Here is a 288,358-nt window from a genome sequence, read left to right on the forward strand (position 1 = left end):
CCTACACAATTATTGCTAACATACCAGCCATGATAGAATACGAAATTGTCTTGTCTGCGTGAAGGGCCTGCTCATCATGGTCTGTGTCCTCTGGTTACATTGTGCAATTTCTGAGCAAGAATTATCGGTCACCCTTCAGTTCAGGGCCTTCTGCATCTCAGATAGGTATTACAGGACATGCTTGGTAGAAAAGGAGTTACTTAAATGTAAATCATCATTAGACTGGAAATATACTGCAATCAGTTCTGCAGCTTGACATCTCTCATGGACAGAATAGAGTGAGGAGAGTGGGAGAAGTCCATCAAAATGATATTCAGTTTGGAAACAATCCAAGGAAGTACTTCTGAGGGAATATCATCTGAAAACATATATCCAGTGAGAGGGAAAAGCCTGGGAAGCAGTAACACTGAAAAAAAGACCAAGGAGCAACAACAGGCATGGGATAAACTAAACATAAAATTGTAACAAAATACAGCTGCAAAAAGTCCAGTGAATTTTCGGCTGTATACGCAAGGAGATGAGGATACAGAGGCATAGGGGAAGAGGTGATAAAATTATTTAAAATGTTTGAATGGTGTTGACACTGGAGATGCAGAAGAATTCTTTAGGGTGGTATATATGGGAGGTGTGGGAGGGAGAATATAGAGGAATAATGGGATTACATTAGCCAATGAAAAGTGTAGACTGGATAACCTGGAAAACATTCCTAGCAAGGAGAGCTATTAGGTTGTGGGGTAGTCTCTGAAGCGGTGGAGTTTCCCTCATTTGAGACATTAAATCTAGCCTGGATGAAACACTAGAAAAAATATAGGACGGAATAGGCCTGCTTGCTATGGAGATGAGCTGGATGATATAATGGGCCTTTCCACATCCAACTTCTAGGATTCCGAGATGTGCACTCTCATGGTAGAGCAGTATAATGGCAAAACACTTTGCCATTTCATATTCCTTCTTCCTGTGCCACTTAACACAAATGAAAGAACAGCACTGTGAAAACGAAGCGACAAGAATAAAATGATATCATGTAGAAGAATGTGAAAGATGTGCCTTTGGTTGGAAAGGAGATGTAGCGGATAAAATACATTGTTGATAGCTTTGGTAAGAATCCCTGGGCAGGGTGTGCCTCACAAAGATACTCAAAAACATCAGAAATCATGAAGCTACAAAGGAAACAAAACAGGAAACATGTCATGAATCATCAAAAAGCAGGCCCTGGACAGTTTACACTGCAGAATTAAAAGAAAAATAAATAATCTACTTGGGGAAAAATTACATTTAAATAACATCATAATATTGTGACACAAACGTATACGTGATAGGAGACTGGAAATTCACGTTGACACTCTATTCATGCCACTAAGGGAAGGGAGGGGTACAGCAGCACAGAATATGCACAAGTGCAGGATGTCTCATTAAATATACAGGCACAGATTCTAACTAACAAATACATTAAAAAAAGAAAAGAAAAAGAAATAGGAAAATGTTGGGCAAGTTGAACGAGAAGCAGCTCTAGTCAGGACAGCTGTGACGTTATCTGTGCAGAGCTCTGGTACATCAGCTTCCTGACTGCAAGCTCCCCAGCAAGTTATTCATTGCTCTGTGACTTTGACTGCAAACGTGATAATAAATTAAAAACACAGCTGCAGATTTTTTTTACTGTGCTCTGCAGTCTGAGGTCCCAGAGCACTGTTGTTTTAAGCTTGGTTTTCCTTCCCAGGTTGTCTATCGTTTCTTCATTATGGGCTGGAAAATCTGAAGCACAGATTGTTTGAAGAGGACACCGCTGTACCACCTCTGGTGACATACCGGTAATTGAGCTTTGGTTAATAAGGAACTTTGATTAATTGGTGCTCATTAAATAAGGATTATATTAGATTGGGTGACAACATTACATAGTGAGCATCCCCAGTTTTGGATACATTTGCTGCAATGTATTTGGGGGGGAGAAGAGGGATGGAAAATTACAATAGGATTGAAGGAACAACAGGAGTGAAAGGAGTGGGGACATCTGCTCAGCATCTTAGATGTATATATACAAATGCCATGAGCTCGGAGAATAAACAGAAAGAACTGAAAGACTTAGTACACAAGCTCGGTTATGACTTAACTGGTATCACAGAGACTTGGTGGGACACATCTCATGACTGGAATATTGGTATGGAGGAGAATAACTGGTTCAGGAAGGACAGGCAGGGAACAAAGGGAGGAGGGGCTCTGTTGTACATCAAGAATGTATACACTTGTTCTGCAGTCCAGAAACAGGTGAGAAGGAAGACAGCTGAAAGTCTCTTGATGAAGATAAAAGAAGGAAAGACTGGGTTGACATCATGATGGGGTATATTAGAGACCACCAAATCAGGAGAAGGAAGTGGATGAAGCATTTCTAGGACAAATAACCAATATCCAAAACAAGACCTGGAGGACTTTAGCTATTCAGATATCTGTTGGGAAAAAACATACAACAAAACACAATGTTCAGTAAGTTATATGAATGTGTTGGGGACAACTTCTTGTTTCAGAAGGTGGAGTAACCAGCAAGGCAGCCATTTTAGACTTGATTCTGACTAACACAGAGGAATTGGTTGTGAGTTTGAAGGCTGAAGGCAATTTGGGTGAAAGATCATGAAATGATAGATTTAAGGAAGGTGTGAGAGCAGCAGAATATGGACAATGGACTTCTAAAAAGAAGACATAAACAAACAGAGAACTGGTAGGCAATAAGAAGAAAATCTAAGGGAAAAAGGAGTTCAGGAGAGCTGGCAGTTTCTCAAAGAGAAAATATTAAAGTTACAACTGCAAACTATCCAGATACAGAGGAAAGATAGGATGAATAGTAAGAGGCCAATGTGGCTTCATCAAGAGCTCTTTAATGACCTACAAATGAAAAAGAAATCCTACAAATAGTGGAACAGGGACAAATTGCTAAAGATGAATAAAAAAAATTACAAACATGTAGGGGCAGGATCAGAAAGGCTAAGGTGCAAAATGAATTACACCTAGCAAGGGACATAAAAGGCAATAAGAAGAGGTTCTTTAAATATATTAGGAGCAAGAGAAGGATGAAAACAAGAATAGGCCCATTACTTAGTGAGGAAGGAGAGCTAATAACTGATGACATCAAGACGACTGAGGTGTTTAATGTCTATTTTGCTTTAGTCTTCACTAACAAGGTTAATAGTGACCAGATACTTAACATAATTAATGTTAACAAGGGGGATGGAACACAAGGTATAGGAGAGAAAGAACAGGTTCAAGAAAATTTCTGGTGGTTTATAAGAGCAGGTTAGATAAACACCTGCCAGCCTACGTATATTTGGTCCTCCCTCTGCATGGGGGCTGGACTAGATGCCCTCAAGGTACCTTCCAGTCCTACCTTTCTATGATTCTGTACCTGATTGTCTCTTATTCAAATGTATGTTATATGCAATTGGCACATAACAGATCCTGGCTTGCTGGTTAGTTAGCATGTTTTTTATACTTGTAATATCTTGTGTACAAGTCTTTGGTGTATGCTTGGCAAAGCGGGGACATTTTTTTCCCTTGTGGAAAGGCTGAGGCTGTGTAAAGTGGCCTTTTTGTTTATTTTGGATTTTATTAAAAGAAAAGAAGAGATAGTTTCCTGGAATCTTGACAATCAATAATACAATGGTAACACCAGGGAATGTCAGAGCCAAGTCCTGGGCCTGGAATAGCTCAAGCTGCATATTGTGAACAATTTGTACTTTTTACTTTGATTTGATTGCTAATATTGCAGCCAATCAGCATTATTATTTTATTTTTGACACTGGATCTGGATTACATGTAAATTAATAAATGTGTGTTAGAAAACCAAACCTCAGTTGGCATTTCAGAGGATGGTGAAATGATCTTGTGTCTAGTATGTAAAGTGTATTGGGATTCTTTGGAATGAAATGTGCTAATTAAATGTGTTACCATGACCAGGGGAATGCATTTCCACCACTCATAGACTCAAAGGTCAGAAGGGACCAATATGATCATCTAGTCTGACCTTCTGTACAGCGCAGGCCACAGAACCTCACCCATCCACTCCTGTAATAAACCTCTAACCTATGACTGAGTTATTAAAGTCCTCAGATCATGGTTTAAAGACTTTAAAGTACAGAGAATCCACCAGCAAGTGAGCTGTGCCCCATGCTACAGAGGAAGGCGAAAACCCCCCAGAGCCTTTGCCAATCTGCCCTGGGGGAAAATTTCCCCCCGACGCCAAATATGGCGATCAGTTAAACCCTGAGCATATTTTCTGTAATAACTCAGAATCCACTCCATCTAACATCCCTTCACAGGCCATTGGCATATCTACCACCAGTAGTCAGTCAATTGCCAAACTAGGCTGTCCCATTATACCATCCCTCCATAAATGTATCAAGCTCATCTTTGAAGCCACCTAGGTTTCTTATCCCCACTGCTCCCTTGGAAAGCTATTCCAGAACTTCACTCCCCTGAAGGTTAGGAACCTGCATCTAATTTCAAGTCTAAACTTCCTGATGGCCAGTTTATATCCATTAGTTCTTGTGTCCACATTGGCGCTGAACTTAAATAATTTCTCTCCCTCCCTGGTATTTATCCTTCTGATGTATTTATAGAGAGCAATCATATCTCCCCTCAACTTTCTTCTGGTTAGGCTAAACAAGCCAAGCTCTTTGAGTCTCCTCTCATAAGGCAGGTTTTCCATTCCGCAGATCATCCTAATAGCCTCTCTCTGCACCTGTTCCAGTTTGAATTCATCTTTTTTAAAGTGGGGGACCAGAACTGCACACAGTATTCCAGATGAGGTCTCACCAGCATCTTGTATAACGGTACTAACACCTCCCTATCTCTACTGGAAATACCTTGTCTGATACAACCAAGGACCGCATTAGCCTTTTTCACGACCACATCACATTGGCGGCTCATAGTCATCCTGTGATTAACCAATACGCCCAGGTCCTTCTCCTTCTCTGTCACTTCCAACTGATGCAACCCCAGCTTGTAGCAGAATTTCTTGTTATTAGTCCCTAAATGCATGACCTTGCACTTTCCACTATTAAATTTCATCCTATTTCTATTACTCCAGTTCACAAGGTCATCCAGATTTTCCTATATGATATCCCAATACTTCTCTTGGCAATACCTCCCCATTTTGTGTTATCCACAAACTTTATTAGCACATTCCCACTTTTTGTGCCAAGGTCAGTAATAAAAATGTTAAACAAGATTGGTCCCAAGACCAATACTTGAGGAACTCCACTAGTAACCTCCCTCCAGCCTGACAGTTCACCTTTCAGTATGACTCGTTGTAGTCTCCCCTTTAACCAGTTCTTTATCCACCTTTCGATTTTCATATTAATCCCCATCTTTTCCAATTTAACTAATAATTCCTCATATGGAATCGTATCAAATGCCTTACTGAAATCTAGGTAAATTAGATCCACTGAATTCCCTTTGTCTAAAAAAATCTGTTATCTTCTCAAAAAAAGGAGACCAGTTTGGTCTGGCATGATCTACCTTTTGTAAAGTATTTTATCCCGATTACCGCTAACCTCGATGTCCTTAACTACTTTCTCTTTCAAAAATTTTTTCAAGACCTTGCATACTACTGAGGTCAAACTAACAGGCCTGTAGTTACCTGGGTCACTTTTTTTCCTGTTCTTAAAAATAGGAACTATGTTAGCAATTCTCCAGTCATATGGTACAGCCCCTGAGTTTACAGATTTATTAAAAATCCTTGCTAATGGGCTTACAATTTAATGTGCTAGTTCCTTTAATATTCTTGGATGGAGATTATCTGGCTCACCCGATTTAGTCCCATTAAGCAGTTTGAGTTTGGCTTCTACCTTGGATGTAGGAATTTCTACCTCCATATTCTCATTCCCATTAGCCATCCTACCACTATCCTCAATATCATCATTAGCCTCATTAAAAACAGAGGCAAAGTATTTGTTTGGCCATGCCTAGATTATCCTAAACCTCCACCCTATCCTCAGTGCTTAGCAGTCCCATTTCTTCTTTCTATGTTTTCTTCCTATTTATCTGGCTATAGAACCTATTACTATTGGTTTTAATTCCCTTTGCAAGGTCCAACTCTATTTGGCTTTCTTCATTTCTCACTTTATCTCTACATGTTCTGACCTCCAAGAGGTAGCTTTCCTTGCTGATCCCTCCCTGTGGGAATAAACTAATGACCCATCTCTAGTTCAGTACTCGGTCTCTGACAATGGTCATTGTTGGATGTTTTACAAGAAGCTGTATTCCTTCATGATATTGCACTACTTTGTCTGGAGTAGTGGAGGGAGAGAATAGGATTTTTTTTTTGACTCCAGCTAGTGGTTACTTTGTGACTTTCCTGGGCATATCATTCATAAGATTAAAGAAGTCCACCCCCATCTTTCCTCCAATTAGAGGTACTTATAACCAGGGAAAGGAGAAAAACTGAGGGATCCATGAAGTCCACTAGGGATCTCACCATGGCAATCTCTTTACTTAGGAGGAACTCAGATACTATGGCATGGACACTGGTACAAAACCCTAAGAGTGAGAGTCATCCATTAAATGAAGAGAAGAATAAAGCTGTAAATTGCACTTGACCTGCAGGGTATTTCCTTCCCACCCGAGCGAATTACACTGAATCACATTGAGCTCCTGCAACAAAACAAACCACTGCAACAAAATCTCTCTTCCTGCAGAGCAGAATGAATTTTCAGATTCTAGGACTGTAGGTGGCCAAAAAGATATGAAGTTAGCTGTAAATAAATATGTAGCAGGTCTAGAAAACTACACAATTCCTCAAAGATTTTTTTAAAAAAAAATATTGACATAACCTGCCTTGATTGTATTTTTGTCAATAGGTATTTCAGTTCAGTAGCTGCTGTTGTTTAAACATAATCAATGGAAGCCAATAAAAAGGAATAATAATATATGCAATCAGGAGTTGAAGTGGTGGCTGACAAGTTTATACATGATTGTAAATATGAAAACCTCACCTATAAATTGGTTTGAAGAGTGAATTTATGAGAATTCGTGGAGAAGACAAGGTGTGGCTGTGTGTGTGAAGAAGACACAGTTCAATGTAATCTGCTTCTTGCTGGAAAATGTCTAGTGTTAATGCTGCTGAAGTGTTCCAAAAATAGATGAGCTTCAGCATTAGCCTTCTGAGAATTCAAATGGGAAAGGCATCATTACCCAGAGTATATCCCTTAAAAAGAGATTTTCACACTGTGTAAACTTAAAAAAAAACATTTAAGCAGAAAGCAATTTTCGCTGCCTGTGATTTTCTGTATTCCCTTCACTCTTCTTGAAATAAAAGCCTTCCTCTCTTGCTAGCCCAATTGTCTCTTTTTGTAATCCAAATATGAAATCAGTAAGACTCAGTGCTTATGACAATAGTTTGTTACCATGGAGACAGTTATGTCGTCATAAATTTAGCCTTATGACATTACCTCCCTGGCTGCAGAAACAAACAGGGAAACAACACGTGATAGGAATGAGACCTCATTGAACCAGAAATGTCTGTTTTAAATCCTTTTGGTTAGCACATTTGCAGCCCTTTAACAATAGGACCTTTGATACAGACTATATCTAATTACATGCTACTTTGTTCTGCCATTTCAATTGCTTTGAATGTAAGATCTCTTTTTACTGTGGAACATTTTGGACTCCCAGCACCCTAGCACAGTACTGTGACAGGTGCTACAATTTCAGGCCGTTGTCCTTTTGTGCAGTGTTATTGGGTCCTCTAGTTTGTTGTATAGCTGAAAAGTTACCAAAAAAAAAATAAAAATTAAATAACTGAAAAAAGTGAGAGTGAATCTTTTGGGGATTCGAGGACATCTCCTGCAGTTATGTGAAACATGTTGTGTATATAATCCTCGAATTATCTTGGTATAGCTGAAGACTCTTTTGTGCAGTGATAGAGCTACACATTTTGAAATATGTATGTATACCGGCGGATCTGTTGCCCCTGACTGCAGTATCCTCCGTCTCCCAAGGTTACACACACATACTCATACGCACGGATTTGTAATTCAGAAGATGCAGGTAGTTATAGAGACAAACCAGCAAAAGGCCTGAAGAAAAAAACAAAACAAACTCTACATCCAACAAATCTCCTAACTGTTGCTAGTCACCAGAAGACATAAAACCCTGGGCAATTAAGTGTGGCCTGGGCTGGCCTATCCATATGTTCACCCTAGGTTCTGTGCCTCTGATCATTGAGCCTGTGATGGTCCCAGCGCCACCACCTTGCTTTCCAAGGGCTCAATCCTTCGTGCCCACTGTTCACACAAATTGCATTGACTTATATGTGGTGAAGCATTTGCTGGATGGGGAGCATGAGAGGGAGTAGGAGGCAGATTTAGGGATTTCAGGGAATGGGGTACAGCAGGATGTCAGTGGCAGAAGGAGGCTGAGAACAATGACGGGGTGGGAGATGGAAGGATAGAATGGCAGCGCCCCCAGCCTTGGGTAGAGGTGGTTAGGGAAGTCCCCTCCAACCAGCCAGGGGAAGGCGGCATTGCCCACTCTCATTAACTCATCATGAGTTGTGGGAATCTGCTGCCTACAGGAGGAGCTGTTGTGATGATATGAGCAACTCCTCCTTTCCTGCTGTTTTCAGGGCTGGGCATATGGGCCCATATGCGAGAGCCTTGGGGTTGAGGGCACAGACCTGCTCTGCCACTTAGCCCTACCCTGCATGTGTGGCCCTAGAGTTGAGATAGTGTCCTGGCCCAGTGGGAGGCAGAGAACTGTTGCTGCTGGGTCAAGGCCATAATAGAAAAGGGAAACAGTTCCCGCATCTTAGGGGTGAGGAAAGGGTAACTAAAGTCTTCATCTGAGCAGCAAGGGAGGTGTGTGCATTTTTGTGAGCATTAAAGGGGGACTATCTGACACCTGATTTTTGATCTCTTGAGGTTGGCAGTTCTTGGACTGATTGTCACACATATCATCCCTGCTAAATGGATGTTTTAGGCTAGCATCAAATAACTCCAGTGATGGCAATTCCACAACTTCACGGGGCAGTTTTTGCTGCTCTTGAAAATTTGCCTTATAATTTTACCCATATTTTCTCCTTTACAGTATTAGACTACTACTTCTCATTCTATCCTTGATGACTAATTAGAATAATAATCCATGTAATCTTTGTAATATCCCTTTACATATTTGATAAATATGTCTTCCATGGGACTTCTTTCTCAGTTTTATTGATCTTGCCTCAGAGGTCTTATTTTTCAAACATTTTATCGTTTTTCATGCTCTCCTCTGAGCTTCCTCCATTTTCCTGTCTGTCTTTTGAATTATTCATGGTGCCCCAAAATGAATGAAGTATTCAGACTAAAGCCTAACCACGGCAGTCTAACATAGAAAAATACCCTGCTTGTTTTACATTTTAGTAATATTCCTATTCATAAAACCCTTAGAGCACTTGTGTTTGTGTGAGACTATGATTGACTCTGATTCAGGTTATCATCCAGTATAATTCCATGCCAGGGTATAGTATTGAAGTAATATCCCTACAGTCTATATTCATGCATTTGATTTTTCCTTTAAACAGGACTCATTTTACGGCTTTTTTTAAAAAAAAGTCTCATTTTATTGCCTGTACCCCATTTCTGCAATAAATTGCATTGTAATTGCAAGATCACATTGTATTTTAAATCTGTCCTTTAAAGCATCTTTTGATCACTCAGTATTATATCATCCCCATACTTTCTTAGGATATCCTGCACTCCAGGAATGAAAGTACTCTTAGAATAGACCTGTAGCTCCTTCTAAGATCCCTCTGGGTCTTACTCATCACCTCCACTCAACTCGACACTATACCATTAAGAGTTGCTTTGTTTATCTGATAATTCAGTCAAATGTCTTTTTCAAGCTACAGCATAACCACTGCACTTCCTTCAGTTGTAATATCTCACTGTCTCTCTCCAAGTTTTATCTAAACACAATATAACAATTTAAAGACAGCACAAAGGGGGCCTTACATGGCAATATTCTCATAGCCTCCCTTCTCCCTGGCATGTATGTATGGGTGATTTGTTCAGTGTGTTAAGGGTTTTTATTGGTTGCTTTTTCCGTGCCCTGCCAAAGAAAGAATGAAGATCTCAATCCTGTTGGCTGCTGAGCACAGTGGAAAAGTGCAAATATACAGTAAATGACAGCCCTTCCTCCAAAGAAAGTGAGAATAGAGGCAGAAGTGGGCAGCATTTGGGTTTAAGGAGTAGGAAGAAAACTGTGTGTTTGTGGGAGGGTGACATGGGGGGAAAATGGAATTGGGGAGTAGGAACCTGCTTTTAAATTTCATCCTTGGCCCTGTAAATCCTAACTGTGGGCCTGGACCAAAAACCCCAACTGCTTTCTGGGGAAACATCTAAGGGCAGACTAACAAGTTCGTTCTTTGTTTCTATTTTAATGTATTCAGAGAATCCCTTATTATTTCTTCAACTGCAAACATAAGATACTTGCCACCCTGCAGGAAGCACAGATGTCTGGCTAATCCTCATGCCATGTGTGGTGTTCTGTGCCTGGTGAAGCCAGATAGCAAAGGGAGAACCCAAATGTGGATGGCCATAGCTCTCTGCTGCATAACCCCTCTCCCCCATGTTCACGTATATAGACAATATTATTTGGTGGGCCAGACACCGAGATGCTACGAACATTCTTGGAAACTTTCTGTCACCGAATGTGTTTTTAGACAGGATGAGAACTTTTAACTGAAAAATGAAATTAAAAAGAAAGTCTGCTTATCAGTAAGAAGCATAAGCCTGTAAAGATGATTTGGCAGCAGTTATTAGTATTACACTTCTAGCTGGCACTATAGTGATCGGTGAGGTATAAATGCAGAAATAGAGTTGGTGCAAATATATACATAATAATGCTTTGCTTCATGACTTATGAGTTCGCCAGTTATCCGAAAACAACTTGCTTGTTCCACTTCAAGAGTGGTGTTACATATGCAAGTTAGTAAATAGAAAGGAACCCAGTCTGCCAAATTATTTTCCTAATAGCAAATCTTAGTCGTGTATAGTATTGTGTTTCTATTTTTTTGTGTTTCTATTACAAGCCTCTGAATAAGTAATCTAATCAAATGGGGTTTTTTTTCCAGCTCATGAAATTTAAGTTGCATTAAGTATCTCTGCCACAGACTCCCTGCTTTTCCTTTCTACAGTCTTCCTTGAGCAAGGAGGATTATGGAAGCCTATAAAGTTGATTCAGATGAAAGAACATCAGAGAAAAAGGGAGGGGGTAAAGAGGGAAAAAGTCTTCATATTAGTGTCTAATCAGCCATCTGCCAGTAAGAAAGAGTTTAAGTACGTGGCTGTCTCAACAAAATAAAAAGGGAGTTTGTTTGTAGCATCAAAGAAATTTTTAATTTGGTGGAAAGGTTGATAGACATCTTTACTTGCCAGAAACCACTGCAAAACTATTAAACAAGATTTGTTAGTCTCTAATGCTGCATGTTTTTTCTGTCTCAAATCGTGACGCTAACAAAAGGGCCTGGAGTTGGAGACCTCACATTTCTGGAGAATGATTTTAGTGTTGTAGGAAAATATTTAAATCTCGGTACACTGGAGGTATTAACAGATTTCACGCAAACTGTTGATCTTATCAAATAGCATATTAAGGTAACTCGTGTCCTGAGGCTGAGTAACGTGTCCCCTTTGACAGTCGTCATTAGACTGAAATACAGTGAAAGGATGAACTTTTCATAAAAGGTGGCAATGTCAATGCTATTTAGTATGGAGGCTAATTGAGGTAGTACATTTGCCTATCTTACTAAAATTATCAGACCCTCTCTGAACACTTTAATTGGAAAGAATCAGCTTCAGAATATTCCCATCAACTGCAAATAAGACATATGACAGAGCATCAGTTTTTCTGTTTTAAAAACCTCTTAGGTCACTGGAATCCCAAAACAGCATTCTGAACTAGTACTCCTTGGTCCTTATGTCTTTATTAGGATCTCACACAACAAAAGTCCAATTACTTTAAAATGAATGCATCTGCAGGGCAGGGGCGTGGCCACACAGATGAGTGTTACTGGTTATGGGTAACTGGCTGCTGCACCCTGTCCTATGAAGGGCAGAAGAGCAGAGCTTTGGGCCTGTTTTGATTTCCCCAAGAGGGATCTAATAGAAGAAAGGAGTTGGTGAGCACTGTAGGAAGCTCCAGAAGTTACTTTGGTTGTTCAAAAGAGAATGCTCCATTAGCAGAGGGCTCCAGGGAGTAGCCACTTCACTGCAGGTGTTCACAGCAATTTAGTGCAAGATGGAGCCTCAAATTTAGAAGAAACATGTAAGAAAAACAAAAATGTTCCTCATTTTTTTACATTATTTAATTTTTTTTTAATAATAGTGCTAATAAAAGCTGTTCATACTGGTCCTTTATTAACAGGCACTAGCACAAATAGTTAAGTTGCTGATGCTATGGATGTTGAGAGCGTGTTGGCAAAGGCTGTAGCTGCTGTTTGGAAAACAGCACTTACTAGTCTCAGCAGGCAGACTGCAGCTGAAATTGACAAGCAAATGTTATTGTGCTCAGCTTTGGGCTGCCATTTCCATGGAAACAGAGGACCTTGTTCTCCTCTCCTTTATGCTGGTGGAAGTCATGAGTAACTCAGTTGACGTCAATGGAGATACACCAAAATAAAACTGGGGTAAGAGGAGAGTCAGGCTTACAGATCATTTTATTTAGGTTCTTATACCTCACCCACCACTGAAATATTTGAACCCCTCCATGGTAGCTGAGGGTCACCGGAGATTGTCCTCTTCCTTTCTTGTTTCCATTTTAAAAGACCTTCTAAAAACATTATCACACTAGCTATAATGAGAGTAGGTGGTTAAAGCTTTGGGACTAGATCCTTTGTTATGTTATTATAACAGTGAAAAGGGTATTCCTTAGCAATCAGCTTTTCAGAACTCTGGTGTCGAGGAATTCCTTGGGTAACATAAAGCTGACATAACAGCTCTACACTCTCATGTCTCTCCTTTCCAGCCTCACTGTAGGTGACCCTCATATGTCCCACTGGTGCCAGTGTTCTCAAACTATTCTCAGCTATTGCAATGCCCAGTTGGGCCTATAAAGTGTAAATTAGAGCAGCCATAAGGCTACCCAAACTTAGGCAGGGGGCCATTCTGGTTTCTGGTAAGTTTTAGATTCAGGAAAATGCAAATATGACTTCAAACTGAGTTGCTAAAAGCTGCTGACTATCAAATGAGCAGTGAAAATGCAGTTTTGCAAACAGCATTATCTGACTTCAGAAACAGTTTAATACCAATCATTGTCATTCTGAAGTTGCAGCAGCACACATGCATGTAATACAGTATGTATTTATATATTGCTAAGGTTGGGATAAAAAATTACAAAGTTCTTATAGGGTTTACCGAGAGATTATGTATTTTTCAAAAAAGATTATCCAGTAACGAATGGAAGCACCATTTTATAAGGGACTTTTTGGGAAGAGGGGTGTGTGTATGGAGGAGAGAGGGAGAGATGATGAAATCTTCCATAGTCACTATCCTTGTGTGACAAGATTATGGTTAGTCCTCATGATAAACTCATTTTCCAGATAAACATTGAATAATGTTTCCGAATAAACATTAGCACATGACAGGGTGTACCATGCGCACCAAGAAATGCAGGCATTGCCTGCTACTTTAAACCATGCCACTTTAAGGATGATGTTGCTTTCATTTAAATTGTTGACATTATTAAAAGATAGGTAAAGGGCAGTTTATTGTCACAAAATATATTGAAAAATATTTTAACATAAATGTTTTTAAATATAGATCTTGAAGTCTAATATATAAACAAAACCTTCTTAATTTTAAAAATCCCTTATAATGTCAGCTTATATTGCTGCCATTTGCTGCTGGATGATCTCGTTTTGTATAATCTCTCAGAGACCTCCATAAAGACCTATGATTATGTATCTGAACTCCAGACGTATATAAACATTCAGTGTGTATCCTTTCTGGAGTTGCTACAGTTACAACAAAGATTGCATTCCGGCTGGATTTACATATATCACTACAGAGTGGTTATAAAAGTATGGAAGAAAAATCTACTATATAAATCCAAAATAGCCACCATTGCTGCTTTAACTGGATACATATCTTTGTGTTCATATGATATTTATACATCTGGGCAGCACATTCTTACTGGATCATTGCAATTTGGCTGCTGCTAAGGGAAGCTGTTGCTTCTTTCTACAGTGGAAAGATCTTCAATTCATAATCAAAAGCCACATTCCTTTGCTTTTGAAATAACATCTAACACATGTGAGTCTTACACAGCTCTGAGGGTTGGCTGAATACATTATCAACAATATGTTTTTTCTAAACTGATGGTGAAAGAAATGCTTTTCTTATAATGCATGATTTGTTAAGAGTAGGCGGCTGCTTGAATTATGGACATTAGACATGGACATTAGAATGACTACAACTGTAATTATAGTTGCTATAAGGCCTCATATTGAGTATTCTTCTCTCAGTGTATGTGTATACGCAATAAGAGGTGTGACTACAGAACATTTGGACATACCCGAGCTAGCTGTGGTCTAGCTATCTTGAACAACAACAACAGTGAAGCTGCATTAGCACAGGCTGGACAGCTAGCCTATGCTGCTATGGTGTGATGTTCCCCTCAGCAATCTGGACTGGTGTATTGCTATGTCACCCCAAACCCTCACTTTTGGAGTCCATCTTACACTTGCTATGCTGTGTGAGCCCCCACTCCTGGGTCAGCCCATGCACAGCTTACAGCAAGCAAGCTGCTCCTAACTCAGTGAGTGAGTGCCTCTAGCCAGCTACTCATGCGATCATACAATGGTATGACACCAGATGTAAACCTAGAAACTGCCATCTTACAATGTTCAGTGCTGCCTACTGCACTCTGTAAGTTCATTGGTTCATCAATTTATCAAAGAAATTGATATGCACCTGCCTTGTTACTTCAAATGGAGTCTTAACACTGCTTTAGGTAAAAACAAACACACACACACACAAATGTATTAAGTACAGAAAGATTTTAAGTGATTATAAGTCACAGGAAAGCAGGTCAGATTTGATCAAAAGTAAATAAAAGGCAAATCGCATTCTAAACTAAGCTTAACACTTTCAGCAATCTTACAGTCTTAGATGATTCTCACCAAGGGCTGGCTGGTCCTTCCCAGCCAGGCTCTCCCCTGGGTCAGCATTTCAGTTGCTTGGTGGTGTCTATAGATGGAGGTGCGGGAGAGAGATTGAGAAAGAACAGCAAAATGTCTCTCCTTTTTAACATGTTCCTTCACCCCCCTCTGGGGCCTCACCCCCACATTTCAAGGTCAGGTGAAAAACAACACCCTTGTACGGCTCCCTCCATACTTGAGTTAGTGAGTATCCCCTTATCGATGCTTAGGCTAGTCCATTGTTCCTGGAAGAACTGGTTTGTGAGGCATGAACTACCTCACTGCTCTTGGAGGGTTTTGCCTGGATCTGCTTCAAGCTATGAAATACACCTTTGGGAACATTACATAACAAAGCTTCATAACCATACATATGACATTGCAACAAACATATCACTATAACAATAATGTTCAGTATGCCGTGAGCACACCAAACACATCTCACATGACATACTTTGCATTAAACAATCCACAACTACACTATAAAGGTGAACATGAATGACACACAACCACACCATAAGGGCATACATGGGGGTGCAGTGTGTCACACATGGCTTCAGTGCTATTGTTATTGAATGACAAAGCTAGCTAAGGTATGTCTACATGTGCTGTCACACCTCCGACTGCAGTGTAGACATACCCCAGTGTGTGCCACTACAATAACTTAAATTGTAGGCTTTCCTTTTTCTTTGCTTCAACAACACATTCCTTCTAGTCACTGTACGCATGAAAAATGGCTGCCCATTGATCAAAACCAGTATGCGGAATGTCACTAACAAAGAAAGTGTAGAGTTTCCAAGCTAAAGGAGCTGTATTAATATTACATTGAAAGCTACAATATTGCCTGGCTGAAGTCAAGGGAATTTTAGGCATGGGCCTTTGGAGCCCCAGCAGATCCCCTCAGCTTCCAATAGATCTGATCTATATGTGAAGGGGAGATGTTCTACACAATGTATTTATATTTAATATTGAAATTTGTGCTCCTCCCTTTATAAGTGATTTCATGTTACTGTCAATCCCATCCACCAGATCCAGGAAATATGAGAGAGAGAGATAGGGCTATATTCTACCTTTGAACCTTATGGATTTCACATTTCAGTGGGGTTTCATGATTATAAAGAAAGGCAGAATTCAGCCCAATGTATTAAAATGTGTGAAAGAGAGAGACAGAATTTCATTCGAGATGTAAACCCACGAGACAGAGAGAGCAGTTTAACCTTAGGGAAACGCAGTGTGCTACTGTGAAGAAAAATACCTTGACACTTTTTACTTATTTCAACAGGGCTACAAGCAGAACAATTATAATTTCTGATGGATCAATGAGTGGATTTATTAATGGACTTCACCTGTATACCCACTGTGGAAGTGGAATCTAGCATTCCAGAGTCAATTCCTGAAGTGTATATTTGACCATAGCCAATAAATCCTACCATCTCTTCCACCTGAGTGGGTCCCTATACTAGTGCCATTAACCACCATTTGCTTTAATGGGGTTACACACCAATATAAATGTTGATAAACAGAGCAGCCTGCAGGATTAAGGCCTTAGATAATACATTGGCATTATGATTCATGTGCTTTTTCTTGGTAATAGGAGCTGCACCAGCATAAGAGGCCGAAAAATGACAAAAGCAATACTACCACAACTTTTAAATATAAGAATGCCTCTGTTAGGTTGCTCAGAATGTCTCCTACCACATGTTCATAACTCCGATAATATTTTGGAGTAAGGTACCTGACTGACCTCTAATTTCCAAGGATTACTAAAGATTCCTCTTTTTTAGCCTGCATCATTACCATTCACATTGTCAGCATTAACTCTTTGTTGCATAGTATTTCTTACTGAGGCAAATCCCAACCAACCTGATTCCAGCAGGCTATGTATTTTTATTATTACTTAAACCAGATTAACAAAACAGACCATGCTATTTCAATTAGAAGTATTTCATAAAATTTTCTATATTGCATTTTTTTTAGTTGAATTCCCCTCTCTTCTCGTTTTCCCTATTATAGGCGCTCCATTTTTTTTAATGCTACATTTTGTTTCCTTTTCAGTTTATCCTGTTGTACAATTTATTAGTGAGTTAGATTACTTTGCAAATGCTGGCAGCAATTTAGTATTTGCTCCATTATCATGCTCTTCCAAAGTATTACCTTGGATGTTTCCTTTCCAGGTTAATAAATGGTATAGAAAATACTCAAACTTTTCTAATTGGGTACCACATAATGTCACATTACCATATATCAAGCGGCGCATTTCTTAATGCTGTCTCAGTGGCCAAAACCTAAAATGCTAAGTTTGCATGCGATCAGCTAATGCAAAGAGATTAAGAGTACATTTTTGTTAGAAGTTTTCTTAAAGAGCAAATAGAGCTACTTTGGTGCTTACAAAACTGACCTCCCCCCAGCACAGTCACAGACTTTATATGACAATTCTCTGCAGTGTTGCCAAGTCTCAAAATATTATCATGAGTCTTGTAATATTTGGTATTTTTCTTAAAGCCTCAACTTCTGGAATCAAGTGATTACATGAATATTTTTTTCACTTTAGAAACAAAGTAAATTTCTAGCCCTCATGGCTGCAGAGAAAAGTCTGAAAATATGAGCCCAGTGCAACCTAAAGGCTCAGAAACCAGAAGACAGAAAAAGAACCTAAATTTGTGATTTTTAAAATCCCAAGATTTCAGACAGACAATCTCATGATTTTTTTAAGTCTGACTCATGATTTTTTGACAGTTTGGGTTGGCAATATTGATTCAAGTTAATTGAAATTACGTCAGTTCTTCACCCTGTGAGTTAGCATGGGACAGATTCTTTACTATGAAATTCCTTAGCTACGAGGGAGGTTGATTCACGACCACCTGCAGCATTGTCATAGCTCCTCCACCCAAATCCCTAGCAGAATGCAATGGCTATTGTTGTCTTTTTGCAGAGAACAGGTGGCTTGCTACCCTTCTCTGATGTTTTTAAGTGGATGCACCATTCTCTCATCTGGCATATTTGTGGGGCCACCAGGCAAAGCCATTGCCACCCTCAAACTCTGAGTGGTCTTTCAGGAAGGAGGAAACAGGTGGCTTTCTCACTCCACACTGCAGTGGAAGAAGTGTATGGAGCTGCTTCTTGGAGTGCCACTCTCTTTGAGAAATAAGTCAAAATGGCATCTGGTAATCCCATTTGACCACATAGCTAGACTCAGTCAATTAAGAAACCAGAGCCGATGCCTCGTGACCTATATGAACCAAGCAACCCAGCCTGAAGCAAAAAGCAAATATGAAAATTAATGTGGACATTTTTAACAGTCTTCAAAAGGGGAGGGGGGAATTTTTCATTTAAAAAAAATCTCTGATCTGGCTTAGGTTTTCATTTGTGAAAATTTTCAGTTTTGAGAAACAGGAGTTTTCACTGTAGGAGAGAGGGAAGGACATTTGGCTACATTGCCCTGCTCTACAAACTAGTCACAAGATATAATTACGGGATACCAGGGATATTCACATCATTCTAATGAGAACCAATGTGTACAGAAACATTCAACAGCTTGGGTAATGTTACTGAACCCTTATGTATGGCTATCAAGGATCATTGTTTATGGTACGACTTAGTTCTATACACTGAGAAAAATTAGTATTGGCAGAGCTGCGGCCTTCACAGCCTTAGCTGGAAGCTCTGGGACATTTTCAATTCAGCTCTAAATTGCACCTTCATTCCCACTCCCGCTCCCCCCAAATCCCCCTGACGAGCTTTGAAAGCACCCAAGTTCAACAATAGAACAACATACTTCAAATTTTTATGCTGCCTTTAATGTGAATTTCTCAAAGAGCTCTGCAAACACAGGAACTGACAGACTGGATGAGACCTGTTGTCTATTTAAGTCCAAACTTCAGTAGAAGGCACAAGAAATTTTACTGCAGAGTAACCCACCATAGGAGATGTTTTTTTCCTTACCCTTTTTCAGTTAGCTTGGCTTCCATTTTTCCAAGGCATTCATATGGTTCTACGATTACCACAGCATCGGATCATCTCACCATCTTTAATGTATTTATCCCCTCACAACCCACCTGGGAGGAAAGGAATTGCTATTATCCCCATTTTACAGATAGGAACTAAGACACAGAAAGACTAAGTGACATGACCAAGGTCACATAAGAAGTCGTGGTGGAATAGGGATTTTAAACCAGGTTTCCCAAATCAGAGGCTAGTGCCCTGCCCATCCTTCATCCTTTAGGATTATGTCCTGAATCATAAGGATTTGTATTCCTTGTAATTTATTCATCTTATCTGATATAATTGTGGATGATTCTATAAGTGTTCACACTTCTTCTAAATCCTGCTGAGCTCTTGGCCTCAATGATATTTTGGGCAATAAATTCCTTAAGTTAATTATGCACTGTGTTAAAAAAAAAAAGTATTTCTGCCTATCAGCTTTAAACCTATATCCTTTCAGTTTCTTTAGATATCCTGTTATTCTTGTATTATGATAAGAGTGACTAGGAACACCCAATTTACTTTCCCCCATACCAATAGTTATTTTTAAATATCTTTATTATCATTTCTTCCTTATGTATCTCCATACTCTACACTGAACAAGCTCATTTCAATCCCTTCTCCCACAGTACTCTTTTTATGCCTCTAATAATTTTCCATCCTCCATCTTTGAACCCCTTCTATTTCTGTTGTAGCATATTCCAACGTGGGGACCAAAAAGGACGGGCTTTGCAGATCATGGTGTTGTTCCTGTGATTTTCTAGGTGCCTAAAAGTTAGGCACTGCATTGCTTAATGTTTGATCCTTATGGAGCCAGGCCTATCAGTTTTCAAAGGAGTCCTTTTTAGAGGCTATGCCAAAGCTTATCTTCTCATCTGGCTACCTGTGACAGAGCAGTTTACCTACAAAATCAGTAGTAGTGTGTATTTCTCTTCTATGCACCCCAAAGCTGGTAAATGGGAGAGCTACCAGGAAATTTGCATGGCAAAGAACACAGCTGTTTGTCATGCCTAGCTATTTGTTTGTGCTTAGATATCCCTGAGAGTAGAGATCACAAAAGGAAAGAAGTTCCATTCTTCCCACCCCACCCCAAAAACCTGGGTGGGCTCCCCTTCAATGTAATAGTCTACACCACACACAAAAAGAATACCGTTTTCTCTTCTTCCTTATTTGAGGGCTATGTTACTTGAAAAATAAATGGTAGTAGCTTTCTCTCCCTGGTGCGATACTGAAAAGTCATAATCTGCGAAGTAGTCAACCGCTGCTTGACAAGTGCTGCTATTACACCAAACCCAGCCCAGCTGGAGCCAATTTAGAGCCACTTTAGTGTGGCAATCAGCAGCTCCCTGGAACTAAGGCAATAAGGCAACATTTCTGCTCTATAAACCCCAAGCAAGATGAGTGCTTGGGGAAAGCCTGCCATCGATGACTCAGCCAAACTTCATTTAAGGTGTCAAAGCATTTATCAGGAAAATACAGTAAAATAGCAAAGTGCTTCTACAGGGTCTCCACTTGACAGGCACACCCCTAGATTATAACCTCTTCATTTCCAAATATGCAGCAGCCTGTAGTGCATTTGATGATTCATTTCTGCATAGAGCTCCTGGGTGATGGCTAGGCAGAACCAAGTTACCAGTATAATTGGAAATACAGAGGCTATAATCTGGGGTTGTGCCTATCAAGTGGAGACCCTGGAGACACTAGATTATAATCTCTACATCTCCAAATATGCAGCAGCCTGTAGTGCACTTTATGGTTTATTTCTGCATAGAACTCCTGGGAAGTGGCTAGGCAGAGCCAAGGTGCCAGCATATTTGGAAACGATGGGGTTATAATCTGGGTTTGTGTCTGTCAAGTGGAGACCCTGTAGAAGCGCTTTGCTATTTTACTGTCTTTTCCTGATAAATGCGTTGTTGCTTTGACACCTTAAATTAAGTTTGGCTGAGCCATCTGTGGCAAGCTTTCCCCAAGCACTCAGCTTGCTGACACTGCCATTTCACTGTCTTACTCAAAATCACTGAGATGTCTCAGAAAAAAGCCACATGGCACTTTCAGGCCCTCCTGAGGAAAGAAAGTCTTTCTTTGGAGACAAAACACAGCAGTTCTAAAAGGTTATGGTATGTGTTGCATTATATTTTATGATACAGCTGACAGTGTGCTTTCCAAAACAAGGAGTCCCTCAATAAAATGGACTACTTCACATGAGATAGTCCTGTGGACTTCACTGCTGCAGGAGGTCACCACCTCAAATAGAGTAGACTTTTTTTTTTTCTAAAATGGGCTAGATAAGTTAGTATAAACAATAAGAGAGACAAGGCAGGTGAGGTAATATCTTTTATTGGACCACCTTCTGTTGGTGAGAGAGATAAGCTTTCCAGTTTACCCAGAGCTCTTTTCCATGTGGCTCTTGTCTCTCTCTCCAACAGAAGTTGGTCCACTAAAAGATATTACCTCACCTGTCTTGTCTCTCTAATATCCTTGGGACTGACATGGCTACAACGACACTGCATATAAAGAGTAAGAAAATTTGTAGGTTAGCATCATGAAACAAGAGCAGTCAAGTCTCAATTGTTATCAAAGAGAAGGCTAAGAGATGACTTGCTCATGGTCTATAAAACAAGGTTATTTACCAGTAACTGATGTTCTTTGAGATGTGTTGCTCATGTCCATTCCAATATAGGTGTGTGCATGCCTCCGTGCATGGTTACCTGGAACTTTTTTCCCCTTAGCAGATCCTGTAGGGCCGGCTCCAGCTCCCCCCTGGAGCCCTGCGCACATGCTGTGATATATAAGGTGCTGCTGGCCCTACACCCCCTCAGTCCCTTCTTTCTGCCAACTCCGGCAGTGGGAACGGGGGGTAGGTTGTGGAATGGACATGAGCAACACATCTCGAAGAACATCAGTTACTGGTAAGTAACCTTGTTTTCTTCTTTGAATGCTTGCTCATGTCCATTCCACTATAGGTGACAAACAAGCAATATCTTGGAGGTGGGTTGGAGTTACCGGTGAGATGCCCTCAGCACCACTCTGCCGAATCCCGCGTCCTCTCTCGCCTGCTGGACGATGGCGTAGTGGGATGTGAAGGTATGCACCGTTGACCAGGTGGCAGCTTTGCAGATGTCCTGCATGGGCACTCTCTCCAGGAAAGCTGTAGACAAGGCTTGAGCTCTGGTTGAGTGCGCTGTGATGGTTCCCGGAAGCGGCACCCTCGCCTGCTCGTAGCAGAACTTGATGCATGATGTAATCCACGAGGAGATGCACTGGATGGAGACAAGTGAGCCTTTCATCTGGTCGGCCACTGCGACGAAGAGCTGCATCAATTTCCGGAATGGCTTTGTACGCTCGATGTAGAAGGCCAGGGCTCATCTCACGTCCAACGAATGCCACCTCCTCTCCTCCTCTGAACCGTGAGGTTTGGGGAAAAACACGGGGAGAAAAATGTCTTGATTACAATAAAATTGGGAAACCACCTTGGGAAGGAAGGCTGGATGCTGCCTCAGCAGAACCTTGTCTTTATAGAATACTGTATAAGGGGGCTCCGAGGTCAAGGCCCTAATCTCGGAAACCCTCCTGGCTGAGGTAATGGTCACCAGAAGGCTACCTTCCATGAAAGCATGAGCAGAGGCCATGAAGCCATGGGTTTAAAGGGGGGTCCTGTGAGTCTCGATAGGACCAGATTGAGATCCCAGGGAGGCACCGGGTCACGGACCTGCGGATAAAGCCTCCCCACCTCATGGAGGAACCTGACCGACATGGGATGGGAGAATAGCGATCTCCTCTCTAGCGGCTGATGGAAGGCTGAAATGGCCGCCAGGTGAACCTTCAACGAGGCCAGCACCAGACCCTGGAGCTTTAGCTGGAGCAGGTACTCCAGGATCACCTGTATAGGTGAGAGGCTGGATGGAATACCCCGGGACTCTGCCCAACAGGTAAACCGCCTCCACTTAGGCCAATACACGACCTGTGTAGAAGGTTTCCTGCTGCCAAGCAGGACTTGCTGGACCTGCACCAAGAAGGCTCTTTCTCCCTCCATCAGCCACAGAGCCTCCAGCCTGTGAGGTGCAGGGAGTCCAGGTCCGGGTGCAACAAGCGACCGTGGTTCTGGGGTGGAAGGTCGTGCCACCTCGGGAGCTACAGAAATGGGGTGATCGAAAGGTCCAGTGTTGTCTTGGCCAGGCTGGAGTGATGAGTATAACGTTTGCCCTCTCCCTCTTTATTTTCAGCAGGACCTTGGGCAGGAGCGGAATGGGCAGGAACGTGTACATGAAGGTCCCCTTCCAGTCCATGAGGAACATGTTGGAAATCGACCCAATCTCCCGACTCCGGAATGAGCAGAACCTCGGACACTTCGTATTCCAGGCTGATGCGAATAGGTCCAGTTGGGGAACGCCCCACTTCTGGAAGATCATAGCCACCACCTCTGGGTGCAACGACCAGTCGTGGCAGGGTAGAAACGACCTGCTGAGGAGATCCGCCTCGTGTTTCCTCACTCCCAGGAAGTGAGAGGCAGTCAAGTGGAAATAGTGCCTCACGGCAAAGTCCCACAGATGGATAGCTTCCTCGCAGAGGGCTGAGGAGCATGCTCCCCCCCTGCCTCTTTATGTAAAACATGGCTGCTGTGTTGTTCGTCAGCACCTGCACCACTCTGCCTGTCAGGAATTGGAGGAACACCTTGCAAACTAGGCAAATGGCCCTCAGCTCCTTCACGTTGATGTGCAGCACCTCTCCTCCCCCAACCAGAGCCCCTGAGTGCCTACGCTGGTGCTGATGTGGGCTCCCCATCCTATGTCTGAAGTGTCGGAAATTAGGGTGACCGACGGGACCAGTTCCCTGAACAGAACGCCCTTCATCACTGCCCTGGGAGTCCGCCACCAGTTTAGGGAGGCTAAGACGGGCGGGGGAACTGTGATTACCCGGTCCAATGGGTGTCTGCTTGGAACATATACCGAGGCCAACCATGCCTGAAGTGGTCTCAGCCTCAGGTGAGCTAGTCTCACTATGTATGTGCAGGCCACCACGTGGCCTAATAGCTGTAGGCAGTGCCTGACTGTTGTTGTGGGGCATCGGTGCAGCTGGGAGATGATAGAGACCATTGCCTCGAAACGTGGCTGAGGCAGGAAGGCTTTGGCCTGGGAAGTGTCCAGGGTAGCCCCAGTGAATTCTATTCGTTGCACTGTGGATAGTGTGGACTTCTGTTTGTTTATGAGTAGTCCCAGCCTGCTGAACATGGAGAAAGTGAGGGTCATGCTTTCCTGCACTTGGGACCTGGACCTGCCCCTGATCAGTCTTTGCTGAAATTTGCACACCCTTTCATCTCAGGTGGGCAGTCACTACCGCCATGCACTTCGTAAACACCCTGGGAGCCAAAGATAGGCCAAAGGGCAGGGCTGTAAACTGGTAGTGGGAACCAGCCACCGTGAAACGGAGAAAATGCCTGTGGCTGGGGAGGATAGACACATGAAATTATGCGTTCTTGAGATCGAGGGCGGCATACCAGTCTCCTAGATCCAGGGAAGGGATTATGGAGGCTAGGAAGATCATGTGAAATCTGAACTGTTTGACATATTTGACATAATATGGGTCTCAGACCCCCCTTTGCCTTGGGAATGAGGAAGTACCTCGAATAGAACCCTTTCCCCATTCTGCCTTGAGGGACCGTTTCCATCGCTTCCAGACTGAGGAGGGTGTCCACCTCCTGTAAAAAGAATTGCTCGTGAGAGAGGTCCCTGAAGAGGGACGCAGGGGGAGGGTAGTTGCGGGGGGTAGATTTAAACTGCAGGGCATAGCCCCATGAGACTATCCCACGGACCCAACGGTCCAGAGTGATTTTTGCCCATTTGGTGTAGAAGGGCCTTAACCTGTTTAGGAAGGGGCGGGATGGATCCAGGAGAGCAGTCGGGGCACCACCCTCGGGTGCACCATCAAAATTGTCTCCTTTGATTGCCCGACCTCCTGGGGGGCCCTTGCTGGGGAGCTGAGGACAAATTAGGGGGCTGATTTGTTCTTCTAAACCCCCTATTTCTATCCCTATGTCTATAGGGTTGGAAAGGCCTGGGCTGAAGCCTTGGTTGCTGCTGCACCTGGGGCCGTGACTGACGCCTGGAAGACTGGGGCGTGTAAAGGTTCAGGGAGCGAAGCGTGGCCCTAGAGTCCTTCAGACCGTGCAACTTTGCATTGGTCTGGTCCGAGAATAGGGACGATCCATCAAAGGGGAGGTTTTGAATAGCCTGTTGCACCTCCTGGGACAGGCCCGAGGATTGCAGCCACGAGCACCTTCTCATACAGATGGCAGAGGCTATGGCCCTGCCCTCCGAGTCAGCAGCGTCACAAGACATCTGGAGCACTGCCTTAGCTACCGCGGTTCCTTCCCCCACCATAGTGCTAAAGTCTGCAGCCTGGTCCTGGGGCAGGGCCTCAGCAAACCGCCTGATGGAGTCCCACAGGTTGAAATTATATTTGCCCAGGAGGACCTGATGGTTGGCAGTCCTGAACTGCAGGCTTGCCGTGGAATAAATCTTTCTCCCAAACAAGTCCAGCTTCTTATTGTCCTTGTTCTTGGGAGTGAACCCTGGCTGTCTTGCTGGTTAGCCGCGTCTACTACCAGGGTTCCTGGGGTGGGGTGTGTGAACAAATACTCAACCCCCTCGGCCGGGATGTAATATTTCTTCTCGGCCACCTTTGACGTAGGGGCGACCGAGGAAGGGGTTTGCCACAGGGCCTTTACAATCTTAAGGACCCCCTTCGTGGACTGGGAGGGCCACTCGCACTGGGGCAGTCGCTGCCAGTACATTAAAGAGGCTATCTGCAGCCTCTTTTAACTCCTTCACCTGCAGCCCCAAGTTGAGCAGCTCCTGGTACTCCCTGAAATCCTCCAGTGGCACAGAGTGGTCCCAGGAGACTGCCTCGTCAGGTGAGGAGGAAGAGGACCGCAGAGGTGCAGCCTGCAGGTGCACCCCCTCCTGGCGAAGGGTTGTGCCCGCTGAGGTTCCCTCCAGGGGGTCTGATTCCTCATCTGAGGAGTGGTGCCTATGGGCCTTCTCCTGTGCCGGATGCACGGACTGCATCCCCGATGACTTAATGGATTGAGGCCCTGGCCCCACCTGGATACCCCATGGGGCCCAGTAAGGCCATTGCTGTGACCATTGTCCCTGGGGCCAACCCGAAGCTGACTGCGCCACAGGCTGTGATGCTTTGTGGGGACATCGGCTCGTCTGACGACTGTCCCCCCGGGAGACCCTAAGTCATCGTCGTAGTCAGAGGCCCTGGACTGGTGGTGCCATGTTTGTCCTTGGTTTTGGGCACCCTTTCGTGCCGGGGACTGCTCTCCCAATGCCTCCGACCTGGAGGATGATGAGGATTGTCTCCGTTGCCGTGAGCGGTGCCGACAAGCAGGGGTGCGCTCCGAAGAACTAGAGGTACTGGAGCGTCGTCTCGGTGCTGATGATTTCCGCTGCCGCTTGTCTTGCGGCTCTACAAACACCTTTGGTGACCGAGGTCGGCACCGTCCCAAACTCCCCGGTACCGAGCTGGACTCCGGCGACTGGGTTCCGCACCGCGAACTCTGCGGTGCCGGGTTCTCCAATGGTGACCAGGTTCTGTGCCGTGTAGGTACGGGCAAACTCCTTGGTGCCAGGGATCTGGAACGGGAACTGTCCAAGCACCACTTGGCAGACCTCAACCGGTGCCGCCTCCTGGCATGCACTGCCTCTGGTGCTGGGGATGGATGTCGGGGCCGAGAGGGAGACTCCATGTCCCGTGCCGGAGCAGGTCAGCTCGATGATGCCGACCTGGAGCGACTGCTAGGGGAGCAGCTCTGCTCTACCCTCAGAGACCGTCCGGCGGGAGATCTTCCTCCCCGTATCAGAGATCTCCTCCGCCATTCCAGGGGAAACACACATGTTTCCCCCGTGACACCGGCCCCTTCTCCCTTGGCGGAGGGGGGAGGTGGAGGTGACATAGGCAAGGCCAACAAGGCTTTTGCCACCTGAAAAGCCTCCTGTGTCGACGGCGTCGGCAGGGGCACTCTCCCACTCCCAGGAGTCGGAGGAGGCTCCCTGACTGGAGATGCAGGCACCGAAGAAGTCTCGACGGGCTGAGTCTGGTGCATCTCCATACTCGACCCTGCCCGTACTGACGGTGCAGGGGACTGTCTACACTCCCCGTGATGCTTCTTTCTCCTCAGTGCCGGTGATGTTGTGCGGTGCTGAGTCGAGGGCGGTGCTGACGGTGCACTCTGTACTGAAGTCACGCTCGGTACCGAGGTGGAGTGGGTCGGCTTGGACGCTGGGCGGAGCGCTGCCTCCATCAATAGGGCTTTCAACCGGATTTCTCGGTCCTTCTGAGTCCTCGGTTTGAAAGCCCTGCAGATCTTGCACTTCTTTTTTCTGTGGGCTTCCCCCAAGCATTTAAGGCAGCAGTTGTGGGGGTCGCTGAGCGGGAAAGCCTTCCTGCAGGAGGCACATGGCTTGAAGCCTGGCAACTGGGGCATGGCCTGTCCACTCGAAGTCCCTGCAGGGACTTGCCTTATCTCTAACTACTCTTAACAACACTTAACAACTACTTAGCTAACTAAAACTAACTTAGAATATCAAACAAGTCCAAACAAAGGGACTAGTACTTGCTGAAAGCAAGGCTAGTTCCAGCAACTGTCACGGGTGGAAAGAAGGAACTGAGGGGTGTAGGGCCGGCAGTGCCTTATATACCACAGAGCTCCAGGGGGCACCAGAGACAGCCCTCTGGGATCTGCTGAGGGGAAAAAAGTTCCGGGTAACCATGCATGGAGGCATGCGCACACCTATTGTGGAATGGACATGAGCGAGCACTCAGAGAAGAAGTAATTACATGGGGAGAAGCTTTCTGATAGGAGTGGCTCTTCAATGTAGCAGAAAAAGGCATAATAAAATCCAGTGGCTGGAAGTTAAAGCTAGACAAATTCAGACTGGAAATAAAGTACACACTGAAGTTGATAAATCACTGGAATAACTTACCTAGGGAGATGGTGGATTCTCTATTTAAATATACATTTGATCCTTTTTAGAAAAAATGTTCTAGCTGATTCAGAAGGTATGGGCTTGATGCAGGAATAACCGTGTGATGCAGGAAGTCAGACTAGATGACCAGAGGTTTAAAACCTATAAATTATTCTTTACCGCATAAAATGAAAACCTTTCCCATGTGTAGTGCTGTACAGTTGGCTAAGTATGATATGGGCAACATAAGGGTGTGATAGTGGCCCAAATCCCTATTCAGTCAGGGGTGCAAGAGACAATGGCTGGTGTGTTCTGGTCACAAGGGATCCAATCAGCAGAGAGTGGGATCCACAAAGCCAACTAATCAATATACTATATGGTGTTCTTTGTTAATCGTTGCGTTCAGTGCACACTAGTGGTGGCAAAGTGCTGCAGCTGTCACTATATAGTACGTGCTCAGTGCCTTTATTGCACAAGCTGCTCCTTAGGCAGAGGCCTATCTTTCAGCACAGTCTTGCCTTGGATTACACACACAGCAGTTCAAATTAGAATTTGCATGTTTGAGAACATGTAAGAATGAGATTTTCCTGGCTCTTGGTTATCTTATTGAGAATCCAGCAAGAGTCAAGTTCATGAACAAGGCTCTCTGAGACATTTTGAAGCAAGACTATTCAAGATTATTGTTGTAAAGGAAACTCTTTTGGGGTGGAAAAGTCTTTCAAGTGTAAACTAGATATGTGGGTCTTCCTGGCATTTCTGAGACAGCACAGAATACATGTGGCTTTATCAGTAGCAGCCTCCTTTAGCTCCCTGCTGATTGTCACAGAGGATATTTTTCTAACTTTTCTCACAGAAACGAGAGCTGTAATATGAAACTGAACTAGCTCCCCACTGTGAATTTATTATCTTCATTTCTAACATTCCAGTTTCATTAGCGTATCTAAGGGGCTATTTTTCATATTTTTAGTTCTCCTTAACTGTAAAATGGCTTGAAATCTTGAAAGAGCCATTTTAAAACTCACGTCATAGCTTCATGAAAGTGAACGACCCAGGAATGGCTTTGACTCATCTTTAACCTGTCCCACAGATGGGTTTTTATCTAAGTGTAGTTTAAGAATATGGAAACACAAACAATAAAGATGGTCGGCTAAGTGAGCTCGCCAAGGTGGGCAAGCAGGAAAAGGCATTAAAAATACATAAGGGGCTTGAAAGGAAGAGGGGGGACGGGCTTCTACTGTGACCCCCTGAGCAGTGGAGTTCAAAATTGTGACCAAAGCGGCCTCTGTTGCGGGGAGAGGAGAATGTGGGACAGGTGTTGGAGCACTGTTAGGGGCGACACAGGTAATGCAATGGCAGCACTTGCACTGCCTCACCCTAAGTGGGTTGACTATGTCATTCAGGGAGGTGGTGTTATTATGTCTCTGTCATGGAGGGTATGTCTACACTGCTGCGGCTGCATGCATCGATACAGCAGGATCGACTGAGCGGCCAGTGGAGACCTGCACAATCGATCCCGGAAGTGCTCTCCGGTCAACGCAGTAACTCCACCCCCCTGAAAAGAGTAACGCTGCATTGACCGGTGGGTGTTTCCTGTCGACATAGTGCAGTGGAGATGCCATGGTAAGGGAACGTTAGTAAGTCGATGGGAGATACGCAAGCTACATTATGTAGCTTCTGTATCTCCTGTCGACAGCCGACGGCAGTGGAGACCAGGCCAGAGTGCTTACAAATCAACTTACATCAACCTGACTTTTGTGGTGTAGACCAGGGGCCCCTCTGTGCTGGTTCCCTGCCCAGCCACTGCTGCTCTTCCTTAAGTCCCACAAAGACCTGCACCCAACTGCAATGTCCAGCCATCATATCCTGTTCCACACCTTTGTCCACAGTTCCTGGGTTTTTTTCTTGGCAACCAGCTTTTCTGCAGCTCTTGCCTAACTATATCCTTCTGCTTCCCAAAAGAGCCCAGTCATTTCCTGTATCGGGATTTATCCTCCTGCCTAGCCAAGAGGAAGGAGCTGTGGGGACGGTGTTGATGAGGGGTAGTCTTGGCTGAGCAAGTTCATTACAATATATAGTCACAATCCTGCCTCAGATCTGTGAGCATGGACTCTTCTTGCCACCAGGGGGATTTGCACTTGTGTGTCTGAGGGAAGAATTTTGCCCAGATCACGATTGAAACTCAAGTTTCCAAGGATGAAGGAGTAGTGCATTGATCTGTTGTGTTATCTAGCCTCCAGTGTGCTGCTCCTTCTGGACCAGGGAAGAGGGAAGTGTCCCTCAGCAAAAACTTTTCAGAGTTACACCACTAAGCTAAGGGGTATTGTGAAAATGGAAATTATGCAGTACCACAGTAAGCTGCAATACTGGGCTGTTCATGCCAAGAGGAGAAGGTTTATTGCAATAAAATGCATGTCAGAGGATCTTTTCCTACTGATATTAAATGCTCAACATTCATTGGAGCTCTCACAGGCTAAATGCTTTCAGATTACCCTATGTTAATTTAACAAAATTTTTGAGGCAAATGTCAAGTTAGCTGGTGCTTACTGAAACTCCATAGTTATTTTAAAATAAACACCTGATTAAAGTACAAACAGCTCATCAGATTCCCTCTGCCTTTTCCTTATGCTAACCAGTAGTTTCTTGGAGTAAGCTTGGAATTTTTAAAACTCCAATAATGCCAGGACTGTACGTAATACAGGATAAAGACTTTCTAAAGCATGCATTCAAAGTGATCTGCAAAGGATATTTTAAAAATTGGGCTTCTACTCTTTTTTGTATAAAGAAAGCCTCAGAGACTTTTCTTTCTTTTAAAAAAAGTTTCTCTTTCCTGCTTGCTTCTGTAACCCTTTTGCCAGTTGGAGTTTGGCAGCAACAAAGCTGGGTTCAACATCTAGGGGTTCCTCTTAACAATATAAAACAGAACTGGCTTGAGTCCCCACCCAGTAACCTGGGAAAATGTAACACCACCTCTGGTTGCCTTTAAGAGGTATTTCTTTCCCACTTGCAAGCACCGAGTCTGTGTATAGCAAAAAAACTTATAATAAAAGGGATGCGGAACCCAGCATTAATTTAGGAAAACACCATAGCCATGATTCAAAAGCATATGACCATGGGCAAAACACCCACCCGAGCATGTTAGGCAGTGTCCTTTGCCTCAGCTTCTCAGCTAGCGGTGTGAAAGTCTGATAAACAAATGTTCCTTTAGTATGCCACTCCCCTCTCCCTCCACTGCAACTGGCTCACAGGTGCCTCCGTTCACTCTGCGTCACTGCCTGCCGCCACCATTGTGGGCCGCTATGCCATGGAGAGCTCTGCTGCCCTATTGCTTCTCTCCTGACATCTGCCTCTGTACTGCACCTTCTGCGATGCCACGTCTTGAGACCCCACCACTTTATCCAGCTCTCCGTGACCTCAGCAGATAGTGGGGAACCTCAGTGCTAGTGCAGACTGTGCAGTCTCATTCACTGAAATGCTGTCCCATACCTGGTCTATGGTTTAGCACCTAGACCTGGTTATCAGTGAGTTCATCTATACTAATCAGTTGAGTCTAATTAGCTCTGTCGTTACACAGTGGAGAGAAGGAGGGTCAAATGGTGTCTAGGACTCCTTCGGCAGAGCCCACACCACGAGGTAGCAACACCAGCCCCTTCCTGCCTTTCACTGGGATTTGGCATCCCTACTGCCCCTGCTTAGTGAGTGAGGTTTAGTTGAGGGATATGTCACGCTGTCTGGAGTGGCTCACGACCTATCTCAGGGCAGACTGTCAGAAAACAGGGCAAATACCTCAAACTGGTGGTGTGCTCTATTTCACCAAGCCAGTAACAAATATGAACTCCGATCATACCATGCCAGTGACATCCCACTAGCTTTCATGAAGTTTAAACACCAAGTACATATTTATACATTGAACAATCACCTTGATCTATACTAACACACAAGAGAATTGGCCTGGGGCTGTGGCAAGAGCTGGCACCTGGTCTGCTATCCCAGTCAGGGCAGGCTAAGGACAGTTCTGCTGCCCTTTTCTCATACAGTCAGGATAACACCATTTAATTGCCCCTGCATTCAGTGATTTGTAACCCAAAACCAGCCAAAATTGATCACTTTAGCAAAGCAATTCCCCCTGCTAAATTCCTAGGCTGAGTATGTGTGTTTATACAAACAGATCTGTTCCTGAAGTGTTTCCCCTCAGCTCAACACTAGATGCTGGGGGAGGGAGCTCATTCAGACCCTGCTTACATCCTCCCCTCCCCATCTGAGAATTTGTCGTCCTAGCAAATTACACTCCATATTATACCACATCCACTATGTCTCCCTAAAGGATCTGAGGAAACCTATTATGGCTGCCACCAGCCTGTGAGCTAAATGTATCTGGTCTTCACTAACTGCCCCACCTGCACCATAAATTAACCTGTTTGTTGGCCTGGTAACCCTGTCACACCTAATGAAAGTGTGCATCCCTTCTTGGGTCAGGGATGGTGACGTTTCTCTTGAGGATCCCTTAGATTCAGACATAGGTCCCTACATCTCTTGTTCTAGTATTGGAGGGTCCAGGAAACCAGGAACAGCTTCCACCTGGATGTCCTCACTGTCCAACACCCTAGATGTGTTATCACAGGCCTGTGTTTCTTCAAGGAAGTCTGGAAATGCTGGTGGGACAGACTCATCATCCCACGGTTATCGCATGGGTGGCATGGGTGTGCCAGCAAACAGGCCTAATGTTGCCCAACCCTGCTTACACTTGTTACCTTATAAACATCAAGAATGTCAACCCAGGACTTCCCTAGTTTTCCTGCAGAGCCTCCTGGATATCTCAGGGCAGGAGTATTGTGAGCACTCACGTCTTAATAAAAGAAACAGGAGCCTTGAGACTTTAAACGAAGGTGTTGTTTATAAAGAATTCCAGTGTAGAGGAAGGGGTAGGATCAAAAAATGTAACTACGTAGCTGAACTGGCAACATGGTCAAGACAATACTACAGCTCTGCAAATTTAAAAACAAACACAACACTGAAACCAGGCAAACTCGCAAGCCTTTTGGAGAGTGTAGACTAATGCATGGTTTTGGTTGGAAATCTTGTAGATTTCTGTGGCCTTTATAGGGTATAAACAAGAAAATGGAAAAAATTTGGTCATTTTGGCTAAGTTTCACTTGGATTTGTTCAGACAGATACACACATGCACAGAGATTCTTATGAAATGGAATGATGGCATTTCCACACAACTTTCCTTTGGCTACAAGAAGAAGTTTTTCACCCATGCACAATGATTAGTGGTAGCTATGTCGGCAGGAGAAGCTCTTATATCACTTAGGAGGGTGTTTTTTTTTCACATTAGCTCTTTATATTTTAGAATCATAAGGGCTCATCCTTTGAATCCTAAGATATGGGAGGGATCTTGGCTTTGCTCTTTTTCTCCTGCTTTCCCTTCCTGGAACTTCACTGAGAAAAAGGAGCACCCCTATCACCCTCGTCCTCCTTTTACATCCTCTTCCTCCCCACTTAAAAGGGATTGAAAGAAAGCAGTTATCCGTTTTTTGAATGATGGACACATGCAGTGTAGGGTGGGGGCTCATGCACCGCACCTGTTTGCATTCATCCTGCAGTTGCCATGTTAGCATCGTCCTGTTTTGGACTCTCTGCCACTAACTCTCCAGTAGCTGCTGACTTTCTCTGAAGGAGGGAGAGGGCAGGACCTGACAGAAGAGAGCAGTTTTCTCTGATAGGGCAGGAGTAGAGAGGATGTTCCCAAGCTGTAAGAAAATGAGTTGGGAATGGTTCGACACAGCGGTCCTTCCCCAGCGCCTACTTCCCGCATAGCACACTTGCCCTTCTCCCTATGGTGGCATTCCTTTTCCACAAGGCCAAGGAAACTGGCCACACTGGCTAGTGTAAAACAGCCTAGCCTGTGTAACAAGGGTTAATGAGACTCCTCATTTAAAAACAACAACGACAAAACTTTTAGAAATTTTTCCTATGGGGGCTGAAGAATTGAGGTTTTCTATCAAAGTTACCCTGTGCCAAAATAATCTGAAAATAGAAGTGAGAAAGCATCAGTATTTAGGGTGGGTAATTTTTTAAAAGGTTAATAAAATACATGCTTGAAATGAAGAGATACCAGAATTCATGGTTTATTTCTGAGTTGGAAAAAAATATAACCCTTTCTCTATTTCCGCCCAGCCTAAGGAAGGTTTGGTTCAAAAATTGGCTGTAATCTTGTTTTAATTTCCAGCAGGAATGTTTTTAGCTGGCACATAAACTAAATGTGTAAATAGCATGGGAGATTTGAAAGCTGGATTACTATTTCCTTTTATAATTAAGAATGGAAACCTTTTGAGATTTGTATGAGCCTTTATAGAAGCTTCACGTCTCCTAAAATATATGATTAGCTGCCATGCTAAAATATTCCTCTCAAATGAGAGCAGCTGACTGTACACTCCTCAAACCACAAACAGTCCAAGCCTCACAAACTCATGGCTGTCTGAGGCCATGTCTACATCAGAGAGTTTACAGCAACACAGCTGTACCAATGCAGCTGTGCCACTGTAAGATCTCTTGTGTACCTGCTGTATGCCAACAGGTGAGAGCTCTCCCGTCAACATAATTAAACGACCCACCATTAGTTGTGATAGCTATGTCAGAAGGAGAAGCTCTTATCTTGCTTAGGGGGGTGGTTTTTTTCACATGCCCGAGTGACATACAGCAGGGGAATGGCCTGAGAAAGCTGGTTAAGTCAGTGACTGGCTGGTTCGCTATCCCTACATAGTGTGATGAGGAAAGCTGCTCCACAGTTTTGGTTAATTCACTCTGCCACAGTGCTATTAAAAAAAATAAGCAGAAACATTGTGATGTGTGCAGAAAGAACCAGAACAAGTACATTCTAGGTCATCTTACTGATGTAGCTCTACTTTCCCTGGCCTATTGGTCCCCAAGTTGCTTTTTTATTCTTACCTTTGTTTCCCCTCCTTCTGGGTTGCAACTCTCAGGAGGTAGAGCAGAAAATCTGTCCCAGACAACTGGAGTGAAGCATAGTGTGAGCACAGCAAGCATGTGCAGAATTATTAGTGATCAGCCAATGCTAAAATAAAAAGCTCAGCTTGTTTCATAGAACAGGGCACAAAATGAACCTACATGGCAAAGCTAAAATGCATCATAGCTGCATTTTTTAGGAATCTTTTGCATTCTGTTCTGTAGACATGTTAGCCATGTGTTTGATCACCTGTATTTGCAGACCTCTATTCAACCCAAGAACAGATGAAGCTTCCTGTTCCATTATCTCAGACATTGTATAAAGACAGAGACCATGTGAAGATAAACAGGCTACAGCACAGTGATGGGCCCCCAGAATACTGTCATGAGCAGAATGTGGGCAGTCCGTCCTCGTGGTTAGAGCAGGAGTTGGAAATCAGGCCGGGTCAGATACCAGGAGGTCATAGTCCAAGACTGGCCAGGGGGCAAACTGAGCAAGCAAGGTCATCTTATAAGGAGATCAGCAGCAGGAGCAGTTATTGCAGCAAAACAGTCCTGAGCAGGGAGAACCCAGTTGCATGGACAACTTCCTGTGCTTGGGTTAAATAGAAGCCGGGAACCAATCAGGACGCTCAGGGTTCCACAGTCAGAGCCCAGGACTGGAGGCCTCTGTTCAAGTTTAGCGGCTATTCTAAGAGCTGTTAGCAAGTCACTAGCCTAGCTCTTAAATACCCTGTGGACCAGGCTTCATGGTCCCTGACAAAATACCTGCATTGTGTAATGTGACATTAGCATGGAAGTAAAGCAAAAGTTGTGCTTGACCACATGGTGAAGTCTGATGCTATTGATCAAATATAGGCACTAAGGGCCAGATTTTTAAAGGCGTCTAAACATTTCTCTGCTCAGTGTTGCACAGCCTAAATGACTTAGACGGCTAAATCCCATTTTTCAAGTCAGTCTCACTGAAAGACAATGGGATTAAAGCTCCTTAAGTGCCTAAGTCACTTTTGAAATTGGGACTCAGCCAATTAGGTCATTTAGGTCTTACCACACTAGCAGCGTGACACCTAGCTACATCTACAGATCTGGGGCTAAATGACTGGGTTAATAGTATTGCCAGAAACGCGCTTAGGTACAAAAGTTCTGAATAAGACCATCAGACATGAGATCAGTCAGGCAGGGTATATTTAGATTTCCGAATACAATCTATTTTCAGTTTTGGATGTGTAAGCAGGGTCTGAACGTCCTGCCAAGCTGGCTGAGGGGAGGGGAACAGGTGCTCAGGACAATGGGACTGCTTTGCCCAAATGATCCCTTTGACTGGTGTTGGGTTACAGTGTTAAATGCAGGGGTAATGAAATGTTGTTCCCCGTAGTGTATGAGCAAAGGGCAGCACAACGGTGCTTAGCCTGTTCTGATTGAAGGGCCACTCTCATCTGAACCGCACTGGCTAAGCAAGGGGCTCAGATGCCAGAGTCCTGTGAAGGGTTGCAGGGGTAGGGACAGGTATTCCTGTCTGGAAGTGTGGGCTCTGCCTATCAGCCCCAGCCAGGGTTTAATTTTCCTCCTCCCACTGTTCAAAGATAGAGCTCATTAAGACTCCATTAGGAGTCTTTTGTTTTGTTAAGTACTCACAAGAGCTGAAAAAATCTATTGTGGGACAGCGCTCCTGCCCAGCTTCAATACTGAGGTTCACCCACTAAGAGCTGAGAATCAGAGCTGGGGTGGAACCTCAAGAGACTGACCCACAGAGGTCATAGTGTCATGGTGGAGAAGCAGGTGGTAGCAGGTGATGGTGTGCAGCAGAGCAGCTGGCAGAGCAATCAGTGGAGTGGCTAGACCATAGCAACCGGATAGCAGAGTGAGCAAGGTGCCTTCTCACCCAACCAGGAGAACTCTACGGCTGCCTCTCTAGACTCTGGGTCTGCCCTGACTAAGGACAACATCTATGAGTGGGGTGCTGTGAAGGGAGGGGCACAATAAAGGAACTTCTTGTTGTTGGCCTTAAGAACCTGAGGTAAAAAGAAACTGCCCAACCTGTGTGTGGTTTTTTTGTTCATGGTTTTGTGTGTATGAATCCTGCTTGCGGCGTTTTCCTAAGTTAATGTCGGGTCACTTTTCCCCTTTTATTAAAAGTTTCTTTGCTACACTCAGTCTCCGTGCTCAGAAGAGAGGAAGTATTGCCCCTAGAAGCACCCAAGGGCTGGTGTGTAATTGTCCCAGAGAACTGGGGGTGGAGCTCAAGCCAGTTTTGTGTTGTATTGTTGAAAGGAACCCAGCCCTTGTTGCCACCAACGGGCAGAAAGGTTACAGATACAAGGCAATGGTTTGACTAGGCAGAGAAAGTGGAAAGGTATGCATCATTCAACTCCCCTTTTAGTAGATATATGCTTAAGCAGCTCCCCTTCAGGACTGCCTCAGCACCTGAGGTGTACCAAAACATTATGTCCTGGATCTTTAAAGATCTGGAGAGGTGGACATAATAGTTGATGATTTAGGATGAAAATCAACAACCACACTGTAAGAGACCGCATAATGTTCTGCAGTGAGGCAAAGAAAAGACTCTTAAATTGAATCAGAGCAAATATCAGATTGGGCTGAATTAGATTAATCAGGAAGGATACAGACCAAGGAATTTGACCAAATTCAAGAATGGTGGAAGCACTTATGCAAATGTTGTCCTGCAATTGTATGAAGATCACTAGGGACAGGGGAGTCTCCTATTGAGATTGCAGGGGCCAAGCGAGAGGGCTGACCCAGGCAGGGAGTGACTCTTTTGACTCATCTTGGAGTCTTTTGTCTCTGTATAGAAGGTTTACCTATGAGCTGAAATTGTTCAGCACTTGGTCCATGACTAGGACTCCTGGGTCGGTGCCAGCCCAGCCAGCAGTCGGTGGGAGATCGGCGTGGTCGTTGCCAGCGGTGGAGGACTCAGTGAGGCCCACAGGCGATAGGAGACAGCGGCAGTGGGGGCCTGGACAGGCCTGTGTTATGCTACGGGGCGGAGTCACACCTGAGAGGTGGATATTGCAATACAATAATACTAATAAGAGGTATTACAGAGATTTAAAGGCCTGTTTATACATTTATGCAAATCCATCCCTAATGGGTTATTTCCCAGGTGAGTTAAGTTGGTGTTGCATCATTTCATCCAGCTTGCTGCATGATGACAAATAATACTAATAAGAGGTATTACAAATGGCCTGTTTATACTGAGATGTCCTTCATGGTAAGAACAAAAGCTGAGATGCTTGGTAAGAACAAAGCTTTTGGAAACGTAAACCAATTTATAACAGAAGCACCAGTGCTGAACTATTTTGAGGTTAACACAGAGCCTAAGGTTTCAGTCAATATGTGCTCACATAGGGTGGAATCCATCTTTTTGCATGATCAACCAGACACATTTTTCTAATGCTCTGGTTACAACACAAAAGAATACTACTTAGATTGAAAGAGAAATGCTGGCAACTAGTTTTGGTTGTGAGTAGTTTAATAAATTATGGGCAGAGATCAGTTGAGGTAGAAACAGATCATAAACAACTGGAAACCCTATTATGGAAGAAATTGTGCAAAGTACCACCTAAGAAAATGATCTTGTCATTGCAAAAATGCTGATTTAAGATAAAATAAAGGCCTGGGTGAAATTCTGACCCTACTGAAATCAATGGCAATATTCCTATTGACTTCAATGGAGCCATGATTTAACTCCTGGAAAGGAGCTTCTTATAGAGACATGCTTTCAAAAGTGCCTATTAAAAATGAAAGCAGAGCTCAAAAAAGAAACAAAAAGACCCAATCTTACAAGAACTTGAGAGAAAATATTTCTTGATGGATGGCCATTAGGAAAAAGCTGAGGCATCTCCAAACATAAGAGCTTCCAGATGAAATTGCTGCATATGATGGGATTCTTCAAAAAGGATAGCATGTCATGATTCCACACACCTCAAGGTTGGAAATGTTAAGCAGAATCTGCAGTGCCCATCTGAGTGGTGACAACAATCAGAACAGAGTCCAAGATGTCCTATTCTGGCCGGGAATTAGTTCTGCTCTTGGTCCTAAATTATCCCAGGGTGAAATTTGCAAATATAGTAAAATTGTCATTAATGCTCACTGTGTTCCTTGAGGAAATATCTAAATGTTTTTGGAGCGTGGCTGTCATGAGCAGGGTGATTTCTTTGCAAAGCTAGAGTTAGAAAATAGTGTTCAGGAAAATTTCAGAGGAGAGCCAAGTGCAATACATTAGAATTAATTAACGTGCTTTTATTTAGTTACCTATTTATTTTTGTGAGTGAGAAGACATACACAGTAGATTTAACTCAGAGAAAAAAAGATAGCTTTTTGTACTCACCAGCATACAAAGAAAGAAGAAACTGGTCAAAACTTTCATACATGGGTGCCAAAAATTGGAGCCCTACATCCAAATTTAGGCAGTTAAATAAGTGGTCTGATTTTCAGAGAAGATGAGCTCTCACGGAAGTGTCAGCACCTCTTAATATTGGATCATGTATTTAGGTGATCTGATATTAAATAGGCACCTAAATCTATAACTTTCAGGTGTCCAAGGCTGAAACCATTGGCCTATATTTCTGAAATATACCAGCTATAAACAATTGTAATTAACAAATTTCAGAAAAAAATACCTTGGCATTTGGCTAAGATCAGGTGTAATTCTCAATTACTGAGGGAACCATCTACACTCATTGCTATATTTGCTTTCCAGAAGCTACTCTTAGTACAACTTTTTAGGAGTGATGTATCCGAATATTTGGATGCTAATATTTAAACTGTATCATTAAATGTATTAACCTTAACTTGGAGTATTGCAGATTATATGCTATGTGTGTTTTATGACTTTATAAACCAAACTTTGTACTTTTGGATAATTTAAGCATTATACCCAGATGTGTAGAAACTTTTTTCCAACCTGTGTATTAGATAATTTAACATTAGGTTTAATCAAGATTTTAAATTTGTTTACTATCACTAGATAGCTGCATTTATGGGACGGTGTCCTATGAGCTAAGAGAACTTTTCCACCTCTTTTTTTTTTTTAATGGCTCAACATATTTACATAGCACGTTTCACAGAGAAGAATGTGCTTTGCAGAATAATAAGTTATGAGTATTGTATGTAAGGCTCATTTCATACACCACCTAAATACAACCCTGCTGAAATAGAATTATAATGGCACCAGCCAAGACAACATAACAAATTTAGTTCAGGAAATGAAGAATGCTTTATTTAATTGAATATCCACAGGAGTTTTAGGCAGTGAGAATGCAAGCAGCAAAGTACAGTGCAATCAGGACACAGGCATTAATAAGCTTAACACTTTTGCAAAGTGCCACAGGTTCTATAATGATCATGAAAGAACATGGCCAAGAGCAAGTACCTAGATGCATTGATGCCAAGGCCAGAAGGGATCATTGTGATCATCTAGTCTGGCCACCTGTATAATACAGGCCCTAGAACCTCCCCAAATAATTCCTGTTGCATCTCTTTTAGAAAAAACATCCAGTTTTGATGTGAAAATTGCCAGTGATGTAGAAGCATAGTCTCTAATATCATGCCAGAGCATTGGTTCAGTCCAGTCCGCCTCAGCCAGAAGAATGTTAGTTGTGATGCAGGGCCTCCCAGATAGGCAAATTAAAGTAGGGAGAACAAATCCAGCATTCTCACAGATTCAGTGAGAATGTGGAAATGTCCAGAGGGAAAAAAACAATGTTTAGCTTTAGATGCAACATTTTGGTCATGGTGTCCTTAATGGTTTCTGGAAAATGCAAAGGATGCACATCTCCCACCTTTTGCCTGGTCCAAGGAAGGCCCTGAAAAAAATCACATTCTAAAAACTGTTGACACTGTTGAAAATGACACTTTTAGAGGGCAAATCCCTCACTTGCTGATGTTTAACTGCCTGTCTTTACCCATACAAGCCAGTTCTAGTCCTCTGGTTTATGCTTGTATCTTAATATTAACTTCTCTGCTCCTTAATGCAAATAAAGACAAGATACAATTGTCTTCATATTCTGCCTTTGAAGTGAAAGCCTAAAGTTTTAATTTTTCTAAACAAAATTCCTATCTAGAAAACTCTCCCATCTCGGATCCCACCTAGGCTATTACAATCTAGTTTTGTTTAGCCTACCAAAAAACTAAGACTGGCCCTGAGCACAGCTGAACTAGTTGCCAGTAAGACACTTACCTATGCACCATATATCTATGGTGATAAAGCATATTATTTGTAGTAAAGGTGGTCAGAAGGAACCGGGAAAGGAAGGCTGAGTCAACCAAGAATCAGTCATCCATTGAGGATTTCAGGGAGACAAGAGATCCAGAGAAATGTGGAATCAATTAGAGTACAAAACAGAATTTCTTTTGACTACCTAGGCCTTGTCTACATGCAAAAGGATTTCCGGTATAGCTATACCAGCAGGCCCACTAGTGGAAACACAGCATATTGCAGCAAAACAATTCTTTTATTGATATAGCTTGTACCAGTTCTCCAAACTAAGTAAAGTGCACAGGGAAAAGGATTTCTTGCCACTATAACTGCATCTACACTAGAGCTTTTTGCCAGTAGAAACAATTCATAACTCAGACCCCTACCTACCATTTTTATCCAGCAAAACTTTTGAGTATAGACTTGGCCTTACAGAGTTTAAGGCAGTTAGAGTGAGCTCCACAAAGGTACTTAGTGTCACAACCAGGATATGGGCAGTCTGACCTAATGGTCAGAGCAGGAGTCAGGCCTGGTCTGCTACCAGGCGGTCAGAGTCCAAGATAGGACAGAGGGCAAACCGGGACTCAGGTAACAGGAAGCAGGCAGGCATCTAGCAGTAGGCACAGGTATTCAGGGGAAGCAATCCTAAGTAGGGGCAACCCAGTTGCATGCACAACTTTCTGTTCCTGTGCTTGGTTTAAATAGAAGATGGGAAGTAATCAGGATCCCCAGAGTTCAGCCAATCAGTTCCTAGGATTGTAGCTATCTGTCAGTGTTCAGCTTTCTATTATGACAACTATTAAACAGGTCCCTGAGTGGCAGGTTAGAACGTACTAGCTCCTGGTAGCCTGTACACCAGCATTCAAGATCCACTGTCCCTGACACATGGGTGCCTAAGTCCTATTTTTAGGCACCACTGCAATTCACAAAACTCAGACTCAAAGCTCAGAAAGGACCAATATGATCATCTAGTCTGACCTCCTGTGCAACGCAGGCTACAGAACTTCACCGACCCATTTCTGGAATAGACCCTTGACCAATGACTGAGTTATTGAAGTCCTCAAATCATGGTTTAAAGACTTTAAGGTACAGAGAATCCACCAACAAGTGAACCGTGCCCCATGCTGCAGAGGACGGCAAAAAAACCCCAAAGCCTTTGCCAATCTGCCCTGGGGGAAAATTTCTTCCTGATCCCAAACATGGCGATCAGTTAAACCCTGAGCATGTGGGCATGACTCACCAGCCAAGAAAGAATGCTCATTTAACATCCCTTCAGAGGCCATTGGCATATCTACCACCAGTAGTCAAAGATCAGTCAATTGCCAAACCACGCCGTCCCATTATACCATCGTCTCCATAAATTTATCAAGCTCAGTTTTGAAGCCACGTAGGTTTTTTACCCCCCACTGCTCCCCTTGGAAGGCTATTCCAGAACTTCACTCACCTGATAGTTAGAAACCTGCATCTAATTTCAAGTCTGAACTTCCTGAGAGCCAGTATATATCCATTAGTTCTTGTGCCCACATTGGTGATGAACTTAAATAATTCCTCTCCCTCCGTGGTATTTATCCCTCTGTTGTATTTATAGAGAGCAGTCATATCTCCCCATAACCTTCTTTTGGTTAGGCTAAACGAGCCAAGCTCTTTGAGTCTCCTTTCATAAGACAGGTTTTCCATTCTGCTGGTCATCCTAGTAGCCCTTCTCTGCACCTGTTCCAGTTTGAATTCATCTTTCAAAAACACCTGCTTGGCTTCGGTCTAACCCTGTAGGTGCCTCATGTCACCAGTGCGTAAGCTTTTGCAGTGAAAGTTCCCTACGTGCCTAGGTTTCTGCTTCTGAGCATGTGCACTGCGGTCTCCCTCGAGGCATCTAGACACACATCTCCTCCCTAAGCCCCAGGTCAATTCACAAACCAGGGAAAGATAGACCCTCAGATGTATATTTTGTGTGTGGGGCCAGAGCCAGTAGGCGTGCTTAACTCCACACAAAAGAGTCAGGAGATGTGGGAAGACCTGCCTTATAGCACAGTGGTTAGGGTATATACCCAGCATGTGGGACACCCCTCATTCAAGTGCCCCTTTGCCTGCATGCCCTAACCACTACGTTATGGGATAGTCTGCTGTAGGCCTCCTGTTCTAATTCAATTGAATCGCTGGATAATTAAATATTAATTGGACCAGAGGAAAAAAATCAGAATGACTCTACAGACTGGTGATTAGGGCACTCATCTGAGAGATGGCAGGTGTTGGTTCAAATTCTCATCAGGCAAAGGAGACCTTGAACTGGGAGTCTCCCACATTCTGGGTGAATACCTAACCACTTGGCTAAACGTTATAAGTGAGTGCTGCCCTCCTGGCTGTTTTGTACTGAGTTAGGCAGCCCCTGAGCATACCTGCTGGATTGGGCCCCCCCACGCAACTTAGGGGGCCAAAGGCCTACCTTCCCCTGGTTTGACTTAGGTGCCTCACTCTGTCCAAGAGGTAGTACTTAGGTCGCACATACCCCTCTCCTGGACATCTCTCATTGGGTAGCTTAGGCAGCTCTCCCCAGTGTGCTGGCTTTTGTGGCATTCTAAGGTATTCTCTCCCCATTCATTGTTTAGGGAGCCTAGGTGCCTAACTCAGGCTTTGTGGATCACAATGTTGTTCCTATGACTTGCAGTGACACTCGGCCTCACAATGCCTAAATCCCTTTGTGGAGCTCAGCTGGAGAGCATGCAATGGAAGTGGGCATATCCCTCAGACCCATTCACCTAATTAGATTACAGAGAAAACATTATAGAGGCAAATCTTACAAACCAAATACAAGAACAGCACTCTGCCTCTCCACATCCTGTTCTGATTGCATTTTGATCTTTAGAATAATGACTCTTGACATTTTAATACAAATGACAATACTGAGAAAGGTAACTGAAAAATTATAACACTTGTAAATTATACATTAGTAAAATAATTAAATAATCTACAACTGTACCCACATTATATTGAACAAATAACAAAATCCCATTGTTGTTCAGAGCAAGGCTAGAGGGCACAGTAATTAAAACATTGGCAGCTGGTCTACACAGGGAAATGCACAGATTAGAATGTCACAATATACCCACCAGTATCATACATGGTACACTGTATAGCGTGTACTGTAGATTTTGATATTTCCATCTCTTATGGTCTGACCGTACTAGGCACTGTGCACCACAAAGGATCAGGCCCCTAAACCTTTTGAGGAACGCTGCTTGTACTGCTTCAAGAAAATACATTCCTGGAGCTCTGTCCTTCAGATTTTAAAAGGATCATAGCATCCATGCAATAAGGATTTGAACAGAATCTAAAAAACCCCCTCCAAGCTCCCAACAGTTAACTTCACTAACCAACCTGACCTCAGTTAAAACAGTGGAATCTGCAGGAACAGCTGCCTGGCACTGAACAGGGTGTTAAAACATATCCTGGGAAGTGGCTCAAGAAAATGAAAGAGATCAGTTGAAAGTCTGAGCATGGAACCGGTTATGTGCGAAGTGAAGGATTTCAAGTATGAATGTGTGTGTGTTCTTGCATGTGCTGAGGAAAGTAGGATTTGTAGAGGAGACAAGGGAGAGCTTTGTGTATAGTGCTCACTCTCACACAGCTCGGCCTGTTCGCTATCTCTCTGTTTCACTTCTGACTCTACAGGAACATGCAGTGGCTCCTCAGTCCCACTTTCCTCACCATCTTTTATACACAACAGGTAAGTTTTCTTGAAAGATTTTTTTCTCCTTTGAGCAGTTAAAACTTTTATTTGCTTCGTGACAAAATAAAATTCACTCAAGCAAATGCCCTGTGTAGAATAGGAAGCCATTTTCTACCACTGCGCACACTTTTATTTGCAGTTGATTGATTGCATCAATCACAAATTTGACATTTTCCTCAGTTCATTTCCATCGTTAAAATTAGGTTTTTGGAGGATTTTAAATTCTCAGTGACCTCAACCTTTTTTTTTTTTTTGGAGTGCAAATTCTTGTCTGACACAATGTAAGTAAACAAACATCTTTTCCTTGTTCATATTCCAGGTACATGCACTGATCTGGCTCCAGGGCTCCACGAGTTAGTTTTGCAAATTAGCAAGGAGTTCTGGTGTTATGAAATTGTTTTAACAACTGGAAATTTTGCTCTGTTTCAAAGGCCAATTCCATTTTTAAAAAAAGATACCTTGCAAATGTGCTTTATAAAACCCAGTGTGTTCTTTTCCTCTTCTAGTGATGAAGTTAAATCTCCAAATGGAGAGTTTTCAAAACAATTAGACTTTGCTATTAATTTATTTATCTTGTACAAAATTTTCTAAATCTTAAAAATAAAGTAACAAACCACCCATCAAGCAATTGCTACACAATGGTCTCATTCGAATCTGCCCATAGGATTGGCAAAACATGTACAGTGGGTTTGTGCGATGTGGACACAACTGTTATAGTAGGCTAGGGAAGGAAGAATAATAAAATATTTGGTTTGTCAACTTTACGGCCAGGGTTTAAATTTTTATCCTAACTTGATAGAACTTTGAAGATTTTTCAAGTAAACAGTGTTATTGAGTGGCAGCAGAGTTAACCGTACCAGATGATGTTTTTTCGTAATTTGTTTTTCTTGCTGTGAAGCGCATCGCATTTCTGAGTTGTCCTCACTTTTTTTTGGGTTTAGGTACAGCTCTGCAGATTCAAAGCATATTTTGATGTGTAATACAAAAGCTTAAATAACTGCATTAATGTCAGCAATATTTGCTGAACCACAGATCCATTCTGAAATAATAGATACCTGATTTTAGTCACACACACAATACTACAATGTATAGTTCAGAACCTAGTCATATTTTTACAAGGGGAAAAAGATTTCAGTAAATATTGATCGGTGCTTATGGGAGTTTCCTAATGTAACCATCAAGTCACTTATATTGATAAATGTTTAAGAGCACCTGTCTTTCTTCCAGCAAGAAATGTTAAGAAGGATTAATAACTGGCACCAGAAGTACAGACTAAGTTAATTTTATGGCTGGTTGAAAAGTTAACATTAAGCTGTTCCTTTAAAAAAAATAATTATAAAAGCTAGCGATTTATCACATTACTGCTATGTCATGTGGAGAATGAATGAAAATAAATAATGGAATGATTAAAAACACCACATTTATTAAACTGTGCTGGTACATGGCCAAGCATGCTGAGGAATGGCATAATATTTCAACTCTCATAGTGGTTGATTTTGTGAACAGGTGTGTATCTTAAAAAATAGTTTTAGTCAAGTGACCATGGAAGACATGTGTTAGAACCCAGTAAAACTTCATAGGTTATAGACATCAAAGTCTGGTGGAATGTTTGAAAAAGTAATGACCATAGCCAGAAAAATTACTGAAAATATGAAAAACAGAGGGGGAAACCCCATTAGGAAGATCCCCTATTCCCTATGGTGAACTGGAATTCAGTTATGCTGCTGATTGCTGTGGCATGCAAATAATAATTCTGAAGCAACTTCCAGTTTAAAAATGGAAATTTATATTGAATTAAATAGGAAAATGAATAATATAACCAGTACAATTACATTTGCTATTTTGCTATTATATTCAGTGTCTTCCATAGTCAGACTGCCAAATGTTGGTTTTACTGACTGGACAGTACTGCACTGGAGAATTTGTTTGGAGAAAGAGAGAAACGGATAGCATTCGGTACCCAGAAAAATGTGGAAGATGGATTAAGTTTTTGGCACCTATATGGTAACTGAGGCTTTTGTCAGTGGGGATACAGTGCCTATATTTTCTTTCCATGCTTCTTAATGGCCTGGGTTGGCCTGAAGCTACAGTGATGGAGCTGCTAGTACTCCTTGTTCCCAAACTCATTAGACCAGTGCATCTCAACCTTTCCAGACAACTGTATCCCTTTCAGGAGTCTGATTTGTCTTGCGTACCCCAAGTTTCATCTCACTTAAAGAACTACTTGCTTACAAAATCAGACATTAAAATACAAGTGTTACAGACACTATTACTGAAAAATTGCTTCCTCCCCCTCATTTTTACCATACATTTATAAAATAAATTGATTGGATTATAAATATTGTACTTACATTTTAGTGTATAGTATAATGAGCGGTATAAACAAGTCATTGTCCGGATGAAATTTTAGTTTGTACTGACTTTGCCCGTGCTTTATATGTAGCCTGTTGTAAAACTAGGCAAATATCTAGATGAGTTGATGTACCCCCTGGAAGACCTCTGCATGTCCCCAATGATACATGTACCCCTGGTTGAGAACCACTGCATTAGACCATGGTAGCTACTAGCTGCTCTCTAGGTTCCTTTCCAGTATCAATCTATTCACCACAGCTAAATAAGCACACTAAGGTCTAGGTTTTTACTTAAAGACCAGCAGTGAAATAGTTTCTGTTTACATTTAAATCTACATTATGTTTTACAGTTAATACTCCTTTGAATAAACAAAAGCCATGCACTACCCTCAGAAATATTGTTTCAGGCTCACTGTAGACTTCAGAAAACAACACTACTGGCTCATTTCTGGAAGGTTCTTTCCTCAATCAAGGGCTAGAACCAATTTTGCTAGAGTGTATGGTGAAGTCTGTAGATGCAGAATCATGAGAAATACACAACCTTTGTTTTAAGTCACTCACGCTACCACCTTGCCATCATAGTGGTGCTGCCCGCCTCTGTTAAGATCTATTTTCCGATTAAGCCCTGAATCCTGCAAACACTCATGTGAGTAAATTTGTGCATTTGAACAAACCCATGAAACTCAGTGGAACTGCTCATATGCCTACCTGGTTGCAGCATCAGCATCTTACAACAGTTTTCCTGCCACTAGCACAGCAAAGCCAACATAGCAGTGGAAAAGTGATCTGCCTTCTGTTCCTTCTCACACCAACAACCAAATTGTCAAGTAAGCTGTAAGTGATGAATTTTTAAATACTTGCACCAATGTGAGTGGCAGAAAGAACATCACTTGGCTTCCTGGTATCAGAGTGAATTTGTAGGGCTGAGAGATAGTCTGTAGATTAGGTTGAATACATTTGGTATGAAGTCATTAGTATTATGAAACCCTACACCACCAATTTTAAAACATTCTCCTGACTCTAATGACACTAAAAGTTTTGTTCTATTGAAAGAAAAGACAGATTAATTTTCTTTGAAATAAACAGTAGGTCAGATTTGTTGCTGACGTAATACTGCCAGTGTGCTAAAGTCAGTGGTTAATTTGGTCCTTTGTTTCTCATGCACAGCCCTACTGTCTCTCACCTTTTCATTTTGTGAACTTTTACAAAAACTTTAGCAACTTTATGAAACTCACACTTTTCATTCTTACTAAAGTGAATGGTATACGAATCATGCTTAAAGTAACCCAGCCCTAAAAAATCCAACTATATGTAAGTTCTTCTGCAGGGCAGAAGGCAACGGACAACTAGAAGTGAAACCTGGGGAAAAATCTGCAGAAGCCTGTGAGGTACATCAGCGTAAAGAATTTTGTCACTGGCCATGCAAATGCCCACGTATGCCAACCTGCACCCCTGGGGTGAGCCTGGTAAAGGATGGTTGCGGATGTTGTAAAATCTGTGCCAAGCAAGCCAGAGAGATCTGCAATGAAGCAGACATCTGTGACCCTCACAAAGGACTTTACTGTGACTACTCTGCAGACAGGCCTAGGTATGAAACAGGAATATGTGCATGTAAGTTACTCTTTCACATCCTATTCTTAAAACTCCAGGGGGGTGATAGGCATGGATCTCTATATCTGACTCAAGGGGAAAAGAAATCTGTTAGTTTGGGCTGCACAGTTCCTTGTCTGTAAATTACGCCAATTTAGACTTCCTCACAGTCACCCATTTACTGATGTGTAAATAAGTATATTTAAGGGTGTCACTGTTACACTATTTTACACATCATCAGTCAAAGTGGTCCATTAGGTGTATCCACTCTTATTTATGGACATATTTGTGGCTGATTTGAAACAAAGCAACCAATAAGTATAATTTCTCAAAAGCTAAAAGTTGTGTTTGGGTGGGAAAGGTCAGAATTCTTGTCTTGCATCTGCAGAACTTCATCAGTGGAAATACCGGGAGCAGAATACACTGCAGGTAACTGGAATAGGAAAGGATGATCTCCCCTTACCATTTGGTACCCATGAACTTCATGTTAAGCTTGTAGCTGGGTTAGTAATTTTGCTCTTTACCATTTTCAGATATGGTAGCAGTAGGATGTGAGCTCAATGGAGTGTATTATCTCAATGGCCAGGCCTTCCAGCCTACCCCACTTTATAAATGTCTCTGTGTTAGTGGTGCAATTGGATGTACTCCTGTATTCACCTCAAAGTCAACAGCAAATCAGTGTACCATGGTCAAAGGCAGAAAAGAGTCTGAACATTCCAACTGTGGCCCTGGACAACAGAAGCAGCCACAATCAACAGGCTACAGATTAACGCCAGGTGTGTGCATGACTAGACTGGTAAACTATTTTCTTACATCATACATTTTTAAACTACACATTTTTTTTTAAAAAAAGAACAAGTGGTTAGATATTCTATTTATCAACATGTTGTGGGTCCTTCTTATCAACAGAAAATGGAGCATTCTAGATTTTGGCTCAGACAGTCCGGTTGGGTATTGACAAAGTCTCAATCACTGCAGGAAAAAAACCAACCTCCTTCTCTATCTTGCATTCAGTCTATTAGAATGTGGAGCAATTTATAATTTCCTGGCTTCTAAACTACTCACTTGTAACAGTATCAGGTTCAAATTTCAATCTCCATTTCCTGGTTATATCATTCATCTTCTGCTTCTAGGATTAGGAGGAGAATAAATAAAACCAAGGGTAGCTGAATCTCAAGAGCAAACCAGATCCAAATATTGCGGATATATAGAAAGGAGCATGCAAGCGAGCCAGCCCCTGCTGTTCTGGTGGTGAACCTCACAAAATCTGGAATTCGGTTTGGACAAGCATCCAAGAAGTTAAAGTGCTTATGCAAGCTACCCTAAAAATGGAACTTCATCTTCCATCAAAACTATACATTTGGTACTTAGACCAAAAGTGAAGAATAGCAATTCCTTTTTATAGAATTTATCCAAAGCTGCATATAAAACCACACGCAGGAGGAAAGGCACTCAGAAGAGCAAGTGAGTTCAAATGAATGAATTGCACTTTTAGAGAATATTGTTAATTTAACCAAGGAGACATATAATATCTGGAATATCTGCAACCAAATCATTTAACCCAATTGAAATGTATTAATAAACTGGAACTATACTTTATGTACCTGCACAACAGCAAGGTGTTGCTTCTTCCCAGCACCTTAATGGAAGAGAAATCTTAAGATGCGGTTTCAATCATTTTTATTGAGAGTGAAGAGCAACACTCCAGCTCTGGTTATGAATTCAGGAATTTGGATACAATATGGAACACAACGAGAAAGCAACTACTTTCCAGTTGGCTCGGAGTTCACAGGGGTGAACGCTCCAGGGGATGGAAAGGATTACTGGCTGCTACATGTGCTGAGGATCCAGGCAGTTCTTCAGCTCCTACAGTACATCTGACTGGCTATCTTTTCCCAAGACAAAGGTGAAGAGGAAAGGCAGCCAATTAGAGCAGCATTTTCCCCCATAGACGACGTGTGTTTTTCACCCAGTCCTGTAGAAGGGTTTGAAAACCAATAGAGAATTGGCAGGTCTGCACCTAGTAAACAAATCCAGAAATTGTTTTCAACCCTTTGCTGGCACATCCATGGAAGGATTTTTCCCATTTGTCAAAGCCTTCCTAGATTTCAGTACAATGGAGACCACTCTGTTCAACAGGACTCAGTGCACTAAGAATGCCATTTCAGAAACCAGGCCTTTAACTGGAACTTTTCTGCCATTGATTCCAGTTGAATGCAAATAGACTAGTCAAGTTCATTTATGTTTCTAGTTTCACTTTCTGGCTTTCATGGAGTACCACAAAGCTACAATAGTTGGGTTACAAATTCCAAGCAGATACTTAAATCTGAATAAAACTTTCATTTGATTTTTAAAAAATGAACTTTGTGGTCACATACCTATTCATCTTAGTTTTCCAACCTAGATTTTATAGACCTAAGACAACAATCAATCACTGCAGAGTAACAGACTCAAAAATTAACTTCTGGGATTAAATATATTGTTAACCCTGAGCACTATCATCTGAGGATGTGGGCTATAATCCCACATCTTGTTTTTTCTACTTTTTGGGATGACAAGGATGGAAAGTGATACAAAATAGTGCCACACCACTAGAGGGAATATTCTCAGTTACTTTAAACAAACTCCTTCAGGCACCTGGAAGTAAGAGCTCTTGAAGAACCACTTAGCCCTCCCTGAACAAACAATGTCTGTACTAGGTGGAGGCCTTATTTATTACTTTTGTAGCACCAGAGATATACAAGAACCTTTACAATACAGATTAAGATTGAGGCATGCCCCAAACAAGAACAGGGAAACCACATGGAAAGTGAGGAAGGGGGAAGGAACAAAAACAAAACAGAGTAGGAATCCTTTGTAGGAGAAATGCTTTTCCCCTTTCCCAGAGAAAACTTGAAGATTTGTTTTAAAAAAATGATGTTCTCTCCTTAACATACTGTCATGATCTATGGTTTAAATTCAATTTGTGAACAGTTTGCATGAAGTGGCTTGCTAGAGCTAAGACTGTTTCAATTCTCTTCCCCTTTTCTGTTAATGCTGGTAGCAAAAGGCTAAGCTTAATTTTATTGCTTTTACTGTTCTTTCAATTTTCCTGCTTTCCTTAAGCATTCTGTTTAGCTAATTCCTAAACAAATATCTAGATCATACAAAGAAAATGTAATACATATAAGCAACTATGTAACCTCCCTTTATTTATTGCAGATCTGTGCCAAGCTTTTAATCTGCTTCCTGCACTGAGATCTTTAATCTGCTGTCTACCTTCCAGGTACCTTCATAATTCTGCCTTACCCTCTTAACTAAATGTGCAGATTTCAAACCCTGTCAGTCATTCTTCAGTATTTCACCAAGATTGCCAGATAGTGATTTTAAGTCTCATTTTATATCCTTACCATTTTGCACACCTACTAGGCGGGGGATTAGTTTTATTAGCAGCAGAGATTTAGAAGTGATTGGAAAAAAAATTACTCCTGACATAAAACGAAAGAAAAGTTGCATATCAAGAGATTTATTTAAATATGTTCATGTAACTTTTCACAGCTGTAACTGGTCTGCAGTCTAAGAAGTTTTTAAGATGCGTTCCTCACTATTCTGGATGTTTTATAACAGTTCTTCACAAAGGATTTTGGGTTCCCATATCATTAATCTGGAGGGCCATAGAACATACAGTGATGCTGAGATTTTCAAAGCTACCTCAGATATTTGGATGCCAAATTCCGATTTTAACGGAAAGTGGTGTCCAAATTTCTTAGGCAGCTTTGCACATCTCAGCCTCACCTTTTAGACTTACCTGTGAGAGAAACCACATCAACAGAAATCAACTGCTAATCACTTTTCTTTTCAATTAATGCTACTTTGGGTTATTTTTAAAAGTTCTGTGTCTATCTTGCTGTTTTGCAACATGTATAACATATTGCTCTGTATCTCAGCTTCACTTGTTTTGAAGAAGAAGTGCTTAGTACAGGCAACTTCTTGGACACCATGTTCCAGAACCTGTGGCATAGGTATATCCAACAGAGTGTCTAATGAGAACAGTAAATGTGAAATGAGAAAAGAAGAGAGATTGTGTTTCATTCAACCTTGTCAGACCAATATACTGAAGACTATAAAGGTAAATTCCAGTACAAAATGGTTTTCCATTATCTCGGCTATGTGAGCCTTCCTGAAATACAAGATTGATCTTGTCTTTATCCTGTAGCAATGAACTACAAAAGTATAATTTTAAAGAAAGCCTCAAATCTGAGGATCATTATTGGTAGCCTGTTGCTCTATTACTTTATTAAATACTTTATAAAAAAACATCTCAATCTCTGACTGGTACAAAGAAAAGTAAGACAGCTTTAAAAAAATATGGGTAGTGTTTCAAATGCTACCGCTATTTAAATACGTAACAACCTTTGATGTTTGTTCTACTTAATTGTTGTATTTTTGCATATGATGTTTCAAACTTTGCTTTGTTCTACATTTAAGATTCCAAAAGGAAAAACATGTCAGCCAACATTCCAGCCTCCCAAAGCAGAGAAACTAGCCTTTTCTGGATGCTCAAGCACACAAAGCTACAAACCTACTTTCTGTGGTGTGTGTCTGGACAAGAGATGTTGCATACCTAACAAATCCGAAATGATCACTGTACAATTTGACTGCCCCAAAGAAGGCTCCTTTAAGTGGAAAATGATGTGGATCACATCTTGTGTTTGTCAGAGGATTTGTAATGATCCAGGGGATATATTTTCTGAACTTAAGTTATTATAAGTCACACCACGGACAGCAGTGTATCACCAGGATGGCAGCATAATCATAGTTTGGAGAGTTAGCTGAAGAGAAGACCCTTCCACTGAAACTGAACTTCTTGGTATTCTTCTGTTAAATACCTTGAGGACATGGTTTAAAAACAATCTATGTTCAAAAACAGATACTCAAAAGATTTAAGAATTACGTTATCCGATTACCTCAAATGTATATTTGGACCATGTACAGCAAACCCAGGGACAGTCATGGAGTAAAAACTTTTGTAATTTAAAAAATCCACAGCAATGCAGGGGTGAGTTTTGTGTAAAATATGGAGCAAAAACTCCTAGAAATAGGTGTCTTCCCTCATCCTCAAACATATAGATTTAAATTAATGGAGCGAGCATCCAAGTAGCTTAGTAGAAAAAGGAATTTTAACTGTTTTGCTGTAACATCTGATCCATCTATCCTTTTTGATTCACAAGATAGATATTCTTACAGCTACCCAGACAGCACTAAAAAAAAATATTTACCTTTTGTGAGTTAAAGAAAAACCATAACATATGCATACAGCTACAAATGATTTTAAGCTCAGATTGGTTTGTGCAGCAATTCTTATATTTTACATTTTTCCAAATGCTATGAACATAAGAAACATATGTGCACAGGAATAAAAAAAAATGTATTTGTCAAGACTTAGGTTAGTTCACTTTATCCCCAATGAACCAGTTTTCTAGGCTTTCATTTTAAATGTATACAATTAGCCTTTTCATTGCTCTTCCCCACTCATGACATGTTAACAAAAACAAATGTACAAAAAGAACAAACACTATGTATACAATGAAAAGTAACCTCATGATTTTATACTGATCCCACCTTCTTGTCTGTTCCCTCCTCATGCTATTTTGTATCTTATTTAACCTACACTGTAAGCTCCTTGGAGTAGGGACCATGGTGAAGTCCTGACCCCACTGGGGCAGGGATTATGGATGAATTCCTCGCCTCACTGAAATGTATGGCAAAACTCCCAGTGACTTCAATGTGGATAGGATTTTACTCTATGTCTTTTGTCATAAAGTGCCAAGCACATTTAACTGAACTCGTAAATTGTTTCACTGGAGTGACTTTTCAGAATGCTTTCTTCCTACAAAAATTGTCTCAAGAAATATTTTTCTTGTATATTTCTGGCCTTATACATTGAAAATTAGAACTAATACTGTTGTATCTGGTCATACCACCACTGGAGCGCTCTCAAAAGAAACTTATTATAGAAATGTCACTTCATGTGTCCATTTTTAAGTTTTAAGACAAAAAGAGTCACTTTGCAGAAAAATTCTGAATACCTGTATATTTTATTCTGCAAAAAAATATAGGAATTATTAAGCAACTGTTTATAAATATAATCTGATCATAATACAAAAATCTCTTTACTCTAATTATATATTTAAAATATACTTCTATTTTAATTCGGTTCTTTTAAGAATTTAATCTTCATTCTCCAAACAATCCATATCATAAGTACATATGATCACAGTTACTGGAGGAAAAGTTGGCTTACTATGCTAGACTCTTATCCTTGTCAGTATATAAACCAACATTAGTGCAACCTAAAGTTAATGAAAGGTGAATCATTATTATACTATATATTAGTGTTGTACTTAATGCATTAATTTTGTCAAATTATTCCTGATATTGCCACTTTCAATATCAACCTGGAATAATTTAGTTCAATTACATCTAAATACGAGGAAGCAACACTGCAAATTGTGAACAGTGACACATCTTAGATCATCAATTTGGAGATAAACTTTCTAGGATATTAGGAACTTCAGAAACAAGACTCACTAGATGCTTCCTTTCATCTCTGAAAAGGAAATGTAGGTTTTTTGTTCCCTCATGCATCTTGGAAATGGTTTATACTAAGCAGGACTCTTTCTGCAAAGCAGAGATGAATTTAATTTATCTGAAGTTGGTCCAAGGAGTTCACCAACTGCATTTTGTGCTGTTTAATTCCTCCCCGCTCTCCTCCTTGCAGATGTGATCACTACTTACTCTGCTGGAGTGCGATATATGTTGGTCCCTTTTTTCACAGGCTGAGCACTTGATGCAACACTCCCAGACAGCCTGGAGAGAGAGAGTGTACCAGGTTCCCTGTGGAATGACTGATCCTAGCTGCTTCGCAAGTCATCCAGTTAGCCTAGGTGGTTTGTTGTTCTGAAAATAACAGCAATTCTTCCTCTTTACATAGCTATCTTCAGTCTTGAGGGATCTGTTCTAGACACACCTTTAGTGGCATCTAGCTGGCTATACTCCTCTATTAGGTCTGACAAGGATGATATGGCTTCAGAGAAACAGCTTTGCTCCATCCCATCAACGTGCAGGTAATGGTGAAGGTGAGCCTATAAGAATATACACACATTAACTATACTCTTTTCTGTGCACAAGAAGGAGTTAAGATTAATCTAGTTCAATATACATTATTGTTCAACCTGCCTTGAAGCGGAACTACAAGCACTGTAATAAATGGATTGAAAAACTCTCTAGATTCACTACATCCTTTTCTGAAATGCTACCATAGTAACTTCATGTAGCAATACTCTGGAGCATGCCTACACTACAGCAGCTACAGTGACACAACCACAGCGCCATAAGTGTGTCACTGTAGACTATTCCTACATCAATGAAAATAGTTTTTCCATTGATATAGTTAATCCACCTGTCCAAGAGGCACTAGCTAGGTCGATGGAAGAATTCTGTCAATCTAGCCATATCTGCCGTGGGGGTTAGGTCAACCTAACTACAGCGCTCAGGGCATGACATTTTTTGAATTTCTAATTTTTAAGTGTAAGACAGGTATAGCCAGTGAAGAATGATTTCCCTTATTTCACACAATAGATGTGTGAGAAGGAACTGAGGTGGGAATGCCCATGCATGTGGCTGGCCTCATGGCAGGCAGGGAACAGCGCATATGTGGGCAGGACAGATTGCTACCAAAGTTCTCCAGTCAGCAGCATGGAGGCACAGACATACCTACAGTGGAGCACCCATAGGGACACTATTCGAAGAAGATACATGGTTCTGTCTGGGAAAGGCTGCGCCCAGAGACTCCCCTTTGTTGTAGAGAGTATGTTGGGGGTTGATGGAACAGTGCTGCATGTTGTAGAAATTCTGGGCAGTGCTGCAGCCTGTAGGGGTAAACTGGGGAACCTGCTGTAATTTAGACAAGCCCTCAGCATTGCCTACATTATGCTGAGGGCCTCTCCAACCTTGTGGCAGCCCAGATTGGGAGGGTACAACAATGACTTAAAAGTTGTGTTTGTCAGCCCCTCCTCCGGGACTACAAGTTCAGTGCTTATGTTTAAATACCATCCGCCTTTTAGAGGCCCCATCAAAGCAGACTGGCAGACAATTGTAGCTTTGTGGTGGTGGGCTATGATGCCTGAAATTTGCTGAAATTGGTGTTTGGCCTGGTCTACACTTAAAATTTAGCCACATCCTAGCTAGCTAAATATAACCTAACTGCCTTGCTCAGGTATGTGAAAAATTCAAATCCTAAGTGCAAGCATTAAGATGACTTATACTCCCAGTGTAAATACAGCTACATCCATACAGATGTTTGGGGAGGTGGGTTATTTACATTAACAGAAAACCTCCTTCAGTCGACACAGGAAGCATCAAAAGCTGTAGCACCTATACTGTAGACATGCCCTAAGGCTAATCTTCCCACATGTCGGTTCCCTTTAAAAACTTTGTACTTCCAAAGGTGTATCAGAATATCCTATTAACCCAAGAAAAGGCTGAAAGGAAAAGTAATCAATATTGGGTTATCTGCCCAACTCAGTTTTAATCATTAACTTAACCACCACCCTCACTTTAGCTAAGGCTGTATATATGTTTGCCACAGCTATGACTTTCATGACAAAACTAAAGTCTCAGTCTGTGTTACAAGACAGCTTCATCAGATTTTACAACTCTGATACAGTGAGGTAGAGTACTAGTGTTAAAAATGTAAATTTTTTAAACAATTTTTGTTGATCAATCACACAGAACTTCTAATGAGAAAACATTAGAAAAACTGTGAGGCATAACTCAGTTAACTTTTCTATTTTGCTTTGACAAAGCCACAGCTTTTCCAGGACAAACTACCAGGCTTCAAGTGTTTTTAGATATATTTAGAAATGTCACATTTTTAGAGCATGCTCCCAACTACACTGGTATGGGGCAATTCTGATATAGATATATTATCAAGACATTCATTCTGGTGGAAGAGGAATATTAATAAAAAGAAAATGCATTGTTATCAGAAAAGGTGGGTACACAATACAATAGACTTTGCACTTCAAATGCAAAGCACTATCTATTTTAAAGCAGTATCTTCTTTCTGCAATGTAACAGGATTAGTACCAAATCAGATTTTTGGGACAGCTTTGTTACAGCTTGCGCTGAAATTTGCTTTTCTCCTACACTCCTCAAAAAATAAAATTTTAGGAGAGACTACTGCTATTTTAAAGTACCCTGAGATGTTATGCTGATTTTCACTATACCTTTTTCTTGTAGAGCTTCATGAATCTGTCTTTGAGCTCTATAAAGGTTGGTTTCACACAAGTGTTGTTTGCTAATGCCAACAGTGAGTGAGAATGGCCCACAGGAGGTACTGAACACAGGCCAGTTTTCCAGCCCTCTTGATTCCATGAGACAAAATGAAGGGAAGGCTTCAACCTGCAATACATAAATTCATAGCTAAAATATAAGCAAACAGCCGAGATATACAGTACATATCACAGTGTTAACTGTACTGTTTACTTTGCTGACAAGCAATCTCAAGGGCACTGGCATACAAAATTTCAGTAAGAAAAAAAGCCATTATAATTAGCATTGGCATGCATGTTTTTAGAGTGGATTTAGCTGCTTACTTAATTTAACCTTAAAAACACAGGAGAACTTTAATTTTAATAATAATTCGTTAATTTTATATTTCAGTATTAAAAATAAAGCTACCTTCAAGGGACCTGTATCATAAGACACTTCACTCAGTTTGTTTCCTATAAAAAAAGGGGAAGCTTACCTGTAGCCGAAACTAGTCAGACATAATGTAATGTAACAGATGCCTTTGATAGGTCAAAAAAACTTTAGAATATGCTATCATATTGGCTATTCACGGATGCTGGGGAAAAAATAACTGTACTATCTTCCAGTAACTATGGTTCTTCAAGATGTATTGTCCACATGGATTCCACTCTTGGTGCATATGCACAAGACTGGATTCTTCTGGGCATTCTTTGTTGGGGCTGAACCTCTGCCTTAGATGGCCTTGCATCTCCATGCCTCAAGTCATATAGGGTGGGGCAGGTCAAACCATCCTTCAGTTCTTTTGTAATGAATCCCAGAGGAGGACTTTGTAGTAGGAGGGAAGGAGGACAGGGCCTGGAGTCCATGCGGATTACACATCTTGAAGAACCACAGTTGCTGTAAGGTAAGTGACCATTCTTCCTTCAGTGATTGTCCACATGGATTTTGCTCTTGGTGACTAAATTGTCTCCTTTGAGGTGGGTACTAGGAGTCCTACTTAAAAAGTGACTGCAGGACATCTGATGGGCATCTGATCTGGAAGCCTCTAATAATGAATAGTGACTTGTGAATGTGTGGACTGAGCTCCAGGAGGCTGCCATACATATTTCAGTAATAGGGACATTCTTCAAACAGGCAGCAGAGGCTGACTGAGCTCTAGCAGAATGAGCTCTAATGTGGTTAGCTTGTAACCTGTTTTTATATAGCTGAAGACCCATTCTGATAACCTGTGAGGATACTGCCTGGCCTTTAACCTTCTCACTAGGGTTGGCAGAATTCAATGTTTTTAAAAATAATTTTGACAGATATCGATATTTATTTTCATACACTTATTTTTATTGATTTAAATTATCACAGTTGTGCAAAATTATGGTTTTAAAGCATTTTCATCACACAGTTGTGGGAAACTATGGGGGAAGTCAGAAAATAATTATTTAATGACAGTAGCCGACAAGGTTAAAAAAGTTAAAGCTTTATAACTGCTAAAATCCAAGGTGTCAATATCACTTGTCAAAAATATACAAAGTAAATATCCTTAAATCAAACTCTAATAAGTTTTCAAGAAGCATTTCTCTTACTTTACAGAGTAGGCAAATTTTAAATATTTTTGTCTGGTTGTGTGTGTATGGTGAGATCAACGTTTACCTATATTTATCAATAGAAATTGAATCCTTCCAAGCCTATCAACAAAAACCACTGGGTGTGCTCCTGAATGATTTTGTCCTGTTGTAGTAAGGGCATTGTTACATTACTTTATCAAGTTATGAAGTTTAGCTTCCCATGAGGTTGAATGAGGCTTGGGGAAGAAAACTGGGAGATGAGATGAACTGAACTGTTCTCTCACCAAACATCTTTATAAAAGATATATGAAAAGAATTTTCTTTTTTGACAGTAAACATATAAGTGTAGTATCTGGTAATCACTTTATTATAATCACAAACAAATTTGGCTTGGAAAGGGTCCCATGATTCTCAGAAAGCTTACTAACAAATTATGTCATTGGGAAGTACAGAAAACACATTTAAGCTCTTTTATTCAGTTTCTGTTTGTCAGTAACATTTTCTCTCTCAAGTGCCTACTGAACTTTTTTTTGCTGAATACATACAAACTCTTTGTATGAATAGGGATATCACTGTGAGATCTGACAACAGTTTCTGTAATAAGTATTGTGTAAACAAGCCATAAAAATAGATCAAACCTTTCAATGTTTCTGCGAAGGTCTGAAACCTGTACATTTCCTCGAACCAGAAGTGCACAGGCAAGGTACAAGCTATGCTTTGGGTCTGCTTGAATCAACTGGTGATCTTTGCTGAAAGCATCTGAAAACATCTGATCCAATCTAAATCAAGAGAAAAGACAGTTATCTACTTTTATTAAACAAGTTAAAGTTCTTCACTGATCCTGTATCTTGCAATTTAAGAGTTACTGAAAATCATCCACTTCTTCGTTATTTTAAAGTATAAATTAGACCGTCAAAAAAGAATATTCAAACAATAGTACAAGTTAGGTGGCCTATTTCAAACTACACCTTCTTATGCCCACCTATTATTTGCTTTTCTTGGCATTCTTTTCTTTGAGCACCTTAGCATATAAGTTGCACTAAGTTCAGAAATAGTGGATAAGGCGGAATAAGTTACACGTCAGTAACTTGTGTTGAGAATACCAGTTGTGTCCCAGAGTCATGATGAGTGTACTAGAGTTGATGTAACCTGAAGCTCAAAAGATGTTTCAAGTTACAATGGACTAGACTTCCATAGACTTCGAGAATAGGGATTTTTTTCTCTGATCTTTGCTCTTTCCAGTTTGTTTTGTACATTTGACAGCATTCCATGTACCGTGAGATTCCACTTTGTGTGACTCTTTCACCCAGCAAAAGGGAAGAGGAAAAAGAAATTAAGAAAAAAGGAAAATGTGAATGCAAACGGATAGGTATTGGCAGATGAACATGAAAGTATTTCAAACTCCTTTTTTTAGAATTAACTACATTTCAAATTAAGTGTTCCTTAACATGGACCACCATCCTTGTTCCCAGACTTGTGTGTCAGTTTCATTATTTTCTTTTACAAAAATTCTATGCCTTTAAAAAAAACGTGTATGTGTATGGGTGGAACCCCACTGAACCATACTTTCAACTTTATTTCTTAAAGAATTGTCTGGCACTTAAAAAAAAAAAAAAAAAAAAGAAAGAAAAAAAAAAGGAAATTTCCCAAAAAGTTGAAATTGGATTGGTTTATGTAATCTGCGGAAGGGGAGCCATGCTTGAACAAATCTTAAGGGACCCAACATGGCAAAATTCCTGTAGAATTTGGAAAGTTCATAAAGATGTAGAGTCTTGGGAAGAAAGGTACAATTCTACCAGGGCATAATACTGAGTAATAGATGGTGGAAAGAAAGTGTAAAGCTTTATGTCTGGAAAGTTAAGCATGTGAAGTTTTTAATTTAGATAAAAGACTTCTCCTTCACAAGTCCCCTTCATGCTTTCTTCCAGTCCCTGTATACTCCTTTAAGTTGCCCTTCCATGTGCCCCAGGTCCCTTTTATACAATTTGTCCCCACTGTGTCCTCTTCCCCTTACGTCCCAGAATCACTCTATTAAAAGACCCTCCATGTGTCCCCATTCCCTACCAACAATAGATACATCTCCCAGTCCCCTGCATCCTGCTCCATACCCCACACTGGAATACAATCACTCCATTTCCCCTTAGTCTTTCACCGTCCCATTTATCTGTACGGGGACCCTCCACCAGCACTGCGCCACCTTCTATCACTGCTCTAATAGTGGGGTTTAATTCCTTGATGGGAGATAGGAACACCCCATCACAAGCTCTTAATATAATCTTTGTAGTTCCCTCACTGATTACCAAAGAACCCACTAAATAGGCACTTCTCAGAAAGGCTAACAAAAAACACATTTTGAGTTTGTAAGCCACGCCATTGTGGAGACTGAGCGTATGAAAAAGACCATTAAGAACATTTTCAATTGAACATCATGGCAACTTTGGAAATACCACAGTGCTTTTAAATTTCTTTTATTTTTTCACATGCTTCCAAAGCAACTTTTATCCTGAGGTTAGGGAGAATATGAAGTTTTATTTTTGTGAAAGGAGGAGTTAAAAATAGGGCTTATAACAGATCAGCTATGGTGTAGCCTCCATTACTCCATAATAGTTTATTTCACCTACCTTCTAGAAGGTACATTAACATCAGCCAACGTATACAGAGGTGTTAAACTGGAAACCAGATAATGAAGACGAGGAAAGGGAACCAAATTCATGCTGATTTCATTAAGATCCATATTCAGGGAACCTTCAAACCTGGCAGAGCTGAAAGTTGAATAGTACTATTATAAAAACAAAATCATTTACTTACAGAAAGTTACATAGAAGCCTGCTAAGTTACTGTTTTATCCAAAAAATTTTCCATTTGTTCCCTACCACAGAGGCATCGTGAAGATGAAGTATGCTTGCAGTATCATTGAAACCATGTTGGTCCCATGATAGGAGAAATACAAAGTGGGTGAGGTGATTTTTTTTTAAATTGGACCAGCATCTGTTGGTGAGAGACAAGCTTTCAAGTTCCACAGAGACATTCTATTCTACTTTGTACTTAGCTGTGACACTCTGATTACCTTTTCTAGACTTAAAGAGCTCTGTGTAAGCTCGAAAGCTTGTCTCTCTCACCAACAGAAGCTGGTCCAATAAAAGATATTACACCTCCCCGACCTTGCCTCTCTCATGAAGTATAATGTCATTTTACCAACTGTAAAATGATGATTTAATCACTATCATGGGAGTTACTGGTTTTTCATACATTTGTACCAATCTTTCATTTCACATAATAAAAGCACTGAACATTAAGACTGTGCACCACTGGTTACGGTTCTGCTCTACAGTAAGGTGGCGTTTGGTTGAAGATAAACCTGAGCTGTGATAACTCCCTTAGTAACTAGTCATTTCAGGGTTACTATTTCAGATAATTTTCCATAACTGGAAATAGAGATTAGCCAGTAAGGGTTGCTATACTACTAAACACAATAAGGGATTAACAGGTTAGACAAGGTCATTAACTGGAAAACAGAATTGTCTAGCAGGAACATGCACAAATAGGCTTTTAATCTGTCTGTTTAATAATGTGTGATTGGCCACAAAGTCAGTGCATGAATGTATGAAGTTATAGGTAGTCTGTATCTATACATGTGCAGGAATCTTTCCGCCAATTCATTTCAATCAGAAGAACTCCATTATGCAAACAAACGGATGATGACCAGAATGGAGAGAAGAGGGGTTATGCCTCCATACCACTAAGTGTGCTGCACAACAACAGCAACAAAGAGAGAAAAAGGCAGAAAAAATGGGAGAGAGGATGCTAACTCTGATGTCACAATCCTAAACAAAATGTTCTCAGGGTAGCAGCAGGTGATGGGAGGAGGAGGGGCAGAAACATGGAATGCTCACAGGATGAAAGGGTCAAGAAACCTGGAAACAAACTGACAAAAAGTTTTCATGGGTAAAAACATAGTGAGACATCATCATTAGATGTTAGTTTTTGTAATCAAACCTATTTTTATAATGATTTTGCTAAATTCACACATCTTTTGAACTAATCTGTTAAAGAAAAAAGTGGAAGAGTACAATTAAAGCATTAATCCAAATTAATTTAAATGGGATCTCTTATACTGGTTAGTTTCCGATAATAAACAACTAGTTTTTGGGGCGTAGCAGATATATTCAAGAGATGGCATATCACTACTTGAGTAATATGCATTTAGACCCTGTCTTGTATCATTAGGCTTCTGTTTTCAATAAAGGTAAAATGATGTTTCTGCTGCATACATATTTTCTTATATTTGAATGTACTTCAATTTGTCTTGTGAAAATTACTCATGAATAACGTCTCACTTTTAAATTTATTTTCAGTATGCATTTAATACCTACTTGACACACAGTTTAAGTGTACAAGACCTGAACACCTTAAAAAAATTTTACTTGCCTATTGTGAGTAATCCTTTCACCCAATGAGTGAGTAGATCATTTTAAAAAATAAAACAAAAACTAGAACATTAGGGCAAAGCCTGGATAAACAAATGGTTTTTTTTGCCAAGAGCAAATTTTTATAAGTTAGAAGAATTCAGAAATAAGAATTCAGATGACCTCTCTACATTTGTATAACAGATTCAGTAGGAGAAATCCTGAAGTCAGTGGGGCATCATTGAAGTCAATGAGAGTTTTGCCATTGACTTCAATGGGACAGGATTTCTTCATTCAGAATCCCTATTAGGGTTTCTACAGTAGTTTCCTTATGCTAAAATGTAAGTCACTTTGCTAAATTGCCCCTGAAGTGGATTCTTTATACCACTGTTACAAAACTTGAACAGTTGTTTAACAACTCTTTATTACAACAGCTGACTAATACCAAACTAATAATGGATCAGTATTTTTGGAAGTACAATGAAGTGCAGAGCATCTGTCGTGCATTCTAGCTTTCGTAGCATTACCTGCACAGTGGAATGCTCAGTAAGTTTACCTGGTCAGGTTAAGCAGCAAGTTGGCCACAATATTGTTCATAGCATCAAATGGTTTCTCCTGTTCAGTTTTGATTCTGCCTGCACTGGAGATTAACAAGCTGTTTTGTTTCACAGTTGATCCTAGCTTTCCAGAACTGGTCATCTGATGAATTTTACTAACTATAGAAAATAAAGACTTGAAGAGAAGACAAATGAAATAATTATAATAAAAAACTTCCAAGTAGTCCTGTGCACAGAACTTTCACATTCAATGTCCCTGTTTGTTTCAGTTAAATTTAGAGTTTAAGAACAAAGGTTTAAGCACAGTAGCTCGAGTTTAAAGTTTGTGCCTTTGAAGTCTGCTTCACTGTTTGGTCATTTGCAATTGATTAATGTATTTGTGAACTGCTTTTCTTCAAATACGTCAAGGAAATATGAAGCTTAACTCAAAACAAGTTTAATTTTTACTCAAATACAGAAAAACTTGTATTTTCTAAACAGGATATTTCTTCTCATGTTCATATAATTCAAAAGACAGCACAAAAGATATTTCTGAAATGAAAAAAATCACTTTTGAGTGGGGACAATTTTGTTTCTAAACTAATAGCTATATATTCAGGATAAGGATCTTAAAAACAAGGGTTTTAGCAATCATTTACCGTTTATCGTAAAGCAGACACAGGAACAAAATTCACTGCTACTGACCCTTTCTGTAAGGAAGGGGAAACTACTGGCAATTTTTAAATGATTCACAAAATAAGGATAAAATTTTCAAAAAAAAAAACCCAAAACCCAAAGCAATTTAGGAGCCTAAATCTCATTTTCAAAAGTGACTTAAGGAACTTAAGAGTCTAAGCCACTTTGGTTCTCTTTGAAAATAAGTTTTAGGGTAACATTTTCCTGTTCATCAATACAGACAAGGAAGAAATACTTCTGATGTAATATTCAGCACAAAAGAAATTGACAGGATATTAATACTCTCTTACTTCATTTTCAATTGGCAGCACACAGTCCGCATGCTCGTTAAGTTCCTTCATAGCCAGAACACTATTATATGGAGAAGTAATGACATCATCCTCCCCAGAAGGGTAAACTGAAGTAACAAATCTATATACTTCTGGGAATTCATCCTCAAGCACATTTAGTACAAAAGTACCAAGACCAGATCCTGTCCCTGAGAATAATTAAGAAAATAATCAGAGTGAAAAGAAATAATGCTAAAAACAACATCCTGAATTATTTAAATCCCCTCTTTCGGAAACACAGGAGTGTTTATACATTACAGGCCAGATTTTCAGAAGTGCTCAGAACTCAGTGATCACAGTGGGTGTTAGTAGAGCTGGACAGGAAAAGGTTTTTCCATCCTGAATTGGGATAGAAAGTCGAAATCTTGAACATTTTCAGAAACCAAAAATTTGAAAACAATTTTGGTTTGGATCACCTGAAGAAATGTTGAAACAATTTCAAAAAACTTTTTTTTCCAAAAATATTTTGAAACAGGAAATTTGTCAATTTAGTAGGAGTCCTGCTCGATTCTCCATTAATGAGCATTTTTAAATCAAGACAGGATGTTTTTCTAAAAGATATGCTGTAGGAATTATTTTGGAGAAGTTCTATGGCCAGTGTTATACAGGAGATGAGACTAGATGTTCACAATGGTCCTTTCTGGCCTTGGAATCTATGAAAATTGACCCTTTCCTGCAAAAAGTTTGTTTTGATGAATTGGTGTTTTTGAACTGAAAAACTTTTAGTTGAAAAATTTCAGACCAGCTCTTGTACTAAGCTTCTGGAACATTTCTTGTGATGGGACCACAGCTCATCTTAGCAAGTTATTTTATTGTCTAGCTAACTTTATTGTTAAAAACATAGCATGGATAGTTATAAAAGATGTGGTTTTGTAATCTTCTTAGAGCACTTAAAGATTGCATCTGGGCAGCGTGTATTTCTACTGAAGCCTAAAATACAGATTCAAATAGCACAATAATGCAGTTAAAAGAACATCTTCAGCTTTTAAGTGTAGATATATCATCCTGGGAAAAGACAGTATCTCCATAATAATATTTGTATAGTACAGTTTGTATGTTAGAGTGTAATTATAGCCAGTGAGATGACTGCAAGTGTTAGTTTTTGGTGTTTAGATCTATTTTCCCTTCAGTAACTTCCTTATTAAGTTTCCTCAGCCCTGGTCTACACTTACCCGGAGATTTGGCGGCAGTCGACAGGAATTATGCAAGCTACACAGGGTAGCTTGCGTAACTCCTGTTGACTGCTGTACTTCTGTTCTGCGCCATGTCTTCACTGCACTGCGCCACTTGAGGAGGTGGTTTTAGTACGTCGGCTTCCTGACCGATTGAGCAAGTCTACACTGACCGCTCAAATCGATCCAGAAAGATTGATCTGATGGTGGTGACTTTGCCGCCATCAGTATAGACATACTCTCAGTTTTCAAGTCAGAACATGATTTCCCTTCCTCCCTTCTTTACTGTCACACTAAGTTCAAATCAAAGACCAGAAAATTAAGCTGTGGATTTTCTGCCTTGGACAGATAATATTCTGGAATCTTAACAGCTGGCAATTTCAGTTATAAGGCTGGAGGATGAGGGGAATATAGCTGCTTTTTTGCAATGCACGGAGTAATAATAAGCAGATTCTCTCAAATAAAGCACATGACACTGAAGACAGTGCGCAAAGATGCATGGAATACGAGGGGCCACTTTCATATTCTGTTTTCAAATCCTAACCATTTAAAACATCTTCTCTTAATGTAATAGCACTGAAGTTGTTCAAGTTTGGTGCCATTATGCTAAAACCAAAGTTGTCATTGCACAAGGTTCCCCTTAGATACATTTACAAAAAAGGTACTAAGAGAACACTTCATTTATGTTGATTATAAAAGGTAAAAAAGAAAACATTGTGGGAGGAGGATCGTCTAACATTCAGGGTCCAAATACCCCAACGGGAGAACAGAAGGTTAAACTCAAAATGTCACAGATGAACACACACAAAAATTAAGCTCTCTCGTTATACTCCTTCAAAACTTTCCTTAAAACTGCTTTCCTGTGATGCCTACAAAAAAAGCTCAACAACCGTAGGAAGCTTGTGTACTGAGACCTATTGCCTATCATATGCTGATCAATATAATCTCCTTGTGCTCCCTCTTTTGTTTGTTTGCATCCATTGTCTCTTGTCATATACTTGGATCGTAAACTCTTTGGTGCAGGGACTGTCTTCTTGTTCTGTGCTGCAGATGGGATACTTGACTAGGAGCCCTAGTCATTGACCAGGAGCCCAAGGTACTATGGTAATAGAAATAATAATAAATACAAATAAACAACTTGACTTAAAGGGTATTTGTTAATTTAAAAAAATTCCTTATGTTACCAGTATCTTTGATTATTAAAGTGAAAAGTTTTCAAAATCTAGTTTCTTTTTCACTTGCAGCATTTGCAAATGTTCTATGAAAAAATGCTTACCACCTCCCATTGAATGAATTACAAAAAAACACTGCAGACAGTCGCAGTGTTCTGCAGTCCTCCTCAGCTTTTCCACAATGTGTTCCCGGTACTGAGAGCCATACAGTTTATGACCTACAGCCCTGGAAATGATTAAGAAAATTTAAACTTCCAACTTTGTACTCTAATTCTTCCTATTCTAGTCTGTACACATGGCTGCTGAATAGTTCAGAATCTGCACTCAATACTTTGTTCTCAAAAAAATAAATTGCAATGTCAGAAGCCTGAATGCTGTACAAAATTATGATACAGCATAACAGAAGTAATATTTAATAATTTTCAGTCATAAATGGGGAGGAAGGGTATTATTTTTCCTTCAACCTGTTACTATGAATGTAAGTTAGACATCCACATTAAGAGGAAAAGGCCACCTCTGCACCATTTAGTATGTCTGTCAGTCTTCAATTGTTTTTATTATAGGAGCCCTGAATACTGGAGCTTGTAGTTACAACCATTACTAGTGGTAAAAGCGAGGTCTTTTCCGGTACCGCTCTACTTATAATGACCAATAATATAGTAATGGGTTAAGAGACTCAATATTATGGGATTCTCAACTGCTGTATTGCTCCCTACTTTGGGATATTTGCTTGGATACTCCACTCTTTAGTACACCGAGTATTATTAGAGATTTGCTAACATGTCAGAGAAAATGTGGAAATTTGTTCTGTTATATACTTTATTCTGAGTTTCTCCTCCTTTTTTGTGACTTGGCACATATGCAAAAAAGCCAGGATCTGTGTTGTTTAGAAGTCAGAAGTTCATCTGCTCCAGTTATTCACTCCTCACTTGGTCACCATGCAAATTGCATAATGTCCCAAACTAGATTATGAACTCCAGCAAGGAATGAGCAGTAGGAGCAGGAGAATGCCTAAAAATAAAACATCCTTTCTTCATGCAAGTAGGCCTAGTAACAAAAAACACTGAGGGAAGAGAAACACAGAATAAATGATGTATCAACAGAATGATCCATAAATAAAATGCTTTTCAAAGTTCTCCTCAAGGTGACAGCAACGCTAAGATTTATTGTTAATATGGTGCAGTTCCCACCGGTGCAATAGAATCTACTAGAAAGACATTGCTATCATTTCCCTTTTCAACTGCCATCTAATTAGTAGATAAAATTGCTTTAGGAAGAATTTATTCTCACCAGTTGTTCCCTGAACCAGAAACATCTGTGATGAGCTGCTTGCTATCAAACACATCTCTCAATGGGCCCTGCAGAATTTCATTCACTACACCCTCCTCCATGTCAATCAAGAGAGCCTTAGAAAAAGAAAAATTTTAATTCAGTTAGAATGCCACTCTTTGAAATCATTACACAAAAGGGATGTGAGTACTTGCAAGATAAAAAGGTATCCTGTTCCTTTAAAGTTTCAGACATAAAGATCTTATTTTAAAAGATGCGCTATGACTGAGAAGCCAACTCTAGAAATACTCACCTTGATCTCCTTGTCGGAAGACAAAACTGAATGAAGCATTATTTCAGCTATTGCAACATTTGTTTATACTGTTGCAAATTTCAAGGGTTAAATACATAACATGCAAAATATTTAGTAACAAAAAAATTGGCATGGCTTTTCAAAGCTGTTTCCTCTTAAAAACTTAGTTAACAGAAGTGGTTCAAATAAAATCCTTCACTGCCCCCTCCAAAAACATCCCGCTGCCTCCAAACAAACACAAATTATACTTGCGATCTACAAAATTATTTTCCTAATTATTACTGAACTCTGCCTGCAAAGTGGACTCTAATTTAATTATACTAAACTGGAGAAATAAGAAATTTCCATTTTAGTTTGAGAGGCATGTCTGAAATTGTGCATTTAAGACAAAAGGTAAAACACAGGAAATTTAAATCATTAGCTCTTCGTAGTCAGTCATAAGTATGCAATGTATGTGAAATTATCTTAATAGATTGTCTTACTCGTGCTTTTAAAGAGAAGATTTTTCCTTTGAGAGTATCAGCACTGTCACCATCAGTTCTGGAAAAGGGAGAAACGTTTTATAACATCAAATCCATTATGGAAGTGATACAGTAGCATTAAAATTCTCTTTCCTCTTCATTGATCTCTGCTGTCCATTATGGTTTGGCCCAATGCAAAACAATAATGTTCCCCCTCACAGACACATACAACACACACTACTAGCAAAGTTTTAATGGAAATGTCCTAAAATAAAGTTTTTACAGATCCCATTCCACTGATAATATCTTAAGGAGAACTTCACTTAAGGTGGTCAGCATTAAATATTTACCATCAGGAATATTCCCCATCTCTATTCTACATAGGCAAATTTCAACTTAGTTATTGTCCTTGCTTTTAAGTTTCGTCTCATACCTGATTTATGGAATCAGCTCAATGCAGGAGCAGAGGGTATGGGTAGGGAAAGATGGCTCTAAACCATCTTTCAACTTGCCAGGTCTTGGTGCAGATCAGAGGCCCTTGGTACACTCTCCAAGATACAACAGCATGAATGATCCCTAACGGACTGTTATGTCAACTGGGGTTCACTGGAGCGCACAATGCTTCAGCCATGTCCTCTACGCCTCAGAAAGGGAATGGGTGGCCCTAGGCTAGCCAGGGTTCCCTCAATGCCAGAGAAAATCCTATCTACTCCTACAAGTCAGCTGTCTAGTCTCACTGCCTGTGCCGTGCAAAGCAGCCAAGAGTGTCCTTGCTCCCTCTCCATACACAAAAAGCCTTGCCCAAGATATATTTGATAAGGAAACAGAACCTTTCTTAGTGGTTTTATCCAGGGCCTAGTGACAAAGCCTAATAAAAGGAAAAACAATGAGAGTCCTGTAGCACTTTAAAGTGGGTTGCAGCCCATGAAAGCTTATGCCTGCAGAAATTAAATTTGTTGGTCTTTAAAGTGCAACAGGACTCTCACTGTTTTTGCTGTATACAGACTAACACGGCTACCCCTCTGGAACCTAATAAAAGGAAACTTCTTTGTATTATTCTCCTACTTCTGTCTTCATGATCTTTCATGTTGCCCCTAACAAATGACAACTATCCCGATGCACCAAGCACCCTCTCTCTCTCTCCTTACAAATATCTTCCAAGTTCTTCCGAGAAGCTTGTTGACTATAATGTGACAAACAGAAAAGGCATATTATGTTTCTGTCTAGAAAACCCTACATTGTACTATATTCACTTCATCCTGTGGATACCTACAGCTAGGTCCACAAGAGGACTTTGGTTCCTAAAGTGGCAATTCGGCATCTAAGTCCAACATTTAGGCACCACTTAGATCCTTAGACCCCTTGCTCAGCTGCCATATCTGTAGGTGCTTAAAGCCTATACCCACCTAAGTTTCCCCCAATAAAAACCCCATGGCACCTAAGTTTCTGCCAGTGAGCATGCACACATCCACCTCAGTCTAGGTACCCATCTCACACCTAAGCCACAGTGGGATCCTTACCCTAGGTGTTGCCCTGCTGATCTTGCCTATAGGGCCCAATCTGACATGCAGCCTCATACCAGGCCTAAGCCTACATAAAATGATCAGCAGAGGCACAACCTTTGACTCAGTGGTTAGCAAACTCACCTAGAAAACAGGAGACCTAGGTTCAATTCCCCCTCTGTCTGATGTAGGGTATGAATTTGAACTTGGATCTTCTATCTCAGTTGAGTCCACCCATCATTAGATTACACAGTCTTGCTCTCTGGGCTAATGCATTATTATTTATGCATAATGGAACAGCGCCACCCAGACATATCTACCCCAGAATAGCCCATGGGAGTCCCCAAGCTCAAATTCCTTCTGCGCAGAAGGCAAAGGGGGGAACCAAAGCCAGGTTTCCCACATCCCAGGTGAGTGCTCTAACTACTGAGATAGATGTTATAAGGAGTGTATGTGGGGATGTGTGTGGCACTAGCATTACCACCATCATCCCTGGCGACAAAAGAGGTGTCATGGCTGAGAATCCAAGTGAGATAGATGCCTACCTCCCTTCGATGAGGGAGGAGCATTTGAGGCCACACCCCTCACGTCAGCATTTCATACTGACTTAGGTAGCCCCCCTTTCACCAGGCTGGTTCCTCTGGCTCCCACTCTTAAGTATTTAACTCTCCCAATGAATTGTATAGGGAGCCTACATGGCTAACTTAGAGCTGTGGATTCCCCTGGGTGTCAGAGTGCCTAAAACTGAGGCTCTGCAACATGTAAATCCCTTTGTGGATCTAGCTGCTGCTTTGTGTGTCTGCACTGTACTAGGGCTATCTGGGGCAGGACAAAATCCTCATCTTTTGTACAGCACCATGCACACTATCAGCATCTGACCAATACCGTAGCAAGCAAGCTGAGATCTGAAAAAAGTTTTGTTTTAGATAAGGCATATGAAGTCACTGGTAGCATTGATATTAATGTGTCAACAGATCAGTACAACTGATTGTCAGACATGTCATGCATTTGGGTAGTTAATCTGTCTTAACACTGCTGACGTTGTTCAGCTTCTGCTACTTCTGGATGTCTCCTGGAGCTAGACATAAAGTCCACATGGAGACTTGGAGTGAGATATCAACAGTACTGTAGGCCATCTGAAGGCAGAAAGGAACACACAAATTTCTAACTGCCATGCTTTTAAGGTTGTGGGTAGACTAGGTATTTTCTGCTGCAACCTTCATTTTCACTAAAAGTCTCTCTCCCCCACCCCGTTTAGGAATTCCCTTGCCTTTTTTTAATATAGCTTTGACATATCCCAGTAAGCTGTTATCCAGGGTCAGGAGCTGCATCTGCCTGGGAATTAGATGAAGAAACTGAGCTCTTGGTTATTCCTAACTATACTGGGTATGTGTGCCTTCTGCCTAAAGAAGGAGAAAGGCTATAATATGCCTCAGTAAATTCTTTGGATCAATCACTGTATCACCATTTAAAAGTAAGTACATCAAGAGCAACTCTTCACGTTTAGCAGTGGAAATGTAATCTGTCAGTGAAAGGGAACTTCTGTGAAGGAGTCTGTATCACCACTCAATTCCCAAAACACCACAGCCTCTTATCAACTTCTGGAAATTGGATACAATCAGGAGCAGCTGCAGCAGCAGCGATCAAAATACCTGCATTAGACCAGCAGCTTTGCTTAACCTCTTTCTTCCCCTTCCCTGTCAGTATGCAGCATACCCCTCAACCTTCAAACATGCCAATGGGGAACACTGGCAAGTGTGATGGCTGCCATCTTCATCTATATCAGATATTGAATTTATGACCTCCAGAGCTAAAAGCATGAGTCTTTAGAGCTTGTGCTAAAGAGCCAGGGTCTTGAATGGAGAAGTTATTAAAGACTCACATCAAATGTGGATGGGGGAGGGGGATACAATACACAAACACTGAACACAAGCAAATTGTGTGAAAACTGATTATGGTGTGAATTGTCAAAATATACTTTAAAAACTATTAATTTGTAAATTAAGTACAAGAACTGTTTTAAAAATAAGTCTTTTCAGTGTGTAAATCACATGCAACCATCCTCCCTGCTTATCAGCAGGCTTTGAATCTCTTGACCTTCAGATCTCTAGCACAGTCTTACTATATGAACTACAGGAATAATTGTTAGCCCTTTTCTAGGTCAGCCATTGGAGGACTGCACAAATGGTTTCCTAATGTGTTACAAAACTATTTACTAGTCAGCAGTAGAATATTGGTGATCAGGTTATCCTAGATTTTAGTCCTGGCTCTGGGAAAGGAGTATGGTTTATAGTGGTTAGATATAAGATAACTCAGACTGGTTTAATCGTTCTGAAATGCAGTACGGTATAGTGTGTAAGACTGGGGGCTATCAAGTGTAAAAACCTGGGTCCTGTGCTTGCTCTCAGCTAACTTATTTTTAAAAATGGGGCAGGGGAGCAGTCAGTAGATCTTTACTATCTTCTAGGTTACGGTTCATAATCTTGTGAATAATAAGGGTAATGAATTGTATGCAAATTTCAACAGTACTCAGAGGTTAGATATGAGCTCCTAGGATCCTTTTTCTCCAGTTCAGGAACTCCCCTCAGGCTACAGGATTATTTGATGAGGTACATACTTTCTCCCTTCTCCTATCCCTCTGTCTGAATGAGTGATGGCATTTGTACTGCAGCACAATTATCATCAAAATCTTGTGGGTTCACCTTGACACATTCTCTCTTATGGCTAAAGTTATAGAACAGTCTATGGACTAACATTATTGATGTGTAAGTGGTATTCAAGGAATCAGCACATGAGGAACACCAATGTGGATAAAAGATGGGTGGCAGCATATTTTAGATTTCTTGCAAAAGGGACACAAAGAAAAATAAGTCAACCAAAATTCAAACAGTACTCAAATTTTCTGTATTTTGGTTATTGCCATTTCAATGAAGTCTTTTCAAGATAAAGTTTTAAAGCTACTGTTAACTAAACTTTGTAACACAACCTTAACTATCGTGCAGCTACTGATGTACCATAATATTTAACAAAAAGGTAACTGATAGTGTTACAGTTAAATATAAAGCACAGTAAGCAGCACAACTGTTTTATATCTTTAATTAAGTTACTGAGGATGTGGCTTAGATGCACATGTGTGAGCAGGGAAGAGTAGCAGGGGTGCCAGCATGGGGGATAGGTTTTGTTTTTTTTAAAAAACTCTAGTTACCAGTCCTAGTGCTCATGCTAAAGAAGGTCAAGTAAATTTTCAAGCCTTGCATAAATAGGTTGTGTTTCTTAAATGAATTACTCTTGCAAGATCCCTAATCAACACACAAAAAAAATACCTATAATCATAAAGAATGCCATTTGAATATGACTGAGTGGCTGAAGCAGAATAAATTTTATTGTAAAGGAAGATTAATGTGCAGTTATTAATTGACTGCTTTTGAGGGGGATGAAGGAAGAGATGAATACTTTCATAGACTTAGCAAAAGAACTGTAATCAAAGAGGAGGATAGACAAAATGTATAAAAGTACAAGATGTTAGGATCTCTTTCTAGCACGACTAGTAGTTTGACATGAAACATAATACTGTAGTTCATTCAGAGCAGTAGCAGATAGGGATTGTTGACTTCCTGAAATCAATTACTGTGATAAATTTAAAATAGGTCTCTTGATATAGCAAAGCTTACCTGGTATCCACATTTCTAAAGAAGCTGCTTAATGCTTCATCATAAATTCCTTTCTAAAAAACAGAAATGTTGCACAAGTTAAGTTTTAAATGTGCAATTACAGAGATTCTCAGTGCTATTTCTGGCCATTGCTACACAACAGTATTTAGTCAAAATATACACAGAACTTGAAATTATGAATGTAAACAATTCATTCAATAAGAAACGTTTTATTCAGCAGAAGATTGAACAAATATCACAAGCAATATTATGTTTTCTTTAATTTTGTGTTTCTGAAGATTTTTGCACTTTATGAAAAAACCAATACATTTATTAATCATCAATAGAACGAGCTTAGCTAACTGTTCTACATGTTGTATTTCTTATGATATTATAGCTGAAGCATATCTATTGTACAGCAGTCTACTAAAGAACAGGTTGAAAATGAAAGTGTGTTGCTGTATACAATACCAGAAACATAGGATCTACCATACTGAATCAGATGAGCGCTCCATCTAGTCCAATATCTTGTCACAACTAGAGCCAGTACTTGCTGCTTCGAAGCAAGGTAGCCAAAAGGACTGTCCACTGTTATCGTTAGCAACACATTGAAATTTCCTTTAAACAGTGTGTCCAATTTGCAAGGGATATTTAGACATTTCCATTCAGGGTCCTCAGAACACTAATTACAGGGCCCATTTATTTGTTACTCTGGCTCTGTGCTGAATATAGGAATGAAGAAGGGATCAACAGCAACATTAGGACACCTTTATGTTTCTTGTATTTTGGAACTAGCTGGGTGCCCACGTGGATAATTAGAGAAACCCCAGGGTTGCTCTGATATACACCATATTTACTATGGACAATGAGAAGTAGAGAATAGCTGGATCACAGCAGTGCTCCAGATGCACACATTACACAGCGATTTGGAAGGGGAGTGGTATAGAGATGGACAATTCGGCAAGCTCCCTAAACAGAGGGGAGTTGGAAATTCCCAAGATCTCTCTGCCCCTGTAAGCTGCTGAAACCACATAATTTGACTGTGGGGCAACAGAGAATCAGGCCCCAAGTGTTCTTTATTGATGTATACTCTCTTGGCTTTTTTCTAGAAAATCACTATTGTTGCCTTCAGATCACATCTTACAACCAAGGAACTAAACACTTATTTTTTGTTCAGGGTCTGTGTTTTGATAACTAAATCACTCTCCAGAGCAATGCGAACATACTTTCATAGACTGTACAATTTAAATGCCAAAAAACCAACAGGCCACCAATACTGCAAATTAGTATTAATGCAATACTGAGAAAATAGCCACACCTTTTGGCAGTGACTAGTTCTGTCAGGGCACCATGGGCTGGAGAAGAAGGTATCATGGGTTTGCACAAGCAGAACTACCATAATAAAAATAGTTTTCAGGGCTCAAAAAGCCTTGCACAGGGAGCACATATGCTTTAGCAGGACTAAAATTGGCAAATGCATTCCTGCAGGTGCAGAGGATTGGTCAATCTGCAGATGTTTAAATCACCTCCCAATGTGAGTTGGCATGTCAAAAGTCAATAAATAGGTGGCAGAGGGGTTATTTCGACGACCCAGATACATGTGACTGTGATGAAATACAAACCACGCCTGTTGGCTCCCGGAGGAACCATGCACCATGGAAGATCTTGCTGGGCTACAGAACCTATGATTGCGTAGAAAGACACCAGAAGAAGAAGCAGGACTCAGGACATAATATAGTCACTGCCATATTGGATCAGACCCAAGGTCTATCTAGTCCAGTATCCCATCTGCAACAGCAGCCAACATCAGATACATCAAAGGAAAATGGAAGAAAGGCATAGCAGGCCAATGTAGGATAATTAGCTGCATCGTGAAAGCTCCTTATGGGGAATGATGGTAGCACATGAAAAGGAAAAGCACTAGTAACTGCGCAGTCCTGGTTAGAGCTGGCTGAAGGTTTGTCAGAAAATCATGCAGATGAACAACGCCTTTTTCACAAAACTGAAATGTTTCAGGTTTACCAAAACATTTCCAGCTCCCCTCTGGCAATCTAAAGGGTGGCTCCTGGGCAGGCCTGGAAGGCTCGTGTCGCTTTCACGTTGCAGAAAGTGAACCCGACAGAGGCTGGGAGGGCGGCAGGGGCAGAGCCCGCTCCCAGCACAGGCCTGCCGAGCATGGAGGCTGTGCGCGGAGCTGCTCACCGGGCAGTCCAGAGACCCGCGGATTTTAAGCCAAGCTCCCCCGGCGCTGCGCTACACAAGCCACGGAGTGTCCCCGCCCCTGCGTCCAGCCCAGTGACCCCCCAGCACCTCCCTCTTGGGGGCTCCCACTCCCCTGGCCGCTCCCGGGGCCAGACACTGCGGAGACACGGCGCGAAGCCGCCACCAGGGCGGGGACAAACGGGCCTCGGACGGGCTTGGCAGCGGCCGGGAAGCGGCGCGCGGGCCGCGCATACCTCGCTCCGCCCAGACCGAGCGCTGGACACTGGGCGAGCGGCGCGCGCTCCGCCCCGGGGCCGGGGCGTTGAAGGAGGAGGAGGAGGAGTTGCGGGGGTGGCGGACGGTCAGGAGCCGCTCCCCGGGGGCTGTTACCTTGTTGACGGCGGCGTGTTCCCTCAGCGCCAGGTCCCAGAAGCGGCAGCCGATCTGGTTCCCGCACTGGCCCACTACAAAGCGGCGAGAGACACGGGTCAGCGGGGGGGGGGCAGGCTGAGCGGGGGGGAGAGCAGCGGGTGTCACACCGGCTTACCTTGCACCACCACCGACTGGGTCATGTTGGTCGCCGCTCTCGTGAGGGGCCGTTACTAGGGGGCGGGGCGCGCGCCAATTCCGGGGCGCGTGCGGGGGCGGCGGCGGTTCCACCCCTTCCAACCGGCGAGGCGATAGCACCGCCTACTTCGAACCTACGTTCCGAAAGCCCCGCCCCCCGCGTGCGCGGGGCGGGGTCAGCGGGAGCCCGACGCCGCGAGCGGCGCTGGAGGGGCTCTCACGCAAGCTCCTCCCACCGCCAGGCTCGGGGTTGGCGTGCTGGAAGGTACCATCCACTCTCATGGTGATCCCGGCGAGGGCGGGCGCATGCGCCACACCTCTCCCGGCCCACTGGCTGATTCCCCCTTCTGCTGCAGATGGAACGTTCCGTGCTGGAACGTAGAACGGTCAGGGCGGAGCAGCAGGCTGAGCGAAGCAGTGGGGCGGGTCTCCCGTGGTTTGCACTGCAGCTGTCCCCTTCTGGTCCTGTCTCATTGGGGTTGGTGATATGTGGATGCTCTCTGACGGGTGGTGATCCAGCCCTTCACTGGCAAGGGCCACTGACTCCAGATAGCAGGACGCTGTCACCAGATGTCAGGGTGACCAGATGTCCTGATTTTATTGGGACAATCCTGATATTTGGGGCTTTTTCTTATATAGGTGCCTATGACCCCCCAGTCTCCTGTCCTGATTTTTTACACTTGCTATCTGGTCACCCTACAAGGAGTCAGAGTGCGGTAGTACAGTGCATGAGGAGGAGGCACCACCGCAACCTTTGTGGAATTGACACTTTCAGTAAAAATAAATCAAATGAAATCCAACCGCCCACCAATGCTGTACACTGATTATTGCTGAAGTAGGAGTAGGGTTTATAGCCATTTTTCAGCCTTCAGCGATTAAGTAGCACTTAGTAGATGTTACCACTAAAATGAAAAATTACAGGCTCAGCCATTGTCCTACTAACATTTTGAAATGTAAATACTCGTTCCAAACTTATTTAATGGAGAGTAACACACCACCAGGTGTCATAATGTGATGATCATACTTCTCAGCCCATCAGAGCCTGAATACAGTATTGCCAACCCCAAAGGTTGGAAAATCATGAGTCAGCCTCCCCGCCCCCAATAACGAGATTGCCTCAAAAATCATGAGTTGGTTTGTTTTTTTTAAAATATTATATTGTGGTTTTTTATGTCTTTTGATTTAAAAAAAAAATCTCTCTATTTTGGACAAGCCATGGACTATATAAAGTCAGTGTTTAACCATATAAATAGCAGTCTAATTCTATTTTCCATCCTCTGTATTTTTTCAATGCCTGTTAAACTGCTGATGGTGTAATAGTATATTATACCCAGCCTTCTGAACAAATTTTTTTGGATTCTAGGAGTGAGATATAATGCTGAGATATAAATGAGTTGACAGATCACTTTATACTAGCTTCATTTTTTTTATAGTGAGCACACTTTTAAAGCATAGAGATACATTAGAATACAAAAGTAGAATTCAGTTTGTAATTCAAAGACATGCACAACACTTTCACAACACAGGCACAAGCAACTTTCTTATGGCTGTCATTTTAAACTACTTAGACCACATACTGCTGTAGGGAGATATCTTGGAATTCAGAGTAAGGCTGCAATTAGCTTTGCCTCACATCTTTTACTTCTTTATCTTTCCTTATCTTTTTCAGGATGTTGTCCATTCCCTTGACCTCTCAGGAGGAAGGAAGACTGCTCAGTGTCTTCAGTGTTCCTTGGACAGAGAGATGTCAATCACAGATGAGGACATATGGTGCCTCAAGTATGCTGTGCAGGGGTGTTACAGTCCCAGAAAAACACTTCCAAGAACTTCTTCAAAGTTCGCAGAATTTATAGAGTCCTGTAGCACTTTAAAGACTAACAAATTTAATTTCTGCAGGCATAAGCTTTTGTGGGCTGCAACCCACTTGGTCAGGTGCAAGAAATATAAATCAGATAGGGGGTATATATATATAGATCCAAGGATAAGGAACAACAATGGGGAGGGTAGGTGTTAGCAAAGTCCATTCAGTTAGAGTAGATGAGGCCTATTCACAACCATTGATTAGAAGGTGAGAATGTGTGAACAGTGCCAATTACTTCTTGTAATGAGATAACCATTCCAACTCCATATTCAGACCCAGTTTGATTGTGTCAAGTTTGAGTATGAGTTCCAGCTCTGCAGTTTCTCACTGAAGTCTGTTTTTTAAGTTTTTTTGTAGAAGTATGGCAACTTTCAAGTCAGCTACAGAGTGTCCTGGGAGACTGAAGTGCTCTCCGACTGGGTTATGTTATCTCATTACAAGAAGTAATTGTCCCTGTTCACACATTTTCACCTTCTAATCAGTGGTTGTGAATAGGTCTCATCTACTCTAACTGAATGGACTTTGCTAACATCTACCCTCCCCATTGTTGTTGCTTACCCTTGGATGTATATATACATATATATATATATATATACCCCCTATCTGATTTCTATTTCTTGCATCTGACCAAATGGGTTGCAGCCCACGAAAGCCTATGCCTGCAGAAATTATATTTGTTAGTTTTTAAAGTGCTACAGGACTCTCGTTGTTTTTGCTGTATACAGACTAACACAGCTATCCCACTGAAACTTTTCACAATTTATAGAGAAGCTGGCCAAGACTGCTGAGTTTGCATTACTACTTGTCTAGGATTGTTCAGAGGCCCGAAGTGAGAAATATTAAGGCCAGGACTACTTGTTTAGTAGGGTTGCTATGTCCTTGAACCCAGCACATCATTTGCTATGGGGCAAGGGGGGCAGTTGCCCCAACCTCTCGATTTCTCATAGGTCTATGTGCTCCATTATTTCTTCCACTTTTGTCCCCTCTGTAATGGCATGTTAAACTGCATTATACATTCAGCCACTAGGTGGCACTGAATGTAAAAATACTTCATTTAAACTAACTTGAGGCATACCTGGCAGAGCATTAAAGGATCTTATGATGAACACATCTAAGCAAGCTCTGTGACCAGTCCATATCCGATATAGAAGTACATGACATGGTTTTAGAAGTGGGATATGAACCCATCTTTCCATATGGAAACCAAAAGCCACTTGTAACCCTCATCAACGGAAAACACCTGGATCAGGTACTGCTGAGATGTCAACGTTTTTTGCTAAGGTTAATGCAATGTAACCCAATTGTTAAATATGTTCCTGGGAAAAATCTGGTAGTAACATATATTCTGTCACCTGAGCCCAGCATCGCTCTTAGCTACCCATAAGCTTGAAGATTATGTAAAGATGTATGTGGATGCTGTGGACAGATACAGACCAGTGTCGGAAAAAGAGATTACATTAGCTACAAAAAGAGACCTCAACAGACACACAACCTCAGGAAGTTCTACATTACATTAGGAGCAGCTGGCCCAAGTATCTAAAGGAAGTGGCATGAGACTATTTTGTGGTATATGGACAATTAACTGGGTCAAATGGACTCATGATTAAAGGCAATTGCATTGTAATTCCAAACAATATGAGAGGAGAAATCCTAAACCTTATTCATGAAGGATATCAAGGATTAACTAAATGCCATGAATGAGCTCACCAGTCAGTATGACGGCCGGGCATCAGCCAGGACATAAAGAATAAAGTATCTGCATACGAACATTGCAGAACGAACATCAAAGCACAAAGAACCTTTAATAACAACACCTCTATCAGACAAACTTTGGAAGAGACTAGCTGAAGATTTATGCAAATTCAGAAGATATTGTTGCCTGGTCATTGTGGACTATTTTTCCAGGTATACAGAAATAATGTCCTTGGAAGATATAACATGTCACAGTATTTTCAAGAAACTGAATAGCAGTTTTGCTGAATTTGGTATTCCAGAACAACTAATGATGGACAATGCACAACAATTCACTAAGCAGAATTTAAGTCATTCCAAACAAAATATGGTTTTGATCATATTACTGACTGTCCACATTACTCACAAGTAATTGGAAAGGCTGAGAAAGCTGTACAGACAGCAAGAAATCCTACTGCAGGAAGATCCATTCCTCACTCTTCTGAGTTATAGAGCAACACCCATACCAGCTACTGGATATAGTCCAGCACAACTCTTGATGAGATGACAGTTCAGAACTACAGTTCCAACTTTGGAAAAGAATCTGTCTTCAAAGTGGGCAGACATGAAGAGAGTAGCCAAAATGGCAACAAGAGCCTATGAACACTTTTACAAGAGATGACACCTAGAGAACTGCTAGGTCTAGAAACTGGTGACCGTATTTGTGTCAAACTGGATGGAGAAAAAGGATGGACATCTTCAGCTGTCATAAAGAAAAAGAATTCAGTGCCCAGATCATATGTGATTGAGCCCAACAGTGGAGAGTCCAACAGAAACCATTGACATCTACAGTTTTTTTCCTTAGAAGGAACAGTCAGCAGAACAAACTCTACAGATGGTGTATGAAGAACACGAAGAAGACAACTCAAAGATGCCAAACCAACTAAAGCCAGTCATTGCAACTAATGAACAGCCAGATGACCAAGTTGTTATGCGTTTGGGTCGGGTAATTAGAAAACCAGTATGATTCAGAGACACTTCACAGACTGAACTTCAGTGACAGCGTGATAATATAAATATTGTAAATGGTGGGAATATAGAGCTTAAAGGGGGAGATGTAATGGAATGCTGAACTATATTATACTGTTCAGCCACTAAATTGCACTTTGTGTAAAATACCATGTTTAAGCTAACCTGACCCATACCTGGCAGAGCATTACAGGATCTTGTGATGAACGCATCTGGTGTGTATAAGCAAGCTCTGTGACCGGACCATATCTGGTACAGAAGTACATGACACCCTCCCTCTCATATTTTGCAGGATATACTGTAATCACATATAATGTTCTATATGCTGATACAACTCCCACCTTGAATTTTTCTGAAATGATGCCCTGGCTTATACCTTATTCTGGAGCAGCCTGTGCAGTATGTAAGTCTTGATGGTGGCAGAGAAAAGTATAGTCTCCCCAAAGACATTGTTGTTTCTCTCCCATCTCTCATGTAGCTGAACTAGAATAAAGACCACATAATAACACTGGAATTGTTTTGGATGAAGGATTTTCCAATCTGTAACTGCAACCTTTCACACTGTGAATGACCAAGAAGGAAACTCCTTTTCTGAGACAAACATCAGTATCTTGGAATGTTAATGCAGAAGGGTGTGGACCTGGCTTGACATCGGGTACAGGCATCCTTTGACCCAGATTAAATGGTTCGTGGAAAGGTCTAGGGTCCATAATGGGGATGGGCGCAGAAAGTGGGAAGGCCAGGGGGAACATGTTTCTCCTCCACCCCAGCCATGCAAAGATTCCCTGGAATAGACAATACAGTCTGGCGCTACAGTATTTTTTCTTTGCAGGCCCCTTCCTTTGGGCAGACATGGCCAGGAAGCCAGAGGAGCTGCTGTGCATCAATGTTAGTGTGGAGGCACAAGGCCTTTCATGCAGGTGGCCCTAGACTCTCCCAGATCTCTGGGGAGGGTAAACTCTGTACCCCTGCTGGGGTGGGAAGTCTGAGACTGGAGCCTTGTGGAAAGAGATTGGGGGGTGGGGGAGGGGAGTTCCTGGCACTATCTACTTCAATAGAAGTAGACTCAGCTCCCCTCAGTGCGATTAGCTTCCGATAAATTAAGGTGGAGTAAATTGAGTATTACCATTTTTGTGAATTCTAATTTATGTGTTTTTTTTTAATTCATGAATGAATTGCAGGTAGCATTAATGTCACTGTATTTTTTTTAACTTGTAAGATGTATGTTATACAGTATGCAAAGATCTGACTAAGCTGGGAAAGCATTTATCATTCTTATCTACAAAGTGCACTGAAAGAGGAGCAACCCTGCACACCCAGGACAATATTTGTTTATTCCCAGAGCTCAGACACACCTTTGGAACAGAAATCAGCTGGAAGAACATTTTGGATATCTGCATACATATAAAATACACAGTAGTGAACATGTAACACCTGACTTTTACCAATATTTAATAAATGCCTTGGAGATGTGAGCGTATTTTATTCTTGGCTGTACCTGCCTGGGGACAGCAGACAACCTGAAAAGGCATTTCAGTAACACCTACGAGGAATCTATTAAACAGTGAATCTACTGTTCTTTTCCGTCCTATATTGGAGGGCTAGAGATTGGCAGCATGGGGAAGGTTTATGATAATTGGAAGAATGGTTGATAGGATTGGGAGCATCAGGGAGGCAGGCTTTCTAGGGGACCTGAGTGGAATGTGTCACTTGAAGGCAATTGGCCTAGTATTTATTGAGATGCATGAGGTGCTAGATTAAATTAGGCCTAGCAATTGCAGTGCTTTTCCTTCTTGCCTCTGAGTAGTTGCCCACTGGGTGTGCTACCATGTACTGTAGCAGAGAAAAGGCTGGCATACCACACACTGCAGTGATCTCACAAAGGGGTGATCATTACACTTGTGTGATGGTGTTTCTCCAGATACTGAGGGACTGATTCTCCTATGGTTTACACAATGTAAATCAGGAGTTATCTGCTGAAGTCAGTGAAATAACTTGTTATACTGCTGTAATCAGATCCAGGATCTTTGTGTATTTATATGTGTATACTGGATATATTAAAATTTAGATGAAAAATTTAATCAAAAACTTTAAATTTTGAAAATTTCAGTCAGCCCTTTCACACGTGTGCATGCACATTCTTCTTTCTGTGTGAGGAAGTTTGTCCTAATATTGTCTAGTTTATGTAACAACCATATATATATTTAAAATAGAAAGTCCTGCTTCACCTTATGCTAGGATTCAAACTATTACATGCTGTCAAATAAGAAAATCACTACAAAATGTTTCCACAAATTCACCTGGAAGTGAAAAGAAATGGGTTCTAATAGTTTTATTATTTCCAAAAATTCTATAATCAGTATACTCCCATTTTAGCTGAGCAAAGTATACATGAGCTTGATGTAAAAGAATCTTTGCACACTATTGTTTGCACATTGAGTCTATTATCTAGCTTTATTCTTTTATGAATATTAGCAATTCGTTTCAAGTTAAACCAAAGATGGTGATGTAGGGCATTTGTATGGTATGGAATGAAAAAGGTCTCTCTGGAAAGCAACATATTTTAAATCATTTTTCTTTATTCTGTAATCCATCAGCATTTTCATGTGACAGCGTGGTACAGCTTGCTACAAAGATACTGTAAGAATTGTAAAACTTGTTCTTGTGGTTTAGTAAGAGCAATGCGGAAATAACACCTCTTTGTTTATTCTTCATGCTTTTTGTTTGCACACACACAAATTCCAAGTGAGTGATCCTAAGCATAATTGCTTTATCATATAAAGACCCCGGATGATATATTTTCATTTTTTTCCAGCATTGGTAATGGAATAGAAATAGTTTCCTTTGCTTGGTTTTTTCCTTCAGTGCTGTAAAGAACTTTGCAGTGTTGCTGCTGTGCAGGATCAGACTGATGGACATGTGTTGATGCTCACAGCACCTCTGACCAGAGCTGCTTTACTAAAACTCACTGGCTTTTCATCAATAACAAAGTTACGAATACAGCCAGTGAAGGAGTTGCGAGTGGTCAGACTGGACGTTAGAAGAGACTCTGGAAGAACCAAAGAGAAAAGGAAAATTAGAGCCAATGACGACAGAAATACCATTTACAACAATTTTAAAGCTGGCTGAAAGCTGCGGAAATGGGTTTCAAAATATTTTGAAGTTATTTCTGTGTCACAGATTTGAAATTGACCCATTTTCTGTTTCCTGAAACATAGACCAGGATATTTTATTTAAAAAAAAAAATCTAAATATTTTCTGAATTTTTTTTTTTTTAACCAAAAACCAAGTTTTCAATAGGACCAGTTCCAGTTTTAGCAAAAATTTCAAAGGACCAAATCCAGCTCTCAGGACACCCAGGCAATGTCAAATATTCTTATTGTGCTGATAGGTTTTTAAAAAAGACATAAAAATCAGTAAAACAGTATTAATACCTACCTTTTGTATAGCTCTTTCAATCAGTATCTCTCAAAGTGGATTATCAAGAAGGATAGAGCATCATTAGCCCCATTTTATAGTTGGGGAAACTAAGGCCTAGAGAGGTGAGGAAACTTGCTCAAATGGCCACTGGCAGAGCTGTGACTAGACACCAGGCCTCCTGAGTTCCAGTGCAGCGTTCTATTCATTAGGCCACCCTATGTGGTGTCTTGGGTGTAGTCAATACAACAAGAAAACTGGAATAAACCTAATTCCACAGCATGATTTTTCATGGGGCTATCAATAAATCATGGTTTGTGAAACTCTGATTTAGTAGTATGATTATTATAGCTGGAGAGAAAGTGAAAAATATTCCCCTCATTTTTAATCAAAATCTGTTTTGATGGAAATTTTCTGACCATCTCTAGCAACTGCAAGAAAAATGATTCTTGAGAGCTAATCATGTTGCTAAAAAACTGAAATGTATTTAATGTACTGACACCACTGGGGCCATCTATTTATGAAAATGTATCTATTTCTCACATTGCTTTGACTTTTCCCCTGCCTTCCCTTTTTGTTTACTTTTTTATCCACCTATTGCATGTTGTGTAAATCTTGGATTGTGACCACTCTGGGGCAGGGTTGTATGGATAGTACCTATCAAAATAGGGTCCTAGTTCATGACCGAGGTCCTTACGCACTACCACAATAGAAATAATAACTACTGCTACTCAAAATACAATACAATGGAGCACTGCCCTTTTTGAATTGGCAAAATATGAGAAAGTTGCTTTTGTGCCACTGAACAGCTGGCATGTATGAAAGTCAATCTGGCATCAGTTCTCTGTTCTGTATGTGACAAGAAACTGCATTTCTTTTTACAATTTGCTACAAAGTACAGCTCTGACCTATATTCTGAAGTCTTTTAAAATGGATTGACCATTGCCAAGTTCCAAAAGGCTATAGAGTAGGTCTGAGGGTTTCTGTCATATCATCTTTATTTATGATCCAATTCCTGATCCCAGATAGCCAAAGTAAAGGCCCAATTTTGTATTTTTGCACACCCAAAACTCCCTTTAGTTAAATGGGAGTTTTGGATGTATAAGGAATATCAGGCTCTAAGACCTGGATCCACAAAGGGACTTAGGTGTTGCAATGCTCAGTGTTGCAACACCTAACTTTCAGGCACCTTGAAAATCACTGGAATCCACAACGCTTAGTTATGTGCTTAGGCTCCCTACGTAATAAATGGGGAGAGACAGGTACCTAAGAATGCGATCTACAATAGCCAGCATGCTAGGCAGGAGCCACCTAAGCTAGCCAATGGGAGATGCTGACAAGAGGGGTGCATGCTAAGGTTCATCCATCTTGCAGAGATAGGTGCCTAAGTCTGGGCTGGAGGGAGGCACCTATCTCTGCATAGTGATCCATGAAAGGGGAACCCATTTCAGGAGTCAGGCTGACTAATTCCACACAAAATGATTGTGGGGAAAGAAACAGCAGTAGTTTCTCTTATAACCTTTAGCCCAGTGGTTCAGGTACTCACCTGGGGTATGGAAGGACTGAATTCAATTCTCCCCTCACCCCTGAAGAGAATGTATTTGAATAGGGATATGTCACCTCTCCGATGAGTCCCCTAGCCACTGGACTTTAGAGCGATTCTCACTCTGGCTCTGGCTCAATTAATATTTAATTACTTAACTAAACTGGAATGGCTTCAACAAGACAGATGGAGACAGACCCAGCTCGGAATATCTCATAGTCCCATGGCCAGGGCACTCAGCTGAGAAGTGGGAAATCTCTATTCCCATCCCTTCTCCTTAGGCAGAAAGGGGAACTGAAGTGGGGTCTCCCAAATCCCAGGTAAGTATCTTAACCACTAGGCTAAAGGTTATAATGGAGGCCTCCTCCTCGTTGCCATTTTATGGTGCATGCGATGGCCTCTAAGGATGCCTACTGGATTGGGCCCTGCAGGTGAGCTAGTCGGCGGAACACCTATCTTCCCTTAGTTTGAGGATTGCACTGTGCATCAGACAGGCACCCAGGCACGTGCCTGAAGCAGCAATGCACATGCCCAAAGGGAGAAACAGACACCTGGGGGGACTTTTAAAGCAACAATGTAGGGTTAGATGGCAGCTGAGCAGGGTTTTTATGGATTGCAGTGGTGTCTAGAACTGGGGTTTAGGCACTTAATTTTGGGCATTGGGTGTCTAAGTCCCTTAGTGGATCAGAGCCTAAATTTGTGATTTCTTGTGATATAACTAATATAACCAAACAAAACAGACACATAAGGATTCATGTGTTATATGTTTACTATATTAACATGGTATTAGTGTTATGCCTTGTTTGTTATAGTGAAGTTCAATACTGGATACTTCTGTTCCAAGGTGATAATAATATCACTGAGTTGATATATAACATCTCTTTAGCATTCTATAACTAATGTACCGTTATAAAGTTCTGTTATCACAGGCCAGAACAGTATGCACGATTACCACATTATATGACACATCAGGGTAGTTTTTGTGGTGATTGCTAAGAAGTTCTAAGAAAATTCCAATTTAGAATTAAAGAGTGAGCAGGCTTGTGCACAAAGCTGTGGTTCCCTTCAGACTCATTCCCACCCTCCTCCCTCCTAGTGTGGGATGAATGAGAGCATCACACTCTTAAACTACTACTCCAAGATAAGGAATATAATAATATATTGTATTGTTAATGCTATTCTTGATTGACATTCATGGCATATAGAAATGTTTCCAATGAGAAATGCAGATTCTACGGAAAGTGATTTAAAAGTCAAATGACATCTTGTTGATTATAGTTTGCATATGAATACTCAACAGAATAACTCAGAATACTGAATAATGGAAATAAATATAATAATCTTGGCCCACACCACACAGATGGTCTGAGTCATAAAGTCACATTAACAGACATCTGTGCATTAGAAATCGACAGTCAGAATAAGAATTTTCGTGTTGTATATTCTACATTTAAGAGAGTAGTTGCTTGGAGGAATTGGAAGCAGCCTAGCAACAGCAAAACCTGGAGATTAAAGTTATGTGGGAACTGGAAATTCTGTCCCATGGAAAATTCCACATTTTCCAAAAACATTTTTAATTCTGAATTGGAATAAAAACATCGGAAATGCAAACAAATTTTTATGGGCCCAGCCAGCCAGCTGCCCAGCTGGCTCCCCAACTATCTCCTCAGTTGCCTAGAATGTTTAGATTCCATGAAATCAGCATTTTCTGATGGAAAACTCTTTCTCCTGAACATTTTCAACCACCGCTCCTTGAGACATCAAATTTTACCTGGACATTAGGTCAGTTCTTCAAAACTTTGGGATTACATGAGGAAAACAGGGAACACAGAGGAATTATGATTTTCACTATCTAGAAGAAAATTACACTTCGATGTTTCTGTTTTAAACTGTGTTGGCATTTGGGAACAAAGTGATAACAACACCGACAAGTCTTACCTGGCACACCTCCAACAAACACAGGCTCCCTGTGGTCAACTGCTTTTGGATTTAGTGGTCCAACTACGTGGTTTACCTCAGAGTCCACATCCAGCTGCACCACATTAGCGTCTCTAATAACTGGAATGCAAAGCAAAATCTTGTCAAAAAGAGCCCTCGTTATAAAATATATCATTTTTGTTTTGTATGGCATACGAAGATGTCTATTTGATCTGCTCTACAGTATTGGCTAGATTGTCTATGGCCCTTGTGTAAGCCTCCCTTGGCTTATGCAGTGCAGACCCCGGGCTCTTCACAGTCCCTGTGCTTGGACTGCTTCTTCCATACAAACTTGCTTTGGGGACTCTTCATCCCAAATGATGTTGAGGAGTTGAAGACATTATCCCTACTCCATCTGTTCTGACCCATGAGAATGGACAGTCATGGAGAGAGGATTAGGCTCCACCACCTTTTACAATGGTAAGATCAGAGATTTACTCACCTGCAATTCTGTGCCACATGCCATCACAGAGACTCTGTTTTGGTGTAACTGAGGTTGAAAAGTCTCTGATTCCATTATTCAGTTTCACTATAACCTGGGGGGAAACCAATGTAATTCACATTGTAAAATCTTTTCTTTAGCCCCCACCATTAACCCTGTTCACCTTGTTGTTGCACTAATGCCAGGTTCCCATTTCAAACATTTATAACTTTAAAAGTGTTCGAACTAATTTCCTTTACACTAAGTCTCAAAGAAATCTTTAAAATGAACCATGTTTCAAGCTTCTAATTTCAGCAGTTTTTGCAACATTTCTATCTGAACATAGGGAAAGTTTATTTGTTTTTGTTTTTTACCCTTGGTTAAAGAAATTAGCTCAACCAATTTCACTCTGATTTTCAGAACTGCTGCCTTCCTGATTATTTTGTATTACATTAGTGCTTAGTACTGTACAAACACTTAGTAAGCAATAGTTCCTGCCCTGAAGAGCCTTCAATCTAAATAGACAAGACAGACAAAGGGTAGGAGAAAAGAAGTATTGTTCTCTCCATTGTATAGATGGGGAATCAGGGCACAGCGAGCTTAAGTGAATTGTCTGAGATCACAAGGGACATTTGTGACAGTGCTAGGAACTGAACCCAATTCTCCTGAGTCCAGTGCCTTAATCACAAGACCATCTTTCCCCATGAAAATAGCTGTTGTGGAGCAGCTGTCCTGTGGCAGAGTGCAAGCATCCTTTTGAGGTCTCAGAACTCCTGTGCATGCAGTGCATTTAGTTGGGCTGTGCAAAGGTCTGGAAACTGGCCCTTAGGGTATGCCTGTGCTGCAAGTGGAGGTATATTTCCAGCTTGGTATATGTGTGTGCTAGCATTGATCAAGCTAGAACACTAAAAATAACAGTATAGCCACGGTGGCATAGGCAGCGGCTCAGGCTAGCTTCCCGAGTACATATCTAGGATCCTGGATGGGACTGTACTTGGGCAGCTAGTGTGAGCAGCCTTGGTTACACGGCTATTGGTAGTGCACTAGCTCAATCAAAGCTAGCACATGGATGGCTGTCTGAGCTGGAAATTACACCTCCACTTGCAGTTTTGCAATTAATATTCACAGATTGGCTACTGAAAATGATTCAACAAAATCACTCAACTTTCACTTTAGAGGAAATGCCAGTGATACTTAGTGAACGTTTTTATTTTTCTCTGTAGGGTACCAATGTATGAAACTGCAATAAACCTCATCTTTTTTTTGCCTATCCATGGCCTTGAACAATGTTTATGGGAATCATGAGCAAAATCAAATACAAATGTTTGGGGAAAGGGGCTATTAGCCTAATAAAGTGGTCAGGTGAGCTGATGCTGGTGCACTAAGATGTTGACTGTTTAAATGTAAATTAAAAGGGCTGGTCATTCTTGTTAATTTCCTCTAGAAGTATCTATCAATAAAGGAAGCAGAAAACAATTTTCACAAAAAATGATCATTGGTTATGTGCTTAAAGAAACTAGAAAAAAAAATCACATTGGACGTATACAGCCATTTGCTAAGGGGGTAATAGGCATGTTTATTTTGGTGAGAATCAGGGGGCTATACTCATCTCTACCTTTCCCTAGCCTACCTCACCTGTGATTCTCATATATATTATATACATAGTAAATATCACACTGGACCAGTCATATATAGATCCATATGTTAACAGTGCCATGACAGTGACACCATATGCAGCTGCAAAAGTCTCAGAGGTAATGTCCCCTGTTATTTTAGAAAGGTCAAAACTTGTTACTGCTCTAACTATCCTTCATACCTCAGTTTCCTATCTGAAAATTAGGAGAAATGATTCTTTCTCCAAACCTTTGTCTGTCAGAGTCTGTCTTATTATGTGTACATATAGCATTTAGTACCATGGAATGCCAGTTTTGGTTGGGGTCTCCAGGTTTTACTGTAATACAAACAACAAACAAAAATCAACTGTTTAGAGACTTAATCTCAAGCCCATTGTTTTCAATTTATAATTTTCCAAAACTCAGGTGGGAGCTCCCTCTCACATATCTACTAAAGCAAGCTGATTACATCTCTTTTAACATGCAGTAAATAAAAATTTATTAATCCACCAAGAAAATGAAATCAAATCACCTTCCTTGTAACTATTATATATTTTTAATGTGTAGATGAAAGAGCAGCACCAAAGTGTCGGTGTTTTTCTTCCCTTTCATCTATCTGTACATTAAATATGAATTGTTGTTGCCAATAAAGCGATTTGATATTGGCTGATAAATAATTATGTCCATTAATAGAAGTATCTGGGTTGTGCTTAACCTCTGCTTGTTTAATGGGGTAATATATTTAGGAGACAAAGAAGATTCAAGTAATAGTGAATTTGTTAGACAAAAACTGCATGTAGCACTGAATCCAAGTATACTGTAGAGGGAACTAATCATAACAGTTAAGAAAATGTGAATTCCTTATACCTGTCCTTGTTTCATGTGCATATTCAGGTACTCTCCATTCACACTGTGACCATGCATTAGGATTCCCGAACTGCTTCTGGGGCGTATTTCAAAAACAACTTCAAATTTCAGGCCTAAACTGAAGGATTCATCTGAGGGGAGAAAAGTGAGCAGCAGTCACACAATATTATTTTTGTACCCCTATTAATTATGAAACTGGACATCTATGAGATTACAGCATACAATTCTAATGCTAACTTCTAGTTTTAAAATTGCTACAAATGTTTTAGTCTTGAAGATACTTTTAGACAGCAAAAGGGAAAGTAGAAAATTTATAGGCATTCCCCGCCCCCCAGGCATTATTCTCTACTCATACAGCCTCCAAGTGTTAAATTTGCTTGGAGTGATATTCTGCAGTTCTAACTCAGGCAGTGGGAGTTTTGCCTGAATAGCGACTGTAGGATTCAACAGCACTAACCCCCTCCTCCAACTCTGCAGCTGCCCATGGAGCAGATCAGAAACAGTGAGTAATCCCTCCTGCTATTCTCTTGAGGTGGTGTGACCCAGCTTCATCCTCTGCTTGGGCCAGTGCCTATTAGCCAAAATTTGTCCATAATACACTTCCCAGAATACTGTTCCATAGGCTTAAATAACTTAAAATATTTTAAGTTTAAGTTTAAATACTGCTAACCCACGTCATGACATACGGAAATCTTTTCATATGCCCTTTAAGTATTATTTTGTTACTTAAAAATTCAGTAGCAGATCCTCAGCTGGTGTGAATTGTCTTAGCTCCATTGACTCCAATGAGTCTTTAAGAATTTACACTTCCCCATAGTGAAAAGAAATTTGACTCTAGTTAACTTGTAAAATGTACTGACATTCTGCACACCAATATCAAGTAAAGGTTATATTGTGTTGTTGAACTGATGTCTCATGATTCCCTGCACAGCAATGATGTAATTAAAAAATTTTTGCAAGTAGACAGTGAGAGAAATATCCAACCCTCTCATCCACATGTGTCACTGTGAAGTACAGTAAACACTCCAGACTTATTATTGGATACATTTGTTCAGTTGCATATTACCAAGGATCACATATCCTCCTTCGGATGAAAAGTATGTTCCTGCTTCTGATGGGCCTTCAAAGCAGGGAGTCACACTGAATGTCTGAGAAGCAGAAGTGATTGGTCTTCCGTTGAGCTGTAAATTGCTGAGGCAACCATTGAAACTGTAGACTGAGCTAATCTGAGGAAACAAAGTGAGTGATTATTAGTTAAAATGCCCCTTTCATCTTTCCCTCTTTGATTCAGAGCTCCAGCAGGGGTTGTCTATGACTTCTAGGCCCCTAATTCTCTGTCGTAACATTTCGGCACTTGAAAGGGGAAAAGGAAGGGTGGAGATAGAGGAAGGGACTTTAAACTACCTTTGTGCTCCTCTTATTCTAGGTCCTGCCCATCCCCTGGCGTCAGTCAGACCAACCTCAGCTAAGTGCTAACTTATGCTCTGCTTCTCATGGCCTTCTCTGAGCCTTGGAAAACAAAGAATAGCTGGAGAATAGCAGCAGGGATCCAGCCACACCTTCTCCCCTTCGGGTGAGGACAGGGCTACACTCTCCATGGATGGCAGAGCTATTATCTTGGCACGTGCACCCAAGGATTCCCCAAGAGGAATCCTGGTTTCTTCAGGTTTTGCTTTGTCAAGTTTTTGCTCTTCAACGCTCTTCAGTGTGTCTCCAATGTGCAGGGCAGAATCTTGGCCTACATGTACCTATGCAAAGCTCTGAGGTATCTGAGACAACTCAAGTAAAAATCACTGCCTGCTTAAAATGTTCACAATTGACATTTATATTGCAGACCTTTTTATTCTTTATTGCTGTGACTAACAGTCAACAAAATGCATGTCTTTGTTTTAGCTTTCCCTTACTAAGGTCTACACCCACCTATTCACCCACCACCTACCATCCATCTTCCTACCCAAATTACTAAAAGAAACAAATACAAAAATCCGCAAAGCCAAGCTATTTTATTATCATCTGAGAAGGAAGAAAGTCATGGAGGGTGTGTTATTGTTATCTCTATTTTTAGAATATAAAGGGAGGCTTTCAGATACAATGATGATGGGGACTATAGAGATTATATTACATTAGATAGAACAGATAGATAATCTGGTTATAATCAGTGACATAATGAAAGGAGTTCTCAGGGTATCACAGCACACTTTGTTCTTTTGCCACTGGAAAGGCTGGGGGGGATGTCCCCATGTCTGTGAATGTCAAGCAGTTTCTGGAATCCAGGAAATCATTCTAGCTAGAGATTACTTGTCACCAAGATTCTTGTTTTCCAAAATTTCCCAAGGGAAGATATGGCTGGCCCACCTAAAATATATATTTGCCCTCCATCACCACTTTAACTCACTCGAATTGAATATTGAACTGTATTATCAATCTGATATTCAGTATGTTTTTCAGGAGCCAAATCTGAAATGCATTTTGGGTAAGCTTTTTTTGCTAGATTGTTCTGTCTGTTCCCTTTATTTGTTTTTGAGGAAGCAGATTTTAATAAATGGTTAAACACAGTTTCCCTAGTCCCTTACTCCTTTTTGCTGAAAGTCTTCGTATTGTACATAGAGTTTTCCACAGGTGAATGGGAATAATTTTTGTGGAAGCCCCTTGTTAAAATTTTAGCAGCACATCCCTGGTGTAATTCTACTATCAAATACGTAGTGCTGCTTTGCAATGTGACTTGTTTAGAAGGAAAACAAATAAATCCTAATCCTTGTCTGTAGAGAAGCATCTTTGAGCCAATCTACAGGTTCAAAGCAGCACTAAAGCCAGTTTAAATAGCCATGTAAGAATCATCCCACGGTAGAGGGATCTTCCAGTGATGCAGAGCTGGCAGAATGATTCCTATGCCTTCCCCTCCTTTCAGCCTGCATAGTGGGCATGGCCAGAGGAAATGGGTGTGACTGCTACTTCTGTGGTCCTCAGTGATCCTTGACTGCCATAATGATCACCTGACTGTTTTAGGTTTTGCTATGGGTCCAACCTGGTACATCACCAACCCAGGATCCAGGAATACAGTGGTGGCTTAAACCTGGCTTTCACCCCGCCCCTGATATGTGCTGCGTGCTCTTCAGCCACACCTGAGGATCGGGGCCAAAATGTACATTAGCAATTTCATATCTAATATATGTCCTTTTTACCTGGATATTTTTTACAGCTTTTCCAGGAGCCACACCCCCTATGTAAAGTGGTCCACTGACTTGCCAGGTATCATCAACAGAAGGAGAACTTTCTTCCAATACTCGGAGACCATCAATTATCAAACGACCAGTATTTTTTTCCCGAACAAATATCACCTTGAAAGGGAGAAAATATATTCAGTGACAATTTTAACTGTTGATGATAACAGATGATAATACCCTGTTAATAATAAACTGTTGAGGAAACATCATTGTATAACAGAAGAAGACGAGCACATTAGATAACAGCAGGGTATTAGAGAAGATTGCCTGACTCAAAATTTACCTACCTGCTGCATACAGTTTTTAAACTGTTAACCTTCTGTGTTGGACAACCCTCTCCTCCCACATATAAAAGGCTGGTAATGAAACTTTTATCTTACCATTTTGTTAAACAAAGCAGAATACTGTATACGGCCAAGATATTTATAGATACAAGGTGGGTAAGGTAATATCTTTCTTTGGACTTCACCCACCCCTTGTCTCTCTAATATTCCAGGATCAGTATTGCTACAACAATGCAAAGAAGAAATGTACACATACATATATATCTTATATTACATACATAGTTCACATTTAAGGTGCCTTCACCACCCTCCCTGCTCCTTTGTCTCAATTACTACTTCAGATCACACAGCCTTCTCTTCCAGCTCTAAGCCTTTCCAAACCTTGCTTGGCTTTTTCTTGGTCTCATTGTTCATCTCACCTCTGCCTCTTCCACTTGGCTGTATGTGTGGGAAACAGCTGTATGCTGTAGCTGATTCACTGACTAAACTCCTTAACCCCTAGTTAATGACTTGGCAAAATGCTCAGATCTACATGGTGGATTTTAAAATGTTAGCAGAAATTTCTCAGCATATAGGCAAGTGTATGTAGTTATGGACAAAGACTGACATCCCCATGGAAATGAATTGTCAAATCAGCAGGTTCTTTACTATGGTTTCCTGAAGCATGCATCAGCATCATATCAATCACGTTCTTCAACTTACATTGTGCCAAAGCCCATCATTGTACTTCTCTTGGCTTTTAATCCTTAGTTTCTGATGACCAACATTAAACATAAAAATCAGCCGGCCATGGGCAACAAAAAGGGTGATGAAGTTGTTTTCCTCTTGATCAGAGACATAGAAGATCATTCCATGGGATGAGTGAGTTTTTAGACTAATGGAGAACTGTGATCTGTCAAATAGAAATGTCATTTTAATAACAGAGCAGATATAAACTGACCAAAGTCACCATGCATAGTGTGTTTTATCAGAAGAAAGTCTGCAAATTGTGTGTTTGGAAAGAGGCTGGTGTGGACGATGCCCTGCCACACATGCCCGTAAGATTAAAGCAGTGTTAAAACTATTTGCCACAGTGCTTAAAATGTCATCTACACTAGGGCTCCCAATACGGCTAACGTCAGTGGAGATTGAATTCATATTAGCAATGTTGGAAGAGTTAGTACAGTGGAGGCCTGAGTGTTCACTGGTCTAGTCCTTTGTGTTATAGCAATGGTGTTGCTGAGTTCCTGCTCTCTTGTACTTCTCATTTAGTCCAGGGTTTAGTTTGGCAGCTCTCAGGATTTTCTGTCATATTTGTTTACACCTGCCCACAAGGAAATATTTTAAACTGTCAAAGTCATGGGTATTTTTTAATCAGCATTAAAAATCATGAAACCTATGACTTCCATGTTAATTTTAATAAATAAAGTAATAAATAAATAAATAAATGCAGCTTTAGTGATGAATAAAATTTGGATTTTCTTTTGTTGCTGTCTGTCTCACATGTACTACATTTTGAACTTCAACATCAAAGTTGCAATAGTTGTTTGTAAATCATTGTATTGAAGTGAAACAAATTCAAGGTTTCATTGTGATTCAGTAAATGGCGTTCTTCCCTCTGAGACACTGCCCCAGTATGTTGGTGGGGGCCACTGTGCAGTTGAATCTGATGGTTTTTGTATAAAACATTAAACTAAGATCCTGATAATTTGTGATCATAGACTATCACATGGCATTTTCTGTGAGAGTATGAGCATATTAAATATCATTGCTATGCAAACTGAACTATATGTAGAAAATTACCTACAATTCCACTACTGTTTGAATAGGACATGGTATCCTTTGCTTCATGTCCTAATCCACTGTGCAGTGTTCCTAGACAACTGCCATGTTTCACCTCAGAGGTGACTGTACTTTAGTGGCTGGGGAAAGGATTGTTATATAAATATGTTCATTTCAGGCCATGCAGTTCTCCCTGATGACATTATTGCTTATGTGTGCAGAGAGAGAGTGTGATATAGCTTGTGCTTGGTAATATGATTTTGGATGAAGTGAATTATTAATATTGAGTCAAATCCTGCATTTCTTACTCAGGCTTGGCTCCTATAGAAGTAAATTGGCATTTTTCTGAGTAATGATTAAGTCAGGACTGTAGGCTTTGGCCCAAATCTTTTTGCATTGTGACATGGGAGGAATGCAGCTTGCTCACTCAGAGGTTTAATACATTATTATTATTATTATTAGCAGCATTATTGCACTAGCATCCACATTGCATTAGGAGCCATGCCAACAGATAGGAAGGCATAATTTCTCAAGACACAAAACAGATGACTCATAGAATCGTAGGACTGAAAGGGATTTCGAGAGGTCATCTAGTCCAATCCCCTGCATTTATGGCAGGACTAAGTATTATATAGACCATCCCTGACAGGTGTTTGTCTAACCTTCTCTTAAAAATCTCCAGTGATGGAGATTCCACAGCCTCCTTAGGCAATTTGTTTCAGTGCTTAACTACCCTGACAGTTAGGAAGTTTTTCCAACCTAAACCGCCCTTGCTGCAATTTAAGCCCTGGCTTCTTGTCCTATCCTCAGAGGTTAAGGAGAACAATTTTTCTCTCTCCTTCTTGTAACAACCTTTTATGTACTTATTATCATGTCCTCTCTTAGTCTTCTCTTCTCCAGACTAAACAAACCCAATTTTTTCAATCTTCCCTCATAGGTCACATTTTCTAGACCTTTAATAATTTTTGTTGCTCTTCTCTGGACTCTCTCCAATTTGTTCACAACTTTCCTGAAATGTTGCATCCAGAACTGGATACAAAACTCTAGCTGAGGCCTAATCAGTGCGGAGTAGAGCTGAAGAATTAATTCTCATGTCTTGCTTACAACACCCTTGCTAATAGATCCCAGAATGATATTTGCTTTTTTCTGCAACATTGTTACAGTGTTGACTAATAATTAGCTTGTGGTCCACTATGACCCATAAATCCCTTTCTGCAGGACTTCTTCCTAGGCAGTCATTTCCCATTTTGTATGTGTGCAGCTGATTGTCCCGTCCTAAGTGGAGTACTCTGCCTTTGTCCTTATTGAATTTCATCCTGTTTACTTCAGACCATTACTTCTCCAGTTTGTCCAGATCATTTTGAATTTTAATCCCATCCACCAAAGCACTTGCAACCCCTCCCAGCTTGGTATAACCACAAACTTTATGTGTACTCTCTTTGCCATTATCTAAATCATTGATGAAGATATTGAACAGAACTGGACCCAGAACTGATCCCTGCAGCACCCCACTCGATATGCCCTTCCTGCTTGAATGGGATAAAGCATAATAATCAAGGTAATGGCTACAAGTACATCTTGTTAGTTCCAAGTCAGGTTTTTTTTTTTTTGTTTCCACTGCACTTTTCTCTGAGAAATAAATTGTTTTTATTTCTTGGGTTACTATGCAACGCTTTACCTGTCACTGAAATCCTTTGGTATGTGGTCAAACTCTTGCCGACTGTTTGCTGTTCCTCCAAACTGATTTGCATGTTCAGTTGCTTTGGGATTCTTGGACAAGTGGCAATGAGGGTCTCTTTGCACACTCATTTCTTGATCTAAGTTTTTGAGGCCAGTTGCCTTTGAGTTTATTTCTTTATCTCTGCCCACCTTCATACAAAGAAAGCCATTAAACAAGTGTTGAGAGTGGGTGTGCATATGATAAGTAGTGACAATACTGTTTACAACTGGCAGGTAATATTTTGTATTGTTTATAAAAATGCCTAGAGTTGTTCCAAATGTAATCAATATATCTGTCCCCAAATAATTCTATTGTATTTAATTTTCAGCTCCATGACCACCACTAATGCAGAAAGATACACAGAATTTCTAACTGCTTAGCCAACATATGGCAATTCAATTCATATGAATTTACCTGTCTGAGCCCATTGTGGGGGTCCTTCACCCCTTTTAAGGACATGAGTTCTGCTGCAGTACAACATGAACATAGTGGGACCTCAATTTCAGAATACTGGACTAAGGTTCACATTCATTTATACTGATGCAAGTTGACTGTACTCAGTGGATGTAGCTGAGAGCAAAAATTAGCTCACTGCCTTCAGACTAAAGAGGAAACACAAGGAGAACCTTTCTGTCATATTTTTAGGAGACCTCAGAGATTTTGTTTTCAATTCTGCTAAGTAGGAAAGAATGGTATGACTGTTTCCTGAAGCTGAGACAAATGCAGCCCTGTAATTGTTCAGATTTAAAAGATTTACGGTGGATAATCCTCTTCTCTTTGTTATAAAATCAAACAAACAAAAAAAGCCCTAGCAAATTCTACAACTAACACCATTCTTGATCTTTGGCTAAAAGATCAAGTGTAGTATCAATTTAGTATCTGGTAAGTTCCTGTTGGAGGAACTTGCAGAGGGTTGCATTTGATATGTTCTTTTCCATCGATAACTGCTATAATACTATGATGCTCCCTGACTTTTACTACATCTTTTTATGTCTCCTTTCCGCAGAAAAGCCTTTGGGCGAGCCATAAAGAAGTAATTTCCATTATCAGGTAAACATATCAGTAGTTGGTAGAGCATTATAAGTCTCCTTTAAAGAATGGGTGAAACTGTAATGAAAAAGTCTTTAACTGATTAATCTTGTAATCTGCAAAATGAGATCATCTGTTTGGAATTATGGAATATTCAAAGGGGCCAAGTCCCATCCTCAGTTATTTTTCGGATCTGTCTTGGAACCACAACAGTCTGGCTAGCCTAGGATCATGAGGCAGTATGTGTGGACTTCGGCAAACTGTAAATTGATTTCAGAATAGTCACAAGTCATTTGATGCTAACCTTTTTGTTACGGCTTCCTTTGGCTTTTGAAGAGTTCTTTCCTTTCTTATGGAGAAGGGCAACTGGAGGGGAGTCAACAGGGCATCCATAAAGAGAAGTTTGGACCTTTTCTGGGTACCGCTGAAAATCTTCCACTTCAACCTCTCGATCCAACCTGTGTTTCAAAGAAGGGATAATATTAATAATAGCTGATTGAGGTGTAGCACAAATAGTTTTTAAAAAATAGTAGAATTGAAACGTAATTAAAATATCCAAATTAAATTAGTGTAAAATATATAGTTAATTTTTTCCATTTCTTATCACCATGACAACCTCAGATATCCTCCTATTACAAGTGTAATTTTAGAGCACTCTGTGACTTCAAATCATGGGAAGAAAGGTGGGCTCACTGTATATATAACATTTTGCCCTGAGTAAGGGGCAGTGCATAGCTGTGCTGACCAGAAGCAGACCCATCTTGCTCAATTGGAGAAGCAATCTGCAAAGGCCTGTATTCTGTTCTGCATGTTCCCTGGGTGTGCTGGATGCATGGGAATGGAGCTAAAGTTCTACCTTTTTCTACCAGTGCAGAAGGAGGAGTAGCTGTACTGTTCTGCTCTCCTCCTTGCACTATGACCTGTGCTGGGTGGCTTGTGTGGGGCATGAGACAATCTTGTTGTAACTGATACACACACCAATCCAATTTCCCAGGATATATCACTGTCTTGATAATCTGATTTTTTGGGGAAAAAATCTGAATATATTTAGGTTCCTAGTTATTAGTGGGTGGGCGCTCACACCACAAAACATTCTCCCAGGTGTTGGTAGTCTTCTTGGCAGTCTCAGAAGAGAGGATGAACAATCCTCTCACCCACACAGATGGTCTTTCTAGGCTAGCACAATGGAGGGACAATGTATGAAGCTTGCACAGCTTCTGCCTGTGTTGTATCTGTGCTATTCATCAACAGAGGATTTTAGTCTTTCAACTAACCTACAGTAATTTAACTTTTCAGAAAAAAAATCTAAACCATTTAGATCAGCACAGCCTAACCGTTTTAACAAGACCAGCTCTGAGGCTTTGTGAGACACTGCCATATCCTTTTATTGCAAAGGCAGAGCTACAAATTACATAAATTTAAATTATGCTGCAAATTATATATTGCGCCAAAGAAATTAGCAGGTATGGTACTAAAGTTGATTTACATCAATAGATATTTCTACTTCAAGTTTCTTACCCTAGAAGGGCAGTTCTGAGGCATTTCATACTAAATAAAAGAAAAAGACGTTTGTACACATTAGCTAAACCCAAAAAATAAGGTAAAATATTTCATTGTGAAAATAATCAGTTCTCTTCAGTACTTATTTTCTATGCTGTCAGACACAGATTGTTTGATGTGTACTATTGTGGATGTTACCTACCTGATGAAGTAGGCATTGCTTATACACCCAGTGAAATTGGCATATTGAGTACTGATGGGAGAGCCGCCAAAGTAGAACTTCTTGGTACTTCCATGTTTTTGCTCTGTTTTGTCTTTAGCTGGATTCTTTTTGCTATGTGTTTTGTCATCTACTATCAGCTCATATCTGCAAAGAAAAATCTTCCTTTTCACAAATTGATTTTGAAAGAGTTTAGAGTAATTATACAGCGTATTATACATGCCAATGTTCCCATAATGCTGAACTCAGTGCATGATTCCTTAAATGGCAATATCAGAAGACAGCCTATTTCTTTCCAGCTATGCAATAAGCAGCAGTGGAATTAACCAGTGAGGTAGCTGAGAGTCCAATTGCCTAAAGCTCCAGTGAGATCCTTGAGATACTCCTGATATTCAGAAAGCCACAGTACACTATGGCTAAGACTAAATAAACTAATCACTAGTGAAAGGATGGAACCACTGCGCGGGAAAGTGAGATATCATACACTCATCATATCATGTTGGTGTTTGAGATGATATTATATTGCTTATATTTGCTTAATCAAATCTCATTCTGCAGCAGGTAAACTAATTGCAGCAGAAGTCAGGAAGGATTTCACCCCTCTAATGCCAGACTGCCTATATCTGAAGCATCAGATTCAGGCTTGGAAGGATTAGATATTTATTGGTAAATGTCAATAATCATCTATTTCACCGTACACAGATAAACCGACTAAAAAGGTTTCCATCTATAATAACTGAAATTTACAGATAGGCAAAGTAAGAAAAATGCTGTTTGAGAACTTCTTAGAGTTTGGCTTAAGGCTTTTTACTTTGTATATTTTGACAGGTGATGTTGACAATTTGTGTTTTAGCGATTATAAAACCGCTTTAGCCGTTTTATAAAACCGGCTAGTGGTTTGAATCTCAATGTCTCAATGTTTGAATCTCAATGTCTGCTATAATGAAATAATTGTTGTCGGAGCCTGCCATGTATGACTCTCCATAATTTGCCACAACTGTGAACATTTAAATTGATAAAAATTAAAAAGTGCTTAAAAATAAACATTGATATTATGTTAAAATTATAAAACAAATTAAAAAAAATAAAATTCTGCCAATCGTAGATATTGGTCAATATCAAAAGAAGAATACTGGATCAAATAGACCCAGTTTCTGATATGGTGTGACAAATCCTAAGGTTAAAATGCTCATTGTAGTATGTCAGCACTCATGATGACTAAGTCAGGGCTAAAGTTTCAAAATGTGACCTGTGGGCACATGCAATTTTGAGAACAATTTTTCTTAAATGCCATTATAAAATAGAGAGGTCACACATGCAAACCTCCATTTATGCATGACAACTGTGCAGGTAAGAGCACACAAAGTACATGTGAAATGATTCCCACTCACATATGCATAAATGAAGACCAGGAAGGAGACTTTTGGATAATCTGGCTTTCAAATTACAAAAGATATTTTTGACTGAAAGTACAATGATGAAATAAAAGCTTCAGACAATATTTATAAAAAAGTGGATTGTAGACTTACTCATTGCTGCCATCATGAACCTAACATATTTTGTCAATGCAGAGAATATGCATGTTTTTCCCCATATATCTATAGAATGACTTTTTGAAGTAAAAATACCTTGGTTAATTTAAGTTTTTGTTTTGTTTTAACTAAGCAAATCAATTAATTACTGAAGAATTAATCACGAGTTTTCAGCTTTTCATTTTTTAAAGTACTTTTACAGGTGAGTACAAAAAAGTCAATAAAAAATCTACAATATTTTTTTCAAAATTGTATTTAAAAAGCCCTTCAATCTCTAGGCCATGATTCAGCCATATGGATTTTGGGCTTGTGTTTTTTAACTAAAAATTTGATCCCTTGTAATAGGGCATTCTGTGAGAAACGCTCCTAAAGTGGGGACTTTGCCCTCTCTACTTTGCAAAAGCAACATCAAAAGACATTATGTACACAGAAGAGCTACATATCATATATTAGATGTGGTGGAATACAAGATGTTGAACAGCTTTACCTTTCTTGTGAGACAGAGGTAATGATAAAATGGGTTTTGCCATCATTGTAGCGTCTCTCTGTTGACCGAACTTCAGTTCCTGTAGCATTTAAAACCACAGCACCATCATTCACAGAGATGGAGAACATATCTGGCTGAAACGCCAAGAAAAACTTGCTTCAGGAGCAGGTATAATACAATACATTTTTAAAATCTCGTGAGTTTGCCTGTAATATTTATTTTCCTTTTTGCTTGTAAGATATATGTATTATTACCATTTCCCCTGGGTTTTAAGTATGAGAAGCGCAGAAAGTGAGATCATTTCTTTTTATATTAATGCCACCCTTTAAACCACAAGGCTCTGAGCTCTGGTATCTGATTATTTCCCCCTTATCTATGGCATAGGCTCCATCATTCAGCAATTTTGTTTACATTCAATTTGTGATTCTGGGTTTATCTTTTATGAAACTATAGAATATCTGATACTTCAGGCTCTTCACTCTGGTCAGTTCAGCATATTTATGTTCCTTTTCCCCCAATCAGACTGCAGATATAAACTTAATTCTTAATTCATAACTGTCTCGAGATATAACTTACTATGGGAGTCAGGCATTTGGGACGGCAGCCCCAAATAGCAGGAATAATGTATTTATTCCACTGAAACAGGCACCTGCACTATTTGGTTTTAAGGATCATGCAGTGTGATCTTGGGAGAAATGAAGTATCTGAACTCCTATTGGAGATGAGGGCACTTGGCAACTCACAAGATTAGGGGCTTAATCCTTTGGGTCAAAATCACAGGTGAGGTGTAAGAAGGTGTTAGTTAGTCTGGTTGATTGTAAGAGAGTCTCTCTTAGACCTACATCTGCTCACTTACCAACCTGTGAGTAAGTTTAAGCCCCTGCTTTCTTCCATTGTACACTGAGAGGGGAGCAGTTAGAGCAGCCTGGCTGCTCATGGCTGCAAGGGGCCATTCCAGCACACCTTCCCCCCTCCCTCCCCCCCGAAGTTCATCCTATGATGAGGGCTGGGATAGGAGACTCTAAACCGGCTGGCTGATTTATGTCACCTGAGGGTGGGTCAATCTGTAGCTCCACCAATTTAAACTCAAGGAGTTCTCTGCTCCATCTTCCCTTCCATGCGTTTTTCCCCAGGAAGGGAATATTACCATTATTATTATTTATATTGTGGGACCACCTAGATGCTGAAATCAGGATTGCAGCCCTATTGTGCTAAATGCAGCCCAAACTCAGACGGAGACACAACTTGCATTTGTATTGTACATAATTGTGTTGAGGATAAATGTATGTATTTCAGTTATCTGCGTAGGGTCAAATCCTGTAGTCTTTAGTTAGGCAAAAATCCCACTGTTAGGATTTTTGCTCAAATAAGCACTAAACATTGTAGGATTTGGTCCACAGGCTGTAGAATATAAAAATTAGTCCACCAACAGGTATTTCTAAATTGTGAATTGCTTTTTGTTTTTAAGAAATGAAGCAGGACATAATCATGAAATTCTCTTTATTGCCAGTACCAAAAAAAAAAAAGTACACTCACTCCTTCAGCATAATAGAATAGCAGCCCGTTGGGCTGCAAAGTCCGGAAGTTGAAGCCACCTTCAAAATCATCAAAGAGTGACATTTTTTGGCTGGATGAAATGTAGCTCTCCCCATTGAAATATGCTCTGCGGGACATCTGCATGCCAAGTCAACAAAGTCACAAGTGTGTTATAGAAAGCATTTTTAACAATAATAAAAATAGTAACAGAAGGATAGATCCTACCTTTTTCTTCAGAGTCATCTGGGCCTATTTTCCTATGAAAATTTCATACTATTCTGCTAAGTTTAAACTAATCTAAACAGAGTGGCATGTTGTGAAAACATTAAGAAAGTAAGAACATAGGAACGGCCATACTGAGTCAGATCAATGATCCATCTAGCTCAGTATCCTGTCTTTCGACAGTGGCCAACACCGTGCTATAGGGAATGAACAGAACAGGCAATCATCTAATGATCCATTCCCTTTCGTCCACTCTCAGCTTCTGGCAGTCAGAGGCTAGAGACACCACAGAGCATGGGGTTGCATCCCTGACCATCTTGGCTAATAGCCATTGATGGACCCATTTTCCATGAAATTATCTAATTATTTTTTGAACCCCATTATAGTTTTGGCCTTCAGAAAATCTGCTAGCAATGAGTTCCACAGGTTGATGTGCGCTGTGTGAAGAAGTACTTCCTTTTGTTTGTTTTAACCCTGCTGCCTATTAATTTCATTGGGTGACCCTGATTCTTGTGTTATGTGAAGGAGTAGATAACACTTCTTTATTCACTTTCTCCACACCTTTCATGATTTTATAGACCTCTATCATATTCCCCCTTAGTTGTCTCTTTTCCAAACTGAAAAGTCCCCATTTTTTTAATCTTTCCTCATATGTAAGCTATTCCATACCCTTAATAATTTTTGTTGGCCTTCTCGGTACCTTTTCCAGTTCTAATATATGTTTTTTGAGATGGGGGACAAGAACTGCATGCAGTATTCATTACATACTCATTAAATACATAATGGGTGAAAAATTGATTTTATATAGTGGCATTATGTTGTTTTCTGTCTTATTATCTATCCCTTTTCTAATGGTTCCTAACATTCTGTTAGCTTTTTAAAAACTGTGTAACTTAAATTGTTCTTTATTTCTTCAGATACTAAGGGCCTCATTCAAAGCCAATTGAACTCAATGAAGCGCAAGACCTAAATTGAATGAATCCCTGAATAAACACAGGGATTCCCTCCCTTGCCTACATTCCCCATCCCATGAGGACTCTATCGATGTTTTTCAGTGAAAATATGAAAATAAATACCCACAAGAGTAACAGAATTATAGATTCCTCTGGCATAGAGTAATATCCACCCTAATTCTGTAATGAGTTGCACAAACACAGATTTCTGCAACTGCACAAAGTCCCATTCATTTCACTGGGGCTCTGCATGGGTGCAGAGGTCCACTTGAAGGATCAATGCCATGTAAATGATCTAGATTTATCAGGTTTCTATTATATTGACCAGAATGATGTAAGATGGAGGGTCATTTGTACAAGTGCAATCCCATTAAGCTTGATGGGGTTGGAGTTGTATTAGTGAAAGCCAGGGGAGAACTGGCCCAGAGACTCCAAGAACAATTTTTTCTCCTTTGGAGTTTTTATGTGGCCTCCTGAGTGATTTTCTGGCCAGAAAATGCCTTGACATTTTTGTCTGTTCTGATTGGTTCTAATGTACAAGTTGAAATGGCTGCCATGTGACATCACACGTTTCAAACTTGGTTGTCAATCTACTTACTGAAACAATCCAAGAAGAAGAAAAGCCACAGAGAGGGAAAACCTCCTTGCCCACAATGGGTTAAAATATGCCCTTTAATTTTTCTGCATGAACAGGATCAGCCTTGAAATATTTGCCCATCTATCAATCTTCCATTGATATGGTACCATTGACGGGTAAGCATTCTATTGTTCTTTTTGATATTTGCTTTCTTTGCTCCTTTGCTAAGCACTCCCTTTACTTCACGAAGCAAAAATGGAGTAAAGAGGGACTATCTGCCCTCAGAATACAGCACATATTGTATTGCACACTGAATCCTGACATCTCAATCTTTGAAATATCTGATAAAATATGACTGTTTTGTACTGCAATTCAGCATACAATTTGGGAAATATTTCAGCATGCAATTAAAAAAATCAAAATCCATTAATTAACTATAGCTCATGGGTTGAAGAGCTCTCCTTCCCATTAATTGTAATTAATGTCAAGTTGATGGTCACATCTACAGCCAAGAGTTTGCCATGGCCCCATGCCTGATGCTATACTTACAAGTGACTCTTCTGGACAGCCATAGCTGATTCCCAGGGTTCCTGGCTCCTCTAACAAGTTGAAATCCTTCTTTTGGAACTGGAATCCCTTCATGCAGCCCTTAAAGCCAGTATTTACTGTGAGGTGTGGGCTAACATTGCTGGAAAACAATATCAAACAGACTGCAATTAGCTAACCCTAATCTTCACAAATGTACTTTTCCCCTTTAGTACAAGGCATTCGGAAAACTTGAAAAACATTAACTTCTTGCCCCAGTAAATCCCAATCCCAACTCTTTAGGTAAAGGAAATACTGCCCTATGTTTTATATCCTGAAAGGTCAAAATACATAAACACTAATAAATGTTAAGGGGGGAAACTGGTGAGTATGCTGAAGAAATCATGCAGAGAAATCTTGAGAAGGTTAAAATACCAATTGAAATTAAAGGATGTGGTATGATTTCTATTATTAAGAATGAAAAAAATACAGGTTTTGATTTTTATCTTCTGAACAAATCTATGAAAGTTATGTTTCAGTTTTTCCTCTATGAACTGCCCCTATAGGCAATTCCATCCTCCTCCCAGGAAACAGACAGGACTCGACCGGCATAACAAATAATACTAACAGAGATAACGAATTTGGGACCAAATTCTGATCTCACTTACACCCATGAGTCTCTAATTAAATGGTTTCAGGATGGTAAATGAGAGCAGAATATGGCTTTCAGTAATAATTTTAGTGTCAGATTTGAGATAGCTGGCATAAGAATATGTACGGACTATTCTCTGGCACACTTATATGTTTTTTGGTTGTGCTCATCATAATAGTACCTAAGCACTTAAAATACATCAATGAATATATATCCTCATAACACCTCTTTGAGATAGAAAAGTATTATTATCCTTATTTGACAGATGGGTAGCTGAGGCACAAAAAAAGTGAGGTGATTTGCTGAAGGTCCCATAGAAAGTCTGTGGAGGAGCCAAAAAATGAAACAGGATCTCGTTAGTCCCAGGCCAGTGCCTTAACCACCTCACTATTGTTTCTCTCTTTATTTGTGGATAAAAGCAGAACTTCAGTTGGTATTTGCATAAAGATGTTAGAAAACGCTCAGTTAGTGGCACATAATAGTGGTATTTCAGAATTACCTCCATCAACTTTCACCAGTTAAACTAAAGACTGACTTGTTCAAATAAATCTCATATGATCTGGAAGTTCAGCCTAACTCAAGTCTGGATGGTTATCAGAAATTACGTGTACTTTCTAAATGATAAACACTAAGTGCCTGATCTAATCTCCACTGACCTAAAGGGAAAGCTCCCATTGTCTTCAGTGGGACTTGGATCAAGTCCTAATAAATAGGTTAATAAGAAGCCTGACTTTTATTCATGTGAGCAGTCCCAGTGATTTGTTACTTCAGATAACTAGTTGTTTAGTTAAATATCCCTAACCAAAAAAAAAAAAAAAAAGTGTGAGAAAAAAATTTATGAATGTGATTCCCAATGCATTCCTTTGAAGACAAGATAACTGTCAGAGGAAACGGCTACTGGAGTGAGTGAAAATACACTGCCTTGGAGGAAAATCAAATTACTTCCTTAAGTCTGTTGGCTAGTTGCAAACTAATGAATTCAGTCAAATGTAAATCTGCCTAGGAAAATCAAGTATATGTCAATGGAAGATAAAGATTTAATTCAGATATTGGCTAGAATAGTTGGTGAATATTTTGTTGGAACATAAGAATTTCTATGCCAATCAGAGCAGTGCTCTATCTAGTCTGCTAGTCTGATGTAAATCAGTGTAGTTCAACTGACTCCACTGGAGCGACATCACTTTACAGCACCTGAGAATCTGGTCCGTTATATTTTTATCTTACATAATATAATTGTGGATGTTCTCATTCTCTGCATAAATATCTAATTATGTTTTAGCACAGCTAGGCTCTTGGCTTCAATAATATCAATATGGCAATGAGTTCCACAGGTTAATTACTCACTGTGTAGATCTGTATTTCATCTGTTTTAAAGTTGTTACTTTTCAGTTTTGTTTGATGTCCCTTTGTTCTTATGTTATGAGAAAAGGTAAATAGAAATGTCCAATATACCTTCTTCCTACCATTCATTGTTTTATTTTACACACACAAAACCTACATTAAAAGAACATTAATAAATTTGCAAAGTCAAGCTCTTAAAAGATAGAAAATGCCACAGTTAATGTTGTCTGTGCAACCTTAATTCAGCCCCTTTGTGTGTATGCATTGCGAGAGAATCTTTAATTACTATTTTTTCCACAGGATTCTGCCTCATTTGATGCACAGAATAGACTGTGCTCACTCAATGAGCAGTTGTTTACTATTTTATTTTTTCCTCACTGTTTAGTGCAGTGTTTCTCAAATAGTGTTCCGCGGAACCCTGAGTTGAAGGGTTCCGCGAAAAAGGGGAAACGCGCCGCCAAAATTAACAGAAATAGCGCGCCACCGAACAGCTGTCAGTGCGCCACCGAAAAGCCACGAGCGCTCCGCCGAACAGCTGATGGCGCTGCGGAACAGCTGTGATCATGCCGCCGAATAGCTGATGGTGCCACGGAACAGCTGTGATCGTTCCGCGGAAAACAGCTTAGAGAGCGCACCGCCGAAACCAGCCTACACTGCGCCACCGAAAAGGGGAAGATTTCCTGGACTTGTCGGCGGAGGGTATGGCATGGCCGCGCAAGGGTGCTGTGGCAAAATATAATTGAGAAACACTGGTTTAGTGGGTGGCCCCAGTCATTTACTACACATTGTTCACACCATGATCTGAAGGTAAAATTATTAATTTTCACCATTCTATGGTGATCATCACTATCGTATGAGTGTTTCATAAACATTAATTAATTTACTTTACAACACTCCTGTGAGATGATGGATAATATTATCCCTATTTTACAGATGCAGAACTGAGGCACAGAAGATTAAGGATGAAAACATCCACTAAATTTGGGCACCCAATTTGAGACAACTAGGTTTTTCAGAGCATTTAGCCTTATATAGCATTTCATTTATTCAGAGCACAGTTCCCACTGACTTCAATTACAGTGGTCCACACTTCTGCAAGTCAGAATTCAGCGTCCCTGATCACGCACCCAGAGAATGAATATAAATTAATGACTGTCTGCGATAAGTTTGCTTTAAATGACTTGCCCAGCAATTGCCATGGCAATTCTGTGGAAGCAGGGATAGAATCCAATTCTCCAGGGCAGCATTCAACTGCCTTAGCCATGAGACCATCCTTTTCTTTCAGTCTTCTGCCTCATTCACTACACACCTTCCAACTTCTGCAACAAATGAGGCAGGGGTCCTACAGATAACATTTCCCTTTACAACACAGCCCTGATTAATCCCCAGAGCAGGTCCATCCTGTTCACTGAACAAGGCAGGGGTCCTGTCCTTAGCCTCATTCTAGGAAATGGCTGAATCCTTTTTGGCTATAACTAAAAAAAAAAAAAAAAAATCAGTCTGAGGTGGACACCCAATATGGAAAATGTCCACACCGCATGATGAAAGTCTGGTGAAGTTATAAGTAACTGAAAATAGAATCTTATAATGGGAAGTGTAATAATGCAGTTGCAGCGCTGCCACCATTCCAGTGGGCTGTGTACTACTTTATTCATCTAACCAGATCTTCTGGCTGATGCTGAATTAGGAGCAGGAAGTGTTCACGCTCCTATTCCTCCCCATTTTAGAAAGTAGGACCTGTACTCCCTAATGGGATTATGCTTGACTTTTGTCCATGGCTTGAGGGGAAAGAGAAGGCTCCCTGGGCTCTCCTGTCCCATCTCTGCACATTGATACAAGGCCAGCTACATTTGAGCCCACAAATAGAGACTGATATGAACTAAGGTTTATAGTGGAAAAAAATCCCTTTATCTGAAAAAGTGATTGACAGAGAGATATAATGCCTGTATTCATAAGCTAAAGGCATTTTGCTCAAAGAAGAACACTTGTTGAAAGGAAGGGGGATTAACTTTTCCTGTGTACAAAAATGTACATATTTATGTTTTCATACACTCTTTAAACATTTATTTTTAAACATTTTAAAACATTTTAAACATTTTAAACATTTTAAAAATGTACATATTTATGTTTTCATACACTCTTTAAACATTTATTTTTAAACATTCTTTAAACATTTATTCCAACAATCAGATGAGTACTGATAGAACCTGGACTATCAACAAACCTGGACTTCAAGATCTCAGAAGGAGCTCCTCCTATGTAGATATCAGTGAATGGCATTGCTTTCTTTTCATTTTCTACACTTTTTATATGTCGTCTGTCCACCACCAAGATCATTTTCTTAGAATTGTGATATATAACAGAAATCTGAAAGAAAAAATGAACAGTTCAATTCCAACTGTTCAAAAACATTGTCTTTTAGAAGTTATCATGGTGGGTTTGCCAAATTGGCATTTTTAATGAAAGGGAATCTGTAATGATTGTCTATTGTATCTTTAAAATTTAACAATTATTCTAATTCATCTAAAAAGAAACTTGTGAATCAGTGGGGAGCTGACAACAATGACTTGTAGTGAGGTCATTTCTACATAATGATTTCTCTAATGGCCAAAAACAAACAGAAACCTTTCATTTGCTTGTCAAAATAATCAGAGGCCAAATTCGATCACTTCCACTGATTTAGTAGAAAATTTGGATATATGTCTTTAAATCCATTTTTATTGTTGAAATTTAGGCCTTAATTCTGCTGTCACTTACATAAGTTAAATACCACTATACCTCAACTGATATCAGTAATCAGACTCCCAATTTACACCATATAAGTGACAGAAGAATCATGCCTGACAGTTCAGATTTATTACTACCATTTTCACAGCTATGATGACTTGAAGCAAATTCTCTGGTACTCCCAGTGCAGGTGCATACTGTCAGTTTCTGAATTGCTGAAATCCCTAAACAAGTGTCTACAGTTCAAAGACCAATACTGACTTTCATCTGAATAATTAACTTTGTACCAAAATGGGAGATTCAACACTTTGTGATAAAATAGCTGCTAAAACTGGTTGAGTTAAAAGACACATATTTGTGGTTGTAGAGAACCACATTAATGAAGTGCTTTCCTCTGGATATACAATTTTACTTTGACTTTTAATACTTTTTAGCATTAGTATCTTTTTTCTGCTCAACATTCTTTGTTACTTTATGGCAAAACTGACACATTTGGTATTATATAAAACCTGGCCCATCGTCTTTTGGTTCTTCAGTTAGAAGAGGAGCAACCTCAAACTATGCCTTATTGTTCTTGGTGTGGCTAGCTAAATGAAAATACTTCCCACATCAGTTTTACCTCATGGAATTTTGCATCATTTATCTGAGCCTTCTTCATCGAGTCTTCAAGAAGCATGGAGTGAGTGCTGAAGCCAAAGTCATAGCGCAGATACAGAAATCCATTCTGCATTACTAGACTGAAGAACATACTCTGTACAAAACAAACAGCATTAAAGGCAAGTATGTAGACATCACTCTAATGATAGCAATATAGAGATGGATATATAATATGATAAGAGATGGTTAAACTATTCATTATGAACTATTTATTAATTGAAAATGGCCTTTTTAAACTATTTGCAAAATTATCATAATTTTCCTGAATTTATTTTTTATTCATAAATTGATAAATAGCACTGAATTGGAATTTTGGTGAGCTACTGTTTGAAGCAGATATTTATTCAGTATTCTGAATTAGGTTTTCAGGCTGTGTCATTGGTCACTTATGCCACATGGTATGATTTCTATTCTGCGGCTGGATAACCAAAACTTTATAGAGACAAAATGATTGAGGTAATATCTTTTACTGAACCAACTTCTGTTGGTGAGAGAGACAAACTTTTGAGATTACATACAGTGAGCATGAAGGCTTGTTTCTCTCACCAACAGAAGTTGATTCAATAAAAGATATTACCTCACACATCTTGTCTCTCTAATATCCTGGGACCAACACAGCGATACCAACGCTGCATACAAAACTTTGTAAGCAGGAGCAGAACTCAGAGAAATCATTAGGATAGTGAATTTTTCAGGGAAAAAAGCTGGGGAGCACTTAAGGGAGAGAGAAACACCAGGATACAGGAGGACTAGGAAATCAAATTATCCTTGAATTCAAGTTCTGTGGCATAGACTTAGTTTGATAAACTTGTATATAAGTTTAAGGGAGTACAGTGGACCAATTTACAGCAGCTGGGATCTGGCTGGAAGTTTATTTGTATATTTTTCTAACATTAATACTATAGTCTCTAATGGAGACATGAGAGTGCTAAACCTCAGAAAACACTACAAAAGGAACAGGCCAAACTTGTAAATAAAGTAAAAAGAATTACATTTTTTTGCACATTTATGAGCTGTGTTCACATAGAACAGTGATTCCCGACCTGTGGCCCAGGAACCAAAAGTGGCCTGTGGGTGCTTTCAAAGTGGCCCATCACTTCACTCTTGCTGGCTGCAGAAGGAAGCCGCTGACTAAGGACCCAGGCAAAGCACGTTTCCACGAGGCTAAAAGATGGGTGTAGGTTCCTTGCTGCAGCCAAAGGAATGGGAGATCAGTGATCCCTTCCCCCTGGCTGTAGCAGGGAGCATGGCAAAGTGCTCTGCCTGGGTCCATAGGTGCTGGGGTCCCTGCTGGAGCCAGGGGGAGGGGAGCTCAGCACTCCTTTCCCCCTGGCTGCAGAAGGGAGCCACTGCCTAGAGACCCAGGTAGAGCACATGGAGCTACAGGACACATGCAGTTTCCCTGCTGCAGCCAGGGGGAGGGGAGATCAGCATGGAGGCAGCCTTCTCACTGATCTCCTTCCATCTGGCTGCGGGAAGGTGGGGGGCTTGCTGGTGGAGACTGGTGGCCCTTCAGGGTTGTAAAAATGATATCTGTCACCCTTGAGCCAAAAAGATTGGGAATCGTATAAAACGTAACAGTGGTAGCTGGTTTTGAACAATCCAACCAAAAATGTCCATCAACAGAACTGGTCTTATGTTTATGTCTTATAAGACTATCATTTCCATGATATAGTACATACGTACAAAGTATATAGAATTCAGACGCAATTCTGGGAATTTCTGCACAGAAGAAGCCAATTACTGATCCACTACAAAAGAGTTTGTGTGTAGCAACTGCTGCTTAAAGCTGAGGTTAGTGGTGGTGTTCAGATGTGTAGAGCAATTTTAATGAGAGTGGAATGAATTAATTGCAGTGAAATCTGTGCACATACTGTATCAACATACAATTTTACATCCTTCCTGAGCCAATATTGGCATACAGGATGGAATCCAGTCTTTTCCATTACTTTCTGTAATTTGCTGCTGCTTGCATCTGGTTCTCTGATGTTGAGATAGACTGCTCTGCCCTCCCCACTAAGAGTTCTTCTTACGGTTGCCCTTGGGTGCCCTTGTTTCCTCACACCAGCTAGTTTCCACTTGACAGCTTCATGTGGGAGTCTGTGTGTTGGCATCTGGAGTACATGTCCCAAATATGTCCTGCACTTCCTTCTGATTCTAGAGGAAATGGGCTGCTGGTTGGTGATTTCTCAGAACTGTCATTGGTGACAAAATCTTTCCAACTGATGCCCATAATCTTTTGTGGTCACTTATTTTGTAAAACATCTACTTTTCTATCTAACATTTTGGTAGATCTCCAATTCTCACAGCCATATATTAGCACTGAGATAATACCGCTTCTTTCTCGAGATCTCTGTTAGCCAATATGGTTCTGCTCAGGTAGGTGAACTGTTCTACTTTCTTGATATTTTTGCCATATCTACACAATAATTTTTTTTCTGTTGCTTTATTAAATTATTTTAACCCAGACTTGGCTTGAAAGTTTGAGGAAGAGATGCCCCGAGATACAAGTCTGAGTTGATATTCAAAATTTTGTAAAGCTTGAGGATGTTTGGGTGTGGATTTTTTGTTCAGACCATTTTAGAGGTAGGGGCCACTCTTAAACTTCTGAAAATTTGGGGGTGCTTGGATCCACCATTTTGATTTAGGCTAATCTCTAACTCCAAGTTACAATAGTAACTAACTGTATTGGTTCAATTAAAGATATTACCTCACCCACCATGTCTCTTGAATTGTAGAACACAGTTCAGCCATCTACACACCAGAAGACAATATTATAGAACTTCACATCAACTATTATACAGTAACATTTGATAGAACTGACAGTGTATTCAAGTTTAAATAAAAGTAAAAGTACTGGGCCTGATTATCTTCTCACTTTAAGTGGTTTCATGTTACTGTAACTCCATTGAAGTTCTGATTATGACACTATGGGAGCAGAATTAGGTCCAGTTGCAATAAATCAGACATTAGTAGAGGCTTTGTACCCAGTACTTCAGGTCCCTCATGAAATGTGTGCAGAAGGGAACTTTCTCTTCCATAATGAAATTTAAAATCATCACTATTTGGGGTATCGCACAATAACTGTGCAGAATAGGCACAAGAGAAACAGGGGACGGTATGAGAACAGAATTTTATACTCACTCCATTGACCATTAGGAGAATTAGTCCATTGTCTGTTGGTGTTCGAACTTCTATGTCAAAACGAGTCACTTGGCTGAACCTTCCCCTTCTCTCAATGTTCTTTACCAAAGCATAGCCAGAACCATCAAAGAAATAGCTCACAGCTCGGCTTTGAGTGAAGGCCAACTTATTCCTAGCATGGAAAAGAACACAGAAGCAAGCAAAAATCAAAGACCATCTCAGAGCATTCTTAGCATTATGACATTATACTAAAGATCCAGGGGTTGTTCTCATTTTGGCATCAAAGTTTAGGACACTTTCTTGGAATAGTTACCCTAGTTACTTTTATTTATCCCTGGGAGGATGAGACCTTAGGCGTCTGCCTTTTTTTTTACTGTTGCCTGAGAACTTTCCCTGAAAAATTATTTAGGGCTTTGATAATATATCAGTCTCCCTTACCATGAAGTCATGTGTTTGTTTTGTGGCACAGAGTAATAGAAATTTAAGTGTGGAAAGGATGGTGAGAAGTCATCTTATCCAGACCCCCTGCACTGATGTAAGATGAAGTAAACCTAGACTATGCCTGAAAAATGTTTGTTTAACCTGTTCCTAAAAATTTTCAGTGATGAGGATTCCACAACCTCCCTTGGAAACCTATTCCAGATCTTAACTATCCTTACAGTTGGGAAGTTTTTCCTAATATCTAACCTAAAACTCCCTTGCTGCAGATTAAGCCAATTACTACTTATCCTACCTCTAGTGGACATGGAGAACAATTGATCACCAATCCTCTTTATAACAGCCCTTATCATATTTGAAGGGTGTCCCCTACCCTCTTCTTTCTACCAGTCTTCTTCTCAAGACTAAACATGCCCAGTTTTTTTATAGTTGTATGTCATGAGCTGGAAAGTTTTTAGGTTCATTTATGGACAGGTGTTAGGACCACAGACCTTCCTGATTATAGGCAGAGGTTTTCTTTTTAAGGATTATCCAACTCCCGTAGAAGTCAATGGGAATCCTCCATGAACTTTAATTGAAGACAGATTGGGTCCTGAGTTATGCCAGGGATGTACCCTTCATACACTGTTATAGAAATGTGATGAACTGGGCTTTCCACTCACAGCACCTGCTCTCTATAAGAGAGATGGGGGGGGGGGGGAAGAGAGAGGAGGAGGGAAATCCTATACTCTAGTTGCTCTATTCAGTTTTATTAACTCCTGTATTAATTTCCAACAATACCAGAGTTTCTTCCTCTCTGATCTTATAGCTATACATCAAAATGCAACACAAAACTACAGTTCCTGACTACTGCATGAAGAAACCTCCCATAAATATTCATGGTAAATTAACTTTACAGTTTCCCTTTACTTTAAGTGGAACATTTCTCATTCTCTCTGCAAAGGACTTAAGTATCCTTCATCAGAAGAATTTTTACCGAATAATTCAGGAGCATACGGCACAATGGTTCTGTGTTAGAGGAATGAATAAGCTATTTGGGGCAATTTGTGAACATGGAAAACAAAAAAAAATGTACACTCATAGAACAGACCAAAACAGTTGGTGTGAACAACAGTTTAAAGTGGTGAGGTTTATTCAGGAAAGGTCAAGTTAATATTATCCTGAGATTTTTCTCTAAAATGAAGAGACTGAAGTAGCACAAAAACATGTGCTTTCAACCATTCTGTTCCACAAACACTTCAGGCTAATGACATGTCACTGTCACAGTTGAATTTTCCTCTACCTGGCACAAGGTGGCGATGTGGTGGTGTTCATATTGTAAATGTGCTTGAAATTGTATAAACTGATGATATCATCATTCAGAGTGCCCAGTTCCAAGCAGCCAATGAAGCCAGGCAGGTTCAAACTGGGAGGGAGCTGTGCAGGGAAGGAAACAAAGGCCAAAGTCAGGATATGTATTTTATTCAGGGATGCCAAATTCATTTGTTCCTGAGGTCAATTTTATCTTGATGCTCCTAGTGTTAGAAACAAAGTGGATAAGGTAATATCTTTTATTGGACCAGCTTCTGTTGGTGCGAGAGACAAGCTTTCGAGCTTACACAGAACTCTTCTTCAAGTCTGGGAAAGGTACTCATATAAGATGAAACAGATTGTTTAGCATAAGTAGTTAACACATATTTCAAGAGACCATTCAAGGTGAAGTGGCCTGTTAACACCCCTCTTAATGTTAGTGACCCAGATATGGGAAGCGATGTGTCCAAGCCTGGGGATAGGTAGTTATGATGTGGTCTGCAAAGGAGTAATGAATAACTGCTGAAGAGAACAAATGTTTAGATAGGACTACTACAAATGAGAACTTTCATCATAGTTTTTAAAGACAAGGGACAAAAGAAGAGAGTTAGATCTAGATTAGATTGGGTCTTGGCGCTATGTGATGCTATAATGATTTTATGACTAATCCCAGAACTTTCTTAGTCAAATTACACAATTTATTATCCAAAGACCTAAAGAAGAACTCTGTGTAGCTTGAAAGCTTGTCTCTTTCACCAACAGAAGTTGGTCCAATCAAAGATATTACCTCATCCATCTTGTCTCTCTGATAGCCAAAGAACAACATTTTCATAACAATCTGAATGGAAATATCCCCCCCAGTATTTTATGTTCATTTTTTGACATCTCTTTGTGCATTAAAGGCCATTTCATACCACAACAAAGGAAAAGAGAGTATGTGAACTCTAGTAGATTTTCTCATATTCATGGAACTTGTCTTTGCCAGTAGCTAAAGTCCAGCAGAAATTATTTTAAATAACTAACAGGATGGTGTGCTTGTTTCAGCAATGTTCACTGAAAATTGAGTCAAAATTGCCTTGTTAGTGAAAGGGAAAAATCAAGTGATTTAAAAATACAATGAAAGAGTAAAGTTGAAAGAGTTAATGCTGCACTTTTCCAGTATTAAAAAACTCTGCTCTGTAGAATAGGCATAGCAGCAGCAAACATTTCATCAGCACATTATCTTCTTCTAATAGCTGTCATTGTCTGTAACGTTTTCATTGCTTTCATTTTGCTTATAATTTTCTAATGAAAAAAGAAATATAAAGATGTAGACAATATGATGGTTACCTGCAGCAGTAAAACTAAATCAGAACTCTCATCTGTTGCACTGCATCTTTCTGCTTTGCTTTGGAAAGTGATTCTTCTTTGTTTGTTTTCTTTTTATACTATAGTATTCTGGTAAATAGTTTCAAGTATGAAAATTATAATAGCTGAGTAGTAAAATTATAAAAATGCATAATAGGGAAGCAAAACCACTTGACTGCAGGAAATAAGTTGGTAAATTAAACAAATGAAAATAGGAGGTCCTCCATTGCTAAGGGAGAAAAAACCCATCTGTTTAACAAATGATGCTATGAATCTCTTCAGATGATAACATATTTGGACCATTTGCTTTTTTTCAACTCTGCAATTCTATTAAATTCTGATCTTTGGTCTTATTCCTTGACAACTCAGGCTATGTCTTCACTGATGGTGGCAAATTCTCCGCCCTCAGATCGACTTAGCTGGATCAACTGAGTGGTCAGTGACGACCTGCTCAGTCGATCCAGAAATCGACATATTAAGACAACCTCCTCAAGTAGCGCAGCGCATTGAAGAGAACAAAAGCACAGAAGTCGATGGGAGTTACGCAAGTTTTTTGCGTAGTTTGTGAAACTCTGGTCGACTGCCACCGAATCGCCGAGGTAAATGTAGACAAGTGCTCAGATTGGGCCATCTTGATGATCTGCTCACTTCCCTTGGGTCAGTAGTCTAAAATTCAAATGGTTCAGAATATCCTGCAGTCATGCAAAGGAGATTGTTCAGGGCTATAATAATTCACCGTTGACTGCTAGATAGGGTGACTGCTACCAGGATGATTTATATTTACTAACAACTACTAGGGCTTGAATTATTAAGGTATCATTCTTTAACATCTTTATCAGTAAATATTTATTCAAGGATGTAAATCTCTGCAACAGAGATGGCTCAACAGAATTACTAAATCCTAATGAGGACCTAATATGGCTATGGAAAAAACCAAACTGATATGCCAATTAATGCTGATTTTAACGGGTTTTGGAGACATGCCTACCTGTTCACTAGGAACTAGACTGAGGCCATTATTGCATTTCAAATAGACCATCAAACAGCCCTCATAGAGGAAAGTCTCTATGCCCAAACTTGGCACCCTGTAGAACTCATGGTCCAGATGTCCAGATGTTCTTAATATTAACCATAAATTGTTTGCTACCTCTGTGAAAGTTAGTTGGAAAAAACATTTTCTAAACATCAAAGTCTCAGTGCTGACAGAGTATAGCAGAAAGCATGCATTGTTCAGTTGGGCTACTAGGTATCCATCTAGAACAATAACTATTTTTTCTCTAATTACACGTCAGAAACATTTTACTATAGCCAAGATTATTCTGATCAGCTTCCTCTTGTTGGACATGCTATATGGATAATAGCATTGACCTTGGTCAGTGCTGCAGATTCCAGGGAACTTGTTGAAGAATCATAATGTGGTATGTGATTTAATAAGGATGTTTCCAGTAACCAATCCTTTCCATTAATGACAAGTTTGTAAATGAAGTCCTAGTAACATGGGATTGATTTAATTGATTTATTTGATGTATTTATGTTGGAAAATATAAACAATAGTTATTTGAGCTACCTTAAAATTTGGAGGGACTCCACCAACATAGAAGACAGTATTTTTCGGCTCCAAATCCAAAAGGGAGTCAGTACCAGGCACCTCTCCTTTTTTGATGAATTTTTCTTCAGCTGTGCTGCTAGGGCTGGGCACAGTTAGAAATATTTTGCCATGCTTTCCCACCCTGTTGAAGGAATTTGGAGAAAAAGAGGGCTGCATAGTCATATCTTTAGCTTGACGTTTAGATATAAGAAACAGGAAAAGACAATTTTTTTAATAAGTTTTTTTTGGTTGTTTTATTGTAAGTGTTTTCCTCACCAGAAAAGAGTCGCCCATCTGGTGTTCTGGCTAGGACCAAAGAGAGAGAGACACTACAGAGATTGGAGTGGATTCTCCTTCCACTTAAGTTATGAGTCTGCCCCCTTGGAGTCAATGGGAATTTCTACTGACGCCAATGGAAGCAGGATCAGACCCTTAGGCTTGTGTCAATGAGTTGTTCCACTGAAGTTGCACTGGTGGATAAATGGTGAAGAAGAGATTCAGGCCCTGTTGTTTTTTCTGGAGTACTTGGGGCAAATATTTGGATAAGGTGTAGGATCAGAGAGAGCTGAAGAAAAGGCATTAACTGTGGCGGAGACATTTCTGTTTTCTAGTCTTTTTTCACTTTTCCACCAAAAATATATTTCCAGGCTGCCATTTTGTCCACACAAAGCAAGAAAATCTTTTTAAAGTCACTCTAGCCTGAGGTGGGCACCCTACATTATTGTGAGTAACTTCTCTTTTCTCCTGCTATTGATTTAAAAACTCTTCCCAGCCTTTACTGTGTTTTGGTAATCAAATGCAAGGGAGGTATTTAAAGTTTTAACACGAATGATATATAGGAGTGAAAATAATCAAAAAAGGGTTCTTAACTCATGATGTTGTAGTTTTTCAAGAGATCCTTATTCCCATGGAATTCTGAACAAGATTGGCAGGGATGGCTCTCTCATCAGTTTGTTAAAGATTCAACTAATCAGCCTTGTCATCATCCCATAGTTAAGGTTAAATAGTGAACAGCTACTGGTGAGTTTTACTTGTCCACTTGTGAAATTCTCAAACCAAAGTGATTTCATAAGAAATAGAGCAGAACCACATAAACACTTTACCTCTCAACTTTTACGATACTGAAGTAAGCAGGCCAAGAGCTGAGTGGCTTGGAGTCCAGTGGTATTTCCACATCTCGTCCTCCCAGATTATAGATATACACTAGGTTATCATTCTTAATCGCAAGACCCACATAATCTTTTCCCTAAAAGACCAATGAGTTGGGATGTCAAGGCTACTTTATTCACCCTTGATCCAAAAAAGCTAATAAATATTAGATAGTTTTAGACAAAAGAAAATATTCATGTACAATTAATAAACGAAAGCACATAGTCCACTAGTTACACTGTTTCGGCAGACAGTACTGTACAGGACAAAACTTCATGTGTATGACTTCAAATACATTTTGGATGAAGTAATTGCCAGTCAAATATTTCTAAGAAATTTTCTGACTAAAATCTATCAATGCTTTTGCATGTGCCTACTGTTTACTAGGCAGTATCAACATAGGAAATGGCAACAAAGGCTTGTCCAAGGGCATAGATATGATGCACCATAATCAGATCTTCTCTCAGTGGAGAATTTCTTAATTTACATGCACTGTACATAGAAATTCCTTTATAAAATAAAAGATTTAAAAGAAAAGCCCCTGACTTTCTCTTTTCAAACTAGGAGCCGGCCCAGACTGCACATAGTTTGTGAGAGACGTGTGTTTTTTGTTTTTCTCTACCAGTAAAAATTTAATACAGTTGCTTCACAACAGTTTTTGATAATGAGAGTGCAAGCCCTTTTAAATGTTCAAAAGTAGATATGTGGAGGGTATTCAGTAGCAGCAGCACATGCCACAGGCAAAGAAAAATTCTTATCTCTAAGACCTTTGAACTGTGAGACTTGAAATCTACACTGTCAGCAGTACAGTGTTGATTACATGTGACCCACAAAAGCCCGGCAGACAGCAGTAATTGCTTCAGAGCAGTTCAATAGCAGTTGAGTGTGGATGGCAAGTTTAGTTTACAGCAGCGAGTCTCTGTATCACAGTGCACCGGGCAATGTAATTTGTTACTTGGATAGAATACTTTATTGGAGAGAGAGAACAAGTGTAAGGAAAGGATGTCTTGGATTCACTAGTTCACTGCACGTCACTAACCAATGACCAGCATCAGTAAAATATTATTGTGGAAATTACTGATGGTAGAAAATAGAGAAATGTTGCTGAAAAATCCACACACTTATTTCCACTCCCGTCTTTCCCCCTCCCCCCAGAATAAAATTAATTAGATTATTCTCTTACATTTTTGTTTCCAAGATACAGAACAAATCTATCTGGAGATGCTGCCAGCTGTGGGTGGTCTTTTTGAAGTTTCATGTACAAGCTGATGGAGGTAAAAGCCTTTAAGTCACTCAGGCTGGTCTTTGAATTGATTTCCACAGCTGATCTGCCTTCAAACTTCATAGAGACTTGAACCTGAAATGGCAAACGTACAAAGTTAGATATGTTATTTCTGTTCTGAGACACTGCTATGGGGAAATTTGCAAACATATTCCCTCAACCGCTTCTTTGACTAATAATGACAGGAATGGAATTGGCATTGATTGTATGTTTGTTCATAGCAACCTAAATCAATGCAGCACACTGTAAAAAGATAACGGGAAACATAATGATGAAATGGTATCAGTTTTTTCTTCACTTTCATTGAAGGCCCTATTCAGCAATGCACATGATTAACTTTAACTGAGCTTCAATGGGACTTAAGCATATGCTTCAGTGTCTTGTTGAATCCAATATTATACCGTACACAACAAACTTCTTGTATATTTTTTAAAATTCTTTCCCCAAAATTTATTTCTTTGCTTTGGAAATAGACCCAATTCTCCTCTCACTTTCACTGGTTTAAATCAGGAGTAATCCCATTGAAGTCAATGGAATTATACTAGTGTAAAACTGGTATAAATGAGAGGCTAATCAGGCCAACAATGTTCGTTTTAATTTATGTTACCTTTAAACATATTTAAAGCACTGCTTTTAAATTTTGAAGAACAGTATGTTTTAAAACTAAAATATATTTAAGGAACAGTCAAATATTGTATAGGTATCGACTGAGTTTTGTTTTTTTGGACCAAATATATATAGATGGTTCAATGTAGGTGGACAGTGTGACAGCATGTACTAGGCCTCTCTGGTTCCCTGCTGGAGGCCCTACTGTTCCATTTGTAGAGCCAGGATAACCTGACATCAGCTCGAGATGGGCGAAGGCATCATTCCATGTCATCTCTCCTTGATGGGACGAGGGCCTCGCATCCCATTTTTGGTACCATGTTTATGGTGGGTTGCACTTATTTATCTGAGTACACCCTGGTGTCCGGGTGCAGTGCTACCATTTTCTTCAGCTCCCTGCACCACAGTTAGATTCTGTGGGTCTTCTATGGCTTGGCCCTCTGGCCTGGTCACACAGTTCAAACCCCTTCCTGGGTACAACAAACTTAAATAGAAGTTACTTGCCTTCAGAACCAATCATAAATCAGATGGTTTTTTTAATCCTTCTGAGGCTTAATTCCTTCTCCAGAATTAAATCTGCAGGGTTCCTCTCACACACCTTCCCTTGACTGTGGCCAGAAATGGGCCTGGGGCCCTGGCCTGAACTAGTTGCTTTGGCTGTGGCCTAGGGAGCATTCCTGCTCACTTCACTGGCTCCAGCCAGGAATTGTTTTGCTAGCAGCAGACAGCTCCTTTTATTTTAGCCTGATGGGCCTTGATCGGCTGTTGCTGGTCCCCAGCCCTTCTAGCTGCCGGAGGACTAGATCTCAATGGTTACCCAAATGGCTGGCCCTGGTCTAATGGCTGGTCTAATACTCGCTGCTTTTTTACTCTCAGAGAATTGTTTCCTGGGTTAGGTTGCAGCAGAGCAGTGAGGCCACAAAGACCTGATGCACCCTGTCACAGACAGAATATTCCAACACTGTACAGATATATTCTTATACTGACTTCTCAGAGTTCCACCAAATGCAACTGAATATATCATTTTCATTTTCAGCATCACTGTTATAAAGCACTTGACAGCAAAATCTTTACACTTTTGCTGTTGCAATTAATGTTAACATGGTATTAGCAGGGCAAGGATTTTCTTAGGTGAAAAAGACCTTATTTAATAAAAAGAAATATTGTGAACTCACAATGGTAGTCATTGAAATGATCACAGTTGCTGCTGCTTGTAATTAATGTTGGCAGTTGAATAATAAATTAATGGTAAATACCATTTAGCTTTAAATAATTCTGCTACAGTGGCCACCATTATCATGTTGTTTAATTAACATTACCAGCATATTTATGATATTCTACCATTAATATCATGGTGATGTTAATTATTTGCCTGTAGCAACTTCAATATTTTAATTGCTACCACTGTACTGTGCTCCTCCAGTTATTAGGGAGAGATAACATAACATCAAGGTTCAGACCTGGAATGTAGCCCAGGGAAATGGAGTTGTTAGTAAGATGCATTTGATCATTGTCACCAGTAACTGAATGTCTGATCCAAGTGTTTTACCTTGCTTGCTACACTTCTAGTCTGAGCAATTAGCTCCCTGATCCGTTGAATGCTGGCAGAAATGTTGTTTGCTGGCAACTTTCGGTCTACTATACGCAGTTTATCCAGGAGCTGAGGGATGACTTCTGTCAGATTCTTCACTGAAATTAGAAAGGAAACTAAGAGTCCAATTCCCCACTTTGTAACACTGTTTTTGCACCAGTGGAACTCCATTTGCATTCCCTTCTTCTCACTCACTAGTATTTGTTTGCATCACCCAACTATTGCTTCTTCTTTTAAGCAGAGGTCCTGATCCTGCAAGCTGCTCCATGTGGGTGGACCTCTGCTCGTGTATTGAGCCCCATTGACTTCACCGGGCCTCCATGTAGATGCAGGTATCTGTTTGTATGCAACAGCTTGCAGGATCAGTGACTACTATTATAAGATTTTTTGGAGTCTCTAGGTGCTATTCTAATATGAATAACAACAGCAGCTTTGCACTTATGTAATGTCTTCTTTTGGAACCTCTCAAAGTGCTTTACAAACATCAATGAGTTTAACCTCACAAGATACCTATGAGTTAGATAAGTACTACCCCCATTTTTCCCCATAGGGAAACAAACACAGAGAGATTGAGGCCCAGATACTCAAAAGGTATTGAGTTGTCTAGCTTCCATTTATTTCAATGGGAGTTAGGCACCTAAGCACCTTTGAGGATCTGGGCCTAAGTAATTTGCCCAGAATATCACAGGAAGTCTGTGCAGAAACTACTGGGCAGAGCCAGTCAAAGGCTCTGCTGGTAGCCAACACAGAAGCAACTGTGGTAGATACAGTTGGACACTGATGATGACTTTTGAGACTGCTTTCTGCAGTTTTACTCTAGATATTCTCTCCTCTGGCTAAGTGGCTGCTTCTTCTATTTCCCCCCACTTTTCACCTCAGCCTCACTCCATCTATCCTCCCTTTTTCCCTATCCCTCTCCCTTTTACCTCCCTCCCTTCTATGGTCTCTCTCCATTTCTTCTTTTCTTTCTCTTTAGCTGATCCCTTCCCTTTCTAACAGCCCGCTACATCCCCCCCCAAAACTAGGGAACTAACATGATGTTTCCAGTTATCCATCCCATTGATAACTCTCATATACGTTATATCCCTTTCTCCTAGCTTTTGTCTTACTTGTTTATTTAGCCCAGTGGTTCCCAAACTTTTTGACTTGAGGACCACAAATATCATTTTTACAACCCTGAAGGGCCACCAGTCTATCAGCTCATAAAAAATGTATTGACGTATACACCATTAAGGACTGCAAAGCACTACATATTTAAAATAATCATTTTGATGCTGCTGTGCTCATTTTTACATTCAGTATTTTACACCTACAGATTACTCACAGTATGTCACAAACTCGCAGAAAAAGCATTAGTGTAGATGAGTGACTGTCATTACACACTGAAACACATGGCCTGGCAGCTAAGTCACGGCCAAACCGGAAGGCACTGATTTTTAGAGTCCTACCCCTCCTCAAGCATGGTGGGTTCTGGCTGCTCTGCCAGCAGCCCTCCCCTGCCTTGCCCACGAGGAGGCTGCCTCCATGCTGATCTCCCTTCCCCCTGGCTGCAGCAGGGAAAGTGCATGCGTCCTGTAGCCCCATGTGCTCTACCTGGGTCCTGAGGCAGTGGCTCCCTTCTGCAGCCAGGGGGACAGAAGATCAGTGCTCCTCTTCCTCTGGCTCCAGCAGGCACCCCATCACTTAGGGACCCAGACAGAGTATTTTTCTCTCTGCTGGAGCCGGGGGAGGGGAACACTGATCTCTCCTGCCTCTGGCTCCAGCAGGGACCCCAGCACCTATGCCGTGCTCCCTGATACAGCCAGGGGGAATGGAGCGCTGATTTCCTGTCCCCTTGGCTGCAGCAAGGAGCCTGCACCCATCTTATAGCTCTGTGGCAACGCACTCCGCCTGGGTCTTTAGGCAGTGGCTCCCTTCTGCCAGCCACTTTTGGCCCGCGGGCCACAGGTTGGGAACCAATGATTTAGACTGTAATCTTATCAAGGCAGGGACTGTTTCTTCTCTATGTCTGTTGTGCCTAGCACAATGAGGCCCTGTTCATGTTTGACCTCTAAGCACTAAAATAATAGTTATCCACTACCATCACTGCCACCACATCCACCACCATAATAATAATTAGCGATATGTATTTAACAAGTGGTAAAATTTTTGAAAGGGCCTATGTTCCATTGCAACAGTGAATTAGGTCCCTAGGAGCCAAAGGCTCATTGACTTCCAGTGAGACTTAGCCTCTGAAGTGCCTCAGTCATTTTTGAAAATGCTCATGCCCCCAGTAGTCTAAAACATTTTTGAGTAATTTTCAAGTATGTGTTATCCAGGAGTTAGAGCAGGTAGTAACATAACATGTTGTGAAGTCTCAGGGAAAGCAACTCGTGCCATATTCAATGGTGACAATTGTCAATCTACATTTACAGCACAGGGCTTGCAATGAATACCTGCTATAGTAACACCAAGTAACCCTGGGTCTCAGTGCCATGTCACAATACCTGCATCCCCAGCGGAGTCCACAGCACTATCATAAGCAACTGTATCATGCTTAAAGTTCTGAAGGTTCTTGGACCAGTTCTTCAGATTCTTAGCCATTGGGGTAGAAGTCTGGGTTATTGTCAAGGTAGTATTTACAGCCTCTTGCGTAATGAGTTTAGATTGGTCCAAACGCTGCCTAATATTACCTGTAATATGAATAGAGAACGAGCAGTAATAAACACTATTAAAGTACGCTACTTCTGACTAATGCTTCAGAAAATGAAAATAACATTATTGAGAGATTTGCTTCAACCGTGCTGGAGCCTTCCTCACATAGAGGTCAAAAACAAACCTTGGTTTTGCTATTTTTTCAAATTGCATAGAGAATTTGAAAACCTTCACTTGTTTGCTGTTATATTAATGATTAAGATGTACCAGCTGCTCTTGGTAAAGACTGTCACATTTTAAGCTTTTCAATGGAGTTGGGTTTGTAATGGCCGGGATTTCCAAGGCCTTAGGACTAGAATGGATTCAAAAGTATTTTATTTTCTGTGAAATTGTCAAAGAATGTGAATTTTATTTTTTTGGTGAACGTTTTCAGGTTACTGTAGAAAAACAAAAACTGAAAAGATTTTGGGTTTTGACCACTGGCATTCTTTCAGTTTTCTTAAAAAACAAAAACCCTGAAAATATTAACTAAACCAAACATTTTCATATGACAACATACTTCTAGTCAAAAAAATTATTTTTCATTGAAAAAAAAGGTTTAGATGAAAAATTCTTGACCATCTCCACTTGGGACATAAATGGCACTCAGGACACAGTGAAGTATAGATGGAAATACCTAATGGAATGCTCATGACCTCTATTTATTTCAAGAATTAAGGGCGCACATACTTAGTCATAAATTTGTTAGTGGCAACCTATCAAAACATTCAATCTGCCAAATGCAATCTACATTTGAATTAAATTTTGATTATCAGTGCAATAGGTCTACAAATTAATGGATTATCCAATCTGAAATAAAGTCAAGAATAATGTGATGGAGGGCAATCTTTAGTAACCTGGGGCCAAGACAAGTTTTTGCAGCTTCAGATGACAGGATATGTTATCTCATCATGTACACTGAACAATGAGCTGTTGCATTGCTGTTGTTAATAAGGAAGGTCTTCACATTCTTATTTTCTTTAAAAATAATAAACAAAAAAGAAAGAACTAAAATGTCTCACCATGTCAAATTTTATAGCATCATAATTGCAATTTGGGGAGACAAAAAGTGCTCAGCATTCCTTGTGAACAGTTTCTGGCTTTGCCTAAATGACTTGTGACAAAATTTGATAACTAATGAGATGTCATTGAGCGTAGTTATGAGTGTACATTATGTGCTCTGTCACCGTGGCTAAGACCATTCACAGCAGCAATACAGTGTGTCTTACTACAGGTTATCTTGATTTTCTCCCTTCATTGGGAAGTTCCAGGAATCTTTCCTACATTTTGAATAGGTAAAGGCAGACTTGTTTATGAAATCTTAATTTTAAAGATTCAGTCAAATACTGTTTGGGCTAACCAGGGCGGGGATGTCTAGTATAAATTTTATAGTCAGATTGTAAATATAAAGTTGGTATATTTATCTGGCAACCTTGCTCTGTTGATTGAATTTGTTTCATGGCTTTCATCAAACGGCTTTTCAGAGCATCCTTTCTGGCAATCGTTTCAGCAATACGGTGACTAGTGTCTGCAACAGTTAAATCATTACCTGTGAGGACAGAACAGAAGAAAAAATTGAACTCTGTGGTTTCAAAGAGCACTTAAAAATCTTGTTTTTATTGTTACTATTCTGCACAGATATATTGCTGTGCATTTAACAAACACTAGATAATATAGTGTTTACCCTGACCAACTTTAATATAATGCATTCTAATGATGTTGGCTTCAGGTGATCTAAATTGCTAAGCAGTCTTCCAGCTAATGCTTAATATTCTCCTGGAAGAGTCTTCTCAAGAGAATCTGGAAGCTGCTTCTCTATCTTCAACAATGATTAACTCTCAGAAATAATTTTGGTAGCCAGTAACTGCTTGGGACAGGTGATAATATATTACAGTCCAAACTTCAAGGCAAGATTTTATGGAAAACAAAAGGCCTTGAAAAATAAAAGCAGTAATTTCCTTTGTTTTATAGAAATTCCAATATTTTCAGTGAAGAAAATGCCAGAATCTTTTAAATCTTATTTTATTCTTAACTAGATTTGTAATGCCCAATCCTGCATTCACTTATGCATCTGAGTAAAGGAATGTGTTGACCTCAGTGAGATTACTCAGATGAGTAAAGTTACTCAAACGCATAAATGTTTGCAAGATCAGACCCTTAAGCTTTCAATACACCTGTAAATGTGCCCACTGTAAATAAAAGAAAACTCTCAGCAGCTTGGCACCACACTAGCTATTCAAACTATACATTTTCCTTTTCTAACAGTTTGGATTCTAACTTTGATCAATATATTATTCTGTTGCAGCAGCATTTCCTCCTTAATGATATACTTTTCAAATCTCTTTTCATATACAAAGCTATGGTATTACTGACGAAGTAGCAAACCCAGTAGGAAGGATGAATATTTACTAGCATCTGCCATCTCTTGTAGTTCCTTGGCTTGATTGAGGAGCCTTTCACTTTCATCTTTATGGTAAATGATCTGAGTGTCAATTCCAACCACAGCCTACAAATTCATTTAAAAAAGAGAGTCAGAATCTGCTTGATGAAATGTATCTCTTTACTGTGTCTGCTTTTAGATGACATAATATTTCACGCAGGCACAAACTACAAAATTGTTGCTGTTCCATTTTCTCTGCTAAAGTAAAAGGTAAGTGTTTGTATTAGAAATTTGGCTCAAACGCAAATTTTCTATAGGCTGCAACTGAAGTTTAAAGAAATGTATTTCCTCCAGACTGGGGAACTGAACAACAAATTCACAGCATAGCATATAAGTCATTTATATTAGGCAACTCAGATGTGGACTAGCCGATATTCATGCTACTCAGCTTGCAGGACACTATCCCTGAGAAGGAAGAAGCAGCCATCATCAGCTCCCCACTAAAGAGATCATCCCTTGGCAGGGAGGAAGAATGGAGCAAGCTATGAGATAAATAAAAGATGCCTAATATGCTTTCTGGTTCTGGAACTTGCTTTCATCGACGTTGATGACAAAAGTCTCATTGGCTTCAATGGGAGCAAAATTGGGTCAAAAAGAGTGAGGCCTAAAAGGCGAATCTTCTAAGATAAGAAAATGCTTGCTCTTATAAGCAGGGCTTGGGGATCTGCTTCATGATCTGCTTATTCCCTCTCCAAAGTTAGGCTCCCCAGGCATGACACCTATGGTAGTCTCTCCTAGGAGACTCATTGACCAGAGGATGGGGTCCTTGGATGAGAAATAGGTGGTCAGCTTATTGTATTGAAGGATGAATTTGTAAGCTCTTCTGGGCAGGGACAGAGTCCTCCTATATGTTTTGTAAAGCACTGTGCCTATGATGCTGTAAAATACCTATGATGCTGTAAAATAACAATAGTAGCATTACTAAGTCTGATTTCAAATATGGCACAAACATGTATGGCAGCTCAGATGTCAAATCTAATTTTCAGCCAAGTTGTTCTTTTTGTACAGTTTTTCTAGCTGGGCTAAGTGAGGCCCCTGGACTTCCCATTGAAATCATGTACTAGATAGCTCATGGGGCCAATCCAATGTAAAACGTGCATATTAAAAACTATTTTACTTGAGGTAACTGATATTTAATAATGTCTTACAAACTATTTGGGCCAAATTCAGTAGTGCTATGTAAGTTGACGTAAATTATAAAGTAGGGTGAACACTACTTGAATATATGCTTTCTTCTGACTCTCTGGCAGGCAAGTTATACCAACTTAGATTCCTTTTCACATCAGTAAAGCAAGTAAACATTAGTTTAAGAGTGTTTAAGTGACTGTATGAGAATCAATGCTAGGATAATAGGCCCTGATTCAACAAAACACTTTACCCTTGAAGTCAATGGGACATAAGCTCAGGGTTAAGAGCTTTGTTTATAAGGGATGGCACTATGTACATGCTCGACATCCAGCATATGCTTAATCAGCTTTGCCAAACTGGGGTCAGAGTCTAATCAATGCCACCTTCTGTATCACTTCTGATCTATCACTTCAACCACTTCTGAGATACAGCCACTCGGGGAGCAAAACATGGCAGCCATTTAACAGCACATAGCAACACTACACAACAGTTTAGAACGGAAGTGAAAAACATCACTGTAATCCTTTAATAACTACAGGGGAAACTTGGGATAGCAGAAGTAATTAACCAATTTGGAATTGGATTGGGAACATGGGATAAAGCTCTTATTCTTGCAAAAAGTGCTACATTGACAAATGATGATGAGCTAGGTTTTACTTCACACCCAGGAGCTCAAAGTCTTAGAACATCATTCTGGGGCCCTGATTCACTGCAAAATAGACATAAGCATTATGAAAGTTACTTACATCACTGATTCTGTGTGTAGTATTTAATGCTAGTAATGCAGTTTCATTAGCTTCCTCAATATAAGTGGCAATATTTTCATAGACATTTGAGGCATTTAATGCCTTTTGTACCAACCCATTTGTATCAACACTGTGTAAATTCCTGTTAGGAGAACAGAAGAAGAAAAAAAAGGAAAATTAAAACTTAATTTGTTTACATCTCTTACTTGTAAAATCATGATACACAGGCACTTTGGTACAAATACTACTCTCCATATGTATCCACTGACTCCCATCTGATTTCAGTGCATTTGCACGTGGGTGAAGATGGAATTAGGCCGTTTGGCTGGGATTTTCAAAAAACTCTCAGCAATGGCCTAAATCTGCTCCCACTGATGTCAATAGGGATTTTACCATTGACTCCAATGAGAGCATAGGTAGGCCAAGACTGAGTGCTTGTATGAAGACTACTCTTTAGGTGTAGTTTACATATTCCACTGTCATATAATAATTAAGCTAGCTACTAGATATATCTAACACATTAATTAATGACCTTGATCCTTCAGCTATCAACTTTCAATAGGTTTTTACATTTACCGATGAACAAACCTATAAAAATCCAGAGTATATGTTTGGTTCCGAGATGAACTCAAAAGCACTTTATCTTAACTTTCCAGGTTTAGGGCCTAATTCCATAAAGACTTATACACATGATTTTAATGGGACTATTCTCAGTAATAAAATTAAGCATATATGCAAGTATTTGACAGATCGGGGCCTTATTGCATCTTCAGCCTGAGCTCTCTCAAGATTTCTGAAACATCTTGCTGAACGTGTCCAAAGACCAAAATGAAACTATACTAAACAAAACAAAGACAAGCAAAGCAAAATAACAAAACCAAAACATATGATTTGAAAGCAGAATAAATATTTTAAGGGATAAAACTTTCACTATAGGATAATCTTTCCAACAAATATATGAGTGTCACATTTCCATCAGTATGATCCATAAAGTTTTCTATTTGCTTTGTATTAAATTCCTTATGTCATGTACTCGATAAAGCGCTTTCTCTAGGGCTGCAGTTGGAATAAAGCTAGCTATCCATTTCCTCTTGTCATGGGTGCACGCTCTTTCAAATGATTTCAATACCATTAATTAGAAGCTCTTAAACCCAACATACCAGTTTTTGTGGGGGTCTATTCAAGATTATGTAAAATTATAGAATTTAAGGAACAGCTGTTAAAATGTACTTAAATTATATACTTGAGTAGCAGTTAAGGGTTGATATTGCAAACATTTATGCACATGAATACCTTTACTCAATGTTACTGCAAGCAGAATTTCTGAAGGTGCTTTCTGCAAGTTATCACTTACAATAGTAATTTTTTTTGCACATAATCACAATTGTAAATAAAACCATAATTCAGATCTATCTAGAAGTCGCTTTTGTGTATATTGGTTAAAGTCTAAGTATTTATCATATTTCAACAGAACAAAAAGACTTTGGACACCTTTAATGTATGTAACTGGACTAAATCACCTTGACACCGTCCACTTGGTATTTAAATTATTACAGCTATAGTACACTCAGTTTGAGTCAAAATTACCACAGACCCTACCTCTTAGTGTAGCTGTAGAGCAATTTTTTATGTGAACCATCTTATTCACGTGAACCATTTTATTTTTAGGAACTACTTTTGCAATCTCCATTTATATTTGCCAGTATCGTATTATTTTACAGCAATCTACTTTTTTCTATTCCTTTGTTACTTTGGGATTATGAAGCAATGATTAAAATATGCGTGAGGAAAAAATAAAGGGAATTTTTAAAAAATTGACATTTTTTCTTGTTTAAAAAAAAATCCAAATATATATAAAATATATTGATCAGCTCTAGTTAAAAAACTTTTTCACAGACCATGATGTAATCCCTGGCACATATGACTTTCCAGTGATTTGTTTAATATTTATCTATAATCAGTATATATAATGTCACTATCTTTTTGTCTGTTTACCCATGTATCTGTGTGACTATAGTCCTTAAAATTAGCACAGTATAGTCTGCAGTAGTTAAAATTTACCGGTCCAACTTGTCAGCAAGTCTTTGAAGCTCCTGTGCATATTCCATAGCCTGCTGCACCAAATCATCATCAAATCGAGACAAATTGGCTAGTTTTTCTTGTAATTCCTTTTTAGCACCATCTATTTCTGCATAGAACCCCGACACATTCTAAACAAAATATGGAAGAATAGAAAAAAACTGAAAGTAGTAACAAAAATATCCTCTTAATTCTTAACAGTGCAGGGTTTTTTGGTTTATTAAGTAACATATATTTTAATGATGATATATTTTAACAAATGAAAAAAGAGGAAGTTGAAAAGGAGGAAAAATACAGATGAGGTCAAGGTGACTAAATGGGAGGAATGTGAAAAGTGAGAAAAATAAGCCAAAATATCATAACCCCACAGAAGGAGAGTGGATAGATACATGGGACACCAACATATTTAAGAGATGGTCTTCTCTTCCATTATCTTTGCTGATATTAGTTCCATAGTGATTAGCTGAAAGCATCTGAAATTGAGGCTTAACAGGTGGGATAAAAGAGTGAGATCATACCCCACTGATCTGCACTTGGAGGGCAAACCCCATCTGGATCCACAGCACAGAATGAGGAAGGGAGTGGGCTTATGTACTTCTGTGGCACTGTGCACCTCCCCATACAGGATGGAATCTTTACAGCAGACAGTATCCATAAAAGGTAATAGAGCCTCAGGTTTATTATATCTTATGCATTGCCCTTTTGGGGTTCCTGGTTGCAGCGGTAGCCATGGGAAAGTCTCTCTGCTAGTGTAGTTTCTACAGATTGAATCCTTGAGACCTGCTTGGGTTGGGGACAGATCCTGAACCCTATTCTGTGGAGGGATAAACTGTGGCCCATTGATGGGATTATGTGGGAGAATCTTCATGGAGGTTTCTTTGCAAAAAACCCCTTCCTGTGGCTCTTCTTAAAGTAGAAGTTAAAAATCATGGTTATAGAATTTTATCTGCAAAGAAACTTCTTATAGTGACCATCTGATGGGACTACTACTATTGGCTAAGGCAGCATGGATTCAGAAGCCTGGGACTAACCATGGAGTTCATCAGTGATTCTTCATAGTGCCTATGGCTGAGGACAAGTAATGTCTCTTTACCTCAGCCAAAGCTCTTTTGTACAGCCACATAAAATGCTTGTACAGACAGTCAAACATAAGATAGGTCTGCAACCATCGCCTCTGCAGTGTGCAACCCTCCTGCTTACAGAGTTGTAGATCAACAATAAACCATAGGGACCTTGGTATACAAGATACAAGGATGGAACAGAAAGGAGAGTGAGTTAAGAGCCTCTTGTAATAGCTAATGAGCTGCTTGACACTCATTTTCATGCTACTTCCCTTCCTGAAATGTGTTGCATTTATACTTACCAATTAAGAGAGAAAAACAAACTGAGAACACCTGTTGTATGAAACATCTGCCAGATAACTGGTGCACAAATAGAGCCACATGAATATATTGTATCAGCCACCCTCAAAAAGCCTATGTTTTGGGTTTTTGTTGGTGTTGTGATGTGTTGTTGTTATGTGGGGTTCTTTTCGTTAACCAGTTTATCAATTAAACATGACTTTTCAAACAGAATGAAAAAATTCTGTATCAATTTTTTGTTAAAAAAATAAAATAAATTTAACCAAAAGAAAAAAATGCCACCAAAATTTTCATTTTGGTCAAAAATTTCCATTTGTATTAAAAAATGGAAACTCAACTTTTTGGGGTAAATTTCTTCAGTTATCAGAAACTTGTTCTTATTTTGCTTTTGTTTTTTTGTAAAAAAGACCAAAACAAATTCCAGAAAATATTAAAAAAACTACAAACCTCACACAAATAATTGGGATTTTCTGACCACCTCTAGTCTATTTTCAGTGTTGAAGCAAAAAAGGATCAACCTTTTTTACACCATGAAACATTAATCCTCACTTCTTCACTCCACTGCTCCACAAAGTAATTGACTTTTAAGAGGATTTGTAAATGTGGTGTATAAACATGAAATTCCAACAATTGCTTATCTCTATGTTGAGATTTAGGGTCTTTTAACTGTTCCTGCCTTCATCTGCTTGAAATGGACCAGGTGCTTGTGTGGGGCTTTTTTCCTAAACAGACAGAACAATTCTCTGCTCAGTGCATCTTCTGGCCTCTTAACTGGGCCTCCCTTGTGAAGTAATTGACAAAAAGCTTATCTCAAATCTATCCCCAATAAGGTGTTCTTAAAATAACATCATTTTTCCATGGCAGTAAAATTTCATTACGGAAGTTTTGACTGTGGCAGAAATCATTAGGTTTTATTGGAATATTTGTCAGTACTTCAGCAATCCTATATAACAAGAGTTCTCCAAATCTGATGCTTTGAATACATGACTTGTAAAGAAAAAAAAAGGATGGCATTTAATCATACAATCAGGTGCCTACCTTTATCACATCACTTAGTTTTATGTTGAATTGTTGTGGCTCGACTAAAGTATCTATAGCACTTAACAGAATACTGTTCACATCATTGGTTTGCTCCTTCACTTTCTCCTGTAGCTTCTGCAGAAAAAAATAAATCCACATTCAGAAATGTTTTATGCATTGCTAAAATGCAGCATTAACATTCTCTGGTATGTTGTTAATGTGAACTCTACAGTTGTATTTGTGAAATAAATAAAGAGCTACCTCTTTTCCCATATAATTAATGTTAAGATTGAGTTTTGCTCACACTTCTCAAGTTGCATATTATAACGTGACATTTTCAGTTTGGCTTGTCTTCATGGAGGACTAAGGCCTTTATTTAAAAAAAAAAAAATTCATTTTGTATTACCTTTTGAGCAATTATTGGAATGAACTACCCTCACTACGCCATCGGAACAGTTCTCTGGGAGTACAAAGAAAAACAAAATATGGACTTTTCACAGTGGCATGTAGACTAGTTTGGACTGGAAGGTTCTTTTTCTACCTTCAAATTAGAGATCTGTTTTCCATGAAAATTATAAAACCAATGTGAATGTGCTCTTTGGTACAGCATCTGCCTTAATTGTGAAAAATAATGAAACTCAAACAATGGTTAAAAGCAAAGACAATTATGACCACATCCAACATACTTCAGGCTTCACTTCATGAATATGAGATGAGCTGCAGATCTGCTTCTGCATAGTAATTATAAAACAAAAGAAGAGAGGAACAAAAGAGACTCCGTACATGAGGATCCTAAGCTTTTTGTAGAGGAATTAGCGAAAACAAAATGCTTGATTTTATATTTAATTATTAAAAGAAAACACTGGTCCTTAGCAACAAACTATTTGGCAATAATGAAAGACAGAAAGAAAGAATAAAATAATGATCTGATTCACTGCACTGTTGTCCTGGACAGTTGTTTAAAACAAGTACATGTATCTGGTGCTTCTTTTTCCTACATCTCTCAAGTCCATCTGTTTCACTGCATCCCTCTACAACTAAAACCCTTGGATTGGTTTTAGAAATCTCCATTTTAACGGGGGAAACCTTCTCCTTTCTAGGAGTTCCTGAATCTTATCTTCCCCATTCTATTCGATACAAAATGCTGTGGTTTAAAAATCTTCCAATTTGGTTCCTGTGAACACGTTAATCTCTTTGACTATCTTTGTTGGCTTTTTCTTACCTTCCACATCAAATTCAAGTTGCCAGCACTGACAACCCCAAGAGTTCAAAAGCCATAAGTTAGAAAAAAAAAAAAAGTTCATGAGCCTGGCCTAAAAATCATGACATTTAAACCTCACTCACCCCAACAGATCATGTTTTTTGGTTGTTGTCTGGTTTTTAACTCCTCTGTCCACCCCCGGTACATGTACAACAGTTACAGGGTGAAAATTCAATCTTAAGCACACACAAACTATACACATAAATATGTGCAACTTCTCCCTGCCTTGACTGCCTCCCACTGCCCAGAGGCCTTGCTGTTCCCTGTCTCCCCACTGGCAGTTATCTCCTGTTTCCAGACTGCAGCAGAGGGACTATCCTAGGGTTTTTACTTCCAGCTTTCCCCTTTCTGGACAATGTGTATATGTGTGTGTGAAGAGTGGGAGTTTGAGGCTGCTGCTGCCACCAAGATTGGAGGGGGCCAGCAGCACTGGGCCTGCTCTGAGGTGCTGTTGGGCTATGGGGCACCCTGCTACTGCAGACAGCACAATGGCCTGCAGCACATATACCTCTAGTAGTCAAACTCTGAACCTACAGACAGCTCCGGCAAATTCCTGAGCTGCCTGTGTTTTATCGCGAGATTATGAGAGCTGCACCAAAATGGGCCAAAGCCAAAATCATGCACGCTGGTGACACTCATCCCCACATTCTAGGCACCATTCCTGAATGCTTTATTTGCATCCTGCTTCCACACTGTTCTTTGCACCTCTTCGATGCTGCTCTTTACACTTCTGCATGCTCCAAATGGCCTCACTCTATTTATTCAAGTCCCTCTTTAAATAATTTACTATGTACAGAATGTATTTAAAATAATTAAACCCTGACTGCTTGAAATGTGCATGTTAACCTGAACGTGTGTGTGTGTGTGTGTGTACACACCACTGCTTTCTGCTGAATGGAACCAGAACTACTTAGTTTTCTTCTAGGACTTATACTGATAATACTTAAAGGAAATTCTCCTTTACTTACAGTGGAGGGAGGGGGACCAGTGCTTCTGAAACAGGAAGATCTGAGTTGTATCCTGACTACCCCCATTAAATTCAAAGTAGCCATGCTGTGCGCTGCGAAGGGCGAGCCATGAAATCCTTGCCATGGGTTTGTTGCAATGTATCTCAGATATGTTTAAGCTGTCAAGCCTGTGTCTTGTTTAACTCCCTGGGGCTGAGATAGCATGTCTTCATCTTGGCTTGGATAGTAGGCTTGGGTAGCAGCTGACTTTTATTAGCACTTACATAGCTTACATCTAGACTAAGAGTGCCAAATTCATGCTGCAGAATGGACCAATTTACATTTTCACTAGGGCTACGAATTTAGGGTCCTATGAGAAAACAGAAGCACAAAAAGGTAAAGAACTTACCTAAGGTGACACACTTTATCAGCTGCAGAGCTGGGCATAGAATCCAGGAGTCCTGACTCCCATTTCTGTGTGCTAGCCATTAGACATTAATCCCTTTGGTGATGATAACATCAGTACAGAAACTCGCACAGAGGAAAACCTCTACACTCATTTCTGTAGCTACACATTTTTAGAATCCAACGTTTAAAATATCCTTATCAGTGAAAATGTGTTGCTCCCAGACACACCTACAATATACATGCTGCACATTACCTCATTCTCTTGGAGTTTGGCAGTGTTTTCCTTATTTATATCCTTAGTTTCCCTGACATAGTCAAGAGCCTGGTCCAGAGCCTCTTGTAAGTCTGACAGCTTCATATTATAGTCACTGAGCTGGTCCAATACGATGGGAAACAAAGATCTGGTCTCATTATACCTCAGCTGCCACTCTTCAACCTGCCTCAGCACTGAGAGAAGAGTCAAAGGCTATTGATTAATCTTTCTGAATTCCCTTGTCCTCTCCCTTCGCAGCATGAATTACCAGTCTGCCTACATGTGACTTTCTAAAAAGACTAAGATTAAGGTATGCTCTTTCTGTTGGAGTTTACATATACCAGCATTAGAACAACTTTATGACCTGATCTGCTGTCCTTAATCAGGAAGTCAGTAAAATCACATTTGCTAGCAGAGAACTTGGGCACTCACCTATGACACGTAGCTAGATTTTATTTCTAATTATTCTTCTGAATGGGAAAAAAACTTGTCTCATTTTAACTTCCTCCCCTTATCATAAAAACTTCAAATTACAATGATTGATTATAGAAATGGGTGGGACTGGTTTTTGTGTGTATACAGTCTCAACTAATTAGTCCATACTCTTATTCTCTGGATGAAAGAGTACTTATTGATTGTTTTACCCTTCCAGCTGCAATATTCCAAAAATCACAAAGGATCTGTCTATATTGCAGCTGGAGGTATAATTTCCAGTTGTACATATATTGAACTTGATCAAGCTAGTGTAGTAAAAACAGCAGTGTAGCTGTGGTGACATGGGTGGTGGCATGGGTTAGCCATGCTAATACATATATTCTGGGATGGGATTGCATTCATTTTGCTGGCCCATGTTCCTACCCCCCTACCAGGGCAACAATTTTTAACATTCTAGCTTGATCAAAGCTAGTTGTGTGTATGTCCATCTGGGCTGGAAATTATACCTCCAGCTGCAGTCTAGATATATCACTAGTGGAGATTCAGGCCCTGTAAGTCTACATAGTTCTCATTCTGACAGATAATGGCTTACTCTAACTTTCCCAATTTTTTATGTTTGTTTTTCCTTTCTCAGTCAGCAGTCTTGAGAAAGTGGCATGGTGGCATGGCACAATCATCTTTAACCCCTTGTTCAAGCAGTAATTAATTAATCTACTGCAAACCCTAGATGAAAACTTTTAATGGGTTCACAGGTTTCATACGCTTGTCATATCGCATGTATTCTCTTAAGCCACGAGTAATCCAGCTGGCCAACCACTAAAGTCAGCATCTACAAGCAGATTCTCCACATAGGTTCAGCGTTGCTGGTTACCATGATTACTATTGGAACGTTGTTTGCTATACTGTGTCTTTCCACCAGAATAAACACAGAGATAGACGGAGACCTAAAACTCACGCTCTTGTGCTGCATCAGCCTCATCAGTAGCAAGCAGCCTCTGACTGGAGAAAGGCTTGCGATGCTGGATTTCTCTCAGCATCTCCTCCGCCAAGTTCAGCTTCTGAATGATATCCTCAGGGCTCAGCTCGTGTTGGATTCCATAGTATTTCATCTTGCTGCTGATTTCTGAGGACAAAGAAATAGATTGTCACTCCATCATAGTTACAATGAAGTGAACTTTTTGGAACACTTTCATCCCTCGGGCTCTGGTTTGAATCCAGATCAAGTTGATAGCAAGTGAAATGTGGATGACACAGAGTAAAGCTGACACTAATATTTCTGTCCACTAACTTCAGAAACAATGTGTTATGGGTTAGTCTATTTACATCATGTTTTAGAGTATATTTATCAGATTGTCACAAATGTTTCCCAGTGCCTATATATTAATACCCATTTGGTCTTTTCTTTTCTGCTAAACTATCTTTAGCAATCCACAAAGTTCTATCACAGCTTCCCATAATATATCAGAGCCATTTGGGTGTAGAGAGCACAAATGATTCTGGTCAATTGACCAGAACATTTACATGTGCCAGGTCAGCCCTGGCCAAGTCCCTGACATAAGTACATATCAAGCACAGCACCAGGGCATCCTATCTCTGTCAGAGAGGGGGAATAACAAATAATCCGTGGAGGCAGAGGGAAAAGGGAGGCAAACAGGAGAAGGGGAGAAAAAGAGGAGAGAAAAGGAAAGAAAGAAAAGGACAGATGGAAGAGACAGCAAAAGGAGAAAAAAAAAAGAGAAATGGGGAAAGACTCAGAAGGAAAGGGATGGAAGCTGACAGGTATTAAGTGTCCAAGACATATGGAGGGACATGACAAGATAGGCTTGGTAGGGAGGAATGCAGAGACTGTGGTCATGACACTTCTTTGGTACCATATTAAGCCTTGAGTCCTCTAAAGTGAAACACATTAGCTGTTCAACAGTGCAAAATAGTATGACATAATAGGGCAAGAAATGAAAAAGATTAAAGCACATTGGAACTACCCAAGTAATTGAAATAGTAGTTGGCATACCCAAGTAGTTGGTGTTAGGCCAGGGCAATGAAGTTGTACTTAACACCATTTCTTTTCAAAAGGTGCCATGGAACTTCTAAGAGCCACAACTGATCAGGACCTCAGTTTTAGGTCTCATGTGAAAAAAGGCATTTCCTACCTTATAATACCCTCAATATAATACACCCATTAAGTACTGATGTAGAGGGAAAAGTGCCCCTTATTGTATCATCTAAATCACTTCCTATAGCATGGAGATTTTGCATAAATTCCCCCCACCCAAGTATTGATCTATACTGACCCTGACTGGAAAGGGGATGTTCAAAGGTCAGGTCAAATCAGTGTTTATATATTGGTATCACATGAAATTTTCATTTTTTGGTCAGTCAGTGGTTGACTAATGTAAATGTGCTGTAAGATAGAGCTGGGGCCTTTATGGCACAGGAAATAGGGAAGCTTTCAAGTGTATTTCATTTGTTTTTTATTGCTTCTTGTAGATACAAAAGGAGAAACTGCAGTTGGTTTAATCTCAGTTTTATGTGTCCATGTGATAGGAAGATGCCATTAATGTTCTGGAATATAGATAATAATCTCTGACTAGAGTATCTTTCTCCAGTGCAATTGTGCTTGGGAAGATGCTCACTGTTGTCATTTGTCCTTATTACTGATAATAAAAACCCTTGAAAATGCAAATAGTCTCTTAGTCCCTAAATTAAAAGGTATTTCTTCATCCGGTAACATATAAATAGCCTATTTTTTAGTTAAAAAGTGTCTATGTTTTGGTATATATGTTGCTGGTGAGAATACTGTTATTTCTACAGTATTACGCAAAGATTGATTTTGGAAATGTAACCTCCATCTCTTGACAGTCAGTGCACAGATGAGTCAGACTCCAAAACAGTAGGCGACAGATTGTCACAACATTTTAATATGAAAAAGTCCCCTCATCTCACTTGGCTACTTTTGGGAGACCTTAAGCTTGTTATGTTCTTTGCCTGCTGTGAAACAGTATCACAGTAACAGTTTATGACACCTTGCAGTGTCAGTGAGTTTACAAAACTGTACTTCCATTCACTGAAGGCAATATTTTCTTTGGAAGAAATAAGAAAGAGAGACAAAAATCTAAGCTCTTTGCAATATCTGTATCCAAACTTAACTGAATACTCCACCGCCTGACGACAGCAACTGGCTTGGAGAGGACACCTCTGTCCATCCCCTTGACTGAGACTGAGAGGAGGGGGTGTAGGTTTGAGAAGCTCTTTACCCTTCAGCACCTCTGCTTAGAGTTTACAGTGTCCTTTTCTCTTTGGAGATTACCCATATAACAGTAATCTTAACAAAAACAAGATTTATTAAAAAATGAGAGAAAATGGAGTTAAACTAAAAGAAACTGTTTGCTTCCTATATCTAGATTTACATTTCTCACCAGCTATGAGACATTCTCCACTTCATTATAGAGAAGAAAAATAAAAGTGAATAGCAGAAAGTAATCCTCTCATCTGACCACTCTGGTCTGCCTGTGAGCCTTGTGCTGATGTCTAGGGCTTGTCTACAATTACCTTTTAGATTCAACGGCAGTTGACCGGAGTTACGCAAACAACTTGCGTAACTCCTGTCGACTTCTGTGCCTCTGTTCTGTGCGCCGTCTTCACTGTATTGCACCGACGAGAACCGCGTTCCCGTCGAAGCAGCACTATGCCACTTGAGAAGATGGTCTTAATACGTCAATTTCTGGATCAACTGAGCAGGTCTTCACTGACTGCTCAGTCGATCAGATAAGTCGATCTGACGGCGGTGAATTTGCTGCTGTCAGTGAATACATAGCCTTAGAGATGAAGAGTCTTTCTCCCTCACTCAACGTCTTTGAGCCTGGGCTTAAAAACCCAGTTTTCCAAAACAATTCTATCCAGCCATGTACACACCCAAAAGGATTTGGGCTCACTGCTTTCTCTAAGAGATGGACCACTGAGGACACAGAGGCTCTTTAACAATGATTAACACCTGCCTTTCAAAGACTCAAAAACCTAGCTTAGATGCCATTTTTCACATACCACCATGGTTGGTTGTATCTAGTTTCAGCTACACCTCTGGTTCAAGTCCTCCAAGGAATTCTTTCTTTTGTCAAGAAATATGACTTGTGGGCATGTACCCAAAGGCTCCATCATAATAGCATTTTGAAAACGAAGAAAAAGACACAAAATAAGCTGAATTCTCTGCTTTGGCCAAGATGAGTTCAAATACAAGACCAGAGGGGATGGTATCAAAGATGATTTTAAGCCACCTTTGTGACTTCCCAGTCCTCAGCTGACTCAGAGCTAGGCCTGTCTCCTGATAGAGTTTACAGCAGAATCTGCACTGGCTGCCAATGGCTTCTAAGAGCTGTCATGGTAACTGAGGATTGCTGGATTGCAATGATGCTTTGGCTATACTCCCTACACTAGGCTCTGAGAGGGGCAAGGGTGTAGGAGCCAATATGGTGGTTCTATATCTGTATCATCTAAGGGCTCTCCTTGGCAGGGTGAATTCCTCCACTGTCTATAGCTGCTATCTTTATGGCAGATTTGCACTGGGTGAAAATTGCAACGTTTCCTTAACAGAACAAAGAATCTGGCCAGTAAAGGTAAATGACTTAACCTAAGGCCACACACTAAGTCAGTGGTACAAGTGGGATTTGAATTTAGGATTTCCAGTTTTGTACTCAATCCACTAGACCATGCTGTCTTCCCAAATCGGAAGCAAAGAACAACCACAACGAAAAAAAAAAAGATTTATAAAATGGGGTGAAATCCTGGCTCCCTTGAAGACAATGACAAAACTCCCACTGCCAGCAGGGATGGGATTTCATCACTGGTTTTAAATATCTTGTTATTTCTAAAAATCACAACAATCTTTCCATATAGAAACTTTGTAGAAAGTTACTTTTAAAATCAAAATTGATTCTAGAGATAGATAGATTCCGCTTTAATGCTGACATGATAGCAGAACTATAATTCTCTGTAATGGGTCAACATGGGAAAGCTTTTGATTGTGTCTCTGTCTACCTAACTACTTACATAGCTTCCGTCTCTATAGTGTTTGGGCACCCACTCCATTTAACCAAGACAAACAAACAAATGAACAAACAAACAAACATAAAGACTGTATACAGGCTGTATAATTTTTTAGTGTTTCACAAAATAATTGATTTCATATGAAATTGACCTGAGATTTAACTTCCTGAGGGAGATGTCAGGAGGGAGAGAAAAGAAAAGCAGCACTCTGTAATGGAGGATATCTGATCATGGGCCACAATAGCTTGTTGAGACAGACAAATTTTCATCCTGGCATTATCTGTTAAAACCTTATGTCTGATGGTTTTATAACAATGCTCCTGGTGCTATGACATTTTCCCAGTGGAGATTTTACTGATATATTTTTGACATTAAGCTGAACCAGAAAAATTCTATTTACCTTGGATGTTGTCTCTCATATTGCCGAGTTGCTGCACAAGTTGAGTAGCGTGGTTAATGGTTGCCATGGTTTCCTTCTCTACCAGTAGGCCTTTGCTTGATGCTTGATTTCCCTATGAATAAACCATGTGAGCACAAGATTACTATTTTTAAAAAAATCCACATGCATGTGTGCGGTTGTGCAGTATAAACATAATTTTTTCTCTTCCTGATGAAAGTGTGGTGTAGGTCCAATCAGCATATAAATGATATTTAAAAAGGAGCTTGAAGTGAAGGGCTGCCTTTATTAGTATTTTGAGAATTGCAGAATCGGAGATTAAAATCTAGCCCATATTTCTCCATCATCTGCTGCAATCAAATTGCCATAAATTATGTACATTTGTAAGACTCCCATCAAACATTCTACTGAGTCTCAAGCTGCTTGCTCCTAAGCACCCACCAACGCTGCCTGATTTTGTCAGATGCTTGTTTCCCAAATAACATAGATGTTTGGACAAAAGACTAGTGTGAGGCTGAAGGTCGATTTTAGGAATCTGTCTCCCATACAGTGTGATTTTGTTTGGGGAGGACTCCCCATCTTCTCAGCCTCTCCTCCCTTCCTCCAAAACTCAGACAGCTAGTGGGCAGCCAATAAGCTCAGGCAGAAGCAGAGTCACAGTATTCTATTACATTTGGGACTGCCCTCTAAATAAGGCCCTCCTGCCACCATTGCAACTTTTTTGTGTCCCCAAAACAGGCTTCACAGTGAAGTATTGGTTTAAGATTGAGAGGAGAGGAGGTGTTAAGATTTACTGTTGAATAATCATCACGTTTCCTAAGAAATGTATTGACTTCAGTTGTCCTTTGATTTTGTTTCCTTAGAGAGTTCTCAGAGGGAGAATAAAAAAACTGGGCTTATTGCTATGTTGACCACTGCTGCTAGGTCTTGCATGCCAACCAACACTGATGATCGATGGTATCAAAGTGTTTGGATTCAGATTTATGCTTTGGCTTATAATTAAGTTAATTCTTACTGGAAAGTTAGGATCGGGGTACAGCTTTAGACTTTGAATCTCCCACCCAATATTTTTGAAGACATGTAGCTCCTGGGAAGTCAGTTTTCCTGGGTAAATGATGCATTTGGTTGAGATAATAACATTCATTTCTCCATCCTGTAGTTATTAATAATTATTATCATATTCTGCAATTCTAGCTGTTTTGTTTGATCAGCTGTGGCTAGTACTTACATAGCCACATATCTTGTAAATAGAGGTTTTCACCTCTGAGAGCACCAGATGGCGCTTTAAACCAGGCAGAAGGCTGAAAATAAGCTTGGAAACAGGTATCAGTTTAGAGTAGACAATAGGATCAAGTCCAGCTTCAGTGGAGCAGAACCAGGAGCAATCCTTGGAAATAGAACAGGAATGCATTTATACCTCAATGAAATAAATAGGTGGGTTCATATCAAGGGTTTTCTTTTCTTTTACATATTATCTAAGATTGCCTTAGAAGGGATAGCACTGTGTGGGTCACTGTATTCATTTATTTCCTTCAGGGTTTCTGGTGGTTAGTTTTTTTTTTTTTTTGGCTTTTAATGGGTGTTTATTTTAAGGCAATAACCATTCATGTTTATCCATAAGCATTTGCATCTAGATATTTTTCCTTTTAACCCCTCCCCACCCCCACACACAAATTCTTATTAGCCAGTTATGGTTTTATATTTGCATACACAAAGAGCTAGAGTGGCACGAGCTGAGACTGCCATCAGAATGAGGCTCTCGGAGATCTCTTTCAGATAGGAAGCAGCATGTCTGAGATCAGTCAATATTACTGTGTAAACCAAGGATGCTATTGCTGAACCCACAAATCCCATTGACTTCAGGAAGACTTTGGCTAGGAGTTTCAAAGAAACCTATATTTTCCAAATTCAGCCAAATTCTTCAGGACAGAGCCTTTAAGATACTTTGCCAGAATTGCATAACATTAGGTCACTATAAACCACATTTATTGTAATGAAACCTCACATATATTTTATGCTTCTGTTCTGTGCGGATGGTTTAAACCAGAAACCCCAGCCATCCCTTAGACATCATGAAGTATCCTTGCAAAACTTTGAATGGAAGACACAGTGCACACTTGCGAAACCCATTAAAACTAACAAAGGCTCCTACCCTGATTTCCTTTTTAGTGCTTTGAAAAGAACAGAAAAATGATGTAGAGGGAGGAATTACTATGCTGCTCCCTCTATTGTGAGAGGCCAGGAACTTGAACTTCCCCCTGCACTAGCAATGACAAGTTCTAACCTAGGGCATTCTTCACAAAGGAGAAGTCACAATGGAGAAAAACTTACAAGTAAATCAAACACTTAAGGACTCAGGGAATGCTGAAATCCAATGATCTCAAAATAAATCCCATGCCAGTGAAGATGATGGGAAATCCTATCATACAGATACAATGAAGATTCCCAGAAAAGCTAACGCCTCCATCATGCTACCTTCAAACCACAGAGAGGAACAGTTAGACTGACTGAGTGATTTCACAGGAATAGGTGGAGGTGAGTTGGTTGAATCAGCTGGTCCTTTTGCAAAGTGCAGAGGAGCACAGGTCATAGGAAGTTTAATCCTGTTGGGTCCTTTCATTAAGTGAGTACTGTTCTTCCACCTCTTCACTCCCTCACTTTCTTCCTCCCTCTGTGCTGTTCTCTGCTTACTTCTGTGCTTGAGTTTTATTCTTAAGTGTAGTTATTTTATTTGCCTGACAGAAAAATTAAGAAGTGAAGCACAAGCTCTGGAACTGTGCCATAAATTCTAACTGTATTCTGCTCTTGGTGAAAATGTGGCAATCCCTGGCTTGATATCTCTCAAATTATGAAGGATGTTGGATGTCTATTTTTTTAAAAAGAGAAAATATTTTGAGCCCCAACTGTTCTCTTAGCAGATTTCATGCGAGCACTCTGTTAGGCTGTAGTGAGTGTACCTCATGAAGTGAAGGAATGTAACACTAATCATATGGTCTTGCAATTGAACATAGATAAAATATGTATGATTATAATTGTGTTAAAACATATCTTGAGTGCTGATCAGGTGCCCTTCTCAGCAGGTATCGGATAAACCATTTTTAACTGGTGGTTTTGAAACATGCTTTGAAGTATCTAATCAGTGCTAATTTAAATTTTATGAGAGCATCCATGTAAAATATATACAGTTCAAATAGTCAGAAAGTACATCTGAATTACTTTAGTCTTGATTACTTTGCTCAATTATAAAACAGAATTTGAAATGGAAATTCAGCCTGTCTACCTCACATCAAATGCAGTACCAATTTAGTAAATGTGGCCCCTGTGAGGGACTATGAGTCAGGCCGAAAGTTTTCTGAATCCAGTGGAATAGTTCTTATTAACTTCAATGGGTTTTGGATCAGGCCCTATATCCTGCATTTTCAGGAAGACAGACTTGACAGGTCATTTCCATTTCCAATTCCTGGAAGCATCTTGTTTTGTTTTCAAAATAAAATAATCTACCAAGCCTCTTTAAAGGTCCTTTCTTGAAACTCTTATGCCATATAGTGGATGGGACAAATTGTAGTCTCACATTAGTTCACCTATTCCATCAGCAGATCATAAAGAGAACTGCAGACAAACCTGTTCTTCAAGTGTCTTTGCCTCTAAGAAGAGATGGGTCATTTCAGTCTCAGCATTATCGATCTGGATCTTCCTGAGTAAAGAATGATTTTCTTTTTCTGATAGTTTCATCTGTATGAAAAGAGATTTTTTTAAAAATAGTGTTAGTTCAATGTAGTTGAAAACAAATTTCTCTATAATAATTATGGTACGAGCAGCACAGGAATTAACAAGGATTGAAATGCTTATGGAGGGAACAGTAATGTGTAGGTTAATACTAAACACAAAAATGAAGCTCATCCAAATGGTGTAGTCTATACCTTGAGGAGGAAAACAGTGGAGTTGAGTTCATTCAACTGTTTGTTAGCAGCAACGCCAGTGGAAATGCTCAGCAAAATTGATTTGCTTTCATCAATAGAGAGACTCGCTAATCGGATGTCATCAGTCAAATCCCAAATGCATTTATCACAACCTGACAATAAAATAAGATATGGTCATTTTTCTTTTAACTTCAGTGTCAGTTAAATGGAAAACATTCTTCTTCTTCTTAAAGTTTACTTTATGTCCTTCACACCACAGGGGATTCTGCTCTTAGTTGTTAATGAAGCCCTTAGGAAAGCCATTTTTCTTCATTTTAATCCACCCACTTTCAAGGTCCCACAGGTTAGTCACCACACTTCCAGCTGAGGATGGCCAGATGGAACTAGTTGGGGAGCCTGTCAAGGCTGCTTGGTAACCAGTGGGAGGGGTAATAAGAGGCATTTCCTGGCTATTCCATAGGGGCTCAGCATGCCTGTGACCCATAGAACAAGAAATCAGGGCCAAAAAGTGAGTTCATACAACTGTTATAACGCAGAAACATGTATTTATTAATGCTTGCAGTTATATGTATTCTTTGTTCAGTGACTGGCAGTCATCGACAGAAGCTGAATTTGATTGACAGGTCAGTTAGGAAGTCAATTCTTAAAGGCACAGTGCTAGCATATCTAAATTATGGTTACCAAGAAGGCCACCCCTGGCCATGCATAACGCTGCTTCTAAGCAATACTATATATTTTCTATTTATATTTATTCCATTACTAAATGCCAAGAACTTTTGATGAATGAAACATTGGTGTTACATTGTTAAAAATAACAAAGCTAGGAAATAGAAAACGTAGGTACCAACAGCAACTTTTTCTTGGCTGTGTTGCACATTCTGTATACAGCAGAAATAGTTATACTGCCATTAACAAGGTCAGCATTTAACCACAGTTACCACACTGTGATACTGGAGACACTAGAGTGTCCCCCTACATTTTGTATGGGAGATATCTGCAATATCTCAGAAACTGCTGTATGGCAACGCTTGCTAAATCCCAACTTTGCAATGGTGACTATTATATACTGATATATGTTTAACTAGAAAATAAGAATTGATATTCAAGGCAGCTGAGGAAATACTGCTGCTGGAACCAAAAGTTTTGCATTTTCCATGTTTTTAGGGGGTAACTTTTAGGACCAGAGGCCCATAGCCTCATATTTAGGCACCTAACTCCCATTGGTTTCAAAGGAAGTTAAGTACCTAACTAATTCTGAGGAACTGGGCCAGAGTACTTATTTTTAGGTATTGCTCTCAGTAGAAGACATTGTGCCTCACAATCACACAATCAGCCTTGTGAGTCATTCATACTGCATCAAGGTCTCTCTCTACGGGCTCAGTCTTGTAAGGTGCTGAACGGTTTCCCCCAGTACAGTAAAACAATTAAGCATGTGTTTAACTTTAAGCACTAGACACCACACATACTTAAAGCTAAGAACAGCTTAAAGAAAAACGTAAGTGTTTTGCTGGATGAGGGCCAGAGTGCTCAGCTCCTTGCAGGATCAAACCCTTAATTTATATTTGCAGAATACTAAATACAGCAAGGTTATTCCATTGTTTTTATTGGATGCCGAACTGTTATTCTTACTGATTGTTGGGCAATCCGTGCCTGTGGGGCCCTCTCCTAGACATTCTCCAGTTCGACTGTCGCAGGGTTCTCCTTTGCAATTGCACTCTGTGGGGAAAAAGGAGGTTTTTAGAACCATTTTCAAAGGGTGCCATATCCACTCCTACACATACCAAATTACTGTTTGTATCACAATAGCACCTAGGGTGTCTCTACACTGCAATTAAAAACCCACAGCTGGCCCATGCCAGCTGACTCGGGCTCATGGGGCTCGGGCTAAGGGGCTGTTTAATTGCAGTGTAGACATTCGGTTTTGGGCTGAATCCCAGGATCTAGGACCCTGAGAGGGTCTATTTCTACTTCTATTTCACTGTAGCCCATACACTGCTTTCTATGATTTAAATAATCCTTATATTTACATCCTATGGTGACTATTCATCATAGGAAAACTTTTGTGGTATACGTTTAGCAGTAAACATGATGGACCACATTTTGCTTTCCCTTACATCAGTGACATTCCAGAGTAACTTCATTAGCAACAGTGGAGTTTTTCTGGTTTTTTACTGCTGTGAAATTAGAATTAGGCCTATTCTATTCTCAGCTGTAACTGTCAGGGGGCTGCAAACAGTGTGACATTTTCAATATCCTGGATGGCCTGTGTTTCCACCAGATACTGGATCTATATTACTTGGATTTTATACTTCCTGAATTAGGGTTAGAGAAGTCCAGGTTGAGAGAGAAGAAGTCCAGACTGAAGGTCTATCATTTAACAGCAACCCTTTCTGTAATAAAATAATGATCTCTGAGGAAGCAATGTCTTCTCCACTTCTATCACAGGATACAGTCTGTTCAAAAAATGACGTAGCACTAGCTGGTCATAAAACTGTAAAGTGTAGATTAGTGACCCCAAACCAATTTTACATCTTCTTTTTAACCTGTTAACTTTAATTTGTGACTCAAATGATTGGAACAAATTCATGTCAAAAGCATCACTGATCTGTTACTTTTCATCCAGTTGCTTAGTAAATGTTTAGTTGCATTGTTAATGGAGCATTCAACCTTTCAATGGCCTTATGTCTTATTATTGCAGAAAGCTTTTAAAATGTACTTAATCTCTGAGGGCAATTTGTTTAAAGCCTTGCAGTGGATATGACACGGCCAATGGACATGTTAAAAAGCAGATGAAAACTTCTATAGACTGCTACAGAGCTTTTCTTTTTTGCTTTCACTTTTATGTAAAAAACATTATCTTGCATGGATATAGCATGTTGCTATTTCCTCTCCTTGCTGATTCTCCCACTTTATCTTTCACAGTTTTCTGCATGTTTCTCTTTTCTGTCATTTTTTGTTCTATGTACCCTTTGCAGTGTTTTATGTAAGCCATGCATGTATACTCCCAGTTTATTTCATTGCCTACTCTCTTTTTCATATTTTTGCATTTCAAGTAAGTTATATGTCTTATTTCATGGGCAATATTTCTCTCCAAAGCAGTAACTGAACTTACAAATAAAAATCTAAACTGCCTTGCTAAATCCAGGGAATATAATATGAATGTTTTGATTTGGAGCAGTCATTTTCAGATTAATTTAAATTGAGTTTATATGTGGCATATAAATCATTTATGGACGGCTTGTCAAAATGTTTGTACAGTGTTTCTGTTCAGGCAGTATGCTTCTATTAGTGAAATATGCCATGGTACAATATTTAGCAATGGTTAAGATAAAGTTAAAGCTGTGAATCTCTCCAAAATGAATGTTCCAAAATCAGAATTTAGTCAAGAGTCAGCTGTAAAATGAACTTTTGTAACCAAGAATAAGCAAACAGATACAGATGAAATAAGACCTGACTCAAACTTTGTTCAAGTGGTATCTGAATTTTTCTTGAGATTTGGGAAAAATGATGAACCATTCTGACATACTGCAAGAGAAGCTGGTCTCACAGGGTGAACCATCTGTAATAAGCCTAACTGATTTTTACGTGCACGAAGTCTGTGCATCATGAAATCCCGCTTAAGCCCTATTTTAACAATTCAAATATTTAAATAATGCTTAGGCCTGTTGTGACCACTTGATAGAGGGGTGAATATCACCCTTCATGCATAGTAACCATTTTTAGAGCTGGTCAAAAATTTTCCAGTAGAACACTTTTCCATTGGAAAACACTGATTCTATACAGTCAAAATGTGCTGCAGGTATGTGTTAATTCCATCAGAAGTTTGGATGGAAATCATGTCTGCCTGCTTGTCTGGTTTCCTGCCAGCCCAGAGCTCTCCTGGCTCATGAGGCAGGATGGGGAGGCTGCTGCTTGGGGAAGGAGGCAATGGACAACCTCAGGAGGCTACTGCTAACGGAGCAGAGCAGCTGGGAGCAAGCTGTAAAATTCCATTTTGTTTTCTGGTTTTTTTTTTAAATGGATTTTTCAGAATTTTTCTTCCCACAAAATTTTGATTTTTTTTTAACTTGTCATCCAAATTCAGGACAATTTTTTTCCAAAAAATCAAAATAATCTTCTGGCCACTGCTAATCATTTCACCCACCACTGAAATTGCAGTCATCTGAAGTATGAAAATATTGTAGTTTCTCTTGAACCAATAAAGTTACACAATAATGTTTATAGTGGAAGGTGAAGAATAAATTATCAGTCTGAAGTTGTAGGGGAAATCTAGGTAGGCACCTGAGGTGGAACATAGCCAGGCCATTAAGGAGAATTCTCTTCTCACAGAAACTGCTACTGGATCTTTAATGACTATAGCATCAGTTTTATGTGGCCCCATTGTGCAGGAGGCAGGATAGACATAGACAAAGGCATAATTCCTGACCCAAAGAGTTTACAATCTAATTTAAAACAAGACAAAACAGGTGAGTTTAACAAACATGGGCAGAAATGAGAAAGGGAAGATGAAAGTAAAAGTAAAAACAACATGCGTGTTTACATAAGCTAGCCATGGGCATGACTAGCTGCATAATATAGCCTATTCAAAGACTACTGTCCATGTTGCTTCTTGCACTGGCTGGTATTACAGACATTGTTCAGAATTAGTGTAGTATCTAGTTGGCCACTGTCCAATGGACTGAGAGGATCACCTCTGGGAGATGCCCAGCCTCAGCCAAGCAGAGAAGAAATGTAAGGTCAATATTGGACTTGGGATTCTTGTGTGGTACGAGACTCGAAGGCAGAACAAGAAAGCTAAACTGCAGCCTGTAATCACAGTGTGACCCTGGAGAAGCTTTGCAAGAAGTTCTGGGTCAGCTGAGTCTGTACACTAAGAAACCACTCCTTTTCTTCTTTTGGTTCCTCCTGCATTGGAAGAAGCAGGCCATTGTGCATTCCTTGTATATAAACAAGATTGCATCAAAGAAAATATCAGAATCAGTTGTAAATTTCAGCTCCCAACAATTTAGAAGGCCCTGAATTTTGACTAGCCAATCAGGTCAAAATAAAAATAGCTAAGACAGTACTACACTGCAAAAAAGTACAGTGAGACATAAGCTTTAGTATACCGATATCTAGTAATCTGCATTTCCAGAGTATACATGTGTACGGTAGAAAGCTGTTTGGGAATGTCTGTTTATATATGTGACACCAGAGGTCTCAAGCACCAGCATTTCATAATAGATTAATGTGGCCACTGTGTATTCAGATTCTGCAAAATCTAAGCTATTATTAAAAAAATATTAACTTTCTAGCCCTCAAGGTAATAAAGAAAACCTTCTAAATGCGATCAAAGTGTAACCAATATAGAATTGTCTTCCTAAGTGTACAAAGTGCTTGAATCAAAGATTCAATAGGTGTAAATTACCTAGATACTCATTAATCTCACTGGACTTTTAACTCTGAAGCCTAATAATGACATTTTAATGACCAATATTATTATGGAATTGCTGATCTTTTTGGTGGATGAAATGGGGAAAGGGACAGGAGTGGAACATTATAGATGTACTAGACTATCCTTTAGACTATATTACTAAGTACAATACAGTACAATACCTGTGCAGTTTTTAGCTATTCTGGCATCTCCATAAAGGCCAGGAGCACATCGTTCACAGTTGAACCCTGTGGTATTGAGCAAGCAGTTGCGGCACTGGCCTGTCACGTCATCACAATCTTCAAAGATTAGGTTAGGATCTGAGTTTCCACTGCAATCACATTTTTTACAAGTGCTTCCAATCAGCAAAGGGTTTCCATAGTAACCTGGAGCACACCTGAGAAGAAATCCAAGCCCCAAAATGATTAATAATGACATTCCCCTATGCAGTGTCATTTTCCTGTCCTTATCGTGCCACCAGGAATGAATGGTAACGTTCTGCAAGTGCTAGTGAACAAAACTCAAATTAGGGCAGATGTTGTTTTGTAATCCAATCTAAATCTATCTAGGGATTTATAGTTTCATTCTCTGTGGAGGAACATCTTCTGTATCCGGAACATTTCTAGTTCTTGATTGCTTCAGTTCATATTTTTTATGTCTGTTTATTTAGCAGTGAAAATGTTTGATGCACAATGCTTTTTGACTGCATCACAGACCACCTTGGCAGAGGATCACTCAGCAATTCTGGTATTTATTTTATTCACTAGCAGCTTCAGACTTCATAAACTATCTTGTGTTTTATGGGAGACTGGCAAAGGAGGTCAGCTTTCATGTTGCAAAAACAAACTGGGGAAGTCCAGATTCAGAGTCCATTTTATCTCATCTATCTAAATTCATAGCAAAAAGGATCTTGGTAAAATGGTTTGGTGTTTGCTAATCTCTGTGATAGGGCAACTGGAGTTTTACAAAACCTCAGGCAGATTTTGATAAAAGCTAAACTAGAGGTTAATCAAATCTATGTTTCATTTTATCTGAATGCTGAAAATTTGGGAGATTTGAGAGGTTCTGGTTTTGGCCTTTCTCAATATTTGTTTTTTTGTGAAAGAAGCAAGTAGTTCTGATTCCCTTGAGCTTCCTCATCAGTGTTTTAACTATATTCATAGGGTGACCTGATAACAAGTGTGAAAAATCCGAACACTTCTTTTTCAGGGGAAAATGGAGTATAATTGTTTATATAAGACAAAGTCCCTAATATTGGGATAGTCCCAATAATATCGGGACGTCTGGTCACCCTATATGCTCACGTCCTAAACTCCCATAATAAAACCTTATATAACATTTAAAGTATTTCCATATCATTCAAACTGACTGTAAAGTATTTGACTGCTTGAATTAATTGTTTTTGTCAGTGAAGTGCATGTCCATTTGTCCAGGTGCATGAACTACCAGGATTATTTGATAATAAGAAAAATGGTCTGTCATTTTGGCAACAGAGAGATAACTAATACAACCATGCTCCATAGTTACGTGCCACCATAGCAGAGATCTGAATTCAGTTATAAGCATATACAGCCTGAATCTCCCATCGTCAACATTAGTGTAGCTCCACTGTTTTCCATGGAGATAATCCCAGTTTACATTGGTGTGAGTACAGAATTTGCCCCACAATCTCTCATACACACGGGCCCCAGTTTGGAGTGAAAATAAAATGTGTTCAGCTTCATGAGTTAGGGACAATATGTGACTTGTTCCACTTCTATACATCAAAGAGTGGCAGTAACAGTTTCCTGAGGGAATTTTGCCATGTCATTACCCTCTCAGTTCAATGTCGCTAGTGGAGCACCATGGCACATACCATTGATAAAGATAGGAATGCATCTATCTAGTCATGTTGAAAGTTTTTAAAGGCTTTTTACACCCTCAGCAATATTTGCTAGTAGAACTAGTCAATATTTTTCAAATTTCAACATTTTGAAGTCTGAATTTGAAATATAAACAGAAAAAAATTTCCCCCCATTTTTGACCATCAATAGAGCTGGTTGAAGTTTTTTGTATTTTCACGTTTTTCCTTTAAAAAAAAAATCATCTAGTTAGAGGTTTTTCATGTGGTCACCCATCTGCTAGGAACTGTTCTGTGACTACCAAATCATTTCACATAGGCCATCGAACACTACTCTGATGGAAATAACTTTTGGTCATTGCTAACCTGGGGATATGTCTACACTGTTGGCGGCAAATCTATTTATCCGAATCAATTGAGCAGAGGCGAAGACCCATTCAATTGATCAGGAAATCAATTTAATAAATTCACCCCTGGAAAAAGAGTAGCTCTGCATCGATGGGAACACATTTCCCATCTGTGCAGCATAGTGCAGATGGCACGCAGAGCAGACTTTAGGAAGTTGACGTAAGATATGTAAGCTACTCTATGTAGCTTGTGTATCTCCTGTCGACTTCTGCCAAATTTGCCGGTAAGTGTAGACCAGGTCTTGAAATAGATTTGAATTAGTGGCCTTAAGGTAAAAGACTGTGTGCCATTACCAAGCCACTGAGCCATCTGGTCCACAGGACGTTCCTTCTAATGAAGATGAGGTGCTCAGTTTTTTCTTCTCTGAAATTTCTTCTCTCTCAGTTCAAGTGCAGCTTTGTATATTACATAAATGTGTAAGGCAGTGCTGTCTCATTCCTACAGATGTCTTTGTGAGCATGGAGGTAACTGTTGTTTTTTATGACTACCTGCCTCACTTCTATTAGTCATAGCTCATCAGCTGGAGTAGCAGTCTAAAACCAATAGAAACTTCCAGAGTTGAAAATGCATGTGTCACTTTCACTTCCCCATGGCACATACTAAAATAGACTTGGATTGCACTCAACTCCTTTGAGTGGTTGGCATTGAATGAGAAAAGCAAGGAAACTTGGACAGAAACACACTTCTCCATCTCCTTATTTTATGTCCCAAGAAAAGCACCATAGAAAAGGCCTTCTCTAGTTCTGTCATGTCCCATAAATGACTCTTCACTGCTAAATAAAAATGTTTCTGTTTCCATGTGATTTTTCAACATTTCTTTGTTGAAATAATGAAGTTAACAAACTATCTCTGTTTTATCCTCTAGGCATTTTTATTTCTTGTAATTATAGGCGGGTAAGATATTAACTTCCCCTCTGCTAGCAGTGCCAATGGAACCTATCCTCTCTGTCCACCATGTATGCCAAGACATGTTTTCTACAGAGAATCTTTTAATGATTAGAACATAACAAAAACTGGATTTCATTTGTTACTGAATCAACGCCTCATTTTTTAAAGCAATGAACAAAAGGATTTCACTTGCCCACAACTCTATGCATGGGGATTGAGAGGTCATCTTTCACAAATCCTAGCAAAAGCCTCCAGGGTTTCCCAGCACTCCATGTTAGCAACTGTACAAGAAACCAGGCAGTTCTGTGTCAAGCTGCCAGAGCAGAACAAGAAAAGCTCTCACACAGAAGCCAGAGGAAGTGAGGCAGCTTGCCTGCCAGTGTGCAGCAAGAGTACACATGCTGTTACATCCCTGGATGTCCTGCAGTTCCAGTCACATTCCTTAGGCCTGTACAGAGGGATGGGAACAAGGCCTGATTCCACCCCAGCCCTTTTGAGCTGCTTGGCAGCCCCCAGGGAACAGGAAAGTAGGCAGAAATCAGTAATTGCACACCTCAGAGAACAGGGACTGGAACTGTCTGTCTGTTACATGGGTCACATAGGTGGGGAGTGGAAATATTTGTGCTCTGCCCCCACTGTACACCACGTGAGGGGCAGGCATGACATGGGCCTAAATTGATATTTACATGTGATCTTGTGGTAATGTAGGGTCAAAAATCTGAAAAGTGCCAGATAAGCAGCCCTTTATCAGTCTTCCACGTCTCTACAAGTGATGGAGTCCAAACAGCCCAAGACTGCCCTGAACATGTATCCCCTCCTCAACATGAAGGATCCCCTATGGCAGTAGTTGCCAAACTTTTCTCTGCCGTGGCACACCTTGATACCTTTGATTATTTGGGGGAACACCATCATATAGTCTCCAAATGAACTCATGAATATTCACGAGCCAATTCAGAACGCTTCAAGCAGTTTTTCACAAGATTTCGTGGCACGCCTGCACCGGCCTGATGGCACACCAGTGTGCCGTAGCACACCAGTTGGGAAACACTGCCCTATGGGACACACAGAGAGAGCAAGTCATTCTCCATGCCAACTGAATTACTAGTCTGACAACTGAGATTACCAGTGTGGAATACTAGCTAGTGCTCAGTGAGAGTATCTTCTAGGCACTGGTTGCACACAATCTCCCATTGAAGTTAATGAACTGAATTCTCTATAATACCAGAGATCTTCACGGGTACAAATGATGGGGTGGGGAGCCAGCTGAGGCTTCCATAGCCTGTGCTATTCAGCCTCATTGTAAATTAGAGCAACTTTAATTTAAATCATCAATGACCGTATGCCAGTGGCAGCATAAAGGAGTTTCCATTGTCTTCAGTGGAATGTCACACATCATTATTCATCATGAATAAGGGTATCAGAAACTGGTCCTTCACAAGATAAACTAGTGATTGTATTATACTATATAGCTCTGTTTGTTTGTATTCATTATAATTCTTGACATGTAGTAGCAGAAATCGTTTGGGTATGTATGGACAATTTGAAAAAATCAAGGTTGCTCAGTTCACTTTTTATTGAAATGCATTCAAAATTTAAATAAGAAACATATATCTGCGTGTTAATAATTTGATCAAATAGTATGATTTCCTGTCTCGTTCTGAAAAAATTCATTGTTAGACCTCCCATTTATTTTTAGGAAAGGGGTTATAGGAGGCATATAGATATTTTTAAATCAGCTGTTGGTTGTATCCAACATACTAACATGCTGTTTCTTTGTAGATGCTGGTTTCATGAAGATAAAATGCAATAACTAGACAAAAAAATACAAAAATGCAGGTCTTTGTCCTGCACTTGTTAAAGTCAGTGGCAAACTTCTATTGGTTTCAGTGCAGAATCATGCTCTTAGGCATACAGCATAATGTAATCCAATGAATGTCCAGCATAGTAAAATTCTCCCCAGTATGTGAAACCTCTCTTAAGGGCTTTGGAATGTTTGTAAACTTGACGAGTCATACATACTTCTAGTCTGCTTACCTTTCACAGTTGGGTCCTGCATAGTTTTCTTTACAGACACAGCGCACCACCCCACTTTTTCTGTGACAGGAGACTGCAAAACTAGAATTGCATATAAAAAAATATCAATCAGGGTAGCCAACACTTCTCAACAGCCTAGGTATATGTGCTGAATTTTGTGAACATTTGTTATTTATATGACCTCTGGGCTGATCCAGCTTGGTGCTGAGTGCCCTCAACTCGCATTGAGATCTATATGACTGAAGACACACTACACCATGCAAGAGATACTCAGCACCTCGTCTTTAGATTTTCACCTATAAAGCACCATGCATACCTATGGCACTATATAAATCATAACAATATACTGATTTCCTTCTTGCTGCCTAGCTCAGACATACTTGCATTCTTCTAAACATATATTATAAATAAGGAACTTGCGTTCTTTTCAGAGTATACAGGTATTGTTATCTTTCCTGTGAACTTGTTTCTTCTATTTTATTTCAGAACATTTAAACTAACATGTCGATTTTGAAATGTGTTGGATCAAGTACTTTGGGAACTGAAATTTTATATCTAACCATAGGACAGGTAGAGTATAGACAGTGCGAGTTTCCTTACACAATCCCAACATAATGTCTCAAAGCCGTCTTGCAGGAATCAGAGTAGATCTTCAGGTGGTGTAAACTGGATTTCCATTGACATCAATAGGAGTTATGCTGATTTGCACCAGTCAAGGATCTACTCTACCTCCTCCAGGAGAGAAAAGGCAGATCAGTTTACAAATCCGATGGCCTCTGCTGAGACGGCCAGCAAGGGTGCCAATTTGTTGTTCTGCTTGTGGTGGGGATTTTGTGCTGGGATTTTTAATGGCACTTTATTCTAACATTATGGCTTCCATTACCCCTGGTAGTCTTTAATTTTCAGAATCAAGTTTCAGTTTCTTAAAATAAACAAATAAATAAATAAATAAATAGCTGCATTGCAACATATGAAACAAAAACCTTTTAAATGTGGGTGGATCCCTAAAAATGACCACAACTTGGTTAGTATAGGCAGGAAAAGTACCAAATCCTACACAATTGAATCATGATGATGTGTCTTAGATACAGTGACAGACAAAAAAAGGCACACAATTTAAAAAACATTCTTAGTTTAGAAAATATGGGGCCAGATTCTCTACTGCGCTGACATCCATTCAGCAGGGAGCAAGGAGGGTTGTCAGGGAACCAATTACAGCTCCATGTTTCAGGCTCATTGGTTCTTGGCCTAACCTTATTCTAATTTATGTCAGCTGGCTATTATCCCTAAAGTACTATATGCTATCTGAGAATTGGCAGAGCAAAGTAGAGCACTACAATGTGTACTTTTCCCAACACACTCCCTATGCCTGGATTAGTGAGTGGTTGGTGTAGGAGTTGGCTCTGCCTGCTTTATGTCAACTGAGAGCTCCCCTGGCACAGTGAAATTCTCAGATTGGCATCTGTAGCCAGATTCCATCTCCTTTGTGTATCTCAGGCACAAAGGGGCCAGAACAGGGGAAAAGAATCTGGTCCATGTCCATTTTTATTCCAGGAACAAGCAACATAAATAATGTATAAATAGTTCCTTCATTGTTTCTGTTTCCATCAGTACTTCTATGCTAATGTTTCCCAGAGTAAAGTAAATGATCTGTTTGCCTTGTTTGGAGACATTTATACAACCAGACAGATTTTAAAATGAGATTCTCTTGATGAAATTCACAAATTATCTTCTGTAACATTTTGATGTGAACATGCCAAGAAAATTATAATACTTTGGCAGTTTCTCCTCTTCCTGTATACAGGCTAATTCCTTAAAACATTTGAAGTTATTACTTTGTGGATTTAAGTTATGAAGTATGACCAAAGTCTTCCTGAGTCTTTATATTTCTTTAGGGTGTTTTTTAAAGGTCATAAAATTCCCTGAGGTTTAAAATTCCATGAGCTAACATCTGCTTGAGTCTGGAGATGCCTCCATTCCATATTTCCAAAGAGATGACATTTCACTTAATAGGAACTATTACAAAAGTTCCCAGGATAGCAGATACAAAAATACTCTGGCCAGACAAAAAAGTAAAGCCACACAAATTAATCCCAAGAACAACAGTGTATCTCATGATTCTGTCAGTTTAGAGATTTGGATGCAGAACTGGTCCGTCTGTCTGAGTGTTATGAATCCATTGGTTATGTTATTTTTAGGGATTAAACTTCTGTTGAAAAATGGAGTAGCAAGCAATATCTTCTGTATATTTTCTCTTTAAAGCCTCTAATATATTTCTTGCATACTAGTGGCTTCTAGAGGCCTCATTTGAGGTCAGGGCCCCAGTGTACTAGGTGCCATATATATAAACAGTCCTTATCCATTGCAGGCAATCAGGATTTAAACACCAACATGTTGCAAAATGAATCATGATATTAAAACTTTGAATTCTGGGTTTCATTCACTCTAGTGGTCTGAAAGAGGAGAGGAGTAGTGGTAATGAGGTACTGCCATGCTAAGACAATAAGATTTTCATCATTATGATAGACAGCAATTTTAGGTTAGTGTCTATAAAATGGAAGTTCTTGTTCTTCACTCCCTAAAAAAGGTAATTTAGGCTCAGATATATTCCTTTTGAGAAGCTAATGTACAATGAACAATAAAGCTGCAGCTGAAAGAAAGGTGTACAGCTAATTAGGAAAAATGTAATATGCTAGTTTAAAGGGGAACAACGGCCAATTATCTGGACACAATAAAAACTAACAGGAGCCAAAGGCTAGATATAACATTCCAGTACACACACAAAGCATTTAAACAGACATTTTGATGTAAGACTGACAGAGATTCCTTTTCTAACTGTATAGTCACTCTTTATTTTGTAAGCATATGGCTTATTTGAGTGGCAACACAGAATCACTAATAATTAGAGCTCGACAGGAATTTTCACTGGAAAATGTCAATTTGTTGAGCCCAAAATTTTTCATGGGAACGTACTGGTTTCAATGGAAAAAATTTCTCAGGTCCAAGGTGGAATTTCAGAGATAGAGAGAGGCCCAAATAGTCTGGTAATAAGGGCCCTTATCTGGGCAGTTAAGTCCTTACTTTGCTTGATCTGGAGAAAGGGTCTTCTATAGCCCAGATGAGCATCCAAACCACTGGGCTATTGGTTATTCTGAGGTGGTGCTCTCTCTCATTTTCTTTGTGAAAATTTTTGAAAGGTCTCCATTTCATTCAATTGGAATGAAAACAAATGGTGAAACCTCATTTTGTGAAAAGGAATTCTTATTTGCTGGCCAGCCCTACTAATAAAAGTCAAGATAATAGGGTATAAACATAACAATTCTGAGAGTAAAGTTTCAGAGCAATTTAAATACTTTTGTAACACTGTAATCAGTTATGCTAAAAAAAACTACTTTTTAATTTTGTAGTTTAGGTTTGAAGTAGATTTAGGGTTTAGGGAGCACTTAGAAAACTTGAGATTTAATTTGGTATAATTTATTAGTGAGTCCCTATCTCATATGGTGTGGAAATAATGTCACAGGTAAAAACAAAAGCAGATTATTATAGTACATTGGCTCCTCCCGTTCCCACTAAAGTCAACGCTAAAACTCCCATTGAGTTCAGTGGAAGCAGGACCAGCTCTTACAGTTATTAGTAATTCTGCACAACTAAGGTAATAAACTTTACTAGCAAGACAGCACCAAAATGGAAGGATACTTACAGACAAAGGGTGAAACCCTGGCTCCATTGAAGTCAATGGAAGCTTTGTCATTGATTTTAATAGGGACAGAGTTTCACGCAAAGAGCTCAAATTAAAGACACAAGACAGTTACTTATGAAGCAGCATAGGGCTAGTCTATACAATGAGTTACTGCTCAACAAGTCATGGTGTGAATCTACAGCACTCTAGCTTGTCACGTAGTAACTTGCTACGTGGATCCTGCTACAATGCAGTTAACATTCTGGAGCAGGGCTTAGCATACTGTTGCTTGAAAGTGTAATATGCCAAGCTGCATTCTTGAACTTCCACTGCACTTTAGCAGTGTCTAGGTGGGTGTTACTGTGGGACAAGCTAGTGCACTGTAAATTCACACCTGGCTTGCTGTGCAGCAACTCGCCATGTAGACAAGCGCCTTAGATGCCAAGATTAATCCCTTTTGCATAGATAATATTTCTGATAACCTCTGTTTCCTGTTTCTGTATTTCTGAGGTAAATATAGGCTATGTCTACACTGATGGCGGCAAAGTCACCGCCATCAGATCGACTTATCTGGATCATCTGAGCGGTCAGTGAAGACCTGCTTAGTCAATCCAGAAGTTGACGTACTAAAACCACCTCCTCAAGTGGCATAGCAGTGCAGTGAAGACGGCGTGCAGAAGAGAAACACAAATGTTGACGGGAGTTACGCAAGTTCTTTGCGTACTTTGCGTAACTCCCGTCGACTGCCACCAAATCGCCGAGGTAAGTGTAGACCAAGCCATAATTTACAACAATGAAAGTAGAGCACCAAATTGGTATGGAATGGAGATAAATTTAAGTTTGAAATAAGGGACTCCCTAGTAAAGAGGAGAAGATTGGGCCAGACCCCAGCTGTAGATCAGTGTAGCTTTGGTGAAGCCAATGGAATTGCACTGATTTACATCAGCTAGTGGCCAGCCCTATGTTTACATGTTCTCCCAGCAATACATCTCTCTTTTATTGTGCCACTGATAAAACATATGCACATGGATAAGGATGTTTTGGTAAAAATTTAGTTACTATCGTGTCCCTCAAAAATCTGGATGTTATTTAAGGGAACTGTGCTCTGCAAGCTGAAATGGCTGTTGTGTGGCAAACAGCCATATAGAAAAAAAATCAATTTTGTTTATTGAACAAAGGAGCTGTCTGACTGTTCTGTTTCTACTTATGTGTTCTTGCTATTGTCTCAGCTACTAAAACATGAATAAATAATACACTTCCTTGTGAACTCATTCACCTGGCTGGCCTTGCATAAATATAGTAAAAGCAGGTGCTCAGACCATTGTGAAGAAAATTGGACATTCTTTCTCCTCTCTCTCTCCTGGGTATTCTTGCTAATTCAGTCAGGGATGTAGTCATAGCTATTCTCCATCTTGCAGTCCTCCTGTGCATATAACTCTTACGAAAGTCAGGAAGTTTTTGGTGGGACAGTGAGCTTTGCCCCAGCTGTGATTTTGAACCCGTGCCTCTGAGCAGCTGAACAAAACACAAATTTGAGGCTGTGCTAAAGAGCAGTATTATAGCAACTGTAAGAAGTACCATGAAATGAAGGGAAAGAAATTCAGTGGAGAAAAGGAGAAAAGCCTGCTGATTGAAAGTGGAATGGGAAACAAAGAGAAAGTTGCTGGCTCACTAAAAAGAATGTCTTTGACCTACAGTGAAATATTTAGAGCTATATCATCCTTTCAGTGTAATAGGATTTTCATAGATATCCATTCAGATAGAATACGGTGATAAGTAATGGAATGCTGATTTCTTTTGCTATGTCGCTGATGTGCTATTAAAGCTCTCTGCCAGAAAGCCACATCTTCTGGTTAATTGGTATCTCTGAAACCACAGGAATAATGACCGCTATAAATGTCCTCTTGCGGCCTGGACCTCTATTTTCTGTCAGGCTTCAGAAATTCATATCCACAAGCAGGCTATGCATTAGGTGAAATTACAGTTACTGTCTGCCACTTGCACTGTTACTGAAGTTGGATGCATTAATTTAAATATCAGATGCTGTGCTTTCATTAACCAGGCCAATCTACCATTTGCTTGGATCTGTGTCATGCTAGGGCTTTTCCTGATCCATTTCTGCTTTCCAAATGTCATGGAGAATTTTATATATAAAGAGGTATGATTTTGCCTTTGAGCTCATTAAAAGTCACTGTTCAGCTGAACTTCCTCTCTCACTTAACAGAGAAACAGCCCAAAGTTGTTCAAATATTTTCTCCCATCTGTATATGCAGGAATCAATGGGATTTAAAAAAAAAATGCTTCCACACCATTTAAATAAAATTCCAGTTGCTGGGTTTAGTATTGGTGGCCTGTGTTATACAGAAGGTCAGACTAGATGATTTGGTGATCCCTGCATGCTTGAAACTCTGTTACTCTAGATGTTATTTTCCTTTTGGTCCTTTTCATTTGGTGATAAGTGTAAACAAGAGAAAATGTTCTTGGTTTTCTATGCTTGAAGGTGCATTGGTCTTTCTCTCACTCCCAGTTTAATAACATTTATTATGCCTGGCTCTGAAAGGTGAACTCAGAGCAGACAGTATAAGGATCAGCACAAATAAAATAGAGCGGAGTCTGTTTTACATACTTGGCAACTAATGGCAATGGGCAAGGGCAAGGCTGGCAGAATGTGGGCACTCCTCTGACGACATCCCCGATATAACCATCCAGACATTTTTCACAGTGCTCTCCGGTTGTGTTTCTCTGGCAGCCCTTCAATAAAGAAGAGTGACAAATGTTAAAGGAAGGCCTCACAGAAATGTCTTTGGCAAGTACTCCGCCAAGCAGAACAAGGACTGGTGCCAGACCTGAACCCTTCAAGATACTGAGGGATTAAACAGAAATGTAAGTGATAGTATATTACAAATGAAGACATTTGGAACAATTACACTGGATTGCCAGGGACTGTTGTCAAAGTGGCATACAGGATAAAGCTATCACTATACGCATTTACGTGGGCAGGCTCCTTGAGCTCTGCATTATATATCGTCAGAGATGTTGCTAGAATTCACATGTCATGGGCTGTCACAGGTCTGTCTGAGCTGAAGGCACTAGAAAGAATGTCAAACTGGCCTGGCACCAAAACAAAGTAAAAACAAAGTAAAAATTGCCCACTGATGTGTATATATAGTGTAATATCTATAATTACCAATAGATTCCAGTACAGATGCCTGCTTGGTGAGACAGAAAGGGGTTATTTCTTGCACTTGATGACTGAAAGTGAGTATCAGGGAAAATTGCAGGTTATCAGTGATTAATAGATTGGTGTTTTTGAATTTTCCCCTGAAATGAAATATGTCTGAATGTTAACAGTTATTTACATTTTCGGATTGATCACTACACATTGCTCCTTAAAGTTGCACAAAACAGACGAAGCAATAATTAGGAGACTGCCATAGTCTTTCTTTCCAAGAAATGAAAAAAAAAAGTTAATGAACCTCCAAGTTATTTTTCTGGTAGCATTTCTATGAAATACAAAGTAATGGGGGCAAAAATTCACTCACATTCTTAAAAAGTGCACCTTCTCCATTGTTCAACACTTCTAAGAAGTAATCTCACCATGCACAATACACAACTATACACTAAACCCCATCTCGTATACATTATCATGGATCAGTTGAAGTCAATACTACAACTTACACAAGCTGAGGATTTACTCCAAAATATTTTATTATAATTATAATACTATGCATTTGTACAACACATTTATCAAAAGATCTCAAAGCACTCTACAGACAATTTTAATTAAGCCCTTCCACACCCTTGTGAGCCAGAGTGAGTATTATTATAGCACTAAGTTTACAGATGGGAAAATTGAGGCACAGAAAGGTTAAGTGAATTTCCTATGACCACATAGCAAGGCAGTGAATTCCACAGGGCCAACAATAGAATGAATGAGTCCAGGCTCTGAGTCCTATGCTTTAACTACAAGACAGTACTTCCATTTCAGAATGGTACCCAGAAGTTATCATCAGAATATTTTTTTTCAGAGAAACATGCTGTACAGTTGAGTTATTTTAAAAGGGATACCCTAAAGAAGATGGGTGCAATTGTCTACTGCTTTATACCTAATGATTTTTTAAATGTGGGTGTGCTCCCAGATCAGAATTCTGCGTACACCATTGGTAGAGCTATACATCTACTTTGCACTGATTTTGTTCAGATGTAAATGAGAAGACAAGGTGCAAGGCAGCGAGGAATCAGCTCCATGATATATACCGTATGGAAAAAAACTACTTTGTGTAGTGAGTTAGTGTACTAGCTTTGTTTCTCTAGAGAACAATGTTCAAAATTGGCATGTGTTAAAGGAAATGATCTTGGTTCCTCAGCATATTCTCCAGTAGACATTCAATCACATCACAAAAAGTACTGTGCAGTTAGTGACGGGAAATCTCTGGAATAAGAGGGAAGTTGCAGGTCAGGTTTCAGGTGCATTAGCAGAGCTGCAAGAGGAATCTTGCGTACTGCCTGCCAGCAGTATATTTGGATTGAGCCAAAGCAATCAACACTTCAGAACAACTTCAGAAACACCAAATTCAGTGTGGATGAGCTTATTCTGTCTGATTTTGAACCCACCCAATGCTGTAGATTTGAAAGTTCACCTTGAACTCATACCTTACCACACTCTTTGTCTAGGAGACTTTGAAAAGAGGAATGAAAGGAGAGAAAATGTCTAATGAAAAAAATACTAGCAGTACCTCAAATTAGACGTTTTCAGCCATGCTTTAGGTCAGATACAGTCCAGTGAACTTTTACTTGTTGTCGTAAACTGATTCTGAGGTCACTGATAGGTGCTACCAGCCTCCTCTGATAGCTATTGTTTATACACCACAGAGAGGCCACCCACTTGTGTAAAGTTACAAATATACCACATATTTGGCTGACCATTTTTCCAGTCAATTCTCAGACGGATGCAGGTTCGGATCAGAGCAATCCAGATAATTGTAGATTCTGTGTGAATCCTGGGACATGGTCTGAGATAATCATTGCACACATTTTGGCCACAATTAGTGATATGCAGCCCAATTATTCCTAGAGCAATTATCATTATTTATTTGTGTTGAGCTATAATTCCACCATGGAGCTTTACAACAGGTAAAATATGCTAAGCAAAAAACAAACAACCCTGCCAAAACAAATAAACAAATCAACAGAACTCCTTCCTGTCCAAAATTCCACATTCCCTGAAGATCTTATACACATGTGGATACCAAAAAGTGCAGTGTAGTGCATTTAGCATTGTAGAGTGGGATACTCTCAATAACTGCATAGGAGGATTTTTCAGAAGTGATATTTGTATAGAAGACTAGGAGTGAGCTTGGTGTACATTAAATGGAAGGTTGTTGTGAGCATAAGGGATGGCATGGAGCAAGAGGAGGGAAGCTTGGTCATACCAGAGAAAGCGGAATGGATATAAGAGAAAACAGCTGAAATATGTGGTTCATGTGGAAGATCTTGGAAGGCTAGTGCAATTTAAAGAAATGGTGGAATTCAGCAATATTCACCAAAGAAAAGTTTTTGATTGACTGGAGGAGAGAGAATGTGAAGTCAAAGTCTACTCTGCAATCAAAGAGGAAGAATGGTCTTGTGGTTAAGGCAGCAGAGTAGGACTCAGATGGTCTGAATTCAATTCTTAGCTTTGCCTGTTTTACTCTCAGCAAGATACTTAGTCGCTCTCTGTCTCAATTCTCCATATATCATATGGGTATTGTAAGGATAAATTCATCGATGTTTTTCAGGTTCTCAGATGCTACAGTGACGAGCACAGAAAGAAAGTAGGGAATTCAGTGTTAATACTCAGATCTGCAGTGTTCCTCCTCTACTGCAAGAGAAATTGTTAGCAGACTCTCCCCTAATAAACCCATTAGTTGAGTGCTTGAGACATTTGAAGTGTGATTCTACTCTGAAAAGTGACTATGTAAAAATGGCATTACCTTGTTCAACAGATCTGAACCCTTTTTGTATTCAGGGTCACATTTTTTACTTTAAAGGCAAAAAAAGAGTCTTTGGGCAAGACAGAATTGTTGACTAAGTTAAATCTGTGAAACCATTGAAGGTAAAGATGACTCTGGGGATCATAACTGACTTTCACAGCCCAAGATGAGTTTACAGTTAGAAAATACATATTTTCTCTTGAAAACTGAGCACACTGGACAGAGAAATAATGGTGAGAGCTGATAAACATGGAGCTCCATAATGGCACTTTTATAAAGTCACTCTTCACAGTAGTGCTGCACTTTAAGCATAGAGGAGAGGAGCACTCCTGGTCTCAGTGCATATACACACATCTTTGCATGCATCCAGATCTGTATCCCAGCACTGGTTGGGTCACAAATTCTACAGGGGGTATTTGGTTACAATCCCTCCAATCCTAAATTCTCTTTCAAATGAACTTTAAAAAAAACATTGAAACATGTCTATTAATGTTGGTGTTTAATTTTTTTCATACAGAAGGAGAAAATGGTTTTCAGTTTTGGTTAAGAAAACAAACGAAAAACGAGAAAGAGAAAAGTAAATTTTCCATGAGACAAGGCGCACCATGTCTCTCTTCTGGACAGCATGCATGAAACTGAAAGCAAAATTGCTGCCTGTCTCTGCAGACAGAAACCTTAGAGATTTATAGGTGCAGTTCATGGAATACAAAAGCTGAACAGTTACACAGGCAAATGCACTGCAATTAAGTTTGGTAAAACATTGGTTTTTAATTTTTTTTAAAATACCGCAAGTTAAAATTCTAAGCCAAATTTTTTGCGTTTAGGCATGTTAATACAGTCTTTTGCTTTTACAAAACCAAAGCCAACCCAGCAGTGTCCCTTAAAGCTTCAGGGAAAAAATATAATAGAAGCCATGGTTCAAAAGGCTTCTAAATGAAGACACCCTTTACCATTTCTAATAATTCATGCACCATTACATTATCAACAGCCAGGCAGATGACAATGTGGCCTGTGTATTTTCCTATGTTAGAAAATTCACTGATTTCAGTCGGACCAAGTGTATGTTGTCAATAAAATTTGGAAGTTGCATCAAGCCACAAGGAATTCAGATGATATCTCAATTTAAAAGAACATTTACAAATGTTGTAATAGGAATAATTTTTCTTGCTAATACAGTCTGGTAGCAATTATGAACACAGATAAATGGCATGTAAACAAATAAATAACCTGGCTGCAGGGAGGCAAGGGCTATGCATGTCTGTATATTCTTTAGATTTACTGATTAAACCATAGAGATGGGCTTGAGCTACAATGTTTGGAGTCAGATCCAAACTTCCCCAAGATTTTGATGTGATTGTGTCCACCTACAATAGAGATAGGGAGTATAGCCAACTCCAAGCATTCAAAAATCAGGGATCAGGCCCAAAATGTCATGAGAGTGGCTTCAAAATTGTGATACTTAATTAATAGGAAGCATTGCTGTGGCCAGCCATAAATATGTTATTACTCCTTCACAGTGAAGAGCAAACTCTCTATGGCCCACATGTCTGAGAGCTGCACTCCTGTGCCTTTGTATAAGGGGAAAAATGTGACCCACACAAAGATATGAGTTTGTGATGATCCTTCATCCCACATCAGATGAAGGACCATGTCTGACTGGTTTACCCCGGCAATCAAAAGAGCCATAGGCAGTCCTCTGAGGCCTCTCACAGATATGTATTACCTTTGTCTCTCTCATTGTTGGACAGATGAAATCCATCTGTGCAGAAGGAAAAAGACCATTTGTAAGCTGCAAGGTTATTCTTCAAGCCAGAAGTATCTATTAAGCTGCAGAACTGTGCCAACTCTCTGTTGCTTTCCTTTATTACTTGATGGATGGATGGAGATCTATTGGCTACTCTCCAAATCTGCCTTGGCTATCATGTGGAATGTATTATCCTCAAAGGCAGAGCTGCCAAATCCCTTCCAATCTTTCCAGTCAGCTGTGAACCCAAACACTTAAAAATACAAATCATTCTAACGACAACGTGCTTTACTGTTAAAGAATCCATGAGAGGGACGAATGGATTCCAGTAACTCTAGCCTCTCCTGCCACGATCCTTTTGTCTTCCTAGTTCCTCCAAGTGCTTTCTGACCTATTCACTAGACACCTCAAATGCATGTGGATCAAATGTACAGCACCTAGAAAAAAACAAAGTGTTGTAATATTTCTAACAACAAAGCAACCCCACCCCCATCAAACTTTATCTCCAGACTCTGCTCCATGTAGCCTATGTTCTGGGTGTAAGATGCGAACCCTAGACTAATGTTTACTCTCCATTATTAAAAGTATCCTCAGAAAGGTCACTGCCAACTCACTCCAAAAATACCTTTGCTCCACACAGCCCTCCTCCACTTCTTAATTCTCCCACCTCGGCTCTATTCTGCTGAAGTCAATGTCAAACTGCGCTACAGGCAGCATTGGCTGGCCTCCTCTTTCAAATGTTTGCACTACTGTGTTTCAGCCTTATGGGAGAGGCCTATTCTGTTGAACAGGAGCTATGAGTCTCCTCCCGAAGTCCACTCACATACTAAGCCAAGAGCAAATTGCTTCTGACAAACTGCAGGTTGACTGCTTCTGATATATTTGCTACTCAGAAAATTTCAGAGCAGATGACCATCCATAACCATCATAAATTCAGGATCAAATGTAAAGTAATTTGAAGAATGGATAGGATCCTTTCATTTTACTATCTGCTTTTGCAAAGTCCGGTCTCTGGAGGAGTTTCTTAAGATTAGGTCAGCTCTAGGTTGAGGGATGGTGGTGAAGGAGATTCACTCCCCCAAATGCCATGTAATTAATCTGCAATAAAGCTCAATTCCTTGAGCTTTATTCTGATGAAATAAGTTTCACCCTGTCTGCAGCTGCACCCTGTCCCACCACTGTCAGCTACTATAAATCCATACATGTAGCAACTGATATGTACATATAGTCAAAACTGAAAGGTACAAAGTACTGCAGAAAGCTGGTCTCCTCTCTCAATCACAATCAAGGAAGTGACATACAAGAAGCCCTTGTCATTTGTTTAGGGCAAAATCCTAAAGTCAGCACTGAGAGTGTGTGTATGTCTCTCTCTCTGGTACTATGTAGATGCATTACCAATGTGTGTGAGACAGGTGATAAATGACTTCTTTGAGATGAGGCATTATTGTGATATCTATACTGCCATATATCATAAATGCAGTTTAGACTATGCTGACTGCTTTCTTTTCTTCTAATTGGGTGCATTTCTATATTAGAAATACATTGAGCAACTGTCCAGTTTTAATTAAAGGATTAAATGATTGATCTATGCACCAATTTTACAGTAACATGTATAAAAGGAATGTTCTAAAAGCAATTATTCCCTGTCCTTGGATACCTAATGAGATTGCTGATTTATTGACTGTGTACATTCAGTTTAGCTTTTAGAAATGCCACAGGATTGATTTATTCTCTATAAATAAGGTTGAAAGGAGAATTAAAAATAGAACCTTAAAATGACATTGTGATATTTGTAGAAATTAAAAATATGAACACTGTATTGTGGGGCATCATTAGTAAGGTTTTAATTTTAGTTGATTTCAGATTCAGAGCTGAAATCAATGCAAATTCCATTTGGTTTCTATGCACTGGTGGCCACAATCAACAAATTGATTTTTCGGATTTGCACAATATGGAACTCCTAAAGCATTTTCATTGAACCTGGTCCTTATAATTCATCCCTTTCTGTGCAACCTTTTTTTTTTTTTTCCATTTTCACAATAGCCCAGACCATTTATTCAGCTTTTATACACTACTTATTATCTCAACTAGAAGACAAACAATTATGTTCTGAGATGATGTAGTAACACATATAGCAACACGACAAGATCATTTCTAGGTTCTTTTACCATTTTTAACACAGTAAAACAAAAATGTATACTTTTCTGCAATTATCTGAAGACTTCTTTTTGGGAGTTGACTTGAAAAATGTAAAAACTTTTTACTACTTTGCTGAATTTTAGTTATATTTCAGACATGCATCTGAGTAAACTTCGTCACATCAGTGACTCATTTTGATTGTACTGTAATACAATTAGAATCCATAAACAATAAAACATAAAACCACTCTCCTTTTATCACTTCTTGGATGCAGGAAGCCACCTGGAACAGTGGCTCCTTTACCTGGTTATAAATGGGAGAACAAGAACAAGAATACAGGCCCAGTTATATACACAGAATCTCTTCTTCTATCAGTTCCTTTCAGACAATTTTTACACTAAGCTATTTGGATGCAGAGGGCCCTGGTTCTTCAAACTCTTACTACCTGGTCTGATGCTTACTAACCTGATTGCCATGGAGTAATCTGCCTACCAACTTGTGAGGAACAAAAACTTATATCCACAATACCAATATCATAATGCCCTGCCACCAGGAGGCTCCCAGAAGTGTAAATTCCCTTTTCCAGTATAGTCTTTGGCCTGATTCCCTCCTGTGCTACTCCAAGTTTGCCAGAAGCTGTCATTAGCAGGTGCTTTTAGGGCCTTGTCTATTATTTAATGGGAATTGGGGCTGTTCATCTCCAAATTTCCTTGTTTCCCATTAGCTTCTTCTGTTTTTTCCCCTCATTGTTGCTTCCTCTCTGACCCCAAATCCATTCATTCTCTCCTTCTTCTTGAAACACTGTCACTGCTCTCCTTCTCCTCAACCCTGTCACTCTCTTCCCTCCTCCCTTTCTTCTACCACTCCACCAAGTCTAACAGACTACCTTAACTCTCTCCTTCAAACCTCCACAGCCTCACTAGTGTCAGTATTCCTATAGCCCCTATCTCGCCTTGACCCCATGTTCTCCCACAAATTCTTTCATTCTCCTCTTTTCATCAATTCCCTTTTCTCTCCCATTTGCTCCTCTTTTTTTTGCCTAAACTTCCCTGGACTCCTCCTGGATCTGCTTGCTGGATTGAAAGATTTGTGGAATCCTTCGGGCCTTAGCTCTTAGTATTTTTCTCTAGAAGTTCAGTGAGTCTAGTTGTCCCATTCACTGAACAACACATGTGGTCTACATGTTCCCATATTACTCTCTGCAGCACATCAACCACTTTATCTGTTTCTTTTTTACCTTCTACATCTGCCATGCTTTTCATAAAGAATAGCAAGTGATAAACCCCTTTAATACCTCCAGGCTTTTGTATTGTTTGCTAGTTGACTATATACTTACCTTCCTCCCCAAAATCTGTTACATTCAGGATGCTCTCTGATAGAGTCACCAGGAGCAGACAAATGCCAAGATCTCCTTCTTATTTTCAAGGTTTTCATCATAATTTCCATCTTCTTTTAATTCCAGTGATTAAAAGTCACGTGCATGGAGGGAGTGAGTACCTATGCATGGAGATGTCTGGCAATATCAAAGATATTTTTCATTTAATTCCTATTAAAATACTAAAACAATCCATGTTAAGTAGAAACAGTGCTGGTGAGTCAATCCAATCCTGAGCATACAACTGAGGCCAAAGACAGAATAAATTATCCTACCTAGGTACTGAACATGGTGTAAAGATCTTCTTCCCTCTAGCTTAAGAAACATGTCCTCCTGAATGTCAGGGTATATAACTGTAAAACCTGCAAACTCGACATAAGTTGCAGTTATATATGAAGGCATCTTTTATTGGTGGACCTCAAAGCACTTTCCAAATATAAATTAAGACCCACCACACCCCTGAAAAGTAGGTTGGTACTATTCTCTCATTTTTACAGATAGACAAGTTGAGGCACACAGGGGTTAAGTGATTTACCAGAAGTAGCACATAAGTCAGTGGCAGAGCCAGAAATAAAATCCAGAAATCCTGACTCACACATCCCTACACTAACTAGTAGATATTGCCAAATGGTTTAGATACAATACCGTATAAAATCTTCCTCCCCTTCTGTTCGTATTTGGTAATTTTACTGTTTTAACTTCCTATAGTTTGTACTGCTTTGATTGTCTATTAGTATGATGGTGGTTGGACTGCTTTGGCTTTTGTTTCCAAGCCTGAAGTGATATTCTACTAATACTAACCCCAGTATTCCATATAAGCCAATAACCAGTGAGACAGAGCATATGGCAGACTATAATGTTACACTGGAATTCAAACACGTTCTTTCCATTGTTTCAAGCTCCTGTCATCATTAGTCAGCAGCAGGAAGCTAGCTTCTGTGAATTGTGAGGTAGACTTGCTAGAGATAACACATGTACATACACACTCAGAGGCCACTTACAATCATAAGCTGTTTGTATGATATACAACACAGTACAGTGAAAGTGAAAGTGAAATAAGCTTATGTTTATATGCTTTTCTCAAGATGGATCCCAAAGCCCTTTCTGTATTGGTAAACTGATTAAAATTCTTTCTCTAGGAGTCACTTCATCTTTGGGATGAAATGTGACAACTGTTTAATGGCTCACCCAAATGCTTCACATCAGTTTCGGGCAGGAAGCGCAGAATACTTTGTGTTTGGAAACTACAGAGATAATTTGGTTTGGCAGAATGTAGGTACCTACAGTGAAATTTGGTCAGGACATTGTGGTTAACAATCCTAGCACCTGGAGGTCTTTAATGATGACAAACGATCATGACCTTTTAAATGTAATTCAGAAGAAAGCACCTCTGGTAATGCAGTATAACTCTATGCTGGTGTACTGGAATTCAGGAGTATTAGAGATAGAAGAGTCTCAGCTTTTGACTTATTAATACGACAACTTGGAGTAGCTTGGGTTTTCCTTAAAACCAGGTGGTGACTCATCCAAGATCAAGAGAGGAGACTCTGCTAAGGTTTTATCTTATCAGTCAAACTATAATTCAGGTTTATGTTGAAATAGAAGGCATCCATGAAATGGGGGACCAGAAGAGAGAGTGGGGTTGGCACCCATGACTTACCACACAGATTCCAGATCCATCAAGGCACTTGTTTGCATTGCCATTACATTTACAAGGCGAACAATCCCCTGAAGCGGTTTGATAAAATCCTTCATGGCATTTCTGCAATGAAAAAAATCAAAATAAAATGTTTTCTACATATATGAATTTTAAGATCAGGTTTGGCTAATATTCAGAGAGGGAAGTATTGCAACAATCAGGTTTCCTCAGAGAACATTACATAACCCCATCAGAATAGACCACACATGCTCTGTTGAACTCAGGTAGGGTTTTACCTCCTTCTCCTTTAATCTTTCTTTCTTGTCCCCGCCTTATTAAAATGACAACATCCATTCCTTTTTCCCCTCTCTAGCACTGCCCTTTCATTCAGATGGCATGTGCTGAAGGCTGAGAAACTTGCAGATTCTCATGGTAAATGTGAGGTGCAGATGGAGAAGATAAGATGACCAAGAATGATTGATTCTAAGGCTTTATGAAAAAAGGTGTATTTTAGGGTTTGGATCAGGTCTATAGAGAAGATAGAAACATAACTATGAAGATTGATGTTCTTCCGAACAAGAGCTAACTGACAACCACGGAGTATTGTTTGTATGGTATTTGGCTACGCACGCCAATATCTATCTACAGCATGCCCCAGCTATACTATATCGTTATTCCAGAAAGTAATAATTCCTGAAACAACAGCACAGTTCTGGACATGCCATAGAGAGATTCTATGTTAAAGTCAAAGGAGTTGTGAAGAAATTAGATGTGCTTTTGTACAGTTTATATGCTGATTTTCCTGTAAACCCTTTAATGTGTGACCATGATTGGCCTACAGCTATATAGGATTTTAGTTTTGGAGAAGTATGTTTATTGAAATCGAACATTGATACATATAACATAATTTTATAGAAAAGAAATCAGTCTCGTATGGCAACACATTTTAAATATTAATTTTAGCAATAAAATAAGATTATCAGTAAAATAAATACTAATGCTAATAACAAAAAACTCTAAAATGATATAAATACGAGTATGAAGTGCACGGGGGCTGTGAGTGGGGAAATCACAATAGAAACGAACCTTGACTCGTTTGGCTCAGGCTTCATTGTGGCCCCTCATTTACCCTTGTGGCAAAGAGCCCCTCTGCACCACCTGTGTGCGGTGCGATGTGTGTGGGGCTGTGTAATTGTGGATCCTGTGGCCCTTTCCCTGGCCTGCCTCCAACAATGTCTTCAGTGGGTCTGTTGTGAAAACCCCTCTCCCCCCAATGGATGCAGAGGTGCCCCTTGAACATTTCCAGCATGGATCTGAAAGACTCTAGTGTTGGCTTTCTGATTAGCTGAAAGAGATACCACGTATGCGTGTGTATAAACAGAGGAATAGGAAATTTGGCCTAAATGTAAAGGAATTTTTCAGTGAGCATAACCAATGTAAGGATATGTATAAGACCTTTTCCTCTTCCCCAGCCTGAGGGATTAGTGTAAATATTGTAGTTCAGGTGGATTGGCATCTCTCCGAAATGACAAATCTTCTTCCACCTGAGTGTTGGATGCACCTAAAGGGCTTGCTGATTTGCCTGCAATTTCTGCCTGTGTCCTGGACTCGTCAGGCAGTGCTGGCATCATCAGATGCTGTGGTGCCTTGCTCCTGTCCTTTTATGTAGCAGCTGTACTCCCGGAACAGGGTTACATGCCTGTGCAAAAGCCTACAGTGCTTATGTGTGGGTCAATTACTCTTTTTTAATTTGTAAATTATATACCAATATTTATGGTAAACAGAGTTAATCATAAACCTCCACATCCCCAAAACCCAGAGATCTGTTATTTGCTTAAAAAGACAAATGCATAGAAATAGCTCACTTGTGATGCTGAATCTCTTTACTTGATTATGGACGAGTAGTCCTATTAGCTGCTTTTGGTCTCTTAAGAGAGACTGAAGAAAGAAAACTCAACAATATTCACTTGCCAGCCAGGGATTGGATGTATTAACTGTTGGGTATGGTGGAGAGGCGGAAAGAAAGATTATTTTAAAAAGTAATAAAACTCCCCTGAATATATTTTATTCTTCCATTGTTTGGCTTAGATTTAGAAGGTCTAGATCGGAGATGATTTTCATGGAGTCCAGGATGTGCCCAGTTTTCTTCGAAAATACCATGGGGCTGACTCCCCACTGCCTTGTCACTTTTGTAGGTCATTTACACCTTGTAAAGTGGTTGTAAATTGCTTACAAGTCAGAATGGAGGCATTTCAAACCCACTTTGCACCAATACGAATCACTGCACAAGATGCAAAGCAGTGCAAAATCAGACCTCATTTTTTTTAGTGAATTATGTTGGTTTAGCTTAAAAGTTAGATTTGCTTGACATAGGTCTTCCTTATTTTCCTGGGTTGCTCTGAAATAAGGATCATCTTCTGTTTCCACCTTTGCCTTGCTTTCCATTGTCCTACCCATTGCTCTTCATGTCCATTCCCTCAGATATCTCTCCTTGCCATTACATTAAATGTCCTCAGTGGGTAGTGAGAGACAGGGTCCTAAGAGTTGCCCTTTTCTTCTACTCCACTCTCAAGGACACTCAGTGAAGTCTTTTATTCCATAGTTTCTCAACCTGTGGCATGCGTATCCCTGGGGGTAAGCGAGACACAGGCAGGGAGTACCCAGGGAAAAACAGAGTGAAGGGGAAGTGGGCGGCAGCCCCTGGCTTCTGGGGGAGGCAGGCAGCAGCCCCCGCTTCCCACCCAGTCACAGCTCCCAGCTGGGAGGTGGACGGTAGCTGCCAGCTTCCAGGGGAGGCGCGCGGCAGCTGCCCACTTCCTGCGCGGTCCCAGCTTTTAGCTGGGAGGCGGGCGGCAGCCACCTGCAACTTGCCCAGGTGGCAGCATCCCTCCCTGGCTCAAAGCCCAGTGCCCAGAAAACTTGACAACTATGACATCCCCAGATTTTAACAGTTACCCCCTTTTCCTGTCTCTCTCTCACCCCTGCCTCCTCTCAAATCTATGGCAAAAAGTTTGGCGCGGCGCTTTATGTTCCCCAGCATTGGTATGCCACTCAAAACCTCCTAGCTTTGGCCAACATCACCTCTAGCCCAGGTACATACTTGAGTTGTGCACCCTTGGTGTAAAAGTGGCAACCCTGCCCACACTAAATCTGACATCTGTCATATCACGGCCTTATATACTCAGCCCTTCTTCCAACATATATTTCACATTATTTCTGTAAACATAAAATTCCGTGGAAAATTGAGTACTGAGTATTAAAATTTTCAGAAGTTAGGGAGTACTTGCTACTTAAAATGTTGAGAAACACTGTTTTATTCTATCAAACTAGCTGCTCATTTTAAATTATAATGGTTTCTGACAGTATGTTGGCAATAGGAAGGCAAGATTTAGACCTGAAACACTGGCCTAGCCCTACTCCAGAGTACTGGAGTCGGTTCTTTGGAAGAGATGAACATAAATGGAAAACTAAACTGCCTTTACTGTTTTTATACACACTGTTAATTTAGTTTGCTTTTGGAAATATTTGTTCTCCATAAAAGCTACTGGGAAGGAAAACCCTTCATACCATGGTTACATAGGGACATCATTAATACTAGACATTTGTATTGTTTGTTTCTTTCAGTAGGCAAAGCCTGAGATGGAATTTCAGAATTGGCTCATGACAGACTAAGAATTTCAGCTGGATGATTGTACCACACACCATGGAAGGCAGACTATTAGTTTCTAAATTGAAAACAGATTCTTATTACAATGTGTTTCTTGGCAATAGTTCCCTCCTCCCATATAGAACTAAGGCATGTTCCATTCTCTAGTGTCCTTCAGTTGGTGAGTGGTCTTAACTGATAAATTAGTGCCTGTCTGTGGCAAGGATTTGGGGGCAACCCAGACCAGTAAGGGGTTGTGTCACCGCTTGCCTTGCAACCCTGGATGCCTCACAATGCTTTTGTGCTGTAACTCCTAGCCTGGGATGCTCACAACCAGCCTACAAGCATGCAGGTCGCACTCTGAGTGCTTGTGTGCTAGTGAGCTTGGATTCAGCACCTCTGACTACAACCTGTCTACAGATCCACTCTTGCTTCCACCAGCCTTGGTTACAACTAGCAAAGTGACCCCAACCCACTCCCAGTCCTGAATTTCCCCAAAACCATGTCCTCTGCAATGTCCAGCCCTCTCCTGGACAGTTCAGAGAAATAACATGGTTAATTTCTTCCTCTAAAGACAGAAAAGCACATCACAGCTTATTAATTTAACTGGGGGTAAATACAGTGTTTCATTAAACACAGCACTGAATTGGTTTATAGTAAAAATAAAACAGATGTATTAAATAATAGGCCATAGCTTAAGTGATGCCAAGTAAAAAGAATAATGTTAGAAAAGCTTACAAGCAAATAAAAGTGAAAACACACATCCAAAAATCGAACATTAATCTAGTAAGGTACGGGCTTTGTTTAAGAAGTTTTCTCACCTATATTCAGTTCCTAGAGACGCCAAACCTCTCCCTGACCCATCTTTCTCAGCTTGCAAGAGCTCTGTTCCCTTGGGTCTGTCTAATGATGGACGCCAAAGGTGGCTTCTGTCTTTGCTTATAAATTCAACAATTCAAATTATTTTGTTTCAAGAGGCAGACTGACCTCATGCTGTTCTTCCCTTCGTGTGGGCTTCTATTGCTTTGATTCTACCATGCTTAATTTACAGAGGAGACAGGTAAGTATTTGCCTCTTCTCCTGTCTGAGAGGGAAAGTTTTCCCCTGTTTCGCCATGGACTTTAAAACGTAATACCATTAAGTATCCATATTTCCTCATAGTGTTAATACATACATTTCACAATGATATTAATCACCAGCATGTCAGTAGCTTTCAGAAAAGACCTCTCTATGCACTTTTGTTATACAGTAATGTTGTATACAATCAGTTGATTCAATTGCTTATCACTTGAGATTTAGACCACTGTCTTTATGGACCGCTAAATATTTTAAATGAATTCTTCTGAGGGTTACCTCTCAATTAAAGTAAAGTTTATTCAAGTTGTGAGGAAGATGATATGGAGTCTGGTTGTGAAGGGAGCTCCATGCTCTTTCTTCCCCCATTTATTAGCTTATGGACCTTCATTATCTTTGCCTGAAGATCAGGCTAGTCAGAGAATCAAAATAATTCCTTTGTCTAAGGCAGACCTGTTTACCATCTCCCCCTGACATGCCTGGTATAAACACACTTTAGTGATAATTCAAGCATACATCCCTAATTCTTAATACCCACCATATACATACATTACACAACATTAGTGATCAGCGAGTTACTAGTTTTCACTAATACTCACAAGGCATATTCTGTACAGAGATTATTACAATAGTCTGTAGGCTGTGAATGCAGAGGTACTTAGTGTCACTCTGTCCAATAGTTTTTTTGCTCTTGTGGTATGCAGAATTATTCTGAGGATATAATGATGACCATGCATATTGCTGAAGTGTATATAAAATTGAGAAAGGGAGTCCCACAAACTATTTACAAATCTCCAACAATGTTAATCACCTCTACACTTAGATTAAGTACACACCTTTTATGTCACTGCACAGCACATTGTAAATGACTACCCTACAATATCGTAACAAATCCCCAGCCCGCTAAATTGCCATTATGCTGCAGTGTACACCATGGTCATTCAGAAATGTGCAGCTGCAGAGGTGATAGAACCAAGCTGCTCCTATTCCAAAAGTACAGTCACCTTCCATTTAAATTAAAGGGAACTCTCTCTTATCTGTATAGGGCCTATGAAACACAGTTCAGCCCTTCTGAATCGATCCAGTAGAGGACAGTGATACATGAAGGATGACATTTTCAAATGTACTTAAGTGACTTAGGCACCTAAATCCCATTGACTTTCAGTGTGACTTAAACTCCTCAAGGCCAGATTGAAATCAATGGGAGTTAGGCACCTAACTGCTCTTCTAAATTGCTCTTCTATATCCCACTAGGCACTTATCTGCATCTTTAGGCACCTAAATATCTTTGTAAATCTTTCCCTAAGTGCCTAAGATCAATGTGAGTTAGGCACCTAAATACCTTTAAGGATCTGGGCCTAAGTAATTTGTGAAAATGAGACAAACTCCTAAATCATTTGGGTGGTTTTGAAAATGCTCATTTTGTAAGCGCTGATACTCACCATTTTAAGCACAGTGCATCTGATTCTGCTCTTGCACTGGTTTAAATCAGAAATATGCTATTGCAGTTAGTGGAGTTGCACAATTATGAGCGGAAAATCAGATCCAGATCGTTGCCCTTGGATACAGGCAATTTATCAAGCATTCTCCAAGTATTAATTATTATTATATTTTTACCAGTGACAATGGAATGATCCATTATATGTTCTAATGCATAAAGCCAACATTGTGTTTATAAAAAGATGTGTTGGAATGTTCAGCTAATTGAGTGATCCGATTGGACTAATGTTCACGAGAGCATAAAATAATTGCACACGATGCATAAACAGGTTTGGAACAAAATCAAGTTTGGCCTCCCTGAAGAATGTTAAGTATACTACATGAGTTATGAGGGAAGTGGGTGAGCAACATTTCCACCCGCTGGCCCTTCTTTGAACTTTGGAAATAGCTGGTGGGGCCAGAATGTTGGGTCTGCATTATCCATTATATCTTCAGGATTAGGGCAATAGTAGCTAATGGAGGAGATTTCTTTAGCCCAAGGGACAATATTTTTTTCCAGTACAAGTTGAAAAAATCCAATCTAATATACCTCTTTTACTAAGCCCTTTAAAATCTGTAAGCCCTGCTTGTGTATTTGATATTGATTTTTGCACCTGGGTTTTGTTATCACATTTCTTAAAACCAGCTGTAATGCTGCAATATTAGGGCTCTAGACGGCTCTTCTTGCTGTAGGTTGCTATAGGATATGCAGACAGTGGTGCAGGAGTTACTTCCTTTCCCCTGCTTTGTCTTATTCCCCTCTTCCATCTTTGTTGGTGTGGGAGGAGGATGGGGCTCTGGATAGAGAAGAATGTGGAGACATGAGGCATGATTTTGTTCTGACTTGCACTCGTGTAACTGCACCGAACCACATTGAAATCAGTGCAGTTACTCTGATCTACCCCTGACTGAGAGCAGAGTCAGGCCCATGTTCCCTTTTCTGAAGCCTCATGTTTCCAATGCGAGTAATAGCAGTAGTGATGTCATGGCATGGTAAATAGGTTTGCTGTGAACATGCCTCTTCTGATTTGTTTTCTTTAAAGCGGGAGAGATATGCAGGTAATGTGCACAGTGTGTTCTAGGTGAGTCTGTGACCAGGTGGCATTTTCCTGAGCTGGTATTGAGTATATCTCCCTTAAGGAGATCCTTCTTGCCAACACAGTGTCATATAGAGGCAGATAGCGCCTCTTACAATTAGCTCTTACTACTTATTATTTTTATTTAGGTAGTGCCTAGGGGCCCCAATAATGGATCAGGTGCTAGGTGCTGTACAACCACAGAAAAAGGATCACTGCTCCTAAGAGCTAACAATCCAAGTATAAGATGAGAGACAACAGAAGATGCAACAAATCGCTGTGGATAATACTGACACAGTCATGAATAGTGCGATAAGCAGTGATCACAGCCTGTCAGCTGCTTACCCAGTGGTGAGTTGTATGTAGCTCTGAGACTGAGGAGTACCTGCCAAGCAATCCTGCAGCCACTCTGCAGCTTGGGATAGGGCCAGTGGCGTACTGTGGGTCTCCGGCACCTGGGTGCCAATACTTGCATTTGTGCCCCCTGTTGCCGGTAGCGGCAACGCCCCGTGGTGGGGGTGTGTGTGTGCGGGCCCATTTTCCGCTTTCTCCCACTACCTCCCCTGCTGTAGGAGCGATGAGGGTGGCTGGGAGCAGGAGTAACAGGGGCCAGATGCCTCTGGGCCACCCGGAGGTTGGAGAAGGCGGCATGCCTGAATAAGCTACTCTGCACACAGCATGGGTATTCAGGCACAGACTGAAGATTAGGCTCTAGAGAATTATCTAGTAGATTCTTACTTCAAAGTGCAGTTTAAGGGTCAATTTAACCACAATATCATATATGGTGGAACAGCTCCAATGAAATCAACAGGGTTGAGTTAATTAAACCAGTGTTTTATTTGGCTCCAAGCATCTTAAATATAAATCAGACAATAAAAAATTTCTGTCCTGGGTCCTAAACATCACAATTCTGTATGGTATTGTGATTTGTTACAAATGTTTTGTATGCAAAATGCATAGACACTTCAGTTTCTTGCAATAAACACACATTTTAAATCATATTGAAATTATTCCTTAATATGTTAGCTTTGTTATGGTAAGAACTATCAAGCTGTACATTCCTTAGTGAGTAAGCACGCAGTGTTATTTGGTGACCCTTTTTCTGCTTCTCTTCTTCCCCTGTTTTGTCTGTCTGTGATCCTCACTCTGGGTTGGAATGTCTATTCAAAACTGGCCCTGAGCAGTGCTTAATTTGTAATGAAAGAGGTGCTGGGGCTTAAGCAATGATTTAATTTGGAAGAGTAGCCTACTGAACATACAAGTGTTAAATGCTTACAACTACGTATTTTACCAGGGTCCTAACCAGGGCGAGGCAAGTGGGGCAGCTGAAAAGAGCACAAAATTGGGGAAGGGGCTGGAAAAATGGGGGTTCCCCAAAAAACCCAGTGGGGGTTGGAACGTTGCAGCAGGACTAGGTTCACATGGGTCCTGTTACCATACCATGCCACCCTTACTTCTGCACTGCTGGTGGTGGCGGCTGTGACATTCTCCTCTGCAATCTGGACTGGTATATCACTGTTACCCCAATCCCCCCACTTCTGGGGCCTGTCTTGCACTTGCCCTGCTGTGTGACACGCCACTCCTGGCTCAGCCCAGGCACAGCCACCTGCAAGCAAACAGTCCCTGACCTAGTGACTGAGTGCTCCTGGCCAGCCACTCATGGGATTATGCAATGGTGTGACCCCCAGCCACCATCCCCAGTCCCAGATGCAACCCTAGGAACTGCCATTTTACAGAGTTCAGTGCTACCCACTGGACTTTGCAAGCTTATTGGTTAGTCACTTTATCAAATAAATTGATAAGCACCAGCTGTTACTTTAAACGAGCTCTTTACACATACCCAAACCACATGCACTGCTTTAGATAAAACAAACAATTAAGTTTATTAAGAACAGAAAAATTTTAAATGATTATAAGCCAGAGGAATATAAATCAGATTTGCTCAGGAACGAATAAAAGCAAATTGCATTCTAAACTAAGCTTAACCCTTTCAGTAGCTTCCCAAAGTTAGATAATGCTCACCACGGGCTGGTTGGTTGGCCTCCAACCAGGCTTCCTCCTGCTCCATGGGCAGTTTTGATGTTTTCTTGTAGACGGATTGGAAGAGAGCGCTCCAGAGACCAAAATGTCCTTCCCTTTAACCCTTGTTCCTTCACCAACCCCTGGGGGCAATGTCTGGCATGGTTTTTTTCACTTGAGTCAAATGAGCATCACCTTATCAGATGCTCAGGCCAATCCATTGTTCCTGGAAGAGTTAGATTGTTCTATGCATACCTTTGCAAGGCGTGAACTTTCACTTTGCAGTCAGTTTTTGCCTGGATCTGCTCCAAACAATGTGAGACACACATTTGGGAATATTATATAGCAGAGCTTCATAACCACGCATGTGACATTGCATGAAGCATACTATCATAACAATAATGCTCAGCATGTCATGAGGTGTCCAAAAACACCTTACATGACACACTCTGTGTTAAACAAGGCATAGCTACACTCTAAGGGTGAACATGAATGATACACAATCTCACCATAAGGGTGTCCATGGGGTGCATTGTGTCACAGCGGCACTGCCTTCAAAGCTGGGAGACTGGCTGAAGGCAATGTTGACGTCAGTAGCAGTGCAGAAGTGGGTGGTACGGCATGGTAATGGGACCCAGGGGATCCCAGTCCTGCTTTAAGGCCCTAATCCTCACTGGTTTTTGGGGAACCCCCCATTTTTCCACCCTCATAGCCCTGCCCTCTGGATAGCTGCCCTGCTTGCCCCGCCCTGGTTACTGCCCTGATGGATACAACTGCATTGTGAATTTTAAAAAAATGCACCTCAGAGCAAAAAATAGATTTTTTTTCTTTCATAACAGACGTGGCAAGCCCAGAGGTGCCAAGAGTAAGACCGCCCAAGCCTACAGGTGCCAGGGCTTACCCCTTGAGCATGCCCCGGCACAAATTAAGTGCTGGCCCTGAGCAAGAGACAGCATGTAGCTGCACTACTCAGAAGCAGGGCAGAGACTGAATTGTGACACTGAAGGTCACAATTTGGTCCCTGGTTCTCCTTTTGCTCCAGTGGAGAAGTAAACTGTGCTAGCTCCATACCAGGCCTGGATTACTTTCCTCTCAGTGCCAGCTCCATTGTTGTTGGGGTGCCTAGGTCTGCCTGCTCCCTGCCCACTTGGCTGAGATGGTGATTAGTGGCTCCATGGAGGCTGCTCTCTCTTCACACCATGGTTGGCAGTATGGATAGCCTGTGCAGGGGAGTGAAGAGTTGCCTTCTGCCCTCTTATTCCTCTGCGTAGGTGCACAGAGCAAGCCAGGATCTTGCCATCTAATATCTGACTGTAGATTTTGAGCTGCTCAGGGCAGACATTGAATCTTGTTTCTGTGAAATTCTCACCACACTTTTGGGCTCTGGAAATATTTATTGATCATCATTGTTATTTTCTCAAGAATCTTCAGTATGAACACAGAACTAAATGTCTCCACAAATGCCAGCAAAAATCAAATCACATTAAAAACGGAAGACTTTTCTAAACCACTGGCAGCAGAAATATAAATTTCTGTAAGGTGCAAATTTGTCAATGCTTCCATGCTTTTTAAGCAGTTCTAGAAATGGATTATAAATCTGTAAACAACCATGTACATTTGTGACTCCTATTACTTAGAATGAGAAGTTTTCATGAATTGAGGAGATAATATGTCCCCAAGTAACAAATATGCCCTTATAGATTTTTGATGCATATTCTGATTATTTGTATCTTCATCTTCATTATCAGACCATCTATGTGATGAGTGGTACAGCACCTGCAGGACCTGAAAATGTTTTCCCTCTTCCTTCCTTAAGACAAGGGCTTCTAGTTGAGAGGTGGGAAGCTAGAACCCGGAGGAGCTCCTTCAGGGGCTCAAGGGAAGAAGGCAGTACAGCTATTCCCAGTTGCTAAGGAGCATATAAATCATAATCTAGTAGATAATGGCTTCATAAGAACTAATGGCTGGAAGTTAATGCCAGGCTAATTCATATTAGAAAGGCACAGTTTTTAACAGTGAGTGTGATTAACCTTTGGAACAAACTACCAAGGCAAACAGTGGATTCTCCACCTCCTGATGCTTCCATATCAAAACTGGCTGTCTTTCTGGAAGACATTCTTTCATCACACATATATCACTGTGCCCAGTACAGGAGTAACTGGATGAAATTATCTGACCTGTGTTACACAGGAGGTCAGATTAGATGATCTAGTGTGATGTTGTGGAGAGAGCAACGCTCTCTTCCTTGAAGAGGTTTTCAGAAAATGTAGGTGCTTTGTTTTGTTTGTTTCTGTTGTCTGCCTTGTTTGGAATTAGCAGCCCAAAGATCTGAGGCCCTTTTGTTGATAGTTTACTTTGCTTTGGCTCTCAAGATAAACAAGCTGGCCTCTTTCCCAAAAGCAGGATTTTTCCTTCTTGAGTGTCCTGTTTTTTTATGAAAAGGACTTTAGATTGGGGCTCTGTCATGCCATCATTTATACTCTATACATAATCTGCCGTGAAAGAGGTGCAACCTGGCATCAGCATTTCCTTCAATGCAGAGAAAGACAGTGAGAATTTCCCTACAATTCACTTGATGCTTATTTTAAACCAAGCAAGTTGCTTCAAAGGAGATAGGGCCATATTTTCAAAAGAGCTAGTTTTCCAGTTCCCATTACGGCACCTAAATATGATCCAGTTTTACTGAAGTTTTCAGAACCCAGCAGCTCACCATTGTGACACTTGTGGCTAGGTTTTCAAAAAAGCGATACTACACTTACTACAAATATTGCCCGCCCTGCAGTGTGCTTGAATATCTTTGACTATGGAAATAAATCCTCCCTAGCCCAAGGTTAGGGATTTTTTGGTAAATATTATCCAGAAATTGAACTTTGCCTAAAACTAGAAAGCTCAGGAAGAATTAAAAAAAAATTTCCTGCACATTTGCTATTTGGAAAATCATCTCATTGTTATAAGTAAAACAGCTCAACTTAAGTGTAACATTTACATGCAGATTAGTGACTAAAGTCATAATAAGCAGATAGTCGTAATACTTTGCCCTTCCATTTGGGCTCCTCAAAGCTCTTTGCAATCTTCAATGAATTAAGCCCAAAGTGCTCCTCTGAGAAATAGGGATATTGTCCCAATTTTACAGATGGAGAAAGTGAGGCACAGAGGGCTTAATTCTGCCACTGAGTAACTCCCATTGACTTAGTATCCTGTGGTGGGAGAGTCGTGACCACAGTGTTTGAATGGTTTGCCCACTATAAAGTGGTGGTGATTGTAGTATAAATGTTTCCAGAAATGGTCACTGAGCAAATATATGGCCAAGTGGGGAACAGACCCCAACTCCTAGTACTACCTGCTGGCTCCCAGGCCTGTGCTTTAATTAGCAGACCATCCTTTTTCTCCTGTTCTAGTAACTTACATTTATCAAACTGGAATCACCCTTCTATGCTATGCTGCCTTTTTTTTTTTTTTTTTTTTGAGTGTTGGGTTGTCCTCATCTAACAGTGCACCCGAGTTAAAATCTACACCTGGATATCTGGCAGGCACAAAACATCCAGCTTGTCATGGCAAGAAAGTATTAGCTAACAAAGCATTCACTGTAACATCACACAGATATCGGACCCTTAATCTGTTAATTTCTCTCAAACAGGGAGAAAATACAGGCTGCCCCTTCCCTCCCCACACCTGTTTGGTGGCATAACTAACATCCCATAACTTTCAAACATAGATTTTACAATGTGGGCTCCTGTAGCAGGCTCATGGACACCAGTCTTTCTGCTTCCTGTCAGTGAAGTAACAGCTCTTTCAACTTCCTCAACAGTTAGCCCAATTCAAAGACGTATGTTTCACAAGCACAAAGATTTAGTTCTTCTCAGGACTGATGGGAAACATTCTGCAAATAGCAGGAGCTGTAATAACAGTAGGCCCCACTGTTCTGACCTTCCTGCGTCCTGTGACCTGAATGAGACGCTCTTACTCAGTGCTGAAAAATAAAATCCGACAGATGTAGAATCCACCTCGTATGCAACTGGCTGCTAGCTCAGACACTTGCTGCAAGTGTGACTAGTGACTACAACGGGGGACTTGGTTCCATCAGTCCTAAATTCTAATCCTCCGTGTGCAGCTACAACACTCGCTGTGTGACCTTTGGCAAGATATCGAACCATTCTAGGTGAAATTCTGGCTTATGGGGCTGTAGTTGCAATGTCTGTTATATGGTGATCCAAGGTATTCTGCCTGCATGGGGGGGAAGAAACAGTCACCTCAAAGGGGTGTGTGTGTGGGAGAGGAGTAGGTTTTGGGCACTATCAGGTATGCAGAGCCCAGGCTATGTTGCCAACTAGCTGGTTACTCTCCCTTGGTCCAAGAAACATTACTGGACATGCTAGCCAGTCCCATTGCTCTCAGGGGTCTTGAGCTTCGGCATTTGCCTGATTCTTCTTGCACATGCTGGCTAGGATAAGGAGCCAAAAAGGCTGCCCGTGCAGCCTATCCATTCTAAAGCACCCCTGCAGAAACAGCCAGAATGTAGCCTTCTGTGACTCGGTTTTGCCAAATTGTAAAATGGGGATTTGTGATATTTTTAATGTATACTATGGTTTTCTCTTAGTAAAGTGCATTAATTGTATATGTGAGAGTCTTGAGCACTCTACCCTACTGAGCAGTGTACAGAATACAATACAGATTTAGAAGCACACGCACATTACCTTGGACATCTTTCTACATCAAAAGGGCACTGTAGCTGAGGAACTTATTAATAAATTAACAAATCTTGTTTGGAATGAACTAGATGAGGGGAGAGTAAGACCATGCAATATTTGGCTATCCCTAGAGGACATGGGGGTGAGCAGACATTTTAACAGGAGTCTTGGTAACCTATTGAGGTGTAAGACAGCAGGTGCTACGTCTTTGGTCTCTGGGCTATTTGGTGCAATGCTAGGTGACTGCAAGACTGGCATTGTCAGGAAGTAGGACCAGGAGCTAATAAATCACTGAACCTTGCATCAAGTTTTACTCATGTCATCCTTGAAGAGCTCTGCTCACTCACATCGCACGTTTCAGTACTATTACGTATATGAGCGTTAGAATTTTCACATGATACCTAAGAATGCTAACTATTTCCTCAATCAACTTTAACACTGTACCTGTTACCAGTGCACAGCAGCCCATCCGTTGGGAGGTAGGCTTGAGGCAACGTGTAACTCCTTCAAAAATTGGAGCCATTGAGAACACAAATAACTGCGTTTACATTTTTTGTGCCTTCCGCCCCCAGAGATGGGTGGTGCCACTCAAGCTTGCCAAAAATGGACCCTTTCCATGACTACATCTGGTCTAAGTCTAGTCCAGGGAGGGTAAAGGGTCTGGTCATCATGGATATCAAATCTGTGTGATGTGTTTGACTTGGGTTCAAACTTGTCTAAGCAGTTTGTCTCCATTTTGTTCTTTTGGAGTTAAACTATTTCTAGAATGAGTCCTCACACCCTTTAGATATAAGCACATGATAACTGTTCCTGTGCTTTGCTGGGGTCATTGCTTTTCTTTGTGATATAATGTCTGCTAATTTTTCACTATCTAGTCTGTGTACTTGTTTTATCAGTCGCAGCTAATTTAATTTATTTGTGCATCTGTGTCTTCGAGGTTTCATTTCCCAAAAGTTAGAATGACTTTAAGTTTGCTAAAGAGCGAAACTTCAATAATAGATTAGGGACCAATTCAGTCTAGATTTCCCCAAAAGCTTAGTGACTATGTGAAGGAATAATGGTAATGATGTGGGTTGCGTGTTCTTATAGGCAATTTGTTGTGACAAGCACATTTACGTACGGCGAGCCATTCAGTGAATCTATGTTTCCTCAGGGATCTATTTGTGGCACTCATGCTAGTTTATATTTATAGGTTACCTTTCACTCCTGTCTGTATTACATGTCTCCCTCGTTAATGACCGGGCTTGAATGTCATTTAAGTTTCTTAAACTAAATGCCGACAAGTTGAAATGGTTGTTGATTGGCCCATTTCAGGGGAGGCCTCTGTACTTCTCCTGGGTTGTTTCTATTAATGGCTGTCCTGCTTCACTGGTGTCTGGACATTATGTTGATTGGTTGTTGATCTCCTACTGCCTCTCTCTAACTTCCACAGCCCTTCTGCTGCTGTGTCACTCTCCTTGCTCATTGGATGCCTCACCATCCTTCCTACTGTACCCTATGCTCTTTCCTTCTCCCCTTTCCCATCTCTCCTTTCCTGCCTTATTCCCTTTGGGTCTAGTAACTCACCCACTTCATGACATTCTCTTCATCGCTATCCCTTAATTCCCCACAACAAAAACAAATCATATTAATTTTAAAATGAACATAACAAGGAGTTTCAAGATGCTCACTGAACATATGAGTAAATGCATTAACTTGAATTTGTCTGTTTGTACTCTACTCCGACTACCTACTCCCTTCTGGTTTGCCTTACTTTGTTGGGTCAGGTTCTCCTGTAGGGCACAGTTCTGTACATATGAATGTGGGTGAGGTGAATAATTTTATGCTTGCAGGTAGTCCCATTGAGTTCAGTGAGATTAATTATGTTCATAAGGTTACTCAGATACACTAGCGTTTGCAGGTTTGAGGCCTTACTTTGTAAGTTATTTGGGGAATAAAGACAATAATTTGTATGTCTCATGATGCTACTCTGGGTGCTAAATATGTAGTAACTAAAAATGGCTTAAATTCTTTGGTTCTTAATCAAGCAAATATCAAGCACCACAATAATTGGCCCAATGATTGTATCTTCAGCCCCAAATCATCCTTTGTGCATTGTATCAACTAAACACGTGCTTTGTGGAGGTGGTGTGGCCTTGTGGACAGAGCACAAGACTGAGTCAGGAGACTTGGGTTCTCTTCTTGGCTCTGCCACTTACCTCCTGGGTGACCTTGGGTAAGTCACTTCACCTCTGTGCCTCAGTTTATCCATTGGTAAAGTGGGGAAAATGATATTGACCTCCTTGGTAAAGCACTTCGATATCAAAGTATTATATAAGAGCTAAGTATTATTTATTATGATTTTGTGCCCATAGTGCTTTAGCATCTCTGGAATATCTCATCCTTCAATACACAGATCATATTTAAGAGTCAGAGAGGAATTTTCCTGCTGTTATGCAGCATGGCACAAAATTAGTTTAAATTAGCTACAGTCATAAGAGGTCACAAAAAAAACCATTCGACAAAAACATTAGAAACAAGAGGAAGACCAAGGACAGGGTATGCCCATTACTCAATGAGGGGGGAAAAACAATAACAGAAAATGTGGAAATGGCAGAAGTGCTAAATGACTTTTTTGTTTCAGTTTTCACAAAAAATGTTAGTAGTGATTGGACATCTAACATAGTGAATGCCAATGAAAATGAGGTAGATTCAGAGGCTAAAATAGGGAACGAACAAGTTAAAAATTACTTAGAGAAGTTAGATGTCTTCAAGTCACCAGGGCCTGATGAAATACATCCTAGAATACTGAAGGAGTTGACTGAGGAGATATCTGAGCCATAGCCATTATCTTTGAAAAGTCATGGAAGATAGGAAAGATTCCAGAGGACTGGAAAAGTGCAAATATAGTGCCAATCTATAAAAAGGGGAAAATGGACAACCTGGGGAATTTCAGACCAGTCAGCTTTATTTCAGTACCTGGAAAGATAATGGAGCAAATAATTAAGCAATCAATTTGCAAACACCTAGAAGATAATAAGGTGATAAGTAACAGTCAGCATGGGTTTGTCAAGAACAAATAGTGACAAACCAAACTGATAGCTTTCTCTGTCAGGGTAACAAACCTTGTGGATAAGAGGGAAGTGGTAGATGTGGTATATCTTGACTTTAGTAAGCTTTTGGTATTGTCTCACATGACCTTCTGATAAACAAACTAGGGAAATACAACCTAGATGGAGCTACTATAAGGTGGATACATAATTAGTTGGAAAACTGTTCCCAGAGAGTAATCAGTGGTTCACAATCAAGCTGGAAGGGCATATCAAGTGGGGTCCCACAGGGATCAGTTCTGGGTCCAACTCTGTTCAATATCTTCATCAATGAAAATTTCCAACATAAAGTTTGTAGATGATACCAAGCTGGGAGGGGTTAAAATTTGATGGATAGGATTAAAATTCAAAATGATCTGTACAAACTGTAGAAATGGACTGAAGTAAATAGATTAAATTCAATGAGGACAACGGCAGAGTACTCCACTTAGGACGGGACAATCAGCTGCACTCAGACAAAATGGGAAATGACTGCCTAGGAAGCTGTACTGCAGAAAGGGATTTGGGGGTTATAGTGGATCACAAGTTAAATATGAACCAACAGTGTAACACTGTTGTAAAGAAAGCAAACATCATTTTGGGATGTATTATCAGGAGTGTTGTAAGAATAAGACATGAGAAGTAATTCTTCCGCTTTACTCCGCACTGTTTAGGCCTCAACTGGAGTATTGTGTTCAGTTCTGGGCACACATTTCAGGAAAGTTGTGGACAAATTGGAGAAAGTCCAGAGAAGAGCAACAAAAATGATTAAAGGTCTAGAACCGTGGCTCTCAAACTTTCCAGTCTATTGTACCCCTTTCAGGAGTCTGATTTGTCTTGCATACCTCCAAGTTTCACCTCACTTAAAAACTGCTTGCTTACAAAATCAGACATAAAAATACAAAAGGGTCACAGCACATTATTACTGAAAAATTGCTGACTTTCTGATTGTTACCATATTATTATAAAATAAATCAACTTGAATATAAATATTGTACTTACATTTCAGAGTATAGTATATAGAGCAGTATAAACAAGTCATTGTCTGTATGAAATTTTAGTTTGTACTGACTTTGCTAGTGCTTTCTATGTAGCCTGTTGTAAAACTAGGCAAATATCTAGATGAGTTGATGTACCTCCTGGAAGACCTCTGCATACCCCTAGGGGTACACATACACCTGGTTGAAAACCACTGGTCTAGAAAACATGACCTCTGAGAGAAGACTGAAAAAAATGGCATTTGTTTAGTGTGGAGAAGAGAAGACTGAGAGGGGACATGATAATGATTTTCAAGTATGTAAAATGCTGTTACAAGGAAGAGGGAGAAAAATTGTTCTCCTTAACCTTTGAGGATAGGACAAGAAGCAAAGGGCTTGAATTGCAGCAAGGGCAGTTTAGATTGGCCATTAGAAAAAACTTCCTAAATATCAGGATAGTTAAGTACTGGAATAAATTGCTTAGGGAGGTTGTGGAATTTCCTTCACTGGAGATTTTTAAGAGCAGGTTAGCTAAACACCTGTCAGGGATGGTCTAGATAATATTTAGTCCTGCCATAAGTGCAGCGAACTGGACTAGGTGACCACTCGAGGTCCCTTCCAGTTCTATGCTTCTATGTGGAGCTGGAACTTCCATTATGTGGAGTTTTCTGTTTCCCTGAAATAACGAATTACTTATCTTTGATCCAGACCGGTACATTCTATGGACTTAAGTCTGCATATGCTCTTCTAGCAGAACTTCCATTGACTCAGTGGGAGTCCTACATAAAGAGTGATCACATGATTAGGTCCCATTTTTCTATGTAACCAATGTAATTGAAGGATCCTGACTCGGTCCCAAGACTCTACTCCACAATATCAAAACTTTCCATTTGGGAGTATTTTAATTCATTATAAAGGCAGTTCTGACTAGTTCTTTCCAGTATCTACAGTTAGTATAAAACTTGGCAGCTAAACTGTTCAACAGATCCAGGATCTCCAATCATCTTAATCCAATGCTGAAAGCACTTCACTGGTTTCCAGTTAAAACAGCAGATCAACTTTAAGATTCTTTTGCTTGCTTACGCAGCACTGGTTGGCCTCGCTCCACCTTATGTCTAAATTCTCTTTTCTCCATACTTTCTAAGGAATAAATGATACTGTAGAACTTGAGGGTCTTTTAAAAGTGATCGCCAACCTTTCTGTTACCAAAGTTTGCCAGGCATGTGAATCTAGCACAGGTTTAGTTAAAGAGAATAGAGAGAGAAACAATTAAACAAACACAACATTTTGGTGTTAAATATTTCACTTGAAAACATGGAAATGAGATTGGGGTTTTTCTTTTTAGAATGTTTTGGACCAAATTCTGCTTTCTTCATTCCATAGGAAGCCATGATCGAGGAAGTGAGGGAAATTAGGATATGGAGAAACTCATTCTACACAGAAATCAATTAAGAGAGTAGGCAGCTGGGAACTATAGCTGAAGTATCCACTTTGTATTTTGTTTAGTTCAATACAACATTTAAAAGAACTTATTTTTTTCCCTTGATAAAACAAATGGGGACTGTGAGTTATAAATGAAGAACAATGATCGGTTCCCTGCCTATGCCTCTTAGAACCAGTGTTGTGCTGATACCCTTTCCACTTACCTACCTACCTTCTTCCGTAGATGTCTCATCCCAGCCATAGTCTCCATGCTGAAGGACTTTGTGGTAGATGTTTCAAGGAGACATTGTAACCCTAACCAATTTTTAAGACCTCCTTCCATCACATTGATGGCCTTTTTATTAATTTTCAGACTGTGCTTAAGTTAAATATAATTTCAGTTAAAGAAATCAATGGGATCTAAATTAAGTAGCAGTAGTATTTTCAGGCTTCCTCTGGACCTTATTCTGCAGTCCCAATTAAATAAAACTTCAGTGAGACTTTTTTCTCTCTGGGTACTGCAAAATTTTATCCTGAGGGTATATTAACACTGCAAAAAAGCCTCCCATGGCAGTGAGTCTTTGAGCCCAAGTCAATTAACTTGGGCTCATTAGGCTTGTGTTAAAGGGCAGTGGAGATGTTCCCACTCAGGCTGATGCCTGGGTTCTGAGATCCACCTCCCTTTCCTGTTCTCAGAGCCCAAGTGGGAACATTTACATTGCTATTTTGAGCCCCGTAGTGCAAATCCAAGTCACTGAGACTTGTTGATGCAAGATGCTGATGAGACTTGCTGTTTTTTGGGTTTTTTTTTTTGCAGTGTAGGCATACCCTTAGAAAGCCAGTAACATTCCAGTGTGCTGACTACACATCTAAGCAACATCAAAATAGCTGCAAAGAGCAATGCTAAGGGCCAGAATCTGCACAGTGGAGTTACTGGGTACATGTCACCTCTGGACAGGATGCAGAGATAAAGTTTCTGGTTAAGAGATAGGAAACAAAGGATAGGAATCAACGGTCAGTTTTCAGAATGGAGAAAGGTAACATATTCATAAATGATCTGGAAAAAGAAGTAAACAGTGAGGTGGCAAAATTTGCAGATGATGCAAAACTACTCAAGATAGTTAGGTCCAAAGCTAATTGTGAAGAGTTACAAAGGGAGCTCACAAAACTGGGTGACAAAATGACAGATGAAATCAATGTTGATAAATGCAAAGTAATGCACATTGGAAAACATAATCCAACTATACATATAAAATGATGGGGTCTAAATTAGCTGTTACCACTCAAGAAAAAGATCTTGGAGTCATTATGGATAATTTCTCTGAAAACATCCACTCAATGTACAGCGGCAGTCAAAAAAGCTAACAGAATGTTGGGAATTATTAGGAAAAGGGATAGAAAATATTGTCTTGCCTCTTTATAAATCCATGATATGCCCATATCTTGAATACTGTGTGCAGATCTGTTTCCCCTATCTCAAAAAAGATATATTGGAATTGGAAAAGGTACATAAAAGGGCAAAAAAAATTATTAGAGGATATGGAACAGCTTCCATTTAAGGAAAGATTAATAAGACTGGGACTTTTCAGCTTGGAAAAGAGACAACTAAGGGGGACATGATAGAGGTCTATAAAATCATGACTGGTGTGGAGAAAGTAAATAAGGAAGTGTTATTTCCTCCTTCTCATAACACAAGAACTAGGTGGTCAACCAATGAAATTAATTGGCAGCAGGTTTAAAATGAAGAAAAGGCAGTATTTCTTCCCACAACACACTGTCAACCTGTGGAACTCTTTGTCAGAGGATGTTGTGAAGGCTCAGACTGTAACAGGGTTAAAAAAAAACCTAGATAATTCACGCAGGATAGGTCCATCAATGGATATTAGTCAGGATCGGCAGGGATGGAAAACAATGCTCTGGTGTCCCTTGCCTTTGTTTGCCAGAAGCTGAGAATGGGCAACAACAGATGAATCACTTAATGATTACCTCTTCTGTTCACCCCTCTGAAGCACCTGGCAATGGCCACCGTTGGAAGACAGGATACTGGGCTGGATGAACCAGTATGGCCATTCTTATGTTCTTATATTCATAGTTACACCACTGTGACCAAGAGCAGACATTTGCTCTCCGTGTTTTTATTTCTTTTCCATTGGCTTCAGCTAAATTAATTTGAGCTTCCAAGGCTTACAAACATGGTGAATTAAAAACAATCAAGTTTGCTTACCCATTTCCTGTAGTCTCTATTTATAATTTCTATAAGCCTTTATTACCTCTGTTCTACAGTATCACATTCTTTTGAACTAGAAAGGTCACATTCTAACTATGATTACTGAAGAAATTAATTCTGTATAGACAACATAGTTAGATAGTTAAGTAACCTTGGTAATAAGACAGTACAGCTGTTAGAGAGTAGTCTGTGTGATAAAAACCACTTTATTATAGCCATCATTTTGGTAAATGTTGTTGAACTGAAATTATATGTATGAACTGGTTTAATTTAAAAAATGTGAATATTTCTGGGAAGAACACATTTCCCAGATTTTAGTCTCCAAACCATTATTGATGGTAGAGTTTATTCAAAAAGCACCATATATAGTATCATTACATTACTAAACAGTCTCCCACATTTTGATCTCTTTCTTTGTTCCATTTATGCTGCAAATTAGGAGTGAACAAAAAGATAGCAGTGTTTTTTGTCCAGAAGACTGGTAAACTTTTCTTATCTATTTATCTTGACAGGTAGCTCAATTCTAATGACATTTAATGAGATTGTAAACTAAAGTAATTACACAAATTACATACATAGCAAGTTTCTATTGTGTGTTGCTCAGAGGCATGCACAAGTGGGGGCCAGCAGGGGCACAGACCCTCCTAAATCTCCATGTGTCCCTGCAGCCTGGGGAGAGAGGAAGCAGCAGGGTGGCTGGCTGCTGACTGAGTACCACCTCTCCATGCCCCTAAAGTTGCAGCCTGCTGCTGGAATCCCACATGTTGTGTCTGCCTCCATCCCCTGACTCACCTCAGTGGGCCATCTGCAAAGCAGGCAGCAGTGCTGGGACTCTAGTAACAGGAAACAAGAAGCAGCAGATGTAGATGTAGGGGTGGGGGGAGGAGGAACTCAGCTGGCAGCCAGCCACCCTGCTGCTTCCTCCCTACCTGGGTTGCAGGGACTTGGAGAGTGCCACTACCAGGAGGAGCTGGTGCTTCCTCGTTGCTGGGCATCCCTGCCAGAAGCTTCCTGAGAAATCTGGGGGGGGGGAGGGGAGGTCAGAAGAACTTTTCATTTTTGTGTGTTTAATGTGCCCCTCCAAAAATATTCAAATTGAAATTGCTGCACACGCCTCTGATGTTGCTTAATCTGCAGAGGTAAACTCACATTTTTTGCCATCTAAATATTAATCTTGGTAAAAAGAAAGCACTGTCACAGCACAGTTTTCTTCTTTAAACTGAATTCTGATCTAAGATACGGAAATTGAAGGTTCTAATGAATTTGCTGTGGCATCCAAGTAAAGATGTCCAATACTGGGTTTTCCACCTGTGCAATAATATTAAGTGCCCATTTGAAAGGTTAAACACAAGTCCATAGCTTTCATCTTTCTACTGGAAGATTAATTAAAAGTAATCTGCAACCTTTTTGCTTAGCTCAGCAATCTGAAAGTTCATAAATGAAGGACCATTTTCATTGACACCAGCAATATAAAATCCCTTAATCAGAGACAATAAAAAACCAACTCAACTCAAAGCCTTCATTCTACTTTATATATGATGGACTGATCCCTGGACCCACTGAAGCCAATGGAAGTTTTGTTGTTGATTTAAATGCAGGATAGGACTATCATAATACCTGTCATTGGCAAATGGGAAGCTTTCTGTGTCACGTAAGGGGCCCCAAATCATCATGCTCTGCAGAATGTATGCTTTTGGTGGGGCTGAGAGTTTAAAGTAAATTTCTAGCCCTTATATTTGTGTAGAAAACTCAGTCTTCCTGAGTCAGATAATGTCACTGCTGCTCAGAGATTTGCCAAGAGTAAGACTAACAAGACTATGGTCAGTTTTACTGACGCTATTCAGGATCCTATTAGGAAATGGGAAACAGACAAGAATTATCTCAATTTCTCTCTGTTGCTTAACAGAGCTATGAGTAACAGCAGAGGAAGGAAGGGAATAAAGCTATTCACCCATGAATAAGACTGTTGCAGGGTTTCCTCCACTCACTGCTGTGGCACCTCCTTGTGACTCTTCTGGGGATTAGCTCACCACAATTTTGATGCCACTCTTATGGTTTCTCAGCCCCTTTTCCCAATCTCTCACTCTATGGCCTCTCTCATGCTCCACAATCTGCAGCGCTTCCTCTTTGTGGTTTGGCCCTCTGGCCAGGTCACTATAGTTTCAGGGTATCCAAGTCTCTGTAAACGAACTGCCTCAGGCAGTCTTCAAAGTCCACTGCCCCATCTGTGCCACTCCCCCAGTGACTGATAGTGAACCCAGGCCCACCCTCTACATGGGATTCTAGCCTATGACCCTACAGATGAAAGCCTGGGGCTTGAGAGACCTGCATGCTCCACCAGTGACCTCCTGAGTGATCTTGGGCAAATCACTTAGTTTTTCTGACCTAGATCCACAAAGGGACTTTGGCATTTAGAAAATCACAGGAACAACACTCTGATCCACAAAGCCTGAGTTAGATGTCTAGGCTCCATACACTGTGAATGGGGAGATATTTCACCTCAGAATGCTAGGCAAGGAGCTGCCTAAGGTAGCCAATGGGAGATGGTGATGGGAGGGGTACATGGTAAGCCCTGCCTTTCTCTCAGAATTTGGTGCCTAGGTCTGGACTGTAGGGAGGCACCTATCTCTGCTTGTGATTGTAAAGGACCAGGGAGTAGGCAGTCTGGCCTACTAGTCGCAGCAGGGCTTGTGTCCACACATCAAGGATGGTCACAAGATGGTAGTTTGTGAGCAAAGGTTGAAGAAATTGATAGAACTGGTTTCAATAAGCAAGACTGAGAGTCAGGCCAGGGTCAGGGTTGGAGACTGGAGATCAGAGCTAGTACCAGGCTGGAGTCAGGGTCAGAGTCAGGCTGAGGTGCCAGACTGCAGACCAGAAGTCTGTGTAGTTGCCAAACCTAATTCCTGGGCCACCCTCCTGGGTTAAATAATGTGCTTGACCAATCAGAGGACTGCAGGGTACTGTCACTCTGGGCCCTCGGGGCAGTCCTTTCTGCAGAGCCTAATCCCCACAGTGCTCCCAGGATATGGCTCTGCCTGCCCTCCTGGTGGCAATGTCAGTTGTCCTAGGCTCTGCAGACCTGGATTCTAGTCCCAAGATTCATGAACCAGGGGAAGTTATATGTTTGGCCACCTAAGTCACATGCAGGGCCTGATCCTATAGGTGTGCTTAGAGGCAGCCCAACTCCACACCAAACAGAAGTAGGGTGGAGGGGGCACTCGCCTGAGAGGGGGCAGTTCTCTTTTCAGATCCCTTCTCCTCACAGGACTTGAATTGGGAGTCTCCTGCATCTCAGGTCCAAAACCTGGCCCCTGGGCTAAAGATTATAAAGGAGATTCTGCCCACTCCCCAGGTGTTTTGTCGAGTTAGGTGACCTCTGAGAATGCCTACTGGATCAGGACCTGCATATGACTTAGGTGGCACTTACATTCATAAATCACTCTGGGGTTTAAGCTGGACATAGTTGCTTGGACACCTAGAGGGAGGCAGCAGTGCACATGCCCAGAGGCAGAAACATAGGCACACAGGGAACTTTTACTTCAAAAATGTAGGTGCTGAGCAAGTTTAGGTGCCCACAGGGTTAGGTGGCAGCTGAATGGGAGTTTTGTGAATTGCAGTGGTGCCTAAAACAGGATTAAGGCACCAAAGTCCCTTTGTGGATCTGGGCTTCAGCTCCTCGTCTGTAAAATGGGGATAATAACACTTACCTGCCCCATGTGGTGCTGTGAGGTGTTCAGATACTAAGGCGATGGGGACCATACAAATACCTTGGCTAGATAGAAAGATGGAAGTCCTGCACAGTATGAAGGGCCAGAATCATGATAAGAAGTCAAGCGGCACCCTTCCATTTCTCAATAGCCAGGACCTAGCCGGTGCCTTCTCTCCTTACCACCTTCTGGCAAGCAGGTTCAGCTTCTAGCTCGTTGACTGACGTGGAAGTTGCACAGCCGTATCGTGGCTTTTGGCAATTGACTACTATTATGCTAATGTGGCAAATGTTGCCATTTCTTAAGATGGCTGCCAACATAACTAACAACTTTGTTTTCAAATGTGTTTCATAACTTATTTGATCATACCACGAAGCATGATTCCTGCTTTCTTATCAGTCTTTAAATTAGTGGGCTCAGCTGCTCTTTCCTTTCAGCTATGCTTTAACAGCTCAATTTTCCTAAACATTTTACATTCTAATTTATTGAAAATATTGCCTTGTGTTAAAAATCATACATCTATCTACATATATCTATATAGAGTCTATTTGTTTGTTTGGTATTATCAAGTTAGTAAGCCTGTAATTATAAAACAGACCTATGGGACTCAGTAAACCCTGCGGCTCTCTGTCATAATGGTACCAGAATAGTCGTAAGTGCTGTAAAGGGAAATGATTATAAAAAGTAAAATGGTTTGATTTGAAGCAAAAAAATTATCTATCGCTCTGGCCAAATAATTGTATTTAATTTTGAAAATCTCATCCGTTGCAGATGTTTCCAGACTGTTACTCTTTCACGATCCATATGGAAAACAAAATACCATTCAGTAACAGAGTATGATTTAGAGATGGGGTTGGTTCCAATATAAACATGTCTTGGCTAGGTATTCTTTGTAAAAGTGCACAGTCATTTTTTCCATATAAAGTGGGAAACACAAAGCCTTAGCTTAAAAGGCATTCTTTCCCACAAAGGCGAAGAGCTAAAATGTTTTAGCTGGCTGCAAGCTAACTAGAGATCATTTAATACCAAGCCTCAGCACTAATTTATTTTTTCTACAGCTAGTAAGTGTAATAAATATGCTCTGTGGCAAACAGAAATACTGCTAAGTTTGGCAATGCAGATAATCTATTTACCTCTCTTAAAAATATCTATTTTGTTTCCTCCGAATAAGCTACAAGAAAGATGTAAATAATTTTGCATCATTCTCCTCCTAAAAAAGGAAAGATATGAAATGAACACAAACTTTCCTCACATTAGTCTATAGCTCACGCTAGATGCAAAACTACAGTTTATCAACTACTCGCAAATAAAACCCACATATTTCCAGATGTCTAGAACCAACAAAGTAAAACAAAAATATTCAAAGACTAGAATGCCTAAGAGGCATTTGCAGCAGGTATTATTGTATTTACTGGGAGAATATTAGATAATGAGAAGGTAAAAACCAAGGAAGGCCACCACTGGTGACTGAAATTTTGTTTAGCGTTTCCTTCTATAGCCCATCTTGGCTTTTTAGTATTTCATGGTTTGGTTTTGCTGCACTGCACAATTCTGGAATTACACCAACGTGGTGCTGGAGATCCATTTAATTATGTAACTAATAGATAAGATACCTACTGCAAGGCCTGTAAGCAGCAAATGGAAGCCACATTGCAAAACATTAAAGGAAAAACTAGATACACACACAGTCAAAAATTCTAGAGTGAAGGTTACCCCACTAGAGATTCTGCCTACTAACAAAGGAATCAGTTCCTCACTGGCTCAGAGAAAGGGGGAAAGGGAATATCAGGTTAAAAATCAAACAGATAAGGTTAAAAAACAAAGCAAAGCAGCCCCTAACCTGTTTCCCCTCCCCTGAAAAATAAACAAAACAGAAGAAGGCACCCATAGAAATCAGGAATAAACCAGCATGGATTTGCAGCATGCCTTAAAAGTGATTAGCAAAGAGAGTTTAGGGGCCTATAGGGCCCCTACAGAGACCTCTCCCCTCATTATTCCACTAGAGGATGGGTGTTTTCCTTTGTGTAAAAGGCCAAAAAACCCACCCTAAATCTGGTAGATTCTATGGGATCTTCAGGAAGCCAGGTCCATTGCATGAAGCCCCTGTGACTTTGTCTTTCCTTCCTCCCACCTCCCACCTGGCAAGGACTCCCCCAGACTCCATAATTCCCAGGCTGTCTTCTCTTTTCCAGAGAATCTATGTGGTACAGAAGGGGACGATACATCATGGTCCTCCCATTCTGCTTGTTCCTCCCCACAACCCAGACAGTCTTCCCCTGAGCAAACCCCAGACTCCACAGTGAGGTTTACACAGGGCCTGGAGGAGGGGATACATGGTGCTGAGGAGATGCTAGTGCTCCTCTTCTGCATGAAATGGGGCAGATCCATGTATGGATGGTTATCTCTGAGTGGGCAGCTAGATCGTATTGTCTGGGTCTGGGGAAAGAGTTCCACAAGAAAGCATCATTGACTGAAAAAGTTTTTCCTCTGCTCTGGTCATGATTTAACCTGTGGTCTGACCAGCCCCCAGTCATGACTTGCTCACAGCAAAATCAATGAAGAGGAAGTTTTCTGCTCCCCTCTGTTCCTCCAAATCTCTACTAAAAGTGACAGGAATCACAATGGGGGGACAATAAGTGTTCTATGACATGGAATCAAGGTTTGTAATAGGTTGACTCAACCAAAACGGCAAAAGCAATCCAGACACTTTAGCTAAAAATGATCTTTGTTAATGCGTAAAGGTTGATCCCATTTAAAACAAACAAACAAAAAAGTGGCTTCTTGGTGTCTAGAAATACTGAATTAACAATGCAACATCCAGCTGTACATCTTTCGATTCATACCCTCTCTCCTACAGCTTCCCAGCTAGTCCTCCTTAGCTTCTTGCCTCCCAATCCACTGGGTCCTCCCCATCTGCCATTCAATCCAATATGCTACCCTTCTCTTTTGTCTAGGAGCTGCTGCTCTGCCACACATGCACTTGCTGGGTCTACCTGACACCCTCCCATCTGACACCCTGGGGAATACCAGGCGATAGGTCATTCTTGGATAATTAGTGCAAGGGTGAAAGGATTAAGCATAACTCACAGTTTACAAAACTGTAAACATTGTTGGTTTTGATAGAGTTTGTTACAGTAGATTTAGTTTGTTGATTAATTATTGAAATAAACTTAAAACTAATATTTTGTTATGTGAAAAGAATACCATGAGAGTGTTCTTCATCATATAGGAGCCAATCAGAAATTTTCCACTGACTTCCACAAGCTTTGAAGTAAGCCCTTGCAAAATAATGTTTAATCATTGTTGCATATAATACATCGTACGCTTTGAATTGAAATCTGCTCCCATCCTTAAAATGTGTTTTCCTTCGTCATTTGTTGTTGTAAAGGTCGGATTTGGGATCGGAGTAGCTCACAAATGCTGGAACTGTTTTTTTGTTTGTTTTCATAAAAAAGTAGCTCTAGTGTATTTGTTTTGAGAAAAGAAACATCAAACAAATTACTTGGATATTTCAAACAAATACAGACAACAAATACAGATCAAATGTAGTGCATTCTTTCATCAGAAAACAATTCAGATTGCTCAGTATTTACATCCTGATTGCTAGGATAGTTTTTGGCTGTCTTTTGTTGAGGAAGAATCAGGCATCAAGACCAGAGGAATATAAAGGTGGTGGACTGATAAGGTTAGAGCCTGCATTACAATCAGAATGCCAGATCCAAACATTTCTCAATTTGGGTAGTGTTTGTAAATGAACTGGATCCACATTTTTCAATCAAGCCTAATTAAAAGCCAGACTGGAATGTCCTTACATTTAAAATCTGGATGCAGAATAAAATTTGAGACAATCAATATTTAGGCATATTTGTCACAAATCACTCAGATGAAATATAGCGGCCATATTTTTACAGCAGTTGAGCAACAACAATTCCCAGTAGAGTCAATGGCAGCTGTGGCTGCTTAGCACCATTTAAAATCAGGCCATAGCACACGCCCGCACACACTGATCCTTTATTGCTTCCCATGCCCTTTAATAAAACTGAACCTTCAATTCCTTCTCTTCTTTCCCAAGCCCATGAATAAGCGCGGACATAAAACTCCTTCTATTGTTTCTGCGCTCCTGAATATTTTTGGGCACTTTAGTGGTACTTTCCTAAAATTTGGCTCAAACACGCTGCCGTAAAGTTTAGCCCATATTATTTTGATGGTTACATTTTAAGCACAGACTCTCATCTCCTTGACTAAATTCAAAATGCATAACTTTCCCCACTATCCTCTAATTCCATTTGCCTCAGCTTTCCATGATTTAAGGGGTTTAGGGTTGGCTGCTTAACTACTTGCAGCTGATTTTCATTAAAACTTTGATGAGAAACTTAAGTTGGAAATGCAAACATCTGCAGTTAAACTTCCTCATCGTTAATGGACTTTTCTCAGAACATAGCCCTTTCATACCAGGAACACACGGCAGCAAAAAATCCAAAGAATTCATTATGGTCGTTAACCTAACATAACCTTAAGGGTCTGAAATGACACTCATTAAAAGATGCAGATCCTACTAGTTAAAAAAAAAAAAAAAAGATCTTTGCCAGGTTAAAAACTCGTTTGGTCTGTTTCAAAAGGATGCATACCAAAAGCAGGGATCAAAATGTGTTTCTGCCAAAACAGTCCCTTTCTAGCCCGATTTTTATTGCCGGGAATGGCACTTTTGATTATGGTTACTTTGAGGCCTATATTTTCAAGTGACTAGTGATTTTGAGTACCCCCATTTTTGAATGCCTAACCTGAGATGCCTTAAAGGGACCTGATTTTCAGAAGGGTTCAGCTATTTTTGGTCTCCTTTTATAAAAAAAATCAGACTCCTTTAAGGTATCTTTAATTGAGAACCCAAAAATGAAGCATCCAAAATATCACTAGATGCTTTTGAAAATTAAGGCCAAAGGATACTGTTGTAAGTCAGATATGAGAATGAACGGCTGTCAATGACATCATTTTATCACTATTTTAAGGTGCATTCTTCAGTCACCAGGCCAGCTTTTGCACAGAACTTTATAAGAAGTACTTCTCTTCCTATACTGATTGCAGTAATTGGCTCCTTTTACCTTAACTACTGCAAGCTTTTCCTCATAGGACTTCTCTCTCCCATTGCACCTTTCCCCTCTATAGTCTGCCAAAAAAGCTGTTGCTGAAAGTAATCTTCTTTCCCCATCACTCCCACAATATCACCTCTACTCTCCCGAAACCCTTAACTAGCTTTCTCTCCTGAGTTCAGTAACCTTTGTCTGTCCCGCTGAGGCCTACCTAATCTCACTACTCTCTATGTCTCTGTTGTCATGCTTCCTACTCTGCCTCTTACTCTTCTTAGGTTTATCTCTACACTGCTCCACCATCTCCCACTGTCAGCTTCCTACCTTCTTTCCTGCCATTCCCCATGTTTGGCATACATTCTCTCTTTTCGCTTGCTAGGTAGTCCAATAATACTCCTTCAAATCCTTCCTTAGAGCCCCATTCTTCCACTAATCCTTCCTACATTGAGCTCCTCAACAGTGTTGGGCCCCATTCACCATTGCTCTGCACCTTGTACAGTCATTTGTACCAGTGCATGGTAGATGTAAAATGTTATCATTCTGAATTGGCAGCATTTTAGCCTCACATTGCACTGGTGTAAATAGCTACCCCAGGTTCAGGGCAATGCTGAATCAGGTCCTTAGTCTACATTCAGATATCTGAACTATTGTCCAGTGTTTAATGTTTGTCTGTCTTAGATTACAAACAATTCCAGTGTTTTGCAAAGCATGGTTCACATTTACGGGGCGGTATAAATGAAAATGACTGAAAAATACAACCACGGAGTTCAAAAGAAATCTCTTTGGAAGTCTGCAGATCAAATTCTAACATATATTCTACTTATTTTAAAATGGCTTTTTATTACATGTTGGCAACTAACTACCACTTCACAAAGCTTAATCCTGATTTTTCATCTTGTCACAGTTGTTATTAGAATAGAGATGGGTCCACACAACATCCCCAGATCTGGACACCTCAAAATCAGTGTGCGAAATCTGAACTAGACCCAAGTCTGACTTTTACAAATGGCCCCTGATTTTTGCAATTGTCCAAGACATAACCCCAATCATTCTCAAACACTGATGTGTTCAAAACTGGGCTGTTGATTTTGAGGTTTGAGTACTTTGATCCTGTCTCCAAGCAGAACCTTTCCAATAAAATATTTAACATTTTTTATTTTTGGCAAAAATAATTGCTGGCCTAAATCCATTAACTTTCGTATAGTTACACAAAGGATTAATTTGGTCCAGTGCAAAATGCTCTTTCACCACACACCTCTGCCCTCCTGGATTGTGACACTTTTCCCCTCACCTCATTCATGAGTTAGGGAATCAAAAATTCTTGGAAAGTTTGAATAAGCCACTAAAAGTTCTGCTGTTTTTAGTGTGTTTTTCATATCTATCTTCTTAACCTGCCTACCAACTGCAGTGTCCTATGTTCACTCTCACAAATAGAATCTCAGCTACCCTGTTTATACACGTTTACTTTCCTCATGCAAATTCTTTCTACTGATTTTGTTCCTTTCTCTAACTTGATGCCTTTTGTTAAGTTATTCCCTAGCCCCAACTCTGGAAGGAAATCTCCCACCTGTAGTCCTTCCAATTTTAGCCACCTCTCATATTGCTTCCAAAGGACCTATTGATTGGTAGTTCATGACCCACTACCAGGCCAAATCAAAACCATCCAAGAAGGTATTGTGTACTTCAAGAAGGCACCCTGGATCCTGTCCTGTGGAAGGAATAATGGCAGAGCCAGCTGTGCCAGAGGGGAGCAACACGACAGAAGCATCTGAACTATGGAGAAAGAAAGGATCTAGGAAATGGCTGGAAAGCCATGTGTAGGAGGGAAAATCCTGGTTCTCAACCAGGGGTACATGTACTCCTGGGGTTATACAGAGGTCTTTCAGGGGGTACATCAACTTATCTAGATATTTGTCTAGTTTTACAACAGGCTACATAAAAAGCACCAGCGAAGTCAGTACAAACTAAATTTCATACAGAAAATGACTTGTTTATACTACTCTATATACAATACAAATACAATATTTATATTCCAATCAATTTATTTTATAATTATATGGTAAAAATGAGAAAGTAAGCAATTTTTCAGTAATAGTGTGCTCTGGCACTTGTATTTTTATGTCTGATTTTGTAAGTAGTTTTTAAGTGAGGTGGAACTTGGGGGTACACAAGATAAATCAGACTCCTGAAAGCAGTACTGTAGTCTGGAAAGGTTGAGAGCCACTGCATTACGGTTTGAACAACACTGACCAGCATGTTAGGGTACATCTACACTGCAAATTAAGGTGTGATTGTAGCATGGATAGGCATACCCATGCTAGCTTTAAACTAGCTAGTGCAGGTAACAATAGCAGCGAAGAGGCAATGGTGTGAGCTTCAGCATGGGCTAGCAACCCATGCTCCCCATCAGACTTGTAATGGAGTGGCTAGCCCACGCTGAAGTTCATAGCACTGTATCTTCACTGCTATCGTTATCTGTGCTACCTAGATTAACTGGAGCTCCCTAAATCAGGGGTGTCAAACATACGGCCTGCGGGCCGCATCTGGCCCACAAACCTTTTTGATCTGGCCCGCATTCGACCAGCTTAAGTGAGTAGTGCTGCCACCGAAAGTGCCACTTTAAGACATTTCTCGGTGTATGGCATTGCCACTTTAAGAGATTTCTCGGCGGAGGGCATTGCCACTTTAAGAGAGTCTTAAAGCGGAAATACCTTACTCCGTAGAACCCAGCCACCGAAAAGCGGAAGATGCCCTGAATTTTTCGGTGGCAGGTATTGCTCCTAGAAATCCCTTGAATCAGCAGTGCAGCCAGGGCCCCCCTGCGAAATCCCACCACCGAAAAGGGGAAAATGGCCCGAATTTTTTGGCGGAGGGCATTGCATGGCCCCTGTGAAGTGGAGTTTATGTGAATTTGGCCTATCACCATCAGCGAGGTTGACACTGCTGCCCTAAATGACCTGCACGAAGTTCCACTCCTCTTTGAGTGAAGTTGCATGTGTTGGATGGAGCTAGGAAGGGTGCAAAATTGGACAGTTTTTGTAAAAGGACAACAAAGTATAAAGTTAGATGGGGACAGGGTCTCAACGGCCTGTCCAGGGATTCAGTACTCTCACAAGACACGCAGCTATTTAATATTCTTACATCAACTACAAAGAGCTTTGGATTCAAATCAGATACACAGGAAGGCTAAAATTCCAGCAAGTTCTGAATTTTTCTAAAACCAGTTCTTCCATTCACCCTTAGTAACTGGGTTACCTGGAAAAGGAGAAAAGTAATAGGCTAAGGAATATTCACCAGTGTGTTCCCTTGAACCTCATGCTTTCTCCAGCTTTCCTTCAATTATTCAATAGATTTATAGTATCATCGTCTCAGCAGAATTTAAGAACAACACAGCAGTGTAAACTCAGCCAAAAGAGTATGTATTTTTAGAAGCTCAAACCAACTTTATATTTCTAAACCTTCATATTTGCCAATGCATTATTTAAATAAGAATGGTTTGAGGGACAAACTCCGCATAGCATTAATACCACATGATGAAATGTCCTGAATTCTTTGTGGCGACCTGCATTCCGGCTATATCATGGTTTGCTAGCTTTGCGGTTAAGTACAGGCCTTCACTGGCACCACAATTTACCAGGATGCATTCCAATGACTACGTCTGTGGTTCTATAACTTTACCTCACAAACCCACCCTCTGTATAATTTGGGACTGTTCAGCATGAGTAACAGTCTCTGTCTGCTTGGGAGAGTTATAGGCCTGAGCCAATGTTTAGACACTCAAGCAAGGCCATGTAAGGGAGTTTGTACTGCGATTCGTACCGATCTGTGGATAAAGAGCTCAAGCTCACATAATGGCTAGTTTTAAAATCTTCACTTAGGAAGAAGTCCTGTTCCCAGGGCCCAGCCTGAGTGGTTGGGCTGCCCTGTGCTGGGGAAATCTGTGAGGGCTTGAGGGAGGAGTCTTCCCCATTCAGGCTGCAGAGAGAAAAGGAGCTGCTCCATGACCACAGCTCCAGTTCTGAGACAGGAGTAGTCTCCCCAGCCCTAGAAACTAATTCTAACATAGGGGTCAATGGGTGAGGGATCCATGCAGCAGCAGATCTGCCAGCCCTGCCCCTAAAGAATGTCTGTATGTGGCCACACAGGGAGTTGCCATGCAGCTGGGTTCTGATGCACACAGGGCATGGACCTCCAGAATGTAGGGGCTGAGATCCAGCTGCCACTGGAACCTCAGGGGTTCTGCAAGTACGGCTCTTTCCACTACTGGAACAGGTGGTAGAATTCATTGCTTAGGATCTGATCTAGCGCCCACCGAAGTGAGTGAAAAGAATCCCATTGGCTTCAGTGGTCAGGCCCTTAATGCAAATATTAACCATTTAAAATAAAATAGAACAAATGATCCCTTTCTAATATCTTCATCAGTGAATGGGTGGGGTGGGAGGGCGTGTTCTTTCCTAAGCCATGTGCAAAATATCACTCCGCACTTTCCTGGTGTCAAGCCCAATAGATTAAACGAAGCACACGCAGTCTGGCTTTGTGGAGTCATTCAGTGTGATTATACCCATAAAGGCTAAGAGTTTTAGCTGTTAAAAGCTTATGTCCATTATCCTGTGAAACTCAGTTACAAAATCCATTTGTCTCTTAAATCAAGCATTCATTCAGGGACTTTCCATTTTGTAAGCAACAGGTGGAGATACTGTTTCCCAGTGGCTAATTCCAAGCCTGTGGAGAAGAGATGTACTTCCCACATTATGGAATGTATCCAAGCCTAGGCGAGCTCCCCACTGCCTAGATATTAAGCTGAGCAAAGTTTAGGTTCAGCACTTTCTCACATAGGTCACGTTTCACTCCATAGAAGTAGTGGAGTTTCCTGAGATTTCTCAGCTGTTTGGAAGCACTACAGTGTGGCTGAGATTTGTGTAATCAAATTTGGCCTTATACTGAAGCCCTATTGTCCCAGAAGGTTTTTCCAGGATGCTGTATGTTTATTTTCACGGTTATTATCATTAGTAATCAAAGCATGGTAAAAACATTTAGTTTCATGACATAAGATATCAGTGTCATAAGTACAATATCAACACAGCTGTGCTTATCTCTCCTCATTTTCTGATGATATGCTAGAACAATTACTCTTTCCCTTCCCATGACCTTAGGTGACTTAATTTGCCTCCTACTTTGCATCTCCCGCACATGAAACACTGCGGTCTCTCCCTCTCAGTGTGCCCTGAAGTCATTTATTTTGTCTCAGTTTTTTTTTAAATAGTTCAGCTCAGACGCAGCCTTACTGAAATCAGAAGTCTAAAGTAACTCCAAAAAACAAAGATGACAAGAAAACTTACCACAACAAAGTAACTTTAGGATCTTCCTGATTACTTCTGTCACTAGTCCTACTATCACACTTCCTGTAATGTTTAAAATCTTTTCAAGTGTTTTCTTTGCAGGCAGTTTCCTAAATACCATTTGATTTATTAACCTTCCTCTAACCACAAAAGGAATCTCCATTTCCAGAGGTGGAATTTATGTAAAAGACAAAAGCAAAACTTCTATAACATAGATTTTTTGGCAAACTTTTTCTGGAAATCCAAGTGAATTAAAGTTCCAGGGACTATTGTTGTGACAATTAGCACTTGTAAAATAACTCTGTTTTGACAGGCCTAGTTAGTTATGCTGGCAGGAAAATCAGAGACGTGCTAAGCTAGTACCACTTTATACTACAGCTGTCTATTCAAAGCAGGCAGGACATGTGTCTATTTTGAAGTCTGAACTGTCTCTTTTAGCCTCAAATGCAATGTCCAAACCCCCCCCCCCCCCCCAAACTCTTCAGTATCACTGGAAGGTTCAAATGATTAAACTAACGTTATCCAGATGGGAATGTCACTACAAGCACATGAAAGGAGAAAGCTCAGACTCTAGAGATAGAATGGAGTTACTGTACCTCAGCAAAAGGCACCAAACTTCCAGTAGCAACTGACTGCTGCTGCCCTCTGATAACAGTGGATTCTTGATTGCTGACCGCTGAGCTACCTTCAATGTCAAAATGAAAAACGCTGACCTCGCTGGAGGCAGTGCTGGAGAAGAAACATCCCAAGAAGAAGAATATAGGAAAAACAGGGGGCCCGACTGAGATCAAAGCCATTTCCTCCCCTTACATCCAGCAGTGGTCTTCTAGCTTCTTAGTTTAATTATTTACCCGCTTCTGCAATCAGCTCCCTCCCCCCCTTCGTTTAGTGGTGCCTCAGTTATTTTAACTTTCTCTCAGCTTTCAGTTTCCAGATGTGGCACTTCAAGGCAGTCTAACCAGATCCTTATTTGAAAAAAAAAAAAAAAAAAAAAAGAAAAGCTCTTTTGCTTCCTCCCTCACTTGCAGTCTGTGCCTGTGGCTCCTCTTTTTCCCTAGAGGCTTCAGCTGAATAACATACAGATGGGCAGTGCTTAAACAGAGAGTGTCAAACACGGATTGTATTCCAGGAAAGCACCACTAGCTCCCCAGCCACCTTATCTCCACTCTGTCAGGATACAGACTGAGTCTGTATTCAGGGCTCTGGCTTCCTTCACATGCTCACATCATTCCTTTTTACCTTTAGATTTGGGATCCTCCCACTGAAACTTTGCCACTCAGAAACCAAGGTCAGACCTTTACTGCTCCACACAATCTGACTGCTCCAGACTAAAAATCAACTCTCATGATTTTTTTTTAGTACCTCCAGTTTATTTAGCCAAAAACAGAAAGATGCCAGATTTATTGAAAACTCTAGAGGCCCCTACTTGGGAGGGCGGGTGGGGGTAGGGACAGGGGGATCAAGATTCAGAATGCGCTAAGTGTTAATAGGCCCTAGGTGGCTTTTCTGTTGATCAAGATTTCACTTTGTGTGACAAGGGAAGCTATAGGTCTTATTGAAACAGTATAGTCTAATATGCTTAATTGAACTCCCCCGCCCCTTTTTCTTGAGCCACTTCTCATTTTCATGTCTGCTTGTGCAAAAAATACCATTCACTGCAGTTTTGGAAAATGACTTCATTACTCAAATGCATGAACTTTTATTTACAAAGAGCATCTTGTTTTCCTTGTCAAGAGATGCTTTGTGAGTCCCCAGAAACAAGGCATGCAGTGTATGGAAGCACTTCCACAGCTGAGCCCTTATTTTCTGACTATAATCTCATGAGGACGACATCAGACTAAGTAACCTTTTCAGGGTTGTTGGACAAAGGCCGGATATAATTATGCTGCTGTGCACTCCCCTCAGTAAAACGGTCTTTGCCGAATCCATTTGTGACATGCTGGGTCCCTTAAAGAAATATTGGACTTAATATATTTGTGCTGTTCAGGGGAGGGCTGGGCGACACAGGACATATTCTCCTGGGGCAAGATCCAGGACTGGGGGTGTATTGGGGGTCACCCCGCAATATAACGAAGGCTGGAGAGAACCAGGGTTTCACTGGCAGGCTGCAGTTACACACACACTCAGGGTGCAGCTTGTGTGCTGGAAGGTTGTTTGTGAGCCGCCTAGGTGAGAGCTACTTCAGCAAGACATTGTAAGGCACCCAAGGCTGCAGGGCAGGAGTGACACAGCTCCTCTCCTCCACGAGTCTGAACTGTATCCCAGTATGTCACACCATTATACACCCTGGTTTTTCAGTGGTTTATCACATATCTGTCCTAATTCACCTCAGACTGAAATTGGCTGATCCGGTTTCAGTCTGAAAGCAGACTCCTTCCTCCCCCTGTAAATGACTAAATATTATCAACCAAGGAAGCAGTCACTAAAGATGTGGGTGCTTTTGGGATCTGGGAACTTTTGTAAGCACATAAGGAGCAGGAGCAGCACGAAGCACTATGGCTGTCCTGGGCTGCACGGTGGCCATGGGAAGACAGCTCTCACTTGCATCAGGAGCCATACTGGCCTGCAGAGAAGGCAGAATCCAGACAGCCCAGAGAAACCTTTAAGATACCTTTCATAGACTCATCATTTATAAGATGCTAACATAGGCCAAAGAGCTTCCTAGAATAAATTCCTATTTGAGCTAGAGCACGTCTTTTAGAAATACATCCAATCTTGATTTAAAAGTTGTCAGAAGTGGAGAATCCATCTCCTTGGCAAATTGTTCCAATGGTTAATTACCCTGCCTGTTAAAAATGTGTTCCATACTTCTAAACTGAATTTGTCTAGCTTCAGCTTCCAGCCATTGGATTGTTATACCCTTCTCTGCTAGATTGACCAGCCCTCTCTTACAGTTCTATTTCCCATGAAGTCACCCCTTAACCTTCTCTTTGATAAGCTATAGAGATTGAGCTCCTTGAGTCTATCATTATAAGGCATGTTTTCTGAGCCTTTAGTCATTCTTGTGGCTCTTCTCTGAGTTGTCTCCAATATATCAGCTTCCTTCTTGAATTGTGGGCACCAGAACTGGACATTGTATTCCAGTGGTGGTCATGCCAGTGCCAAAAACAGAGGTCAAATAACCTCTCCATCCATACTCAAGATTCACCTGTTTATACAAGCAAGGATCACATTAGCCCTTTTGGCCACAGAGTAACACTGGGAGCTCATGTACAACTGATTATCCACCACCATCCCTCAATCTTTTTCAGAGTCGCTGCTTCCCAGCATATGCTGTCCCCCATATTTAAGTTTGGCCTACATTCTCTGTTCCTAAATGTACAGCTTTACATTTGGCTGTATTAAAACACACATTGTTTGCTTGTGTCCAGCTTAGCTGCTTTGTCCTCCTCCCACCTGGACAGCACATTCTGTGCTGTGTCTCCTGAGACTTGCAGTACAGTCTAATCCCTTGTATTTTGCTTGTGAGACAGGGTGGCTAACAGCTCCTAATTTTCCTGGGAAATGCTTAGAGACTATGGTGATGGGCATTGTAGAAAGAGAGAGAGAGAGAGAGAGAGAGAGAAGGTATATTGTGTTGTTCTTGCTTGCCTGGCTAATTTGGGCCTTAGTCCTGCCGACAGTGACGTGAGTAACTTTCAGCACATGAGTGCTCCAATAGAGTTAAATGCATAAGTGTTTGCAGGATTGTGGCCTTAATTACATAGAGAATGTGATGGTCTTGGCAAGGGTGCACTGAATGAACTGGCTCCAATGCTGCTCAGTCCTTCCATTTAAATAAGTTAGCCATCTCATTTATTGACAATTAAAAACTCCTGTCCTCATTTATCTACATGAGAGAAAACATGGAAGATGCTTAGATTGTAAGCACTTTGGCAGGGACTATCATTTATTACATACATGTATAATACCTAGCAAAATGGGGCCTTGAGTGAGGCCTCTAGGCAGCTACAGCAAAATAATAATAATGTAAAACATCTGGGACTTTTCCAAAAAATCAGAAACTCCATTTCCAAAATTAGTAAAGGTGGCTAAGTGAAAGCCATGTAGTTACTTATCACATCATTTCTCCATTTTACAAATGGAATTAATAACACTTACCTCCTTCATAAACTGCTTTGATATCTACTGAGGGAAAATGCTATATATGCTAAATCTTAGTAGGAAGAAGATGGGTGTTCACCATTTTCTGAACATAGGGGCCTCTTTAAAGTGTCTCAGGCTGGCTACTCAAAAACTGAAGCATCACTAATCACCTTTGAAAAGCTTGGCATCTGAAACTATAAAAGCAAGGAATTAAATAAAGATATCACTCTTAGAACTACTACTACAATAAAGAATTGATTCTTATGAAGCATAAAGAAATGCATTTCACTGCAATACAACAGCCGTAACTCTGACCTGATATAAATATTAATCTTACATAACTAATCTCAAAGTATTAAACACTACACAAGCCCTTTTGGAAAAGAAATACAACATTGACATATGTTCTCATTAATGACACAGATTGATGAGCCTCAAAAGCAAGTTATTGACATACAGAATTTTACTACAGGTTAATATTGTTGTACACTTTCTCTACTGAATTAATTATACATACATTAAAGAAATTGCAATTAGAAGCACTTCACTAGAAAAGTTCTATTAAGTATATTGATTGATAATATTTCTCATTTAACTAGTATCCCTGCAAAGAAAACATGTAGAAGCTAAAATTGAAGTAACAAAAATTATACATAAAACCCCAATATCAATCCATATTTCTGAGTTAAAGTTGTGTTGTGATGAAATAAGCATTTCTTTAACCTTGATAAGAATGATGTGCTTGTGCCGTGGCTAGTAGAAGATTTATGATGTCCTCAGCTAAACTTAAGACAGGCTATTGAAGAGATCCCAAGATGCAATGAGGAAACAATGGCATTCCTTTCTCATTCTCCCCATTATCATCATCTCTCCTTTTCACCCATTTGCGTTCTCCTCCGCCTCACCATTTGGTTTGGATTCAGTGTGGCAAATGCTGGGACGATGACTAAAAATGATCCTGTTGAGTGCTATAAACAGCACTTATATGGGGAGAGCAATAGTTGGGGTAGCGGTGTTAAAGTAATGAGGAACCAAGCAAGCATGTGCACATGCTCTACTTCTTTGCTCTGCTGTTGGAAGGTGTCCGATTGCATTTCCCACATGGAAGTGCTTTAGCTTTGACATGTCTCATCCTTTGTACCATGAATTACTGGCATCAGACCCATCTGGCTTATCCTGGACTGCCTTCAACTAATTTCGTAATGGCTTTTTTCTTTCTTGTTACATTGTGTTACTCTAATTTGTTCCCTCTGTAAAACCTTTGAGTTCAATTAAACATACCCTAGCCTCATGAGCCTGGTGAACTTTTTTATTACTGAAAATAAAAAGAGAAAGCTGATGATTGGGTGAGACATTTTAGGGTCTCTGCTTCAAGTGTGTAATGGGTAGGAAAAAGCAAGAATAATGTGGTTGATGGTGTCTTCGTTCTGAAGGAACTGGAAATGAGATATAGAGACATTTACTACTGGGTCATTCATTTGAAACACCCGATCTATGTCCGCAGTGATTGAAAGGTTATTCAGTAGTAACCTAGGAATTGCCATACTGAATCTGCCCATCAGTAAAATAGCCTGCGTTATGCAACCTGCCTATGGGGTCCAAGAACATTTTGGAAGTCAGGGATTGCTTGACACAAGGATGTGCTGCCTGTGCCCCATTCCTCCCAATGTCCCTTCATGCACAAAGGCTGGGAGAGGTGGCAATGTAGGATGGGCTACTGTAGCCCTATGCCACTGTAGAACTCCCTTAGTTAGGGGGAATTCCCCCTGGCTAGCTGAGGCAGGTTTAAGGCTACTTTGTGCCAGCAATGATAGAAAGCAACCTTAGAAGGGCAGAGGATCTGGCCTAAAGTATATTAGCTGCTATGCTGCAGTGGAAGGCAGAAATGTTCTTTTGAAGTGCCTTTTTCAGTGGACCATAAACACTTGAATATGGAATACCAGGGACCTGGGGCAGCATATTTGTCTCATACATTTCTGTCCATCAAGGTTCTTATGTCCATCACCATGGAATTAGAATGGAATTTCCTTGTGATTTGTGGGTGTTGAACCCTTGATATTCTTTTTAGTGCTGTGTTGTATTTGCATACGTGGAGAGAACTGTGAATTCATTCTGTCTTAGCTTATTGGTCTTGAAAACTAAGACTGCTTCCCCAGAAAGGCCCAGTAAACAAAGCAGGGGAGTATATTTGGACTGTACTATAACATTTCTATTTCTGACAGCTTAATTTGTTAATGTCAAGTCAGTAGGCACCAAATGAATGCTCATGCAATCTTGTTTACGTGATGAAGGTCACAGGCTAGTATGATGAAATTAGTTGAGCTCATAGGTTATGATGGACAGCTGGAGTTCTCGGGGCCTTTTTCTAAAGGGCTTAATCAAAGGCATCAGAATAATGGAAGCTTTCTAAGCAAAAAAGGCAGTGAACTAAGAGTTAATTAGTTTTTAAAATTATGTTTATTATTATTTTCCTTTTAATGTTGACATTTAATGTCAACCACAGATGAATGTATCTGTACTTTAGATTGTACCTTAATGAAATGCTTTTCATTTTGGATAATGAACTGAAATTAACTGTCTGAAACTAAGATCATTAATTCCATAAAACAGTCTCAGTCTCAGTCTCACACTGATCTGTAAAGATTTTACAGCCTGTCTTAACAGCAAAGGTGATTGAAAGTCACTTTCACAGGTGGTGGATACAATTTTTTTATGTTGTATGTTTGTAAACACTAAAAATCAATAGAAAATTACAGCACCTGCATTTGACAGAAGGCACAGTACTGACTAGGGCTGATTTTTCTTGTCTGTTAGCAGCAGGGCTGGCTGAGCAGCTGGCCCACATCTCACTGACAGGAAATGCTGACAACAACAGCTAAAAAATTCATCTGTTAAGCTGATCCACAAGTACATCTCGCTGCCTAACGAACTGTATAAGTGCTACCCAGGTTTTCTTGGAATTGAAGAAAAAGAATAATGTCCTTGGGATTCCAGCTACTAAGAGACCTTACATCATGGAAAGTTTTATTACAAATGCATACTTAATACATCAGCAGTTCATTTTTTTTTCTCTGAAGGAGTAAAAACACACACACACAAATTACACTATTTGGGTAAGCGATTCTTTAGTTAAAATAGAGTGAACAAGAGATCAGGAGACATCATCATCAACACTAAGGAGGTGGCATAAACTACACTACAACAGCAGACGGCGATAACAGGGTGAATGGACAGAAATAGAAGAGCCATCTAAGTGTGAATATATGCTGAAAATTGGCTGATTTAGACGTTGAACTGCATGAACAGATAAACCTCTGTAACCCTCTCATTAGTAAGCTGCAAGCAATGCAGTTAGATAGTTCCAGATTAAGCCGGTCTTCAACTGTTAGATGTTCACTTTCACAGTTGTGCTAGAATCTATGCTGCCCTGTCCATCTTCTTTATTAACATATTAGGTATCTGAATGCTTTCAAAACCATGTGGATGGGCATAGTATAAGAACCTGCATAGAATATCCCTGCTAGGCACATGCAAGAGGTATACAAGCCATATATATGACTGCAGGAAGCCATTTTTGACACAATTATCTTCTCTCACATCTTACGCAAACATTATCTGAAGTTGAAAAACTATTTCACTTTTAATGAGATCCATAAACTTAACTAGGTAGCCTTGGGAGTTAATTTTCTAAGCAATAAGTATAGGGCTCAAATGGAATGATTTTAAATAACAAACTTAATGAAATCTCTGTAAGAATCTCTTGACGAAGACAACTGCACTCTTAGATGCCAATTCATGGTTTACTGGTGCTGAAAATTACAAGCTGTTGCTCTGAGGCCAGACTGTGCCTCTCTACTGCCCCCCAGTATTATGATTTTCAGATTAAGGCCTCCTGGGAAAATTTCACTCTTAGATACCTGATGTCAATTTTCCCATTGACTTCAGAAGACTTTGGATCAAACCCTAAATGCTGTTTTGACTAGCCTGAGTGTATATCTTTGACATGACTACCAACTCCCTCCTCCCCAGTTTCTGAGAGTGAGTCTTGACATGATAAGTTTAAAGGATGAATTTTGCATCCAGGCTTTATTGGACCAGTTGGGGTGCATATGTGGTGGATATATTCAACGATCTATACTTAAGGTGTGACTGTTGCATGGGTAGGCAGACCCATGCTGGCTTCACTCTAGCTGGCGTGTTTAATGAGCAGAGAAGACATGGTGACAGGGGAAAGCTGTCCTAGTATGAGCCCCTCAGGAATGGGAAAGCCTGTGCCTCCACGACTTCACTACTACTATTCCCCACACTAGCAAGATTCACGTAGTGTGAGTACACCAGCCTGCACTACAATTACACCTCAATTTGCAGTGTAGACATACCTCATATTGGGAAGATGAATGGGGCATATTGCCTAATCTTTCTGAAGAGTAACTCTGAAATAGCTTGTAGGACTAATTTAGACTAAAAAACAAAACAAAAACGAAAAATGCCCTATGACCTAAAGCTAAGCATAGGGAATTTTGAGTCAAAATTTTGGGGGAAATTTTAAGGTGAGGGGTCTATCAAACACTGAGCTTGGAACAGAAAGTGTTTTCTCACCTTAATTATTGGGTATTCTTCTGGCTCCATACTATAGTTGAGCTCAGTGGTTGGAACAACATCCCCATTGTCTGCTCATGGGTTGAGTGGTAGATTCCATCCCCAGCTCCCCCACTCAGTCTCCACACAGAGCTCATTTTCCTCAGGCTCTGCAGAGTGAGGCAAAAATTTCAGCCTAAAGCCTGGGAGGAAAAAGATGTGGCAAGGATCAATAGCTTGAAGGAAAATTCTTCACTGAAAAAATCAGTGCCCCAGTTAACTGATGAATGCACGTTAAAATTGTATACTATTTTGAAGTAGACTGTCAAAAATTCATCTATGTATATATGCTTTGGTAAATGGATGCCTGCTGTAGCTATCATATATACTGGGGTTCTATAGCATTGTCTTGTGTTCTGGAGTAGGTGGGGGATCCAAATGAAGCTTACACAGGGTGGTCTTTCTTTATTAACTCCAGCATATGCTGCATGAACCGCAGCCGTTAATACATTCTTGCTTGCCACCAATGTAATGGTTAAAAATAGTGTCATGTCACAACTCTCAGTGCAGTGACAACATTAAAACCTCTTAACATCTTCACTCAAATCCCCCTGTGGTTTCTAAGACGATAAGCTCCTTTTTTTAGTGGCTACCACTAGTTTCCAAACTCAGTAAATTACTGTTAGCTGTCAGGAAGTTCCTCACACGTCACCATCAAGGATTATTCTTACCTAGAGCTGCAAATGTTTTCTTTGGAGTCCTGTTTCCTACATTCCTTGTTACCTAGCTGACAAGCACAAAATTACTGGGGGTGGATTTATATCCTTTCCTGCTGTGACAATCTTTTACTGTAGAATTTCTACAACTCCAGAGCTTGTTAGGGTAAGTGGAAAGTTTGATTTCGATGACTGAGTGGACTTCTACAATTTTTTCTGTGTAATAGCTGAGTCTTCACTGCAGCTACAGAGGCTGCCCGTTTGCAGTATCCATAGCAGCCAACATCACACTAGATTGCATGAAAGGATTAGTTGTTCTGTAAAGCCCATAAAGTTAAATGAGAGAAATTTGCCTTTTTTGCTTGTTTTGCAGAAAGACTTAAAAAATACTATTGTCACAATGCTGCATATTCACTACTAGGGAATGCTTCCTGATATTGGTGAGCAGTTACTCCTACTTGTGGTTGCCATCGAGGCCTTTTACCTCTTTCTAGCCAAATTTTAGGGCTGGTACTCCAGCCTGACCCTTCTTGACCTATCAGCTGTCTTCAACAGTGTTGACCGAACTCCTCTTCTTGAAATCCTGTCATCTCTGGGCTTTTGTGAGTCTGCCCTCTTATCTCTCAGATAACTCCATCTGTGCCTCATTCAGTGGTTTCCCTTTTGTTCCTCCTTCTCTCTTCCTCTTTTGGTGAGGGTCCCACAGGACACTGTCCTCAGCCACCTCCTCTTTCCCCTCTGCCCCCCGTCCTTGTGTGATCTCACTGCAAATCTGTCTTTGACTACCAACTTTATGCTAATGACACACAAATCTCCATTTCTTCTCTTGACTCATCTCCATTCATCCAAACTAAAATCTTGGCCTGTCTTTCTGACATTTTCTTGCGGATGTTAAGCCATCAACTAAAACTTAAAATAGTCTAAAACAAACTTTGGATCCTTCCCTAAACCCTTTCCCTCTCCCCACTTTCTCTATCATGGCGGACAACACAAGCATTTTGTCACGTACACCTGTAATCTTGGCTTTATCTTTCACTTGGCCCTGTCCTTCAACCTGCACATCCAAGCAGTATCTAAATCTGGCTGCTTCCTCCTGCACAACATCCCCAAGATCTGACCTTTCTTCTCTGTCCACACTGACAAAATAGTTGTCTGAGCCTTGATCATCTCACTGCTTGATTACATTTGCCTCCTCCCCTCTGGACTTGATGCCTGCCACCTTGCTTCCCTGAAATATATTCAAAATGTGTCTGATAAAATCATCCACTTGGCTCATAGATGTGATCCCTATCTTTAAGTCTCTCCATTTGCTCATCCTCTTCCAATACATCAAACACAAATGTATTGTCTTAGACTATACACTTTTTGGGACAGGACTATAATTTGTTATGTTTGCACATCACCTAGTTAAAATGTGGCCCAACCCTGGCACTATCAAATATATATATTTAAAGACAATAATCACCACCAATATGAGTAGAGTTTTACCATTCTGCCCCACGGTAACTAACTCCCACTTCAGCTGAAGGTGTTCACAGGCAGAGCTTAGCACTGTGAAGAACTGGGCCCTATCCTCCTGTAATCCTTCTGCCAGTTGGAGTCAGCATCAACAAGAGATGGGTTCAATATCTAGGGGCTCCTTTTCAACCATACAACACAGAACTAGCTTGAGCCCCCACCCAGTAACCTGGAACAATTACACACCACCCCCTGGGCACCTCTAAGAGGCAATACTTCCTCTCTCACAAGCACAGAGTCTGAGTGTAGAAAAGAAACTTTTAATAAAAGAAGGGAAATAATCCAGCATTAATTTGGGAACATGTCGCAAGCAGGATTCATAAACATAAAACCATAAGCAAAACACCCCTCTCAGAGCACATTGGGCAGGGTCCTTTTGCCTCAGATTCTTGAATCCAATAAGCAAATGTTCCTTCCTTCTCCCTTCTCCTTCCATCACACCCCACTCACAGTTGTTGTCCTTGGTCAGTGAAGACCTGGAGTTAAGAAGTGCCTCTGTGTTAGCTCACCTCCCTCTCTAGTGGGGGGAAGGAGCACCTTGCTCGCTCCACTATTCAGCCACTTGCCGCTTCACTGACCGCCGCCCTCTCACTGCTCCCCTGCCTGCCCTGCTGGCTGCTCACCACTCCACTTCACTCTGCATCCTCTGGGATGTCTTGAGGTCCCACCCCTTAACACAGCTGTCACTTATTTTCTGTGATTTCAGTTGTTAGTGGGGAATCTCACTGCTAGGGCAGACTGGACAGTTTCTTGCATCAGAGACACTGTCTCAAAGCAGGTCTAATGCTTGGGTCTGGTTATCAGTGACTTCACCTCTGCTGGTCTGCAACAAGACTCTCAACTGAGTCCTAATCAGCTCTGTTATTACACAGTGGAGAGGGGAAGGGTCAAATGGTATCTATGACCCTTAGGCAGGGCCCACACTACCAGGTATAAGCATCTATTCCCCACCCTCTCTGAATTCCACTGGGAGTTGGCACCCTGTCCCCTGCCTAGCAAGTGCGATTTAGTTGGGAGTGAGTCCCTTAGTCAGTGTATGCCAAGTAGAGTTCTGTTGCCCTTGATTCACACCACAAGGATAAAGGATTACCTCTGCCCCCCGACAACAAAGTGACTTGTGGTCCAACACCAGCCAAAAGTGATGATTTGGGCAAAGCAGCCCCATCATGCTGAGCACCTAGGCAGGGTGGGTGTGCCCATGCAAACAAGGTCAGCTTCTGAAGTCCTTTTCCTCAGCTCATCACTAGTTGTCAGGGGAGAGCTCATTCAGACCCTGCTCACATGCTTAATAGACGTTTCACGAATGTTATGATAAATTAAAAGAAATTTTTGTTTCACAAAAACAATGCATTACTGCTGAGATAAGAAGGAGGAACTGACCATTCTGGAAAAAAAAATTCAGTGTTCTTATTCTGAATCTTAACCCTGGACCGGCAGTGCTAATATAATTCACAATTCTGAGTGTAGTTCACTTAATCAAATCATCCATCACATCACTGGGATAATTTGCTGCCGTAGTACCTCTCGGGCAGATACTAAATACTTTCGTATCTTTAGGTTCTTATATTCAGCAAACTGCGATACTTACTTATAACTAGCTAGGGCATAACTGAGTAAAATCAAATGAAAAATAAATAATTAGCCTTACTTAATGGACCTAGGAACGATCTTACTGCCAGTAAAAACAAAACAAAAACACAAGTTACATTTCCCAATTATGATGATAGCATAGAAGGCAAAATTTAACAAATGTGGCTTGACAGCAGTGAGCTATGAATATTTTCAAGTATGAAGAAATACTAAGTAGCTTTTATGGTACTTTATTTTGCTTGTAAATTCTCATGTAAATTTAGCACTCAGGGAAATTGCTGGATTCATAGCCTTAGAGACTGACGTCCTCTTTCTTTCCATAGAACTGCTAACAAACAGCACAGGGCAGCAGCGGCACAAATTTCCCTTGCTTTGACACTAGTATAGTCCTGGAAGAACCAGTTAATGGCATTTTCCCCAGTAAGACTACAATATGCATATAAACAGAAATCAAATGTATTCATTTGTCTGACATTCCAAAATCTTACTACTTAGCTACTGATTGTTAAATGCCTTATCTTGAAATAAAAAACTTTAAAAAACATATGAGGTGAAATCCTGGCCCCACTGAAGTGCATGGGAGTTTTCTGATTGAAGTCAATGGAGCCAGGATTTCACCCATAAAGGTTTCTTAAGCATAAATCACTCAAGTTTCATTCTCATGGTTTCTACAATGTTCTCAAACCCTTGGTGTGTGTGTGAATATAGAATCACAGAAATGTAGGGCTGGAAGGGACCTTGAGAGGTCATCTAGTCCACCTCGCTATACTGATGCAGGACCAAGTATACTTAGACCATCTCTGACCGTTGTTTTTCTAACCTGTTCTTAAAAACCTCCAATACAGGGATTCCACAGCTTCCCTTGGAACCTATTCCAAAGCTTAACTATCTGTATAGTTGGAAAGCTTTTGCTAATATCTAACCTAAATTTCCCTTGCTGCAGATTAAACTCATTTTTCTTGTCCTACCTTCAGTGAACATGAAGAGCTGATCACTGTCTTCTCTATAAAACAGCCCTTAATATATTTGAAGACTGTTATCAGTCTTTTCTCTAGACTAATCATGCCCAGTTTTTTTAACCTTTCCTCATAGGTCAATCTTTCTAAACTTTTTATCATTTTTCTACCTCTCCTTGGGAGTCTTTCCAATTTGTGCACATCTTTCCTAAAGTGTGGTGCCCAGAACTGTACACAGTACTCCAGCTGAGACCTCACCAGTGCTGAGTAGAACAAGACAATTACCTCTCATGTCTTATATCCAACACTCCTGTTAGTACATCCCAGAATTATATTAGACTTTTTAGCAACTGCATCACATAGTTGGCTCATATTCAAATTGTGATGCACTATAACACCCAGATTCTTTTCTGCATTACTACTGCCTAGCCAGCTATTCCTCATTTTGTATTTGTGCATTTAATTTGTCCTTCAAGTGTATTACTTTGCATTTGTCTTTATTAATTTTCATCTAGTTGATTTCAGACCAATTCTACAATTTATCAAGGCCCTAATCCTGTCCTCCAAAGTGCTAGCAACCGCTCCCAGGTTGGTGTCTTCTGAACATTTTATAACATATTCTCCCCTCCATCATCCAAGTCATTAATGAAAATATTGACTAGTACCAGACCCAGGACAGACCCCTCCAGGACAGGAACCCACTAGATACGTCCTTCCAATTTGACAGTGAGCCATTGATAACTACTCTCTAAGTACAGTTTTTCAACTACTTGTGCATCCACTTTATAGTCATTTTATCTAGACCACTTTCCTTCACTTGCTTGTGTGTGTGCATAAACTTATACTCACAGCTCACAAGTGCATCTTGGATTAAAACCAGAACCAAAGCAATATACCTTACACATAGTAAGAAAGAAAAGCAAACGAGTATGAAAAATAGTGTTGGGAAAGGCTTTGAAATCTTTAGAAATGTCCACATATATTTACCACTGCAACATAAACCCCAATACAGACAATAACACTTGGTAAGACATACACGTTTTTAAAGGCCTTTCTCTTAAACTTTCATAGTACAATACATCAGCACACAAGGATTTAGCATAGGGGTTCCTGTAATTGTGGTACACTGTGAAACATTTAGTCTTCAATAACCTTCCAACTCAAATGTCTACCTGTGTGACAAGGTTCCATGTCAATATAGTGGTTACAATACCATACATGTAGGAAAGGCCCAAAGATTTGCTATTGTTCTTTTCTTATGGTCTTTGTGGTTCTGTTTCATTCTTAATTTCTTTCTTTTTAAGGATCCCCTAGTACATTTAAAGATGTATATGGAGATTATAGGGCAACAGAACAGATATCGGTTCTGATCTTGTTTCCAAGGAAGTCAATGGGAGTTGACTTTGTCTCTCTAATGGGGGTTTTGTCATTCACATCATGGGGGGCTCTTTGTTCAGATGCGTGCATTTATTTTTATTTGAGTAGAAAACACTAGCATTCTCTAGATAAATGCATATAACACTGACTTTTGGGATTCCGGCAGAATTTCATCCAAGCAGAGCTCTGTATGAACAGCAGTGCAAACTGAGACCTGGTCTATACTGGTGATGTAGGTCGACGTAAAGTCAATTACATCGATCTATGCACACCTGCATCTACACTGGCACCACTGTTAATTCAAATTAAGTCGCCTCAAAAATCGACTTAATAAGACCACCTCTGCAAGTGGCATAGAGCCTACATCGAATTTGTTAATTCGATTTAATGTCAGTGTAGACACAACTTCACTTAAATCAAATTTATTGGCCTCCGGGAGGTATCCCACAGTGCCCCATTTTGTCCGCTCTGGACAGTTGCACTGTGCTGCTCTGTGGTCACGCTACCAGGAAATGTCCCCTCCCCTCAAGCCCCGGGAAGATTTGAATTTTCATTTCCTGTGCTGCCAGCGTGGAGAGAGCTTTGTCACTGTTCTCCGCATGGCTACTGCAAAGCCCAAACGCGCTCCAACATGGAGTCGACCAGAGGTCTTAGATCTCATCGGGCTGTGGGGTGAGGAGTCTGTTCTGGCTCAGCTCAGAATCAGCAAAAGGAATCTGGACATTTATGGGAAGATATCCCAGGGCATGCTGGAGAAGGGACACAAGAGGGACGCTCAGCAGTGCCGCGTGAAGATCAAGGAGCTGCGTCAGTCATATCATAAAGCTAGGGAACCTAACAGCCATTTTGGCTCCTCGCCCAAAACATGCCACTTCTATGATGAGGTGCATGCAATTCTCGGTGGCGATCCCACCACGGTGCCGCCCCTCAGCATCGATACCTCTGCCAGGTCACAGTCCATGGACAATGATGAGGACTACGTGGATGAGGTGGAGGAGGAGGCTGAGGAGAGCAGGGTGCAGGAGAGCCTGCTGTCCGTTCTCCCTGAAAATCAGGACATATTCCTGACCCCTGAGCAGTCCAGCAGCACACAGAACAGCACTAATGATCCCGGCGAAGGCACAGCTGGTGAGCTTTTTTTCTTCTTAGCATTTCTGTCCTTTTACATTGGGTGGAGGGGGCACGAAGGGGATTTCAGGTGTTTCAGTGACTGTACTGGGGGGTTACCCAGGGAACAGTTTATTTATGTGATGAGATATGCTCCGATAATCATCAGTTGATATCTCATGGAAACTTTAATTTATGTAATCTGTTATCCTTTGCAACACTTTTCAGGGGAGGACTGCCTTGTTCCTCCCTCCACAGTAGGATACTTCGCTGCAATCTAGGGAGCCTGCATCATGGCAGAACACTGCTGGTACCCTGCTGTGTCCAGCAAATCTTTGTTTTAAGCATAGACTCCCCCCACAACGCTCTCCACAGTTCCTCTCTGTAAGGGTTTAAAATACCAGCAGAGACTCCCGTTCCCCCCCTGCACCATGCTGCTCTCAGATCCTCTCTGTAAGGGCATAGCAAGCAGACCCTTCTGGGACGTCAGGAATGGAATGAGGCTCTGTGTTTGCCCTGTGCATTGCATGGGGATTATTGTCTACAGTGTTGCAGGGGATTATTATCTACATGGTTGCAGCTGTATCATTTTCTTCACTATGCTAACAGTGGCTACCTTGTTATTTTTTTTTTTTCATTCTGTAGACACCTCGGCCTTGGCCCCACCCTCAAGAAATGCTGCGGAAAGACTAGCTCAGATTAGAAAGAGGAAAAAAAAAAAACCCAAGAGATGACATGTTATGCGAGCTCATGATTGCCTCAGTGGCTGCAGAGACAGAGCAAAGAGCATGGAGACTGACCTTGTCCTAGAATAGGGACATGGACAGGGACACTCGCAGAGAAATGCAGGAGCATGATCACAGTACCACGCAGGAGATGCTGCGAATCATGAGGGACCAGGCAGACATGCTGTGGAGGCTTGTGGAGCTTCAGGAGGAGCGGAGGAAGGACAAAGTCACACTGCAGCTCCTCCATAATGCTCCTCAACCAAGGGCTTTGATGCCTGCCCCCTTCCCCTGCCCCCAGCTGGTCTCTGAGCACACTGGCCAGGCTGCAGTATGTGCTCAACTCTACCCCGGTGGAGGCAAGTAGAAAGCAGCGGCAGCTACGCTGACAGCTGGCCAGCAAGCTACCACCCTACCCCTTGAGACAGTGAATGAACACTCTCCCACTTCCCCCGTGACTTGAATGTTCAGAAATAAAGTTAAGCATCATTTCAACACGTTTCTTTATTAAATCATATCTTGTTCTAGAGAGATTTGGCGGATACAGATATCGATGGGGGGGGGGGGTGGTTTCACTAAAGGCAAACAACATACAGGAACAGAAATCAGTCCTGCTTCTCATTGCAGAACCTGGTTTTCAAAGCTTCCTTAATGCAAAGCGCTCCGCGGTTAGCTCTCAGCATACTGCTGGCATCTGGCTGCTCATAAGGGGGGGCCAGTCTTTCTGCCTCCATAGTCAAACCTGGAGGAACCTCTCACCCTTTGCTTCACACACATTATGAAGAACACAACGCGCAGATATCACAGAAGGGAGGTTCTTCTCAGTCATGTCCAGCCTAGTGAGGAGACTTCTCCATCTACCCTTTAAATGTCCAAAGGCACATTCTACAACTATTCTGCAACTGCTTAACCCGTTATTAAATCACTCCTTGTCACTGTCAAGGTGCCCGGTGTATGGCTTCATTAGCCAAGGGAGCAAGGGGTGAGCAGGATCCCCCAGGATCACTATGGGCATTTCCACACCCCCAATTTGAATTTTTTGATCTGGGGAAAAAGTGCCCGCCTGCATATTAAAGAACAGCCCCGAATTATGAAATACGCGCATGTCATGCACCTTCCCAGACCACCCCACATAGATGTCGGTGAAATGACCCCTGTGATCCACAAGCCCCTACAGGACCATGGAAAAGTACCCCTTGCGGTTTATGTACTTGGTTGCTAGGTGGACAGGCGCTAAGATAGGGATGTGTCCCATCAATGGCCCCCCCCTGCAGTTTGGGAACCCCATCATGGCAAACCCCTCCACTATGTCCTGCACATTTCCCAAAGTCACTATTCTTCATAGAAGAAGTCTATTGATGGCCCTGCATACTTGAATCACGGCGATGCCCACTGTAGATTTACCGACTCCGAATTGATTCCCAATCAAGCGGTAACAGTTGGGGGTTGCCAGCTTCCACAGAGAAATGGAGACTCTCTTCTCCACCGTGAGAGCTTGTCTCAAGCGAGTATTCACGTGCTTCAGGGACGGGGCCAGCTCCGAGCACAGTTCCAGGAAAGTTGCTTTTCACATACGAAAGTTTTGCAGCCACTGATCATCATCCCACAGCTGCATAACAATGCAGTCCAACAGTCTGTGCTTGTTTCCCTGCACCAGAACCGGCGCTCCACGGACTGCAGATGACTTGTTACAGCCTGCAGCAATCGGGAATTGTTCTGCTCTATGGCTTGAGCAAGGCAGCCTTGGTGGCATCGATGTTGTATGTGCTTCGGCTTCTTGCTCTGCTTTGAAAATACTTGATGATAAGCCGCGATGTATTTGTAATGCTCACAATAATAGAGCAGAGTTGAGCTGGCTCCATGTCTTCGCAGCAATGGTGATCGCGGGGAGTAAAAAAACAGCACAAAAATACTTTTCTTGTTTGTTTGGGGGGTGGGGAGGGGGGAAGAAGGCAGAGGGAAGCAGCGTTGCATCATGGGATGATGATACTCATCCCAACAGCCACCGTGGCTAGTTGCACTGTGGGATATCTACCCACATTGCACTGCTTTGCAATTCGAATTAAGAGTGCTCAGTGTAAACGCAGGGACCTGGGCAAACAACGTAATATATACACGCTGCTGCGACTTCTAAAAATCGGCTGCTGAAAGTCGATTTAAAGTAAGTCGACTTCCCTCGGCAGTATAGACGTGGCCTGAGAAGAGGGAGAGCCAAAATTGTGAGATATTAGCTGCTCACTATTGAAAGCTAAAGAAAAATGAGGCTAAAGGCAAAAAATGGAGATTGTAGTAAAAAAAAAACCCCAGAAAACCAGACTTTGCAAAGGACTACTGGCTCCATTGAGTGTTGCACATTCTGGGTCTCCGCCCTGGTGTTAATCCACTCCAGAAATCATGCCAGAACGAGACAAGCAGTTTGATCAGGGTGTTTGGCAGCTGTTTTTCTTATACAGTATATTAGAATTACAGTATGTGTGGCTGTGGGATTATATCTTTTCCTCCCTCCACCCATATGAGCTCACTTTCTGTGACCAGCACCATTGCTTAATTCCTGTGGAATGGAGGAGGTGGGAGGGAGAAACGGTCAACACATGAAAATACCCTGGATTTAATGTATACTTGAAAGTAATTTCACACGTCTGTAAGGACAATGGCTCTTTCTGGGCTTGAATTCTCCATGTGTCATGATCACTTAAATGTTTCCCTAACTTTGTGATCAGGCATTTTAAAGGGTAACATGTCAAGCCCTGGAATTTAGACCCAGTTTTATTGCAGGGAGAGCCTCATTGTTACCACCCTTTCGTTGCTTCTCTCTGCTATAGTAACAAGGGCATCAGAGGAACCCAGAGAAAGTAGGTGTTTCATGAACCCAACCTGCCACACATTCAGCGCAAAAACAGGCATAATACAACATGTACAATATTGGTGGGCATCGGCATAGCTTCTTTGAAGTCAGTGGAACTATGCTGATTTACACCAGCTGAGTACCTTGATCATGGTCTGTAGACTAAGAGACATCCCTTTGTACAACTCCAGGGAAAGGACCAGCCACAATCACACTCCCAGCACACAGAATACAGAGATTGCTCCCCCCTCAACATGACGACATCCCAAATCAATGTAGCAGCTGTCCTCACTGTTTAGAGGTGGGAAGGGAAACATGCAGAGCCAACCACAGAGATCCCCTGAATGGCAAGGAGATCTGGAAGGGATTATGCTTTCTAAGGCACAATCATTCCTGAGTTCCCTCGGTGCACTTTTACGCCAACCTCAGTGCAGGCAGTGTGTTAATTCCAATCTGGCCTGTTCTATCGTTACTGGGCAAAGGCCTACCAAGCTTCTTTTTTAAAGACTGACATTGCTGTAGAAACACTCCACCGTAATTAGAGTGAAATGCAGAATGCATTTGAGAAGCATTTCCTTAGCTATTTATTTTGTACACAGGCATGGAAGGGCACCAGTTTTTGAGGGGTGGGTGTTGGGATCCAACAATTCCACTGCTATTCTATCTAATACATTTAAATATTGGTCTGATGTTTTTTAGCAATACAGACACAAATCTTTTTACAATTTGATCAGACAGGTTCGAGCATTTCTTCCCAGAGCTTGTGAAAAGATACCTTTTCTGTTCATGTAAAAATAAAGATAGGGAGCGGGACCGAGTATAGATATTATTCTGCCACAGTAGTTGCATACTGTTTTCATTGTTAGAAAGGGCCAAAGTTAATGCTGCAAAATGATTTCCATTGTGACCTCCACTTTCACACAGAGCCAATTTTCTGTTGAATTCTGCTTGGGGGCAGAATCTTTTCATGCTTGGTCTTTGCCAAAAGGTGTTATTTTGGTTGAGTCTTTGGGACTCGGCAGGTGAAGTCTTCGGATGTAAGAGGGCTATATTCGGTAATTTCAGTTCATCCCTGCAGCTTCTTGATGATGAGACAGGAATATGTGGTGATCAGCAGTCATTTATGCACTATTCTTACAACTCAGTTTAGGATCTCTTTTCTTTGGAGTGATTCATTAGACTGCAAGCTCCTCGTTGCAAGGACCTTCTCTTACTTGTCTGTCTGATATACTTTTGGTGCTATATAAATAATAGTTTATATAATCTTTATTCACTCATACCAGAGTACCATCTGTCTCTGTTCTACCTACCAAAAATATTCTCTCTCTCACTTTCACACACTCTCACCGTCTAGCAGCTGACGTACTCAGCAGAATGACATCTATTCATGCACTGTATCTTACAGATTTTCTGGCAAGTCCAGCTGACAAATGCTTGACACAGCAACATAATACACACATTGAAAGAATGCCTATTTTCCCTGAAAGAGATTAAAAGATATTTAGCTTTGACAGTATGTGCTTATCTTCATATAAACCAATCTTAAACATCTGCAGTGGGTATGAAAAAAGCTTCTGAGAAGATACAAGACTGAGAAATCAGTCAGCAACACTGGAGCTATTGCTATGTTAAAATGGTGATCGTGATGATATAGTTTAATGGGCTGAGAAGTATTTTATATAGCTTTAAAAAAAAGAAACCAAACTGGAATTTATAATTGAACTTTGCTAAACTAATGATTTTGCCTATTCTCAATACTGGATTGCCAACCCTTATTATGGACACAAATTTAAGACTCAATCCTGCTCCCATTGACACCAGAGTATGTTTTACATTGATTTCAATAGCAACAGGATTGGGTTGTTAATAAATAAGTACAAATTCAGCACAATCCCTGAAATTTACTTTAAAAGATAAAACTGGCCAAAGTACAGAGCAGATCTAGGAGGAAGAATAGTCTTGTGGGTAAGGAACTGAACTAGGAGTAACATTTTCAAAAGTGTTTATGAGTGGGAATTAGGCACCTAAGTGCTTTTGTAAATCCCAGAGGTGCTTATCTGCATCTTTAGGCACCTAAATATTTTAACAATCTGACTAAATGATTTAGGAGCTTAAATCCCATTTTCAGAATTGACTTAGGCACATAGGATCCTACATCAATGGGAATTAGGAGCCTAAATTCCTTTGATGATCTAGGTCTGAGTGCCTACATTACTTTTGAATATGCAACTTAGCCTTCTAAGTCACACACGCACTTCTGAAAATGTTATCATAGGATTCAGGAGACCTGCATTGCACATACTTCCTTTGTGACTTCGGGCAAACCACTTGAACTTTTCTTTGCCTCAGTTCCCCATCTGTAACATGGGGATAATCTCTACCTTAGCAGAGTATTGTCAGGATCATTTCATTAATATTTGCAAAATGCTCAGATGCTACAGTGAAGGGAGATATGTAAGTAAGAACTTAGATAGATGGGGGAAAAGTGGAGGTTATGTACTGTAACTGGAGGTTCTTTGATATGTGTGGTCCCTATCTGTATTCCATTACCATCCCCAATGCTTTTGCTCCTATTGGACTTGCACTAAGAAATGGAACTGGAGGGGCATCAACCCCATACTGTCTCTTATACCCTTGACAGGAAGCATGAGGAGAGCTACTACATGTGTGCAGGCCAATGGACACTGCTTTGAAGAATTTCCAGATGCAGGCACATGGCATGCATGCGTGGAATACAGATGGGATCACACATCATCTGTGGGGGTGACCTCAGTCTATAGGATTGCCTCTGGTCTTTCCTCCTGGGGGTTGAAGTATAACTCCCCAGGGAACGCAGAATTAATCTCGAGTCTTTTAGTGAGTGCTGGACTCATCCATTTTCTTATTGAAGAAATTCAACTTGTCAAAAGGGAGTGTGATGGACTGTGTTTTGGATCTCCCTAGAAAACCCTGATGATTGCAGCCAGGAATCCCTCCTCACGAATAGACCAGTGGCCAAACTTCTGGAAGCCGTGTCTGCAGCCTGGAGCGCTGCTTTTGCCACTAGCTTCCCTTTTTCTAAAAGACACTGAAATTGAGCCCTCAGAAGGTTGTCTGTGAAGTCTGCAACCCTGGAAAAGGTATTAAAATGATATTTCACTAACAATGCTTTGTAGTATTTGACAGAAATTGCAGTCCTGAGCTGGAGAAGCCCTTCCTTCCCTGGAGGTCAAGTATCTTTGAGCCTTTATCTGCTAGGGTGGCCCTTTGATAGTGTGACCAAGCCGTTTCAACAGCCACCTATAATCAGTGAGTTGAGGGCAGGGTGGGAGGCTAAGAATTCAGCCTCTTTGGCAGGAACAAAATACCATCTCTCAACCCTTTGAAGTGTAAGGGCACAGGATGCTGGAGTAGGCCATATCACTGGATCTAGTACTTGTGGTTCTAGTATGGCCTCCTTGATGGGCAAGGCCATTTTACTCGGTCCCTGCATCTGCAAGATGTCCAGGAGCTGGTGTTGAGGGTCTTGGACCCCCCTTTAATAGGATCTATAGGTCCCTGGCAATGTTTTGCAACAGCTCCAAGTATGGGCAGTGGTCATCCCTGCCAAGAAGGCAAAGGAGTAACTGCCTCATCCAGGGATGATGAAGAGACAGCCATGAAGACCGTTGGGACCTGTGGATCTGGTTCCATCTTCTCCTCCTCCTTGTACACCGATGGAACTGGCTGACAAGAGAGAGAGGAGCGGTAGGACTCTTGAGAGGGGCACAGACGTCTACCATAAGGATCCTACAGACCCCAATAAAGCAGAAAGAGGGATTTATCATTTGCAGGGGATCCCAATGAAATCAGTACCAGCGGTCCCTGGGAGGATGTACCCAATTGTCTATAGAAGCTCAACGTCTCTGTAGAGATATCAGCATGGCCATCTCCTCTGAGTCTGAGAACTGCTCCATTGATAGCAGTGGTGCCTTGGTACTGGGGCACTCCTGCCAGATGGTTGGAGGTGAGATGGTTCCTGGGACAGTGATGTAGACTCCTCCTCCAGAGTAAGGACATCCCTCACGAGGGGTGGGCCAGAAAGGAATGGAGATTGTGGATAAGAGAGGAATATATCCTTTGATGTTATATAAGTCCTCTGATTTCTGAGGGGCTCCTGAAGTTAAGTCTGATGGAGCCGGTACATCTGGTCTGTAGACGGATGACATGGTACTGATGATGGAGCCACACCAGCACTCATAGACGGAACCAGCGAATGTCTAGGCTTACATTTCTATACTGAGGTGACCAACAGACCCAGCAGATCTTTCTTTTAATGTGTGTTGCCCTCCAGTCTGGGGCTCTTCATTAGAGCTGGAGCCTTAGGCTCTGTATGCAATGTTTCACCTGACCTGGACAGGCTCAGGTAGGAAGTGCGTTTCTTAGGGTCAGTCCTTCACAGGGATCTGTCCTTGTTCCCATGAGAGTGCCCTCTACTCTTGTGGGGAGCCGTGGAATAAAAGACCTGGGGTTTAGGTGTTGAGGGTGCCATTCCAAGGCACATGCTTGGAACAACTCTGCTGGTCAGTTGAGGCCGATGTATGTGGGAGTCTCCCTGGACTGGACTGGAGAAGGGCCTCAAAGCCTTTTCCATCAGGTGCTTCTACAGGCGAAGCTCCCTGTTGTCTCGAGTGCTGGGTGGGAAGGAACAACAGATAAGCACTTTGCAGAGATATGTGCCTTTACCCAGACAATACAGGAAGTGTTGATGATCATAACTGATGGAGAAGGATCGAGAGAAGGCGATGCAATTCTTGAATCCCAGTATTCTGGGTATAGTCCCTGAGCTGGGGTGAGGCTCCCCAAACAGGGAGAAAGAAATACTCTGTGATTAACTACTAATCCCAAAATATAACTATTTACAAATGCTCTTTTTTTTTTTTTTTTTTTATTGGTTATGCACCAAAATGAAAGAGGACACAATTCCAACTCAGGCCATGCAGTGGTAAGAAGGAACAGGAGGGACGTTGACTTACATTATCTCTTATGCCCTCATTTGGGAGCATGAGGAGAGCTACTGCACACGTATGGGCCATCGTAAACAGCTCTGAAGAAGTTTTGGGTGCAGCGCATGGCTCTTGAAGCAGAATGGTCAATTTTGTCTGTCCACTGCTTTTGTGGGGAAAAAAAAAAATCTACTCTGGAGTTTGTTACACAGTACAAAAAGTGAAATGCAACTATATTTACACACCAGCAACCACACAGTATCATTTCCCAGTTTAGGCATGTCTTGAATCTTTTAAAGCCATCATGTAAAGGCACACCACCTACTATTGTAAGTCTGTGCTGCATCCTCTCCTTGTATTATGTACTCCTGTTACAAGGAGGCACCTGGTCAGTGTTCTATCTAGTGGCCCTGTCTTTCTCCAAGTCATCCTCTACAGTCCTCAGATTCTGACCTAACTCCCTGGCAGCAGAACTCTTCCAGTTCCACTGATTCAGGAGAAGTGGAGTGATATGAACTTTAATCAGTAAAGTTATATTAGCTAGTGTAAACAGAGTTCACACATACTCACATCAAGTGTATTGATTGCAAACATGTTGCTAAATTACTACAAAATTGTATTTACACACATGTAGCACCCACAAATAAAACCCATTTTATAATATGTAAATTGCTAGTTTATTGCTATACAAAATGTAAACCTCACTATCATGTGTAAGCCTTCTGCCAGACGTCAGTGGCAACAAGGGCCATGTTTAGTTATCTAGGGGCTCATCTTAAAATTAACAAAAAAACATCAGCTTGAGCCCTTACCCAGAAACCTAGGAAAACGAAATACTTCCTCTGGATGCCCTTAACAGGTAATTCTTTCCCACTTGCAAGCACTGAGGTTGTATAAAACTATATATGATTAAAACACCCGTCACATAGTATATTTGATTGCAGTCCTTTAACTCAATTCCTATCCCCCCAACCTGGCACCGATATGAACATCTAATATGCAAATGTCTCTTGAATCCATCCCTTCCCTCTCTATTACATCACACTCATGGCTTGGTCTCAGTGGGTGGTGTAGTCCCAGAGCCCAGGAGTGCACTCAGACAGATCTGATTCCTGAGACCCTATCATCTAGTTCAGCTATAGCAATTTCCGTTTTATTGCTGGTGGTGGGTCTCTTCCTGGAGTTCATTCAGCACTGATGCTGTGGCTTCACCAAAAAGCTGCCTTAGCACTACCTATTGCTATGAAACTTCTTTGGGGTTACCTCTTTGAAAATTTCTAAGTGGAAGGGGATCAACAGCATATAGTACCCTTGAGCAACATGCTTCCCCAAAAGGTAAGAACTCCTTTCCCCCTCTGTTCTCAATTCAGTCTCACTACTCGGCCAATTTGGTGATCATGCATAGAGTCCTCAGAGTGTCTCTTGGAAGATTTCTGGGTAGAAGTCTTATGCAAATGAACTGTCACTCACCGTCTTTTCCACTGTTCACCAGCAGATGGTAGTAGCGAGCTCAGCTCCCATCCCCCTGGAGCTTCAGGTCACAGGTCTTACACATGGAAGAGGACCTTAAGTTTTGTCTCAGTTGAATAGCAGATTTCAGAACTAAAACTGATTTCTACTCAGCAAAAATCCTGATAGCAGTAAGGAGAAATGGTTTTTATAAGCAGGTTGCTTTTGACTAGAAGTAGGTAAGTTATATCACCTCTGTATTTGGCACCGGTGCGACCACTGCTGGAATGCTATGTGCAATCCGCAATTTAAAAAAGATGTTGATAAACTGAAGAGGGTTCAGAGGAGAGCCACAAGAATGATTAAAGGATTAGAAAAAAATGCCTTATAGTGATAGACTCAAGGAGCTCCATCTATTAAGCTTAACAAAGACAAGGTTAAAGGGTGACTTGATCACAATTTATAACCTAAATGGAGAACAAATATTTAATAATGGGCTCCTCACTCTAGCAAAGAAAGATATGGCACAATCCTATGGCAGGAAGTTGCAGCTTAACAAATTCAGACTGGAAACAAGGTGTACATTTTTGATAGTGTGGGTAAATAACCATTGGAATAAATTACCTAGGGTTGTGGAGGATTCTTAATCATAGGCAATTTTTAATCAAGACTGTGTTTTTCTAAAAGATATGCTCTACTTAAAACAGGAATTAATTCAGGAAAGTCCTGTGGCCTGTGTTATGCAGGAGGTCAGACTATATGATCATTATGGTTTCTTCTGGCCCCATAATCTAAAAGAACAGAAGTGGAAGGAGTGGACGGAGGTCAATCTAAAGTAGGTCAAAGAGTAAACTCTGCTTGTAGGTGTGATATGCCACTAGCTCAGGGGAAAATGCTTCCAGACTGGCTGAAAACTGCCACTTCATTAAGTGTCAGATATTTGAACTCACCCAAGCATAATAGAATTGATGGGGTTGAACTTGCTTCTTATGCAGTTGTTACTTCCTCTGAAAGTCTGAGTATATGTGCAGAATGTCTTATTCCTTGGAGTTCCAAGGCCCTGGGTAGGAGTTGTGCTCCTGAACACCTGGCATAATCCTGCTTTTGCCAAAGGTTAGTGCCACTGTGCCATAGGGTCTCTAAGGCCACTTACACAAAGACCGAGAGTGACAGACCATCTGAGATTCTGGACCAGATCAGGCCATCGTGTAGCTGTGGCTTCCTGCCAGATGTGAAGTGGTCATGCCTTATTCTGGAGCTGTCTCCAGTGTTGCAGTCCCCCAGCTGTGGACAGAGTTTTGGGGGATGGCTGGTCTCCTCTTTTCACGTTGTTTTACCTTTCATCAGGAGGACCCATCAGCTGATGACTTCTAGCAGTGCATGCAGGTCATAAAAACAATGGTTTGCAATAAAATTTTGGTATAAAGCCAGCCAGACATCCATTTGTAAGTAACAAGTAGTGTGATATCTACCAAACATACAGGCATGAATGACTACCTGTGCACCTTCCCTGCATTATGGACCTTTGTCTGCCCAACCCTCTCCCCCGACCTTGTCAGCAGGCCCAGTCCTAATTCTTGAAACTGGTGGCTCAGTCCCAGGCATGTTTTAGCTTATATCTCACCCCAGCATACAGGGCAAATAGCACGCTAGAACCAATTGTTGAATTGGTGCTGGCATGTGTGAAAACTTGGCTACGTATCAGACTACTCTCCTCCAAAGGCTCTAGCCAAATGGTCCATAACATTCCCAAGCAATTTCCTGTGACATTTGCAAATGATGAGTCATAACCGGTTGAAAGGATGATCTTGTGGTTAAGCCAGTGGTGTTGGACTCAGGCAATCTTGGTTCAGATCCTGGCTCTGTCACAGACTTCCTGTGTGACCTTGGGAAATTCACAGGCTGTTTGTGTCTCAGCTCCACATATGTCAAATAGGCATAACACTACTTCCTTTTTCAATCTTGTCTACTGAGACTGTAAGCTCTCCAAGGCAAGAACTTATTCTTATTATGTATAGTATTATGTCTATGCTGCAATGTAACCCCAGGGTTAGTAGAACTCAAGTTAGCAGACCCTGGGTTGTTTACCTAGGGCTCCATTCATCTGTAACCTCAGGTTAGGAATTCTTGAACTCTGGGTCCCAACCTGGGGATCCAGCATCTGCATTGAGTTAGGCAGGCCTGATCCTAGCCACCTATATCCCAGACTGCCTGGAAACCTCCCCAAATGTGGCTGCTCTGGCCCCTTGTGCATGGTGCAATGTGGGACAACTTCACCGGCCAGAGGACAAAGAAAGTCAGCCCATGGGATTGTGGAAGACTTTTGGCAGACTTGCAGAGAATGAGTCCGGTGGGGCTGTGTCTTCATTGAAAAGCAATAGGGTTTGAATGTTGGGTCCCAGCTTGACGCAGGCTCACATTCTCCACTGGCATGGAGTCCTAGGACACGGGGTCCAAGCCCTAGGTTAGCATAATTTGTGTGTAGATGGATGGGGGGGTTAGGGTTGAGCCTGAGTTCAAACCTTGGGCTTACACTGCAGTGTAGACACACCCTTAATGTACAATGCCTAGCACTATGAGGACCTGAGCTTGGTTGGAGCCTTTAAGCGCTACCATAAAATTAATAATAAAATAATCAGTAGCAGTGTTCAGTCACAAGAAGAACTAATGCAAGCATCTTGTAAGACAAGCTCTGAGGGATGCTTTTACCAATTTGCTATTATTCACGTTTTTCCTTCATTTTCTAGTTTCTTATTAAGCCTACAAAAGGGTACTTATTGCATCAGTCTATTAATGAAATACAATATGTTTTGCTTCCCAGTTCCACACACCACATGGTATCAAAGCTGCAGGGAAATGAGAGAATGTTGTTACTCACGCATTGCGTGCACTTGATCTTGAAAGGTTTATTTTGTTTGCTTAGAATTGATATTGCGTATTACATAAAAGTCAACAACTAAAAATAAAAGATTTGAAAAAAGCAAAATCCCCATTAAGCTGTGAACATCACCAGCTGTAGTTTGTCTCTTCATTTTCTTTCCCTTATAGGGACTTGGAAAGAGAAGATGTTTGCAGTTTTTTCTTTCTGGTGGGAAATCAAAGAAGGATGATGGAAGAAAATAATGAAGAGGAAACCCAACAGGCAGAAAGAAAGGTTACCTTCCCACCACCACTTGTGTGACAAAGTCCCCCAGAGATCATGGTCTGGACTCCTCTCGACACAGTCAGACAGGACTCTAGTGCTTCGGAGGGGGTCTGCCACCCTGGGTCTTCCCACATCAGCGCAGTTGTCTCCTCCATCTGGCCTTGAAGGGTTCAGCACTCCTACTCCACCAGGAACTCCCCCTGCGGGATTCCCCCCTCCTTGGAAGGGTCCCAGGAAGTTCCTCCATGCCCAACGGGACAGGCACCCTGCCCTTACAGTCAGAACTGATTCACAGCCAGTGTGGAAGTCAGAAGGGTTTATTAATTCTCAGGATCACAATGTAGAAGGACTTTGCTAGCAGTTTAACTAGGAGTCACTGCAGCGATCACCTGGAGATCCCTCATGGGGGACTGGCCTCTTTCTCCCCCATCCCCTAGACCCTCCCCAGTCCTTTGTCTCCTGACTGGGTTAGGTGGCCACTTCCCCTGGTCTTTACCTGCCCCAACCTGTTGCAACTGGTTGGGCCGGCTCAGGGGGTCCTGGCCACGTCTGCCTACGTGTGGCTGGGGAAGGCCCATCTGCCCTCCAGTGGCCCCTGCAATGATCACACACCCGGGTCCCATCATCAAAATACATGAGTAACACATGGGGGGGAACTGAGGCACACACACAGCACTCAGAGAGAACCCCAAGGATATCTCTACTTTGTCACAGCCTGTCACCCCTTGTCCATGAAGACTGAGGCTCAAACCTGCTTCGGAAAGACATATGGGAGGAGGCTTAAGGGGACTACAGGAGAATGATGTTTCACTGGTTAGGACACTAGCTGGGACTTAGGAGACCCCCATTCAACTCTCTGCCTCACACAGACTGCCTCTGCAATTCTTTGGCAAGTCACTTAGTCTCTCTGTGTTTCACTTCCCCATGTATAATGGGATAATAGCTCTTCCCTACCTCACAGAGGTGGTGTGAGGATAAATATGTTAAATACTGTGAGTTGCTCAGATACCGTAGTGATGGGGGTCATACAAGTACTTAAGATAAATAGAAAACTCTATGAATTTCCCTTTAATCATTCCAGGATAGGAGGTGTTGTGAAAAATAGAAAATAGACCAGTGTTCCTCCATCAAGCCCCATGAATGCCAGGAGGCAAGGACTCTCCACCGAGAAACCTCATGCCTCTGCATTAGTTTGGGGACCCCATAGCACAGGTCTAATGAAGCCTTTCTACCAGGGCTGCCTTTCGCCAATGTTAGAGAGACAAGGTGGGTGAGGTAATATCTTATATTAGACCAACTTCTGTTGGTGAGAGAGAGACAAGATTTCAAGCTATACTGAGCTCATCCCTCCAACCCCCTCTCTGTCTCCCAGTAAAGCACCGTGACTCCATACAGAAAAAGCCCATGTGAAGATTGAGGGGTGGGGAGTGTGATGGGGTCCACTCGTCTCTCGTGAGCACTTCCTATCGAGTGTGCTTGTGCCTGCTCTCTCTGCTTCTCAGTGTTATCTGCCAGCAATTTATCTCTTTTTTCAGGTGGGTTTTCAGTGACTCAGCCCTCCAGCTGAGTCACACACAATCCATGTGTGAAACAAAATAGACCCCTTCCTGGGTAAGCAGTCCAACAGGGTCTATCACAATACCCTCATTGGTCTTGTGCAGCTCTTCCTGGGCTGATTCTCAAATAGTCCCTGCTCTGGAATGGAGCAGTGGCCCCAGGGCTTCCTCCCTGGAAAGTCTTCATTCTATAGGGAGTCTTGACTGACCCAAACTGAGTCATTTTTTCAGTTCATCCTCCTACCGGCATATTACAGTTCAATACATACTGACCCCTTTAAGGGCTTCAGCCCATTCCCTGGGCCTATGTAATATCCCTTCTCAGGGCTCTCAGCCACTTCCACAGTGGCTGTAGGGGGTGGGACCCGGATCCACCCACAACAACGTGTCCCAACCCAGAGATCCTAGAACTAGCAGCCACCTGCTGCATCCCTTTAATTGACTTGTTCCCTGGGCCACTTCCCCGCAGCCCCAGCACATTCAGCTTCACCCTTACCTCGAGCTGAAGTCTTACTTAAGTCCCAGCAGCCAGCCAGAAGCACATTCCTTGCTTCCCCAGTCCCTGCTGACAACTGCTATGTCCAGGAACTGGAACTGCTGCAGCCAGCCAGGAGCACCATCCTTACTCCTCTAGCCCCTTAAGCAACTGAATCTGCTCAAGCCCAGCAGTTCCTTCTATATAAGCCTGCTGGGTGCTGAATGGCTGCTTCCCTGCAGCCTTTTTAAGCTTCTTGGAGGACTCACCTCCTCTGCTCTTTTCCTGGGACGGGGTGAGGTAGGACCACGAGGCCTCCAGCAGGGGAGCCTTCAGGCTTAGTACGCCCTGCCACAGGGAGGGCAAACTTCCAGCCTGTTGTCTTCCTCTCCCTCACCCTCAGACCTCTTTCTTAATCCCACATAGATCCCAATTCCTGTGGAGAGTCATCCATGGGGTCATGGAAAAATAAGGAGAAGGAGGATGGTGCTGTAGAAACAGTGACTCGCTCAAAAACACAGGGCAGGGGAGATCTCTGGGGTGATCAAAGTCAATATGTAGCCTTTATTTTTGAAGAAGCAGAGGTAGTAGAGCACAGCTAAGGACTGATATTTCTGTAGTCATAGCAGAGACAGTAGCAATAGAGACAGGTGTGGCAATGTCAGGGAAGTGTAATAACAACTGCAGTAAAGGGGTCCTTTTCCTCCCCCTTCCAAACAGGGTCAGCAGGGGCAATAGCTATATTTCTCTCTCATGAACAAAGGTATCTTTACTGTGAAAACCCATTCACTAGCAGTTGACAAGTGGCTTCACTTATTTGTCTCTTGCAGTGTATACAGCTGCTTTGCAGTGAGCACTCAGGTCAGTCTGCCACGGCTGGTTCTCCAGACTGGTAGAAGGGATAGTCATGTGACTATACACAAAGAGAAGCACTTACATTGCAGCCAAACGGTGCCTTCACTTTGGAGGACAATGGTGGTTGTTGCTCAATGCAATGGTGGCTAGAGTTCCCCTTGTGCTAGCCACTTGAAACACAAGCAGAAAAGATAATGTCCGCTCCAGAGAGCTTGTGATTTGTGACAAGAAAAAACAGCTCAAGAAACAGAAAAGCAAGTGGTGAAAGGACAATGAAGCAATGGTCAAGCTAGTCTGTTTTTTACATGATTAACAAAAGGCTCAGCTTTCCACCTATCCAGCATTCTCAAATGCTTTCATTTGCCTCCTGGTAATTCAGTATTGACTTGATTTACTCCTCAAGTGCTGTGGACAATGTTTTGTAAAATGGCAAGTTACATTTGTACAATTTGCAAGCATGTGAAATTTTAGCATCAAGTGATAGCAAATTTGCAAACCGTGGCAACACTACGTACTTTTACAGGTTGCTCATAATTCACAAAATAAAGCAAAATAGTGTCAGTTTGCCACCATAGTTTCCTGAAGTGAAAGCCAGGAGTTTCACTAAAGCCTAGCAAAAACAGAAGTAGTCTGTTCTTTTAAGGTCAGACTCTGATACCTTTAGTCGTATTGAGTAGTACCTTAAGCCCTCGTTCTGCAAACACATATGCATGTGGTCAGCTTCACTACAACTGATTTCAATGGGACTGCTTGATAGTAAAGTTCAATATGTGTTTGTGAGATCAGGGGCTTTCTCTGTAATTGACTCGATTGATTCCAATGGGTCTGCCTAAGGAGAAAAGGTACCACTCAACGTGAATTATCTGACTTTCATTTAACCAGCACTGAGCATTTCAAGAAGTGTACAGTTTGCACATTGGAGTGCTATAATTTGTTTACTTCTCTTAAAAAATACAACTGCAGCAAACTTAATGGCAAAAAATACTGACACTAGAAAAAGTTTACAACTTTGAAATGAGCGCCTCGGCTCCACTTACTGTATTTTACAACACTATTATACAGTCATAGTCCAAAGCACTATCCCTTTAATTAGGCTAACCTGCAGTGCTCTGATAATTAAGAAGTGGGATTATGGTACCAATGTAGAGAAAGTTCTTCTCAAACTTGAGCACGATGGTAGAAGAAATGGGAGATTGTACATACATTTTAGCCATTCAAAATTGGCAAGTGTGTTAAATCAGACATCATCATGAATACAAAGTTCAGACAAAATGCAGATGATGGGGAAAACTGCTTGAGGCAGAATGAAAATAAGCTTGTTAAACAGAGAGCTTGGTATTTTCATAGTGCAATTCAACAAAGAAAAAAAAATCATTTTCACCAAAAGATGAAATTTTGGGAGGCAAAAAAGAAATAAATGACTGCTATTAATGAAAACATTTTTGTTGAACATACAAACAAAATCACATTCCAAAGATTCGATTTCACAGAAAGTAAAAATAAAACTTATTTAAACTGAGCAGTGGCAGTATTACCCATCTGTGCACTTATACCAGCTCCTAATGCAAGGACATGTTCATCAAATACTGGCAGGGGAGTGCAAAAACCTGTAATCCTCAATAAAAAAGCAGCTGGAACTAAAATATCTGAGGCAATTTCTGTCAGTGGCCTGGTCTGAAGGAGGAGGCAGAGCACACCCACATTCCACAGCGGGGAATCCTCGCTGGGGGAGGAGAGCAAAAACAAAAAACCAAAAAAACAACAAAAAAAAAGACAACATGGCTGAGGACTTTTATAAATTAATTCAGATTAATCTAGAAATGTAGTTTGTTGCTAGTGTTGGAAGATTAGCTGAGGCCTTGACTGAAAGTGTGTGGACATCTCTGCTTTAGCTAAACCCCTGCAAAGTAGACTTGTGGTAGGCAGCAGTTTGGGTCTCAGTGTAGCTGCCTATTTGTCAAATTTAAGGGGAGAGGGGAGGTCACCGATCATTCCAATTTAATCTGTCAGAATAAGATAGTTGTCACAGTAGTATAGTGCAGTCTGGTCTGTTCTTCAAAATCAGATTATGGTAAAGCAATATAATAGCAGCTGTGCGACACCATGGATCTTCCTGAGATCAATTGACTGATACAGACTAGTATCCCTGGAGATTTTTCGGGGTGATTGGTAGCATAGCAGGTTTTATCTTAGACAAGAGGGGTCCAGGCAGCTACGAAAGAAAAACCCCTGAGATTTGATTGAGTTTTGAGAGTTTTGGCTGTCCCAGAATAGGGAGAGGGCAAGTCTGTGCCTAGTGGAGCAGAACGATTCCTGGCTTTCTCTTTCAGGTGGAAATCATGCAAGACATAACCATTCTGGCAAAAGTCCACTTGGAGGTCTGAATTTCAAAACCAAACTCATGGCGAAAGATCCCTTGTAAACCAGAAATGAAAACCAATAGAAAGGTTCTCCTAATTCACATGATTCGGAATCGCCATCTTCACCTTGTGAAACTTCTGAGGGCACAAGGGAAAGGGAAACTGGGACTGAGTTTATCTAAAACTAGTGTAACCCTTCTGCCAGACCCAGTCGGCCGCAGCAAGGGCCGGGTTCTATATATAGGGGTCCCTGTAAATGATGCAACACCAACTGGCTCGAGCCCCCACCCAGTCACCTGGGAAATTACACACTATCCCCTGGGCGCCCTCCAAAGGGCAATACTTCCCCTCTCACAAGCACAGAGTCTGAGTGTGGAAAGAAACCTTTTAATAGCAAAACAGAGATAACACCGCACTGGTTTGGGAAACAGTGCGAACAGAGTTCATGAACTCAATGGGCCCAAACCCATCCCAGAGTACAGGGCGTGTCCTTCGCCTATGAACTCAATGGGCCCAAACCCATCCCAGAGTACAGGGCGTGTCCTTCGCCTCTCCCTTCCTTCTTGCCCCTGTACTGACCGTTGTAGTTGCAATATCCACCTCTCAGGTGTGACTCCGCCCCGTCGGCTGCAACGGTCCAACACAGGCCTGTCCAGGCCCCCACTGTCGCTGTCTCCTATCGCCTGTGGGCCTCACCGAGTCCCCCACCGCTGGCAACGACCACGCCGATCTCCCACCGACTGCTGGCTGGGCTGGCACCGACTGTGCCCGGCCCCTCCGCCGATCGCCTTGGGCTGGCACCGACTGTGCCCGGCCCCTCCGCCGACCGCCTTGGGCTGGCACCGACTGTGCCCGGCCCCTCCGCCGACCGCCTTGGGCTGGCACCGACTGTGCCCGGCCCCTCCGCCGACCGCCTTGGGCTGGCACCGACTGTGCCCGGCCCCTCCGCCGACCGCCTTGGGCTGGCACCGACTGTGCCCGGCCCCTCCGCCGACCGCCTTGGGCTGGCACCGACTGTGCCCGGCCCCTCCACCAACCGCTGGCTGCCTTGGGCTGGCATCGACTGTGCCCAGCCCCTCCGCCGCCCACCTTAGGCTGGCACTGACTGTGCCGGCCCCTCCATCAACCACTGGCCGCCCTGGGCTGGCACCAACTGTGCTAGCCTCCCACCAGAGTTGCCTGTTGCCCACTCAGCTCTGTTAGTGGTCAGGCAAAGTTCAGCTCTCAGTGATTTCAGCTCTTAGTGATTTCAGCTCATAGGTAAACCTTCTGCTGTCATACAGAGAATGTTCCTGCTTTCAAGAGACAAAAGACTCCAAGGTGAGTCATTAAGTCTACCTTTTAACAATGGGAGGTGAGAGTCACTCCCTGCCTGGGGCAGCCCTTTCACTTGGCCCCTGCAATCCCAATAGGAGACTCCTCCACCTCCACTTTTCCAGGCTGGAACATCGGCCTGCCACCCTTGTGGAGCTCTGTCTAGTTTGGGGTGAAGTGTTCTATCATAACAGACTAAGCACAGTTTTGCTGACATCTGTTCATACAATTGAAGGACAACATTTCATTACCCCAGCAGTTAACACAAAAGTGGTTTGTAACCCAAACCCAGCCCTGCTAACCATCTCCCATTATGCTCCACACCTAGGTAAATTATGCTAAGTACTTAATTGTACTCATGCAGATACCAAGCCCATGCAAATGATGTGCCCCCCTTTACTCAGACACTCAGACCTTGCTTACACTAGTATCCTTCCTGTACTGCTGATATAAAACCTCATTGCTACCTGTATGTGGAAGGCTTCCTTGATTTCCTTGGCATTCACTTGTTCTGATGGAGTTTGTCACCAACACACACCAGATGTCTCTTTCCTAGAAGTTACTGAATCAAAATGGACTAAATTATTTAGCATTATAATTATGCATCCACTTAGGGCAGCTACTGACACAACCGTAGAATACAGGACATCCCTGCCCCCCACCGGTGTGACCATGATCCCATCCCCACTGGCACTGGCCTGCCCCTGCCTGCGTCGGCCCACTCATGTACGTCTGCCTCCGCCTATGTGGGCCCGTCCCCACCTGCGTGGTTTCACCCTCGTCTGCATCAACCTGCCTGTGTTGGCTGACTCCCACCTGTGTCACTCTGCATGGAGGCATTACAGCTGCCTCTCCACCTCCACGGGCATCCTTCTGAGTCCACAGTCTCCTCTCTCCTCTCATTTACTGGACAAAGCTAAGTCCCTACCAGACAGGCACAAATAGTCTTCCTATATCCTGTATAAACAAAAGCACAGATTGAAATTGAGAAAACAACTGCATATCAATTGGCTAGTAAGTGGTTCTAGATTCTCAGCTATGCGTGATTCCTGAATCTCACTGTTCCTCTTCTGTCAGCAAATATCTGTGAAACCCACTGGCAAAGTTTGTCCTCCATCCCTCTGTAATTCTGGTTCACACAGAGGATAACAATTTACTACTGGTATCAGTTATTCTGTTAGCTCAAATGGCAGAGGTCTGTGCAGTGGACCTGAAGGTTCCAACCCTGCTGACAAACCATGTGGCTGTTAATGTGTTGCTACATGATGAATGCAGTGGGGTCTGGTTTTTTCAGTTTGCTTTTTTAAAAACTGAGGAAACTACACATGAGAAACTATGTGAAACACATTATTAAGTTTGCAAAGTCACATACTCAAAAATTAGGAAATGCCAGAATTCAGGCAGCCTGTGCAAGCCTAATTTGACCCTCCTTATGCTACAGCTTTAATGACATGATCATATACTTTTTTTTTCCATAGGACCCCTGCATCATTTAATGCATAGGATGCTCTAAGGATGAATCACGATGGTGTATTAAAGGAGGTTCTGTCTGAAGAACTCCAGCCTCATTTGCTGCAGAAATTGGAAGACATGTAGTGAATGAGGCAGGGGACTGCAGGAAGAGAAAAGATTGTCTCTTGGTTACAGCAATGAATGCTGAGTAACACAGCTACAACTGAAGTTAATAGGAACTGTGTTTGAACATACAAAGTGCTATGTAATGGTACATACCCTTAACATCAGGTCCTAAACATATCAATGTGGACACCTAAAATTAGTGGTTACTTTTGACCTTAACTCAGGTAACTTTGCCTCAGTTTCCCATTTGTAAAATGGGGAAAATACTACTCCCCTCACATGAGTGTTGTGAAAATAAATGTTTGTGAAGCACTCATAGTGATGAGCACCATGAAAAATCCTATGTGGAAATTAATAAGTCTGTTTTCAGAACGGGGTTTGAATAGTGTGCAATAAGTAAGCAATTGGGAGCCACAGACTGAGCAATGATGAGAAAATAGCTGCCTATTAAGTGAACTCTGTCCACAGTTCTGTTCACTGAACCAGGCAGGGGTCCTGTGGAAAACACAGCATGTGATCATATAATTAAAGACAGTATCATAATGCAATCACACAAGGGGTCAAAGTAAAGTCGCACAGCCAACCTCAATTCTGGAATTTTCTAACTTTTGAATGCTTGATTTTTCAACCTTAAGTTTTTTTTTTAACATTGTTGTTTTGTGTGTGAAACTAAGGACAATGGCTGCATATTCAAAAATATATTGTAATTTTTCTTTAAAACTAATACATATCATAAAGTAAACTTCTGTTTTGAGCAAGGTAGAGCTGCTTTTTTTATAACATATTTTACATTCTCTCACTTGCATGATGGATAATCGACTCCAAATATCATTTCTGTAAATTAGAAACATCATTAAAAGCTACTGTGAACTGGTAGGTCTTATGCACTAAGTATAACTGGAATGCTTATCAGACTCCTCTCAGTAATGAGGAGCAGCTGCAGTTCATCCAACATACTTGTGATGCCAGAAGTATGGATTTAGACTCAACTCTGGTAGATAGAAATATTCTGTGATTTCTTGGTGGCCCATGTTTTGAGAGAACAAGGGGACTCAGATCACCATCTTTGTAAATTGTAAAATCCATCACCAATCTTTGTAAATTGTTCCAATAGTTAATTACACTCTGTAGCCGGGAGGGGTGGTTCCCCTCTGAGAGGGACCCAGAGGGAGAACCAAACCCACCCTGGCTGCTAGAGCCTAGAAGGAGATCACCTGGCTGGAAGCAGGGAGGGAGGGCCAGGCCTTTAGAAGTCAGATGGACACCACCTGACCAGAAGCAGGGAGGCGGGGGCCAGGCCTTTAAAACCCCGGCCTGCAAGCTCAGTCAGGTGGGGATGGCTGAGGGAGAAGGATGCTTATAAAGTGCAATCAAGTCACCCCTTTATCTTCTCTTTATTAATCTCAATAGATTGAGTGCCTTCTACAAGGCATGTTTTCTAATCATTTAATCATTCTTGTGGCTCTTCTCTGAACCCTCTCCAATTTATCAACATCTTTCTTGTATTGTGAACATTGGAACTGGATACGGTGCCAAATATAGAGGTCAAATAACCTTTCTACCCCTTCTTGAGATTCCCTTGTTTATACATCCCAGGATCGATTAGTTCTTTTGGCCACAGCATTGCAGTGGGAGATCATGTTTAGCTGATTTTCCACCATGACCCCCAAATCCTTTTCAGAGTCACTGCTTCCTAGGACAGAATCTCCCATCCTGTAAGCATAGCCTACATTCTTTGTTTCTAAATCTCTAGATTTACATTTAGCTGTATTAAAGCACATGTTGTGTCCAACTTACCAAGTGATCCAGATCGCTCAGTATCAGTGAGCTGTCCTCTTCATTATTTACCACTCCCCTAACTTTTGTGTAACCCTTCTTCCAGTCAGAATCAATAGCACCAAGGGCTGGATTCAATATCTAGGGGTTTATTTTCAACAGTACAACACAAAACTGACTTGAGCCCCTACCTGATAACTTGGGACAATTAATCACCACCCCTTGGGTGCCTGTAGAGGCAATACTTCCCCTCTTGCAAGCACAGAGACTGAGTGTAGAAAAGACACTTTTAAGAAAAGGGGAAAGGTGACCTGGCATTAACTTGGGAAAATGCCACAAGATGATTCACAAGCATAAAACCATGAGCAAAACACCCACCCCAGAGAACATTGGGCAGTTTCCATTTGCCTCAATTTCTTAAGTCCAGCAATCAGAAGTTCCTTTAATGTGCCCCTCCCCTCACTGCACCACATTCACAGTTGTTGTCTTTAGTTAGTGCAGACCCAGACTTCAGAGGTGCAGCTGCAGAGTTCACCTTGTACCCTGGTTGGGGCTGGGGAGGCGGGTGAGGAAGAAGGCCCTTTGCTCACTCCAAACAGTGGAAGGCACAAAGGTAAACAGACAGGTTGGTCATGGATGCCCACACAGCAGTGTGGGACAGCAGTTGGAGAACAGCCAGTATAGTGCCGCAGAACTGTTGTGTGCACATGAACAATGGCCCACACTAACTCAATTCAGAGTGAATGTACTCCACTTTGAAAGGGGAGTACAGAATTCACAGCAAAGAGGGAGTTGGTGTACTTTCAGGATTTGTCTTGTGCACACAGGCATTTTCAATGCACACTATCTTGAATTACTGTGAACTAAACCCACCGGGTAGACAAGCGCTTAGTAGTCCATTCTTCTGTAATACATAATCCCATCTGAATAGTCCAATGTTCTGTAATACATATAGTCTGACTGCACCTTACTGTAAAAAAGATAGTAAACTTACTCATTTAACTCCAGAATGTTAAAAGGGAAGGGAATGAAAAAAAATTCTATTTAACCTAAGAAAATACCAGTTATGCCAAATTATGCTGTAATACAGCATTAGATATAGGGAATGATTGTTCAGTAATATTATCTCATAGACATATGGTACCATTTCCTAAACTTAAAGATGCTCCAAACTTGCTGCTAGAATTGCTGGGGGCCATTTGCATCTAAAATAATGGGTGACAGAGAGCTATTTTCTGATACTAGGTTGGACTAGCAAGTAAACTTTTTTTATTTATTCTCTGGGCACTTCCTGGAGTAGAAGATGTGTTTTATTTAGCTTAGTTTGTATCAGAAAACTGCCACCTCTACAAGACGAGACAGCCTCACCCTCTAGTCAGTGAACCACCGAGTGTGGCATGGTAGTGCTTCTGTGTCAGGCACCTGCTGCCTGTGGCCATTCTCTGGAACCATGGCAATCTATCCCTTCTTGAGACTCAGCCCTCTTGTTGGGTCGGGTCACTCATTGTCTTGCCTTTTCTGGTGTAACCAAAGAAGTTCAAACGGAACCAAATGTCTAATTACTTTAGATTAGGTCTTCAGCTCCAACCTGGAGCTCAATAGTCCTTGCTGGCACCTTTGCACTTGAGGGCTTGCACCACCCCTCCTGAGAGAAGCCCCATCTTCTCCTCCAGGTTCCAACCAAGGAACCCTGTGTTTAAACAGCTAAGGACTGCATCTTAAGATCCTTGGCTGTTTCTCTGGGCTGCTTTCCACCTCTTGCCTGCTTGCAGGTGTTGTTCACTGAGCTATACTCAGTGGCTCTCTTTGGAAGCCTGACTCCTTGGACAGGTTTCTCTTAGTCCACTGCTGGGGAGTTTTAAAGGCAACTCCCAGTCACTCTGGCAGCCACCTTTCTCTGCCTAAGCTATAGCCTTTTATCCCAGCTGTTGCCGACTAACCATTGAGTCACAATTGGAGAGGTAATTGCTCCGTCTATTAGCCATATATTAACCCTTTTGTGGCTGCTACTATGTGGGGTCTATATATCCCATTACAAGGATGCATGGAGGAAAAACTGAAATGGCTTTGGTTTGAATGATAAAATTTTGGTTTGTACTGTCTATCTCAACTGATTATTCCACACCATGACTTCACAACTTACCTCTTTCTCATAGTCTCTGCTAGTCTACTAAGTGTTAAAGGGAGACAGAAGAGAGTGAGAGTGGGAATCAAAGAAGGAGGCAATTTTGCTGGAGAAATTAAAAAATTTAGCCTCTCCATAAAAACAAAACATGACAGACTCCTGGGAGTTTTGCCACTGACTTCAGTGGGGGTAGTATTGAGCCATTACAAAACAGACAGCTGATTCCAAGTTCAGAGAGAGATTCTTCACCAAGCTCGTTGTGGTTTCAAGAATGTAAACTTATCTTCCATAGCAATGATGATCCAGTACACTACAACCTGTGTAAGAGGTATTCGGAAAATAGCAGTTTGCTTTGACTGATCTTAATAGAGTAATACATATTGATATTAAGTGTGAGCATTTCATCTAAATGATTAGAAGGAATTTTAAAGAAATACTACAGAAGCTACAAAGATAGCAAGGATATTTTGGTATGTTTACTAAGGACATTTGTGAATAATTCCTTGGCTCTGAGCTAATTGAAGACAACTTCACATTCCCCTGTCCTTAACATATTCCATCTTTTTTACCTATGTTGACCAATATTGGACATTTTAGAACTAATCTAGTTGTTTAATTTTAAACTTTAGTTGACTTGATTTTAAAATTTCACTCTTTTACGCAAAGGGAAAGCCAAAATACACTCCAAAAGTAGAATTTAACTTTCTTAAATATGTGTACAGGGAATTTTTTATTCCTACCCAAGAAACACTAAAAACACATTCCAACAACAACAAAATTCCAGTATTTTTTGTTTCTAGTTTGTATTCTGATTGCTGTGTGATAAAGAATAAAACTTTAGATAATCATATGAGTGCAGACTTGTTGATTTCCACTTGGGGAGGGTGATTAATTTTTTTTATGTTCAGCTGTTTCCAAAGTTATGGGAGCACATGGTATCCTGCACTCCACCCAAGATAGTAGAAATATTTGAAAACACAGGAAGGCTATGCAGCTGTGAAGGATTAAATTGAGATTTGCTGATTTAATTCAGTTTTGCATAAGCATTAGCCCCAACAATTTTTTTTTAAGAGTGGAGTTATTAGAGAAAATGGTGGTCTTGTTTTCTAATTACTCACTGCCTACTTAACATGATACACATTCTTCTGTGGCTTCCCAGGCTGCCCCAGCTGTCTTCCTGTTCTTTTAAATCACACATTTGATTACATTTTGAGGTTATTAATGTGAAGAAAAGTTACTTATGGGGGAATCTGCCTTTAATTCATACCGCTGGTTTTAATCTATAAAGCCTCAGAAATATTTACTTTAGAGATTGTCTGTTTTCCTACGCACAGCAATGGCAGAAGAGTCAGCTGATGAACTTCTATTGATAGCCCCTCTGTACTTTTGAGGATCACAGACAGGGCACTTGACAGGCCTCCTTTCCTCTGATGGGCTGCAAGAGCCAGAATGTGTTAACCTTCAGAGCAGAATGCCAGGCTTGTTTCTTCTACCAGGCCTTTACTCATAAGGTCTAAAAGCCAATTATTTCTATTAATAATGTTCTGACTCTTTCCTTATTGAATTATGGCTACAGAAATGGTTAGGCTTGCTGCCTATTTGAGGTAGTTAAACGTTCATGTTTGTTTGTGTGATGTGGCAAATAAAATCCCAAATCAGAGTAATTCTGTTTTACCAGCTGCACAACAGTGTTTGTTATATTATATGGACCCTTCTTGTCTTAAGTCACTAGACAAGATAAAGTAGGAGATCCAGAAGCACGGAAGCAGTGCTTGGAAGTAGCCTTGGCCGGAGAATACTGAATGCATTGTGAAAGAGCAAGAAGGTTCATTAAAATCTAATGACTAGATTTCTTGAAGAGTTAGGAATCAGCTATACTTCCTGCATCAGCTTCTATTGAAGAGGCTAAGGAATGATAACAGTAATCTTTGAAGCAGTGAAAAAGATGCTACACATCTTTACCCACAGAAGGGAGATAATGTAGAAACTGGATAAGATGGTGGAATGTGGAGGCATAGAGTTGTCTACCTCTACAAGACAAAACCAAATCTACATCCAAACCAAGAGCTATTCTCAAAGCATTAAGGGGATTTTTGCACAATTGTACTCAATTGGATAAGCTAGACATTTCCAGAAAAATCTCATGTCTAGAGTAGGTCACATGTAGAATCTCAAAATTTGGTATTTTAAGTCCAAGATCATAATTTGTAGTAATTCAAATGACATACACAATGCTTTGAAAAAAAGTAAATCATGGATCACCACCTGTAATAGACTGTTGAGAAAACTGTGACAAGGATTCCGTTGAGACCGGAATGCTACCTACAGTTTGTAGGGCTCCTGAAAGCTGCAGGAAAGAACCTTCCCTAGGGTTTTTGTAAAAAGCATACTCTGCTAGATGAGAGAAACGCGGGAGTTGCTCTGGCAAGGCAGCCAGACTGGAAGCTTTCACACTGCAAAAGCGCTGCTACACTCTCTTGACACGGACCAATGCTACAGCTGGCTTGACTGTGGGCAAAACCTTGATTTTACACATTCAAGCCATCAAGCCTGGACATTACAGCAATGCCTTGGGGCTGCTAATCCCAGAACATTGGCCACCAAAAATCTGGCCAAACTGAGTAGCTTCCAAACTGGTGGAGAACACAAAAGGATGACTTGATAAACATATGAGAAAAGAAGTGTATTAACAACTCTAGCAGACACTTGTACCAATTCCCTGAGGAGAACCTTCCACTGTCAGTATTGAGGAAGTGGAAGAAAGACCTGCCGTGATGAAAAAAGGGAAGTCTGCAGGCCCTGATGGTATTTTCCCAGAATTTCTCCACCATCTCATCCCCATAGGACTCCAATGGCTAGCAACATTGTGCTCTGCTACCTTAAGGACAGTATGGATCCCTGAAATATAGCGTGAGGCAATGGTAATTGCCATTCCAAAGCCTCAGAAGTCTAGTGATGAAACAGGAAGCTATAGGCCGATTTCTCTACTATGCATGATCTATAAACTTCTTGAACATATCATCCTCAAAAGAATACGTCCTTTTACTGAGCCAACTGTCCCTGTCAAACAGGAAGGCTTCCGGCCAAAACATAGCTGCTGTGACCAACTCACATTGAGCCTGGCTATCAGAAAAAACTAAAGACTAGCACAGCTTTTGTCGACCTGTCATCTGTGTATGACACTATATGGATTACGGGCCTGATGCTGAAACTTGCAATAATTATACGTTGGTATCAAACATTAGCCTGCTGTGGACTCTGCTGAGTAATAGATGCCTTCGGGTGTACCTGGGTAATAAGGCCAGCTTACTGCATAGCATAAATAATGAGCTATGAAAAGGATCTGTATTCGCACCAATCCTTTTTAATATTTACATAATTGACATGCCTTCAAATAAATCATGAAAATTTGGAGATGCAGAAGATCTTGCTATGACAATCCAAGCACCAAACTTCCATGACACTAAGGAAGCATTAAGTGAGGATGTTTGAATTATGGAACAATACTTCTGGAAATGGAGGCTCAAACCAAACCCTAGAAAAACAATAGTAAGCACATTCCACCTCGAGTGCTAAAAACACACTGAAAGTAGCTTTTTGTGGTAAAAATGTGTGACATGATTACATTATGATACCCCAACATATCTTGGAGTGAAACTCGACTGCATCCTGATCTTCCATGCCCACCTTGAGAAGGTAGCTGCAAAGATAAAAACAAGAGCAAACATAATTCAAAGCTAATATAATACTGGCAGGTACAACCTGGGGTGCATCAACATCAGTGTTCCGAACATCTGCAGTGGCACTTGTATATCTGTAGCAGAATATTGCACAACGATATAGAGCAGAGGCAGCGACACGTGATTTGTTGACACCCAGCTGAATACATTGATGCAGTGCATCACTGGAACCCTTAAGTCAACTCTAACACCATGACTACCTGTTCTGTTTAACATTGTTCTCCCACTAATACACTGAACTGCTGTGACACTCTGCAAAGTTCAGCAAATCCAGGAAAACAGATGTCTTCCTATCCATCAAGACCTTGACAATGTGCCCCACCTGCAATGCTTTAAGTCCTGCAAGCCTTTCTGGAAATATTTGCTTAGCCTCATGCAATCAAGTTATGATCAGAAGGAGGAAGCAGATTGGGCTAAATAAGATTTAAAAAAATAAGCACCTTGTGCCAGATCTCACACAAAAGGTTCTTGGGTTCGACTTCCCAAGGACATCTTGGTCAACTGTGAATCAAATATGAACCAACAATGGCAGATGTGGACACTTAATGCACATGAAAATCAAGGACTTGAGTGTGGCTCCCCATGACGGATCACCAAACATATCACCACTTATTGCCCAATTTATAAATATGAAGGAGGCATCACTGCAATAAATTCTGTCACTCCTGCTGTACCCATCTGGCTTCACCAACTTCAGCTTAAATTGTAGTTGCTGCTCTACACCAACCATATGAAAGAAGAAAAAGACTTGTAACAGTCACAAGTCAATACAAAGCAAATTAACAGAACATGGGTGATTGTAAGTATGTAAATTGGAACTGTATATGTTAGTTATACGAAGTATGGAATACAAGTTTATTTACTGCATGTGAACGCTCTTTAATTTCCCACTAGAAAACCAAATCATATCTTGAAGCCTTATAAAACATTGATAGAATAGAAATTATTTCTGTATCTTCATTCTGCATTCTGTTTGTTTGGATTTTGAAGTGTTTCTTCTAAACTCAAAGACAGACTTTTTATACTGTAGTATTGCATTTACGTGCTGTCAGACGAGAACTCCAAAGTCTGAGAAACTTTTAAAGAGACATTTCAATAAACAAAACATAGCCACATTAATTTAGTAAAGAGGACACAGCAATAAGAAAAAAATTGAAGAAGTTAGCCAACTCAGTGGAGTGGAAGTCTAGTATTACTACTCCTTTGTTAAATTTATTTACTCAGTAAAGGCATTTGTATTTAAGATGTGCCAAATCATTTTACTTGGATAGGAGAATGAATGCATGAAGCTGACATTTCAGAATTTCAGTTCAACATAACTCCCATCCTGAAGAGCGTTGTGTGTACAAGTATAATTCACCTGATTCCTTAAGAACAATTACACAGTAAACATGGTTGGTTCATATTTGATTCAAAGTTGACCAAGATGTCCTTGGGAAGGACACATAAATACCACATAGTTAACCATAGTTAACTCTATAAGTTATGCAACAGTTTAACTCCTTACATGACACTCCATCATACATATCCAAAGATACACAACTAAATACAAGATCATAGAGCCTTCCTTTATTTCTTTATCAACTGTGTGATGGCACAGAAGGTAACAAAGTGGATTAGTGCACAGGCCCTCTCTCTCTCTCATGAATACCTATGTTCAAATCCTGATCAAAAGTGATATTGTTGTTCTATTGATCCACATTAGAAAGCTACCACAAAATCTGGTATGATTCTCTGCAGTGTTTCAGGTCAAGACGGAGAAGCATCGCTTGCATACATCACAGGCCCCGATCCTGCAACCACATATCCATGTGCTTACTTTCATGCAAGCAGTAGTAATTAGCTAAAATGGGACTACTCGCATAGGTAAAGTGAAGCATATGTATATTTTCAGGATTGGGACAATATTATGGTAAGGGAATTAGATAATAATCAACTTACTAAATTATCGACAAATTCTTGAAAAGGTATATAGAACTTGTGCAAAGATTTTGAGAAATGTAAATTTGATACCAATATTTAAAAATAAAACAAAACAAGTTACCCTGGCAGTAGCCAACTCATATTTGTCTGGTAAAAAAAGATAAAAAATAACATATCTACCAAGAAATAGGATACCAGACCATGTACATTAAATATTAGAGTTATGAAGAACAAGTGTTACCAGTAGGGATGTAAAAGGTTAACCGTTTAAACAGTAATCAGCTGTTTAAATGTTTTAAACAGCTGATTACTGTTTAAACTGGGGGGAAGGGGAGTGGCAGCAGGGCTGGCTCCCCCCAGTAAGAGCAGCTGGGCAGCTCTTGCTGGCAGGGAAACATGTAGCCCAGTGTGGTGGTGGTGGGGGTAATTGTAGCTGGGCTCCGATCCCTGTGAACAAGGGGATGCATGGACCCAGTGCAGGGGTGGAGAGGGACAAGCTACAGCTGGGTTTGGCTCCCTGCACGTGGTGGGCAGGCGTGGAGCCCAGCACAGGGGGGGAGCTGCAGCTGGGCTTGGCTCAGCTTCCCGTGAGTGAGAGCTGTCCATTTACAGCAGCAGAGGGGAGGCGCAGCTAGGCAGCTTCACTTGGCATTGAGGAACCGAACCCAGCACGGCTTCCCACCCCCACCAGCGTTTAACCATTTAAACTTTCTATTTTGAGAAAATTTAACGGATTTTTAATTAAGCTAATTTTTACATCTCTAGTTACCAGATAAACTCAATAGCTTTTAATAACTGAAGGAAAAAGGCATGGATAAAGAGCATGAAGTAGATGTAATTGTAACGCTACCTGCAGTAACTCAAGAGCATGAGTGCCAATCTCCAGGCAGACTGTTAGGAACCAGGGCACAAACTCCAAACTGGCTATGAGTTCTATACTTAGATTTCACCAGCCAAGTATCAAATGTAAATTCCTCAGGCATCATAACATGGAGTCACAGACAGTCTACTTGGGTACTCCAATTTATCTCACCACCCAGGTGAGTGTGCCTTTCTGATAACTGGTCCTTTGCAGCAAGAATCAGCAATATACAAGTTATTCCAAGTCCCAAAGGACCAGTCACTTATCCTAGGTCAATGGCTTCTTAGATCTCACAACAAAGACAATGTTTATAGCCAATCCCGTAATAAACTACACAAAGATGTATTAAATAGGAAAAGGAAACCAGAGAGTAATTTACAAGATTAAAGCAGGTAAACATATATACACACAAATTAGTTACAATCTTATGTTTCAAAAAGTAATAGAAGTGTCATTAATCAGCAAGCACTATATGTCCTTTAGGGCTAACCCAGGCTAAGCACCTAGGGATCTCTTGCTTATGCCTAGAAACAGTTTGATCCCCAGAGGCCAAGCAGCGTAAAGATAAATAGTTCATTTTTGTTAGGGATTTTATTCTCCCCACATGCTTTCAGCTGCAAAGCTCAGCTGATGGGAGAAGTCCCTTGCATTTCTCATCTACATGGGAAAGAGGCGGAAAAACAATAAAAGTCATTTGTCCTTATGTTGATGATACATAAGGAAATTCCAGTCGCAACATCCCGCAATAGTCCAACTAGTACTGATAGACCTTTCCTTTTGAGATGGGCATAATACCTTCTATTGAAGATCAGCCCATCTCACTAATTAATGTCTCTCTCCTGTCTGGCGGTTGACATAGTCACAGAGGCTCACAATACCACTGCTCAGATATTACCTTACAATATGGATTACAGATATTATAAGTGAGATTAATTCATGCAGCAATTCACCAACATTCAATAAAGACTAAACAGCATTACTGTAAACGTAAAACCTATTTTAATGATACTAGCACATAGATGAGCTTGACTGATTCCGGCAATGTCAATGTTCAACTGAGACATGGGGACCTTGGTATGAGCTGGCACCAGGTCTGCTAGTGTCACAGTAATAACTGGATTTTTGTTAGGCATTTGATAGAACCACAAAATCAGTTCAAGTCAACTGGGATATGAATACTGTTATGTGGAATAAAATCTGGCAGCATAGCCATAAAAAAATCAGTGAGGTCAGCAACGTATCAGATTAGAAAAGGTATCTAGTAGAGTAGGGAACTGTAGGGATTAGCTTCTGCTTTATTTAATATCTTCTCTCTTGGCTTGTAAACCAATGAATAACGTTGTTACGGAATTTACAGATGCTTAGGAGGTGTTGTGGATATCCATGAGGAGGACAGAGAAATGATGGACAAGCACCTAGAGAAATAGGAAATATTGACAGAAGATTAAATGAAAATTATCTAAAAAATCCATCACTAATATATGTGAAGTAAAATAACCAAAGATACATTCAGATTTAATAAGAAGGATGGTCTTGTGGTTAAGGTGTTGAATTGGGGTAAAGAAGAGCGAGGTTTAATCTGGAGCTCTGCCACAGATTTCCTGTCTGACCTTGGATAAACATTTAATCTTTCTGCCTCTGTTCTTCACCTACAAAATGGGAGTTGTAATAATCCCTTCTTCTGTACTGTCTGTTTATAGACTATGAGACATGCTCTACCCAAAAGATCTTACAATATATGTGCACAGTGTCCAGCAGAATGAGGCCCTGAACTTACTGTTGTCTTCAAGACATTCGTCACGCTGACTGGATTGGGGGAGGTGGACATTTAGTATATTGTTTGACATCAGTATGTCAGAATCATAATAATTCATGTGAGATATGCCATCTCAGGTACTGTTAGAAAGGCTATAATGTGCTAAGTAAGATAATGTTTATGTGCATGTGTTATATGTGTAATGGAAGTTATGGATATATTTGATATATCTGTATTTTAAATTGTGCTGTCTGAGACACACCCTAGACAGGGTGGCGGCAGAACAATAGCCTGCTTAATGGCCCATCGAGACATTCACAGATGCAAGGGGCCCAGGGGAAAAAGCCAAAGGTATACCTGATGAGTCACCAGGACTTGCTCATGTGTTTCTGAACTCCATTTTGGTTCCTGTAAAATTCCACGAACAGCATGGGAAGGGTCAGAGGGTATATAAGGCAGAGGCCTGGGAATCCATTTTGTTCTTCAGTTGGGATTCAGCTTCAGCTACCAACCTACCTCTGGATCAGCTCATCTATAACAGAATTGAAGCTGTGAAACAAAGGACTGAGATCCATCTAAGTATTGGATGTATACCAGAGGGACAATACAAGACTGCAAACTCCAAGATTCTTCTAGAAACCTGATGTATATTGTGACAGGGGCTACCGGGGGGTAGTAGAAGGATGCTATGTTAGCCCAAGACTGATCAAAGCCCTGTTCCCCTAGCAGCTGCCCAATGTTTCCTTCAAGCTGATCAGGGCCAGCTGAGGCCAAGATCAGCTGAAACCAATTAGGGTCAGCAGAGGGCAGGATCAGCTGAGACCAATTAAGGGCTGCCTGGGAGTAGATAAAAACTCCCTGCCAGCCAGGCAGGGGTCTCCTGGAATCTGGAGAGTTTGGAGGTTTGGGAGAGTTTGAAGAGTGTGGAAAACGGGGTAGGAGAACTGCGAGTGGCAGAAGCCGGAGAAATGCAGGGGGTTTGGCCGTTGGAGTGGCCACTTAGCCCTGATGGAAACCAGGGTAGGGAAGCAGCCCAGAGGGAAGATTTTCACAGTGCATTATAGCAGCAGCCAGATACTGCTGTCAGCCAGGGTCTCTGGGATGGTCTCCGAAGAAGAGGGCGGGCTCGGACACCCCCTACCCCAATCTTAGAACCTAAGGTCCTGAGGGCACTGCTTGGCTTGTGAAGGCCTGAAGGAAGACTGGGTGGAAGCAAGACGGCCGCCATCTTAAGACTGGTGGGAGCCCCGGGAGGCCATTTTGTGCCCAGCACACTGAAAAAGCGCTCGGCCCACAGGAGCACGAAGGCCACCCTAGCACAATATGGACTTTCAAATCATTTGTATGTATCTGATTGCTTTAATCCTTTAACATTTCTCTTACGTGTTGTTTCTTTCTTTTTATAATAAATCTTTAGTTTTAGTTACTAAAGGATTGGCTGGCAGCGTGGTATTTTGGGTAAAATCCAAACTTACATTGATCTGGTACTGTGGCTGACCCTTTGGGGTCAGAGGGAACCTTTTTAGTAAAAAGCATAGAGTTTAAATAACTGGTCTCTTTGCTGGACCTAGTGGCTGATTCTGGGCTGGAGACTGAAATGCAGTAAAGGGGACTGTATGTATTTTGTATTTTGGGCTTCTTGATAACCAGTGTGGGAAATCAGAAGCACTGTTTGTGGCTGGTTGGGAAGTCTGACTTCAGTGTCATCCACCAGCGCTGGGAGAATCTGCTCTCTATTTACAGCCTGCCCTGACCTTGGCATTTACAGGTGGCTGCCCTAGGCACGGAAGGGTCACGACATTATTGTAAGATAAATAATTACACATGAAAAACTACTTTAAATGAATGTTCTGGTTGCAAAGTCAAACACTCAGAAGTTAAGAAATGCCAGAATTAAGGTGGCCTGTGCACCTTTAATTTGGTCACCTTGTGCATATGCATTATGACATAGTCTTTAATTACACGATGACATGCTATTTTTTTCCACAGGATCCCTGTTCCCAGACTGTCACCTTGCCCTGCCAGTTCCAGTCCCCCCAGATTTGTTGTCCTGATCTGCTCTTTTCCTTCCCTCCATTCCCATCTGGCTTTTGTCTCTTCTACATTCTAATCAGACGGTCCCCTCTTGCACACTGCCTGCATGTCATTGGGGGAAGAGAAGGAATCACTGAGAGCACAGGAGAGAGGCTCCCGATTTTCCGTTCCAGTGCTTGACCCCACTCTGGCCCATGGCAGCTGGAAACAGCCATTACAAGGAAAGTCCAGCTTTGCCCCTGTAGTAGGGTTGCCAATCCTCCAGGATCGTCCTGGAGTCTCCCAGAATTAAAGATTAATCTTTAATTAAAGATGATGTCATATGATGAAACCTCCAGGAATATGTCCATCCAAAATTGGCAACCTTACTCTGTAGCCCTGGGCTGGAACATGCTCAGTCAATCTCTGAGGATGGTGAATGTATGGTCTGGTCAGTGCTAGGAGCAGTGAGAGATTTGCACATGCTCATTAAGGACTGAACCTGGAGATTTTAGCAGCTAAAAATCAAATGAGTCTCTACTGAGCATGTGCAAAATATGATTTTTCAGAGATTATAACTTGGCCTAATGTGGGCAGAGTTTCACAGGAATGGATAAAGGCACATCCCTGACACAAACACATGTTCCCGTCAAATTTCATTTTCCTGATCCTAAGCACAGGGGTGCTATAGATTTTCAAAGAAAAAATTGCCAACATATTGTTATCATGAGCAGGACATACTTTGCCCTAGCCTCATTCTCAGAGCGGGCTGAACTGTTTTGGCTGAAGTTTTCCCAAAAATATCGGCTTGAGGCAGACACCCAACATGAAAAATTTCAGCCCAAATAGTTCAAATTTATTGTCAGTTGCTTATAACTTTGTCAGTCTGATAATGGGAAATGTCAGGCAACCTTAATAAGCAGTGCTACCAGCCTCACCGATAAAAATAAACCTGGAAAGCAGAAATCTTGAAAGACACCTAATGGTAATAATGGACCATATCAGATGTGCGTTTCCAATACGTTATGGAAGAGGTGGTATTACAGAGTGTGCCAGGTTCTTTGTGGCTCCCTGCTGGAGGCTTCATGTTCCTACTACACCCTGTCCCAGGAAAGGAGTAGAGAAGGTGGGTCCTCCAGGCCTGCCTAGAGAGGCCTCATGAAAGCAGCCAATCTGAGCCAAGCAGCCTCGGATAAAAGGAGCTGCAGGGCCTTAGTAGGGCAGTTGTTGGCTAAGATAATGAGGGGCAGGGTAAGGTAGGGCATTTCATTTGCTTAACCTGGAAGAGAGAGGAACAGATAACTTAGGCCTAAGATAATAGGTGAAGGTAAAGAGACTAGGTGGGAAGAGGCCCAGGGAAGTAGCAGCAACTAACTGAAGGAAACAATGTGTGGCCAATTTTATAGGTTCCAGGGCTGGAACCTGGAGCAGTGGGTGGGCCTGGGCTCCCGCACTGGGGAAGTAGCCTATGTCCCAAGAGTAGCTGCTGGGTGCAAACAATGAGCATGGAGAAGAACTAAGGGGGATAGAAATACTTGGGAGCAGTATAATATTAAAGGGAAAATCTAGCTGGAATATCTGGAAAAGATTGTTGACAGTGAGCTTTATAGGGTACAGACTTAAATTCCAAGGCAGTCACTTCATTACTTGAAACATTTCCCCTAGACTGGATTATGCACCAGTAAGTGTGGTTTTGGGAACAATCCTGCACTGACTACAGGCTGGATTAAGTGACCTAAATTTCTAGGGTTATCCTACTTGGATAGGGGAATATGTACATCTCCTGCTCTAACCTCATCCTCTTATATATCAGGTTCTTTAAACCCTCTCTTTCATGAGAATGGGGTTAATCAACACTATTTAAATCACATGACAGTGATAGTGCGTAGTATGTTTCACACTGTAATGCGATAATAACACGGCTAACTCTTTTCACTAAAGTTAGTTCAACTGTAATGCTGAGGTCACAGACAGTAAGCTACCTATCTCTTTCTGTTTTTGAAATAAACCTTTTACATTCTTCTTGCACCATTTTCCCTGACTATGCTGCATCTGTGTAGCCCAGCAAGCTGATAGAATTACAGCAGTCACAACTGTCATCTTTGTCCTCTTAAGAGGAACTGTTGCTAAAAAGCCAGTGGACTTTTGACCCCAATTGCAGTTCTATATTAAAAATGTTTGAGACCAAATAACCAAGCTTAGACAATGTATCGTCTAAAGACAAAGAAGTACAATATAGAAAGGAGGAATACATATCACTTCCTCTGGGAAACTGTTAGTTCATGCAGTTCACCTTACACAGAAGGTATGTACCAAAATTTACCCTCCCAAAACTACCATATTTATATTACAGCTGTTTACAAGCTAAAAGCACTATGTATGTTACTCAAGACTAAAGATTATCAGTCAACTTTTTACCTTTTATTTTAGTACCATGGAGTACCTTTCCTTATCTCTATGTTGGATACCACATTCCAAATCAATTGCCAGCGAAGGTACCTCCCAACTTGTACTAGGGCAGAATGTTTATGTATCTAGTGTTTGACAGGTTTCCTATTTTCTGGTGCCAAAGCAGACTTCAGCTTTGCAAAGTGTTATGGGATACTTAGCATAGGTGAACAGAATTGTGGGAAGAGCATAATACTCAGTTAACATAACTTCCCAACACCAATATTTAATATATTAATACCATTAATATATTAATGGTGTGTGTAACATGTTTTGGTGAACAGTCCCCCATTTGGCACTGTGATTTTATTATAAAGGTGACACCTTTGTTAAATGCATATAGGAAACAGAGCATTCATGTGAGATTTATAATGTGTTAGCAAACTGCTTAAATGACAGTATGTAGTCAGTACAATTAAAACTAACATTCACTGAAATATAAGCAAAGCTTTAAACGAGCCTTCTATCCAAGTATAAAAAATTAATATTTTCAGATCAACTTCATGGATAAGATCACTCAAGGCTTGTTTTGCTTTATGAAGGCCATTGGTAATCTGAATAATGTGAGTGTATATTTGACTTAGTAATGTTTTTAAATTTAAGGTAAGTGGATCAATATGTCCTAAAAACTGGCATGTATTTTTCAACTTTATCCTGGTTGGAGCTTATTTTGAATTATGGATTCATTCTGAAAAACTGGAATAGGCACTATAGCATGACCTATAATGCTACCTACATGAGGAGTAAAACAGAAATGTGGAGCAGTGACATTACAGATGAGGTCTTTATATATAAATTTCTTATAATTAGTTATTACCCAGTACTTTCTATCCATCTTATAGGTTATCTGTACCATTGGGCATCAGCACTTGGTAAGCTTTACAGGACAGGAGACAGTAGTGGCTAACTTTCTAGGCTGATGTGGCCATACACTGGAGTTATGATGTCAAAAACATCATATCTACACATATATTGATATCCCTTAATAGAACAGCAAGCCATCTGCAGCACCTCCAGGTTTGCATTGCTGAGTGATACATCAGTAGCTTAAGTAGAGCCAGGTGTTCCTTAAAGACGTTGTCTTACAGGTAATTTACTGAATGGAGAGCAGCCAATTTATTAAAAATTGCAGTGTCAGGATCCAATATTGGTAAAGATACCATAAAATAAATATACATGAAACCTGACACAGAGTATGACTGAATAACATGTGCCTCAGTTAGGATGTGGGGTCACTGACCCCACAATATGAATATGAAACAAAATATGAAATATGAAACATGAAACAAAATATGAAATATGAAACAATATGAATATGAAACACTATGAATTGTTTAGAAGAATTTTTATATGCACTGAGAGCAGTACTATTTAGCTAATAGATCATTGTTAAATTAATCCCTAAAGAACTGTTATGGGAGTTAAGATAACTCCCATAAGTGGTGCAAATAACTTGTTTACCAACACAATTTTCTCTTGCTTTTTTATTTTCTGTGATCAGTTCATTAATCTTTACCTGTTTAAGCAGCTTAACAATGTCATGCAATTTATACACCATTCCTCAGGAGCCAGGCCCTCAATGCCATGGGTCTAGAAACTGTTTCTGCTGCCTGATGCTTAAAATAGCTAACATGCCTTTTTATATCTTTCATAGCTGCCCTGTTTCAAATGGACAACCCAGATCCAAACAAGTTCAGAAATGGAACCAACAACTCCATCTAAGTTTTGGAGTCATCTAGTTCAAAAGATACCAGATTGCAGAAGAGTCTCTTGCCCAGCTCTTGCGTCTCATGGACATTCCTGATATGATGCTAGTATACTTCCTTGTTAGTTAATATAAAACAATGATACACTGGCTGTTACACAATCGCCATATTTCAATGAGGGATTTAAAACAGTATGTTTCTTTGGATTACACAAACAACATCTCTGCTGTCAGGCATAATTGTGAGCTCATGTCCTTTCTCAACTTCAACAGTAGTGGTGTACACCCATAAAAGCATGAACATCAAACTCTGGAGGGGGAAGAACTTACTTCTAAACAGCTTATCCACTTTATTTCCAATAACCTGAATTTTATACACAGATGAGCTCAGTTTATCCACAGTGGTAGGGATCAAGCCATCAGTGGCATAAATTATGCACTGGTACACCATAAGCCAAAAGCATTAACTGGTTTCCCATTTTCCATACTAATCATGAGTTGTGGAATTAGACAATTCAAAAGTTTTCTTAGTTCCATCTATCTATGAATTACAGAGTAAACAAATGTTTTTATTTACTTGTTTGTTTATATATTACATACAAAAATAGGTTTATTTCTAAAAGTCAGTAAGAATATAGTACATGAGACAGGTTCTATGTGAAACCAGTTTCTGAGAAGCCATTTTGTGCAGCATTGGTAAATTCACCTTACACAGAGGGTCTGCCCCCAAAGTTAAACTCCTAAAGCCATCTTTTTATATCCTACTAGTTTACAAGTAAAAGGTACTGTGTGCACCATCTGAAACTAGATTTAACCATTCAGCTTTCTACCTTGTTTTTCTGGTACCATGACGTACTCCTTATTTCTTTGGTCTGAACACATGTAACCCAGACTTCTTCAGTATAACCCGTGTCATCTAGAATGAGCTGGGCTTGGCTGATGTAGGTCTCAGATCCCACTGACTCCCAGCACCTTCTGAGGGGATTGGATACTTGGAGCTGATTGGTGTTACTTTTTTCTTTTCTTCCAGTTACACAACTGATAATTGTAATTCTGTAATTCTGTTACACAACTGAAAATGGGTTCCTTTAACAGGAAATGTCAGGAAACCTTAATAGGTAGACCCGCTAACTTCTTTACATGCTTCTAGAAATTCATTTTCACAAGTTTTTCTGTAGTTTATTGCTTATGTTATGCTAGTAATTTAATTGCCTGTTCTATTCCTTTTCATTTTTTTTAAAAAAACAAGTGTAATAAACATTGTGAACACTCAATGTACAGAGGATATATATTTCTTTTTAAAAAATATATTGGATTTATTTATATATACAAAAAGGGCACTTGAATACACTTTTGGCTCACCTAACATAACTTAGGGTATCATTGGCGATATATATTTTTAAGTGCAGCAGTACAATTCAGATATAACCTACCACCTGTAAACCAAATAACCTAAAAATTCCACTCCCCCAACTGTTTCTCATTTATATTCCCCTCATGCCATTTTCAAATGGCTGGGATGGGAGGAAGGGAGAGATGAGCTGTGTAAAGTTCCTGGAAGTCTTAAGATTTGGGCTATTTTGGACCCAGTGGGGGAGTGAATTCCAAAGCCATAAGTCCCTCAGAGGTCCCCACTAGGGAATGCATCCCTGTCCAGGACAGCTGTTAGCCCCTTGCTTAAATTGAAGTCAATTGGACTTAAGCACATACTTAAATTTAAGCACATATTTAAGGGTTTTCCTGAATAGGGATGGATGTAGGCATGTTCCTGAATTGGGGCCAGAGTCTGTTGTGGCACTGTGAGGGCTGTGGACTACTGTACAATGATAACCTATTATTCCACTCAAATCAGAAGGAATTAGTTACAGATGTTATCATCTAAAATGTTTAGAAATTCAGAAAAGCTTTTAAAGCAAGTCTTTTGCTACATTTCTTCATCCTTGAGGTGCTGTAGGGCGTTAAATAGAGACCTCTGGTGTTCATTTAATTTATTACAACATTTACATTTGATGTGATTTTGTGAGCTCTTTTTTTGGTTAAGGTTTCACATGCTTTTATATTCCTTGTGTCTTTAAATGTCCACATTAAGTATCATATAAAAAAATCATAAATCTTGCAATACCAGCCGGCATAGTTAATAAACCCATAATCTTACCCCTGTTGAACTATATCAAAGCCCTGTAACATCTGGTGAGTTTTAATTTCTATATTACAGTGAGGTTTCATTTCCACTACAGAACTTCCAGATATGGTTATGGCTAGAGTTTCTTTATAGCTTTTTTATGCTGCCTAAACTGTGTTTGGTAAATATGAAGAGTGCCAAGATTTCCAGGGCTTTACCCTATCCAATTGGCACTAAAAATAATTGCTAGGAAGTGTATACTTTTCCTTTTTTCTTTTTAGGTCTGATAAGGTTGAAAACAAAGATAAGGATTTGCCATTTCTTTTTAATGTTCTCTTTCCATCTGCTGTACTGCATCTATATTCTCTGTGGATTAGAAGGTATGTAATCTACCTCTGGTGCAGAGGAAAGCTGTACTATTGCAATCAGAAATGTTCAGAGAAAGGCTACACTGTTGTAACTGTTTTTTTATTTCCAGCCTCTGCTCCTCAGACAGGATTTCATTCATATACCCTGCCCCCCTTTTAAAGAACCCTAAATTTAGAATCTAAGCTACTCACATTGCTCCCCTTAATATAACTGAATTTCAACATATCTTTCTTGCAATTTGTGGTGGGCTGGGAAATGGAAAGAAGTCAGAATAAATCCTTGTGACCCACAGAGGTTACATGTATTTTGTATTTAGTAATGTTAGCTCCCTTGTGCTGCCCAGCCACCCATCATTTCGAACAAGAGGGTGTAAATTCAGCATACGTACGTACTGATTGCTGTAGAATGTCAGAGGCTAATACGTCTTCTCTCCACTAGAACTTAATGGAGCATGTGTGTCTTGCATATTAGTTCATTGGAGATAACACCAAGTGATACAATGATCTGTATAGGCACTTTCAGACAAGTCATACCATTAATAAAGCTTCCACAGCATCCCCTCAGCTATATGAAAAAGCACTTTGAAAAGACCAGCTAAAACAAGTAACATTGGTCTTGCTGAACGGATGAGTGATAGGCTGCTGAGGGAGGAGAGAAACAGAATAGAATTCAATCTAGGCATTATTTTGTCACCATCCTTTATCCTTGGTTCAAGGTTACATATCTTCCAGGAACCTGTGAGCTGTCAGGTGGTCACGTCAGCTCGCATTTGAAGCCTGTCAAATATCCTTCCCCTGTCCCCTTGAAATCTCTCTCACTATATTAGTGTGATCAGAAATCTCCCTGAGGGGTAGCAATGGAAGTCCTCTGTTGTCCTATAGCCTCAGAATTTAATAAAAGTAAAGGACCCTTTCATGCTGCTTTGGAAACAATAGATATATTAACTCAGGTGCTGACAGCTGTTGGAATTGCCTGCGGGACCTGCCTGAGCTTATGGTACTATATGGTACACACTGTAGATCTATGAAAATCTTAACTAGATGTTCAAATAGGAGGTTTTGGGGTTAAGGCTGAGGTAGCATAATGTATGCTCAGTGACCACTTGACACTTGCTTGAGGGTTTCCATTAAGGGCAAGAAGCAGTCCAGGTACAATCAGAACTAATTAGAGTTTTCTGAGGTGAATGTAAATTGCCTACAATGGAAACCAGGTCTCATAACTCTTGTCCAGTACCTGTCCACCAGTCCATGTTACCCCTCCATAATCTTTGAATTAGAGTAGTCTGTAAATAAGTTATTTTTAACAATATTACCTTCTTTATTTTTATCCTATCTATTTGGCAAGCACTGATTCCCTCCGCCCCCCCATATTTTATGGAGGAGAAGACAGCACATCTTTTCCTCATTTCCTTGTCAGAATCCTCAATAGGGTCAACAAAGTTTTTCTGTGAAGGACTTCACTGGAGAGGAGTTGTTAATTCAACTGAACTCCCTCTGCTGACACAGAATCTATGCTACACAGAATTGGTCCAGCTATACATAGGGCTAGAAAGTGGGGATATTTCAAGTTAGGGCTAAGTGGAGAGAAGGGAGTAAGATTGCCAGCAGATTGAGGGAAGGGATTATTCCCCCTCTCTTCAGCATTGGTGAGGCCTCATTTGGAGTATTGTGTCCAGTTTTGTCCCCCCCTCCCTGCCCAGTACTAGAAGGATGTGGATAAATTGGAGAGACTCCAGCGGAGGGCAATGAAAATGATTAGGGGGCTGGAGTACAAGACTTATGAGGAGAGGCTGAGGGAACTAGGCTTATTTAGTTTACAGAAGAGAAGAGTGAGAGGGGTTTGTTAGCAGCCTTCAACTACCTGAAGGAGGGGGAGGTTCCAGGGAGGATAGAGGTAGGCTGTTCTCAGTGGTGGCAGATGACAGAACAAGGAGCAATGGGCTCAAGTTGCAGTGAGAGAGGTCTAGTTTGGATATTAGGAAAAACTTTTTCACTAAGAGGATGGTGAAGCACTGGAATGGGTTACCTAAGGAGGTGGTGGAATCTCCATCCTTAGAGGTTTTTAAGGCCTGGCTTGACAAAGCCTTGGCTGGGATGATTTAGTTGGGGTTGGCCCTGCTTTGAGCAGGGGGTTGGACTAGATGATCTCCCGAGGTCCCTTCCAGCCCTAATATTCTATGATTCTATGAACACACATATTTCCCAATCAACATGCAAAATAAGAAAGCCAAGTCATCAATAAATATTAACATACCTAATTAGAGTAAATGATCAACTAGGAGTGCAAACTCCTTAATAATTTAAAACAATTTTTACTTTATGTAAAACTTTTAGTAAATTAATCACCCTTGTTTTTTAGATCTATCATGTCTTATTTTAGACTTTAAATAAACTGTAAATTACAATATTTCTGAAACAGCTGATTAAAGATTTCATTTTAATAAGTCAGATGAAGTTGTTAATAATTAGTATTGTGCAGCTCCCAGTAGCTACTGGGGGTTTTGAATTTGTAAGTTCTTTCTCTCTGTCTTCCTGTGTAGCCATATTGAACTTTAAACTGACACAAAACCACATCTGCCACAGACCTAACATATGATCCTGATACACTATTGTTTGGTTGCTTTATGACATCTATAAAATCTGTTACTCAGAAGGTGCTGAATAGCAGAGGGGCTTGGTAATGAGTTGTGAAGTGTTTTCAAGGTTGTCACTTTGAATCCAACCCAGGTGGCTAGTGACGGAATGTTGTTATCACATAATAGCCGTTTGGTGGCATGTGTGGCTGAGCGTGAAGCCTGAAATGCTCCTTCAGCCTTAAAAGGTCTTTCCTCCAGCTCACTGAGGTGCAGTAGCAGGGCAGGGTGGGGAACCTTGTACACAGTGTAGTTGTTCTGTGGCTAAAAAGAAGCCTTCGTTCTCCAGGGTGGGCAAGATGACAACCGTCAGAAGAAACCTTTTATTTTACATTTAAAAGTGGCCCTTTTAAAGTCTGTGGCACAAATACAGATGTTAATTTCACAGTTCTGGCTATTCATTTTCAGTGTGATATTCATGCACATTATGATATTCATGATGCAAGGCTGCAGCAACAAGGCTTCTATTTTCTTCTGACACAGTAGCAGTGATATTAAAAGGTCAATTCCCAGCACTCTAAAATACTTGTATCTGAGCAGGTATTCAGCTGGTGCAAAATGACCATCGGGTAACAATGCCAATATACACCCATAATCTTTATGAAAATTTCAGAAAACATTATTTAATTTTTGTTGTACCACATCCAGATTGCAAATATTGGGAAATGGGATTAGGGTATGCTATGAAAACAATTTCACAGACAAGTAATGCTGGATCTTAGAGTTGTAACCAGCCAGAACTGAGTCATGCTCCTTTACTTGCAAGTTGAGTTTGAGTTTTAAGTGTTTGCTAATGAATTAAACTTTGATTTGTATATTAGCTACATGGGAAGTTTAATAACAGCAATCTACTGTAATTGTAATCCAGGATGATATTGTGTTATTTTGCGGTGCAGCAGAGCATAGCAATCCAAAAACACACACAAAAAAGAAGCAAGGCAGGCCATTAGGTTGTCAATCAAAAAATGTAATAACATGGAACTGGTTAGGTCAGCAAGAGTCTGAACAAAACATAACAGTCTGAATAGCAGATAAGTAGCAACGCACCCGGAGTAGCGCACACACCAAATGCTCTGTTCATGCATACATAAAGCCTTAAACAGGAACAGGAGCATTGAGTTCAGGGAACAAGAACCAGGAAATGGAACAGGAAGCAGAAAGGCATCATGACTCAGAAGCAATGCAGTTTCAAAGTGACAATTAATCGAACAAAGTCCCTGTACCATGGTATGTGCTGAAAGCATTTGGTCCGACTGTCAGAGCCAAGAGAAAGAAATATAATGCAAACTACTGGTATCTCTTCAGTTTCTACAGAAACTCTACAGTTTCTCTTCACGGCTTCACCCTTCCCCACTAGTGATCTACTGAATGCCCCATAACTCACCATTATTTAAATACAAATGTGGTGCAACATCAAGACACCATTCCTTTTTTTAAATGGTAGTTTCTTCTAGTTGAAAACATAGGGGAGATGATTGGCGGAGGGAGCTTAGTAATGAGGGAATCTGCTGGATTAGCTCAGAAATCATTGGTTTGTTGACATGATATCCTATAAATTCAAATATGAAAAAGTTTTCTAGCTCTACTTTTTGGTGGTTTGTGCTATTTTGTCCTTCCAAGAATTAATCTGCAACCTACCCTGGATATAGAAGTTTATAGGGAAATTGAGGAGCTGTGCAAATTTGTTGGGACTAATAATTTTGAAAGATTAGACCTGCTCTAGACTTTTTATTTATTTTTTAAGAATAGTAATAATAATAATGAGATGTAGCTACTTATCCTATTCATAGATGTTAAGACCAGAAAGGATCATTAGATTGTCGGTATATAACAAGCTATACAATTTTGCCCAGATACTCCTGTACTGGGCACAATACCTTATTTCAACGGAGGCATATCTTCCAGAAAGGCATCCAGTCTTGATTCAAAGAGAGAGAGAAAATCCACCACTTCCCATGGCAGTTTGTTTACAATTTAAAAATTTGTTCCTTATCTAATCTGAATTTGTCTGGTTTAATTTACAGAAATTAATTCTTGTTGTGCCTTTCTTGACTAGACTAAAGAGCCCTTTATTTTAGTACCCTTTATGTAGTGAAGTGGCATGGCCTCTCTCCGAGGCTGACGCCGAAGGGCCAATCATGCCACCTGGTGGGCAGGCCTGGGTTTGGCACAACCCGCCCACCGGAAGCATGGGGACAGGAAGAGGAAGTATAAAAACAAGGCCTTGTAGCTCAGTCAGAGGCAAGGTGCTGGAGGAGAAAGACATCTCCAGCCTGCTGCTGGAGTGGGAGCCTGGTGACAATGCCTGCTGCACCAAGGACTTGCCTGACATGCCAGAGCTGCTCAATAATGCTGACGCTGAGGAGTTACTGGGACTGCCACTGGCAGTGTACTCCGGCGAGGCCAATGAGAACCCTTGGAGGTAGGTACCTTGTAGAAGGGGTGGAGGAAGAAGCCCAAGGTTAACTGATCACAGCCCGGCTGTGCTCATGCCTGAGCATTGGTTGGCACATTGTGGCTGGAGCCCCGCTGACCCAATGGTGGAATGCTCTGCCATTGTTAGGGCCCTGGGCTGGGATGGGGTGGAGTCAGGAGGGCCCGCATCCCCTTCCCCCCTTGGCACCCCACCCTGGGGGTGGCCACCTCACCCTGGCTTGTGAAGCCTCGCTGGTGCTCAACACCTTTGCCTGCAAGCCCTAGACTGTGTTGGTGCTCACCCTTGCCCGAGGGCTGGGGGATATAGGCTGTTTTCTGACCCTCCGTATCCAAGGGCCTGGGCTTATAAACGGCTGGAGGAACTGTCTGGTTACAGATCATCCCCCTAACTGTTGGTTGTCCTGCTCTGCCGGAAGGGCCGGGCACCTAGACTGATGTAAGTCTCCCCCGCCTTTGTCTCTGGAGACTTTCCTTATGTAGATTTTGAGGAGGCGTGCCTCCCTCCAAAGCCAATACTGAGGGTTGACCCCAATCTATTACATTTAATACCTGCTATTTTCTCTCTGTGTTGGTACTTTGACGTTAATCAAGCCACCTCTTGTAACTAGCTAAGAAATGACTCTATTTACCTCTCCAATACTTCTCAAATATTTCCTTAAAGGTTGATTTTGGGTCACTTAGCCTGCTGGTTGTTTAACCCTTGCTGGCTCCATATCACAACTATTCAATGGGCTTTGAATCTGATGATAGCCTCATTCTTCCTTTCTTTTGCTTGGTATCCAGTCCCAGACATGCTCCTGCCTCAAAATTTTATTACAAGAAAATAACCCCGTCTGATTTCAAAATCCTCAAAGCATCTGTAGGTTAATGTTAACCTATGACATCATCTAACTTAATTTTTATTGACAATTCTTACATGCACTCAGTAATATAGTAGTTCTTTCCAGGTGTTTTCAGAGCCTGGACACCCGCTGGGAGAATGAGCTCTAACCATACTTTGGCTACTTTTACACTACAAGCTAGGCGTGTACATTACAAGCTGGGCTTGAGGGAGACAGTGTGTGTAGCACAGCTCACATATACATTTATGAGAGCCAGTGCAAGTATAAATAGTAGTATAGCTGCAGCAGCATGGACAGCAGCAGCATGGCTTAGCCGTGCTGAGTACAAAGCCAGAGTTCAGGTAGGTTTGTACTGGCCTGCCCAAGCCATACTGCCGCTGCCTCTGCTACTGCAACTGCACTACTACTTAAACGCAAGCTAGTGTGAGTATGTGTATGTGAGCTGGGAGTCTCACTCCTAGCTTGCAATGTAGCTGGAGCCTTGGTACTCTGAGGTATTTATTATCAGCAAACATGGCCAGCTAATGTCATCAAGCATGAGCACCTAGTGATCTGTTTTAGAAGGAATCTCCATACCAACCCAACCTACTGTGGATCTTAGGAGTGGTGCAATTTAATATGAATGTGTAGTTTCGATAACAGTAATGACATAAGAGATGCTCATATATTCTGTCCAGATGGAATAAAATGGAAATAAAATTTCCTTCCTCTTCAGAACAATCCTCAATATATTATTTCTCTGTAGGTCTTCTGCTCCATTTAAGTCCATGGCAAAACTCCTACAGATGTCAATGGTGTAGGATTATGCCTTATGATGGAAAAGTGTGGCAGACACTCTGTAATCACAATAAAAGCAGATATCATCCCTGACAAGCCCCATGGTGTTCGGCACTGTAAATAGTTCCTTATACAACTCCTTTAAGAAGGCCCTGATTCCATTCCCATCGAAATTAGCAGTAGTTCTACTACTGATGTCACCAGGTGTACTGCTTAACTCTTATTCTTTAAAGTTAGTTGAACAGAGCTTTGTGTGTCACTTTTCTGTATCATTATAAACTTTTATATAAATACATGCAAGTACTTGAATAAAAAATGTATTTCATATAAATGTTTGTTAATACTATTTCAAAATTTAATTAAGGTTTATTTTGTCAACTTTCCTTAGAACAAGCTTATGCTTTATATTAAAATTACACAATAAAAGCAGAGAATATAAATACATCACTATACTCTTATGGTCATGACCAGCACTACAAATCCTGTGTCACTGTATTATTGAGAATATTCCAACATTCTCACACACTGACTGAAGAATTCTCTGAAGTGTGGCTTCTCATTGTTTTCCCTCGGGATTTATGTATATTTAGACATGAGAATTTCCATACTGGATCAGACCCATGACCCACCTAATCCAATGTCCTGTTTCTGACAATGATCGGATGCTTCAGAGGAACGTGCAAGAAACCCCACAGTAGGCAGATGTGGAATAATCTGCTCTCTAGCCCTTTCATAGCTAGAGATTGGCTTAAACACTGAAGCATGAAGTTTTAAACTTCTATGCCTTGCTAATATAAAAGTACTGATAGCAGTGATTTTGTCACTTTCACCAAGTTTTAAAACTTCTGTTAGAAAATTCTTTAATACACATCTGTTTTTTTTTTATTGAGTTCAGAATGTCTTTAGTGTAGATTTAGTACCTTTTTGACAAATGGTCACCTCCAAACAAAAAACTTGTTTCCCAAAATATATAATCCATTTTCTGGAAATTTGTAGTTTCATTAATTTCTGTGAGGCACTGGATCCAAATTCTACATTAATGCAACAACATTTCCCTTCTCCGGCTCCTGCTTGCTCTCAAAATCTCATGTAATTTAATAGCGAGCGACGTTTAGTAGAAGTGATTTAAAAAAAAAACTTTTGGAGAGAGGAAATTAGAAGAATCTGATAGTTTTAATTTCTCAGTGAAGCAAGTCATGCAACACAGTCCTTGAAAGTGATATAGTTACAGAAGCTTTTCAAATTGCTGTACTACAGCACATGAAACAGAAACCATCTGGGACTCTTTGGGATTATTTCAGTTTACACTTTTTTCCTGAAATCTAACTGCAGTGAGTCACCCTTTTCCCCTCTCACTTAATCCAGTGTCTGTATATCTATCTGCTGACCCATTCCTGCAAGTCCTAACTCATGTGAGCAGCCCTTATTAACATGAATAATCCCATTGATCTCAAATGGACTACTCACATGGATACAGTTTAACTGTGGCCTCGATCCAGCAAAGCATTTAAGCAAGGCTTTAAGTGCTTTCCTGGATTGGCGCCTGAATGGGTAAGGATTTTCAGTATCAATCTAAATATGTTTTGTTTCTTTAATACCATCTTAACTGAAAACTCTGTAGTTTCCCTCAGTCTTTGTAACTTCACATCAAAGTCTTGATTTCTTCAGAAATATACCAAAACAAAGATATTCACTGTGATTTTGATCAAGCCTTTTGTTACAATTAGTCACATAGGAATAACACTTATTGTAAATGGATGACTGAAGATAAGTGCAAGGCACTATCAGGCACCATTAGTCTAGGTATTTATATGGCTCTTATCACCATAGTATGTGAGAGCCTCAAAAACAATAAGAGTAGTGACAAAACAATCTCTCTTCCTTCCCTACCTGGGGAGGTAAATACTTGAATAGTTTGAATTGTTGCATGTGTGAATGAAATTTATTGGGGGGTGGTTGGTGGGGGGAGCTACAGTGAAGAAATGAGGTTGGCATTTAGTTCTGAATGCACTGCTGTGTGGGGCCATTTTCATCTGATGAGGGAGGGCGTTCCATACAGTAGGTCCAACTGCTGTGGAAGTTCTTATCCGGCACTCACGTTTCACGGTTCTACTGGAATGCAGAGGTCATAGGAAGGCATTGTCATGGAAGGGAAGTGATCTCTCAGATATGTAGAGACAACAATAGGGGAGAGTTTTGACTATCAGAACACTTGAATTGGACTCTGGATTCAATGGGGAGCTAGTGCAGAAAGCAGAGAACCAGCATGATTTGCTTGTGGCGACTCATGCCATTTAGCTGACTAGCTGCTGAGTTTTGTAGCTGTTGAGATTTTTCTGGGGTATGTGATTTTATTTCTAGGTATGAAGAGTTGCATTCAGAAAGTCTAAAGATCAGAAAATACATAGATCACCACAGTGAGGTCAATCTGATGGCGTAAGATGCATGCTTCTCACTAACCAAAGATGAAAATAGGCCTTTTTTGCCACCATCTTTGAGTGCCCACATGCAACTAGACAAGAATGTGAGCTGACAATCTGTAGGTAGATTCCTTTGACAGTGAATGTTATGGGAGATAATTCTTCAAACAGCTTTCTTCTTCCCAGTGACATTGCTTTTGTTTGTCTTGGTGCTCCTTCAGCCACACGATGAGAAAGCTGGGAGTTAGTGCTGCTTATATCAGATGTAAGTTAGATGCAGAAAGTCCTATGTGTATTGCTAGCAGCACCTTACAGATCTTTTTCCATGTTTGTTCATTGTAAGCCGAAGTGATGACTGTGTCTATGATTGCCTTTGTACAACTGCATCATTAAAGGGAGAGAGACTGAAGACGGAGGTTAAGTGATAGGTGAGCATTACACAAGGACTGATGGATATTTATGATAAAGAGACAACGTTACATTTTAAAAATTCTATTTGCAAATGTCCTCTGGATTTTTCTTTGTTGCTTTGACTTTTCCCTTCACTCTGAGAGTAGCTTCATAATTTCAGTAGCTTTACAGTATACATCACAATAATTGCAGTGTTTAAAAAAATGAACAATGCTAATAGGTAAGCTATTCAGAAGAAATTTGCTCAGTTTGTTTTTTACACACAAGACTTGATTCATAAGTTGGAAATAATTACATGAGCATTATGTGTCCTTGGCAGTCTTTTATTTCAGCAAGATATACAGCCAAGCTATATGCCCACATAATGGATTTTATGAACAAGGCCATCTGACAGTTCTATGAGCTCCAAGCTTTCAAAGTGTCACATTTCACAATTGAGTCCCCAGCCCTGAATATTGGACTGTGTCAGCAGACCTTTCTGTACTGTCTGTGGAAATCCTATTGGGAATTTGTTGCAAGAGTCCATATGTCCTGAAATTTGCTCTTCATCATAATCCTAAAGGATGCATTCATGCTCTGAATAAAGTGAACATGTACTAGATGGATCTTAATAGTGAACATCTCACAATAAATCTTATTCAAATCCCTCAGAATCCAGAGGCATTATTTGTACTTTCTAAGCCTCTTACTTATGTAACTATGTTTGTTATACTTGAAATTTTCTTTTATATATATTATAAATGAAAGGGCCAAAAAGCAACTTCTGAGGAATGCTGCTGAAATCTTTTTTCAAACATCAGATGTTGTCATAGTTTGTGATCCAGCCTTCTAGGCAGTTTGTTATTTTATTCCATAACTAGATCCTTTAGTATTGGCCCCAAAAATCTATAATAGAAAACCATTTATATAAGAGATTTTGCAAATGGAGGTGAGGGACTAATATCAGCAATACCACTGGAGCACTCCTACAAGAGAATTAAGAGAGGTTGTGAAGGTTATCATGATCCTAACATTGACCAGCACCTGGTTTTGGATATTTTTATAAAGTTAATTTAATTTTTCCCATGTGTTCTTTCCTCTCCCTCAAAAGAAATATTTGCTATTATATAAACCCCACCATATCCACCTGCTTAGTCCTAAGGGGAAACTCTAGTAACAAAGAATTGTGTGCACATAATGTAGGGAAATAAATTGGATATAAGAAACTGATTTGTTTCAAGTTTCCAAAGACAATGATGAAAACCAAACCAAACTCATACTCTTTATCATGGAGAACATCTAGAATGGGGGAGGCCACCACCACATACAAGACCATATCTGCCATTCTTACTCCTGGTGAATAGTCTCTTATTCCTGGAATAATCTCATTGAAACCAATTAGAGGAGTAATGCACTATTTAATATGCATTGTATTCAGTGGTTACAAAGAAACAAAGGAATTTATTTTGTTTTTCACTTCTGCACAGGAGGCCATACATTATTGGAACAGGCAACTACTACTGAATAAGCATTACCTTGTCCTTAATTCATATTTTTTACCAAATATTTTTAAACCAAATCTAACATGAACCCTCTGTTCCATAAATATACAGTAACAAACTTTTATTTAGGGCATGATTCAATGCCCACTGAAGTCAATGGAAAAACTCCCTCCCATAAAGGACATAGAAATTGCTATACTGGATTAGATCACTGGTCCTTCCAGTCTTATATCCTATCTCTAACAGTGGCCAGTAGCTGTTGGCTGGAGGAAGAACCCTGCAGTCAGAAAGCCTTTGACAAGGTCCCTCACTAAAGGCTCTTAAGCAAAATAAGATGTCATGGGATAAGAGGGAAGATCCTCTCCCTTGATCAGTAACTGGTTAAAAGATAGGAAACAAAGGGTAGGAATAAATGGTCCATTTTCTGAATGGAGAGAGGTAAATAGTGGGGACCCCAGGGGTCCGTACTAAGGGATAAACAGCAAGGTGGCAAAATTTTAAGATGATACAAAACTGCTTAAGATAGTTAAGTCCCAGTTAAACTGCAAAGAATTACAAAGGGATCTCACAAAACTTGATGACTGGGCAACAAAATGGCAGATGAAATTCAATGTTGATAAATGCAAAGTAATGCACATTGGAAAGCATAATCCCAGCTATATATATAAAATGATGGGGTTTAAATTAGCTGTTACCACTGAAGAAAGAGATCTTGGAATCATTGTGTATAGTTCTCTGAAAACATCCACTCAATGTGCAGTGGCAATCAAAAAAGCTAACACAATGTTCGGAGTCATTAGGAAAGGGATAGATAATAAGAAAGAAAATATCATATTGTCTTTTCCTAAATCCATGGTATGTCCACATCTTGAATACTGCATGCAGATCCGGTCATCCCATCCCAAAAAAGATATATTGGAATTGGAAAAGGTACAGAAAAGGGCAAAAAAAAAAAAATTAGGCATATGGAACAGATTCCATATGAGGAGAGATTAATAACACTGAGACTTTTCAGCTTGAAAAAGAGATAAGTAAGAGGGGAGATGATAGAGGTCTATAAAATCATGAATGGTGGGGGGTCACCAAATGAAATTAATAGGCAGCACATTTAAAACAAACAGAAGGAAGTATTTCTTCACACAACACACAATCAACCTGTAGAACTCTTTGCCAGGGGATGTTGTGAAGATCAAGACTATAACAGGCTTAAAAAAAAACTAGGTAAGTTCCTGGAGGATAGGTCCATCAATGACTATTAGTCAGGATGGTCAGGGATGCAAAACCATGCTCTGAAGTGTCCCTGGCAAACAGAGGCTAGAAGCTGGGAATGGGTGCCAGAGGATGGATCAATTGATGATTACCTGGTCTGTTCATTCCCTCTGAAGCACCTGGCATTGTCCAATGTCAGGAGACAGGGTGATATGGACCATTGGTTTGACCCAGTATGGCCGTTCTTATATTTGTGTGTTCTAAACCCTGCAGATCTCCCAGTGGTCAAAACCCACACCCACACCCACGCCGAGACTACTGCTCAAATCCTACTGCACAACATGGTCTTGCTCCACAGACTCCCAGACCACATAGTTTCTGACAGGCCCATGATTCACCTCTTACTTCTGGCATGAAGCATTCAGGCTACTGGATGTCTGGCTATCCACCTCCACTGCATAGCACCATCAAACAGATGGACAAACAGAACAGGTGAACCAAATACTGTACTTGAGGTGCTTCACAAATTTTCACCAAGACAACACCAAGATTCTTGACCTATTCAGAGTTTTCTTACAACAATGCTAACTGTGCCACTAAGGATTTCCTCAAGGCTTACCTAGATAAGCTTGGACTGGCACCACCCCAAAGGGGTGAGGGTCATATAAGAAACTTTGGGGCTAGAATATGGGACACTGCGGTTCTGGGTGACTGATGACTCCAGATCACCACAGGAAGCTTAGGCTGGGCTCCAATGGGAGAACCCTGTGAGGCTGGGCTCAGTAGGAAATACCACTCATAAGGACCTGAGTGGCAGATCATCGCAGCCCACTGATTGGCTGGCATCAGTACTTAAGCCAGGCAGCCATGATGGGGAGATGTCTGAGCAACACCACAGACAGACACACACACACTCTCTCTCTCTCTCTCACCCCATGTGTGAGACACCCCAGACTCTGGCTCCTGACACTGCCAGATGCCTGACTCTTACTTTGCCTTCTGGCCTGTCTCAAATTCTGGCTTTCTAGTACCTGACCTGACTCTGACTACTCGGTCTGACTGCCCACGTCTCAGTCATGGCAAGTTTAGATTTTTTTATAGTAGTGGTCCCTTCTGGCCTAAAATCTATCAATCTGAGTCTATGAGCAAGGAGTAAGTCCAGAGATATCTAGTAAACATTGCACTAAAATAATAAACTTAAGACCAGTTGATTTATACAATAGATTTCTTATTATGAATACACTAGAATAAATATAGAACATATTCAGTGTCCTCTTCTAATCCTCTTGGCCTTCACTTTCTCAACACCTAAGCAGTGGATTTGGAACACATATTATGTAGCTGTCCCTGGAAAAAATATTTTTCTTTCCTCACCAGGTAAGGTGGTATCTACACACAGTGTTTGCACCAATTTAACTAAATTTTGTTAAATCAGTGCAAGTCTCCAGTGCGAACACAGCTGTACTAATCTACAGGTGTTTGTACTGCAGTAGCTTCTTTCAATAGATTTAAAAGTCTAAAAAAACTCCTTAGGGTGAAAGTTATTTGAATTGATGATTTTTCTTTTTTTACAGCTTATGAAGCATTATGACATCACATCATTTTAGGTTATGATCTTTGATAACAGGAAAGGTCCCATTTCTGCCCTCAGATCCACTAATGCAAATCCTTTTGAGATCAAGAGGAGTCATTTCCACACATCTCTGGGAAGAATTGGGCCGCATATGGGTCTGAGAATATTCTCTCTGCATTTATATAGCATTTTTTTTTCCAGACTGATGCTCAGCTACTCACTTGAAATGGCCTCAGGCAGCCACTACCAAGGACAAAGTTTTCATTCAGAATGAGGAGCAGCCTTGCTGTCATGGATGATCTTGGAACTAACATGGAAGCCATTGTCTCCTGAATGAGGCCTTAAGAGTTCTATTCAGAATGAAAAAAAAGTCATTTACTAAGTTTTAGCAGTGGACTCCACAGCAAAGGTCTAGCAAATTTGCCAAAATATTTAGGGAAATGATATAACAAAGGAATATTAAGATGTTTCGGTGGAAACTGGGAAACTGTGAAGTTTCTACACTAGAAACATGTGAAGGGGTAATTGTTGATTATGTGAGCATCCAACTCTAACCCTTCTCTGGAAAAATGTTCACAGCTAAACAGCAGCAATGATATCCGTAAACACAAGGCTTGAAGATTGGCTGAGTCAAGTGGAGTGTGAAGTGGAATCAGGAACTCATATAATTACAGTAAACTCTACATCTCTCTTATTCATTGTTCAAAAGCCTTCTCATCAAAGAAAAGTTCAAAATACTGACATTGAGCTACATTTATCAGAAGAGGAAGATGATGAATACAGAACCCTTTTCCAAGGGCAGATGGGCAAGGAAGGGAAAAAGGTGTGTGTGGGGGAAAAAAAGAGTCCCGCATTTATAAAGGACATCTAATACAATTCAACTACCATACTGTGTTTTCTCATTCGATAGAAAGCTACTAGCATGTTAAATGGCAGAAGAGTGAAACTAATATCCATGATATTGTCTGTCATACATGGTTGTTGCAGGGCGAGGGAAATTGTGCTGAAATTTAAGTAAAAATGTGCCTGTCAAATCTTTTAAAGACTCACATTTTTGGGGCTAATATGAATTTCCCCAAAGGGCTAATACAATCAAGAAATCTGTATATCGTCTTATTTTGATATACAGGTTCATTCTGGTGCTTATTAAAATGGTGTGTATGCCTAAAATCATTACGTGCAAGTTATATTGAAAATAGAGAGAATGCAGGCATCTTGTTTAATTTCACATTATGGGAACCAGGAAATTTAATTGCCTGCATTTGTCTCATTTGTATTTGTTTGACTATTCACATGTATTTATTCCTCATAGCCTGTTAAACCCCTGTAAAGCAGAATGAGAACAATGGTCATTGATTATTCTGTTGCAGTTTAACTTAAATACCAACTTCTAGACTTCCAGGCTGCAGTTTGGCAGGAGACACAGTAGATGGCAGTATATAACATAAATTACCCATTTATCGGACAGAAACTGACAGAAAACAGCAAGATTACATCAATGGGCATACTCAGTGATTCTTCTTGTCCACTCAGAGGGAAATAGAAAAGGAGAGACTTCTATGAAACAAGACAACTTCAAACATAATTCTTGTTTGGTGGATAAGCAATGCTGAATCAGCAAAGTAAACTGGCACTAATTTAACCAAGATGGAAGCCCTGAGAAACAGAGCATTCAGATTCTCCACACTGCTCTATGTTGAAGATTACGGAATTAGGTTTTCAACGTACGATATTTATGGGATTTTTGTTATTACTACTTTGTCTTCCATTTAAAACAGAATGAAAAAATGTAAATCATCCTTTAAAATCATGTTCTTAATTGTCTTAATACATTCAAAGCTTGCAACTAAAGGCAGTTTGCAAATCAAAATCTTTTTTCTAGTTATGCAAATAGTACTATGTTTATTTAAATTTTATATTTTGGTGCTTCAACATCTGAAATATCAGGTACAAAAATGATCACATATTAAACCTCCAAGTCAGCCAACATGTACCCAGATCATAAGTCCAGCAATCGATCTCTTCCCCAAAGGACCTTTAAAAAAAAAAAGCTTTCTTACATGCCCAGCAGGTTAACACACGCAGGCTCTGGCAAACCAAAGAAGCAAATTCCAAAGTGTTCTTCGTTTAAGAGCCTTTAAATCTGCCATCAGCGCCATCTCATTTAAACAACAGGAAGTCCAGCTCACTTGCATCCATTAGTGGCAGCATCACATGGGCAATGAGATAGCTTAAGTTGTTTGGGAATTTGTTAGATAAGAGTACTATTGGTTAAAGACATCTTGAAATTCACTGGAAATTTGTCAGCAGCCAGTGCATAGTATGAAGCTAATTAATACGTAGGCTAGCTTCCATTTCCAAATGGTCTCAAAGCTCTAAACATGGACTACACATTATTACAGCACTGCTTCATACCATTCTGAGAAAACACCCTGTGCTGGGGGGAACTAGCTCCAGAGGCCCCCTGCTGGAGGCCTCATGTCCCTGCCTCAGCCCACCCCAGAAGAGAGCAGAGGAGAAGTCCTCCAGGCAGCCTGAGGTGGCTGCAGGAGAGCAGCCAGTCAGAGGGGCTGGTGGAGCAACCAATTAGAGGCCAGGAGAGCCATATAAAAGGAAACAGCAGAGCTCCAGAACACTCAATGGCTACCTGGAGCTAGAAGAGGAGGACTGGGTGCCCAGCTGGCTGGAAGAGCCTCTTTTCCTGTCTGCCACTGAGTTGGCATGGTTTAAAAGTAAGGAGTATAGTAAAGACTGATATCATGGTAGGGAAGTGACTATGCTAGAATTTGAGTGACTTCACTAATGCTAGCATAAGCTTCTTAGTATGTCCAGTGAGAACTAGATGTTCCTAGAAGCCTGAGCAGAATAAGAATGAGTAAAGTGTTTGCACAGACAGTAAAAATGCCCCAGCCATCATGACTTCTGAGTGGAGGTGGGCAATTATGGAGGGTGTCTATATCAGAGAATCCATCAACACATGTTGCCTGTTGGTATGTGTGAGCCTGTTTCCGGGAAGCAGTTTCATGCAATGTTGTTAAATCCACCTTAGAAAGAAAGCTCCCAAAGTTACACCTCTAAAGCTATCCTTTTTATACCCATCCTGTTTAGAAGTAAAAAGGTACTGTGTGCGTCATCTGAAACTAGATTTAACCAATCAGCTTTCTTTCTTATTTTTGTGGTACCAGGCAGTACCCTGTATTTCTTTGTTCTGAACACATGCATTCCAGGTACTGTGGGGCATGAATGATTCTCCTAGGTTTGTACCAGGGTAGATCATATATCTTGTCCTTTTTCTGTGGGACATTCCAGTGCTGGCCTGTGGGAGTAACTCCCTGCTGCTGCTATGGTAAAAAATACCCACATGTCCTGATCCTGACAGTTTTCCTATCTGCTTAAGACAAAGCTTACTTCAGCTAATTCAGGGTGTTATGGAATACTTGACATGGGTGAACAGAATTGTGAGGAGAGAATAATACATTCAGTCAGCATAATTTCCCAACATTTATATTAATACTATGTCTAAAATATGTGTTGGCTAGCAACATACAGATAATGTTTTTCTATACCCAATCGTGACCTGGAATTAGTGTTTATACTGCATAGGTAGATTGTAACATATCTTTGCTAAAACA

General features: G+C 40.7%; 3 protein-coding genes across 6 annotated transcripts; 1 reads left to right on the forward strand and 2 right to left on the reverse strand.

Annotated features, from left to right (window-relative positions):
- Window positions 1-44,960: 44,960 nt before the first annotated feature.
- CCN6 (cellular communication network factor 6) lies at window positions 44,961-53,704 on the forward strand. The gene is made up of 5 exons (XM_067546616.1): window positions 44,961-45,011; window positions 48,682-48,976; window positions 49,489-49,731; window positions 52,882-53,063; window positions 53,423-53,704. Exons 1-5 carry the CDS (start codon window positions 44,961-44,963, stop codon window positions 53,702-53,704), a joined length of 1,053 nt encoding a protein of 350 aa, XP_067402717.1.
- A 637-nt stretch (window positions 53,705-54,341) lies between these two features.
- Window positions 54,342-78,219, reverse strand: TUBE1 (tubulin epsilon 1). Of its 3 annotated transcripts, XM_067546613.1 has the most exons (12): window positions 78,064-78,219; window positions 77,907-77,980; window positions 75,336-75,388; window positions 70,184-70,241; window positions 69,410-69,525; window positions 68,224-68,345; window positions 65,737-65,924; window positions 64,771-64,946; window positions 62,430-62,570; window positions 60,447-60,587; window positions 58,225-58,399; window positions 54,342-56,079 (listed from the first exon to the last, which is right to left on the reverse strand). In XM_067546613.1, exons 1-12 carry the CDS (start codon window positions 78,086-78,088, stop codon window positions 55,921-55,923), a joined length of 1,428 nt encoding a protein of 475 aa, XP_067402714.1. In that variant the 5' UTR covers window positions 78,089-78,219; the 3' UTR covers window positions 54,342-55,920. The 3 variants fall into 3 exon arrangements, with proteins under 3 accessions (XP_067402714.1, XP_067402715.1, XP_067402716.1); XM_067546614.1 differs by lacking the exon at window positions 77,907-77,980 and having other exon boundaries at window positions 78,064-78,159; XM_067546615.1 differs by lacking the exons at window positions 70,184-70,241; window positions 77,907-77,980 and having other exon boundaries at window positions 78,064-78,159.
- Window positions 78,220-85,203: 6,984 nt separating this feature from the next.
- Window positions 85,204-214,179, reverse strand: LAMA4 (laminin subunit alpha 4). Of its 2 annotated transcripts, none has more exons than XM_067546617.1 (38): window positions 213,509-214,179; window positions 177,125-177,226; window positions 166,861-166,985; window positions 160,556-160,636; window positions 155,568-155,782; window positions 151,602-151,688; window positions 149,973-150,124; window positions 149,674-149,784; window positions 146,056-146,167; window positions 141,571-141,738; window positions 140,181-140,374; window positions 137,330-137,446; window positions 134,913-135,061; window positions 132,852-132,993; window positions 130,923-131,043; window positions 129,970-130,086; window positions 128,351-128,536; window positions 125,823-125,962; window positions 123,569-123,742; window positions 122,340-122,482; window positions 121,216-121,378; window positions 118,294-118,427; window positions 116,574-116,745; window positions 113,392-113,523; window positions 112,270-112,412; window positions 108,077-108,215; window positions 105,776-105,913; window positions 104,240-104,373; window positions 102,203-102,367; window positions 100,805-100,958; window positions 99,430-99,620; window positions 96,693-96,882; window positions 95,665-95,820; window positions 93,549-93,708; window positions 92,483-92,613; window positions 90,024-90,117; window positions 89,543-89,662; window positions 85,204-85,693 (listed from the first exon to the last, which is right to left on the reverse strand). In XM_067546617.1, exons 1-38 carry the CDS (start codon window positions 213,707-213,709, stop codon window positions 85,548-85,550), a joined length of 5,499 nt encoding a protein of 1,832 aa, XP_067402718.1. In that variant the 5' UTR covers window positions 213,710-214,179; the 3' UTR covers window positions 85,204-85,547. The 2 variants fall into 2 exon arrangements, with proteins under 2 accessions (XP_067402718.1, XP_067402719.1); XM_067546618.1 differs by having other exon boundaries at window positions 130,947-131,043; window positions 213,509-214,178.
- Between the last annotated feature and the right edge of the window lie 74,179 nt (window positions 214,180-288,358).

Source organism: Emydura macquarii, unplaced genomic scaffold (assembly GCF_026122565.2).
Source record: "Emydura macquarii macquarii isolate MOO-44397 ecotype Brisbane River unplaced genomic scaffold, CSIRO-AGI_Emac_v2 contig_1146, whole genome shotgun sequence".
In the NCBI taxonomy this organism is placed as follows: domain Eukaryota; kingdom Metazoa; phylum Chordata; order Testudines; family Chelidae; genus Emydura; species Emydura macquarii.

Coding starts and splice junctions, on each gene's coding strand:
- TUBE1 (XM_067546613.1), bottom strand. CDS start 78,088: ATGACCCAGTCGGTGGTGGTGCAAG. Junction 77,981..78,063: donor CCAGTCGGTGGTGGTGCAAG/GTAAGCCGGTGT, acceptor GCCGCTTTGTAG/TGGGCCAGTGCGGGAACCAG. Junction 69,526..70,183: donor TCTTCTCTTTAAAAGCACGA/GTAAGACAATCT, acceptor TCTTTTTCTAAG/GCTCTCTTGATTGACATGGA.
- CCN6 (XM_067546616.1), top strand. CDS start 44,961: ATGCAGTGGCTCCTCAGTCCCACTTTCCTCACCATCTTTTATACACAA. Junction 45,012..48,681: donor CCATCTTTTATACACAACAG/GTAAGTTTTCTT, acceptor ACTATATGTAAG/TTCTTCTGCAGGGCAGAAGG. Junction 53,064..53,422: donor ATATACTGAAGACTATAAAG/GTAAATTCCAGT, acceptor TCTACATTTAAG/ATTCCAAAAGGAAAAACATG.
- LAMA4 (XM_067546617.1), bottom strand. CDS start 213,709: ATGGCTTTGATCTCAGTCGGGCCCCCTGTTTTTCCTATATTCTTCTTC. Junction 122,483..123,568: donor TGTATCTTGGAAACAAAAAT/GTAAGAGAATAA, acceptor TTGGTCTTTTAG/GGAAAAGATTATGTGGGTCT. Junction 112,413..113,391: donor ATGATGCAAAATTCCATGAG/GTAAAACTGATG, acceptor TTTTTCTTTCAG/ATTTCTGTTATATATCACAA.